This window comes from Macrosteles quadrilineatus, unplaced genomic scaffold (genome assembly GCF_028750875.1).
Source record: "Macrosteles quadrilineatus isolate MER2022 unplaced genomic scaffold, UCM_ALF_1.0 Scaffold_2__2_contigs__length_208266976, whole genome shotgun sequence".
In the NCBI taxonomy this organism is placed as follows: Eukaryota; Metazoa; Arthropoda; class Insecta; order Hemiptera; family Cicadellidae; genus Macrosteles; species Macrosteles quadrilineatus.
Window position 1 is genome coordinate 109,525,997 of NW_026542595.1, and position 288,358 is coordinate 109,814,354.

Sequence of the window (288,358 nt, forward strand, 5' to 3'; positions counted from 1 at the left end):
TTCCTAATGGATGTGCCCTATTTACCAACACATTAGAACCACGTCTATTTATTTATTTGTATACGGTATAACACCATTTTTACAGGGTTGACATGCTGATCAGATACAATATTGAAATATCCTAATTAAATTTTCTTCCCTTCTGCCTTTTCTCATGCTCTTTTACTTTTTTTTTTTATTTTGCAGGATTTATTGAAAGGCAGATAGGGACTAACATCACATGCTAATGGAAAAAAAACTGGTTAAAAAACGTCCAAACACATCTATACAGAATTGCTTCACTACCTGTTTATAGTCCACCTGTCCACTTTAGTCCTTTAAATATTAGATTATTCCTCCGTGCATGAGATTCAAGATCAACTAGCTTAGCACTCATTCTATGGTTCTCCCTCTCCAAGAGATTCAAGATCAACTAGCTTAGCACTCATTCTATGGTTCTCCCTCTAAAAATGTTGAAGTTGGTCCATGATCACCATATTACTATCGGATAACCTGTTAACCTCGCTAGTAAGCTGTTCAAAATCTTCTTTACTTCTGGACTTCTTATCTTACTTAATCTTCTTATCTTCTTTACAAAGGGGCTGAGCTTTTGGGCAGAATGGCCTGATATTTTCGTAAAGGTATAATTTTCTTTTATTGAGTTAGGCTAGTCGGATTTATGACGTTCGGAAAGTCCTCAACAGGATCATCGCTAGAAACAACGCTACTTGTTTTGGGGCCATCACGTATAGTCTGTAATAATACTTCTCCTTTTTTTATGGCTGAAAACAAAAGTGATTGTATTTGGTAATGTTGGAACTATGACATCCCCATTTTCAGTTCCTGCGATGATTGGTTGGTTGACATGTTTCACAGCGGATGATTTTACCACTATTGAAGCAACATCCTGAAGGGAACTGGCTTTCTCTACTCTTACCTTTTTTTAAAGTCCGAAAGCCTAGTTACATGCAAACTTGGTGTGACCAACCGGTAAAAACGACAACATTATGTATTTGTTGAGTCCTCGTAACACTCTTCAATTCAAATACGACATGACAATGTTGTTTTTATTTTGAGATACACAGTTGACAGCGTGTAAAAACAATTTTTCTCGCCTAGGCCAAGGTTTTCAAAATAATGATGAAGGTAACTCGCAATGACATTTGCACTCTTAGATACCTGACAGGATTCCGGTGGTAAAAAGTCCTCCCTTTTGCCATTAGGGGAATGTTCTACCTAAACTCCTTTATTGCCTTGTTTTTTGTAGTTTGAACATATATTTAGGTACAATCCCGCCTGTATACATGCCAGGCATTGCAGATGCACATGTCCAATAATTGGGAGAATATGCTCTGGTAACACTTGTGAGTACGGAGTCTAGTTCGGTATAATGCGATTAGCATATGTGTTGGATAAACACCAACCTTGAAAGCGTTGTATTTTCTTACTAAGTCAGGGCACATTACATCAACGTTTCTTTCTGGGGCGACTTGGAACATTTCAAATGTTTGGCTGGTTTTCTTCCTTTTCCTTCAATTTTGGTTCAGTTCGTTTCACTTGTGAAATGGGCTCTACGTCACAAAATGTGCTTTCAAGTCATACTGGTTTGTTTCCAACTATACATAATTTGTTTCTGTTTCACACACTCACATCGAAGCTCCTTCGACCCTTATCAGGTTTGAATGGGCATCGAGAAGTCGATTGTTCCTTATTGTTTTTAAGGTGTGTATGCCATACTTTTTTTAATAAAACCAGACGCTCTAAAGAAGAGACAAAGTTATCAAAATAGACAACTGAGCAAAGCTTCTGTTTAATTGAACTGCACAACGCATTAACTGGGGTTATTGATACAGTTGTTCCTGGGGTTATGTACGAAGGTTACAGTATATGACTACAGTAAATCAAATCAAATATTGATAATTTTTTTTAGAGCACTTGCATCAAAACTTGAAAGATTTTGCTCTCCTTCAACTTCTACAAAGTCAACTTCGTCGTCGTCACCAATTTTCCTAACATTCCTTTTATACCTATGCCTAGTGGGACCTTCTCGCTTTCTAGAGATAGCCCTGACTGTTTATCCAATTTAGGATTTACCGAAGTAATCGATGCTGACTTGGGGTTATCTTGCGGAGTGATTACTGAACGTATTCTGACCATCTTAATTGTGGTCAATGTTCAATGTAGTTACTGCGACCAAGTACTCTCACTAGACTGTCACATAGACCTACTTCTTCTTCAATGACTTCTTATATATCGTATATATTGCTTTCTTCTAGACTACAATAATCACTGTCGTGTAGAGAGGTGTGGCTTTGTAATGGCAAACTTCCCACAATGTCCCTGACCTTCACATCTATATTAGTCAAAACAGATTTTGCAGGGCCCCCACCAGTACCCAAGACATATTTCCCATCGTCTGCCCAAAAATATTTTGTTTGTTAAATTCTACTTATATTTTTCTCCAAACATCATCCTTCTCTTTGAGAAAGTTGGTAGTTTTTTTGCATTCTATAGTTTCTTTATAGTTGCCTATTAGTTCCAATAACACATCCACTACTGACTGTTTAAAATTCTTTCTTATTTTAATTATCTCATTTTTATCCACAATCCACTCCATTGTTATTGCAAATTACAAACTGAAAAGTATCTACGGTAAACTAAACTTTAAAATCAAAACAAAAAAATACAGCGATTTCAGACCATATTGTAGATTTTTATCTTTCGGCAGACGAAAACAAGGCTGGGATGAACAATCAAGGTAGCCAACCAAGATGTTTGATGGTTTAAACTAAACTCAAAGATAAATATCGTGGAGAAACCGAACCACCGTTTAAACGGGCGTTTTGCAATTTTGAGCGTTTGAGTTAAACGAGATTTAGAGAAACCGGCCATTTCAAACAATAGGGTGTCAACTTGGCAATCTGACCTTGAGGGAAACCAGAACGCTTATACTACTCAATGTATAAGCATTAGGGACAGAATAATGCATCAATATAAGCGTAAGGGACATTATCTCAAAAATTATTTGTCCAATTGTGTTCTAATTTTTACACAACAATTATAGTATATTAACACACACGCTGAGTTTTTTTTAATTTCTATGTCAACAAATCTGCCAAGTACCGTCGAAAGCAGCTGAAATCTCCCTTGGGTTGAGATCGGCGTCAGGATTTATTCGCTTTTCATCTTCAATTAGAAGAGTTTTTTCAGCTTCAGCCTCTTCTACAGCGCTCTTTATTGATTCTTCTGGTGTGCCAAAAACTGAGGGTCACTAGTTCGAATCTCAGAATTTTCAAATGTAAACATATGTCATGTTATACATCATTTTAAAGGTATTTGATAGACAAACATTTTGGCAAAAACAGAAATAAGTTATCTTTTTCCGTTTCAAAATGGCGGCAGTTTTTTTGGAAAAAATCTATACATCATTTTAAAGGTATTTGATAGACAAACATTTTGGCAAAAACAGAAATAAGTTATCTTTTTCCGTTTCAAAATGGCGGCAGTTTTTTTTGGAAAAAATCTATATTTTTTTAATACTCTGTGTTCCCTATACCAATGCATTTATCCCTTCTCCGATTGAATTTTCTTACTCGCTATGAAATTAGCTTTACTTTGATATGCTACAAGTAACGGTTTTTTGAAATTATAAAAATAAAAATAAAAATATTTTTGAAAACTTGCAAATGCTCATTTTTTTAAAATTGCAAATAGCAACATATGTCAAGTGGCACATCATCTTATAGGGTTTTTAATTCCTAACAACTTTGTAATTTACACTTACTTCGTATCTCTTTTAGTTTTTGCGTAAATAACAAAAAACGTAATTTTCCTATATCAAATGCATGTTATTTGGGTTTGACGTGGTTTAAATTGGGCCTTTAGTGTTAAACCCAAATAACATACATTTGATATAGGAAAATTAGGTTTTTTGTTATTTACGCAAAAACTAAAGGAGATACGAAGTAAGTGTAAAATACAAAGTTGTTAGGAATTGCAAACCCTATAAAATGATGTGCCACTTGACATATATGTTGCTATTTGAAATTTTTGAAAAATGAGCATTTGCAAGTTTTCAAAAATATATTTTTTTTGAATTTTTATAATTTCAAAAAACCGTTACTTGTAGCATATCAAAGTAAAGCTAATTTCATAACGAGTAAGAAAATGTAACCGGAGAAGGGATAAATGCATTGGTATAGGGAACACAGAGTATTAAAAAAAATATAGATTTTTTCCAAAAAAACTGCCGCCATTTTGAAACGGAAAAAGATAACTTATTTCTGTTTTCGCCAAAATGTTTCTTTAAAATGATGTATAACATGACATATGTTTACATTTGAAAATTCTGAGATTCGAACGAGTGACCCTCAGCTTTTGGCACACCCTGTATTGGGAAAAGTTAAAAATATTTTTACGTTATTCCTTGGGGTCGATTTAGCGGGAAATGATTTTATTTCATCCTTGTACGTTAATCCGTGACTTTACAGTTAAGAGTTTTGTGTTGTGCTTTTATGTGTATGGATAACTCACAGTGATTTGCAGTAATTATGCCTCGTTTTAGCAATACAGTTACAAAAAGTAGGAAATGTGTTCGTGGAAAAACTAAGGTAGTGCTACCTACAACAGTTGTCGGAAGAAGATTTCTTTTTTAGAGTGTGACAAGATCAGTTGTGATGAAAAGTATAAGAATGAAATTGTAGATTTAGGAATATTATCAGACAAATTATTTAATAATTCTCTTTGTAAAAACTTTCGACAGTGTGGACTACAAATTCGTTCTGTAAGCAACGTAGGACTTGCCTCCAGCCTAGAGCTATTTTGTGTACATTGTGACTTCAATGACAAATTTACCACTTCCAAAGAGATTGACATTCCTGGACTAGGCCTAAACAGGAAATTTTATGACATAAATGTTAGGCTAGTATATGGCCAACGTTGTATTGGTAAAGGCGCTACGGCTGGCCAAAAAGTATGCGGCATTTTGAACCTGCCACAACCTCCTGCCAAATTTTTACCCTACCACAATGTTTTACGTCAAAAGTGTAAAACAGATCCAGATGTAGGAAGCAGAAGAATCAATAAAGAGCGCTGTAGAAGAGGCTGAAGCTGAAAAAACTCTTCTAATTGAAGATGAAAAGCGAATAAATCCTGACGCCGATCTCAACCCAAGGGAGATTTCAGCTGCTTTCGACGGTACTTGGCAGATTTGTTGACATAGAAATTAAAAAAAAACTCAGCGTGTGTGTTAATATACTATAATTGTTGTGTAAAAATTAGAACACAATTGGACAAATAATTTTTGAGATAATGTCCCTTACGCTTATATTGATGCATTATTCTGTCCCTAATGCTTATACATTGAGTAGTATAAGCGTTCTGGTTTCCCTCAAGGTCAGATTGCCAAGTTGACACCCTATTGTTTGAAATGGCCGGTTTCTCTAAATCTCGTTTAACTCAAACGCTCAAAATTGCAAAACGCCCGTTTAAACGGTGGTTCGGTTTCTCCACGATATTTATCTTTGAGTTTAGTTTAAACCATCAAACATCTTGGTTGGCTACCTTGATTGTTCATCCCAGCCTTGTTTTCGTCTGCCGAAAGATAAAAATCTACAATATGGTCTGAAATCGCTGTATTTTTTTGTTTTGATTTTAAAGTTTAGTTTACCGTAGATACTTTTCAGTTTGTAATTTGCAATAACAATGGAGTGGATTGTGGATAAAAATGAGATAATTAAAATAAGAAAGAATTTTAAACAGTCAGTAGTGGATGTGTTATTGGAACTAATAGGCAACTATAAAGAAACTATAGAATGCAAAAAAACTACCAACTTTCTCAAAGAGAAGGATGATGTTTGGAGAAAAATATAAGTAGAATTTAACAAACAAAATATTTTTGGGCAGACGATGGGAAATATGTCTTGGGTACTGGTGGGGGCCCTGCAAAATCTGTTTTGACTAATATAGATGTGAAGGTCAGGGACATTGTGGGAAGTTTGCCATTACAAAGCCACACCTCTCTACACGACAGTGATTATTGTAGTCTAGAAGAAAGCAATATATACGATATATAAGAAGTCATTGAAGAAGAAGTAGGTCTATGTGACAGTCTAGTGAGAGTACTTGGTCGCAGTAACTACATTGAACATTGACCACAATTAAGATGGTCAGAATACGTTCAGTAATCACTCCGCAAGATAACCCCAAGTCAGCATCGATTACTTCGGTAAATCCTAAATTGGATAAACAGTCAGGGCTATCTCTAGAAAGCGAGAAGGTCCCACTAGGCATAGGTATAAAAGGAATGTTAGGAAAATTGGTGACGACGACGAAGTTGACTTTGTGGAAGTTGAAGGAGAGCAAAATCTTTCAAGTTTTGATGCAAGTGCTCTAAAAAAAATTATCAATATTTGATTTGATTTACTGTAGTCATATACTGTAACCTTCGTACATAACCCCAGGAACAACTGTATCAATAACCCCAGTTAATGCGTTGTGCAGTTCAATTAAACAGAAGCTTTGCTCAGTTGTCTATTTTGATAACTTTGTCTCTTCTTTAGAGCGTCTGGTTTTATTAAAAAAAGTATGGCATACACACCTTAAAAACAATAAGGAACAATCGACTTCTCGATGCCCATTCAAACCTGATAAGGGTCGAAGGAGCTTCGATGTGAGTGTGTGAAACAGAAACAAATTATGTATAGTTGGAAACAAACCAGTATGACTTGAAAGCACATTTTGTGACGTAGAGCCCATTTCACAAGTGAAACGAACTGAATCAAAATTGAAGGAAAAGGAAGAAAACCAGCCAAACATTTGAAATGTTCCAAGTCGCCCCAGAAAGAAACGTTGATGTAATGTGCCCTGACTTAGTAAGAAAATACAACGCTTTCAAGGTTGGTGTTTATCCAACACATATGCTAATCGCATTATACCGAACTAGACTCCGTACTCACAAGTGTTACCAGAGCATATTCTCCCAATTATTGGACATGTGCATCTGCAATGCCTGGCATGTATACAGGCGGGATTGTACCTAAATATATGTTCAAACTACAAAAAACAAGGCAATAAAGGAGTTTAGGTAGAACATTCCCCTAATGGCAAAAGGGAGGACTTTTTACCACCGGAATCCTGTCAGGTATCTAAGAGTGCAAATGTCATTGCGAGTTACCTTCATCATTATTTTGAAAACCTTGGCCTAGGCGAGAAAAATTGTTTTTACACGCTGTCAACTGTGTATCTCAAAATAAAAACAACATTGTCATGTCGTATTTGAATTGAAGAGTGTTACGAGGACTCAACAAATACATAATGTTGTCGTTTTTACCGGTTGGTCACACCAAGTTTGCATGTAACTAGGCTTTCGGACTTTAAAAAAAGGTAAGAGTAGAGAAAGCCAGTTCCCTTCAGGATGTTGCTTCAATAGTGGTAAAATCATCCGCTGTGAAACATGTCAACCAACCAATCATCGCAGGAACTGAAAATGGGGATGTCATAGTTCCAACATTACCAAATACAATCACTTTTGTTTTCAGCCATAAAAAAAGGAGAAGTATTATTACAGACTATACGTGATGGCCCCAAAACAAGTAGCGTTGTTTCTAGCGATGATCCTGTTGAGGACTTTCCGAACGTCATAAATCCGACTAGCCTAACTCAATAAAAGAAAATTATACCTTTACGAAAATATCAGGCCATTCTGCCCAAAAGCTCAGCCCCTTTGTAAAGAAGATAAGAAGATTAAATAAGATAAGAAGTCCAGAAGTAAAGAAGATTTTGAACAGCTTACTAGCGAGGTTAACAGGTTATCCGATAGTAATATGGTGATCATGGACCAACTTCAACATTTTTAGAGGGAGAACCATAGAATGAGTGCTAAGCTAGTTGATCTTGAATCTCTTGGAGAGGGAGAACCATAGAATGAGTGCTAAGCTAGTTGATCTTGAATCTCATGCACGGAGGAATAATCTAATATTTAAAGGACTAAAGTGGACAGGTGGACTATAAACAGGTAGTGAAGCAATTCTGTATAGATGTGTTTGGACGTTTTTTAACCAGTTTTTTTTCCATTAGCATGTGATGTTAGTCCCTATCTGCCTTTCAATAAATCCTGCAAAATAACAAAAAAAAGTAAAAGAGCATGAGAAAAGGCAGAAGGGAAGAAAATTTAATTAGGATATTTCAATATTGTATCTGATCAGCATGTCAACCCTGTAAAAATGGTGTTATACCGTATACAAATAAATAAATAGACGTGGTTCTAATGTGTTGGTAAATAGGGCACATCCATTAGGAAACAGTAAGAACACATTAATTGCCCATTTTTACGACGATTACGATTACATGTATATAATCTCCAACACTAGTAGGTTAAAGGGTACAGGGTTTGTTGTCCACCATGATTACCCGCTGGAAATCCTAAAAAAACGAGCTCTCTTGATCGCGATTAGGTCCGAGATTGAAAGAGTTGTGGGTGGTAAACGATGTATGCCTATTAATTTTGACAGTCTGATTGTGAACGATTGCCGTTTCTCTTGGAGGGACCTCCGTCCCTCTGGGCAGGGAGACAAAATAGTGTTGAGAAACTATTAACAAAACATTGTTAAACAATAAAACATTTAAAAATTAAACTAAAGGCATCTGGATCGTACAAAATAAAGGTATGTATTATTTTAAGCAATTATTGACTAAAGTCAAAATATTATAATTAGTTCTTTAAATATTTTTGGGAAACTTTCATTTTAGACGGAAAGTAAAGATTATTTCATTACTTTATTTCACCCTTGTAAAATTGTTACTTGCCGAAAAGGGCCGAAGTAAACCGTAACTCGTGCCTTGAATGTTATAATTTTGAGCCTTGAAAACCTCAAAAAGTTCTTGAATTTTGGATTAGAGTATCACTGGATCACCCTGTCTCCGTTGTGCTCTTGATGATGGGTTGGATTTTTTCTCTTTTTTAATCTTTTTGACCATGATATCGTTACTCATACCAATAAACTCGTTTGTTTGTAACCATTTTTCCAGCAATTAACTTTACTGTGTTCAATTATTTATCATAGTTGTTACTGCTCTTGATTGGTTTCTTTCTTTTCGTCTTTTTGATCATGATATTGTTACTCGTACTGTATTGATAACCTTACTCGTATTGTATTGATACTGGTGCTCGACTATATTGGTACTCATTTGTCTGTATCCATTTATAAATTAATTTAAATACCTGCTTCTTGTAATCTAATAGTCGCAATTAATGTAACGCAACTAGTTTTGACTTCATGAAGAAGTCATCTTCAAGCGTCCAGTGGATGTCAAAATAATCGCTTCATCCGAAGGTCGTCGATCCACACATGGTACATTCACACACAAACACGCACACGAACACGGTCATAGTTAAATAGTCATAGTTAAATAAAAAGGTACATTTACAAGTAGAATAAGGCGAATAAGGATGATGCGTCACGACCGGTTGAATGTGGCTGCCCAAAAACAATTTTCATTCTAGGTTTTAAAAATATGTGTTCCTGAACAAATGTTTTCATGAAAAACTTAGGCTTATTGAAAAGTTTTTAAACTTCATTCAAGAAAGAGGTTAAAAGAGTTTCAGTTTTAACCTTATTTGTAGCGAATTTCCCCTACTAGGAAGAAGCTTTTACAGTAGGCGGCCCAGGACTATTGTAACTTTTTATTGTTGGCCCCCAAGCCGAAAATACAATTTGTTCAAATTAATACCAAACTTGTTCTCGCAACATTGAATTTAGATTAAACCAGCATTTGAAACATGGCTCTATGTCCATTGTATTGTGATATTGGTAGGATGTCAAGTACAGGACGTTGTCTCCATGTTATTCTTCTAGGAAAAACAAAATTCGATATCTTAATTATATCTTAAAGTATCATTTTGAAACTTGGTAAATGGCTTCATATAGTTAAGACCTATTGCATTATAGCCTAAAACCTCCCATTTTTATAGAGCTCTGTGCAAGCTCTCATAAAAAATGATCCGAATCAAGTTATTGTCTACAAGCCCTTTGGTCAAAAAACGGCAATAGGCCCAAAAGAAATTGAAAATTTGCCAAAATTCGGATGAATTGTTTATGTTGGGGATTCAATCAAAAGACCAACGAGATCTTGTGAAAAAGGTATATAGCACAATTATCGTCGTAGATGAAACACACAATACAAATCAGTACAAATACAACCTGTTAACTTGTCTGGTGAAAGATCAAAATAACACTGGATTTCCAGTTGCTCACCTCATCACCAGTAAATCAGACGCTGATACATTACAATATTTTTTTCAAGACAATAAAGGAAATATGCCAAACTGTCCATGCCAATTGCATAATAACAGATTACGATGATGCACTTATTAACTTTAGAATGAGATTTGAAAAGCAAACTCACCACATTTTGTGCAAATGGCACTTGGATACAATTTGAGGGGAAAATATTAAGAAAATGTACCCCATAGGGTTGCAGGACGAAATTTATGTATTAATAAAGTTACTCTCTGACACTAATAATGTCGAAGAGTTTGAAAATTCACCAATGTTTTCAAACATCTTTATGAAAAAAAGGCACCAACATTTTACTCATACATTGAAAGCTGTTACCTTCAGAGCAGAGAAATAATTGAATGGGTCACGTGATTTAGGAGGTTCTGTCATGGAAATATCAACACCACATGTGGAGTCCTTTCACAACCACTGAAAACATCTGTTTTAAATAAGAAACCCAGTAGAAGGCTAGACGACTTACTAAGAATTTTGTTTGAAATGGAAAATTACGATTTTCGGGAAAGAAAAATGATAATCTCTTAGGTTTCAACAAAACCAGGGTGTATGATGAAAGACACAGAAAAGGAATTCAGATACCTGATTCAAACCTGAGAATTAGTGGACTGTGGTTAGCTCTACCAAGCCATCAAATAGTCAATACTGTGTCAAAAAATTGCCTGTCATTGTAATAGAGACATGTGCTTTTTTAAATGTGGCAACATGCCTTGTAAATATCTTTGTAGTCATTTATACCAATATTCTTGTCAAGACCTTCATCAACTTTGCAAGCAAATTCATTAAATCCACTCACTAGTAATGAGAGAGGTGCCTAAACTCTGTGTTTGAGAGGTTGTCAGAGTCCACTTCACAAGGTCCTCTCAATGTAAAAGAGAGTAGGTTTTGGGAGAGGATGAGATTTTGATTTCCTCCTCTCAGATAACTCAGCTCATACCTTTGGCAGCAAATCCAAGTTTACCTCCAGTACAGCCAACCATTGGAAGCATACAATTGTCTATTACTTACAGCACATTTGTCTTTTATTGTGAGAGGCAAAACAGATATGTCTGCTCCAGAATCCACGAGAAACTTACGACCACAGGGTAAGTTAGTTACAAATAAGCGGCGAGATTGAAAGCCCCTGTCATCCTGAGCCGCATTTAATGACGGGGCAGGAAGTTTTCCTGTCCCAATGAGCATTAAAATGGTTTGAAACGAGTTTTAAATAGTTTTAAAACAATGTTGATACAAGTTTAAAAGATAACACCTTGCGTTTATAATAATTTATCACTACCCAATTGGTTGAATGTGTTTACAAAATTTATTATTGGTAGTGCTTGTAATTTGGACTAATAAAATTTTGTTCAGGTTTGTACCTTTACTTACTGCTAAGTTAAGCCTAGAGTAAATATACTTATAGAAAGACAAATAAATGATTAAGCTAAAGGATTTCTTTACAATACCAATTTAATGAACTAGGAATAAGATATTACAATGATGAATGGGGTTTGATATTTAAATGAACAGATAAGTTAAGTTACAGGGTCGCCATCTTTGGTTTAGCCTTGCTCAGTAAAAACAGAACAATAAGTTTACAATAAGATATTTTAAGTTTAATTACATAAATCTCAGGGAGGGGAACTCGGCTGGCTAAAAAGATCTTCAAATATTTTAATTTGTAAAATAAAATATGTTAATTACTATGAACAATTGGATAATTAATTAATATTGCCCTTAGGCTTGGTTAGTTAAGTTAAATAGTCCAACAATGAATAGGCCTAGAATGTGAAAAAGTTGAATTTAGTTTTCTTGTTCAAATTGTTCTTCTGGAAATATTCTTGATGAAAATAAAGTAGTTTTTGAATTCAAATAATTAGGTTTGATCAGAAAGTAAATAAAATAGGTCTGTATTAGTTGAATTTCTTGAAGTTAGGATAAGCCTTATACAAAATGGAGAGTTCTCACCAGATCTTCAGTAACAGTGTCCAATTAATATAAATCTTGAGATGGCAGTACAAATTTGAAAAAATAAAAAAAAATTTATATATAAAAGCTAAACGGTTCTTCTGTTGTTAAGTTAATGTTAAGTTAAATAATTTTAATCACTTTGACTTTAAATGTTAGGGATTATACTCTCACTGAATTTAAGTTAAGGTGTTGAAGCTGCCATGTCCCAATAGAGAAGGAGGAAATTTTTAATTTCACACAGGATGATCAGAAATCATTGTTGAAGCCAGCTGTCTTCTTTCTTCATCACTTACACATGCACTAATAATCAGGCTTTTGGATATTAATTTAATGTTGGGGTTTTAGAAATAAGTTATACTATATTAATAACTTTGGATAAAAGTGTTATTGCAAATATGGACTTAATTACAGGTTACAGGTTTTTATTATCAATAATATTCGTTAAATATATATATAATATTTTAAAATGTGATGATGGTTTCTGAGGGGTGATTAAAGGATAATATAATGCAAATTTACTATACTATGAATTTTCTGATAATTTATTTAAAAAATAGGCTATATGGCGAATTTTGGTACAATAAATGAAGTAGAATTACATAACTAAAATGAATGAAGTGAATGGGCTATATATGACATGTAACATTGCAATTATCCCCTCAGAATTTTTTATCTGAGAATTCAAGGAAACATTTTTCGATAAAATGTGAAATGTTATGATGATACAGAGGTATGAAATAAAACATCTTAAAGATAGAATGATAAACATTAAATGATTGATTATCTTGGAAGTTGACTTATATTTATAGGGAAAAACAAGTTTTTAAAAGAAAACAAAACATAATAACATTTGCAAATTAAAACAAAACAAAAGATAATTACATTGTAGTCAATTGGGGAGTAAGGGTAATAGGGTTTTGAGCATAGAAAATAACATTTGTATCTTCTTGGGGATTTGGAGAATATCATTAATATGGGATGGATGGGGTACGCACTCGCGATTAGTGTCCGATATCACAGTTTATAAGGGGATTCTTGGTTACGCACTCGCGATTAGTGTCCGATATCACAGTTTATAAGGGGATTCTTGGTTACGCACTAGCGATTAGTGTCCGATATCACAGTTTATAAGGGGATTCTTGGTTACGCACTCGTGATTAGTGTCCGATATCACAGTTTATAAGGGGATTCTTGGTTACGCACTCGCGATTATTGTCTATTCTGCAGGCTCGGTAACTGTGTCTTCTACCGGTCCTTGTTCTGCGAGTTCTTGATGTGTCGATTCTATATATTTCTTTAGGTGTGAAATATGATATAGTCCATAAATATTTCTTCTTTCGAGATCACTAACGTGGAACGTGGATGATCCGAGTATGTCGCTTAACAGGTCCTTCACATATTTCAAATAGTTTTGATGTTTCTCCATCTATTGCTTTTGATAAATGATGGCTTTTCACTAAGACCTTGTCATTTAGTTGTAGTGTGGATATTTTATGTGATGCATTTAATTTTGCTGCCCTCTTCTGACGTATATTGTTGATGCGGTTAGATGCTATAAGCAGCTTTCGTTCTAATGGAATAGGAGCATTTAGTGGAAGTGGACAGCACTTCTCCCAAAATCGAATATCTCTCTTACCGGTCTGCAGTTCATTTAGTGAGAATCCCGTAGTTTCATGTCAAATTTCATTTAAAAATGTGTTTAAGACAGGAATGAATTTTGCCCAAGATTTATTTTTTTTTGAACAATATGTCCTTAAGCAACGCTTAACTTCTCTGATAGGTCGTTCAGCTAGGTTGTAACAGGGATGGTATACAGGATTGAATACTAGAGGAATGTTGTTGGCTTCCATTTTCTCTATCCACTTTAAGGGTCGTTCTCACAAAGAGATAGAATTTAAGTCCATGAGGTGAAACAACTATAAATATAAGTTATGTTAAACAGAAATACATAAAATCCTATGTGTTTTATTTACCTTTAAGCACCCAGTTTATTATGATTAAATGTTTCTGATTAAACAAAAAAAAAAATCATTTCATACCCGTTTTGTCAATTCGGTCACTGTCCTCACCTAGAAACCTAGAGTTGTATGTCCACATTAAAAACAACCAAAAACCCCTATAATAATATTAGAGATGGAAATATTTACCTCAAAACCTGTACTACACAATAAATAACAGTAATGTAGCTTTATAAAAGGTAAAAATAGTTTTTTTAAGTATTTCGGTTGGTCCATCAAGTACTTAGTGGCAGGCAACGAAATTTTAAAACTCCCGCCAAACGTATTTTGACTGGCTTCGAGCATATCGATTCCCGCCATTTTGGGTAGTGAAGATCTGCCAGTATTTCTGTCGTTTAATTCCTTGATGTGAAGTGCGTGATTTCCAAGAAAATACCAATCTTACAGGTAAGATACCTATAGTACCTTAATTTTAAGTCGATTCGGTCACTCAAATTGTACACAGACAATATTAAAATGTCATGACTATTTTTGTATTCAGGATACAAGTTGGAAACCTCAATCCTAACCTAAAATTGTGATCGCTACAACTGGTCAAATACGCGGCGTAAACAACGTTGAAGTTAAAATCGTCAATTCTGTCACGGTCAATTCTGTCACGTGACCGAATATGATTAGCGTGACCTAATTGATGAATTTTCGGTCACACACCCAGGAATGAATGTGAGCTTTTAAAACCAATTTCTGTGCACATAAAATGCATTTTTAGCATTGCTAATTATGGAATAAATCCAATATAGTAAAAACGTTCATTTTAGAATTTGGAATAATGATTTAAATGTTTAAATTGAATAGCTCAAAGGCAAAGGAATTGCAAGCCATTTTTGAACCATCCAATATTTCAAATTAGATAAGTTTTTAGGAAATAATTCATGAAGTAACGTACTCCGCATGTCAATAGTGTTAATTGAACTGACGATGCATGCATAGGCGATGTGCTGGCCGCCAATGAGTCATTCTCTAGGGTTTGGGGGCGGGGCATTGACCTTCAACACAATAGCACCTGGCAGTTGCATTACGCACGTAGGCCCTGAGTCATTACTGATTTACCGCTAGTTAATAAAAAGTTATAATCAATTATGTTTGACATTAACTTGTGTGTGCAATTAAAAAAATATCTACAAAAACGGGGTTTTCTTTTTGTTTCAGAACTGATATTGTAAGAGTTGAGAGTATGTTGTAAAATGGGGCGTTCAAAGACATCACATCAAGCTAAACTCGAGCGTCAAAGAGCTCTTGCACGCGAACGACAACGGAGGCGGAGGCAAGCTTTGACCGAAGAGCAAATTAAACAGAAACGTGAAAAAGACCTGGAAAGGTATCACAGACTAAAAATGGAGGACAAAATAAAAACTGTTGCTGATAAAACGCCCAGAGAGCTAAGAAAACTTCGTAAATATTGGAGGGAAAGTTCTAAAAAATATCGGGCTAAAAAAAAGCAGAACTTAATGCGATCAACAATACACCACCGGTGTCTTGTGACGAAAGTTTAAACGAAGAGAGACAATCATCTCAAAAAGTGAGAGGAAGAAAGAAGATAAGAAAAGACAGAGCCAAGGTCTATAGAACAGTAAATAAACAAAATATTTACATTAAAAAACTAGAAAGGAAAGTTGAAAAATACAAGAAAAGACTCCAGAGGGAAAAGAAAAAAATGGCATTACAATCGTCACCCTCGCCTAGGAAGCAAGTTAAAAGCCTTATTGGGAACGAGAAAATCTCTCCCAAGGTGAAAAAACAATTATTTTTAGGATTTTCTCTGGAGAAACAAGTAAAAAGTCAACTAAAAGAGGCTGGCAAAAGAAGTAAAAAACAACAATTGCTCTGCAAAGCAGTTGGCAATAAGGTTTTAAAAAAGTATCGTGTGCAAAAGTATTTCACAGATCTTATACCTTACACCATGAAAACAACTATGAACACAGAGACATTTAATTATGTACGACAGAAGAGACGCTGTGTACGATTTAATATGCAAAAGACACTGACACAATTTTACCTCGATGACACTGTCAGCAAAATGTGTCCCGGTAAAAAGGACTACGTCAAAAAGGGAAGTTAAAAAAAACAACGCCGAATCCTTTTGGACACTCTTCAAAATTTATATGTACGTTTCGTTGCAGCACGACGCCAAACTGTCATTTGCATCTTTTGCCCGATCAAGCCCATTTTGGGTACCCCCCCCCCCCAAAAAAAGTCTGACAGGGACACATGTGCCTGTATTAAACATTGTAATATGGAGCACTGAATATGGAGTACAGAACTGTATCCAATATTATTTTCAATCCCTACGATATAAATCATAAGAAATGAAGTGTACCCCATTGGCATTTACTGTGGTGATAAAAAACCTGAAAATTTGCACCAGTTTTTGATAAATTTGTTAGTGAAGTTCAAGAACTAACATCTTATAGAACGAAACTCTTTGGTAGAGTAGTAAATGTATCAGTGCTTGGTTTCTGCTGTGACACACCTGCCATAAGTTTCATCATGGGTACAACATCACATACAGGCGACTTGTCATGTACAAGGTGCAAAGTTCATGGTGTTACGCTTGAAAAGAGAAGAGTGTTTTTGGAATGTGACTGTGAGGCTCGGACACATGAGGAGTTTTTACTAAGATCTGATCCAATCAACCAACCTATGCACACTCCTTTAGTTGATAAGCCAGGTTTGAGGTTTCCAAACTCATTCGTTTTGGATTACATGCACATTATTTGCCTCGGAGTTGTAAGATTTTTATTAAACACTTGGAGAACAGGTCCATTACCTTTGCGCATATCAAAACGTCAGCGAGATATGGTATCAGATGATTTGAGACTATGTTCCTTGTGAATTTGCTCGTAAACCGAGAGATTTATCCCAGTTAAGCATTGGAAGCTACTGAATTTTTTTTTTTACTTTACCTAGGTCGCGTTATTTTGAAGGACATATTGGATACAGACAGATATCACCATTTTATTTCACTACATGTTGCTGTGACAATATATTATACAACACACCTTATACAATATACACAGCGCTTTAGAGGAATTTTCTGGTTTCGTTAATCATACAAGTTTATTACTTCCAATTATTTAGGGGCCTAATCTATGATAACCCTCTAAAAATAATGGCCTCCGCATAGTACCCCAAAAACCATAATTTTTTTCAAAATTTCCATAACGTTTTTGGGTTTATTACTTTGTAGGCTATAATTTGAATTTAAATAATTGTTTTTATGCCACACTACACAGTTTTAACAATCTTCCCACTGTCGAGGACTTAAACCCCCTGTTTAAGTCGAGGAAAAAGAACTTGTAAGTATATCAGCTATTTTAAACCCCAAATAATATTTACTCTGTTTTAGCAAATTTCCCATATAGGGAATAACCTATTACCGTAGGTCTCGTGATAATACCTGGATCTGGGGCCGATTTAATTTTTTGTTTTGTTGTCCCCAGAGACAAAAAACACCCTCTGTTCAAATTCATATACTGTACAGTATGTTTGAAGAGTTTTGGAACGGTGTAATGTAGTTTTTACCATGATAGATAAAGTTATCTTTGAACAGTTTTTTTTTTTTTTCATGGTTGCCCGTTTAAGTTTGGGTTTGTGGCTATGTGCCTTACTTACTAAAACCTTTCAATTTAATACCATACTTAAACTGTACTTATATTTAAGAGTTTTGTCTGACTCCTCGTCCCTTAAGGGACAAAAAAGGTTAATAGCTTAAAAGAGTAGACGTTTGTGGTTATCATTGATATACCAACTCTCATTACTTGATCTTGTAAAAAATATAGTACACGGAGGTTCTTTTCAATTACACTGTATATTATGTTATGTTTATTTATTTTTAACTCATATTTAATTAAATATACGTGTGCGTTATTGTGATAACTCAAGCAAAATCATTTGGAAATTTGGTACAATTGTGTAAACCTACATTTATTCCAATGAGTTTGCGAACCAGCATGATCTGACCTTGGAAATGGGTTATGGGGTAAAAATTTGTTTTTCTCTTTTTCAACCTTAAAAACATAAAACTTTGCAATTTATTATGAAAACATTATTTAGAGCTCAAAAAAGCAAAAAATTTAGTATATTGAAGCGTTGTTATGCGCCTAATAGTTGCACAGAAAAAAAATGTAATTGAAATTTTAAATTAACAATGTTATTCTTATGGAAAATAAGTAAACTTGTTGTAGTTTGCTTGTTTATGAACATATTTTGATCAAATTTGAAAAAATCATTGATTTTATACAACACTACTTAACATTTTACCTGAAAACCCCTTTTTGACTCTCCCTGTCACAACAAACCTAAGTACTCGTTAACTAATGGGAATAAAAATTAAATAAATTAAACGAAAATAAAAGTGATATGTTTATTTAATGAAATATATTACTGTAAATCCAATCAGACATATGCAAAGTCGCTTAGTCTGCATGTTTGCTGCGGTTGGGGTATTAATAATATATTAATATTAAATGGAATATTATACTTCAAAATTACAGTTGTTGAGGTTGAGGTGTCTTATCCGGACGCCTTTTAACCGGTCATCGGTTTAACCGGACTACACTCCCCTGAAATGACATCTCTTTAACCGGACAATTTTTACCAGCGCATTGGTTTAACTGGGCTAAATCGGTAGGAAGTGGGCGGTACTGAAACGACTGTTCTCGTGGGAAAGATTTGAGACCAGTGATCACATGTCCAAATACAATGCTCTCCTAAATTTAAGTCGAATAACACCGTAAACGGTCCTTTTTAACGAGTTTTAAGGGACGTTTGTTTAAAAGGAAAAACCGTTATCCGGACTGGCTTTGGTCCCGAGGAGTCAAGATAAGAGGGAGTCTACTGTATACATTCTAGGGATTTTCAGGGTATTGTTGATTCTAACAGGTAATATGACCTGCAAATAATATTAGTATACTCTGAGAGCATTCACTGCTCAGTAATTTTTCAAAATCATCAATTAATAATTTATTTTTATCATTAGGTAGTGTAATGTAGTATACTGCACATTAATACAATATATTCATGATATAAATATGAAAAATAATTAAAATATACGTTTTTTGCACAATAATCTTTAATGTATCATACTTAATGTATCATATCTAAAAACTCCTTTTCAACATTGATTAATATATAGAAAATATTAACATTTAATTTTATTTATGTAGTTATTTGATTGATCACTTATTAAAATAAATATATTTTTAAGGGTGATATGTATCACTGCATCATAAGTTTTTGCAATTTTATTGAAGTGTTAATGAATACTTCAATAAAATTGCAAAAGTTTTCGTGTTAGATTAAATAACATGAATACACCTACTGTATTATTGTGTTGGGTCACAGACTGCCAGTTTACAGATTAGTGTATCCAGTTAAATGTATTTTGCCTCATTGAAATACATTTTCAGACCTTCTCCTGTATTGTACAATGCAAAACTGTGCTAATCGAAGCAATCGACCTCTCCAAATACTCAGATTTCCAGAAATGTAAGTACACCGATGGGTTCGTTTACTTGTGTCAGAGCCAAAATATGTTTAAACATTTTATATGATGCCAAACTAAAGTGGTAAAGTGGCACTTTTTATCCGAGAAATTATATCGTCTGTCAGAATAAATAGCTTATTTTAAATTCAATTCAACTATAAAGTTTTACATTAAACAATTTTTTTTTTTTTCAAAAACTTAAGTCTTATAGTAAAAATTTATTGTATTTCAGGTCTGGAGTAGAACAGCATTCCGAAGATTTAGAAAATAATGGAGTGGATAAAAAGTTTGTTTTTTGTTTACTTTCATTTGTAGATTTGATTTAAATAAATTGTTCCTGTATAATATTTACACCAGCCTAAGTATTTTTTATTTCTAACCTAATACGGCAAAAAAAGCATATCATTCAAGTGCCTTCCCAGCAGACTCCATGAAATAAAGATGAAATATGCTAAGGCTAACACTTCATCACTATTAACTTCTACAAAACAATGAAATGTAGGCCTACTATATTTGCTGGCCATAAGGTAATGTAAACAAATACATTACTGTGTCAACAGTTTTTGTTAGTAAAATTTTTAAATAAAAAAAACTTGTATCAATATAAGTTAAAAGTGTTGCCTACTCTATTAAAACTATTTTTAAAATATATCAAACTTATATCAATATAAGTTGACACTGTTATAAATCTAGTTTGCAATTATATTAAAACTATTATTAAAAACTAGTTTAAAACTTATTATGAAATTAGTATACAACTTCTTTTAAAACAAGTTTTTAACTTTTTTTAATGTAATTTTATAACTTTTATCAAAACTGGTTTACAACTTATTTTACAAGTTACAAATTAACTTAGATCTACACCTTAACTTACACAAATTAAACTTGTTACAAGTTACAAGTTTCTAACAATTTTAAACTTGTATCAATACGAAACTGATGCCAACTTTCGTCGTATTAAAGTCAGTTTTAATGTGAGTTGTAAACTAGTTTTAAAATAATTTTTAGACAATTTTTTTGCTGATTGGGGTTGTGCATTATTTTTTGGTGTGAACAAACAAGGTTCACATACATACATTTTTTAGCATTTTTACCAAATTTGATATGATTCCAGCAAATTTCACCTTGATAATTTCTCTCTTTAGGATAGTATTTGTTCTTATGTTTGGCCGGAAAGTTTCGTTTACTTAAATTAAGAAGTCCATCAATAGACTGAGTTAGTTCGCAGACTTTTTTTTCTAAGTTGGCAATCCGATCACTAGATTGCACTACATCTCCTTGAGCACAAACATAGTTGTCAGCACAAACAGCTGATAGTTCAGCTATTTGGTCACCTAATTTAGCAAGTCATCAAGATAATTGGTTTAAGAAGCAGCTAGAGCAGTACGAATGTGACTAGGTAGACGTGGTAGAAAAATAACTTTCAAAAACTGTCAGGTACCTGTGTGCCTGCTAAGGTTCTCATTTCACGAAGAAGAGTGGTCGGCTTCTTATCTCCGAGAAAAACTTCTGTTGTCAGTTGTTTTAATTTGGCATTTTCTGAAATTTCATATTCTGGGCAGAGCCTTTCCTTTAAGTCAGATTAGGGAGTTTGAGACAAAGGTTTGGTAATAAAATCTGAAAGGTGACTTGCAACTTCATTGTCCAGTGAGCTCATTACACAATTGTATTTAGTTTTTTCCTTTGAAATTCCATGAAGAGAAAACTGACATTCAATTTGATGAAACCAAAGTAAAACATTTTTTTTCCAAAATGGTGCAATTTTTAATTGAATTGGTGAGATTTGTGAAGCCTCTGGTTTACCAGGAGTTGGAGGAGATTCTCGATTATTCATTATGGTCTTATTGAATTAATGGCAATAATAAGTATAATAAGGGGTCGCCAAATGTGACGGTGCAATTGCCTAATTGAAATAGGCCTATTGGCCTAATTGTAAAAAATAAGTCTTTCAAAATTTGTACACTGATGATCAGTTAAAAAAACTATTATAAAACACGCAAATTATCATTCAGTTTATTTAATACTATGAAATTATTTATTATTTTGTTATTTTGACGTTATTTGTTCTAAAATAGTAGTTGAAGGCAAATTTTGTAAATGTTAAACAATAAATTAATTGGCAATAGCCTTACATGACAAAATCATAGCTTAGATTTTTAGTTTTTATTTATTCCGTATTACAAATGAAAATTACTATAAATTTTATACTAATTAAATGTCACCGATTGTGCAATAGTACTAGTAGAGACGATTTCTGTAACGGGAAATCAGTTGTACGTTAGGCCAAACTCGATTGATGTGCCTAGTAAAATACCAGGTCACGTGACCACGAGCGAGGTTAATAAAATTAAAGAAATTTTAGGAATGCCAGAATATGTACCGTTCGAGGAATTGTGCAAATCAGTTGCAAATTTAACACGACGATCGACTACTTACGATACTAACGAGCCAACACAGCCAATGCGAGGCACGGGCGGATTAACTTACAGCTCGTTGCCTATTATGAGTACGCAAACAGTTACGTCAAATATGCCTACTCTTAGCAAAATGCGACATTTGCCGGACGAATATAATACTACGCCATCAGTTTGTAGTATTGTTAGAAAATGGAATGTGAAGTTTGACGGACATAAAGATCCCATATCATTCCTCGAACGACTTGACGAGTTAATCGAAGCATACGGGATTAACGATGACGAGATACTTAAAGCACTTCCCGAATTGCTTACCGGTACTGCACTTTTGTGGTACAGAAATGGGAAAGATTTCTGGCCAACATTCGCGACGTTTAGAGATAGTTTCGCGCTACAATTTCTGCCACAGGGTTATCAGCGAAACCTTGATGAAGAGATAAGGCGGCGAACACAGGGCGAAAAGGAGCCTTTTAGGGACTTTGTAGTTGCGATAACGACGTTAATAAGAAGGAAAGGTGGGCTATCGTTACAACAAAAGCTTGACATTATTTTTACCAATATGCGACCGGATTACAAGTTAACGATGAGGAGAGGAGAAATATTCTCTCTCGAGGAGATGATTTCACAGGCGACGCATGTTGAGAGTTATATGCGCGACAAAGCGTTATATCGCCCGCCGCCGCCGCCGTCAATGGCCCTGGTACCGGAAACCGCATATCAACCACGAAAACAACCGGAAAAGCATTTTTTCCAATGCGTCGTTAACGTACCGGAATCACATAAAGACGAACATAGAGACTACGGAAAACATAATGAGGGAATCAAATCAGTCAACCAAGTACACAATAAAACTTATTTTCAGAGAGACGGCTCTAACCAGCGGTGGAATAATCGCACGGTTTATCAGGGCAGGGATAACTACAATACACGTAGGCCGAATGCCGCGCATACCGCAAATATCGCGAGTATAGGAGAATGTAGGCAGGTGAAACAAACTGCACGACGACCGATCACATGCTGGAATTGCGATAAAATAGGGCATTTATACCGAGATTGCCGATGCCCAAAAGTTTTAAAATGTTTTAACTGTAAAACTGTTGGTATTAAAACAGTCAATTGTAGGTGCAATCTGGGAAACGAAACTCGGACTCTGGTGGTAGGAGCTCATACCCAGGTTACACAAAAACCCTCTAGTTGGAACGATTGGTTGGAGCGTATTAAAATATTTCCGATGGGTTTTGGGTCAGTCAAAGATCCCACGGACAATCGGCCGTACGTTGCGATTTCTATTTATGGGAAAAACTATTTGGCTCTTTTGGATTCTGGGGCAGCTGTGAGCCTGATTAGTTCCAAAGTGGCGAAACACTTGGTAAGTTGTGAAATTAGGCCTAAGCCAGTTTCTATTGAGACTCGATTTGCGGACGGTACTACTGCTAAACAAACTGAGCTTTTCGAGTTTGAGGCTACGATTGACGATAGGAAAAACGTTTTAAATGCAGTCCATCTACCTTCGCTGACTAGCGATGCTGTTTTGGGAGTAGATACGCTACATAAACTAGGCTTGATCACGTACAACGTTAAAACTTGTCATTTGAAACAAGATGACGAATTTGAAGTCACGAATCGTAAAGAGACTGATAACAGAGTTGCCGATGTTTTGTCACAAAACCCCGTTAAGCAGCCACCGGCTGAAGATGTACGAGTCACAATCTGTCCCGTAGTCGCGCATTTCAAGCCTTCGCTACAAACCTCAAAGGTTAACGAGCAACCAAACCCAGATCGTGGGTATCATACTTCGTTTGGGAAAGTAAGCAAATGTCCGTCCTCATACGACAAATATACTTCGGAATTAGGAGAGCCAGAGCGTGAGGTAAAACATGCAAAACGGATACGGCGTTGTACGAAATTGTACGATGACACCCAAAAGAACCTCCGAACTGCCTTAAATAGACAGGCTAACCTACGGAGGAGCGATGTGCGGTACAATGTTGTTCGGTCCGTTCTAAAGCGAACTCACGTGCTCTCGTCGAAAACCGAAGCTATTGCGAGTCGATTGGTGCCGAAATATGAAGGGCCCTGTTATTGTCATAGGTCAGTACAAAGTAAACCCCTCGAATGGAAATAGAAACAAGTATTTCGAGTTAAGGGTCTTAGGCCTTTTCTCGGACGGCATGACGATTTGATGTTGAAAAAGCGTCTTTAACATCACAAGAATATTGTTTTATTTTGTACGAGAGTTTTCATTTCAGTTACGTGAGATGATGGCACCCATTGTTGATTTCTCTGAAGTGAGAGAATTTTTTTTCATGCATTTTTTTCTCACCCCGAACTAAAGAGGGGGTGTAACGGTTATAATATTACGAGATCAGAAAACGAGCGTTCGTACGAATTCAAATGGCCCGCGCAGAGTCATTAGTTCACCGAGCGGCCACGCACTGCGCTAGCGTCGCGACTCCTATAAAAGCCGCTCAGGACACGGACCAGTCGGACTTGAGTGCTGGGCGAATAGCTAGCAACATCTCCCTGGTAGGGCGAGGGCGGAATAGCCCGGTAATAACCAGTGGTGGAATAACCCTGGAAACGTCGAATACTAGGTGTTAGGCCGAGGGCGGAATAGCTCTCGGATCCGCGCATATACATCGCGAAACCGTAGGTCGAGGGCGGAATAGCCCGGTAATTAGCCAGTGGTGAAATAACTCTGGTATCGTCGAATAGTAGGTGTTAGGCCAGGGCGAAATAGCTCGTGGACCCGCGACAATCGAATCGGTTAATCGTAAGTATAGTTGGTTTTTTAATTCCAAAAGTGAAACACGGTATATCCATTAAGTAGAGGTTTTATTTTATTTTCGAAGTTAAGATTTTAGTTAATTACGACCAGTGTTTCACTCACGGAATTAACGCCAAATTACTAATTTGTTTAAATTAAGGCCTAACCCGGGCAGTGATGAATGTGTCATTTACTGAAAGCTGATGCTTTAACGACCACATCTGAGCCCATATTTTAAAACTAAATACTATTATCATTACCACTAACCCTGGACTAACTCAATTAGATTAGCTATCCGAGGCCGACAGTACAATTTTGTCCTAGGACGAAATTGCACCGTCACAGGCTATTAGAACATCTTTTCTCTAATCAACTCTTGACAGAGAGACAACATGGTTTCGTCAAGGGAAAATCCACAACCACGGCACTTATTGACTTCGTAGAGTCCGTCATTGATGATATAGACAGTGGTAACAACGTTGTCGGCATTTTTGTTGACATGAGTAAGGCGTTTGACTGCCTGAGCCATGACTTGATCATCTCAAAGCTTAGCTCCTTGGGAGTATGTGGAACGGCTCTTGGTTGGTTTACTCAGTATCTGAAGGGTCGAACGCAGCTAGTCGAACTCAGCCACTCCAGGAATAGGACTATCACCACCGTTAGATCTGAAGTACGCCCAGTGTCCAGAGGAGTTCCACAGGGGTCCGTCCTGGGACCGGTACTTTATATCTTATCGACGAACGACCTTCCAGATACCACCGAACCCTTCAGTAAAGCTATAATGTATGCGTATGACACTGTCTTGCTTTCTTCAAACTCACCCATCAACAACGTAGAAGTCAATGCCTACATTGGTTTGAGCCTAGCTGCGGAGTACTGCGACAATCATGACCTTGTTTTCAACGCCTCAAAAACCAAGCTAGTTTCATTTAGCAACAGGAAAAGTTTCGTCTGCTGTATTCCCGACATTGACTCTGTTAGCTCTGTAAGACATCTAGGAGTCATCATTGACGAACATCTCGCTTGGGACGAACACATTGAAGCACTCTGCCATAAGCTAATCACCGCAATTTTCGCACTGAGAAGAACAATGGCTGTGAGCACAGAAGAGGCGGCACTAACAGCATACTATGCCCTTCTTGAGAGTATTCTCTGTTATGGCATTGTGGTGTGGGGTGGATCGTCGGCACAGAACCTTAACAGAGTTCTAATCATGCAAAAGAGGGCTGTTCGAACCCTGACTGGCATTGAGACAACAGATAGTTGCAGACCAGAGTTTAGGAGGTTAAAAATCCTGACCGTAGTCAACCTCTTCATACTACGGACTCTTACCATTGTCGACTCTTCCAGGACCTGTCGTCATCAGGAGGTGCACTTATACAACACAAGACGAAGAAATGATTACAACCTTCCTGCTCACAACACAAGGCTCTATGAAGAGCCCTCATACATGCGTGCCAAGTTTTTTAACGTCCTTCCCGTCCACTTGAAGTCTCTTCAACCCAGAAAACTGAAGAAAGAACTAAAGTGCTGGCTGTTACATAGACCATTTTATAGTCTGAATGAGTATTTGTCTTGGCAAGAACTTGAATAAATCATCACTGCAAGAACTCTGATCAGCTATTTTTTATTCTTAAAAAATAACAATTTGTATTGACTTTTATATAGCAACTGCACAATTCTGTATTGACGCCCTTTCAATCTTAAAGATTGTAAATAAAGTATTCTTGTATCTTGTATCTTGTACTTACCATGAGATCTCTTGCGTGGTAAGGCCTGCGCAGTGGATGACGATGGTGTATAGTAGTAATACTAATGGTCTACCTATTAACAAAAATGTCCCACTTATGGATTAAATTATAATAAAAGAAAAAGGCGCTTTACAATAATCTTATGGAACATAGAATGTTGTTTCATCTAACGGAATATTATAGATGAACCAACTTCTTTCAAAAATGAGTCCAATGTTCTATTTTTAAATCGATATTCCTGACACAAGATCTTCATCTTCTCCTGGTTCTTTACAAGATTTTTTTTCTTTCTTGTCTCCTCCACATCATTCTCAAGAAGTAAAGCTCTTTCAGACGAATCGTCCTTTTGAAATGCTTCAATTACGGTCCAAATTGAAGGGTTCAAATGTCCAACAAGTGTATTGAATTTGTTGTTCCATGCTTCGCACAAGTTATTTGTGCGATGTGCGTCTTGAAGAGTTGATTGTTGGACGTTCCATGTCTTCGGAGGGAAAAAAGGAGTGTAACCGAATCCAACTCCATTGACCAAAAGGGTGAAGCCCTTGGAAGCGCAAAATCAATGGTGGGATTCCGGCACAATATTGCTGAGGTGGAGGACCAACAATAACAACACAAGAGCTGGCTGGACACAAATATAAATTTATTCATTCTAATATATATATATATATATAAACGCAACAATGATACTTAAATAACAATAATAAATAACACATTGCCCTAGCCAAGATAATAATTAAGTTAAAGCTTTTAAAACATTTAAAAATTTCTTTAGTAAAAATACAATTTAATTTAAAAATGAAAATCGAGTTAAGTGACATTAGGCGTAAGTGACATTTTGCAAAAGCATTTAGTATACTAACTCAAACAAATTTAAAACAAATTAGCTTAGGTGGCCACCTTATAAAAATCATTTAAAACAATTAATTTAATGCCTTTAGTCCTAGGCCTACATTAAATAATTTTTACATTTGAACGAACATGAAAAACATTTACACATATCAACAAATGTGGTCGCCTCGCAAAAATATATTCCAAGCGGTTAAAATTAACCGTCAAGGGCAAAAAAAAGGGTTTTACCCTCAATCAAGGGGTGTGAAACAGAATTAAGGAATAGAATTTAAAATAGGAAAAAAAAATTAAGTAAGTAAATTTAGAGAGGAAAGACTAATTAGTTAAATTGCAGGTAAAAAGATTACAGATTTTGTTATATAAGTTAAAATAAAAGCCTATGTTGAGTGAGATTTCTTCATGATGGATGAGACTCTCCAAATGGACTGGACTGACCTGACCGTAAAACCTTGCTGGTATCCAGGTGAGTTAGCAGGAAGTAGAAGTAGGCCGAGAACATGGTGGCCGCTTCCCAGACACTGCAGCACGGTATTAGGCCGGAGTAGACATAGGCCTAGCTGCGTAGGTGTCACCATCAGTGGGTGGTGGTGCACAGTCAGTGGTGTGACGCAGTCCCATCCGCCCGGGAGAAGGCTCATCGTGGTGCAGTTGTTAGCATTCTAATGGTGGCAGGTTTCAAGTGGAGTCGCTGACCCTGATACAAAGTATAGATCACTGACCTGGCCTAATTAAGCTAACATGTCTCGGAGTCCATATATTTAGGTTGCACTAGGCCTGAATAATTCAAAGGGCGTAAAACATTCTCTTTACCTGCAGTCAGCGACCACATTTTTACAAAGTTGTTCTGTAGTCTAGCCTAATCAACATGGTTCTCTAGAGAAAGGTAACATGATCTCACATGAATAAAAGTGCATGAATGTGCTTGCTTACTATTCACAAGTTTAGGACAAACAAAATGGATATTTAAGTTATTATCTTGGCTAGGCTACTGTAATTGACCAGAGCAACAATTTAGGCTAGCAAAAGTTACTAGCACAAACAAAATTAGAACTAGCCTAGAAACTTTTGACATGATTGGGTCCAGACCAGCTCACAGTTAAACACAGAAATTACACAAAATGACTCAAAAATTACACAAAAATGACGTTAACACTTTAACTTGGTCTTTTAACCTTAAACATGAAAATTGGCTCAACTTTTAATATCACTTGTACTGACAAAGTTAACTCAACGAGGCATGCACATTGTGTTATCTAGTGGACTCGAAACTCTCAGAAAACAGTACAATAAACATCAAAATGACTCTATAAAACATTTCTGAACGATAGTGAAACAGTGAAAAATGAAACAAAATGAAATAAGCGAGGACTAGGCCTGGCGAATTCAACTTACCCGTGGTATGAAAACTCTTAGCCTAAGTACGTCATGCTGACGATGATGGAAAGGGACCTATGAAAGTAAAAACTTCAGGGTTCAGAAAAGAAAACTCTTCCGGAAGAAAACCCCGTTGTTTTGGAACAATCTCAAACCCAAAGTCTGAAAAACGGGAGCCACAAAATGTCATCCGACGAACGTCCAGCAGACGCGGCCAGTAGTACCAACCACGCAACAAATTAAACAGTGCCGTTGAGCATTGAGCACGTACACACGGCACAACCTCCCCCACGAAAACCTAACCTCCCGGGGCAACAACAGAAAACCAGGTCAACGACTCTGTCTTCTGGAAGGAAAACTCACTTCCAGGGGATGATTTTGCTGGGCCCAGCAATGGCAAAGAAACAAATTCGACACAACAGAGTAGTTCACATTCCTACACTGCAGGGTGATCAGGCCTACAGGGCAGGAACCTAACCTAACCTAACCTAAGATCTGGCTGTCCCCGAAAAGCCTTCAATTGGGAGATGTGGGCCTTTCTGAAAATGACCCCAGTGTCGGGGTGAGCAAGCCTCACGGTGACGGGAGACAAAAATTTCATGATTTTGTGTGGACCAGACCACCGATAACACAACTTCGCAGCACGCTTGTCTGCAGCACAACTGATTGGATGAGTTTGACAAAACACTAAATCACCAACCTTGAAAGGGTTTGCCTTGCGTCCTTCATTGTACCGTTTCCGCACCCTTTCCCTGCTGGCAATGAGATTTCTCTTAGCAGCGTCCCATGACTTTCGGACGTCACTAACGCCAGGAACAGGTAACAACTCCGCCACTCCCCAGAGATTTGAGAGTGGAGAAGAGGGTGGGTAACCAAGGAACAATTCGAAAGGCACGGCTTTGTGACTCTCATGCCGGGCAGAGTTGAAAGCCAACTGGAGCCACTCAAGTGACTCGTCCCAAGTGGTTTGTTTTTCTGCATGGTAGGCAATCAACGCAGCCTTCAGGTTGCGATTGAAACGCTCGGCATGAGAAGGTTGGGGATAATACGGAGATGTGGTGATATGTTCCACCCCAAGTCCGAAACAAAAACGGTGAAACTCCTTGGAGGTGAATTGAGGACCATTGTCAGTGACAAGTTGGGTGGGAACGCCAAAGTTTTGGAACAGACGGCTCTTCAAAGCCTTGACGGTGAGGCAGGTGGTCGCTTGACGGAGGGGAAACAACCAACAAAATTTTGAGAAGGCGTCAACGCAAACAAGTAGGTAGGTGTTACCTGACCTGCTACGTGGGAACGGGCCCACATAGTCGATGAAAACCTTCTCAAAGGGTCGGCTGGCGACCTCCGAGGCCAACAGTCCAAGTTTGGAGTTTTGTGCGGGCTTGCTTAGACAACAAAGCTTGCAAGCTCTCACCCTTTCAGCAATGTCTCTGTCCATTCCCTTCCAAATGAACTCCTTGCGGATTTTTGCAATGGTTTTGTGAATGCCCAGGTGCCCACCTACAGGAGAAGAATGGAAGTAGGCAAACACCATGGGAACCAAAGCACAAGGGAGAACAATGCGGGTACCGCCTCCATACCTGGGACGACAACAGAGGACTCCCTTGGAGAGGGAGTACGGGGGCTTTGGGGTGCCAGACTCGATGCCTTGCATGAGGGGACCGAGCTCGGGGTCAGAACGCTGGTGCGGAGCAATGTCTCCAAACGCCAGGGGAAACTCCAACAGCACCGCACCACAGCTGGGATTTTCTCCAGGTGTGGGAGCGTCGTGATACATCCGAGACAAGGCATCGGCGATGATGTTCTGCGTACCCCGCACATGCTGTACCTTAAATTTTAAGGCAGAAATTTTGACAACCCAACGCCCTATCTTACCAAGCTGGCGAGGGTGCGCCAGCAGCCAAGAAAGAGCCTGGTTGTCTGTCTCGAGGAGAAACTCAGCATGTTCAAGGTAACGCCGGAACTTGTCAACGCCAAACACCACCGCTAAACACTCCAGTTCATAGACAGACGAAGCTTTCTTTTCTGGAGGTGTAAGGGTGCGTGACGCAAACGCAATTGGTTGTCTGACACCATCAATTTCCTGGGAAAGCACCGCCCCAATGGCACAGGAGGAGGCATCCGTCTGTAAAACAAACGGCCGAGAGAAATCAGGCATCCGGAGCACAGGAGGCTGCATGATAGCCTCCTTGAGACGCTCAAAGGCCGACTGCTGCGCATCTCCCCATTCAAACCTTGCTCCTTTCTTTCTGAGCGCATTGAGGGGAGCAGCGATTTCAGCCACATTGGGGATGAAACGGCGATAGAAATTCACCATCCCCACAAAACGAGCGACACCCTTTGCGTCCCGAGGGGCGGGGAAATCCCGAATACCTTGTGTCCGGGCTGGATCAATGCGTATTCCTCTGGAAGAGACCATATGCCCCAAAAAGGAAATTTCATTCTGGGCAAAAGTCACCTTCTCAGGGTTTACTGTGAGTCCAGCCTGTTTGAGCCTAGTCAACACGTCCTCAATGTGACGCAAATGATCCTCAAAAGTTTCAATATACACCAACAAATCATCGAGGTAATTGAAAACAAACTTGAACTTGACATCATGGAAAATTGAGTCCAACAGACGGGTCAGTGTTTGAGCTCCTACGGCAATTCCCATAGGCACCCGCGTGAACTGATAGAGATTCCAGGGAACACAAAAACTTGTCAAATGTCTCGACTCTTTCTTGAGGGGGATTTGGTGATGGGCCTGATTGAGGTCGAACACAGTGAAAAACTTGGCCTTTCCAAACCAGTCAAAGGCAGAGTGAAGATCCGGTAAAGGCACACTGTCAATCTCAATTTTGGCATTCAACCTCCGGTAGTCAAGAACCATGCGAGACTTTCCATTTGGTTTTGGGACCAAGAAAGCCGCACTTGAGTATTGAGATCTAGAGGGTTCAATGACCCCATCCTTCAACAGATCATCAATAATGGCTCTGAGAGCTTCCATTTTTGGAGGCGCCAACTTGTAAGGTTGACTGCGCACCGGTGTGTTGTCATTGAGCCGGATCTCGTACTCCATCAAGGTGGTGTGGCCAAGTCGCGAAGTGAGAACCTCAGGGAAACGAGAACACAACTTCTGCAAGGCCTCTCTTCGATTCGGCGCCAAATGTTCAAAGGGTTCAGGCTTCTCTTTGTTTTTGGGCCCTTCTTCTAGTGATACTTCCTTGACCATAGCACGCCCATTGGGCCCTGCCAAAGGCACAAGCACGTTGCGCTTGAACTTGAAATAGCAGCACTCACGTTGCAAATCTACAATCAAACCGGTTTTCTTCAAAAAATTTGCCCCCAAAATACAATCTATCCCCAAATCCTTGGACACCAAAAATTCCCAAATCCAAGAAAATCCCTCAATTTTGAACTTGAAAGCCACAGACAACTGAACTTCCATGGGAGCATTACTTGCTGTGAGACAAGTAATAGAAACCTCCCGAGTTCTTCTGATGGCGCCAGATTCAAGCAAAATCTGATGAAAACCCGAGGAAATGAGACTCACAGCCGCCCCAGAGTCTACCAGAGCAGGGAACATGGAATCTCCAACAGTGACGAAAATGTGAGGACAAACGCTTGTGGGAGCACGGATGCCAAGAGGCGCGACACCCACTAAGACCTTGGCTAGAGGTTCGCCAGGCGGAACAGATCCCGGCAGCTGAGGTGGTGGAGAGCGGGGGTTTACCGAGGCAAACCCCCGGCATCCCCGTTTTTTGGAACGGCGGGAACTTGTTGCCGACAAAAACGGCGGATGTGACCACGTTGTCCACACCCAAAACATATGAGAACAGGACGACGGGGCACATCTCCGCTTCCCAAAGAGACCTGACCCACCAGAGCACGAGGCGTGCGCTGGTTGGCCTCCCTAGTCCCTTCCACCCTACGTTGGTCGATGAGCTGCACATTTCTGGCTGTGACAACCAGCTGGTCGAGCTCCGCAAAGGTGACAGGTTTGGAACAAAACACCAGGCGGGAACGCTCTTCCGGTGTTATCCCGTCCAGAATGACCTGAACCACCTCCTCCTCACTGAGGTCCAAACGCAACACACGACTGGCACTGCGAACCTCCGTGCAATAGGCAGCGAGGCTTTCACGAAGCCCTTGCGACCTATAAAACATCTGCATTTTGAGGTCCTCACGCATCCTCCCAGGGACAAAAGTTTGAAGCGTTTGCCTGTGAAATTCCTCAAAATTTCCCTTCTTGGACAGAACCAGATTCAACAAATCAGACAGTGGAGAACGGCAATATGGGATCAACAAACTGAGAAGCAGTGAGTCATCAACACCCGGAATTTCCCTAATTCGGAACAAGTCTGCCAAAAATTTCAACAATCTGTGGACTTCCAATCCATCAACACAAGGCAGAGCCTGCAAAAGAGGCGTCAAAGGGTTGGGAAGCTTGTTGTACGAGGCAGAGGCCAAAGAGCCAGAACACTTGGAGGTGGGCTCGTTTTGTTGAGCCGGAGCGCACGGAATGGGAGAGCAAGAAGCTGGAGCCGGACCAACTTCGGTCGAAACCTCATTGCGACTGACCGGAGTAACTTCGGTCGCCACGTTCGGTTCTTCCGAAGTGCGTTGAGTCTTAGGGCCAAGGGCCGCTAACATCTCATCCAGGTTCCCAGAAACCTGTTTGAGCCAGGCAAGGTCGTCCCCCTTGAGTGAGCCTACGGTAGCCAACAGGCCAGCGCGTCCCCTCAAATGTCCAATGCGAGAAATCGCTCGGGACCTCGCCCTACCGGTCAAGGGCTCATCTTTCAGTTCCTCGACACGACCATCCCACTCCTCAAATTTTGACCTGCACGCCTCCAACTCATCAGTGACCACTAAGGTGGGTGGCCACGATGTGACAAACTTGCTCGCTGTCAATCCTCGCAACTGTGTACGCAAAGAGCTCACATCAGTCGCAGGTTCAGCTCCCCTAGCCTTCACCTCAAACACAAGCTCGTCCTTGAGCAGAAACTCGGGAATCAAAGAGCTAGACATTCTGACACCTAACACAAAAATTGACACTTTTCAGACACAACAATGCGACAAATAACACTCACTAACTTCCTAAGACCTCTAATTCACAGACGAGAACACAACCACGGGGCCAACAATCAACATCAGCCTGCCACCAACAGGCCAAAATCAGAATCATGAGACGACCACAAAAACAAATAAATAACTAACAGACAAAGAACAAATGAACCACTATGACTAAACACAAATGCCATGTCCTCCTAGCCTCAACAAATTTCATTTGAAAAAATTACCAACTTTATTTACTGTGCAAAAAAAATTTTTTTTTTCCTACTACTTTTATCAACCTACTGCACAGTAAATTGGACCAACCACGCTCTGCTACCATTTGTAACCGAATTCCCAACTCCATTGATCAAAAGGGTGAAGCCCTTGGAAGCGCAAAATCAATGGTGGGATTCCGGCACAATATTGCTGAGGTGGAGGACCAACAATAACAACACAAGAGCTGGCTGGACACAAATATAAATTTATTCATTCTAATATATATATATATATAAACGCAACAATGATACTTAAATAACAATAATAAATAACACATTGCCCTAGCCAAGATAATAATTAAGTTAAAGCTTTTAAAACATTTAAAAATTTCTTTAGTAAAAATACAATTTAATTTAAAAATGAAAATCGAGTTAAGTGACATTAGGCGTAAGTGACATTTTGCAAAAGCATTTAGTATACTAACTCAAACAAATTTAAAACAAATTAGCTTAGGTGGCCACCTTATAAAAATCATTTAAAACAATTAATTTAATGCCTTTAGTCCTAGGCCTACATTAAATAATTTTTACATTTGAACGAACATGAAAAACATTTACACATATCAACAAATGTGGTCGCCTCGCAAAAATATATTCCAAGCGGTTAAAATTAACCGTCAAGGGCAAAAAAAAGGGTTTTACCCTCAATCAAGGGGTGTGAAACAGAATTAAGGAATAGAATTTAAAATAGGAAAAAAAAATTAAGTAAGTAAATTTAGAGAGGAAAGACTAATTAGTTAAATTGCAGGTAAAAAGATTACAGATTTTGTTATATAAGTTAAATAAAAGCCTATGTTGAGTGAGATTTCTTCATGATGGATGAGACTCTCCAAATGGACTGGACTGACCTGACCGTAAAACCTTGCTGGTATCCAGGTGAGTTAGCAGGAAGTAGAAGTAGGCCGAGAACATGGTGGCCGCTTCCCAGACACTGCAGCACGGTATTAGGCCGGAGTAGACATAGGCCTAGCTGCGTAGGTGTCACCATCAGTGGGTGGTAGTGCACAGTCAGTGGTGTGACGCAGTCCCATCCGCCCGGGAGAAGGCTCATCGTGGTGCAGTTGTTAGCATTCTAATGGTTGCAGGTTTCAAGTGGAGTCGCTGACCCTGATACAAAGTATAGATCACTGACCTGGCCTAATTAAGCTAACATGTCTCGGAGTCCATATATTTAGGTTGCACTAGGCCTGAATAATTCAAAGGGCGTAAAACATTCTCTTTACCTGCAGTCAGCGACCACATTTTTACAAAGTTGTTCTGTAGTCTAGCCTAATCAACATGGTTCTCTAGAGAAAGGTAACATGATCTCACATGAATAAAAGTGCATGAATGTGCTTGCTTACTATTCACAAGTTTAGGACAAACAAAATGGATATTTAAGTTATTATCTTGGCTAGGCTACTGTAATTGACCAGAGCAACAATTTAGGCTAGCAAAAGTTACTAGCACAAACAAAATTAGAACTAGCCTAGAAACTTTTGACATGATTGGGTCCAGACCAGCTCACAGTTAAACACAGAAATTACACAAAATGACTCAAAAATTACACAAAAATGACGTTAACACTTTAACTTGGTCTTTTAACCTTAAACATGAAAATTGGCTCAACTTTTAATATCACTTGTACTGACAAAGTTAACTCAACGAGGCATGCACATTGTGTTATCTAGTGGACTCGAAACTCTCAGAAAACAGTACAATAAACATCAAAATGACTCTATAAAACATTTCTGAACGATAGTGAAACAGTGAAAAATGAAACAAAATGAAATAAGCGAGGACTAGGCCTGGCGAATTCAACTTACCCGTGGTATGAAAACTCTTAGCCAAAGTACGTCATGCTGACGATGATGGAAAGGGACCTATGAAAGTAAAAACTTCAGGGTTCACAAAAGAAAACTCTTCCGGAAGAAAACCCCGTAGTTTTGGAACAATCTCAAACCCAAAGTCTGAAAAACGGGAGCCACAAAATGTCATCCGACGAACGTCCAGCAGACGCGGCCAGTAGTACCAACCACGCAACAAATTAAACAGTGCCGTTGAGCATTGAGCACGTACACACGGCACAACCTCCCCCACGAAAACCTAACCTCCCGGGGCAACAACAGAAAACCAGGTCAACGACTCTGTCTTCTGGAAGGAAAACTCACTTCCAGGGGATGATTTTGCTGGGCCCAGCAATGGCAAAGAAACAAATTCGACACAACAGAGTAGTTCACATTCCTACACTGCAGGGTGATCAGGCCTACAGGGCAGGAACCTAACCTAACCTAACCTAAGATCTGGCTGTCCCCGAAAAGCCTTCAATTGGGAGATGTGGGCCTTTCTGAAAATGACCCCAGTGTCGGGGTGAGCAAGCCTCACGGTGACGGGAGACAAAAATTTCATGATTTTGTGTGGACCAGACCACCGATAACACAACTTCGCAGCACGCTTGTCTGCAGCACAACTGATTGGATGAGTTTGACAAAACACTAAATCACCAACCTTGAAAGGGTTTGCCTTGCGTCCTTCATTGTACCGTTTCCGCACCCTTTCCCTGCTGGCAATGAGATTTCTCTTAGCAGCGTCCCATGACTTTCGGACGTCACTAACGCCAGGAACAGGTAACAACTCCGCCACTCCCCAGAGATTTGAGAGTGGAGAAGAGGGTGGGTAACCAAGGAACAATTCGAAAGGCACGGCTTTGTGACTCTCATGCCGGGCAGAGTTGAAAGCCAACTGGAGCCACTCAAGTGACTCGTCCCAAGTGGTTTGTTTTTCTGCATGGTAGGCAATCAACGCAGCCTTCAGGTTGCGATTGAAACGCTCGGCATGAGAAGGTTGGGGATAATACGGAGATGTGGTGATATGTTCCACCCCAAGTCCGAAACAAAAACGGTGAAACTCCTTGGAGGTGAATTGAGGACCATTGTCAGTGACAAGTTGGGTGGGAACGCCAAAGTTTTGGAACAGACGGCTCTTCAAAGCCTTGACGGTGAGGCAGGTGGTCGCTTGACGGAGGGGAAACAACCAACAAAATTTTGAGAAGGCGTCAACGCAAACAAGTAGGTAGGTGTTACCTGACCTGCTACGTGGGAACGGGCCCACATAGTCGATGAAAACCTTCTCAAAGGGTCGGCTGGCGACCTCCGAGGCCAACAGTCCAAGTTTGGAGTTTTGTGCGGGCTTGCTTAGACAACAAAGCTTGCAAGCTCTCACCCTTTCAGCAATGTCTCTGTCCATTCCCTTCCAAATGAACTCCTTGCGGATTTTTGCAATGGTTTTGTGAATGCCCAGGTGCCCACCTACAGGAGAAGAATGGAAGTAGGCAAACACCATGGGAACCAAAGCACAAGGGAGAACAATGCGGGTACCGCCTCCATACCTGGGACGACAACAGAGGACTCCCTTGGAGAGGGAGTACGGGGGCTTTGGGGTGCCAGACTCGATGCCTTGCATGAGGGGACCGAGCTCGGGGTCAGAACGCTGGTGCGGAGCAATGTCTCCAAACGCCAGGGGAAACTCCAACAGCACCGCACCACAGCTGGGATTTTCTCCAGGTGTGGGAGCGTCGTGATACATCCGAGACAAGGCATCGGCGATGATGTTCTGCGTACCCCGCACATGCTGTACCTTAAATTTTAAGGCAGAAATTTTGACAACCCAACGCCCTATCTTACCAAGCTGGCGAGGGTGCGCCAGCAGCCAAGAAAGAGCCTGGTTGTCTGTCTCGAGGAGAAACTCAGCATGTTCAAGGTAACGCCGGAACTTGTCAACGCCAAACACCACCGCTAAACACTCCAGTTCATAGACAGACGAAGCTTTCTTTTCTGGAGGTGTAAGGGTGCGTGACGCAAACGCAATTGGTTGTCTGACACCATCAATTTCCTGGGAAAGCACCGCCCCAATGGCACAGGAGGAGGCATCCGTCTGTAAAACAAACGGCCGAGAGAAATCAGGCATCCGGAGCACAGGAGGCTGCATGATAGCCTCCTTGAGACGCTCAAAGGCCGACTGCTGCGCATCTCCCCATTCAAACCTTGCTCCTTTCTTTCTGAGCGCATTGAGGGGAGCAGCGATTTCAGCCACATTGGGGATGAAACGGCGATAGAAATTCACCATCCCCACAAAACGAGCGACACCCTTTGCGTCCCGAGGGGCGGGTAAATCCCGAATACCTTGTGTCCGGGCTGGATCAATGCGTATTCCTCTGGAAGAGACCATATGCCCCAAAAAGGAAATTTCATTCTGGGCAAAAGTCACCTTCTCAGGGTTTACTGTGAGTCCAGCCTGTTTGAGCCTAGTCAACACGTCCTCAATGTGACGCAAATGATCCTCAAAAGTTTCAATATACACCAACAAATCATCGAGGTAATTGAAAACAAACTTGAACTTGACATCATGGAAAATTGAGTCCAACAGACGGGTCAGTGTTTGAGCTCCTACGGCAATTCCCATAGGCACCCGCGTGAACTGATAGAGATTCCAGGGAACACAAAAACTTGTCAAATGTCTCGACTCTTTCTTGAGGGGGATTTGGTGATGGGCCTGATTGAGGTCGAACACAGTGAAAAACTTGGCCTTTCCAAACCAGTCAAAGGCAGAGTGAAGATCCGGTAAAGGCACACTGTCAATCTCAATTTTGGCATTCAACCTCCGGTAGTCAAGAACCATGCGAGACTTTCCATTTGGTTTTGGGACCAAGAAAGCCGCACTTGAGTATTGAGATCTAGAGGGTTCAATGACCCCATCCTTCAACAGATCATCAATAATGGCTCTGAGAGCTTCCATTTTTGGAGGCGCCAACTTGTAAGGTTGACTGCGCACCGGTGTGTTGTCATTGAGCCGGATCTCGTACTCCATCAAGGTGGTGTGGCCAAGTCGCGAAGTGAGAACCTCAGGGAAACGAGAACACAACTTCTGCAAGGCCTCTCTTCGATTCGGCGCCAAATGTTCAAAGGGTTCAGGCTTCTCTTTGTTTTTGGGCCCTTCTTCTAGTGCTACTTCCTTGACCATAGCACGCCCATTGGGCCCTGCCAAAGGCACAAGCACGTTGCGCTTGAACTTGAAATAGCAGCACTCACGTTGCAAATCTACAATCAAACCGGGTTTCTTCAAAAAATTTGCCCCCAAAATACAATCTATCCCCAAATCCTTGGACACCAAAAATTCCCAAATCCAAGAAAATCCCTCAATTTTGAACTTGAAAGCCACAGACAACTGAACTTCCATGGGAGCATTACTTGCTGTGAGACAAGTAATAGAAACCTCCCGAGTTCTTCTGATGGCGCCAGATTCAAGCAAAATCTGATGAAAACCCGAGGAAATGAGACTCACAGCCGCCCCAGAGTCTACCAGAGCAGGGAACATGGAATCTCCAACAGTGACGAAAATGTGAGGACAAACGCTTGTGGGAGCACGGATGCCAAGAGGCGCGACACCCACTAAGCCCTTGGCTAGAGGTTCGCCAGGCGGAACAGATCCCGGCAGCTGAGGTGGTGGAGAGCGGGGGTTTACCGAGGCAAACCCCCGGCATCCCCGTTTTTTGGAACGGCGGGAACTTGTTGCCGACAAAAACGGCGGATGTGACCACGTTGTCCACACCCAAAACATATGAGAACAGGACGACGGGGCACATCTCCGCTTCCCAAAGAGACCTGACCCACCAGAGCACGAGGCGTGCGCTGGTTGGCCTCCCTAGTCCCTTCCACCCTACGTTGGTCGATGAGCTGCACATTTCTGGCTGTGACAACCAGCTGGTCGAGCTCCGCAAAGGTGACAGGTTTGGAACAAAACACCAGGCGGGAACGCTCTTCCGGTGTTATCCCGTCCAGAATGACCTGAACCACCTCCTCCTCACTGAGGTCCAAACGCAACACACGACTGGCACTGCGAACCTCCGTGCAATAGGCAGCGAGGCTTTCACGAAGCCCTTGCGACCTATAAAACATCTGCATTTTGAGGTCCTCACGCATCCTCCCAGGGACAAAAGTTTGAAGCGTTTGCCTGTGAAATTCCTCAAAATTTCCCTTCTTGGACAGAACCAGATTCAACAAATCAGACAGTGCAGAACGGCAATATGGGATCAACAAACTGAGAAGCAGTGAGTCATCAACACCCGGAATTTCCCTAATTCGGAACAAGTCTGCCAAAAATTTCAACAATCTGTGGACTTCCAATCCATCAACACAAGGCAGAGCCTGCAAAAGAGGCGTCAAAGGGTTGGGAAGCTTGTTGTACGAGGCAGAGGCCAAAGAGCCAGAACACTTGGAGGTGGGCTCGTTTTGTTGAGCCGGAGCGCACGGAATGGGAGAGCAAGAAGCTGGAGCCGGACCAACTTCAGTCGAAACCTCATTGCGACTGACCGGAGTAACTTCGGTCGCCACGTTCGGTTCTTCCGAAGTGCGTTGAGTCTTAGGGCCAAGGGCCGCTAACATCTCATCCAGGTTCCCAGAAACCTGTTTGAGCCAGGCAAGGTCGTCCCCCTTGAGTGAGCCTACGGTAGCCAACAGGCCAGCGCGTCCCCTCAAATGTCCAATGCGAGAAATCGCTCGGGACCTCGCCCTACCGGTCAAGGGCTCATCTTTCAGTTCCTCGACACGACCATCCCACTCCTCAAATTTTGACCTGCACGCCTCCAACTCATCAGTGACCACTAAGGTGGGTGGCCACGATGTGACAAACTTGCTCGCTGTCAATCCTCGCAACTGTGTACGCAAAGAGCTCACATCAGTCGCAGGTTCAGCTCCCCTAGCCTTCACCTCAAACACAAGCTCGTCCTTGAGCAGAAACTCGGGAATCAAAGAGCTAGACATTCTGACACCTAACACAAAAATTGACACTTTTCAGACACAACAATGCGACAAATAACACTCACTAACTTCCTAAGACCTCTAATTCACAGACGAGAACACAACCACGGGGCCAACAATCAACATCAGCCTGCCACCAACAGGCCAAAATCAGAATCATGAGACGACCACAAAAACAAATAAATAACTAACAGACAAAGAACAAATGAACCACTATGACTAAACACAAATGCCATGTCCTCCTAACCTCAACAAATTTCATTTGAAAAAATTACCAACTTTATTTACTGTGCAAAAAAATTTTTTTTTTTCCTACTACTTTTATCAACCTACTGCACAGTAAATTGGACCAACCACGCTCTGCTACCATTTGTAACCGAATTCCCAACTCCATTGATCAAAAGGGTGAAGCCCTTGGAAGCGCAAAATCAATGGTGGGATTCCGGCACAATATTGCTGAGGTGGAGGACCAACAATAACAACACAAGAGCTGGCTGGACACAAATATAAATTTATTCATTCTAATATATATATATATAAACGCAACAATGATACTTAAATAACAATAATAAATAACACATTGCCCTAGCCAAGATAATAATTAAGTTAAAGCTTTTAAAACATTTAAAAATTTCTTTAATAAAAATACAATTTAATTTAAAAATGAAAATCGAGTTAAGTGACATTAGGCGTAAGTGACATTTTGCAAAAGCATTTAGTATACTAACTCAAACAAATTTAAAACAAATTAGCTTAGGTGGCCACCTTATAAAAATCATTTAAAACAATTAATTTAATGCCTTTAGTCCTAGGCCTACATTAAATAATTTTTACATTTGAACGAACATGAAAAACATTTACACATATCAACAAATGTGGTCGCCTCGCAAAAATATATTCCAAACGGTTAAAATTAACCGTCAAGGGCAAAAAAAAGGGTTTTACCCTCAATCAAGGGGTGTGAAACAGAATTAAGGAATAGAATTTAAAATAGGAAAAAAAAATTAAGTAAGTAAATTTAGAGAGGAAAGACTAATTAGTTAAATTGCAGGTAAAAAGATTACAGATTTTGTTATATAAGTTAAATAAAAGCCTATGTTGAGTGAGATTTCTTCATGATGGATGAGACTCTCCAAATGGACTGGACTGACCTGACCGTAAAACCTTGCTGGTATCCAGGTGAGTTAGCAGGAAGTAGAAGTAGGCCGAGAACATGGTGGCCGCTTCCCAGACACTGCAGCACGGTATTAGGCCGGAGTAGACATAGGCCTAGCTGCGTAGGTGTCACCATCAGTGGGTGGTGGTGCACAGTCAGTGGTGTGACGCAGTCCCATCCGCCCGGGAGAAGGCTCATCGTGGTGCAGTTGTTAGCATTCTAATGGTGGCAGGTTTCAAGTGGAGTCGCTGACCCTGATACAAAGTATAGATCACTGACCTGGCCTAATTAAGCTAACATGTCTCGGAGTCCATATATTTAGGTTGCACTAGGCCTGAATAATTCAAAGGGCGTAAAACATTCTCTTTACCTGCAGTCAGCGACCACATTTTTACAAAGTTGTTCTGTAGTCTAGCCTAATCAACATGGTTCTCTAGAGAAAGGTAACATGATCTCACATGAATAAAAGTGCATGAATGTGCTTGCTTACTATTCACAAGTTTAGGACAAACAAAATGGATATTTAAGTTATTATCTTGGCTAGGCTACTGTAATTGACCAGAGCAACAATTTAGGCTAGCAAAAGTTACTAGCACAAACAAAATTAGAACTAGCCTAGAAACTTTTGACATGATTGGGTCCGGACCAGCTCACAGTTAAACACAGAAATTACACAAAATGACTCAAAAATTACACAAAAATGACGTTAACACTTTAACTTGGTCTTTTAACCTTAAACATGAAAATTGGCTCAACTTTTAATATCACTTGTACTGACAAAGTTAACTCAACGAGGCATGCACATTGTGTTATCTAGTGGACTCGAAACTCTCAGAAAACAGTACAATAAACATCAAAATGACTCTATAAAACATTTCTGAACGATAGTGAAACAGTGAAAAATGAAACAAAATGAAATAAGCGAGGACTAGGCCTGGCGAATTCAACTTACCCGTGGTATGAAAACTCTTAGCCTAAGTACGTCATGCTGACGATGATGGAAAGGGACCTATGAAAGTAAAAACTTCAGGGTTCAGAAAAGAAAACTCTTCCGGAAGAAAACCCCGTTGTTTTGGAACAATCTCAAACCCAAAGTCTGAAAAACGGGAGCCACAAAATGTCATCCGACGAACGTCCAGCAGACGCGGCCAGTAGTACCAACTACGCAACAAATTAAACAGTGCCGTTGAGCATTGAGCACGTACACACGGCACAGGAGGCGTTACACCTGCTCCTGTCACCCCGCTGACATATGTAGAAGTGAATCCAACATTGCAAATGGAGACGTTCCCCACAAATACTCCATCCTCTTGGCAAGGTCGTCTATGGGGAGAAATGTTAGAGCGTCGACGTCGTCAATTCTTCATCATCCCTGTATTTCTTTGCCAGTCCCTGGTGTTGAATTTCGCTCCACGTGCATTTTCGCAAAGATGAAAAAAACGCCCATGGACATCGATTTCCTCCCCAAATACTCTGGCAATCGCTACCATAGTAGCTTTCTCAAAGTCTACAACCTCCTTCTTTGGTCGAGGAAGATGGCGAAGCTCAACAATTTTTCCTATTTTTTGTTTGTTTTCGTCAATGTTGGTTATTCTTTCCGTTATTAGTGCATAAACACCCATACGGACTACTACTGTCGAGTCAAAAAGTATAGAGACTTTTGTTTGAGCTTTTATTTCAAAGTAACTAGTAGACTTAGAAAAATACAAGTTACATCATAGTTTTACAAATTTACTCCTACATTTATGTGTGTAGGTAAAAAAATATTTTATGCAGTTTTAACCCATCCTTTCAGCGGGTCGAATGAAAAAGGTTTCGGCACTTTGATAACAACGGACGACTTTACGATTTCATTACAAAAAAAAAAAAAAAAAACTACTGATCCAATCGTCATGTAAGTTTGACAGCCTTTACAACACATAGTTATAATTGATATCTGTACGTTTTAGAATTTTTCATCGATAAAAAAAATTTTTGTGGTGTTTTGTAAAGGGATTTTATTTCAGGTACGGAACAAGTAAGAAACTATGACGAAAGCTTGAATTAAAGCTCATAAAAAAATACAAATTAAAAGTTAAGTCACACATTAGCTTGTTGGCATTGAGTAGTTATGATGTACGTATAATCAAAGCAGAATTGGAACGCAGTAGTGCGCGAAATTTGTACCGCTATTGATTCGCAGGCAGGGAGTTCTCCTTGCCCGCGACCGGTTTTCGGCAGCCCCGACCAAACTGCCGAACCTACCGAAGCTAACATTCAGGTTTATTGTCAATGGTTCAACTTGAGGCATATCAATCATATTTTCTCTTTCCCAATAATTATCATGAATTTTTCGTGAGTGGCTGATACATTTCTTCCACAATTCTGGAGTGACTGACCGCAGAGCTTCTTGGCAGAGTAAATTTATTACTTCCATTGATCTTCCTTTTTCTTCCTGGTTTGCCATATTAACTCTAGCTGATTTCCCCTTAACGTAGGCCCAAATCAGCTCAATTGGACTAAGCTCGCAGTGAGCTTCACAGTCTGAGATAACAAAAACAAACTATTGTCAAGTTAAGTAATGCAGTTCACTTTCGTTTCTTAATGGTAGGACTGAAACCATTTTAAACCATTATATCCATTCCTCAGACCAGTCCGTCTGAGGAAGCCGCCAAGAAATCTTGTTGTTTGTTAACAAACAAACCACACGGCTGGTCTTTAGTTTTGTACTTTTCTCCATAGTTTGAATGGACCACATTGGGCCAAAATGGAAGTCCAGTTCGACACGTTATTTCTGTAGATGAAAGACCCTCTCTTCCCTCTGTTGACTTGCTTTCCACCACAGTACGTAGCAACGAGGGACATGTAGTTCTCTGCTAAGTTGCTTGTTTGATTATGCCACAACGTGGACGCTTTCAGTAGACAGGTTTTAGAGCAATCTCTAGTTGTTTAAGAACATTTACAGTTGGACCTTCGGAAATTTGAGTAATGCCGAGATTAAATTTCAGGAAGGAAACGCACTGAAACTATTTTTTAGTATCTTACTATGAAAACAGTTAAGTTTTGAAAAATAATTTTTGGTTTGTTTAAAACAGTCAAAATTAGATCTTCATAATTATTATGATACGTTGAAAACATTACCTAGGCCAAATTCTTAAAAATTGTAGTATACAAAAGTTTAAAGTTCAAATCAAATCAAATCAAATCATCTTTATTTTTGCACAGAAAAAACTGTATAATAGCGTCACAAGAATGTATAATAAAACTAAATTATAAATGCTGTTAGAACTAAAACGTAACTAAACACTATCTTAATTCGATCGGCAACTTAAAAAATCTTTCACAGTGTAGGGAGCTTGTTCAAAGAGTATGCGTTTGACCGCTCTCCCAAATTTGTCTTTGTATTGCTCCACTTTCAGGGGTTCAGGCGAAAAACCTGATGCTATTACAAAATAGGTGTCTCTCAAAGAAACTTGTCCTGTACTTAGGTAGCTTAATATTGTTTTTTTGTCTGAGAGTGTACTGCATTGGATGGAACTGCGATTGATACAGATGATAATTTCTTTTTAAAAACGATAGACAACTGAGTATGTATATGGATGGAAATGTGAGGATATTGTATTCCTTGAAGAGAGGCTTGCAAGAAGTACGACGGGATATTCTGAAGGCTGCTCTTAGGGCTTTTTTCTGAAGACGGAAGACAAACTTCGTTCGTACACTCTCACAGCCCCAAACTGCCACCAAATACGACAATAATGGGTAAATCAGTCCATAATAGGCACTCAAGGTTACACGAGAATCGGTAAACCTCGAAAGACCTCTGATCACAAAAATTACTGTGCTAATTCTTCTGGATATGAGCTCTATATGGTCATGAAAGTTGAGCTGTCTGTCCAAAACCAAACCAAGAAACTTAGCATTGCTGCAAGAAGAGATCTCTTCGTCACCTATCAAAACAGTCAGTGGGACTTGCTTTTTTGAGCTGTTAATATGGTACTGGAGCATTTTTGTTTTCTTGCAGTTTAGAAGAAGTTTGTTGTTTTGGAACCATTGCAAAGCTCTATTGGAACTCTCAAATGCTGTTGTCTCTAGATGATTCACGTCTTTAGCTGAGACACAAAGTGAGGTGTCGTCGGCATATAAACAAACATCTACATTTGAACTTGGATTATTTGATACAAAAGAAGGCAGGTCATTAATGAAGAGCAAAAACAGGATTGGGCCGATGATAGAACCCTGGGGAACACCCCGAATAACAACAGACGAAGCAGAGGTAGCATGATTACGAATTCCTTGGGAGTCAACAAAGGGTATCCGGACTGATTGAGTTCTTCCTTGAAGAAAGGATGACACCCATTCGTGAGCTAAGCCCCGTACTCCAAGACGGTAAAGCTTTTCCAGAAGAGTTGGGTGATCAACCATATCAAATGCTTTAGACAGGTCAAAATTTATTCCCAGTGCAGCGTCTCCAGAATCTAGGGCTCTTGACAAGAATGATACAACATGATTGACTGCGTCGAGGGTCGATTTTCCCTTTATAAACCCAAACTGGTGGGAAGACAAGATATTATTTTCCTCCAAAAATGACAAGAGTCTGTTCAGAAAAAGACGTTCGAAAACCTTGGAGAAAGTTGAAATTAAGGAAATTGGCCGATAGTTGCTACAATCAAATTTGCTTCCATTCTTATGAATAGGCCTAACAATGGCATGTTTTAGGGAAGATGGAAAGCATCCCTCTTCAAAAGAACAATTTATCAGATGGACCAATGGAGCAGAAACTAGATCATATGTTTCTCTAAGAAGTCGAGAAGAAATTTCATCTGACCCACTCGATGGTTTTGGTTTGAGTGAAAGTATGACTTCTTCTACCTCGGGTTTGGTGACAGGGGACAAAAATAGAGAATTGCTTACAAAATTGAGAGACTCTGACAGCGAGTTCACCCTATCTATACAGTCACTTTCAGTGTGAAATTTGGTCCCGACATCAGAGAAGAATCTATTAAAGATTCCAGCGACTGTCCCTGGATCTCCTACTGTACCGCCATCTTTGTCAACCAATGAAATGTCGAAGTTGTCCTTTAATTTAGGACCTTTGGTGTCATTTATGATTCCCCATATTGTCTTTGATTTGTTCGATGACTCAGATATCTTACTAAGGATTTTGTCTGATTTTGCTTTACGGACAGTCATTTTGAAGTTTCTTTTCATATCTCTGTACTTCAAGCGGATAGGGTGTGACGAATCAAGATCCTTTGACAAAGAGTAAAGAAACTGCAGTTGCTTTTTAAGGTTCAATATCTCTGGCGTGATGACTGGTTTATTTGAAGACTTATGACGATGGACTTTTGTTTTCGTTATAGGAAAGGATATATCGAATCAGTATTTTATGGTTTGAAGAAATTCACTGAATTTTTTATCTGTACTTTGTTGATCTAGCATGCCAGTCCAGGTTTCCCTATTTAAATGATGCCTAAAACAACCAATATTTTCCAAATTAAATATACGACATTGAATAAACAAAGGTTCAGATGGTGGAGGTGGAGGAGATAGATTAATTACGGCTTCTTTGCCATGGTGATCTGACAAGGCGGCCTTACACAACCCTACAACTAATTAACTGGGAGTCAATGTTTGTGAAGATGTTGTCAATGACCGTCTTAGAGTTCTTAAACTCCCTTGTATATGATGATATTTTATGATGCAGGCCGTATGATCGCATTATGTGCAGAAAGCTTGTGCTCGAAAATCCGTCACTCAGAATATTAATATTGAAATCACCCAGGACAACAATCTTGAGTGCATTTTGAAGAATAAAATCCAGACATTCTCCTAAGAGCTCAAAAAACTCATCGCAAGCATAACTAGGGCTCCTGTAGACACCAAGAACTACGACTGCGTCATGGTTCGATAACACAATTTTGGACGCCGCTAGATGACAAGAAACCTCAGAGCAAAACCGGGACACATCCACCTCAATAATCTGAATACCCCTTCTTGCTAGCAAGCAGACTCCACCCTTTTGACGAGATTGACAGCAGAAAGCCGCGATGTTTGTGTATTCCAGCAAAGAAAAGCAATTGAACTGATCTTGTGTCAGATTATGCTCTGTCAGGCATAAGATGTCAGGGACTTCACTTTCTAAATGGATTTCTAGAAGTTCTTTGTTTGTCCTAACACCGCAGATGTTTTGGTGGAAAACTGAAATAGAGGATTTAGGGCCTGAGTTGGAAGTTTTTCTTGCTACCCTCTGCTCTGAAGCTTTCTCCTGCCTAATCCTAAAAAAGTACGGTCTTCGTTAGGAAACAACCCAGATTTGGAAGAATATCGTGTATTATAAAATACTTTAGTGCTGTAGGGACGTGGAGCAATGCTGACTGATGAAGGCATTTTTGGGAGAGAGAGGAGTTTGAGACTAAAACACTATCATTTTTAACACCAATTAAGCTTTTAGTGCGAGTTTTTTGCAACAAGGGATCTCTTTGTTTCAGCATAATGTTGCCGAGCAAATTAACAATTCTGCGTTTGCCCACATGATTAAAGTGCAGTCCGTGTCTGGTGAAATGACCTCTATGTACAAACAAGGGTACGAATGTCGCATTACTATGTTTAGAACATACACTGGCAAGTTGTTGATTTACATTGACTATAACATTGTTTAAGAGTGGCAAGTCATATCTGATGGGCACAGCCATCACAAGTATTTGAGGCTTACTGTAAGTTGATAAAACATCATCTATCTGTTTGGAAATATGACTTATGTCAGACTCGTTTGAAATATCATTGGTTCCTGCCATTATGACGGTGTACCCTACCTGACCATCATCCTGTAACGAACGTCTAGCTGCCTCCAAAATGTGACACATCTTACCATTTAGTATCACATGAGCAAACGAATTAAATTCGGTTCCAAACTTCTCCGTCAGTAGAGGCAAGAGCGATCTCCCGTGGCTGTCGCTAAACAGCTTGAGAGGTTTTTTAGAAGATACAAGGTGGTGTTTGGGAGCAGCTAGTCGACAGTTAGAGGAATCAGTCTTACAACCAGTGTTTGTTAATTTGACCTTAACATTAGATTTTATGCTACTAGGCCTATCATGGTCTACATTGATAGGTTTGTTTGAATTTCGAATATCCAAACTTCAAATTATGTTTGATCTAAACATGTTATACTAACACGTTAAAAAATTTCAAACCACTAAATTGCACTGCAATGTGTGAAATCTCCTAGCTAAACTGTTGTTGATTTCAGATTCAAGGTCAGCTTCATGTAGCCGAAAATAAAAGTTTCTATTTTGTGGTTTGGACTTAAAAAGACATGCATATATCTTAATGTCGTACTCTCTCAAAAATTTCAAATGAAGGTTTTTTAGGTTGTCCAGTAACACTCGTTTTTGGACTTTAACTCCATTCCGAGTGACAGTGTCTCTTTTTCCTGGGCACATTCGGCTGTTAATATCTTGCTCTAAAAATGTTCTTACTACCATAGCATTGCTTACTGAGTTTGCAAAGCGTTTTTTTCTTTCACGGTCAGGATTTCTTGTAGCTTTTCTGTACATTTTATATGACACGAATGGTTTTGCTTTTCCGACCAATTTATTTTTCTTTAGGCTTTTTGGAGAAATCTGGTCTGTAAACACTTCAAGTTTTTTTTTTGTTACCTTTTAATTATTCTCTTTTTTCTACACGGGTTCTGTTAAAATTTCCGTATAAATAAGCTTTCGTTTGACAGGTGTTGGTACTTTAGTTTTACCACAAATTGATTTGATTCTGGTGTGAGGTGATGGTGTTGACATTGATTTAATTTTTTCGTTCAGTCTTTGAAAGCAGGTTCAGTCTCCTCGCACTGCAGCCTTTAGTCCTTTTATATTTGTTTTTTCAGCTGTCCTCTCCTTCCTAATCTTGTAAAGTCGTTTCGTGTAATTTTTTATCATGTGGTTGCTACATTCAATCTTCGCCCCATACCGGTCATATAGCACCATTTCAATTACCTTTTGGTGGACGCTGGAATCCCCATTAACCATTATCTTTCTGTACTGTAGGCCGTGGATTTTCAAATGTAAACATTGAAAACAATAAACATTGAAAACAATAAACATCTGTCTTTACCTTATTTGAAGTTAACTAAACCATACGTAGTCAAGATAGACTAAAGGATATGACGCTGTCTATATGGCTATTTGGTATTTGTAGCTTTGCAGAAGTATTGTCTTATATTTTAGTAATGCCGAGATTAAATTTCAGAAATGAAACGTACTGAAACTATTTTTTAGTATTTTACTATGAGAACAGTTAAAAAGTTTTGAAAAATAATTTTTGGTTTGTTTAAAATAGTCAAAATTAGATCTTCATAATTATTATGATACGTTGAAAACATTACCTAGGCCAAATTCTTAAAAATAGTAGTATCAAAAGTTTAAAGTTAAAATTATGTTTGATCTAAACATGGTATACTAACACATAAAAAATGTCCTCAACCGTAAACCCTAAACTGTACTGATTAATCAATCAATCAATTATTTAAGATGGGGACGCCACAATGTGCGTATTTTAACCCAAATATGAGTGAAGGATAAGTGTAGGATGAGTGGCGCGATCTTGTAGTCTTGTTAGTGACTAAGTCCGACATGTTCATTAGACACAGCTGTCAATTAATAGCCCATACAGCTAATGGCAACTAAGGGACCTACAGTTTATTGTGGAATCCGAACCACATTTTTTCCTGGTAATTAACGAATTGGTCTAATTATTAGGATAGTACTGCGGATAGTCGTAGTACTCACTAGTGCGGACGTTAATCAACACCAGGGAGCATCGCATCCACAGTGCATCCCTATAATTATCCACAATTCGTGACCTCCTAGTAGCTGGATTACAGGACGACGCCACCCGTCCCAGTCTGCAATGTGTGGAATCTCGTAATTAAACTGATTTTTTTTTTCAGATTCAAGGTTAGCCTTATGTAGCCGACAAGAAAAGTTGCTATTTTGTGGTTTGGACCAAAAAGGGCATATTACGAAAATAGAGAGGGATGACCGGTTTTGGGCTGAGAAAATAGAAAAGAAGCTATATTATTTCTACCATTACGCCTTGTTGCCAGAGATAATTGATCCAAGAATTTGCAGAAGTTTGGCTATTAGGGAACCTTCAATCCAATTCTCGGATTTCATTTTGTAAATAAACACACATTAAAAATACATTTTGTTAAAAGCATTACTATTTAGTATGGTTTTATCCGTTCGTCCTACTTAGTTCTTTAAAATTAACAAATAAAGTTTCAAATAACCGATGTGATGAGGTAAAATGAGTCATTTTAAGTAAAATCTCGCAAACCCAAGATTATGCAACCACTGCCGACACATGGACACCTAACAACACTGAGGGGTATATATCAGGCACAGGGCACTTTGTCCATGCCAGTAAATTGTATTTAGCTGTCTTGTCGACAAAGCAAATCATTGTCAGACATACAGCGGAAAATCTTGCTATGTATTACGGCAAAAATGCCGTTTTTGAAAAGTACCAACTTCACTGGATTCACTTCCAGGAGCAATTGAAGAAAAAGCAACTCAAACTAAAGAAAGAGATTTCAACAAGGCGAAACTCCACCTACTTCATGATTAATCGTCTTGGGCAAGTAAAAGAGGAGCTGATAATGGCGCTGTCATACGTAAATTGCTCAGAAACAATCACTTCTTCATATTGGGAGGTCTTGGCAGAGACGATTTCCCTCCTAGAGCCGCTTTTTGAATTGACAGAGGAAATGTCTGGGGAGAAGTATGCCACCTCATCAGTTATCGTTTCTCTAGTTCGTGGATGTCAACATGATGTCAAATACCTTTCTCAAACCACTGTTTTTTTAGCCAACCTTCAGAAATCTATCCTCATGGCCCTTTCGAAGCGAATGTCATATGAATCTAACATCGGAGTCTGCGCAAAAGCAACCATCTTGGACCCAAGGTTTAAAAAATGTGGGTTTGGAATAGCCGGAAACGCTGCAGCTGCAGTAAACGCCTTTGTATAAGAAATGGAAGACAAATCTGCTTCTGAGGAAAACTTAGGAGGAACAGTAGTAGACTCTGGAGTTGTAACTCGCGAGGAGGAAAAAGAAGAACCTAAGAAGAAGAAAATTTTTAATTTTTTTTCAGAAAAATGGAGAGAATTGACGCCACGACTCAGCAAAATATTTCAAAAGACATGCGCCTGTATGTAATGAAACCACTCATTGACATTGAAAAGGACAAGACGGACCCAAGGACAAGACGGACCCAAGGACAAGAGGGGCCCAAGGACAAGACGGGCCCAAGGACAAGACGGACCCAAGGACAAGAGGGGCCCAAGGACAAGACGGGCCCAAGGACAAGACGGACCCAAGGACAAGACGGGCCCAAGGACAAGACGGGCCCAAGGACAAGACGGACCCAATAAGTTATTGGAAGAAATACGAAGAGTCGACACCTGCTCTTGCTAAAGCAGCCTATAAATATCTTTGCGTCCCCGCTACATCCCCACCTTCAGAACGTGTATTTTCAAAAGAAGGAGCGATTTGCCGAATCAGAACGAAGAAATCGCCTAACCGGGAAAAACGTGGACGTAGTGTTCTTGAATGCTAACTGCACTTTTTACGGTAAACGCCAGATAACAATTAAAAGCTGTCATTTCAAAACTTATTTTTTGCATGCCCATTTTGTATTTAATTTCTTTTAATACACAGTAAAATATTATATTTTTATATTATATTTTTTATATCATAAGAAAATATGAAAAGTTGTGCTGTATGGAGCTTATGTTATAAAGTTATAAATACTTATTGATTATATATTGATTATATCTTAGGTTCACCTCATTTTTAAGTTACCTTATGTTTATTCTGTTTTGTTAATTATTGTTTTATGTCACGTGGATCTACAAAATTTAAAATGCCAATTGATGTTTACACCAAACTCCAAACTTTTTTTTTAAATAATTTTCCTACTTGTGTTTGTATAAATAAATGTGTAAATATGTTTATATGTTGCTGTATGTGAATATGTGTGATATGTGTAATTTTTTTAATATTGTGTCTTACACTTCGTTCAAATTAGTTGTGGAAGGATACAATGGTGTTATTATCTCATTTTGCGTTTACAGTTTGTGCGTCTCACGGATTAACAAAGTTTGAATTATGCCAATTTGATGTTACACAATATCTACATTTCTGTTCACCCAAAAATTCGTTTTAAAGTAATTAATACATTTAGGCTATTTTTGTGGTTAAAATCCTAACCTGAACTCCAAAATATCTAATATTATTTCTAATTATGTTTTGAATCATTCAAAATTACAGTACAGTAAAGTCAGATCTATTTGTGATTGATTTGTATAAAATATTTATTTGTTTTAAATCAGTTAGCTTCATAATTTCTGTACACTGACAAAGTAAAGTTTACAATAACGATCCAACTGCATCATACCTAAATTAAATTTTAAATTTTGATACATGGGCATCGTAACAGTAAAAAGAAAGTACAAATATAACACAAGTAATGATGTACAAATTTAAATACTGTCTAGCAATTCCTAATTACCGGAAATATTCAGCGTAAAGGCATAAATTACAAATATTATATTGAATTGTCTAAAGGTAAAGTATACAATTAATGTTTGTAATAATGAAGTAAACAAATTTTAAATTTAACTTCAATTCATTATTACTTAATAACCGAAAACAATAATTCTTTCTTTACACAAAACCATGAAAAATACTTCTTTTTAAAAATGTTCACAACTTATGACAGGTCAGTTACCACACGACATAATAGCACAAAAAATAACAAAATCCACAAAGAACTGAAATGCATAGCGTCAGATTTGTCTGACACTCCATAAAACCATAATATATGTACCATTAACTATCTCGATCTTCTATTATGAGAAAATTATTTTCTCATGATCAAAAGATATTATTCCATCGCATTACACGAAAAAAAGGTAAAATAAAAAAGTTCACGATGTAAAGCCAAACCAAATTGTTAACACGGTAACAAACAGCAGAAAATCTCCATTATATTTAAACCTCCTTTACGTTATACCTCTTTTTAACAAAATGTATTTTAAATATGTGTCATTTACAAATGAAATCCGAGAATTGGATAGATGGTTCCCTAATAGCCAAACTTCTGCAAATTCTTGGATATTTCTATCAATTGTTCACAACAGACAGAAGTGTTAGGTAGATGCAAAACAAAAAGTAAACAATCAGTAAGCTGATGTCAGCTAACAGCTGATTCAAGTGAACAGCTGATAACAAACAAGCCGGCTGTGGCTGTCTGTTAGTACGCTTGTCAGTGTGTCAATTCATGCTTACACCTGTTCTATCGATACATACATATACATTTATTTGCACAGTTTTGTTATATTCAAATATAAAATATAAATGCTAACTTAAATTTTCGTTTTTACTGCCGATGCCATAAACTTTTTCAAGAGAGTATAGTAGAAGAGTTTTCAAAGGTAAAATGTATTCAGGTTAAGAGAATTTAATAAGTGTGTGTGTCTGTATGTGTGGATGTGTACAGAGCTACAGACCACAACTGTAATCCGATTTTATTGAAATTTGTTATGTAGGTCCTAAGGTACTAATCCATAGTATCTCCAGGAGTTCTTTTATTATAATTTTTTTGATTTTGATTTTTAAAGGCGATTCTTCCATAAAATGACAGAAAAATCGGATTTTCTCGAAAATGGTCCGATCTATTTTTGATAAAAATTTAGTATGTTATAGTCTTTTGAATTCTACTATTTTCCTTTAAATTACGGTTCAAAAATTATTGTAGCTTATGTTATTTTCTCATAAAAACCACATTAAAAACAAATTATTGTATTAAAAAAACCGGTATTGTTTAAAATTGATGTGTTATGGCCCTTATAATAAAAAATAGTACAACCCCCCATTGCTGTAAGTTATTGCAACTGTTGACATTTTCCCTATAAAATATGATAGTTACTCACACCGTTTACCCATGATAAAGGTTGTGCACAAGCTAATGAGATAAAGTATGTGTAAAATTGCTGATACCGTTTATTTTAACAATGTCGTTCAAATTCATCGTTTTTTTTTTATGTTGTGCGTCTCGTGATATACAGGTTGTCCCGGAACTCTCTACCAATATTTTAGGGCATTGCTTCTGGGTAAGAAACATACCTAAATATCATATTTAAATTTTCCGGAAGTCCTTAGTTACTCACACAGCCGCCATTTTGTTTTTTTTTCAGTTATTAATTTTTTTCTAAAGAATGGTTAAACATACGAAATGGAAACTTTGCACAAACATTATAGACAACTAGACAAAGCTACAAAAAAATTATGACGATTTTTCAAATTCAAAAAACAAAATGGCGGCCATTTAAAATTTTGTTTCTTAATTAACTCAAAACCCGTTGATTTCATAAATTTTTAAATGGCCGTCATTTTGTTTTGCGAATTTGAAAAATCGTCATAATTTTTTTGTAGCTTTGTCTAGTTGTCATAAATGTTTGTGCAACGTTTCCATTTCGTATGTTTGACCATTCTTTAGAAAAAAAAATTAATAACTGGAAAAAACAAAATGGCGGCTGTGTAAGTAACTAAGGACTTCCGGACAATTTAAATATGATATTTAGGTATGTTTCTTACCCAGGAGCAATGCCCTAAAATATTGGTAGAGAGTTTCGGGACACCCTGTATAAACGCTCACATGTATTTAAAGTATAACCTATTTGTTCAACCCAAGATGCAGCCCTAAACTGTTCATTGATTTTGTGTCCTATGTTCTTTATTAATGTGGTCAACACATTTTTTTCATAAATCCCTGCAAGGAGGTTTCACTTAACATTTTTCTTTGACTTATTTTCTGTATATTCTGTAAAGGGTTGATTTAAACTTCTCTTTCTTTTTTTATTTACACCAATGTTACTCACATTTTGGCACTTTTACTCTTCATAGCATGTTTCAAATTGTTTGCAATAACGATATCAACCGCATTATTATAATTTTCCTATTCATGGTATGGTTCTATTTTGCATTAATGCTGTTAACATCATCATATAGTTCCACTTCTTTATCTATATCGTTCATTACACAATATTCAATTGTTTTATTGGCTAATTATAAAAAGGGTCATAATTTATATCATTTTTCTTATAAAAAAAAACTTTTCAGACCATTATCTCCAGCCAATGGTGTCTTATGGTTCCAACCACATTGCAGATACTGCCTTCTTGCTAAGCTTTTGTAGATGTCTGCCTTGGCTTACCTTTCGTTAAAAATCATGTATATAGTGCCTTAGGCACATGCCATATCTCAGAAACGGTTGCAGATACGGCCTTTAGTGTGATTTTCTGAACCCTTGACCCAAAAACCGTAAATAAATAAAAATGAAAATCTAAAATTTATCAGGGGAGAACTGCATCAATTAGATTTTGCACTTTTAATTCTTTTACTTAAACAAACTTTATGCTGCATTTTGATTCAAAAGTTTATGTGCGAAATTAGTTGGAAATGTGTTTATAAACCTACTAAAAGATGTATGGGTAGTTAAAACGCTGTGGCAATTAATTATTTCCATCTCAACTGATTTATTGGCATGCACTCTGATAATTATGCTCAAATGTATTAAACGAGGAAAATGGTCTCATTAATAAACACGTAACACGGATTAATGTGTAGTTTTAAGCTGAAATATTAATTTAACATTGTATTAACTCCCTACCTCGTAATTAGCTTATTATAAGGGTTAAAATGAACATCGGTTGAGTGGTGGTCTGTGGCGCTACTATGTATGCATTTTGTACCTTATTTTTAATAGAATTATAATTACAAATTCATATATTTATATATTACAATTACACAATTATACATACAAAATCAAATTCATTCCTTCATTAGGAATATCCATTGTAAATTCACTTTATAGTAGGTCCAACTCTAATTCCAGTTTTTTTAACAACTTAGTCTTGTAGATCTGGATTTTCAGTAATTCTATTCGAAGTTTATTCTTTTCATATCCAAAAAATAGTTTACTTTTGGCAAAGAGTGATGAAAAAACCTTTTCACTTTGGCGATCTTCATTGAGTCTTCTTACTTAATATGGTTCGTTTCAGTATTCTAGACGTTCGTCTATTCAAATGGTCGCTGGGTGGTTCGTAAACTCTTGTTAATCTTCGTGCACATTCGACTGAATATAGTCTTTAATTTTAGCTTCTGTTTCAAGCCGTTATGTATATTGCGGTGCTTAGGTTCTCGTTCATGGCTGGTGGTCTACGTAATTGGAATGTCCACGACAATACAGAGAGGTCAAGCAGCAGATAGTCCTTCTCATCGGAGCATTCCTCACGACGTGACGTGGCCGAGTCTCTGGGTTTAGTTGACAGCGCCGGCAGTTCGTGTCCAGTTGACGATCGGCCCGTCCGATAGCAGTTCTTATTCCGAAGGTATACGTCCGGAGTTTCAGAGCATCAATAAATTGGCCCAGATTCAAAGCTTGTTGATTTAGGAGCTGGTTCCCCAGAGGGTGTTTTCGAAACCGCTAGACTCCTTGGCCCTTGGATGGAAGGGACGCCCACCTCCGGAACTCTCAAGTCTTGTAACCTCATTCTCTTCTCGTCAAAAACTGTCCGGTGATCCAGTGCCTCTTCTTGGCAACGTTAAGATCCTTTTCCTTAGTTGGTGCACGTGCACAAAGGGATTGCCTGGCTCTTGGTTATGTTGCCGAGTTTCAATAAATGCCTGTACTGTTCGAAGTTCAGGTGTTGGAAGCATTTTTACCCGTGCTATGCAGCGTGACCTTCTCCACTCCTTGCATTTTAAATAAATAAATATTTCTTTTGATTTTATCATTCAGAACAAATGTAGCCATCATTTACATGGCAGTATGTGCTATTTGGTCTACTACCAGCAAGTTCTGATACTATATGTACTCTGGAAGATGATACGTGGAAATCCAAGTCCCCCTTTCTTCTTGCTGTGTATAGGAGTCCGTCTGTGGTGCTATTCTGATTTTCTTGACTTCTTTCCGAAGTCTAGCGTCACTCTTGTTATATCGATTAAATCTACATCCTAGGGGAACCATGAAAATACTGAAAAAGATTAGGAACTCTTGTTGAGATTAGGAACTGTTTAAGAAGTTGAATCTTCAGAAGTCTTTTGACTTGCTTTCTTGTTTTGAAGTTTTTTTATGCCGTTTTGCTCTTTTCTCTTAAGCAATCATACGATTCAGTATACATCCTCTCTCATATGCTGTGTGTTCTGTGAAGTCTGAAAGCATACTAGGTGGCGTTCGCAGAGGCATCCACATTGAGCGGAGTCAGCGTAGTTCATATTATTACCTTCTCAATCGAGCTTCATAATTTCTTCTCCTACAGTTTTAGGCCTACCGCACACGAGAGACTTTTTGTCGGCCGACTATTTTGTTGTAGTGGGGAGTCAAAGTCGAACCCGTAGTGGTACATCTGAGCGCGCGCACACAGGCCGACCGCAGCCAGACAGTCGGGGAATTTAGAGGCCGGCCGATTTTCCCGCCTACTGTCGTGTTGTATTGATAAAGGCATAGAGACAAGTTTGAACGCACACACTGACAACTAAAAAGTCTGTATGTCTGTCGGTCAAGTTGTCGGATAAGTTGTAGACATCCGAAATCTTGTTGGTAACTGATATGCAGGTCTCAATGTTTTTCAGCATCCTGCGTTTATCCTGCACAAAACACTGATAAGAAAACTGTGGAAAGTTTTTTTTAATAGATAAAAAATTGCTCTTGGAATTGGACATATATCTAGGAACATGCACAAGACCTATTTACTATTCTCATTTTCAAGCTCTCCTGACGAATCGCCTTAAACATCTTCACCACAATTGTCCAGCCTGAATAAAGAAGTAGCTTTATCCAATATTTCTTTTTAACGCAAATATTTTCATGATAAAATACTAATATATTCCTAAGGAAAATAGTTACCCTTCACATGGGCAACCCATAATAATACTAAGAGATGTTAAAACATTTTAGTACTGAAGATTGATTACATCTGCCTTTAGTCGAAAGAAGAACAAAGGAATAAAAGGAGTTTGGCTGAATGGCACAAAAGAAAACCTAGATGAGAGATAGTTCGTGTATACAATAGACTCAAGGACTTTCATCATCTAACAAGTATACAACACTCGACAAAGCCAGATCTTATTACAAAGATAATTCGTTTATACAAAAGAAGAATGGACTTTAGCCATTTAACATATATAAAACAATAGCACTCAAAAATTCCATAACTTGTAACTTGTGTAACGCGGTGTCTTTGAAGACGAATTATAAAATGAAGTTTAACTAGCAGATGTTAAACCGCTAAGCCAACATTGGCGGAATGGTTTTGTATGAAAAAACCGACCCAAACCTCGACTAAAATACTACAAAATTCGTCCATCTGCATTGGCATGAATCGGGGTTTTCAAGATTAGAAGTAACTTGATATCTTTCAAGATTTTAACTTCCTTTCCAAATGAAAAGCCTTTTAAAACCCCTAGTTAGTATTATCGCTAATTATTATTTTAAATTATGGAAAAGCTGGTTGACACTATTCAGAAGTACAACAATGTACATGTTTTTCTATACATAAAGATATTTTAACTAAATTTGATTTAATTAGTTATAATTATTTTGACTCCTTCGGTTAATTCGTTACACATTTGATTATTTTATTTTTTTACGCATTGTATAGCCAATAGTAGGCTAAAGATCCTTCTAACCGCAAACTAAAAAGATACAAAAAAGTAGATTTTTACCGTCAAAAAATTGTTTCATACAGATTTTTTTTTAAAGGATGACACGTAAGGATTTAATTATTGCTCATGGTAATATTTTGATTCGCGGTGAATAGATAAAATATTTAAACATCGGTTGAAAGTATCAATCTGTTGCTGTATATATTCAATTAATCCATACTTCAACCATTCAACTCAGTAAACGCACGTATTATTTGTTCGGTTTGTTGTTTCTATCGACTCAAATTTCCAAGCAATATCTCCAAGTTCCAAGGTTGTTTTAAATCACGGCTGAAAATAGAGCTTCATTGTAAATGAATACCTTTATGTGAAGCTTAAAAGCACATTAGAGAAGCTTTCCGAGCAGGCTTTTGTTCTAAGGACCTTACTGTCTATACTACTGTTGAATTATATTGGCAAATCTTGTTCTTCCAAGGATCTTAGGTATTTTAGTATGTCGAACAAAGAGAACATGAATCAATAGTATAAATTAATTGAACAAAAAATCTATGGATATTTCAAAAACTTATTTTTTTTTACTTTACTCTTAAATCATAGACATACCCAATTCTCATAATAACCATCGAGGACAGCTTATAGCACAAACGTTTTAGTAAATCGAAGCGTTCTTATAGGATTGATGGTTATACATAAAATAAAATAAATATACATTCTAAATTTCCATGTTATTCTTAAGGGAAACAAGTAAACTTTTGTAGTTTGCTTGGTTATGAATATATTTTGATCAAAATTTGACAAATTTATTTACTATACAAAACTATTTACATTTTATAAAACACTTCCTTCCCTAAATCAGAACTTTTTAGTACTCGTAGAATCTAATGTTTTTAAATAAGGAGTTTAAGGAAATATTTTACGAAGATCCATGTTATTCTTAAGGGAAACAAGTAAACTTTTGTAGTTTGCTTGGTTATGAATATATTTTGATCAAAATTTGACAAATTTATTTACTATACAAAACTATTTACATTTTATAAAACACTTCCTTCCCTAAATCAGAACTTTTTAGTACTCGTAGAATCTAATGTTTTTAAATAAGGAGTTTAAGGAAATATTTTACGAAGAATCCATCTCTGTCCAGGATATCGCCTCTTACCTGCTTTTACCTTCCATGTAATATTTATAAAACTAGTAAATGGAATGTATACATTATGCAATATTATAAGTGGAGACCCTTTAAAGTATCTCTTTTAGTGACGCAGAATATATCAAGAAAAATATCGTGAGGTAAATGTGTAAGCCTAATTCAAGAAATCTAGAATATATTTCATAATAGCATGTTTACAATATTCAGTTTTTACATATTTTTGTATTGAATATGTTATGTAAATTTTTGACACTATAAATGAATTAATTTAGAATTATCTCATGTCAAAAAATGTTATGTGAATAATTAAAAAAACTTATAGGACTTTCATAAGTTTCAAAAGCTGTTTTAATTATGTTGCAGTCTGCATCCTCTTATGCCTATACCTTCTTCATATCTATACCTTCGTTGATAGTAAAGCACAGTTGGTCAATGAGACGTTTGTTGGAGTCATTTGTCAAGAATTTCTCCTGAGGCGATTTGATGGTTATGGAATTGTCAAACATAACCTCGTGGCAGGACATTGTACCATAGCGACGCATTCGTTCTGCTGTTTTGGTATACCCTTCAGAGTTCCAATCAACATCACCACCCTCCTAAAATGGTTGATTATGGTGATATAGGCTCTACTATTGCCTGGATCGACTTGTTTCTATGCCAGATAACCTTATGAAGAAGATATTTACCACCCACTTCCACAAATTTGATGTCATCATAGGAATGTTTTCCGGGAGTGGGCCGAAAGCAGCATATAATGAAGATATGGACGCTTAACGCATCCCATCTTCATTAAACAATGACATCGAGTAAGGAGCTAACTCAAATTTGAAGTGTTCTTCCAGCGCCTTGTACGACTGCTTGGTGATACTCATTTTTTGAAAATAGTCGAACCCTTTAGCTGCTGACCGATGCCAAAGTGAGCACTTTGTTTTTAATTTTTAAATTCACTTTCTCAAACGAGTTGTATGGCATATCTTTCACACCTTCGATGCCTCTTTCTCTTGCTAGGTGGAAATTGATTGTAGGTCCACCCACGGTTCCACTGCCCCGGGACAGAAGCTGGTCTGTGTATGGAAATGATGGATAGACATTGAACCACATTTTAAGTTTTCCCAAGTCCTTTTAACCATTGAAGTTAAAAATAAGCATGTGTTTAACACAAAGCGATGCTTAAATTAGGAAGAAAAGAAGATAACTCTTAATAGGCTAGTTGTGAGAGAAAATTATTTAAACTCATTTAACAAAATAAATCTGGATATTCGTAAATTATTATTTGTATAGTTTTCAAAAAAGTGTTGGAGGTACAGACTTAGCGTTGTGATAAAACGAAAGCTAATAAAATTTAATACAAATGCAGTTTTTAAGAGAGCCATAATATGGGTATTACACCGTTTTGGGGGTGTCGAACCCTAAAAAAGGTTTAATTTTGATAATAACTTAAAAAAAAAATCTTTATCTTTGAAAAATCGTAGCTCAAAGGCAATTTGATACACAAATATGAAACTATAATTACATTGTTGAAAATGTTATGTAGTTTAATCATTACTTGTAAGTAGTTTAAGAAAAATTCACTGTTAATAAGTTATAAGCCAAAAACAAAAAAAAAAGTACAAACATTTTGTATTTTTTTTCTTATTACGCAGGAAGTACGGGGTTTTCGAAGCTGCAAACTTGGTTTTGAATTACCCTAACCGGTCCCAACAACATATTTAAACAACACTTTGTGACCTAGTGTTACTGAAGCCTCATTTTCATAGTTTCCACTTAAAGAAGTAGGAAGAGTATTAGCCCAGAAAGAAATCATATTTATTGGATATATTCATTCATATTGGATTAATTCATATTATAATCATATATAAATTATCAATTCCACATACATTCCATACACAGATTTACATTTTTAATAAATATACTACTATTTTAAACGTGCACAATTCGATAAAATAGTTAACATCTGATAAACCTAAATTATCCACCCAGTCCATTGGGTTATAAAACTGCAATCTTTAAAAGTCAGAACACGAAACGGATGAGCCCCAAATCAAATTCATCGGAGTTTGAACCCTGAATCAACTAAAATGAACCTCATTGTTCTGTCGCAAGTTGTTTCAAACTTTGATATTGACCTCTAATTTTACGTTTGTATTTAATGTATCTCATGCATTGTATGTCAAGCAGAATTTTTCTTTTGAATTTGAGAATTTGAGGTTCTTTTCATTCACCTATTGTGTATGATTATTGGTGTATCCAATCGAAATCGTTCACCACTATCTTGTATATATTTACCGTCTTGTGAGTTAACAGTATAATTGTAAATATATGTTTAAGTGTTATTTAACATACTTTTTATTCAACTTCCGTTATTATTATCCAAGCTTGTTCATTGGAAAAGAGTGTTCATTTATAGGTTGTAGGTCAATATTGTATGTATTGCCAAGAAAATCAATTAAATACATTTATTTTTTAAATAAAACACTTTTGGGAAAGAATGGTGTAGTGTTGTGGTAGTAGCATGAGTAGTTTATGAATTCCTTAACAGAATCATATTAATTTGTGTTATGTTTTCTCCAACAAACCAAACAAATTCCACCTGAAATCACCGCATCAGAAGTAAGATCTAGGACGATTATCTAGTTTACTATTGAATAATCATAGTTAGCTAAAGCACAATTCCTGAATTGTTGGTAATTTAATTAGTGTAAAACTTATAGTTTTTTTTTCATACGGAATATCAATCCGTAAATTTTAAGCGAATATGTAGTTAAAAATAAATACGATAGAATTTTTTCGGCTATGTTAATCTGTTCTTGAGCCAAATGATATTTACAGTCAAATAATCAAGCTTAACTTAATTAATTTTTAACTCTTTATTTCTTAACTGCCAATAAAAAAGGTGTGTTCTGTTTCCATATAAAATAATTTTAATGTTCTCAAAACGAACTGGCAACCCTTTGGTTATGAACAAATCCGTAACGTTAACACATTCATTAATATAATTGTTTTAAATAGTTTTTGTTTTTACAAATTTGAACTATATGTTTTGATGTGCATGGTTTGATGTATTGGTTAATACGTCTGTCGGATTTCATAGTCGTTAATGTTGGATTTAAGAAAGTGTCTTATGGCCTAAAATTAGTTATCCTTAGACACATTAAGATTTAAGACGTAAAAAATCTACCATGTATTCAAAACATAGCTTTTTTAAATCCTTTTTCATAAACTGTTTTGTCTCTTGTTTAGAATCTGGTTGAGGTAATACATTAAAATTCACATTTAAACCGCCATGAAGACAAAAATGGTCAGAATCGTTGCATTATTGAAAGTCAACTCTGGAAATAATTTAAACGTTAGGAGGGCAAAGCCCTTATGCACTTTACCTTTTGAGTTACGATTTGTCCTCCCACTATATCATAAGCTTTAAAATGACACCTCAAATCGTAAAAATCGGTCAAGTAGGTTGAAAAGGGGGTGTTACTGAGATAACCCTATTGTATTGAGTATAAAGATTGTTGTCAGTCTCCTAACGGACAATGAAAGGGAGGTTCAACATCTGACCTTATCAGCTGATTGGTTTGTCCTTACGTCATCAATCTATTTTTACTTTCGTTAAGAAACACAGATTGATCGAAAGGGAACTGTTTCTTAAATTGGCCTGGTTTGACTAGTAGTTGCCTTCGTGCTTGTTCTGTGATGATGAAATATAAGTATTGGACTAACGTATTTGAACGCTTATACTTATTGATTTGAGGTTCTTTTCATTCGCCTATTGTGTATGATTATTGGTGTCCAATCGAAATCGATCACCACTATCTTGTATATACAGGGTGAGTTTTAAATGAGTTCCCCCCCTACTTTTTTCTACATTTCTTAAGATATTAACTCCGGACCACGTCAGATCATTGTAGAGTAGCAAGTACTTCATTTTGACTGGGTATAAATTTTTGGCCGCCATATTGGATACAAAGTTTTTTTTTCAAATGTAAAGATAGGGTTGTGACCCATCTTTTTAAACAAATTTTTTATGCTGAATACGATGCTGCAATCCGTTTAAAAAAATCTTTACCCATTTTAGAGTTATGAGAACTTTTTATAACATTATTTTTGGCCTATTTTAACATTGTACATTTAGAAACTAAGAACATAATCGCAAAATAGTGCTAGATAAAGATTTATGTATATTTTGTGGTGTATACTTATCTTTATCTAGCACTATTTTGCGATTATGTTCTTAGTTTATAAATGCACAATGTTAAAATGAATAGAAGAATAATGTTATAAAAAGTTCTCATAACTTTAGAATGGGTCAAGTTTTTTTAAAACGAATTGCAGCATCGTATTCAGCATAAAAAAGTAGTTTAAAACGATGGGTCACAACCCTACCTTTACATTTGAAAAAAAACTTTGTATCCAATATGGCGGATCCAATATAGTGGCCGAAAATGTATACCCAGTCAAAATGAAGTACTTACTACTCTACAATGATCTGACGTGGTCCGGAGTTGATATCTTAAGAAACGTAGAAAAAAGTAGGGGGGGAACTCATTTAAAAATCACCCTGTATATTTACCGTCTTGTGAGTTAACAGTATAAGTGTGAATATATGTTTGATTGTTATTTAACGTACTTTTTATTCAACCTCCGTTATTATTATCCAAGCTTGTTCAGTGGAAAAGAGTGTTCATTAATAGGTTGTAGGTCCATATTGTTTGTAGTGCTATGAAAATCAATTACATACATTTATTTTGTAAATAAAACACTTTTTCATTTCAATTAATTTTTCATTTTCTTTTGCTTAACTTATATGGTCGACTAAAGGTGATTCATTAGTTTTCAAATACGCTAAAGTAAAATAGACGTTTCCTAATAAACGCTAACAAAATATACAATTTTTCCTAGGTATATTATTTTACCGTGAAGTTCTGTTATATGGTCATGTTTAGAGTCTTTTTATGTTTAAAAATAGACCAGGCACCAGGTCATGAAAATCCATTAATCTTATGTTTTACTGTCATGCAGATAATATAGTAATGGTTCTTTCAACAAAATAAGGTAATAATAACGTTATTATGGTAATCAAACTAAGATATGTAGTACGAGTCTTAGCACTTCAAAGGCTAAATTCCTACGCAGTAGTTTTACGAACCGCATAAGCTCCTTCAAAACATTTCATAAAGAAATAAAAATATTTTTTAATTCCGTATGCTTCCAAATTATTTTATCAGAGTGAGGAAAAACGCAACACTAACATATTCGTTTCTTTTCTATTTAAATAATAAGTATATGCTAAATATATGATAATATATGATAAATTTAATATTGCTGATTTATATTAAAATGTAGTTTCAACTGTATAAATTAGTTTCAAAGTTTCCATTATTAGTTTTCAAAATAAACGGTCGAGGCTCAAAGTTTAAGTAAATTAACAACAACGAATTCATAATAAACTTCTTGTAAAATAATACCAAAGTTAGCGAAGTGTATTTTTATTAATGGTGAATCTCTGTAAAATAAATACATAAAGTAAATAAAATACGACTATTAACACTTGAAGTATTTTCCATAATATTTATCACGCGTAATATGCTTACTAAGAAGTTAGTTAGTAAAATAAATGGAATACCATGTAATAAGGTCAAGTATGTTGAAAGTATGTTGGAACAATGGAATGTCATTGATTAAATTTCGCAAGCATTTATTCATATCGAGAGGAATTCCAAGGTATTTTTATGTCAGTAGGTGTAATGTATTCATGTTATTAACATTATTTTATTTATAAAATAAATATGACCACACGATATAAAAAATGGCAGCGCCTGTTCTATAGTATTTTAGCTAAAAAGTAAACTGGATTTCACCCAAAATGTTTCAATTTTAAGTAAGAAAGAAAGGTTTTCCAGCATCAAATTACTTGAGCGCTTCAGGATTTGCAACGCACAAAAACAAGTTAAGAAATTTTCTTTCGGATTAAAAATGTACTTGCAGTATCTAAGGCAAAGGTGATGTTTGAACTAGCTAGTTTAGGTATAGACTTTTTATCTGGAAATTTATTGTTAATCATACATAACTAAAAGCAAGTTAAAGGTTTCCAAAAAAATATTTAATGGATGCATCCAAACAAGTACTGTTTCCTGTGTAATAAAAATATGAAACGTAACACACTCACAAATAATTTATCTAAATTACACACCATTTATTGGATGAGAATAATTGATCAGTTGAAAAACTTTACTGTTCAAAAGTAAAATGATATTAAACACAAAACACAAACTGACTATACAGTGACAACTACATTGGTGACTTGTTTGCATATTACATGAGTGTGTTTTGCTTTGAGTGTTAGGTTTGTCAGTAATCTCTGTTTTGACATTTCTGTGTTTGTTTGTTTGTAATGATTAAGAAGAGTAGTTGTTAATTGTAGGAAATTATGTTTGGATTTGATTAATCGTAATATACAGGGTGGCTTAAAAGTACCCTATCAATTTATCTATTTCAGGTATTTGAAATCGGTTAGCAGCAACCCTCTTAGATTTGAGGTGCTAAACAAATTATGGAATAAAATAACCTTGGGACAAGTGGTGGTAGGGGGTAGCTAAACATTTTCAAAAAGGAACTACAGTCTTTCTTAAAGTTTTACAGGTCCTGATGAAGCTAGGCAATTGACATATAAAAAATAAAATTCGAACAGACCTGTGAATGAAACGAATGTTAAGTATTCCCTACCCCTATTACCCATAAGGTCAAATTTAAAAATAATTATTGTAGCCCCTCATATCGAAGAATGTTGCTGCAAACCGATTTCAAATATCTCAAACAGTTAAGGGAGACTTTCTGCCACCCTGTATATTATTGTTGATTTTAGCCGCTAAACGAACGGGAGATCCAACGTTCTGACCTTATCACCTAATTATTCCGTCCTTACGTTAACAATCTATTTTTACTTTCGTAAAGAAACACAGATTGTATTGTAATGTATTTAATTCCGGATTATCATCTCCTTAGTATTTTGTGGTGATAAAGAAATATAAGTCTTGGACGCTATTTTTCCTTTTTAAATCCAAACTTGCAAGGTAAAAAAGGTTTCTTTTTCCATGTACGAGATCTAATGATGAGGATTTAAGTCCTCGAAACGCGTAATCCGTAAGGACTACACAGGATCACTCTGCAGTACTCAGGTAATTTTATACCTTTTATTCAGTGATCAAGAGACAAAACAACTCATATGTAATGTTATTTTTTTCAATTCGACAATTCTCTTCTTTGTAAAACAAAATGATATTTTCTTGTTCCCAAATACGCCAAAGTGAAATAACAATTTTCCAATGTGGTGCTACTTTGTTTGTATATTATGTTTCTCAAGACTAACCTTTGTATTCTATACATAATCTAGTTTCATATCTAGGTTTTCGTCCCTCCTGAAACTAGAACAGATTCCAAAACACGGAACGTTATTTATCTTGTGTTTAACTTGATGGTGCAAATATTAGCAATGATCTAAACAAACAACAACTGTCCAGATGACTAAGTGGAGCCAAATAGTTAACGGGTTTTGAGGTCGCTGGTTCGAATCTGGGCAAATTGATTTCAGTCCTAAATATCATTTAATATCGTTTCTTAATATTAATGATGCTATTTAACAAAAGGTCGATGATATAGTAACAAGCCCATCGTTTGAATCGTTTCTTAAAAAAAAAATTTAAAATACCTATAGCATAGAAACATGGACCTAAAAAACACGAAACACATGAATGAAGACTGAATAAACGGTGTCAGCATTCTGACACATACTTTCTCCCATAAGTTTGTCAACAACCTTTATTATGTGTAAGCGGTGAGAGTAAATATACGAAAATGGAATTTGTACTATTTTGTTCAGAATTTAAAGGACCATAACATACCAAATTTTTATCAAAATCGTTCGGGCTATTTTTGAAAAATCCGATTTTTCCGTCATTTTATGGGGTTTTTATGGGAAAATAAAATAATTTAAAATTACTTTTAAACCGTAATTTTTATAGAAATGGGATTTGCACCATTTTGTTTAGAACATAAAAGACCATAACATACTACATTTTTATCAAAATCGTTCGGGCCGTTTTTGGGAAAAACCTATTTTCCGTTATTTTATGGGGATTTATGGGAAAATCCCCATTAAAAATCAAAAGTTCTAAAAAATTAAAAAAAAAAACTATCAAAATTGTAAGGACCAGAACATACTATGTTGAATAAAAACCGGATTTTTTTTTAAATCCTATTTTTCGTCATTTTATGGGGTTTTTATGGGAAAATAACATAATTTACCATAACTTTTGAACCGTAATTTTTAGAGAAATGGGATTTTCACCAGTTTGTTCAGAATTTAAAGGGCTACAATATACTAAATTTTTATCAAAATCGTTCGGGCCATTTTTGAGAAAATTCGATTTTTCCGGTTTTTTATGGGTTTTTATGGGAAAATCCCCATTAAAAATCAACATTTCAAAAAAATGAAAAAAACGCCTGGAGATACCATGAATTAGAACCTACATACCAAATTTCATCGAAATCGGACCACAGGTGTAGTCTCTAGCTCTGTACACATCCAGACACACAGACACACACACACACACACACACACACACACACACACACACAGACATCACTTCGAAAACCACTTTTTTGGGTCCAGGGGGACCCAAAATGAATATATCCACTCAAAACTCAAACTCGAAAATTTTGACGAAAACAATACTTTCTCCATATACTATGGTATAGGGGGAGAAAGTAAAAATCAACTGTAGGCTCTTATAGAGGTTAACATTTCAAAAGCTGAGGATTTGCGCAGTGATGATTGACATAACGTCCACCCATGTCTAGACCAGCATCACCAAAGAGCTTTAAATAGAGGGATGAACTTTGTAATACTATCGCATCGAAATTTGTTTTATTTATATGTAATTAGATTTACCACAACGCAAGCAGTAATTTAGTTTTTTATAATTCAAAATTAAAATTTACTGCATAATAAATATCCAGAGTTGATGTTAAACATTTGAGTTTCAACCAAAGGGGTAGTTTAAAAGGCATCCATTAATTATTTCAAAACGAAGTATTATACGAGATTCGTAATAAACTGTTTGTACGATTTCCCAGTAAATTAATACTGGGTTGAGCTATGTCTATTTTATATTACAGTTGCGATGCTGAATCAATTTAAACGACGTAATATCGTGTGTAAGGTAGAGTTAATTGGAAATCCCCCGCATATAAGTGATATCACAAAGTAATTTAACTGGTTAAACTCCTCATAAATATATTCATTGTGGAAGAGAAATTTCAAAGTACGTTTATGACAGACTGTTTGCGTATGTAAATGTATTTTCCATTTATATATTACTTTACCAACTTGAATTACTATCGAATATGAACGACAATTAATAATAAAATGATGAAATAAAATAAATGTGAAATGTTTCTTTTTCTCTGGTACCTAAGGTAAATTAGGTTTAGTTAAAAATATTTTCTACTTTAACTAATGAGAGAAACATTTTGCCAGCATCAAAGTATTAAAGTACTTCCGTATCTTTTAGTAAAATAACAAAGTTATGAATAGTACAAAAGGATGAAAAGTGCACTTGCAATATCTAAAGTCAATGGTGACGTCCAAACCAGAAGTTATTTGGGCATTTTTCGAAAATTATATAATAAACAGCAAGTTTTTAAACAAATTTTTTACTGTACACATAGGCCTTTTTCGGGCTGTACGAGGAACGTATTCAAGAAAGTTAAGACGATACAGTACAAGGGTGAAGTGTATAAAAAAAGTAGTAGTTGGTACCAAAAACCGAACCTACAATTAACTTTGACCCGAAGTCTTTGACACTACCAACTGAGTCACCGATTTCTTTTGGTGTAAAAAACCACATTTCTATCAGGAAAATCTACAGTTTCGTTTATATTCTTTAATCAAATCAAACGGGACACATACACAAATTATTTACAAATTACAATTACCTATTGGGGTCAAATAACAACAAAACCTAACTGTCCAAGGGGAAACTTTAGTAAATACAAAACACAACAGTGATGCCCCCAGCTTGTTGTTGTTGTTGTTGTTGTTGTTGCAGTGAATCAGTGCTTGTTTAGACATTATAAGAGTGTTTTACATTGAGTGTTGCGTTTGTCAGCATCCTCTGTTATGGTTTACATTTTTGTTTGGTCATTTGCATAGTTATGTTTGCTCTTAACAATCCCATGCCAATTGAGTTCCATTTTTAATATCAAGTTTGTTTAAAGGCCACTTAACTCATGTGATAATTATGTATAAAAGTTTACCAAAGGCGTGTGTTGGTAAGTAAGGTACATTCGTTGAACGTAAGCTCTTTTATGAGGACTTGGTCAACTTTGAGGGTAAACAATACTTAGTATGGATATATTCTTAGATAATAGAAACCGCATCTAACAAATATTTCGCTTTTAAAACGATGTAAAATTACCTAGAATGACTTTTAAGATATCAAATTAAAAATAATCATCTTTTGAAGTTGGGATTAAAGATTGTGATCAATGATGGAAGTAGCAAACATATAGGAAGTAGCAAACATGTAGGAAGTAGCAAACATGTAGGAAGTAGCAAACATGTAGGAAGTAGTTCAAATGTAGGAAGTAGCAAACATGTAGGAAGTAGTTCAAATGTAGGAAGTAGCAAACATGTAGGAAGTAGTTCAAATGTAGGAAGTAGCAAACATGTAGGAAGTAGTTAAAATGTAGGAAGTAGCAAACATGTAGGAAGTAGTTCAAATGTAGGAAGTAGCAAACATGTAGGAAGTATTTCAAATGTACTTTAATACTTTTCAATGAAATGGCGACCTTACAAAGTAGGTATAAGCTAAGTATGAATGGAGATGAGGTTAGGATGAGTGGTGCGATCTTGTAGTCTTGTTAGTGACTATGGCCGACTTATTCCTTAGACACAGCTGGTTATTAATAGCCCATACAGCTAATGGCATCCAAGAGACCTACAGTTATAGTGGAATCCTTGTCCATATAAAGCTATCGAGGATCTGAACTTAAGAGAAACCTGTAAGCCGCACACTTATCTTATACTTAAACGAAACTCTTTTTAAAAATATTAGTTTTTTATAAACCTTCCCCCAAGGGCACAAATCTCCATTAAAGTGCTGTTTTTATCACATTAAAAATATTGAAGGTGCATCAGCTCTTAGATTTGTTTAAAGTGTGATTTGGATTTGCCTGTATAATAGTAAGTGTGTAACTATTTTAACAGTAGTTTTAGAGTCCCTCATTATTCTCCTATGTATTCTTGTCCCGTTGGGAAGCACGGGAAGAACAACTAGTTAACATAATGATTAGATTTGATTAACGTTAATAACATCAAGTTATGCTGATGAACGTTTCCTAGAATCTTCTTAACCCAAGCCCTGCTCAAGTCAAGATTATATGATTTAATTTAACACATCTACTCTCACTATTTTCAATATGTTTACTATTTTTTCGTTAAAAAACTGTAAAGTATTTTTATCGGAAATAGGTATTCCTGTTATAATAAAAGCTAGTAAGACTGGTGAAGCAGATCTCTTATACAGTAAAGGTGTTACGTAATCTTTCTACAATAGTAAATACAATTTTAGAGATAAAATACTTAGTTTATTTCGCTCTTTTGCTAGCTACATTATTAAATCTCTATGTTGAAAAAATGTAGATTATTACTACCCTTAAATAGTAAATTTTGAGTTTAGGCAGTAAAAATTCTGTTTCGTGGATTCCTTTACTCTTTTACAGATTTCATTTAAAAAAATTTTGTCATAGTAATAATAGTTTTAATAAAATAATTGTAATAAAACAGAGGAAGAGAGTCCAGTACGTTTTAGTTTATACAAGAGCCAGCCAGATCTTTGGTAAAGCAAAACTTTTTAAATTAAGATTTTTGAGATCCCATGGATTGATATGCTAGTTTTTATACGATCAATTTTACACACTTTACTATAATTCTAATTTTAGGTATTTTGAGTGCAGCCAAAACGTTAAATTAAAAACCCACTCCACCTGATGATGACCGGTGTAGGTGGTTTAAATCGTCAAAAATTGTAACATCTTATATATTTATCATCTAGTGAATGTTAATATTGTATGTGTGAAAAGATTTGTGAAAAAGTTTCAAAAGATGTATTTTATTATATTCGTAATTGGCAATTTGATCTTGTTTATACGTTTTTAAGAAGTTACAGATTTGTACAAGGCCCGATCTTGGTATTGAGCTATTCTTATACTAAAATATTAACTATTGCTGGTTTAAATCGTCAAAAATTGTAACATCTTATATATTTATCATCTAGTGAATGTTAATATTGTATGTGTGAAAAGATTTGTGAAAAAGTTTCAAAAGATGTATTTTATTATATTCGTAATTGGCAATTTGATCTTGTTTATACGTTTTTAAGAAGTTACAGATTTGTACAAGGCCCGATCTTGGTATTGAGCTATTCTTATACTAAAATATTAACTATTGCTTTGTCTCAATACAAAAAAAGAAGCGAATAATTTTATTGAAAAAACTAATTTGAGATACGTTGGCAACAGAATACATTATATCACCAATTAGTTTACACCGTGTAATTAAAAAGATATTAATTGAACATTCGATTGTATTTTATTGATACGACAGAAATATCGATTTAACGTCTAAAGTGACAATCGCAAAACTGTTCAATATTCAATTTAGTAGAGTGTCTAACTCGATAAGTGTAAAATATTCATATTGTCAAGCGTGGTTCTTTGGAGATATATTTTCAACGTTTTGAGTTATTCATTATTCGTTCTTAATTTCAATATCTTGAATATTTATCGTAATCCGATTATATCAGCATCAAATATGGTTTAAATTACGTTAAATTGTTTTTTTTAGCTCACAAAAAATTAACACCCTATGTTGTTTATACATCTTCAAGCAAAATGTCATCAAAATATGACAAATATTACTCAACTTATTAAAACTTATTAATTTAACTTAACTTATTAAACTTATATAAATCTATACATACATTTATACTAATTTGAACGAATTGTGTTTTTGGCATTTTCGGACATCAAAAGAAAAAATTATATCGATCCCCTACCGTAAAAGCTACTTCCCCATAGAGAAATTCGCTAAAACGCAATGAAATTAAAGTAGATTATGTAAATTTTTTCTTGGACCAATGAACTGAAATTAGCCGCTGAGATTATTCCAATGTAGATACAAACAGCTGATCGCACCATTTTCAATAATCGGACGTCTGGAGGTTATAACACATTAAACAACACGTGTAACACAAACAGTCAACCAATTGCTGGTCTCTGTTAAATCATTGGAGTTTAACCTCAGTGCAAGCCCTCTGAGAGTTCTATGTTGCATTACTTAAGAGGACATTGTTGCATTATTTAGTCTAAAGTGGACTCTGCTCATCAATATTCTTACTGTGTTAGAATCTGTTTCTGCATTCTAAGCAGAGTTTGTCCCTGTATTTGTTCGACTAGTTTTCTTGCTGTAATGTTGTTTGTACAAGGTGTTTTTACGCAACCCGAATTACAAGTTCCGTGAGACACCTTTAACGACAAAAAAAGCAAGCTAATACGTTGGTATCGCTGTTTTCTTAACTTAATTTTCCAATCAGCTGATTTATGGGTATTGTTATCTAAGAGGTTATGTGTATTCGGAATTTATTGTTAGACTCAACATAATGTTTTCACAAGCTTGAAGAATACGTATTGCAGAAAAATACGTTTAAAGTAAGTCATTGGTATGCTAAGAACAAATTTTATTTTAATTCCAGCTGTGATTTCAGTGCCGAATAAATCAATTACAGTATTTATTGACTTTACTTTTAAATGTAAGGAAACTGGATCATAAATACTTTCCTTAACACTCAATTATCTAGATGTATAGCTAAAATCTCTATGTGAAAAGAGGAATATATTTTACAAATGTTTACTAATTGAAAGTGTGATACCATTTTCTGTATTCATAGAAGTATTTGTATTCTCCCCAGTAGTTTCTGATGTACTGTGATTTGGTATTTAGTTGATTCATTTTAGATATTGAATATTGATTATTAAGCTATGTTAAAGGCAAAATTTGAATATTTTTTTAATTTTTAAAACATGTATAGCAGAATGCCTTTGGAAGTTGGCAACACTCCATTCGCTATTATAATAAATGATCCTAAAGTATTTCAATTTAAGAATGAGATTTTCCCTCCATTTGACGCTGAAAGGCCGAGGCGATGTCATCATCATTTACTGCAGATGACGTTGTTTAGTTTATGACGAGATATAAAAAACTATTCAGTAACAAAATCTATTTTCTGAAACTATCACACAATGGAAATGTATGTGTTTGTTTACAACTTCATGTAATCATTTTTCAGTCTAAATTTTTAACAGTTAGTATTATAGGTATATTCAAGTTTACTAAAATACCCGCATTAACTAATTTTAGCTGAAAATATTATGTAAAAAGTGTACGCACAATTTTAAATAGTTTTAATACGAAATCTCATAAGCCACAGTCAACATTATAGCACTTGCAAATGAATAGATACATTTAAATATGTTTAATAACATTAAGGTTGACAATAAGCTACATAATTTTATTAAGGTTTATGTTACACATAAATAAATATGGAATCTTTAAGGCTATTACATAAACGATAAGAGAGTAAGTCACAGAGAAATAAGTTACATCAATTTGTACACCAGACGTTCCCTAATGTATTGTAACATCTGCTACGAATGCAACGAGACCTTCATTCTTATGAATTAGTAAATACACCGTTGGTTTGTACTGCTTTTATAAATAGTGTGGTAAATATAGGAGAAACGAATTAAATTTGTTCGTAATGCTTACTGAAATAAGATAAATATTCCGCCTGGAATCATACAGCGAAATATATTTTTTAATAAACCTTTTTAATCACTTTAGTATGATAATAAACGAGTAAATAATGATAATAATTTACCTTTGTGACTTAGTTCTACACTAAAAAAATGGAAATTGAATGCGTGATCTGATTAAGAAATACATTTAGCTTTTTTTGAAACTTCTAACATTAGCAGAAGTAACTAACTCTACATAGGAATGTGTCCCTAAAAATTTAATATATGAAAATATTTTTTAACAATTTTTATAGTGTATTAAGCGTGTTTGATTTTACATAAGTATCCAACGTTAAATAATTTAGAAGAGATTAATGAGTTCCATTACGTTTCAGCTACAATAATAAAAATTAATCCTAGGATCATCATCAAAGTTTAATATAAAGATGAATTCTCTATTAATTGTATGATTGCGTAAAAGTGTAATTATAAATATGATTAAACATTTCGTAAATAAAAGAACATTATTTCGAGAACCTTCAAATGTAAATTATAACAGGAGCTTTATCAGCATTTGTACGTTTGTGCTGTCTCTGTCTGTACAGTTTGTACAGGGAACATGGTAATTATACAGTTTAAATGGTTGTATTTCATGTCATAAGCGTTAATTTATCTTGTAAAAGGTTGAAATGTGTTTTGAGACTGATGGATATTGCTATAGATAAATCATACGATATTACTTGTTAAAATCATATGTTTTTAATTAATGTTGCTCAATGTATGAAATAACATGTTTAAATTCTTTGTTTACAGTCTTTTGTTTTTGTTTAGATTTAAAATGGACTTTTAAGATTGTATTTGATTCTGAATTTACTTATTTCTTACATATTGAACAGAGACCATAAAGTATTAATAGCTTAAAATAAATATTTTTTCTCCAACATCAAGTAGTATTTATTGCATGAACTGTTAGAATTTTTTGTTTATTGTAATCTCGATTTTTTATTAATCCTCGTATTTCTCAAATACTAAATATGAACTGAGAACCCGTAACAACTTATTAATTAAAACCACCAAACAGTTTCGGCCTCGAGAGATAAGGGAATCTGACATTCTTGGCCCTGATGATAAACTCATAAGTATGAAGCAGCTGTATTGACAACGATTATAAACAATTGTTTGGCAAGTACAATAAACCATAATTATTTTGAACAATAATTTAATCGAATAAACGAGAATTATACCTCTCACATTGTGCATTCGAACTGATGAATGACCAATAAATTAGCATTATAATGTTCTAAATATTAAACTTAAATTAGTAAAATATAACAGTCAACATATTTTTCAGGTGTCCACTAAACACTTTTTTTATTCAAATATTTTACAATAGTCAAGAAATATTTCTACCTTAGTAGTTTCCTAAGTAAACAAAACTGCTATTCCCAAGGTTTCACTAATAAAACAAATAAAAGTTGAGTGTTTTTACGAAAAATGTCCTGACAATGTTTACCTCTTTTGGAACGTAACACTTGAAGTTGGAACTGTAAATATTTGTCAGTCAGGTTTGAGAGTCAAAACAAATATTTTCTAATGTAAATTCATGAGTTTCGTGAAAGGAAGGAACGTTTGAGAGGACAATGTTTACTTCGTTTTGTTTGGTTCCCTACCAAATATAATCACAGTGTATATTATAACAAATAACTATACAAAGTCTAGTACCATATCCATTATGTGAGACTGGTTCTTATCTATAAATCTCTTTTGTCGTTGATAAAATTTATTATTATACCCTACAACGTCTTTTAAAACTTAAACATTATAATATAAACTGTTAAATAATTAGCTTGCAAATTTAGAATAAATTGAACTTTTATAAGACCCACAGGCGTAAATACAAAATAAACAAAATTTAATGGACATTTAATCTTTGTTAGTTATAACGAGATCCCGCCCCGTGTTCGAAAACTCGACCAAAATTATGTATTGTGCAAACTTCTCTATTTCCACCCCACGCTGTAAATACAACATGTGATTTGAATTTCTTCAATTTTTTTATTTTGTTGTTATTTTGTCACCAACATGGACCCATAAGGTCCATGTTAATTCTTTGAAATTTAAAATTCATTTTTCTGCTTATTTTTGAGCTTATTTTAATTTATAAAGGGATTCTGCATATCAACAGGAAAATATCTTTCATTTGGTACCAACCACGTGCAATTCGGTCTAGTAGTATGGTAGTATGGTCAGGCTAGCTGACATAAGTTTTGCAACAGTTTTTTAGAATATTAGATGATTTGTTGACATTACACTTACAGAATCAATCATAAAAGGTTTCACCTAAGAGATAAAAATTACATTTGGATAATATTTATTATTCAATCGTGTTTTAGTAACTAAGATGGTTCTTAAAATAATTATTTGTTAACCAGTAACATTCCAAATTTGCCCTATGTTGGAAGCTAAAGTACAAACATGTTGTGTGTTTCCAGTTAAAGAACAAACAACATTTACCACCTGAAATATCGTAAATTAACATTTTAGATGTAATATATGATCATGAAGCTGTTTTAGTTCACTAAAAAGTGTTTAGATGTTGTTTCATTTTCATTTGCGATTCAAAGAATTATAATTATTGAATAATCATAAATTTGAAAAGAATAACACATTTAATGTAAACTTCTGTGATGTTATCAAGACTTCTCGATTCAGTAAACTTGTATTTCATTTAATACACTATTTTTTTTAAGTTACAGGTTCATGAATTCAATATTCTAAAATAAGTGAATAACTAATTATTAAAATATTATAATAATATAGTTATATTATACCTGAAGCTACTCGACCTTTAGTTTCCAATAACTGTTCACTTCAATATATTAATAAACTTTATTGAATGACTCTTCACAATGTTAATAACTTGAATACTTTGTCAAACCATTTCAAATGTTTTAGTTTTCAATAAAAATTACTTTTATTTTACTTATTTAATTCTAAAAGTTGCAAATAAAGAACTAACTAATGACATTGAATTACTCGTATATTTAAACTGAGAAACCACTAACACCAAATTTAATAATTATTTTAATTACCAGTATATAATAGACTTTCGGATGTTTACGGATGTAAGCTGCTGAAACAAAACGTTACTGAGGTGACTAAACATAAGATTGTGTAACTAAACATCAAATACATATAAAATACTAAACCTGTCCTTAATCACTTATTAAAGCTAATATTTGTCTTAGTTCTAAAGTACTAAAATTAGATCTGATGTATTGATGAATATCACAATGGAATGTTACGTCATTACTACTTTTAAATAATTTCCCATGTATGGAATAAGCTATAAGTCTCATGGTATGACCTAGCCCAAAGACCGACTTACTTTTTCGTTTTTTCGTCTAATTGGACTATGGAGACGAGGTTACATTGAGAAAAAATTGATTATCCGATTTTTGCACCACTAAACACAAACTTTGCTATTTCTTTCTAAACTATATTGTAGTTTTGTTGAGCTTGAAACAACAAATAATTTAGTGTATTGAAGATTTGTTGTATACCTAAAGGTTACGAAGGCGAACAATTAATAAAAATTCCAACGTTATTCTTGTAGGCTATACTGTTGTACTATTATAGTTTGAATAATATTATAGCTAAAGAATAAATAAACTGCGGTGGGCTGTTATAGTTTATGGTATACAATTTCCAGTTTACAAACAACTCAATGCCCCCTATTTCACCTATTAATAAAACACTGTAATTATCGTTTTTTTAACGTAACCGAAAACATTAACATGTGGAGCATCAAAGGATTTAGTAATTCAAAGTTAATTATTTGTCCAAACACAACCACTTCCAGTGCAAGTAATTCCTGGGAGTGGGAATTATAGTTAACCTCAAACGCGTTAACTTTGTGTTTGTTAGTAACTAGATAGTGGTTTAGAAATATTCTAATAGCTTGGTTATATATTAAAAGTTGTAGAATAAATAAAGGATGTGTATGGCCTTCAGTATCTAATGGTCAATGGTATGGCCTACTTAAATTTATTGAGGAGAAATTAAGTGGATTTAAAGGAAATCTTATCTTATAAACATCATAAAATTATTTTAAATTAGTTGGGATTGAACCTATCATTCGTGCAATTCCGAGACGATCCCTACATGGCTATGAACACAAGTATACAAGTAAAAGACCCTTTTTTCGGTTGTTAAAGTATTCAACACATCAATAAGGTGTTGATCAATAGGGTTTCAACGATTAATTTTGTCAATACAAATTCACACCTGCTTCTAAAAAGTATATCAGGATCAACAGACAAAAATGTTCTAATGTAATCTACATTAGAAGGTGAACCAAATAATGTTCGTGTAAGGAAATTGAGACGAGACCCAACGAGGTTATACAGTGATTGATAGAGACATCAATATTGATTAACCACAAGCAAGCTACAGTCAAGCAAACATGTGATCCACTGCTCAATATGTTGTTTGTTAGTTAAAATCGTTGTAAATATTTTATATTTTATAGACCTATTTTTTACTTTGAAAGATTTGCTTCCTTAAAAACAATATTTAAAATAAGCTACTCCATTCCTTAAGACTGGTTTAGCGCTTGCATAAGTAGTACATGCAAGTTTGATGCAAACTGTACTTGGATTCCACTTAAGGTTAAAGCGAAGTTTACACTAGCATGTGGTGAGGTTTATTTGCATCCAACTTGCAAAAAAACTTTCAAATGTAAACACATAGGTAAATACACGAGGGTTTAACTTGCAACGCGGACTTGTATGCTTCTGTTGCTTTCGCAAATAATATATATTTTGTTGAGAAATATTTCCTGCGCAATTAACTACTTTCGGGAAATAGAAAAATATTACTTTCGGGTAACTACGCCCAAAAGTAGTTATAATTAATTAATAATAATGTAAAGCATTTTCTATCGGTGGAAAATAGTCACTAACAAGACACTAACAAGGAAACATGTGAACCACTGCTCAATATGTTGTTTGTTATTGTTGTTAAGACAATCATATTGATTACTGCTGTACGAAATTATCCTCGTACAGTTTACACACTCACTATAATATAATTGTACAATTACTTCGTCACATTTTTTAGATACGGATGAAGTTTCTGTAGCTGTCGTAGTCACTAGTTCGTCTAATCATCTCGATCCTACAAATTGCAATCCTCTTGATACCCAATCTATTTCTCAAACTACCTTAGTTTCTCGAATCTTGAACTTCTTAATAAGGCAGTCACAATCCTATAAATCCTAAAAAAAGTCATGTAAAACTAAAGTACAAAATCATATCAAATTGTTAAACACATCAACATAGCAAATGTTCAGCAATTGTGTCTCATACATTAAAAGATTTCCAATAAAAAAAAGTAAAAATCATCAAATTCACCAAAAAGTAAAAATCGAACTCGTGAATCTTGAGCTTCTTAATAAGGCAGTCACAATCCATAAATCCTAAAAAAGTCATGTAAAACTAAAGTACAAAATCATATCAAATTGTTAAACACATCAACATAGCAAATGTTCTGCAATTGTGTCTCATACATAAAACGATTTCTAATAAAAAAAAAAGTAAAAATCATCAAGTTCATCCAAAAGTAAAAATCGAACTCACAACACTTCACATTATGTAGGAACATATAAAAACTTATATAAACATATGGTAATAATTATTTGACGTAAACAAAATGCTACAAAAAGTAAGTATAAAGAATTATAAAAAAAAGTATAAGTAAGCTATGTAATTGAGTTCTAATTAGAAACAGATTTTTCGAATTTATATTGGGGTTACATTCTATGTTTCACTACAATATATTTATAAAAATAAACATGGTAGAGTAAAATTTACGTTGAAAGAACTTAATACATATTTCTAAAATATACATAATCATTAGACAATTGTAAATTGTAAACAATTGTAAACAAACAACTACGTTCACACAATATTGTTGTCCATTGTCAATGTTTTATCTATTCTGTCCATGACGTTTGGGTTCTGTTTTTGTCTGTTTGGATTTAGAGTCAGTTTTGTGGCTGCAATTACATTAGTCTGTTGATTAAACATAAATAGAAATGGTGTGACATCACAGAAATATTACTAGAGAGATATTGCGAAATTATCTTTGCATTGTTATGGTTATTAATTAGCTAAATTTAACCTAATTGTGAAAAACATTAATTTCTAGTTGAGCTAAAACAGTTAGTTGAGTTTTGGTATTGTATTAAGCATCTTTCCAATTACAGGGTGTCCCGTAACTCTTTGGACACTTGTACATAGCGTTATTCCTTAGGTCAAGACAAACACATTTCACCATAGGAACATGGGTCTGTGGTGTCTAGTTTACCGACTGTCGGCATTTATGTGTTTTTTACATAAACATTAATAAATCCTAAACGGTTTGAGATACAGCTTTGATATTTTGCAAAAAATGTTAATCTTATTAAGACCTATTATTGTTAGAAATTATACTAAAAAATCATTAACCTTTTCGAAATGGCGGCCATTTAAAATATTTGATGAAAAATTTCACGAAAACCGTTAACTTTACAAAACAATTGCCGGAGACAAAAAAGTTTGTAAACTTTATGGCTTTTTCAATGATACCTTATTTGTTAAGATTGGATAAATAATAACAGAGAAACGTGTTGTTTTCGTAATGTATGACCACTTTTCTCCATTTAAACAATGCTAAACAACGTAAAACGAGTATTATTTTTTGTAAAGTTAACGGTTTTCGTGAAATTTGGCACCAAATATTTTAAATGGCTGCCATTTTGTAACGGATTATGATTTTTTAGTATAATTTCTAACGTTAATAGGTCTTAATAAGGTTAACATTTTTGCAAAATATCAAAGCTGTATCTCAAACCGTTTAGGAGTTATTAATGTTTATGTAAAAAACACATAAATGCCGACAGTCGGTAAACTAGACACCACAGACCCATGTTCCTATGGTGAAATGTGTTTGTCTTGGCCTAAGGAATAACGCTATATACATGTGTCCAGAGAGTTACGGGACACCCTAAACCTTAATTACTTAACACTAACTAATTTTTGTTCTCAAAATTGAACGTATAAATTAGTTTCTCGTAGAGTGACAAGTTAATATCAGCTGATATTTTAGAAGTCTCGCTACCGGAAATACTTTGTTATTCAGCGATTAAAAGTATAATTAATAAGAATTATTAAAATGTAATTGGAATTACTTGTGTCAATTGTTTTTTGTAAAAACAATTGTTTATCAAACAGATAATATTTAGACAGATGTACTGCTATGACAGTTTCAGCTTCTTTTTTTTTGTGCCGAGATAATAAATATTGTTGGGCGTACAACAGGATTCACAAAAAGCAAAATTATACTTGTTCAATCAAGCCGATAATGTGCCTTTTGGATTTTAGTAACTGTAGTTTTTTAGGCCTATATATCAAGACTTTAAGACTTTAACTCCGGCTGTTTTTAAAATATGTGATTGGTCGTGTTTACTTTTTCAGTTTATGCGAAGAAAAGTATAAAGTGCAATGTTGTGACTGCAAAGTAACGATTAAGTAAAGAGGTCATACAAAATCTTTAAATAGAAGTAAAAAAGTTTCTTTACAGACAAAAACAGCCTCGGAAAACCCTTTGGTGGCCTCGATAAAAATAAAAGTCGAAAATCATAATTATGAGGCTCTAGGAAAAGAAATGCAGAACAAACTAAACCAGAAGGAAAGGAAAGTCTGGATATTTTAACTTAACTATCTACATTTACAACATACGAAAATACTTTTACAGAAAATGTGAATAATAAGTAGAAAATGAAAAATTAAAAAGCTACTTACGTATATTAAAGAATAAAAAAACTAGGCACAACATAGTTAAGCAGTAATATACATTTAACCAATTTCCCTCCATTACTTGTTCAACTTGGCCTTCAATAATAGAAAAATTGGATAGAAAAATAATAGAAAACTCTAGCAATTCTTCCAAAAGCTCATAAGCTTAGTATTTTGATTATTACAGTGGCATACGGAGTGTTGTCAAACTAGCGTTCATTCAGCCAGTTAAATCATTTTGAGAACGACTATGTCTGATGAGACATTAGACAGTGTGATGCTGCTTACATGTGAATTGCAATTTATATTCAGTATATATAATATTAGAATGTATTCAATTTACTCTATTCCTGACATAAAACTGTTAATCAAAGTCAAACGCTGGAGGTAATTTTATCTAAGAGGTTTTCATCATGACAGGCTTTCAACGTATTTAGACAGATGTCACATTCTAAGAGTGCAATGTTAGAATAGATAACTGCAAATTCTGGGATAATAGTAAACCTAATAATAGAGGTTCGCAACTCTTCATTTTTCATTTTTATTTTTTGTAATCCAGTCGCTATATTTGTAATAGTTACCAAATACGTGAGTTGGCCTTTTTAACTGATGTACTGATGTAAGCCTTATATTAGTTGTTATAAGATAATGAGGCAATTTCAGGTAGCCATAATTCAAAGTCGTTCGCTTATTTTCCTTAACAAAACTAATTGATACGCTCTCCGTTAATTTACTCTCTATGTAGTCAGTGGAGTCTTTGATGTACTAGGCTTGTGGTGTTATAGTATGGAGCTGGCAATCATAATCGGGTAGACACAGCAATATACAGGGTGAGGCAGTGAGAGCACCCTGATTTTCTTTCATTTCACTATATAGTTAAAGCAAAAATGAAACTATGCCATTTTAGTAAACATTATGGCATTAAGCACTGAGATTTTGATGTGGAAACCTATTTAAAAAAATATTGATTCTTGTGCAAAAACCCAGAGATTTTTCGGACCACGGTCCATCATGTCAACATGACACTGTTCCAGATTGAAAATTAATGAAGAACTGGGTAAAAATATTTAAGATAACAGCTTTAACTTAGGATTATCGGTGGGTGCCGCAAAAGTTTTTGTACACTAGGAAATGTTGAAAGAGTGCGAATCGCAGTAAATCGGAAGTCCAAAGAGATTTGCCAGGAAGCTTTTGTCGTTGAAAACTTTACGTTGACTCTTTTTTTTTGAGGGGGGGGGGGTTTATGATAAGGTACTTGAATTTCGAGTTTTTTCAAAGTCGCTCCATAGATTTGCTTGAACCGAAGCTAAGAATTGTCCAAAAACTAAAATGATTCCTGAAGAAATGCTGGAAGATTATTTGATTGAGTTTTCAAGTGACTAAAAAGGAATGTCAAGTAGGACAAGGACGTCACCTACAGTATTTTGTTTTCAAGAAATTGAAAAATTACTTTGTTAAGTTAAAATGGCAAAATAAAAAAAAAACTGTTTAGATGTGCTATTTATATTGGGTGAATATTATTGAATTTGTTCTATTTATAAATTGGGGTGCTTTCATTGCCTCACCTTGTAGAAGAACAGCAAACAAATCTCTGTGTTTGCTCAGCAGTTAGCAAGTAAGACTTGGTAAAAGTTTGACAAACGTTGTCTACAGAGGAAGGAATGAAACAAAAAGTTAAGACAAATAAACTAGGAAAGCGATAAAATAAGAATAACTTGTTTCAGGACTTTTTTTCTCCGGGGTTTATTGCTTTAAACGTTTTCAGGTAATGATGAACATTTTCTAAACTTCAGGAACTTGTGCAGCGTAAGAAAGTCTTCTAATTAATGAAATAGTGAAATTTTGTAAAATATTGCAGACTCGGAAGAGAAATTCTAAATTTTTTTAGGAATCAACGCAGGCAGAAACATAAACATAATGTCATATATAATATGAATAATTTATCTTGGTCTTTTATTGAAGCTGTTATTATTGGTATATTTACGTTTCTCTTTCGTATTAGCGAATTTCCCATATACTCGAACAAATATTATACGATTTTGATGAAATTTTTTATAAACGTGTGAACCTAAATCTGTTCGAACGAGTTCGCGAACTAGCATGATCGGACCATGGGAACGGGAGTTTATAACGGGATTTATAGGGTAAACATGGGGGTTTTCCCATTTTTGACTCTTAAACATAACATTTTGGACTTTCTTTTTCAACTATTTTGTAGAGCTTAGAAAAAGAAATAATTTAGTATATTGAAGCATTGTTGTATGCCTAAAGGTTACGGAGAAAATTATAACTGTTGTAGAATTTTTATATTTACAGTAGTTTATTTTTCATAAATGTTGATAAAATTTGCCAAATTTATTTATTTCATCTTATACTATTCATCTTATACCTTCTCTGAAGCAGCAAACCTAAGCACTCGATGCATCTAATAGTATTTAATTTAGGAATAAATATGTCTTATTTATGGAAATACTATAGTAAAAATGTAATCAGACAAGTTGAAATTCGCTTAGTTTGCAGATTTGCTGTGGCGGGGTTTTTTTTTGCTATTATGTTACTCATGGATTATCCATTAAGCAAATTATTAATTATCCTCAAAGGAATCACAGTTCTTACCATTTATAAAAGTTTCCATTTTTTATTCCAAAAATAAAAATTTACAAAAAAATGGAGTGTTGCAGAGACTGTCGAGGGCGTAGTTTCTTACCGTTTAAGTTATCTTAGGAAGTTGTAAAGAATTTGTTCGTAATTGTTTATGGACTTGACAAAATATTACTTGTATTTATTTTATTAAATTATAGAAATTGTATCTTACACAGATAAGTTAATAAGGTTAAACTACAGAAAAGAATGTTTACTCCTAAATTTATAGGATATAGGTTTTGGGATACACATTGTCTCTGAACTCTTTGCAATTTTTCAGAGGAAAGTAGTGATCCGATGCATGGTAGTTTTTCATAAATAAGTGTAATTTGTATATTTTTTTACCCGGTAAACAATTTGTATGGTAATTACATATCGTTTTAACAGGCTGCAAGACTGAATATTAAAAAGTAATAAGGGATAATATAATTTTCTATGTTAAAAATACATAAGTGAATACATAAACATTGATTTATAATGCATGGCAATGCCACACAATTGATAATATAGCACCAGACATTAGAACAGAAAGAAACAATAGTTGGTTTAAAATATATAATTGATATGAAGATAAACAATCCGTCAGGATCATTGGATCAGATATTAAATAGTTGTGACAGAAATCATTGTTAATTATATGATGTACATAAACCTATATAACGGGCTTTAAAATTATTGCTTGTTTTTGGAAACAATAGAGGAAGCATAGCATCCACTAAACATGGAAGAGTAGTTTTATTATGATTCATTATATAGACTCAGTACTTAAAATCTCTGACATCTAAATTTATTTATCGGGTTACTTTATTATCTAAGGTATATCATTAGCGTACATAATTTCAATCTTTTGAGGTGTAATCTAAAAATCACATGAATATTTTACCATAAGATACACATAATTCTATAATTTATACTAAGGCAGCATACTAACTGGGTAACTGTAACTGCAATTTATGAAAATGAGTAGAGATCAATAGTGAAAAATACTACATTATTGTAATGATAAATTATCTGGTGTATAATGTTCTGGAACTGTGGAGAAATATGTGTTTGACCAATACCCAGCATTCTCTATTGCTGCCAGCCGAGTCAATAACTTTGCATTTGAGTTATAGCATCCGTTGAACAGTAAACGAACCCACGTTTGCAATGCAAATATATGATATTACTGTACATTTAATGTCAAGCATGATATGTGATACACTTTTCAAATTCTTTCCCAAAATCTTTCTTAGCAATCTTATAAAAATATTTTTGGTAGCTAATTTTTGTATATAGGATTTTTATTGTATTGGACAGTTTATGCTTTTATCTCTTAACGATATATCTTACGTCTTGAGTAATAGAAAAAAATTCTTTTAACTAAAAACATTAGTGCGAGAGTAAATAACAAAAAATATAAAAGCATTTTAATGTTAAAAAATTGGGTTTCTAAGATTGCATATAGTTTACGTCAGTTATATTACATCGGAGCCCGGAATAAAAAAGTGTAAGAAAATTAACAACACAATTCACATGTAATTTAAAAGAAATGATTTTATTGCATGGATGTACCTTGCAAGGTTGAACTGTGAGAATATGTGAGCGAGTTGTTAAAACGCCCTGTTTATCTTGAATTACGTGTTATAGTAAACATTAACAATATTAAAAATTAACATTAAAATAATATATTCAACAATATGCTACGTTGTTGATGCAAATATTTCTCTCGATTTTGATTCAACTTATAAACAGCATACACATACATCTAATTTAAAATCTTTCCTTTAGTAGATCTTTATAAACGCCCTGTTTAACTTGAAATGAGTTTTGAAGTAAATATTAACAATATTTAAAATAACACAAGAATAATATATTTTACAATATTCTACGTTGTAAATGAAAATATTTCTCTTGACTTTAATTCACTTAATTAAAAACATACATATGGTACTTCAAAATCTTTCCTTTCGTAACACTTGCATACTTGAATGTATCCCACTTGTAGCAATCTAGCAGGTCCTCAGTTTGGAGTGGATGTTAGGCCTACTTCATGTCTTTATCTTTCCAGAATTTAGCCATAGAGTAATAGGCCTTTTCTGTCAAATTTGTCTTCAGTTGAATGCCAAAAACTTTACTGGCAAGGTATTGAACTCCGGAACAATTGATTGAATCAAGGTAGCCCTATGGCTGTTTAGGTGCACATAGTGTTTACTTTTTGTATTATAACTATGTAGGCCTACTTCACTGTTCCTTTTGAATATTTCAGTAAACTGCAATCCCAAAATAAAAATGTCCAGGATAACGACAGATGTAAGAGGTTGTGGGATCAAGGGGTGAACATGATAGTTGGTGGTTTAGATACAAATCAGGGGTTGGTGATTGTCCTAAAAGTGGGTTTTCGGATGTAGGACTTTTTTCTGTGTACTTGCTGTGGACTTTATTTAGAAAAATGGCCTCTAGGTAATGAACTTTGAATATAATTCTGATAATTCTTATTTGTAAAATAAACCTGTTGGCTTCGCTACATCCTCCCAAAAATACAACTCCATAACTGAGAATGCCATGGAAAACCGTAAACCTTCATCATAACATTCAATTCAATTCAATTCCATCACATTCCTCAGGTTATGAGCAAAGCAGCAGGCTCTCTATTATATCACCAATATGGTCATTCCATCTCAAATTATCACAGCTTCCAATGCCGAGATACTTAGAACTATCTTCTGGTTTTATTTTAAATTGGTCATTTTTAATTAATGGGATGTAGTCTGGTGTTTTTATTTCATAAAAGTGAGTAATCCGGATTTTCCATGATTTTATGCCAGCATTAAGACAGCAGTTTGACACACAAGTTACTAGGGACTGAGTCTTCTTAAACGATTCCGATGAATTTATGTCAGACACCATATGACAGACTTATTGTGCCATATTTTTTTTCTATGTAAATACTAATAGTTATTGCGAATAAGTCAACTTCTTTATCTTTCTTGTTAAATATTTAAACATTAACAATATTTAAAAGCACCAATAATAACGTATAAAGGTTTTCCAATAAAAACAAAATTGAATAATAAAAACCTATTCACTACGGTTAAAAGAGAAAAGTAAATTAGGAAATAGTCAAGAATGGCATTATCAACACAAATGAAACGGAATGAGTTACGATGTGTGTTCTGAACAGATGCAAATTTAGTTGAGATTAATTATTTGTTATCAGTTGACCAAATTTAACATTAACAAATGGCTTTATGTTTGTCACTTTGAGAAGTCCTCGGGTCTGATTCATAATTAAATATAAGTTACAAGTTGTAACTAGTAATTTCCATTAGATTTGCATACGGTAATCTGCTGATTTACTGTGTTGCTGAGTTTTGTGTGTGATCTTTCGTATTATTATAGTTTGTGGTTTATTTTGAAACAGGTCCCTGATTACAAACAAGGTCAACTTTTTGTTACATGTGTTTTTTTAATATTGTTTACTTGTGACAAGGGGAAATGTTTAATTGTCCTATACTAATCATAATAAAGTCATCTTCAGACGAAGGCGTCAAGGATGTCAAAGGGTACGACAAAGCAGGTATTTTTATCAATTTAATATATTCAACGTAATCCGGAGGCTAGCTTCTGAATTAAAATTGGAATTTAAACATCAAACGTATTTAACCAATCACTATGATTTCCTATCATCATCTCTGAAATGAAATAAACTAAAGTCATTGACCTGAGGAAAATTAAAAGAAGTATTAAAAGAAAATTAAAATTGATAAAAGAAGTTTAATATATTGTTTGCCGTAAATATTGATAAGTAAACTATTTTTAGCAACATAAATATATGGACCTATTTTAAAATCTTGTTGTATAAGAATAAATTTAATCAATTAATAAAAAGTATAAATATCTCTTGTATCATGTTTTTGTAAACATAGTTTTTTCTACGGAAGCATGAACTGAATTTTACATATACAACTTAAGGAGCTGAAACTTATAACTTTGTTGCATCTTCTTATTTCGGACTTAACTTGTGTTTTATCCCTTTCGTTTGCAGTCAACTGTATGTCAACTTCTACACTTTTACCAACAGTTAAATTTTATCAGATAACAGACAAATAACTATCGTATATTATTTGTTACTTATTTTCTTAAAATAATCAAATAGAAAACGAAAAATCACTAAAATATTCGTAATTAATAATTCAAATACAAATATTTTTCGTATTTAAGATTTAATGTACTACTGTCAATCGATACATTGTTGTACTTCTTTATTTAATAATGAAAGATGTATTAAATAAAGAACTTTACCATGCAAATTTAGAGTTAGCTAACAGTACTAATATAGACGCTACTATATTGTTAGACAAAGTCAATGAAAAAATAGACCCCCTACTTAGTAAGAAGTACAAAAGGCAACAAATAAAGTTGGACAAGCTAATTGAGAACCAAACTGTCAAAGAACCAGTCATACAATGCCCCCACCAGTTTTACAAAAGAACAGTCAATAATGCTGGAATATCCTTCACCGAAGAAGAAAATGAGATGCTTAATAAAGGCTTAAAATATAATTTAGTTGGTAACAGTAGGCTAGAGGACCGTAACACTCTTTTAGACTTTGAGAGTTCAATTAGAACATTGCCAGATGAAAACCAAGACAGTTTTAGACACAAAATTATCAACAAATTTTCATCAATAACTGACAAAAGGAAGTTTAAAAATGCAAAAAGTAGAGCAAGACAAAAGGAACGAATAATTGCTAGAAGCATAAGAGATAAATTATCTCAAAACAATGCTTTACTAGCCAAGGCTGATAAAGGCAACACAGTTGTAGTATTGAATAAAACAGATTATGTAGACAAAGTGCAGAAATTCATCAGCGATAATCCAATAAAGAAACTAAACAAAGACCCTACACTTCAATACCATAAAATAATTAACGAAAACATAAATAGATCCAAAAACATTTTTACAATAAAACAGATGAGACACCTCAAGGTAATGAACCCCTCAGCACCCAAATTAAAAGGCTTGCCTAAGATCCATGAGCCAGACTGCCCTATCAGACCATTGGTAAACTTCCAAACAGCCCCATCTTACAAATTAGCAAAAACAATCAACAATATTATTAAGTCTTCTATCGAACTAAAATCTGAAACAACCCTGAAAAATTCCTTAGATTTAATTGATCAAATCAAAAACATAGAAATACCTCAGTCAGCATCGTTGGTTTCGTTTGATATAGTAAACCTTTATACCAACATACCAGTAAGAGTAACTATTGAGATATTGAAGAAGAATTTAGTTACAGCAAACAAACTTACAGCAGTCCAAATAGAAGAACTCCTCAATTTAACGGAACTAGTCCTGTCACAAAATTATTTCGAGTTTGAAAAGGCATACTATAACCAGACAGAAGGGTTGGCCATGGGATCCCCACTGTCATCTATTTTGGCAGAGATTTTCTTGAATAACATCGAACAAAATCGCATACTTAAAAACAATAAGTACCATGATAAAATATTTTACTGGAAAAGATATGTGGATGACATCATATGTTTGTACAAGGGAAACACCAGGCAGATAAACATACTCAGCAACTACATAAACAGCCTACATCCCAAGTTAAAGTTCACTCAAGAAATAGAGCAGGAACAACAAATAAATTATCTAGATATAACCATCATGAAGCATAACCAGCACCACAAATTTAACATTTACAGGAAACCAACTCACACCGATCAAGTTATTCATGCTGATTCAAACCACCCACATTCCCACAAAACTGCAGCATTTAGATTCATGTTAAACCGCCTCCTTAAAGTACCATTGTCCAAAGAAGACAAGGATAAAGAGCTCACAACAATTAAGTATATTGCTCAGCAAAATGGATATAAACCCTCACTTATAGACAGAATATATAGCAATATTCAGTCAAAGCCCCCTAAAGAGACAGAAAGCAAGAAATTTGTTACAGTTGAGTACAGTAAGACTGCCGAACAACTAGCTAACCAAGTTTACAAGAATACTCCTGTAACAGTTGCCTTTAGAACAAATAACAACTTATCTAAAGTGCTAAAGCCTCTAGATGAAAAAATCCCGGACATAGAAAAACAAGGAGTTTATAAGCTAAGGTGTGGCAGTTGTGATTCCTTCTATATAGGCCAAACAGGGCGTAAATTCAAGTTAAGGTACAAGGAGCACATAAAAGCTATTGGTTCCGAGCCCAGCCTTCAAAGATCCAACTTTGCAGCACACATCAGGGATTCAATGCATGATTATAAGCCAGTTGAAGATTGTTTAGAGGTTCTGCACACATGCAACAAATCAATCTTGACAGGTTAGAGGAAGTGGAAATATATCGCGCTCACAAATATGACAACCAAAACCTCATCAATGTCCAATCCAATTTTACAGCTAATGTAATATATGAAAAAATAGTCAGAACGGACGAAGACACAAAAAATGATCATGAAGGCATTGATGCTCCAGCAACTAGAAAAAATCGAAACTACCTGTTGTCTGTTGTCTGTCAGTTGAGCACATGTCAAAAGTGAGGTTATGTCGCGACATACAAGTAGGGTAGGCCTACCAAAGTTTATGTTTTCATCTTTTATGTGTAAAATGTGTTGTAAAAAGTTGACAAGAACCAGAATGTTCGCATATTTATAATGAATTGACCTTAGAAGAATGTGCTGAAGATGGCTTTATGAAGCCGAAACAGCTGTACACTGAGTACAAAAACTGGATTGCTTCAAGACGGTAAGTCTTATATATTATATTCTTTAAGTTTTGTATGAAAAAAATAATGTTGTAGAATAATACCCCTGCTGCAGCAAACCGACTAAGTGGATTTCCATTAGTCTGAACTGATTTTCAATTCAAACTCGTAGTGAAATGGAATTATATTTAGCCATCTCATGAATGCATTTTTATTGTATTTTGTAATATACCAATTCATAGAAAAACCAGTCATTCCCCTCTTCCTAGTTGGTTCTACACTTCTAGGGTCTTTCACGAACAGCTGGATAATTTCTTTACTTTCTCTTTCAACAATAAAATGGTTTAAGTCCTTAAAAGAGGAAAACTGCAAACTCATGGTGAATTGAAATCATATTTATTCATCATACGAATGCATTAGTATCAATTGGTAATATACTAATTCATAATAAAAAGCGAATTCCCTCTTCCTAGTTGATTCTACACTTTTATGGCCTCTCACGAATAGCTTGATAAACTCTTTACTTTCTTTTTCAGCACTAAAATGTTAACTGCAAACTCATAGTGAAATTAAATTATTTGTATTAATTTATATAGATACATTATGTAAATGCATGAGACACAATCAATTACATGTACATGCTAATGGAAAACACAAGTGAAGTTTAATAAAAATACGTGAAAATTGCAAAAAAATAAATTAAACAAATACAAAGTTTTAGGACACATAAACTTACACAGCATGCAAATAAATAATGGCACAAACTCTGGTTACTACAAAATGGTAACTCTCTTACCCTCCCTCGATTAAGTTAGCGCTACATTACAATCAAATGACAGTAAAAGTTAAAATTATAAATACATGTTTAATCGTTTGCCTGTTAACAACAGTTGAAATTGAAATGCGAGATGTATTGATTGTTGCTAACCAACGATGCCAACTAGGAACTGGGAGGAAATGGAAACGACGCTAATGACAGTGACGTAATCAATGGCGTCATTGATTTCGCCGTATACTCCACTGGTAATACGGTCACCGTAACCATAGTAACAGGGAAATATATAAGCATTGTGTAAACTGTGGACTAATTGTTTTTCTACTACCCATGGGTGGATTCTAGTATTTCCTCTTTACAATTTCCTTAATATCCAAGAAAAAAAGTTTAAAGATTGTTTTAATTCACATAGATACACCGAGACGTCCTTCATTTTAAACGAAAAAATAATTTATAAATAAAAAACTTTTTTAAATAAAACGTTTTTAAACGCCCTAAAAAGTAGAAAAAAATTTATAAATATGTTGAGAGAGTATAAATACTTGTACGATTTAAAACGAAAAACGTGGGGTGCATGCAATAGATAGTTTACCTTCACCTACTGAACTAATGTATTATTATCAATTAATTGCATGCACCCAACGTTTTTCGTTTTAAATCGTACAAGTATTTATACTCTCTCAACATATTTATAAATTATTTTCTACTTTTTAGGGCGTTTAAAAACGTTTTATTTAAAAAAGTTTTTTTATTTATAAATTATTTTATACTTTTTAGTTTTAATGTGTGTGCATGTTAAATCTATTTCAAGCATCTACCTTATATCAGATTAATATGCGCTTCGGTATTCTCGACCGATCTCGCTTGGACCAATAGTTCATTGGCATTCTCGCGTCCGACATTAGCATGTTTGGGTACTTGTGCAGTTCGCTTACGCCATTTTGCTAATCTTGCAGATTTACAAGTCTTCGATTCATGTTGAAGCTTAACTTCTCTTTTTTAAGAGGCGGTCAGACAGAGATTCTCGGCTGCCGACACTGGCCGTCACTTTAACATGGAGCGCATATAATAATTCCTCGTTTTCTGGTCTATCCGTGTTCCAAAAATTATTTCCCACTCTCAAAACATTGTAAATGTATGTAGGATTAAGACTGTACAATATAAAATCATAATGTTTAATTATAAGCCGGATATAAAATAAATCATTTCTTACATTTCCCATAAGGAATTGCAATACTTTCTGCTAAAATATAAAATGACTGGAACTATAAACAATTCTGGTTCAAACGCCATATTGAAGAGCATATATTCATTAGTGTATTGAGTGTGACAGATATTTATTTTTCGATGGTTAGCATTAAGTTTTGTATTTTTTTGTAAAAGCTTGCAAAAAAGCCTTGCTTGCCGACTGAGTACTAGTTCGACGATGTCCCGGCCGATGGCAGCACAGTCGATTGTGGACTACAGAGCACGTTTTCAAACCGCGCCAAATACAATTAATTTAAACTGGCCACAGATCTGTTTAAATAAATAAATAACGTTATGTCGTTACATCCCTGATGTATTATAATGCCAAGGAAATGATGATATTTAATTCACAGGAATCTAAGAATCTAATATTTTCGGACTGTGTATTTACCGTATGTATTAAAGTATTACTGTCATCAGAGATAAAAGTAGTTCTAAAACACCCGGTTTGATACAAACTATTCATCAACATAAAACAAGTTCCGTTAGAATAAACGTCTCTTTTGGTCATACTTAGTACGTTACTTACGGACTTAGCTGTGTAAAGATAGCTGCTGCAATACACGGTTTGATACAAACTATTTCCCAAAATGAAAACAAGGTCCAGTGGAACAAAAGCATTTTCTGACATACGTGGTATATACGATCAAGGTCTTCCAGGAACCAAATCCACCCTCCGGACCAGCACTGCGTCGTAGCCAAGCCGGCTTCTGACTCATGGATTATCTTGGAATTGCGATGTCCAGTTTTAGGTCTATAATATTCGAGCTAAGATAAAACCCCAAGTGCCCATCCGAAATCCTATTTTTATATTAGAGGCACAGGATAAGGCAAAATCTAGAAAAAACATCCAGAGCCAGATTGCAACTTCAAATGGCGTTGAAACGTAAAGATACGACACATAGGACCTACTGTTTTTTATTTTTATATTTAAATCGTTCCATATATCTATATAAATAAAATACAGTTTTGTCTGCAGGCCTACATTTCTTAGAATCATGCAGTTTCTGGTTACATTATGTTTCATAGCCAAAGAAAGTCGAAACGAGTCTTATCTCAATTTCTGTCTGTCCATTCTTTCATTCTGTCAGTGACGCCAAAATGTCATTTTACGCGGTCTACTCCTAGAAAACTAGAATACCGATCAAGGTTCAAATCATTTTTCTGTATTTACTGGATTAGTGAGTTTCTTTGGCTATAAAAACATGGCCCCACTTCCTTGAAAACAAAATAACGAACCATCAAAACCCCAATTTTGTTCGATTTTTGTCAAATTTTCTTCCAATGTTTACTATTAAACTTTTATGAAATAACGGCCAGCCATTTGGATTAGTTCTCACTTCTAGCTGTCACATATGATATGTTTACATTAAATATTGTTTACAAATACCACAACCATTTCTGATCAAGTTTTGTAAGCACATCCAAACCAAGTGGGATTAAAAACGTTGTTGCCTTACTTAGCCGGTTTAATTAATCGCAAGTGCAACGATTGTTCTTGAGTTTTGATAACCGGGAAAAGGCCGTGAATCAGTGTTGTATAGTGCTCAGTGCTGGGAATATACCGATCATCGTTTAGAGATTACGTAATCTTTCAAATAAGAACCCTTTGTTTGGATAAGGGTTTTTCTTCAAACTGTCATTAATATGTTAACATTAAAAGCTGCTTACAAATAATGCTATTAATGGGAAATAACTTTGATTTTCGAAAAAAAATCCAAAACCAAAGGGGATTAATAACTTCGATACTGTTTGAATAGGTTTGAATAGGCGAAACATGTTGTGAGTTCTACTTACTACAATTGAACTGTTGACGTAAAGGTACGTACCTCATATTAGTCTAATTAATCAGTTCAGGGGCTACATCATGAATTTTAATTTTACTTCGATACTGATACCAAGATACCACATCAAGTGAAAGATTTTTTGGGCAAACCATAATGAATTTTTAAAGCTTTACGTTGTCAACGTATCAATGTTTTGTGGACTGTGTATTTAATTACTTATTGATATATTTGCCGACGGATTTACACCAATTTTACAGTTTGATAAGGATTAGGCCTAAATACGATTATCATAAAACTTGATGACACTATAAAAACTTTTAAATAAATAATTTTGCTTGTAATTTGCTTTGGTTAACGCGTAGCAAATCCCCTAATTCAATTCTGTATTTCTGTGAGTATGTCTGTTGATAACGCATTAATGTGCTTAATTCTCAGTGTTTCGTGGAATAGACGAGAGCACCTTTGTTAATGAAAATTTCAACCTGAATAAAGTGTGCAGTAGTGAGGTTGATGTAGTATTTTAACTATTTTAAACCAGTGTGAAAGGTAATTTCAATTATAGGCCTACGTTAGGGCTATGCCTGATAGATCTAAAAGAAATTCCATCTATCATTAGATATAAATATGGACTAAGACGATCGGGTGAGTGATATTATATTGCGAAGCATTCGTATGTTCCGTCTTTTGTAAACATGTTCAAACATTTAGTACGTTATAGTCCTTTATTTTTTGAACAAAATGGTACAAATCCCATTTCTGTAAAAATTACGGTTCAAAAGTTATTGTAAATTATGTTATTTTCCCATAAAAACCCCATAAAATAACGAAAAAATCGGATTTTCCCAAAATTGGCTCGAAAAATTGTGTTAAAAATTTAGTATTTTAAAGTACTTTAAATTCTGAACAAAATTGTACAAATCCCATTTCCGTTTATTTACTCTCACCGCTTACACATGATAAAGGTTGTTGGAAACCTTGGTTGGTTTGGTTGTTGGTTGTTGACAAACTTATGGGAGAAAGTATGTGTCAGAATGCTGATACCGTTTATTTAAGCTCTTTATAAAGGCCTGGAGAGAAATTGGGAAATTTTGTGTTTATTCTCTGTATACACTAACTTGGCGTCTGAACCCTAGTCTACCTGCGGACGGACCGGGGGCCACATACAGATTGGCCAATGGTTTAAGGGTCGTTTCTAACATACAGATTGACCAAAGGTCCTAATGAGCAGGGGCAAAAAATGGGGGAGGAGCTTACATCAGCGATGTCCCGTGGGGGAGGAGCTTGTCTATTCAATCAAGTGTTTGTTAACTTTTTCTAATCTTACCAGTCACAGAGTTGGCCAAACTCAAGAGACGAATTTTACTTTTTAAAACACTAAGTTTTATGTAAACTGTTAATCAGAATTCATTGTCCTACTTCTGGATATTGCTTTAACCTGAAGGCAAGTGAGCGCAGCGAACGAGCTCCAATCTAAGGGTGAGTGAGCGTAGAGAACGAATTTCAACCAGGACGTGATTGAGCCATGCGAACGAGCTCATCTTGAAAATGAACGAGCATTTGACACAAAACCACATTAGGAATAAACTCACTATTAATTTTCTTTTTAAGTACACAAAGTACATTTTTCGGGAGGTCGAGTTGGCTACGAAATTGTTAGTTTGTTTGACCTAGTTATAGCAATAAGGATAATGTTACCATTTAAAAGTCCTGAAGTGTTCTTTAAAGATCCAAGTATAAGCATTCTCGTTTTTATGTGTGTACACATTATTTGAAAATTACCTTGAATATCCACCCGTCTTAGTATTTCGCACACGATGTTCATTTTTAAGTTCACAAAACCAATCTAGCAATATTCATTATAGGAGTAGTGTTTTAACAAAAGTTAAAAATACCCCCGCCGCAGCAAACCTGCAGACTAAGCGAATTTCCATTTGCCTGATTGGATTTAAACTAAAACGTCTCCTTAAAAATATCACATTCCTTATTTAAATAGAATCAGTTTAACACATACTTAGGTTTGCTGCAACAGGGAGGGTAAAAGTGTTTTTGTATGTAAAATGTTAATAGTTAGTAAGAAATAAAAACATTTTCAAAATTTGGGCAAAATATGTTAATAAACAAGCAAACTACAACAGTTTACTTATTCTCCATAAGAATAACATGGGAATTTTAAATTTACAATTTTTTGGAATTTTCTCCGTAATGATTAGGTGCATTATAACGCTTCAATATACTAAATTATTTGTTTTTTAAGCTCTACAAAATAGTTTAGAAAGAAATTGCAAAATTTTATGTATTTTGAGTCAAAAATGGGAAAAACCCATTTTTACCCCATAAAACCCCCCATAAACCCCCGATCCCACGGTCCGATCATGCTGGTTCGCGAACTCGTTCGAATAAACGTAGGTTTACACGTTTGTACCGAATTTCATCAAAATCGGATCGTTTTTGCTCGAGTTATCGCGCTAACGGACACATATATTAATATATATATATATATATGAATTTGAACGGATGGTGTTTTTGGCCTCTAGGGACCTCAAAACGAAAAAAAAATCTGTCCCGGGTCCAGGTCTTACCATGAGTACTACGGTAATAGCGTATTCCCTATATGGGAAATTCGCTAAAAGGAAAAATATATTATATTGGAAGTGAAATAACCCGAATATAATGTTCTACCACAGAATATAAAAATCTACTCACTTATTCAACATTTACGAAAACCAAAAATTAAAATTCTAAGCTTCAAATAATTCTTAACATTTTGCCTTAAAATCCTGAAATAAATAATAATTTGTTATTAATATTCAGTCAGCTACATTTTCAGTTGCCGCTAAAAGAAAATAATAACTCCAAATTGGAGGTATTATTCCGTTTGTATGATATCCCGTGAAAGCATATAACCTCGTCATATTAGCTTTTAAAATTGCTTTTGTTGTGCTGAATTCTGTTGTCAATAATCTGAACTTTTTCAAGTTTACAAAGAATTTTTGTTTACATCAAAACATATGTCCATGGTACAATTTTGTTTACATCTATACGAAAATTGGGTTATCTGTAAGTCGGTGATTTTTAAGTTAAATAAAGAAAATGTTGTATTTTTTGTATAAAATGTAAAGAAGAAAGTGGTTTACGTTAGATTTTGTGTTTTCATAGTATGTGTCATTAGTATTATTAATCTTTCTAAATTGCCTTGAAGAGATCGCGCACGCAATGAAAATAATAGAGATATGATGAGACATCATGTTATCACCCTTAAAAACTACAATATATCGTAGTACTAATATTGTGAAATTTTGTGAATTTGTTCATTTGTTTGATATCCAATCACGCATTAACTACTGGTCGGATCGGGTTGAAATTTGGTATGAAGATAGCTCACATTCCCGATTAACATATCTAGACATATTCTTATCCCAAAAATCATTTCGGGCTCTGCCCCAATGGCTCCATAGTTTCCAATGTTAACCTTATGAGTATTCATATTTAAAATTAATTAAAAAATGTTGTCAGCTTTTTCAACTACACAAGTTGGTTCTACGATATTCAATAGCATTAAAGAGACCACCTCTGTATCTGGTAAGATTAGAAAACGTCAACAAACAGTTTACTTGAATAGACTAGCTCCTCCCCCACACACATCACTGCTGTAAGCTCCTCCCCCATTTTTTGCCCCTGCTCATTAGGACCTTTGGTCAATCTGTATGTTAGAAAAGACCCTCGAACCGTTGGCCAATCTGTACGCGCGCGGACCGGGGCCGGAACCTTTCTCGCCCCCGTTGAACAGCTGTTACCATAATTAGTCACCTAGTAGCACCTCCACTGCAATTATGAACTTTTTTGTGCGGGACGGAATTTAAATTTTTTTTCTGCACAAGCAAAAAGTTCATGAAATTTTAAGAAAAATGATACTAAACTTAACCATATTCCGTTAAGTTAAGCTTACGTTTAAATGATTTTTATCTGGTTGATGGTTGATATAATTGTATCCTTAGAAACATGATGATTGTATGATTATTTTAAGTTTCATTTGGCCCGTACAAAATGACGCAATTTTGACTTTTCATGCCAAATGCTACTTTCGCTCGCATTTACGATTAGTTTTTTTACCTTATTACGTATACTTAATGAAACGTAAGGTTTAAAAGTGTTTCACGTTTACAATAGACTTAAATGTGATTGGTTAGATATTTTCACGTTTACAATAGACTTAAATGTGATTGGTTAGATCTACTCAAAGAAACATATGAGTTAGGTTGGGACAAACTACATCGCCTCAACACGTTTTACATGTTTTTACTTCTTAAACTTTATTCCCGTAACAATATTAGGAAATTTAAATATATAAATCACTATTCCTTTTTTGTGTTTGCAGATTCGCGGTGCACGTCTGATTTAATTAAAAATAATTCATACATAACGATATTACAGTTTTATTTCTATCCCTAATAAAGTTTCTATTCCTCAGTAGCTACTGTACTTATGCCTGTAGGTTCTACAAACGTAATCAGAATATGGTCAAGTTTGGTATCATTTTACTTATTTATTCGTGGACTTTATGCTCGTACAGACAAAAATGTAAAATTCCGCCCCGCACAAAAAAGTTTATAAGTGCATTGGGGGTGTGACTTGGTGACTAATTATGGAAACAGATGCTCAAGAAGTGAGCGAGCAAGGGGGGCTTATCCCAACTCCGCGCAGTGGTCAGAAATCTGTCAAAACCGACAGTCCAACTCCGCGCAGTGGTCACTTCGGATCCCTCGCGGCACATGTCCAACTCCGCGCAGTGGTAAATTTTGGCTCTCACAGCCCTGACGGCGGAGAGTTGGTGTTTGAACTTTGAAATTGTGTTATACTTTATGTTATGTTTATCATTTATAGGAAAGGAAAAGGGATAAGATATACCTAAAACAGGAGATGAAGCTTAAAAACCACTAATATAAGAAGTTTTTAAAAGTCCGTGAGAATGAGTGACTGACGTGTGAATTTATACGTTCCAAATTATACAATAGTCAATCATTCATATTACTGGGCTTATGAGCTCTCTGAACTTTAGTACCAAGTTCAAAAAATATTAGTTTTGTATACAACCGCAGATTGCTATAACAAATTAGCTGTAATCTCTGTTTCATACAACAGTTAACTACACTCCTCAAATTGGAAAAAAAATGGCCGACAAACTTCTATGTTTTTTATGACTTGCAATACAAAATTATACCAATACTTAAAGCAGTATAGGAATTTTAATAAAACTTCAGACTTCAAAATTGACTTTATATTTAATTACTTTACGTAAAAAATGTACAAAATTCCAAGGCAAGTGAGCCAAAATTGGTGGTTTTTATCAAACATTAATAATAATCATATAACACAGATTTACATCAAATTAATCATCGTTAACATAAACATCGTGTAGGCCTATATTATTTACAAAACAAACAACCAAAAAAAGGACAATCCATTTAAATATCTGGACTAAAAATAAAATACAAATTATTAGCCTACTAAAATTGAATAAGTAAAATATTTACAAATTTACAAAAGTTACACTTATTTTAAACCATGATAAATTAAAATTATAGTTAAACAATAATTATAAGCTTTAAAATGCGAAGCGATATTAACCTTAACAAAACATTTTACAATCGTAAATAATATTTTAAAAATCACAGTACCGGTAAGTAATATCTTATTAATTTTCCCGAAATACTAAATCACATTATTGGCAAACCTCAAAAACAATCTTATACTTTAAATTTGATTACAAAAATAGTTTTAAAATGTTTCCTTTGTTAAAAATGTTATTAGAAGAGATTATTAAGTTTTGTTATTCATTAAAAAGTCCATTGTAGCCACTTTTAGATGCAGAGCAAACTTTTTATACAAAAAAAGAGGTTACAGCAAATTTGCAGTATATTGCTGCATAAAAAGGTAAAATCCGTGATCGCAGCACACAAGTGTAACGTAAAACTCATGAAATCGTTAATAAAATGTATTATTAAATAATTGTGAACTCTGAATTTCAGAAACTTTCATACGTATCCACTCTTCGGACGGACTTTTTGAACTTCTTACATAGTGGTTTTTAAGTTTCACCTCCAGTTGTGAATCTATAATTTTACTTGTATCATAAGCTAAAATATTTCTTTTTCGTCTTATTAAATGGCGCATTTGACGTCGATGAAGAGGATTTTCATTGAAGCCACACCCAGACCAACGTTTTAGCGAATATAGGAAATAAGTTATTACCGTAGGTATTATGGTAAGACCTGGACCCACTGATTTAATTGTTCGTTTTTATGTCCCAAAAGGCCGAAAACACCATCCGTTCGAATTCATATATATGTTTGTTTATCTATTATTGTTTCGAGTAACTTTTACACACGAATGACCAAAATTTATTGACTTTAATGGGGGATTAGAGGTAGAAAACAAGTGTTTCAAAAATGTTTGTGACAAAAGTTATGTATTTTTCAACGTAGAATCCGATTCTGTAATCAAAATTGGTAGTTTACATTTAAAAAAGTCAACTTCGGGTCTGAAAAAGCCACTTCCGGTGTGATTTTGGATTTGAAATTATCACCATTTGGTAGACCGTGCCGAATTTAGCTAGTGCTGTATTATTTTTTGTTTGTAAGAAAAGGTTTCCATCGTTTTGAAAGGGGTGTACGGGTGGTTTTGGACACCCGGTATATATGTCCGTTAGCACGATGATTCGAGCAAAAATAAATTTGGTGAACGTTAAACCGACATTTATTCGAACGAGTTCACGAACCTGCACGATCGGACCATGAAAACGGGGGTTTATGGTGAAAAAAATCGAGTTTTCCCAACTTTGACCCTAAAAGCATAAATTTTTGCAATTTCTTTTGAAAGCAATTTGTAGAGCTTAAAGACTAATAATTTAGTATATCAAAGTATTATTATGCGCCATAATAGTTACAGAAAAAATGCCAACAAATTTTAATTTTATAATTTCCATGTTATTTGTATGGAGAATAAGTAAATTGTTGTAATTTCCTGTAAAAGGAGTGTATTTTGATTAAATTTGGAAATGCATTTATTTTACACTTAACTATTGACATTTAACAAAAACACTTACTACCCTGCCTCTCGCAGCAAACCTATGTGTACTCATTAAACTAATGCTATTTAAATAGGGAATAAATAGTAGCCTATATTTTGAAAGAGATATTTTACTGGTAATGCAATCAGGCAATTATAGAAGTTCGCTTAGTCTGCAGTTTTGCTGTGGCGGGGGTATTATTGTAATAACAGCAGCAAAATTTTTGGAAACATCAACTCACGTCCATGCAAATGTGCTGTAGTCTTTGTTTTGGTAAAAACTTTACCAAAACAACTACCGTAGATATTAGGAGTGGCCACCGCGCGGAGTTGGACTTGACACTAAAAGTGACCACCGCGCGGAGTTGGGCTGAACCCTTCGGGGGCCATAACACTTTTCCTCGGATTAAATTTGACCACTGCGCGGAGTTGGGCAATCCCCAGCAAGGGACGGTCCCGGCCCGGTCGCAGGCAGGTAGTCAAGGGTCCAGACGCCAAGTTAGTGTATACAGAGAATAGAGTGTCAAAAATTAGAAAAAACAATTTTTACCCCATAAAACCCCGTTCCCATGGTCCGATCATGCTGGTTCGCGAACTCATTCAAGTTTATCCCGCCTCCCGCCTTACACCTTCAAACAAAATTTCATAAAAATCGGACAAAAATTACTCAAGTTATCGTGTTCATGGACACACATATATATAAAAATTTGAACGAATGGTGTTTTTGGCCTCTGGGGACATCAAAATGATAAAGTAAATCGGTTCCGGGCGTAGGTCTTACCATGCCACTTACGGTAATAGCTACCTCATTACAGGGAAATTCGCTAAAATGTATGGGATAGGCCAAGTAGTTACATTATTGAGCCCAGTAGCACTAGTATATTATTTATAATTGAATACATTATCATGTATTTTTATATTAAAATACATGTGTATACATCGAAATGTCTTACTGAAAGTGCTATTTGTATCTCCAAAACATTTTTTGTGTGGAAAATTAGCATATTGTGCGGTGACGAACTGAGACCTGCTGAGACGCAAAGGGTGGGTGAGCGAAGGTAGCAAACCAGTGAAAGTGAAACGTGTGGTGGGACAATAGACAAGGGCTAGGACACAGGCTGAGGGTAGTCGAGTTGATGCTTTCAAGTTTCTAGGTAACACAGGGTTGTCAACAATCTCAGATCCCGTTATGCGACAGCCACGAAACTGGTGGCCAAGGGTGGTACTATTACAAAAGTCTGTTTTGGGAGGACTGTGTTGTTGCTCGTGACGCCTGCAAAATATGGGATACGGGGCTAGGTCCGTGAAGTTGGCGTACCCATATTAGCGTATCCACTTTTGATCATACCAATCGTTAGTTCATCGTTAGTTCTCGATAGTTCCCAAATTTTTTCGTTAGTTCTCAAAAAATAAAAAAGTTATAGCCGATTATAAGTGGGTACGCTAACTTCACACTTCCGGGTTCTAGCACGCGCCGTTTTCTGAGGAGAAATGTTTACATCTATATACCAATCGTTAGTTCTTCGTTAGTCCTCGATAGTTCCCAAATTTTTTCGTTAGTTCTCAAAAAATAAAAAAGTTATGAGGCATACAAAGTGGGTACGCTAACTTCACAATTGTACAATTTCCAGCGGGAACAGTTTTTTTACTATAAATGCCTATATCTATACACCAATCGTTAGTTCTTCGTTAGTTCTCGATAGTTCTCCAAAATTAACGTTAGTTCTCAAAAAATAAAAAAGTTACGAAGCATAAAAAGTGGGTACGCCAACTTCACAGTTATAGAATTTCCAGCGGGCACAGTTTTTTTACTATAAATGCCTATGTCTATATACCAATCGTTAGTTCTTCGTTAGTTCTCGATAGTTCTCCAATATTTACGTTAGTTCTCAAAAAATAAAAAAGTTAAGAGGCATACAAAGTGGGTACGCCAACTTCACAATTATGGAATTTCCAGCGGGCACAGTTTTTTTACTATAAATACCTATATCTATATACCAATCGTTAGTTCTTCGTTAGTTCTCGATAGTTCTCTAATATTTACGTTAGTTCTCAAAAAATAAAAAAGTTAAGAGGCATACAAAGTGGGTACGCTAACTTCACAATTGTACAATTTCCAGCGGGAACAGTTTTTTTACTATAAATGCCTATATCTATATACCAATCGTTAGTTCTTCGTTAGTTCTCGATAGTTCTCCAAAATTAACGTTAGTTCTCAAAAAATAAAAAAGTTACGAAGCATAAAAAGTGGGTACGCCAACTTCACAGTTATAGAATTTCCAGCGGGCACAGTTTTTTTACTATAAATTACTATATCTATATACCAATCGTTAGTTCTTCGTTAGTTCTCGATAGTTCTCCAATATTTACGTTAGTTCTAAAAAAATAAAAAAGTTAAGAGGCATACAAAGTGGGTACGCCAACTTCACAATTATAGAATTTCCAGCGGGCACAGTTTTTTTACTATAAATTACTATATCTATATACCAATCGTTAGTTCTTCGTTAGTTCTCGATAGTTCTCCAATATTTACGTTAGTTCTAAAAAAATAAAAAAGTTAAGAGGCATACAAAGTGGGTACGCCAACTTCACAATTATAGAATTTCCAGCGGGCACAGTTTTTTTACTATAAATACCTATATCTATATACCAATCGTTAGTTCTTCGTTAGTTCTCGATAGTTCTCCAATATTTACGTTAGTTCTCAAAAAATAAAAAAGTTACGAAGCATAAAAAGTGGGTACGCCAACTTCACAATTATAGAATTTCCACCGGGCACAGTTTTCTAAATAAAAATGCTTATATTTATATACCAATCGTTAGTTCTTCGTTAGTTCTCGATAGTTCTCCAATATTTGCGTTAGTTCTCAAAAAATGAAAAAGTTACGAAGCATAAAAATTGGGTACGCCAACTTCACAATTATAGAATTTCCAGCGGGCACAGTTTTTTTAAATAAAAATGCTTACATCTATATACCAATCGTTAGTTCTTTGTTAGTTCTCGATATTTCTCCAATATTTACGTTAGTTCTAAAAAAAAAAATAAAAAAGTTACGAGGCATACAAAGTGAGTACGCTGACTTCAAAATTATAAAATTTCCAGCGGGCACCGTTTTCCGACTAAAAACGCTTAAATCTATATACCAATTTTTAGTTCCATGCATTGTAATTTGATTCATCTTCACACAATGAAAATCAAAGTAACACTGACATTAGAATAACTATCACATTATGATTCTCTCGAAGAGAAAGGATTGCTTATCAGTTCCAGGATAGCGCTTATCTGTGATATTCGCAATAGTAGTTGCAGGTGTCACTCGGTTAGATTATTTTTTAGGGGTGATAATTTTGATTACGTTATCAAAATGATTAACAGTTCAATATGCTCAGTTAATTAGAACATCCAAAAAAGACAACGCTTCCAAAAATTGGTTTTAGATAAGCAATGAAATCATATTTATACCTACTTACTTGTGTGAAAAAGTGCATTTTATAAAAAGTCCATCATGGAAACAAAATAAACTATCCATCAAAATGAAAACCAGAGTCTGCTAAGTAAAATGGTATAAAGTAATTTATAAGCAGTGATTATTTGAATTGGATTAAGCAGATAAAATATGTACGATCAAAGAACTTCTGTTTGGTTAATTAAACTAATCGTTTGTATTGTTTGTATTTGTTTGTGTTCGGTATTAGTATTATAAAATTACATCATTAAACGTAACACGTTACGAGTGACAGTTGCACGGATCGAGACTGGAAGGTCATACGGACTTGAACAAACTGGAGACTGGAGTAGTGGATGGAATAAATGTGTACAACACATTACTAGCAAGGCGTATTGGGTATGGCGGGGTCGAGACAATATTTATTTAGTTGTATAGTAGTATACTGTAAGCATTTTTCGTTGAATGAAGGTGCGCGCTGGAAATCAGAAGCATTAAATAAGTTAATCTATTGATTATTGGCTATACGTATATTTATTTAATTTTTTTAGAACTAACAAAATAAATGAGTGAGCCCATCTTACGATTAATATTAAGATATAGGCACTTTTAGTCAGACAAGGGTGCACGCTAGGAATGATTTGGGTTTGAGGTTGGCATAACCACGTTTAAGACCTTATTGCCTTTTTATTTTTTAAGAACTAGTAATAATATTGGGGAACTAACACGACATAACGAAGAACTAAAGATTGGTAAATAGATATAAGCGTTTTTAGTCAGAAAACGGTGCCCGCAGGAAATTTTATAAATTTGAAGTCAGCGTACTCACTTTGTACGCCTCGTAACTTTTTTATTTTTTTGAGAACTAACGTAAATATTACAGAACTATCGAGAACTAACGAAGAACTAACGATTGGTATATATATATAGGCATTTATAGTAAAAAAACTGTTCCCGCTGGAAATTGTACAATTGTGAAGTTAGCGTACCCACTTTGTATGCCTCTTAACTTTTTTATTTTTTAAGAACTAACGTTAATATTGGAGAACTATCGAGAACTAACGAAGAACTAACGATTGGTATATAGATATAGGTATTTATAGTAAAAAAACTGTGCCCGCTGGAAATTCTATAATTGTGAAGTTGGCGTACCCACTTTTTATGCTTCGTAACTTTTTTATTTTTTGAGAACTAACGTTAATTTTGGAGAACTATCGAGAACTAACGAAGAACTAACGATTGGTATATAGATATAGGCATTTATAGTAAAAAAACTGTTCCCGCTGGAAATTGTACAATTGTGAAGTTAGCGTACCCACTTTGTATGCCTCTTAACTTTTTTATTTTTTAAGAACTAACGTTAATATTGGAGAACTATCGAGAACTAACGAAGAACTAACGATTGGTATATAGATATAGTCATTTATAGTAAAAAAAACTGTGCCCGCTGGAAATTCTATAACTGTGAAGTTGGCGTACCCACTTTTTATGCTTCGTAACTTTTTTATTTTTTGAGAACTAACGTTAATTTTGGAGAACTATCGAGAACTAACGAAGAACTAACGATTGGTATATAGATATAGGCATTTATAGTAAAAAAACTGTTCCCGCTGGAAATTGTACAATTGTGAAGTTAGCGTACCCACTTTGTATGCCTCATAACTTTTTTATTTTTTGAGAACTAACGAAAAAATTTGGGAACTATCGAGGACTAACGAAGAACTAACGATTGGTATATAGATGTAAACATTTCTCCTCAGAAAACGGCGCGTGCTAGAACCCGGAATTGTGAAGTTAGCGTACCCACTTATAATCGGCTATAACTTTTTTATCTTTTGAGAACTAACGAAAAAATTTGGGAACTATCGAGAACTAACGATGAACTAACGATTGGTATGATCAAAAGTGGATACGCTAATATGGGTACGCCAACTTCACGGACCTTACGGGGCTCTATCCGACCGCCTCTTAACCGACTTCCCCACTACCAACAAAGGAGGAGGTTCTCAATTTGTTTGTGGCGATGTTTTTTTTTTCTATGTATGTTCACCAATTTCTCTGTGATTCTTTTACCGATAAGTGTGGTTCCACCACCAAAATAACCAGGAGAATTTCTATTTGGTACCTTATATATTATGTTTAAGTATAACATTTGTTTCGGTGAAAAATTCTGAAAACCTTAAATATTTAACATTTGTTTTGTTTACATTTGTGCAGATTGTTTACATTTGTGCAGAGAAGGCAATAAATAATAATAACATTCCTACAGCTGTTAGTTGAAACCATTTAAATGAAGCTACAGACAATTTGCTTCATACTGATCAATAAACTATTTCTTGCCATGGAGCCTTTGAATTACATTGAGAAAAATGTATTTTGTTTTGGTTACTAAAAAAAATGTATTTTAACGTTTGACCTGATTTGTGTATACAGTAATTCTGTTATTAGTATTGAATATTCTGACTTACAAAAACATATATGTTTCAGTGAATAGCTGTATGATATTGACAAAAAGGTGTATTGTGAAAACCAAAGCATTCGTAAAACAGGTCTAAATATAAATTAAATGCAATTATTCCTTACACGACCGAAGAAGTGTGACAGTGCATAATCGTCAATTGTCTTAAAAGTGATAAATATTTTAATTACTATACATGCATTTGCAGATGTGGAATGTTTATTGGTATTCTCTACCCAGTTACTATATCATATCAATACTATTATGCCTGCTTCGGAAAGTCCTAGAGGAAGATGATTTGCAATTTCGACTAGGCTATATCTTGAGCAAACAAAACCCCCTACATGACTTACACCACTTTAAGCTGAACCAATCATTTATATAATATTTTCCAAAGGTACTATACGTGTTAACGACCAATTTTCCACTTTTGAGAGATCTTTTAGTGCTGGTAGCTGAGGAATAACTTTCATTCCAAAAGGCTTGAGACGTTACTGTATTTCTTTTTTTAGCGAATTTCCCTATAGGGAAGTAGCTATTACCGTAGGTCTCATGGTAAGACTTAGGCCCGGGACCGATTTACTTTTTCATTTTGATGTCCCCAGAGGCCAAAAACACCACTCGTTCAAATTTTTATATATGTATATATATATATATATGTGTGTGTCCGTGAACACGATAACTTGAGTAATTTTTATCCGATTTTGATGAAATTTGGTTTGAAGGTGTGAGGCGGGATAAACTTGAATGAGTTCGCGATCCAGCATGATCGGACCATGGAAACAGGGTTTTATGGGGTAAAAATTGGTTTTTCTCACTTTTGACCCTCAAAACACAAAATTTCCCAATTTTTCTCTAAACCTTCTTAAAGAGCTTAAAAAAACAAACAATTCAGTATATCAAAGTGTTTTTGTACGGTTATTGGTTACGGAAAAAACTAAAAAAATGGTAAATTTAAAATTTCCATGTTATTCTTATGGAGAATATTGTAAAATGTTGTAGTTTGCTTGTTTATGGATATCTTTTGATCAAACTTGGCAAATATATTCATTTTATACTAAGCAATAATTATTTTACTTAAAACACACACTTTATTAGTTTCCTTGTAGCAGCAAACCTAGGTACTCGTTAAACCTAATGTTATTTAAATAGATCAATTGAAAATCAATTCAGCCAAATGGAAATTCGCTTAGGCGTCAGGTTTGCTGCGGCGGGGGTATTTATAATGTAGAAGTACACCGATTGCAGGAAACGATGATGTCTGACATGTCAATGTATCTAGAAAAGGCAATTAGTTTTTCATTAGGCCTAATGTAATGGACAACTCTTTCCTTCTTAAGGAATATCTAAAAATGTTTATTTTCATACCCATTGATTATGTATCCTGAACAGGTGACTCAAGCAGTTTTAAAATAATGATTGTTCTGTGGAACTTTTGATTGTGTCAAACAGTTTTGCTTGTCAAAAATCCTCAAGTAAATAATATATAAAAAAATTATACAGTCACTAAAAATCATGAAATAATTTATTTTTGTAAAAAAATACAACCGACTTCAAACGCTCTAAAAAGAATGAAATAATTTCCATAAAGTAAACTTTTGTATTAGGCAAGCTCACGTATTTAAAGTCGGCGCGGCTCTATGATGATTTTTGATACAAAATTTAAAGAGGGTGTCCATATTGCAGGTGACTATCTATAACTAAAGGTGGTAATCTGTCTTTTTCATAGTTATGCGGTAGTGTTATTTTATTACCGTAATCAGAGATCGGCATTATAGTGGTATTAACGAGTATCTTAAAAAATATTATAACGCATTTAAATGTTTCTAACTTGGAAAAGTAACGTTTTAATACTAAACTAGCTTCTTTTCCCTATCATAATATCAAACTAAATTAATTTCCTATTCATATAGAACATTTGTGTGTGTTATTTTCATAATGCATTTATTCTGAAGTAAACATAAAATACAAGAAAATATTTCCTTTAATATATAAAGAAAACAGTTCAATATGTTTTTTATATATTTATGTTATCCAGCTACAATTTATTGATTTTCAAAATAAACACACAATATTTAATTTCAATCATATTGCAGTTTGAGCCGCGCCGACTTGAAATACGTGAGCTTGCCTAATACAAAAGTTTACTTTATGGAAATTATTTCATTCTTTTTAGAGCGTTTGAAGTCGGTTGTATTTTTGTACAAAAATAAATTATTCTTTTCCTTCTCTAGCCGTCGCTTGCGTTGGGTGGCTTTCTCCTTCCAATAAGCCGTGGATGGCATTGAGCTCCTCAAGTGCGTATTGCATCGATGGCAGGCAAGCAACACTTTTTTAGCAGAAAGTTCCGGTGGCAAGTATGGCTCCGGTGAAATAGAACATTGTTTCATAACCTGATTAGGGTAGCACTTTTTCTTCCAGATATCACAACACTTGTCACAAAAAGTGTTTTTGGTTAGATGGAAATCAACTTCCCGTTGAGCATAGGCCTGACGCTGACGTAGTAGTCTTGCCGATTTACAAACCTGCGTAGCTCGCTTACGCCATTTGGCTAATCTTGCCGATTTACAAGTCTTCGATTTACGTTGAAGCTTAACTTGTCTTTTTTTCTTCTCCTTCTCTAGCCGTAGCTTGCGTTGGGAGGCTGTCTCCTTCCAATAAGCCGTGGATTGAGCATAGGCATGACGCTGAAGTAGTAGTCTTGCCGATTTACAAACCTCCGATTCCTGTTCAAGCTTAACTAGTCTTTTTTTCTTTTCCTTCTCTAGGCGTCGCTTGCGTTGGGTGACTGTCTCCTTGACCATAATATGAGTTATCATGCAATATTCACAAATAATTGATATTATTACATGTTTACAGTTCGTTAATCCGAAAACTCACAATATATAATAATTTAACTATAGTTTGTTATGGAATTTCTCTGCAATGCATTCACTCGAAATATTTATTGTTTACTTTATAGAATACTAAATAAACAAAAATTGACATTATTTACAAACACCTTGATACCTGCAATCAGATTGTTTATCTTTATTTTGAAATGTTTGTTTGTATAAAGAATCTCTTGGGAGCATAACCTGTACCTCTTAACCTCTGCTCTTCGAACTGTCAATTTTAAGTATTTACAGCTGACTTAAATTAGTTTTTATATTTACATCATTTCAAAATGTAAACATGAAAAATTTGTAAGCCCAAGGGGCGTAGCCCAAGGGAAATATGAAAATTAAATTATATAATATTGCATTGTCATGCATTTGTGAGCTATGTTTCAAATTTCAAGTCTCTAGCTTATCGGGAACATCGTTTAAAATTGATATCAAAATTTGTAGGAAAGCGAGCTAATAAAAACAAGCCCATGGGGCGTAGCCCAAAAGGAAATATGAAAATTAAATGATATAATATTGTAATGTCATCAATTTGTGAGCTATGTTTCAAATTTCAAGTCTCTAGCTCATCGGGAAGTATAAAAATTTGCAAGAAATCGATTTAATAAAAACAAGCCCATGGGGCGTAGCCCAAGGGAAATATGAAAATTAAATTGTATAATATTGCATTGTCTTCCATTTGTGAGATATGTTTCAAGTTTCAAGTCCCTAGCTCATCAGGAAGTTAGTATAAAATCGGTTGCAAAATTTGTAGCGGACAAGAAAGCGACCTAATAAAAACGTTTTAATAACATTGAATCTGTCAGCATATGATTCGTAGGGTAGCAAAATTTACAGATAAATTAACTGTCTCTTTAATAACTAGGAATAATTATTATCGCTAATAACGCTATGCAAATCTAACGGGAATGCCAATACCTTAAAACGACCATTATCTTATGTATAGGTTGTATAATCTATGAGAAAGTATGTTAATTCTATGCTGATATCACAGTCTTATTTCTTGTACATCATGGAAGTAGGCTGAACATAAGTTGTACTGTACAATGCACGTTTTTCGGTACAGTAATATTCAGACAAGTAATGCTTCCTCAGGGATCAGTTACTAGTTAGCCAATGATAAGTCACTCTCACCGGACAGTATATTTCTCAAACAAAACCATTAGCATCACCATCAGTTTATATTATAATTCCTTAGTTTTGCCTCAGATTTAGTTTTGAATTAAAAGTCGTCGATCGTCAATGGTGGAATTTTAATAAATGAAACAAATCTAAAAGGCTGTGACAAATCTGTAATGGTAATCTATGTTATTTATTTCGTATGCGTATTTATATTTCAAAAGTGTTTCATCAGAATGGCAGTATTAAGGTGGCACATGTCATATTACTCTTATCATTCTCTTGTTAACGAACCTTACAAAACGAGGTATTTGAAATAAACTGGTTCAAAAGGGGATTTCAATTGAAAAAAGGTAGTTGTTGATTCTACAGCGAATTTTATTCAGTCTTTGGTCCAACGCAGGCTGAATGCCTTTTCTCAGTAATTTCTTGCAATATGTTGTAACAGTATTTACACAGAATACTGACAATGCTGAGTCGATTGGAGCTAATACCCTATGGTGTCTTTACTTTTTTGGAAACAATGCTCAAAGTGTTTTTGGACTTGGAACAAGTACAATTATTAATAGTTTATCATTATAGTTGTTCACATTTGTCGCTCATAATTGGGTTGGAAATAAATAGTTATGGTAAGCATTCCTGGTAAATTGTTTAACATATTGAATTTAGTTAATATTTGTATACTGATTATAAATATTAGCGTTCAAAATTATAGCTGAAAACAAGATTCTACTATAATTTAAGGATACCCAAGGCCTATGTAGGAAATCGCAAGGATAAAAATCCAACCTATCCAAACAACTTTCTAAAAAATATTACAGTACAATTCATTTTGTTACATATCATTTAATAAAAATGTTGGATTAACATTAATTGTATTGTTTTTGTATCTGGTTTTAGTTCAGTATGCAGTTTCCCTGCAGCCTGGGTATTTTAATATGCAATGAATCTGGCGCTATGAGCACAGATGCATGCATGGTCTGTAAATAAAACATGTTTTAAAACTTCTTTTCCATCTTTTACCCTACTCTCCACGTTTTTATATTATGAAAATTAAAAAAAATTTAAACATACCAAAGTGGAAAGGATTTACAAACAAACTGTTCTTTTTTTTAAACATTTTCCTAAACTACTTTTGGATTATTAACAGTATAAAAATACCTCATTAAGGTTCGTTCGAAAAAAACTCTTTACATGTTTTATTACATTACAATCCTATTAAATAACCATCTTTTAATTTCGCAAATTGGCTTTATTTTCCTCAATTTGAGAACCACGATTAACAAAACTATAAAAAGTCAGTTGCACTGTTTGTTTGTTTGCTATCAAACTCTACTCTTGTAAGACCGAGACAGACTGCAGCCCCTTGAGAAGTTGTTGTACAGTTTGTTTGTTGCTCTCAGAATGTAGATTTGCTTTTGCATGTTTTAGTGGTTTGAATGCTAGAAAACAAAGTGAATCTTTTTACTATTTTTACTGTTCAAACAAATGTATACAAACAATGTATACAAGTTTAGCCGAACACATATAAAACTTTGAATACTGATATATATCTGTCTGGACTTAACTTATGTTTTATTCATTCCTCTGCAGTCAACTTTATCACATGTACATTTAGAATGTACCTGTACGTTATCCTCGTCTGCTTCTTAGAAATTAATGTTTTGTTTTGTAAAAATGGTTTTTCTTGTTGAGAATAAATAAATCAATTTACAAATAATTAAATGTAAACGGATTGAAAAGTGTTTATCTTAAACACTTTGTTTTTTCTTTTCTCAAAGTTCCACACTGCTTATGAAATAGGAAAAAGTTGTAACTACACGATTCTCAACAAATTACCAAATTAAAATGATTATGTTTCGGTTATTCTTTTGTTGCCGTAAAGAGCCAATCAATGACTCATACTTTCCGGGTTAAGAGTTAAGGGGTGGGCATTAATTGCGCCAACAGACCTGAGTCAGGTAGTCGGGTAGTTCGAATTGCGCCAACTACTCCAGGGAGCCACCCGATACGTTCCTTAACTACAGCAAGTGGCGACCCTCTTTGGCTGTATCATTGAGTACGTTCGGTTAGGTTAGGTAAATAATTCATTATAAAAATAAAAGAATACATTTTTTTCATTTCTCCAAATTTAACCAAGTTTTAATTTGGCTTGGGCTTGGCGCAACTAAGGAACATTTTTTGGGACCCTTTGAGGGCTTGCCGCAATTAAGGAACTTTTGGACGCAATTAATGCACGACCGTTACAAGCGTTCAGTAATTGATGTTTACTAATGACAAGGACATTCCATTGATGACTGCATCAGAGTTCCCTGTGTTTGATGGAACCACATGTTTGTAATTCAATTATGGCGATCCAGGAATTCACGTACGGAAAGCATAAATGATTCGATTGTAGTTCACAATTCCATTACAGTTGAATTGTCATGAAACAGAGTGACATTTGCTTCAGATTATTAAAATTGACGCGAAACTATGGCAATATATTTTTGTTTTAATTAATAGTTTTGTATTGATAGCTATGTTGGTGTTTAACGGAAAATTGTGCACAAAAGGATTTTAAAATTAAAGTGCAGAAAATTCAAAATGGCTGATTCACAAATAAACATATATATACTTCTTTTTTCATCTTTGGCCCAAGCAAACTAAAAAAAACCACTCACGGATCGTTTAAAAATTGCAAAGAAAAGGTTTTATGATTTTTGTAGTGTTGGGTCTGTTTTTTTTAGTTTGCTTGGACTATTACTGTTTTTACGATGTATTTTTGTAACTTTAAGAGTTTTTGTAAACACCATTTTTGTTTCTTGTCGAATTAAAGAAAACCTCCTTTAAAAAGTTTTCATTAAATCAACCGTTAAGAAATTATAGCACTAGAAAGGAATCAACGTCCGCTGGCGGCCATTTTGGAAGTATGACGTCATACACCAGCTTGGCCACACTTTCAGACAAAACACCTGGTAGTACTTACCTATATTTCATCACCAGTCATATAATTACTTCATTCAAAATCTCACAAACTTTTCTATATTTAAAAATGCCCTTCCTTATAAGCCCTAAGATAATAATCGAAAAATCTAACTTTCACCTCTTTACTCATACTAGCCTTGTGTGTAAAATGTATGTGTTTAGGCGCAGTATTATGATGTTATATAGTTAGTAGTGGTAGGTGCATTTACAAGTAATGCTTCCCCAGAGATCAGTTACCAGCTAACCAATGATAAGTCGCTCTCACTGGACAATATCTTTCTCAAACCACGCCATTAGCGTCACCATCAGTTCATATCATTATTCCTTAGTTAACCACAGCTTTGTTAAAAATACAGTTTTCAATAATGGCTATGAGTTAATGATGCATTCTCACCAGAATGTTTACGTTAGTTAGTAACAAGTCCAGGGTTAGACCGTCCCCTTTCAAAACTAAAAAAAAAAAAAAAAACACTGGTGTTTAACATACAAACAAAATACTCATGGCGATAAATTGTAAATACCACACAGGACCTGTTAAAACAAACTATTAATGTTTTTCATCTACGGTTGATATATGTTATTTCTCTCATCTACAAATGTTTAGGGGGTCAGTGATAATGTTTAAGATATATCTAGGTGTACCAACACAGTTATATAGGTGGTAGTACTATTATAGTGCTAGCCTTCATTCTGAATGTCGTGGGTTCGATTCCAAGCGATTGCTTCATTATTTAAAATTTACCATTCCAATAAATCTTTGCACACCTGCTATGTTAGTAGGAGGAGGCAATTTTGTTATGGCTTCCACCTTTGATTCATAAATTTTGATACCATCCCTTGATAATTGGTGGCCTAAAAATGTGAGAGACGTTTTTGAAAACTGGCACTTGCCTTTATTTAGAGTAAAGCCTGCATTTTGAAGCTTTCCAAGTACTTCTTCAAGAGCATGATCGTGTTCTTTGGTTTTTCCCCAAACAATGATATCATCCATATGAGCGACTGCATTCTTTAGTCCATTGAGGGTCTTGTTCACTAACTGTTGGAAAATCTCTGGTGCTGAACTTATACCAAAGGGCAATTTTAAAAACTTGAAACGACCGAATGGCGCCAAGAAAGTTGTCAAATCTTGTGATGTCTCATCCAAACTGACTTGCCAGAATCCATGGTTGGCGTCTAATTTTGAATATAGCGTTGCTCCAGAGATTTGAGCTAGTGTTACATCAACTGGTTGGATAGGATAGTATCTTCGCTTTACACTCCTGTTTAATTTTGATAGGTCTACACAAATGCGAACTTTATTGGAATCTTTCTTGGGAACAACAACCATTGGAGCACACCAATCTGTTGCATGGTGGACTTCAGCTATGACTCCCATGGAGATCATGTTTTTCAATTCTTCTTTTGTAGCCTGCCACAGAGGCAAGGGGATCCGACGAGGGGCATTGATAGCATAAGGAACGACATTATCTTTTAGTTCGACTTTATACTTTTCAGTAACATTCCCTAAGCCATTGAAAAGTTTTGGGTAATTAGCGAACCACGAGTTAGAACTTATTTAGTTTATTCTAGATATACAAGCTGAAGCTTTTCAATTGCTGGTTTTCCTAAAAGAGGAACAGAAGTCCCTTTAGAAACATATATTGTTTCATAGCATGTTGTATTCTTGTATGACATTTTGACAGTAGCCATCCCTAAAATTGACAGATCTTGCCCATTAGCCCCTTTAAACTGTTTAAGGGTAGGCGACAATCTAATTCTTCTGTTTAATTTAATGTATGATGGCACGACTGTTTCATCTGCTCCTGTATCTATTTTGAATAGATACACTGTCACTGTCATTGATATTTAATAATACTGTCCATGGATCAGTAGATGAATAAATTTGGCTTGGAGTCACCGAACTAATAAAGTCTTGTGATTCAGGGTTTGGATTGTCAATTGATTTAAAATCGTCAGTTTCAACATGGTTTACGTTGTTTGATCGACAAACTTTTGAGAAATGTCCAACTTTACCACAGAGTTTACATGTGTGGTTTCTTGCAGGGCACATATACTTTTGATGAGATGGAGTCAAACCACACCAAAATCAAGATTTGATATTTTTATGAATGGCTTTAGCATTACTGGGTTTGTTAGGAAAAGTATCATTATGTGAACTAAATTGATTAGTACTTTGGTTTGCATGGGAATGGTTGGAAAAGTTAGGATTCATTTTAGTGATTGTGTCTACTTCAGAGTGTGATAGTTCATGCTTTTGCTTCTTTAACTCCTCAGACTTCCGAATAGTGTTTACAGCAAAGTCAAGTTTAGGTCATTTTCCAACTGAAGACGATCGCTAAGGGGTTCGTCATGCATACCAATTATCAAGACCATTAAAATCATTTCCTCTTCAATCTGTCCCCATTCACAACTTTTTGCCAGAGAATGAAGAGCAGTTACAAAGTCTTCTATAGACTCTGTTGATCCTTGTTTACGCTTTAAAAATTTAGCTCTTTCAAAAATTATATTCTTTTTTGGAATGAAATACTGTTCAAACTTATTCAGAACAACATTGTAATTGTTGATATCTGATTCATTTAGTTTAAATGAATCGAGTATTTGTTCTCCCTTTTCTCCCATGCAGTAAATAAGCATATCTACCTGTTTTATGCCGCTGGCTTCTTTAAGGCCGCTCAATGAATGGTATCTTCCAAAACGTTTTTTCCATCTTGGCCATTCACTGGGGTTGAATGTAAAAGGTTCTGGTGGTTTCACATTTAGGGAAATTGCAGCTTCATGAGGCACATTAAGGGAAGCATTAGGTTCATTCGACGACTGCGCCATGTTTTAATACCGTACAGTATATAGATTAATGAGAATTCATTAGTTTTGATTCAAAGTATATTATTTAATTCAGATACAGTTATAAAGCAAAAACCTTCAAAATATTTACAATTCAAAGTCAATAAACCAACAGATGTTAATTATAATAACATCTGCTTAATATTACAACACTATTGGACCATAATCACTCACGAGTAAAAAGTCCGACAAATTTATTTTTGACATATAAGTTCTCTCATCTATTCACTTTCACTCCAATCAAATCGTTTAAATGACGAGTCCTCTATGGCACATATCATGGAACTTTTATCATCATGATGTTTGCTAACGTTGCTAACAGGATATTGAGAAAGTTCGCAATCATCTGGTTCTAAAAGTGAGTTTAATTGTGAAAATGTAATTGTTTATTCTACTGCGAGTATTATTAAGCCCTCAGTCCAAAAAAGACTGATTGACTTTTCTCAGTAAATTGTTACAATTTTTTGTTACATTAATTGCTCAGAATACTGACAATTATAAGTCCAGGTGTAATTGGAATAACTACTGTTAATTTTTTTTACTTTTTCGAAATAGTGTTCGGAGTATGTTTAGGCTTAAAATGTAAATAGTTGGTAGTTTTTTATTTGCTTTAGTTTATATAATTTATCTTTCATAGTTGGGGTTTAATTAGATGGTTCTAGTTAATCATATTTACCTGAAAATCGGTTTAGCAATATGTTATAACTAATGCTTGTAGTTCATAGATAGTGGGTGGTGGGGCGAGCTGGACTGGTGACACATCGCAGGACTTTGGTCCCGGGTTCGAATCCCGCCAAATCACCTGTGGATTCTATCTAAGTAATAATGCCACAACCCCTAGGTCTAGCTTGAATCAATGTGGAGAACAATCTTGGGCTTGTGCCTAGCGTCCTAGGGGGAAAAATACTCGAACGATACATAATATCTTAAACAAAAACATTGAAGAAACGAGGATGTGTGTTGAAAAGATTTAACCGATAAAATTTAAAACATAAATAATATTAAATAATAGATGACATTTTAAGTTGATTACTTCCTATATCTTTCAAACGATTCTCGATAGGTCAAGCATATTAATATGAATATGTCTGTTTCAGATATTTAGCTGCTTATGCAGTGGATGGCAATCACAGTTAATTATGTTGCCTATAACGCATTGAAGAACTAACATAAAATACTAGTAATGGACAATTGAATTATGATTCAATAACAACTATGATTCTAAACTTGATTAGATTTTATAAGCACCGATAACATGAAAAAATACTCATGCATACATCCAACAAACCAAGCATGTGTAAAATTAGCAGAGTAAAGACTCATTTTAACACTTAGTCTTAGTCTTAATCTTAATCACTAAGTCAACTGGTCGCTGAAAGACTATAAAAAAAATCTGTAACAATTCTTTTCCAGTGTAATTTAAGTTTGCTACATATTCGGAATTCGGTTGAATCATTTGTTATAAAAAATCCCTAGGAATCTTTTAAGATGAAACAATGATTTTAAACGTGCCAAAAATACATAATTAATTAACACAAATTAAAACTCTAAAATGTTGCCGAGCAAATACCTTTTTTTATATTATGATTATAAACACTTCAATAATTTCTAAAGGATTAATAAAAGAACAAAATTATAATAATCAGCGATACATCGGTATTGATATATTTTTATCTGTGAATAGCAGCAGACACTCAAGCGGATAAAGTGTTAATGGATGGATTTGCACATTGACTGTAGAGGGCTCAACTAAATTGAAGTGATCATAATACAACAACATATCTGCTCTTAAATCAATGATTGGCTCTACCGCTTCTTTTGTAACTGTTCAACGCTAATTTTAGTAATTGTTCATCTTTGTAGTCTCAAAAGTTGCTGAACTATAGAGTAAATAAGGATTCATTTCTTCAGTGTGGGCAATTTTTTTCCAGTATATACAGGGTGTCCCGGAACTCTCTACCAATATTTTAGGGCATTGCTCCTGGGTAAGAAACATACCTAAATATCATATTTAAATTGTCCGGAAGTCCTTAGTTACTCACACAGCCGCCATTTTGTTTTTTCCAGTTATTAATTTTTTTCTAAAGAATGGTTAAACATACGAAATGGAAACTTTGCACAAACATTAATGACAACAACTAGACAAAGCTACAAAAAAATTATGATTTTTCAAATTCATAAAACAAAATGGCGACCATTTAAAATGTTGTTTCTTAAATAGCTCAAAAACCGTTGATTTTATAAAAATTTTAAATGGCCACCATTTTGTTTTATGAATTTGAAAAATCGTCATAATTTTTTTGTAGCTTTGTCTAGTTGTCATTAATGTTTGTGCAAAGTCTCCATTTCGTATGTTTAACCATTCTTTAGAAAAACATTAATAACTGAAAATAACAAAATGGCGGCTGTGTGAGTAACTAAGGACTTCCGGACAATTTAAATATGATATTTAGGTATGTTTCTTACCCAGGAGCAATGCCCTAAAATATTGGCAGAGAGTTCTGGGACACCCTGTATAGACAATGCTTACATTTAGGGTTCTTGTTATATGAAGTTGGTTTTTATGAAAAGTATACATTGGTTTATGTAACTAAAGGCTGCGTAAAATTATTCAAAATAATCGCTATGATAACTTTTATGAGTGGATGATAATATTCTTTTAGACAACAATAAGCATTAATTTGTACTTTACAATACATTTACAATTAGTCCAGTCAATGAATGATCCAAAAGTAGGTGTAGAGTGCGTGAGCAGGTAACTAAGCGATTCCTTCAGAAACTTGTTCAGGGGGCTTAGGGTGTTAACATACCAAAAGTCCTGACTCCTAGGTGGTGAGCCAGGGGGTGGAGGGGGGAAAAAGGGGGGGGGGAAAGGTACGCATATTGGGTTTTTTGATTATATCTCAAAAACTATCAACTTTTTGTATACTATAGTAAATTATAAAATTGAAGAAGATTAAATTTTCTACAAGAAAAGTATATAATGTGTTTATTTTGGTTCAACAGATTACGAGTTATAACTTATTTAATTGATATCTTATTAAAATACTCCTTCCATACGAAATACATGTAAATTAGTATGCGAAATGGGGCGAATCCTATTCGCCCAAAGGAAATATAACTGATATTCTGGAAATCTTGACAAAATTTCCAGTAATTTGACACTTTAATCATGAAATTTTGTCAAAAATTAAAGCGAGGGTGAGCGTTTAAAACTGGGATGATTTAAGGTTTTTTTTTATATTTCCAATAAAAAACACCAAAACTCGACATTTTGTTACCTCGCCCTCGCCTTAATTTTGGATCAATTTTAATGATTAAAGTGTCAAATTGCTGGAAATTTTGTCAAGATTTCCAGAATATCATTTATATTTCCTTTGGGCGAATAGGATTCGCCCCATTTCGCATACTAATTTACATGTATTTCTTATGGAAGGAGTATTTTAATAAGATATCAATTAAATAAGTTATAACTCGTAATCTGTTGAACCAAAATAAACACATTATATACTTTTCTTGTAGAAAATTTAATCTTCTTCAATTTTATAATTTACTATAGTATACAAAAAGTTGATAGTTTTCGAGATATAATCAAAAAACCCAAAATGCATACCTTTTCCCCCCCCTTTTTCCCCCCTCCACCCCTGGCTCACCACCTAGGAGTCAGGACTTTTGGTATGTTAACACCCTAAGCCCCCTGGACAAGTTTCTGAAGGAATCGCTTAGTTACCTGCTCACGCACTCTACACCTCATTCCTTGACTGGACTAAATAGTATATACTCACATTGTTAATTTCATAACATGCAGGCGAACGTAAATTGAATACACATTTGGTTGAGACATATTCTCAGTTGTAAAGTGAACAACTGACATTTACAAATAATATTGTCAGTTGAGTTTGTGAATGTTAATGACAAACAGTTAAATGTGTTACACGCAATAAAAAATGTTAACAGTTTTGGATTTGCATTTTGCATTTGAATAAAAACTTCGAATTACAAATTAGCATTAGTTTTGGAATGAGGTGTCAAAAAACTATATTTAATAAAAGAATAATTGGAAATAAAACTGGACGTTGACCTTTCTACCTACCTATACATACGTCAATGAACTTAAAAATAAATTATAACAACTAAGACATGCTCATTACTGGAGTAACTTTATGTAATGCATTGCTAATGGCCACGAAATTTGTTAATTTAAATAAACAATTTTAAAGCTTTTAGCAGAAACTGTAATTTAAGAAATTCTATTTTACTCTATTTTAGTGGCAAAAATAAGATTTTGGCAAAAAAAAAAACGTACAGTTGAAACAGTAAAAGAGGAGAAAGGTAGGGACTGAGGGTGGATTATTTATAACACCCCCTGTACAAATTACGATTTGTGTAATAGCTTTACACGAGTTAGCCTAACAATAAAATGTAAATAAAAGTAAAACTACCTATACAAAGTAATTTGTGATTCATAAGCTTAAAACTTATTGACCAAACAGCTGATATTTAATTCCCTGAAAAAGTTTAAAAATTTATCAAACTACGTCTTTAGAGAATTTTTAATGAATAGCTGCATTTCACACTTTCTAGAACGTAAAATTTTAGGTCTTTGACGAAAAACTTTCACTTGCTTTTCACTCTGACACGTTGGTTTCTTAATTGAACCTCTTAGCCCAGTCAATAAAGGTTTTATGTCGGAACAAATTAGTGACAAGCAAAACTATATACCACTGGATAGTACACATAGAGCTGTACATTTTCCCAAAAGTCCCCTAAAATCCCCCCTGTGCTTTCCCCCCCACCCCCCCTCAAAGTCAGGAATTGCAAGGTTTTACTAAATCACGCTTAAGTCCAGTATGGTTTATCCGATTGTAATTATTTATAGCTCCTTATATTCCTAAATAAATTGTCTAAAATAAGTTCCTTTACACTCTTGCGTTCAATCCAATACTTTCTTCAAAATTTAATGATAAACTCTAAAAATAAGCAAATCTTCAAGCCGATATTTCAGTTTTTCTGCCGTAGTTTTTTAAATAGTAGAAAAAATGAAAAACGCCTTTTCTAAAAGTTGTAGAGAATGTCTTTCTGAACATTTTCATATAAATAAGTATAGGATTGTGATATAAATATGGGCAGGGTATTGGTAAAACGAGACGAGAGTCTGGGCCTCGACGACGCAGCAGCCGTCGTGCCGCGCGCCGCCTTATAACTGCGAGTGTAGTTATCCACCCAGGGTAAGGTACAGTACAGAATGAGTTTGTTATGCAAAATCAATTATCTATTAATGAGGTTTTAACTAATACTGTCAGAGATAACATTGATTGGTTGGCTTTAAACCTAAACTTGTATTATTTCTTGATATTAAGCAATACATAAGATGAAGGCTATTCATTATAAGTTTATTATTTAATTTTAAAGTAATACTTATTAATAATGAGTATATTCTTTGTGCCAGTTTTGGTTCGGGGGAGTCTTGCTCCTAACCCTTTTAAAGGTATTTCCATTATCCACCACCAAATAGTGTTGAGTGGGAACACAGCAGATAATGTGAAGTCGCCACAGACATTTAATTGAGCAGTTAACTGCGAAAAACCAGCCACTATAACATTTTTCAGTCCAACGCGGGATTGTTTGTTTGCGTATGATTTTATACTTATAGTCTCGGCATTGAAAGTTCCTGTGGCAATCCTATCAACTTTTGTTTGTATTTCAACGCTAGATTTTGGTGTGATACATTGAATACCTCCCATAGCGTGGAATGTATTCAGGCCATCTAGTGTTCTCACATTAACATCGGCGTTATCAAAAACATGTTGTATAAAGGCTTCTTCCTTTATTACAGGCGATCCCGCAGTGATTAGTGAGTTTAAGTAAATAGACGTTTCATTATTGGACGCACAAATTCCCATTGAGTTAAGCATGTTTATTAAATGCTTGGATCCAAATAACCTATGAAGTGTTAGACTGAGCCCCAATTGGACTGAGGACAGAAAAGATCGTGGCCTGACAGCTGAAATGATCGCATGATTAATAACGATACGTTTCCTTTTTATACTACTTTGTTCTGATGACGTTCTTTTCTTCGTAAGCCTACTTGTGAAGAGTGCCAATGACTCGGGAATCAAACTTTCATCTCCGCTTTTGATTTCATCGACGCCTGGATAAGACTGAGTGTCATAAGTCATCTTTTGAACATCTTCCTTTATTATATCAGCTGCTTTTGTCACAATTCTCAATTTTTCAGCCTGCTTGTCAATCTCTCGATCTCTGTACCAGCTATCTATAATTTTATTAACTGTGTCAGACAAGCAGATTAGTTTTTTTTTTTGCCTGACACGCTAGACACTAAGATATGATCTTCAAAATGTTTTACAAGACGCTCTTTTAGCCATCTGTCTGAATACATATCCGTTGCTCCCGTGATTCTGCTCAGTAAGTCTTGAAGCTCCTTAATAGTGAACTAGTCACACAGCTTGGCAAAATGATCTTCGGCAGTAGCTGGCCTTCCAACAGAGCCCTCTCCAGAAGAAGAAAACGATGTGAAGCACTTTTTGTGATACCGAGCCTCAGGTGCAACAAGGTCACTCACGTTCAACAAACGAGCTCTTACTCTTTCTCCCCAATCATCACTCCGTTCGTCACATTTCTGAAGGAAATTCTCCCTTATTTCTAGTGTTGCCACAACTCGAATTTCTTTCCTTCGGTCCAGAGGAGTTTTGGAAGTGACTAACGCCGAATCTCCACAGATAAAACATTTAGTTTTGAAGTCAAATACTTCCCCCACGCTTCGCCGTGTTGATGTTGAAGGGATACATAGTTCTGACACCCCCGATGACAAAACCGCCGCGGCAATGCTTGAAGGTCTGGTGTAATCCTGCCTACACTTTTTATGAACTTTAATGGTCTGTTTACCTTCAATTTTTTCGTGAACACCATCTTTTCGCTTTAAGCTACTCTGTACAATAGTGTTAAGTCCTTTTGAGACTTGTACAATATCACCGTCCAGGCTGTTGTCACACAACGGACAAAGGGCGTCTGCATCATACATGTCGAACAAAAGTGAATTACCGTCCAGACATGAATGAGTGAATCTAAAAACTGCAAAAAATTAATCCTTAAATGAAAAAATGTAGATTGTCGTAGCTAAGACGTTAGATATTCTGGTTTTTATATACATTTTAAAGCTATTCGTTACCAAACTGTTATAACCAACCTTCTAGTTAGAATATCCAATAACTAAATAGTGTCCAATCATAATCACTTGTCAAAATTAGTTGTACATCACGCCACTGTACTACTTCTTGTACTGTCATACGCCTTTCACTGAATTACTTCTTGAAACCACACATTAAAGTTGAAAACTTTTTAGCAAATCGAGACTTTATCAGCACCGTTCACAATAACTCTCCACCTAAGACTGACGAGACACAGAACTTCAACAGCTGTTTTAGGTGCTAAAAGCGAGCCACCGAACTTGATTGACACGTCATAAATGGGGTAAGTGTCAGTAGCCCCACACCCTCACTGAGTCTCTAGGCCTTCCGTCTGGAACCTCGCAACGTGTGATTGTTGGAACAATATTCTCTATCTATTATCTTAAACTATAATTTAATAAGAGTTCATATAATTAATTACAGGCATACTGGCATTTGTAATTAATTGAAACTAGGGCGATATTTAAAGTTTCATTAAAGATTATAAGAAATTAGATAAATAAATAAATAATAGGTATAACACTAAAGTCTACTATGTAGTCTCTGACAGTATTAGTTCAAACCTCATTAATAGATAATTGATTTTGCATAACAAACTCATTCTGTACTGTACCTTACCCTGGGTGGATAACTACACTCGCAGTTATAAGGCGGCGCGCGGCACGACGGCTGCTGCGTCGTCGAGGCCCAGACTCTCGTCTCGTTTTACCAATACCCTGCCCATATTTATATCACAATCCTATACTTATTTATATGAAAATGTTCAGAAAAACATTCTCTACAACCTTTAGAGAAGGCGTTTTTCATTTTTTCTACTATTTAAAAAACTACGGCAGAAAAACTGAAATATCGGCTTGAAGATTTGCTTATTTTTAGAGTTTATCATTAAATTTTGAAGAAAGTATTGGATTTAACGCAAAAGTGTAAGGAACTTATTTTAGACAATTTATTTAGGAATATAACGAGCTATAAATTATTACAATCGGATAAACCATACTGGACTTAAGCGTGATTTAGTAAAACCTTGCAATTCCTGACTTTGAGGGGGGCTGGGGGGGAAAGCACCGGGGGGATTTTAGGGGACTTTTGGGAAAATGTACATCTCTATGTGTACTATCCAGTGGTATATAGTTTTGCTTGTCACTAATTTGTTCCGACGTTGGTCGTTTTTGTGTCCTTATTGACTGGGCTATCTTTATTTGTAGGTATTCAAAGTTGCCTACCCATGTTTGTCTTCGAAATATCCAGTTCCCCGAATTAATAACCATTTTGTCGTGTTTGCCAGGTGCTCCATGCTTGCGTCTGTTTGTTTCCAGCGTAGTTTGTGTTGCTGTACATTGTTTATTTACTAAGCCTGTGGTTGGATATGTTCCTCGCAAATATTTTTATCTGTTTCCTCGTCTCTATACCTTGCTCAATTCTGTTTGCTCTACACACATACTGTTATATTTTTACTCCACATAATTTTCATTGTTTACTCTTTGAATGGCTTTTTCTGTTTGGCCTTTATTTGATTTGTTATTTTTTTATCCTAAATATTTTTTATACTTTTGCTGAAATTGTTTTCTTTGGTTATAGTTGTTGGATGTGTGTGTGTGTGTGTGTGTGTGTGTGTGTGTGTTTTCTCTCTGCTGTACACATAGTTTGTTCCGTTTGCTTGAGAAACTTTGTTTTTGAATCACGACCGTGATAGTTGTCGTGATAATAATTTAATCAGGAATGAACTAAAATAATATTTATTTGAACATATCTTTTGTAAGAAGTCAAAAAACAATAACAATATTTGTTTACATCTGGTGATAATACCCTGAGTAAAACACATGTTTTATTTGCAGTCTTTATGAAACAACCTTCATGTTCCCTGTACATAGACTGATTCTGTTTGTCAAGTACATGTTTTGTTCCTGTTTACGCGATGTTATCACACAAATTGAACAATGGCTAAATTTGGACCTGACCTTTATTATATGAGCACCGAGATCTAAATAGACGAACGGGTGGTGCGCATCGCTGACATTATTTTAAATTATAACAAGAATTTATTACAATGCAATACAGTAATGTATGTTCCCAAGGCTGTAAACTGCACTCTACATGTAAACAAGCTCCGTTTTGCATGATAATAGTTAATCAGGATGCTGATGAAGACAAAGGGTACTTTCCTGTTAAAGGGAACATTCATTATTATCGAAGATTTTTTCCTCGATATCGATATTAACGAATAAATATCGATAAATAAATATTGTTCAGTATCAAACAAATAATAATTTTAAAAAGATATTGAAATGAAACTTTTCTATGCTAACCTAACAAAACTTGCTGTAACATTGTTTTGAAAACTCCGTTTAATATTCTCCAATACTTGCCTTTTCTGTTATCAAACGGAATTTTTAAATGGCACAGCAAGTTAGGTTGGTTTTGTTAGGTTAGCTTAGAACAGTTTCATTTCTTAATCCATATAATATACTATATTTTAGCCTAAACAAGATCAGTTGTTAATTTGTAATGGATCGTAAAGAAAAACAAATATATCGATATATCGAGGAAAAATCATCGATAATAATGAATGTTCCTTTTAACAGGAAAGTACCAGACAAAGGCTAATTAAAGCAAGCATAGTTGAAAGGACTTGTCTTGCAACAAGCTATCTCCGTATCTCTTTCAAAATGAAATTTGAAAACCGTTTACAAACAAAGAATTTAAAAAAGGTTGTTTTCTTAGCAAGAATTGCCATACTAACTAATTATGATGAACTTCGACACAATTCAAATTAGCCAACGCTATTTTTCAAACTACGTTCTGTTACCAACTAAATCTGTTATGAACGAAATTCTTTCAAAACTAAAACTCAACCTCTTATACGTCTTAAATATTAATATATTGCTTATATCTACGTACAATAGGCTTGTGGGAAATGAAAGAAAACAAAGATGTCAAGATTTTGCAAATTAAAAACGCAAAAATTGCTAATTAAATAAAATAAAAATTTACACCTAAGTAATTTAAGAACAGTCTTATTATAAACTTGAAAGCTAATTTATTTTATAATATGTTTTGATGGAGGTTTGAAGTGAATTTATGTGATTTATTTACTTTTATTGTAACCGAGAAAGTAATGTTGTAGATGACAGACTCAAATCATCGGATTCATGTTGACAGAGATTGAAAATGAAGAATTTAGGATTGACATATCCTGGCATTACGCTAAGCTATTTGTACAAGTAAACGAGATAAGATTACTTTTAATTACTTGAAGTGAGACAACTTGTTGTTAAGTTATCTGTATAGTTATCTGTATTATCTATAGTTATCTGTATAGTTATGTAAGTTATCTGTATGTGAAATATCTGTATAGTATGAAAGGCTGGTTGCAACTAGGTGATTAATGTCTGTAAATAGTATTTCTCAAACGCAGTTGCAACTTGGCTTTATCCTTACTTTATGTAAAGTTGCTTCCATCATCACGAATAATATCTTGGTGTAACTTAACTTTACTTCTTCAATTATTTTGGTTGTAACAATTTCAGGATCGCTCAAAACGTGAGAATGGTTTTAAAAGTTAATCCCTTGATTGTAGCACAGATAACATACGCCTGAATGATTTTATACAATCCAGGGTTCATTCTTAGAAAAGTATACTTAGCAGTTAATATGACATTTAGGTTACTCTACTTAACGTTTTGTTCAGTGACAAATATTTTTAAGATGTGCCAATAAACTGTTTGAAAAGAAACAAAATACAGTTACATAATCCGGATTACGATAGGACAGCCTCGTTAAAAGTTGCTGATTGAAATCGGACCATTCATTGTTATCCTGTCGTGCAATCCATCGATCTGTAATCGTATTGAATCTTCGGATGTAAATAATATTAACTATAAAGTAGCTTTTCCACACTAATAACAATTTGCTACATTATGTTCAAATTAATTTATTGAGAAAAAGGAACATTACATAACATGTTTTACATCAAATACTCTGCAATTAGAAATGATGAAAATTATGAAATGTTAATTACATCAAACATTTGTTACTAAATACACATACGTTAAATGGTTGTTACCTTTAATTAATTAATTTAATTAATTAGCTTGTTGTTTTATTTAGCAGTTTTTATTAGATTAAGATTTTATTTATTTTTAAGTATTAAAGTTGATTTATTGTATCATATTTCTAAATGCCTATTTATGTTGTAGGAAAATCAATAACTGTCATCTATGTTATGGCTTATTATAGTTATTCGAAACTAACATGAAAATACATCTACCTGTATACCAAATTTATCATACTTAAAGTGTCATATGTTAGAATAGAATAGAATAGAATAGAATAGAAACGTCTTTTATTTGAAGCGGTTTTCAGTACATAAATACACTGCTTTTCAAAACAACTCAAGTCAGGTACAAAGTCTGCAATACAATAATAAAAGAGAACAAATAATTTAACTAAAACTAATTCAACCAGCCTATATTTACAAATAAAGTTTTTTTGTTTCTTGTCTGAAAGCCTTATAACTTAAATTTTTAATTCTTTCAGGTAAGGAATTGTATTCCTGAGGGCCGAAAAAAGAAAACCCCTTCTTACTACATTCAAAGTTTACACGAGGCAAATGCAGTAGGCTATCCTGTCTTGTGCACCTATCTCGTATTTCTTTTCGAGTGGTTAGTTTATCTTTGAGGTAGGAGGGTCTGTTGGTTTTGACCACTTTATGTACTATGGCAACAGTTTCAAGGACGCAAACAACCTGCACTGGTAACATTTCACTTTCCTTTCTCGTATGTGATATGTAATCAAATTTTTTTAGATCATATACAAATCTTAGAGCATTATTTTGCAAGCGGTCCAAGATATTCAAATTTTCAGCTGACAAAGAAAACCCAAAGGCAGGCAAAGCATAGTTTATTATTGGCATTACCAGGGATCTAACCATTTGTAATTTTACATTCTCAGCTAATATATGCCTAAATCTATTTAACACTCTGAGTAAAGATATGACCCTTTGTACGATTGTTTTTACTTGCTGTTATCGCACTGGTAAAGATTTCTATTAGTTGGAAATATGCCAAGTGTGTTTTGTTTGTTTTTACGTACTACCTAATCAGGAAATCTTATTTTAAACTTATTAACGAGTTTCACGAAATCGTTAATTTGATCGTAAACTAGTTTTTATACAGTTTCAAGCGTCTAAACCTCCAACCAACTTTCTTATTTTTTTCGTGCAAATTAGATGTTTATGTTTAAAGCGTAATTAAATAAACGGTATCGGCAATCTGACACATACTTAATTCCAACAACCCTTATAATGTAAGCGGCAAGTAAGGTAAGTGGTTGGAGTAGATTTTATTTTGTATGGAAAATCACATCAGTTGCAATAACTTTCAAACCGTAATATTTACAGTAATGAGGGTTGTATAGTCTGTAAGGAAAATAACATATTTAATTTTAAATAAAATCGTTCAAGTCGTGTTTGTGAAAATCCGAGTTCCCCCTAATTTTATGGGTTGTTATTGGAAAATCTATATTCATAGTAATATAGATAAGATCTATAAATAGTAATTCAATTTAATGCGACTGATATTGATGTAAACCCACTTCTTATATGATTGGGTTTTAAAGCGTGTACACATACCACATGCCCGCCTGGAGATACCAAGAGTTAGTACTCATGTATCGAATTCCATCAAAATAGGCCAAAGGTATTTAGGTGTTCTGTAGCTCTTTACAAATCGTCACACACACATCACTTCGAAAACCCAAAACGTATATTCTCACACAAAACTTAAAATAAAAAATGTTGACAAAAACAATACTTTACTTTAATACTTTTCATTGAAATGGCGACCATACAAAATAGGCATTTTAAGCCAAGTATTAATGCAGATGAGTGTAGAATGAGTGGCGCGATATTGTAGTCTTGTTAGTGACTAAGACACATTCCTTAGACAGGACTGTTAATTAATAGCCCATACAGCCAATGGCAACTAAGGGACCTATAGTTTATAGTGGAATCCGAACTACACGTTTACCTTTTAATTTACGAATTTGTGTCAGGATAGTACTGTGGATAGTCGTAGTACTCACTAGCGCGGATGATAATCCACACCAGGGAGTATACTATGACATAACCTCACAAAATTAATAATGGTTTATTGTAGTATTGCAGGTTTGGAATAACTAACATCCAATATTTGTTATCTGACTTAATAACAGAAGCAATTGTCAATCGAGATAGCTTTGATTTGCAGTTTACAATCGAATAAATGAATCTATTGTAACCCTTAACTATTCAGGACTCAGTTTGAAGTGTTGCAATCAAATTGATTTTATCTTTACATTGGAAATTCAATTAAACATTCGCTTTAGTCGAGAGAAAAGATTTTACATTGCATACTAAGAATGAAAAAAACTGTGGATATTTTATTATAATTGTATACTACACCAACTCAGAGATATTAATTTATTATACTCAAAATACTAATATTTCAATTTTAAGCATTTCAATAAGTAAAAATATAAGAATTGTGAGGAAACAGTATTAGCTAACGTAAAGAATTATTAGCATTGCTACATATTCGTCAGGTTTACAGAAGGTAAGACAACAATTCACAACGGCAAAGCTCCGGTCAACATTGAAGAGAGACAAACATATAAGTCATCTGTGCTTGTCACTTCTATCTGTCAATATGTGACCACCTTCTCTAGCAAAGAAATACCTACAGAACTTTGCAGTATAATGTAATAAATTGATAGTTACAGAAAAGTTCAATAACTATTAACATATTATTTTTAAATGTAGGCCCCATACAACAAATTACCACTACAAGTCAAACGTTTAAGGTTACATTTTCTCTTTCAACGTTAAAATCAAATTATAGCTAGTTATGGTTACAGCTAGTCTTAGTCTGTACCAAAGCTACACAGATCACCCACTCTATCTTTCACTTATCCTTAAATACACGTTTATTATAAAATACGTACCAATGTGTGTGTCGCTGTAGAGAAGAATTGCTTTGAAAAATCTACAACACAGGGAGTTGTAAATGAAATGAAATGAAATGAAATGAAATGAAATGAATGAAATGAAAATCCTTCTTTATTGAGGCGAACTTAGGACCTCATGGTCCTTTCTTACAGTTAACCTCTAAATAATAATAGTAATAACAATAATACATGATATGAACAAAAGTAAAATACACATTTCGTAACATAATTAATAATAAACAACATAACATACATTTATTTTCCTAGCATACAGTCACACACACATACACTCTTTGCAGCAGCTAAGCCTAACGCACGCCATCCCGCCACGCCACTACCATCCGGTTGAGATAATATTCTTTCAGTGTCGCCTTCAGTCGGGATCGGTTTTCTATGGATTTAATGGCATCGGGTATAGAGTTCCATAGGCGGCATGCTGTGACTACAAATGATTTATTATAAATAGTTGTTCTGTGACGAGGAATGCGCAACGTAGACGAGCCAGAGCGAGTATCCCTTGCACCTCTTTCATTCAAAAATTCAAAATTCTTTGCAATGTAATTTGGAATTCCAAGATTGATAGCCGAATGAGTGATTGAAAGTATTCGGAGTTTTCTGAGGTCATCTAATTTCAAAATTGATTCATTTATGTAATAAGGTGTGACGTGGTCGTCCTGCCTAAGGTCAAACAGAAATCTAATACAATAATTTTGTGCACGTTGTAGTTTTGTTGCCAAAGCCACAGTCATATCATTAACCACAGTGTTGCAGTAATTGAAGTGTGGAAACACAAGTGATTTGACCAGTAAGAGTTTAATGTGAAAAGGAAGGAGTCGTTGCATCTTCTTCATTGTGTGAATGGCGGCAAATACTCTTTTACAAGTATCTACCACCGCGTCAGTCCAGTCTAATGTGCGGTTCATCAGCAATCCAAGACTTTTGATTTTGTTTTGATATTGCAAAGTAATTCCATTTACAGTGAGTTTTGGTAAATTGTCTTCTTCAAGTTTGTTTAGTAAACGTGAGTGACCTATAATGATTGGTTTTGTTTTGTCAGGATTGAGTCTAAGTCCATTCTGTGCTGCCCATTGAACAATGTTGTCAATGTCGTGATTCATTATGTCTATAGCATCATTTATATCGCTGACTTTAAAATGAGAATAAATTTGCAGGTCATCAGCATAAAAATGAAACTTTACGTGGTGTAGTACTGTACTAATGTCATTAATGTAAACAGTGAAAAGTAGTGGGCCAAGAATTGAACCCTGAGGAACTCCACAGGGAACATTTCTCCAGTCGGACGTCAAGTTGTCATGACATACACACTGCTTTCGGCTCTGAAGATATGATCTCATCCATTTTAGTGAATTATCAGAAAAACCTAAAAATTGGAGTTTGGCTAGAAGAATGCTATGATTTACAGTATCGAAAGCTTTGCTGAAGTCAAATAAGGTTAAAATAGTGCATTGGCTGTGATCCATAGCAAATCGTATTTCATCAGTTATATGGAGCATCGCTGTTTCAGTGCTGTAATATTTACGAAATCCAGATTGGAAACTGTTGAGGATATTGTTTACTGACAAGAATTCGGAAACTTGAGAATGGACAATTCTTTCAAGAGCTTTAGAAAGAGCTGGAAGAATACTAATTGGTCGGTAGTCTTGCGGAAGTGATGGGGATGAGATCTTATTCAATGGGCGGACAAGCGCAGTCTTCCATTTTTCTGGGAAAATACCTGATCTGAGTGAGGTGTTGAATATGAAGGTTAATGTTGGGAGGAGAGCAAACAAGATACGTTTAATCAACGAAATCGAGATTCTGTCAGAACCAGTGGCATCAGACGTTATCCGCCTTATAGCCTTCAAAACATCAATCTGCAATATTGGCTTGAAGTTAAATTGAGGAATAGTATTGGGCAAGTGACGTGATTTTAACTGAGTTAAATGGTTCTGTACTACTGTGACGTTTGCATTTGACGAAACTGATAAGAAAAAATCGTTTAAATCATTCAATGGTATTGTTATTGGAACAGGTTTAACTTCTTTTCCAAGGCCAAAACGTTTCAGATTACGCCAGCGAACAGCAGAAGATTGTTTTCCTTCGGAAAACAATCTATGAAAGTACTGAAGTCGAGAGTTGCGCAAATGTTGTTTAACTTGATTTCTAAGCTGGCGATACTGGGCCATAAGCCCCTGGTCTCTAGTTCTTTTAGCTCTGCGATGGACTGAATCCCGCCGAGCCATTAACCTAATAATCTCCTCAGTGATCCACGGAACGGGGCGACTTTTACTAACCCTACGGTTCACAATTGGAGCGTGTTTGTCGTATAATTTTATTATGGTTTCATTAAGTGAATCAACCATATCATCAACTGACTCCAGGGTATGTATGGAGTGCCAAGGTATTGATATAACTTCTGACAAAAACTCTGCTTCATTAAAATTTTTAAAATTTCTGTAAGAGATGAATTTTTGTTTGGGCTTAGGAGCTCTCATGGCAAGGGCGCAATAAATTAGGTCATGTCGTGAAATGGCAGGAACTGGAAGCTGGCCATGGTGGACTGAAAATTCGGGATCACTTAAAATAATAAGGTCTAGTATTGTATCAGCTTCAGCAGTGTGATGCGTCGGGTCCAGTGGGAGTATCGTCATGTTGCAAGAGTCAAACATGTTTGTCAATTGTCTGCAGTAGTAACTTCCAGGTTTGAGTAAGTCACAGTTAAAGTCACCCATGATCAAGACACGACTGTAGCCTGGCATGAGGCGCAAGAGAGAATTTTCAAAGTCGGCCAGATGACCCACTCCCGGAGGGCGGTAACATGCCCCCAGGAGAAGAGCATCTGAACCACACAAACCAATTTCTAAAAAAATAAATTCGGGTTTCGCCAAGTACTCACCCGGGGACTCGCACAACTGCCTGGCTTGCAAACCATCTTTTACATAGACAGCGACGCCACCACCTATTTTTCCCAGTTGTAGCATCAATTTTGATCAAGCTTAATTACAGTTTCTACTTGAATGTCTGCTTGCCGTTTCAAATAATGGTTGGGATTTTATCTGATTGCGAGATTGATAAGATAAATATCTAGGGTTGTGGTTCCAGGATGGCTTTTATGTTAGGAGCAAGGAAAACGTTAATCAATATACAATATAAATAAAACATAATTTTCATAAAAATTGTGTCTCACTCTAATATTAACCGTTTCATAACTATAAGGGACACAAATTACTGTGGAAAGCTTAGCATTATGTACAAATTTCCTTGAAACAATTTTACTATAAAAACTGGTGTAAATTTTCGGATTTCTATTCAGAAATTTCAAATAATGGTCAACAATTTGAAATTTTCGGTGTTTTGTAGGTCTAGTGCCCAAACCCCCGGGAAAATTCCAAAAAGTGACAATTTTAAATTTTAACCCCCCCGAAATTAAGGGTTTCCCCCCCATGTTATTCTTATGGGGAATAACATAAAAAATCGCCGACTTTGGTATGCTCATCTGAACCACTTATAAACGTGCTAGAGACTTCAAATTTGCGTAGTATTGTAGTATGAAATCTTACGTTACCGGTGGAATTTGCGAAAGTCCCATTTTCAAATTTTAACCCCCTCAAAAATCCTAAATGGCGGACCTCTGAAAACGAAAAAACACGTTTTTTTCAACCGGATGTAGCTCGAAAACGGTAAGAGATAGAAAAGATTTGAAAGTATATCCAGGAACAGGAATTACATTTTATACAAAACCCTCTTAGGCGTTTTCCTAAAATCGGACTCCTTCAGCTTCAAAAAACGGCCTACTTTCAAAATTTTGTAAATTTCATTCACATTTTTTACGATTTTCGCTATTTTTTCATATTTAAATAATTTCTTTTTGCAGATATTATTAATGCTCTGTATTCTTTTTACTTTACTTTATATTTTACTTATTTAATGTTTTTTTGTATCTTTACTCCTTAACCCCCAAAACTTAGGTTTAATGTCAAAATTTAAAGGTTTTTTACAACTTTTACGAGCCCCATGTTATTATTACGGAGAATAACATTGGAAATGGTAGACTTTGGTGTGCTCATCTGAACCACTTAGAAACGTGCTAGAGAATTGAAACTTGATAGTATTGTAGTATGGGATCTTACATTACCGGTGAAATTCCCAAAAGTCCGATTTTCAAATTTTAACCCCGCCAAAAATTCAAAATGGCGGACCTCTGAACACGAAAAAACACTTTTTTTTCAACCGGATGTAGCTCGAAAACGGTAAGAGCTAGAAAAGATTTGAAAGGATCTTAGCGAAAGGAAATTAAATTTTCTACTGAACTCTCATAAGCGTTTTCAAAAAATCGCACACCTTAAGCTTCAAAAAACGCCCTAATTTTAAAATTTTGTAAATTTCTTTCAAATTTTTAATGGTTTTCGCTATTTTTTCATACTAAAACAATACCTTTTTGCAAATATTATTATTGCTTTATGTTCTCCTTACTTTGCTTTAAATTTTACACATTACATGTTATTTCCTAACTTTACTCCTTGACCCAAAATACTTAAGTTTTTACCACTTTTACGAGCCCCATATTATTCTTATGCAGAATAAGATTGAAATTTGATGACTTTGGTATGGTCAAATGAATCGTTTAGAAATGTGCTAGAGACTTGAAATTTGTTAGTACCTATTCTAGTAATGGATCCTAAGTTAATGGTGAAATTTGCAAAAGTCCAATTTTTAAATTTTAACACACCCAAAAATCCAAAATGGTGGACCTCTGAAAACGACAAAACACGTTTTTTTCAATCGGCTATAGTTCGAAAACTGTAAGAGTTAGAAAAGATTTGAAAGATTTTTCATAAACAGGAATTATATTTTCTACAAAACCTTTTTCAGCGTTACCCGAAAATCGCACCCCTTCAGCTTCAAAAAACGCCCTACTTTCAAAATTTGGTGAATTTCTATAACATTTTTACCGGTTTTCGCAATTTTTTTATACTTGAATAATTTATTTTTGCAAATGTTATTATTGCTTTTCCCTTACTTCGCTTTAAATTTTACTATTACATTTTTTTCGTAACTTTACTCCTTGACCCCCAAAACTACGAGCCCAATGTTATTATTACGGAGAATAACATTGAAATTTAATGACTTTGTTATGGTCATCAGAATCGTTTAGAATCGTGCTAGAGACTTGTAATTTGGCAGTATTGTAGCATGGGATACTAAGTTAAGGGTTAAATTTGCAAAAGTCACATTTAAAAATTTTTAACTCCCCAAAAATCTAAAATGGCGGATATCTAAAGACGATATAACACGTTTTTTACAGCTATTACTAAAAAGCAATTGGAGCTAGCCAAGATTTGAATGGATTTTCATGTTCAGGAATTTAATTTTCTACAAAACCCTTACACATGTTTTCCGAAAATTTCTCCCCTTCACCCCTAAAAAACGTCCTACTTTCAGAAATTGGTATTTTTCAAATTTGTACCGGTTTTCGCTATTTTTACATACTTAAATAATCACTTTTTGCAAATGTTATTAATGCTTTGTATTTTCCTTGGCTTAATTTCGGTTTTAATCATACATGTTTTTTCGTAACTTTACTCCTTGACCCCCAAAACTTAAGTTTAATATAAAAATTTAAAAGGTTTCGCCAGTTTCACGAGGTAATAATAGACTCGTTACCTTTTCTATATGCACAAGGTTATTAAAACTATACAAAGTTTACTGTATTAGAGCTAACACCAAGGTATGAATATAATAAGGACCATTTAAAAAGTCCCCCCCTCTCTAAATCCCCCTTATATCTATCCTATAGCCACCACAGATTCATCGGTCTAAATCACGTTTACCAATTTCTAGATTAGCTAAAAATCCTGAAATTTGCACCCTGTCCCCCGGTGGCACATTTGTACTTACAAAATTTTACCCCCAATTTTCGCTACTTTTCCCAATCTAAGTAAATTCTTTTTGCAAACATTATTAATATTTTGCATATATACTCTGGTTTAATTAAAGTTTAATCCCCCTATCGTATTTCCAACCTCCTCCCCTCTAATATTATATCCTCCCCCGCCCCAATGTTATTCTTATAGGTGCGTAAGTCTAAATCACGTTTACCCATTTCTAGATTAACTGGATGTCTGAAATTTGGCCCGATTGTAGGTCTTGCGCCCTGTCCCCCGTGTCTCATTTACCCCCGACCAAAAAAGGGGGCCTGGGGGCGGAGCCCCCAGCGAGCCAAAGGCGAGTTGTTTCTTATTATTCATAAATTTTGATATTTTAATCATAATTATAAATTTTCATGTTGACAATAAAAAAAATTTCAATTTATATATTTCGATTTCTTTTGAACAATCTTTGGGGCCTGTCAACCTGGAACAAAACACATCAAATCGCATATTATAGATTTCATATAATTTAAAACGTTAAAGTATTATTTAGGGTTGTGATATCACTAGCAACTTGTAGCTTACATGTTTAGCAGCATTGTATTATAAGTAAATTATTAAAACATCAACAATTTTGAATGTACAGTATAATGGACACTAATAACTTTGGGACGTAATTCTATACACAGTTGCCATAAAATTGTGTCTCGCTCCAATCATAAACTTTTCATAAGTATAACGGACACTAATAACTTGGGACGTATAGCTTTACCAAGGCTATTAAAAAGAATTTACTATGTTAAGATTATCCTGGGAATAACTATACTATAATAAACTGGTGAAATTACATTTTAAATTTATTTTATACGTTGTTTTGTTTTAAATAAATTAAATTTGACTGAAATTATATCTTTTGAAATGTAAAAATAAACTTACCACTATTTTATCAAACTTAAATTGCAACTTTGCTTTCTTCTTGCAGGCCTGTCTAGATAGTTGCATTGCCCATTTACTAACCATGTATGCCTTATTTGCTACAATAAATAGTCTTCATTTTGGTCTAAAAGCTCTTGGGGATTGCACTTTGTATGTCTTGGATATACAAAGATACACTTTCTTCCTCTCCATTGGCTTGACGACTTTTCCTAATCAATCTATTTGTTTCGGTCAAATTCAAGCGATCGGTTACTGAAATTAAAAAAAGAAATGTTATGACCTGTTAATTTATGTTGTTGTAGGTTTATGTGGTTTCTACGACATCCACAAAATGTATACGGTTAGGCCCAGACTCTAGAGGGAAATAAATGTATCCCCTCCACTTGAACCTATCTATAAAATCATACCGTATCAAGCACTGATCTGCAGTGGGTTTGTACCTAGGTCATAGCAAAATGAGAAATAGTAAATATCAACAAAAATAATGTCTGGCTAATTAGGCACTAAACAGAATGTAGTTAATTAAAAAGGTACCTAATGATTCAGTACCTAAATTCAGTAGTGTTAAATTGTATATGCTATTCTACATTTGAAAAATTTCACTTACACATTACACCCAAAACCACCCTGGCATGAAGCCCTGGGTAGCATTTGGTAAACGTGATATTGTCGTTTACAGTAGGGTTTATTCTGGCGTCAATTAGTGACAATAGACCTAAATTGTTGTCCATTACCTAAAAAATATATACATCTGTAGTTAATGCAAACTTAACAAAATACATAAATAATTAATAACAAATAATAGTTTATGGTACAATACAAGAATTTGATTAAGAGAAATTAAAAATACCCCCGCCACAGCAAACTTGGAAACTAAACCAATTTCCATTTGCATGATTTGATTTTCAATTAAATCCATTTCAATAACATTAGGGTTAACGGGTGTCAGGACTTCTACAACAAATCTTCCAGGGGGAAGTGGCTACAATAGCTAGGCGCTCGATCACTACCTACGGCAATGGAACGCCACCTCAGTTGCCGTGGCTGCTGTCATCGACACGTTGTTCTAAAGCACCCAGCGTGACCAGCATTGGAATTCCCTATATAACTTATGGGAAATTTACTAATGCCGCTAACTGCCAAGTAGCATAGAAACCAAACTAAGAAATCATACAATTGTTTTGAATCTTACTAATATTATAAATCTGAAAGTTTGTGTGTATGTTTGTGTGTTGCTCAATTACGCATAAACTACTGGACGGATTGGGCAGAAATTTGGCATGATGATAGCTCACATTCCCTATTAACATTTAGGCATATTCTTATCTCAAAAATTCTTTCGGGCTCCGCCTCAGTGGGTCTGTAGTTCCCCATGTTAACCTTATGAGTATTAATATTTAAAGGGAATTAAAGAATTTAGTCAGCTTTTTCAACTTTACAAGTTGGTTCTATAATATGCAATAGCATTAAAAAGTTATAAGAAGTTTTCCCAACAGGGTGCAACACTATTATTATTTTGTTTGTGCATGACAACAGCTAATTTGAACTAAGCAGTAACAAAAAGCTGTGATACACAATGAGAACTGTCAAAGTAGGATTGTTTACAGTTAGGTTTTAGTTTTTAATTTAATGAATAATTTGTGATATTGTGCGAATGTTTGATAATTTATTTTTTTCTATTGTTTAGGTGCAATAGTAGAACATTATGGCAATGGTAGATGTGTTATACTATATCATACCGTAAATTTATGAACCAAATTTTATCAAACTGTGTCCTCCCATTGCAAACGCAAAGCTTGAGTATAACTGCAATAAGCTTTTTATACTTATATGCCAACCCCGTACGAAGGACGGGTGCTCTGCTAGTAATCTATAACCTTAATAATGATTATTACGATAATAATAATAATAATAAATATAACAGGGAATAATAATTATAATCTATAAACTTACAGGGAACAATATGGGTTTACCTGTAACATCCCTTTTCCAGCGGTCCTACTTTATCGATTTTTACGATTGAGGTGTCAAAGCTTGGTAGGCACTTTCGTATTATACAGAGGCCACTAATTTTACAGCACACTGCGGTGGTTAGGTTAGGTTGGGTTATCATAAATATGTTTGTACAGTAGGACTTTCCTCAATTTGTTATGAATAGAACGATAGCAGATTAGTCGAAAAAAATTATGATAATCCAACCGAACATACCGCCACAGCGCGCAATATTTGGGTGGCGTCCGTATAATACCCAAAGCTTTTTCCATGCATTATTTCACTCGTTCATATAACAGTTCATACAAAGCTACAAAATAGCGCTTTTACTTTAGTCTACCATTAAGTTGGCTGTTTCCTGTTACTAATTTTTTTTGTGTGATATTGCCAGTGGAAATAAGTTGAAATGCGAGTTTAATATTGCAGTTGGGTGCAAATATTATTACATAAATATTGTATAAATATTATTATATAATAATAATATTCATTTATTATTATATATTATCACCTCAACTAACATGAAGCTTACATTAAATATCAAAGTTGGTTAACGGATATCAGATAATTTCTAAATTTGTAACTAAGTTCAGAACTCCACAGTTGTAAATTATGCTGTTTTCATCTGTGGTGCAAATTATGTTTAAGGTGTGTTTTTATCATCTAGTCCTCTAAAACTAGTTCAGGTTGCATACAAACTCATGGAAAAATGTTGTGTTTGTTCTTTAAGTCGAGGCAATAAAAAACATAATATAAACATGAGTATGAAAAGGCTGGTTTTCTGTCCTTTTGTTTGTATGTATGAATTTTGATAATTGTGAAATGTAAAATAAATACAATATTCACAAAGATTTATAATAATTACGATACTGGATTTAATGAAATCGAACAATTTAGAAATGCAGTTGAAATCTTCGACAATCTAATACTTTGTGAAAAAGTTGTTGTGTATCTCTGCTCCTTTAATAATTAAATACCAGGTAAGCACAGTTCCTTAACCACTTCAGTAACGCTAGGGAAACTATATCAGAAAATTATTGGCCTTGAAACCAAATACCTAAACTATTTTTGACTTACAATTCCTATTGGACTACAATACAATACTATTGGAACTACAATTCCAAATCCGCCTTAAAAATCGATGGTCCCCACTCCATCTTATCTTTATATTGGACGGTATATTGTATTAACTAAAGATGGGCGTCGAGTAAGCAGTACGCGAATGCAGGTAACGGATAAGGAGTTGGTTCTCGCTCTGGTTTTTGCTAACTCATCTGACTTATTATTCCGAATTTCGCATGAATGTATAAGCTTTGACCAGTATCCAATAGTCAATGGTACAAAATAAGCTTAAAACTCTATTCTATTAGTTGTTATCGATTATCGATGTGATAATAAAACCCTTTTTTTGACAAAGCTTTGAGATGTAATGTCTTATGTAACTCTCGTATTTGATTGTAGTGGGCCAAAACTCTAGTTATTAAATTAATCGTTCTAGGAGTGTGATGTATTAAATAAACTATTAAATATTGAAGCTATTGGCATGGCACACCCCAGCGTAAAAATGCCATTGTCTTCATCTGATCCTGGTCCATAATTGTAAATGAGTCTATTGGATTTTACATTTTGACGCCTACCGTAGGCAAAACATTTCCCAAATTAAACATTTGCAACGTTAAAAATAAAAGGAATATATCATAATTATAATTATCATTGAGCTTTTGTTGTCAGATGATTTTTGTAAACATGTTTTTGTAAACATTGGTTTAGTTTGGAAGAGTTTGTTGAAGCAAGATGTGTGAATAATATTCTTGTATAAGAAATATAACAATTATGTTACAGTATAAGATTGTTTAGTTTGGCTGCTAGTGAAGGTTTTTGACGGGATAATTGATTTACAAGTCCCACAATAACTAAATAAACAGAAATTTTCAAGGTTACTTACCCTGTACTTCTGGGCGAAGCAGTAACAAGGGTTGCACAGCTTTTCCCTGGCCTCCAGTTGGTATCCACCAATATCCCACAGTTTCTGCATATTTTCTGAAGCCACATTAAACAGAAGTTAAGTCTGTAGTGAAAAATAATATAGGCTAGTGGAAGATATGACCTTTGAAATTAGTCTAGTCATTGAGTAGTGGAGGTAGTGGTGGAGGTGGAGGAAAATTTTAACAAAAAAAAATCAGTTATCACATCTCCAAATTTCAAAAAGTTTAAGTACAAAACCCTCTCTCTTAAGCAACCTTCAGGACCCTAGATCAAAAACCTGCAAAGTCAATCAAAGGTGTATGAATGTAAACATGTTATTTGGAAAAGTCAGTTATTTGGAAAAGTCAGTTATTTTTTTATTTTCCTGCGTTGTCAATAGCAAAAGTAAATCTGCAGAACACAATTTTTTTACTAGCCCACTATGATTAGGACGGGAACAGAAGTCATAGGATAGCTTAGATTGCTAATCGTACTCACATTTACATTAAGAATCGGAAACTCTATGTACTTTTTATCCAAATATTAAATATGGTTAAGAAATAAGTGAACACCCAAATCAAATAGATTATGTTTCTTTAAAAACTATCAATAAAATTCAAAATATTGTAATATCTATCCAAGATAATGAAGGAAATTTTATAAATAATGAAAATGTTAAGAACATTGTGTATTTGAGATTGAAAAAAAAAGAATCTTCTATATAAACTTATTTCTTATTATTTACAAACAGGCGATTAGAAGAAAAAAGCGTTTTCTATGCTTTCAATCAATTGTTTGACGTTAACGCACTGGAGTCATGGCCTGGCTGAAGTTTGTTTTTGATGAGTTACAGATTTGGTAGCAGGAGTCACACTGGGTTATGGTATTGCTGGTATTTTAAATACCTCTACCGGCTTTACAGTCACTTTGTCACTTTGGGTCAGGTATTCCAATCGGGTGAGTAGAGATGAGTTTTCCTCTTCAAGCTCCCTCACTTTCATTTGCAACTTTTCTCAGTGGAGCTGGGTTTCTGACTTGGTCTCATTAGCGACCCGGACAGCCACTAGGAGGTCGTCATGGAGCTGTTTAGGTTCTCGGCACTCACTCTCTATTTTTAGTTTCTCTTCAAAGTTCCGTCTCTTGCAATCTTCAAGTTGTTTAGTAATGACTTGTAGTTTTTCTTCAGTAAGTCTGCACTTTGCAATTCTTGAGAAAGTACGCCATTTAATTGTTTCATTTCTTAACCCGGGTTCCCATGGTCTGGTCATGCTGTTTCTCGAACTCATTATGGTTTATCGCGCCTTACACTTTCATGCCAATTTTTTTCAAAATCAGACAAAAATTACTCAAGTTATCACGTTCATGGACGTATATATGATATATTGGCTATACATATATAAAAATTTGAACGAATAGTGTTTTTGGCCTCTAGGGACATCAAAATGGAAAAGTATATCAGTCCCGGAACTAAGTGCAACCTACGGTAATAACTACGAGTACTTCCCTATAGGAAAATTAGATAAAAGAGTGTTATGTCTAAAATTTTTAAAATTGACAAAAAGTTTTTTTTGTAAGTATTAAAAGATATACCTTTCCTCCACACAATGATAACCTCCACAATTACTTAAATACCCCTGCCGCAGCAAACCTGCAGACTAAGAATTTCCATCTGCCTGATTGGTTTTTTCTGTTTCTTTTTCTCTGTTTCTTTTTCAGATGCATTAGATCTTGGCACAGAGCCGTGGTTGATCTGGATGATATTTCGGATAGAACGAACCCTCAAACGGAAGGAGCTGAGGATTTTTTTGATTTTTATTCTGTCTGGTCTTTTATTTTCTTCTCTTGACAGAACATGTTCATTATTGAGTTGATCAACTCTCCGTAAATAAACATTTCTATTTTTATTTGATTAAAATTTAATCAGAAAAGAATAGAATGAATTAATGATACGAATTTATCCAAGTAAGCCTAAGTTAGTGTTTTCTCATTCCAAAAGGCATGCGTAGAGAATGGTTTACATACGTAATTTGAAACAATTGACATGATCATTATCAATTAATAACCTAGTAAAACATTTATTAAGAAACTGAGTGCTTATATTTGAATTAATATCTTATATTTATTGGGGCGTATTATATTTTCTCGTTAAATTATTAAGTTACTTACTCTTTTCCATTGCTTCACTGTCTTGTACGCTCCGCCAAGGCTGTTCAGCTTATTAGTGACCTCTTGCCACTTTTTGTTGGAGATCTCCTTGGTAAAATTGGCGTCGATTTGGTTCGTCGCTAACTTCGGGTTTTCTTCCAATAAAGTTATAAGGAAATCGCTCTATCTCTCAGTTTTCCACTTTGTGATTGTTGATACACTGTTTCGAGACGATTGATGACAATGTCGAAACTAAATATCAAATCGTTTTAAGCGGTGTCAGGAAACGGAATAGTGTAGAGCTGCACTGTGATTGGTTCAAAATGACATAATCTGAATTCCGTGCGGTGTTGCCGCTTTCATTTCCAAACGAGTCCCTATACTAGTGATTCCCAACTCACTTCTCAACTGTTGGATTTCAAAAATACCAAGTCTGACTTCGCTGTAAGATTTCAGGGTTTATCTCATCACCAACAAAGTTTATTTTTCCAAAATATATATTTAAATTGAACATTACTTAGAATACATTTTAACATAAATACAGAACCTTGAAGATTTTGGTAGACCACAATCAATTAACACAAATTAGAGTTGATAAATAACAAGAACTAACTAATCAATTAAACCGAACCGGACATACTAAACTTTTGTTCATAGATCCGTTAAGGATGACTAATCTATGATAAATAATATTTTTTGCATGCTTGGACTGAAGACGTTTAGCTTGGACTATCCAAAGAAAAACTCATTACACGATTGGGCAAACTTTATCAACGAAAGTGAGATAAAACATGACTGTATGTAAATATAATTAACCTCACATGTATGAAAATCGCATGTTGAAAGATGTTGCTAAAGTATCTCCAAGGATTACCAATATTTATTAATTACATTCTATAAAAGATAATGGCAAATAATTATATGAAAAGTATATAAATGTAATAAGTAATATAATTAAGGGCTAATAAGAAAATTTTAATGAACAATTATATACTAAATATTTAATATACAAGTGTCGAGGTTAAAAATATTCCTGGAATACTCTCTAAATGTAATTACCAGGTGTTAGTGTTGCATTGTCGGAGTAAACCAGCAACAAAGGAAAGGAAATGTGCTTTTTGATAAAACCTTGGTGAAGAAAGGATGTGGGAGCCAAGTCTCCAGTGATTTAATAGTATAACTTAATACAAAATTGTCATAAAATAACCAAGAAGAATTGAAAATGTAAACAATAAAACTGAAGAAGAAGATGTTTAAGCAGAAAACTGGTAATATCTTCTATAAACATTTAAAACCATCTGTAATAGGATACTTTCCAACAATCTGCTTTTTCTCCTTTGTGTACTCTTATTTCTACTCCGAAACATTTTATCATCATATTAAAACAATTTTATCAAAATTTAAAGGAAATTTATTTTTCCTACAGTCACCCGACAAAGTTGGCTTCCCTGTACTGTTTATAGTACAGAAAGCTGCTAATTGCTGCATATTTATACTTTGCCGTACGGTTTATACTTTGCCGCACGGTTTATACTTTGCCGCACATCAGGATTCCAACCAAACAACACAAAACAGCGTGGTTTTATTATGCACGTAATCCGTGTACGCTTGGAAATAGGTTGGCAACACTTAAAGATAATAATACTATGAACAGCTGATTGACTATTATAACTACGATTTAACCTGTCATTTCGTGTTTATAGTTTTGGTATTTCTGAACTTTCTGGACTTTTCTTTTAAACGTTTTTAAAACATTCCTACGGTCTTAATAAACAAGAAAATACCTTTAAAGCATTTTTTTTTAGGCGCGGAAACCACTTCAAATTACAAAAACATACGGAACTATATTCTCAAAAGACGGAGCACATTTCTTGCCGAGGAAAAATAGCGGAGTGATACGGACCACGGGTACTACTTTCTCCAGGGCACCATTTGTGTAATTGTGTTGCTAGCTGAACCTAAAAACGTGTTGTATAGTGTTTGAAAGACTAATTATTTATGTTTTATAGTGACTGTAGGAAAAATATAATGTGTAACACGAGTGAAAAAGGCCTTTGCTGCACTCGAGATCATTCCGCACTCGCCTGCGGCTCGTGCGTAAACATTGCTCTCGTGTGCAGCAAAGTGCCACTTTCACCACTAGTTACACAAATAACTATTTCCTATTACGAAATAACTCAAAATTAAAATCATGATCCCAATATCTACACATATTTAAAGAATAATATTAAAATCATGATCCCAATAACTAAACATTTTTAAAGAATAATATTAACGAGAGGTCGTCCAGTGGTCGAAACTCGACCAAAAATATGTAATGTACTCACTTATCTATTTTCACCCCACACTGTAAATAAAACATGTGATTGGAGTTTCTTCCATTTGTTTTGATTTTCTGTTTATATTTCGTTGTTATTTCGTAACCAGCATAGCAACGCATAAGATCCATGTTAATTTTTTCAAATTTTTAAACTCATTTTTTGTGCTTATCTTTGAGCCTATTTAAATTTATAAAGGGATTCTGCACACCTACAGGAAAATAGCTTTCCAACGGTATGCGTAGATTTTCCCTACGATGCACACGAGCTGAGAAAAAAGGTTTTAAAGAAACATGCTTGCCTATTAATATATAGATAGATATTCATAGAATATAGAACTGTTGTAAATTGCATTACATTAATATTTATAAGCTAAAATACCGTAAGCCGCATTGAAATTTATTATTCCAATTATTTACCAATTCAGATTCTTGTCTGACATTCTCGGAAGTGCGTTAATTTTCTAATTGGAAGTAAACAGTTTTCAAATCTACAATTTTCTTCACTTCACCAATTTCACCAATAGAAAATGTGATTGAAGCATACACGGCGTCAGGTGAGTCATGGGTAATGTAGTACAGGAAAATATACATTTCTGTTGCGGGAATTTCGAGCGGGCTTAGCAGTCTCATTTTAATATTGAAAAGCGGGAGTTACAATAAATTGTTACTGGGACTAAATAATATCGTACTAGAGAGGATGGTGATTTATATACACATTAACAAGGTCAATTAACCAGTGGCTTAATTCGAATAATGATTAATTTCTATATACATAATCTAAAGATATGAAAATCGAACAGCTCCTTTAACATAATACCAGGTAAGCACAGTGCTTGACCACTTTAGTAACGCTGGGGGAAGATTTTTAATCGGAATAATTGGCCTTGACACTAAATACCTTAAATGATTAAAAAATCTCAACTCCGCCATAAAAATCCATGGTCCCCACTCCCCCATGTTATTTTTATAGAGTAGAGAAAAGTATATTTATCAACTAAAGGTGGGCGTCGGGAAAGCAGTACGCGTTTGCAGGCAACGCTGGGCAGGAGTTGGTTCTCGCTCTGGGCTTTGCTAACTCATTTGACTTATACTGGTCAGCAGCTGTGTGTCGTGCTCGCGTATTCCTAGAGTTGATTGAAAAGATTGATACAATTGAAATTGAAACGATTTATTTTATGAAATTCAGTTTAGACAGTCCATTTCCTCTTCCTCTACAGTTAACTTATTCATAACTATTCTCTACTCAACTATTCATTTACTCAAACTTAAACAGATTTTTCGTCTGTATTAAATTCTATGACCGTACCTTTTGATAAATTCTCTTTATAATGAATGAATAAATAAGGAATTTTATCCGTTATTTTTTTAGTGCTTAAAAGCAGAGTTTTTCCGATAAACTATACATTTTAGTATACCCGGTATGTTTCATTAATTTTAATATTAATTATTTTATTTCTGGTATAAATTTTGATTAATTCAGCATTGCAACGTACAAAAAAATATACACATCGCTAATCATGGTATTTGTTATTGAATCATACACATAATTTATGAAACTTTTCAGGTCAATTCACACGATCTAAATTGTCATTGAAACCTTTTAAAAAGGCTAGATTTCGCTCTTGAATTACCTTAGCAAATTTAATAAAAGTAAGGCAAATTTATTTTATTTAATTCATACACAAGCTAAGCGAACAACATATAAACGAATGAAAACTCTTTCACCGAGAATTAGGATAAAATAAGTACATCGTCGCTGATAGAACAATAATATTGTATCCATTACAGTTTGAAATTAAATAAGTAGTGCCTTTAAAATTTTAGTTTATACTTAAGTTGCAATTTTTCAAAAGTACTAGTTATCCATGCAATTGCCTTTTCACAGATATGCAATGGATGTGTGCTTATAGGTTAATGTGATACTCAATCTATTTCAGTTATTTTCTTTTATCGAAATGTTTTTACACCTTTAGGAAGAAAATATTATTTGATAGCTGAAAATCATAACGATTGATAATTAATTAAGAGGTCTATATTAGAATTGACACCAATTTACGAATAAAAAAGGGGGTTCGTTGAGTTCCATTGAATGTTTAAACCCCTAAAAACGTGATTGAGGTTATTTAGACCGTCGGATATAAGACTATGATGGTTTTGCAAGTTTTACTATTGGAACTGCCCATCTCACGGTTTTGAGAATGGGTTTCTTCAGTTTCACTGTTTTGTCATCGCTTACAGTAGCAGCCCAAACACAGTCACTATGTGAGGGTATTGTTGCCTTGCATTTAATCTCCTTTGCATCCCTTATTTTTACTCTTTTGCACTGAACGTAAAATTACTTTCCAAGACTCTTCCAATTTTAAAGGAGGGCCAATGGTTTCCAGAAAATTATTGAGTGGTTGAAGATTATCAATTATCAATTATCAATTATTTAAGATGGGGACGCCACTATGTGCGTATTTTAACCCAAATATGAGTGAAGGATGAGTGGCGCGATCTTGTAGTCTTGTTAGTGACTAAGGCCGACATGTTCCTTAGACACAGCTGTTAATTAATAGCCCATACAGCTAATGGCAACAAAGGGACCTACAGTTTATAGTGGAATCCGAACCACTTTTTTTTTCCTTGTAATTTACGAATTGGTCTAATTATCAGGATATTACTGCGGATAGTCGTAGTACTCACTAGTGCGGACGTTAATCCACACCAGGGAGCATCGCATCCACAGTGCATCCTTATAAATATCCACAATTCGTGACCTCCTAGTAGCTGGATTACAGGACGACGCCACCCGTCCCAGGCTCTATGTTGGTCTTTCACTGATGTAATCATCTTTTTCTAATACTTGATCAGCACTTCGTTTCTCTTCTTGTCCCAACAATTGAAAGGATAGTTGAGCTCGTTCACATATACTCTTCAGAATTACTCCTGTGAATACAGTCCAACTCTTCTGTCGCATCTCCTCAATTCCCCCTTAATGATAGCTCCATACTACAAGATCTTCCACCATTGGGTCTCCTCTCCACTGAGGTTTGATAGTCTGCTAAGTAAAATTGACGTTCTGTGAAGAGATAATTAGAACGGGAGAATACATTGGTCAATCCAAAACAAGTCATCGAAATCGTTGAACAAATAATTTGTCTAAAGTCTCTTCCTTCCTCATATGAATTCCTCTCTTCCTTCTCGATGTCAATGTTGACTATGTTGGACTTGGTTATAATCTTTCTGGTACCAAGATTTTTTATATGCAACAGTCCAAACACAGTCGCTTTGAGAGGCTATGATTTCCTTACATTTCTTCTCTTTTGCATCCCATATTTTTACTTTTTTTACGCTAGATTTAACCAACTACTTTCTATAATTCGAAAAGGCATTCCATGAGGTTCTACATATTTTAGCAATCTATTTTACCAAAGATACCCTCACCGGTTATTTCCTGTGCACGATAGTATTTGTTTAGAATCTTTAGAGAAGCTTATGCGTTCACCCTCTCACCACGCAGTATGCACTCTTTGATGATGCGTGTCTATTTATGGCTATATGGCCACTCTCAAAAACAGCTACAATGAACTCTGTGGTGTGTGAAACTTTCAGTGCACAGTATTTTGCGGAAATAAGCCTAATATCATGTTTCTTACACAATTTATTTGTTGTCGAATAAATTTAACATTAAATTTAACATAAATTTAACATTTAGTTCAACAAATAAAACCAATTTATTTGTTGGCCGTTTTCTGGACCATTCTCTGTCTGAACCTCCGATGTTTTAATCAAATGGGATCCTTCGCTCACTCAACCACTTTAGCATTTCAACTTAAACCAATGCTTTTGAGGCGGGATTAACTTGTTCCTTGTGTTAAGGGTCGTTGCCCTTGACTGCAACACTTTTTGTCTGAAAATTGTGAAATTACTTTTCTACGAGCAATTTGGCATTGTTGTCTTTGTTCATTTTATTGTGGTAGTCACCCTTTTTAAGCCTGAATTGAATTCAGCCAGTCCCTTGAAGGATAATGTGATCGTCCCCCTTGGCCAGGGCCAGAACCACGCCTTTAGCCGTTGCCATAAATGGGCTGCTGTAGTGCCATTTTTACCCGAAAACAAGTAAGATTATCAAGTATTTACCGGTTCACGAAAGGCCGATTGGCCAACTCTACCAGCGCCACCGACAGGAGCTTGTTTAGCCGTTACCACGCCTTTAGCGGTTGCCATAAATGGGCTAAAAGCTGTAGTGCCATTTTTACCTGAAAACAAGTAAGATGAACTAAATGACCAACATGAAATTCTAGAAAAAAATACAAAATACACAAAATGCCATTACTGTAATTGCTACATAATAAAAAGTATTGTCTTCACCAGTAGAACACTCACTTAGTAAAATAATGAGTCTACTTTTTCTTTAAGCTAAAAAGTAAACGAATAATCTGATCTGCAGCTTTATTAAACCGTGAGTGGTGAAGGTAAGTTTTAGTGTTTACCGTTTACCGTTAGAGAGAGGCATGATGGGCCTAGCTGTCTCTGTTGTCTCTGGGCTCTTACGACCATTCCAAATTGCGGCCTCTCTGAGACGACACCTCCCTCTAGACAACCCAGTGGTTCACTACCACTGAGCAGAAAACCACTGGCTGTCATTTTCTCTCCACCAACATCGAAAGAGGTGTTGGGGTCCCCGTATATCCCCGATAGTGACAGAGAACTATGCCCAATGGAGAAATGCCTCTCGTCTCGGTCAAGTCTCTGCCTGCTATCTTCTACGAACTTGAACTCATCACTGTTCACACTTACGTTGCTATAGTTTCCAAATGGGTTTGACTCCATGCTGGATCTTTCTGACTTGCATACTTGTATTTATCCCACTGGAAGCTTTTCAGCCGTGGTCGTCATTGGTAGTTGTCAGCCTTCACTCTTCAAGGAATTCTTCTACTGAATAATAGGCTTTATCTAATAGAAACATCTTCAGCATTTTCTTGAATTTAGCTTGATCTTCACAAAGTCTTATTTCTTGTGGTAATTTATTGAAAATTTTGCTTCCTGAGTATTGAGGGCTAGTCTGTGCTAGTGTAGTTCTGCGATGGTTGATATGGATACTATTTTTTTGTCTTGTGCTGTACTTATGTACTTCATTATTTCTTGGGAAAAATTTGGGAAATTTAAGAACATTTAAAGCCGATTCCAATATATATGCTGATGGCAGGGTAAGTATTTGAAGTTCCTTGAATAAAGGTTCGCAGTGCTCAATGAAGTGGGTTTTACAGATAATTCTCAAAACACGTTTTTGAAGTAGAAAGATTCTATTTGCCTCACTACAGTTTCCCCAGAATGCAATTCCATAGCAAAGTACACTGTGGAAGCAGCCATAGTAAACTTTCAACAGGACATCTCTTTCAACTATGTTTATCAGTCTTCTTATAAGGCAACACACGACCGTTAGTCCTGCTGGCAATTTTGTCAATATGGTCAAACCACCTTAAGTTGCTGCTAATATGGATTCCAAGGTATTTTACGCTGTCGCTTGGTTTTATATTCTGATCATTGATTTTAAGTAATGGACTGTAAGTCTGGGATCTTTGTATTGTAGAATTGGAGTAGGTTAGTCTTTCCCTGATTTAATACTAACATATTTTCAGAGCACCAATTACTCATTTCATTTATACCAGATTGTGTTCTTTCAATGGCATTTTTAACGTTTACATCAGTGATTAAGTGACAAACGTCATCAGCAAACATCCATATTCTGCCTTCATGTATAGATTCAGGTAGGTCGTTGACGAATAAGAGGAAGAGGATCGGTCCCAGATTCGAGCCTTGGGGAACTCCGGTATTAATGTTGTGTTGAATCTTAGATTTATAGTGCCTCAATACTCCATCATCACCCATGTGTTTCACTGTAACAACTTGAGATCTGTCTTTAAGGTAGGACATTATCCATTTAAGGGGCTCGTCTATTATGCCTAGGTTGATCAGCTTTCTTTCTAAGGTCTCGTGGTGTAAACAGTCAAAAGCCTTTGTCATGTCATAAAATAGGCTGAAAACCACTTCTGAGCAGTCAATTCCGTTATATACTGCAGTTAGCAGGGCAAAAACAGCATCTGTGGTTGACTTCTTTTTTTGGAAGCCAAATTGACTATTTGATAGGATGTCATGTTGTTCTAAATATGGGATCAGCCTGCGTAGAAAAGCTACCTCAAAAATTTTTGAGAACACAGATTGTACGGCTATGGGTCGATAGTTACCCACTACATCTTTCTCATTTTTTTTGTGGATGGGGACTATTTTCGATGTTTTTATCCTATCTGGGAACTTGCCTTCATTGAAGGATTTGTTTATTATAAGCGATAGTGGTTTAGCCACAACTGACACAGATGATTTTAATACATGGCAGGGTATGCCGTCAATACCAGCACTAGGCTTAATACAAATTTTCTTTATAATTTCAGCTATCTCATCTTCACTTGTTGGTTTAAGTTTCATATGAAAGCGAGGTTTCCCACTTCCAGTAGCTGCTTTATTTGCGTTTGTCAGTAGATCGCCACTCTACCACTCCTTGATTGATCCCACCGTCGATGAGTGTTCCAGGAAGCACAGCTGCTTTGTAGGCTGACAATTGCGAATATAAGTTGCCAGCAGATCCATACCCCTCTGCGTCAGTACGCCTCTTCTTGAAATAGGCTAGGAACGGCTCGTTCAATGTGGCAGCCCTTTTCCCAGAGATCGTAGGATGGTTCCAAAATTAACTCGCCAATTGTTGGAATCATTTTGGATGAAGTGGTCTTGGGAGTACCTTCAACAACTTCAAGCGATATACAAATTAAGATTTCCATCATGTTCAATAAAACTTGGATCAGTTCTTATTGTTGTTGATGAGCAATTACCACCATCAAATTGGCCGCTAGCAAGAGTGACTGAACTTTATACAGGTCGTGATGGACTTGCAAGTACCTCACTGAAGAGACCAATAGTCAAGCTTTGTCCTCTTCCAATTGAAGTCTGTGAATTATATGTACCTTCAACAACTTCAAGCGATATACAAATTAAGATTTCCATCATGTTCAATAAAACTTGGATCAGTTCTTATTGTTGTTGATGAGCAATTACCACCATCAAATTGGCCGCTAGCAAGAGTGACTGATCTTCATCCAGGTCGTTATGGTCTTGCAAGTACCTCACTGAAGAGACCAATAGTCAAGCTTTGTCCTCTTCCAATTGAAGTCTGTGAATTATATGTATTGCTCCTTTGGCGCAATGGGGGTTGGGGAGAATGTTTAAAGTTAGTTTGCTTATTTAAAGTGGACTGAGTAAATTAAGTACAGTAATAAGTTTCAAACACCACAGGCTCACAGTTGCTCGTAGCTGGTTTTGAAAGTGGTAATATTGCAATAAATAGACACGCATCACCATAGAGTGCATACTGCGTGGTGCAGCAGCTTCTCAAATACTCGAAAAACACCTATCATGCACAGGAAATACCCGGTGAGGGTATCCTTTGGTAAAATAAATTGCTCAAATACAGTATGTAGAACCTCATGGAATGCCTTTTCAAATTGGCAACAATAGCCTCACCCAGAATGTATCGCCAAATCCTTCTCATTGTAGAAAAGATAGCTGCGTCCAAGGACCGATTAAGTGCATAATATTTTGCGGGAATAAACGTAATATCATATTTATTACACAACTAGAGCTCAAATGCCATCTCCAATCCTTACTTTGCCCTGTTTGCTTTTTGGTGGCTGGGAGGAATTGATATTCCAACCAATCTAGAAGTTTATTTTTTGTCGAACCAACTTTAGCAACTTTATTGTAACGACTGTTTTCTGGACTATCTCTGTCTGGACCACAGATGTTCCACCATGTACACAAATGGTAATCATTGTCCTAGGGCATTACTACAAAATATTACGGAGGTTGAGGTTTAAAAAAAAACTTTTAAAATATTATCGACATACTTAAAACGATTGCACATATTAACAATATACCTAAAAATATTTCAGCTAACCTAGTCATACTTTAAACCTCGTTTGCTCCTGGGATATCTGTTGGTGATTCAATAGGTGGATTGATTGAAGTTGTAAAAAGATCTGGGTAAAAAGCGGACAAGCTTATGTATGCCACTTTTTACATTAGCATTGAAGTATATTTTAGAGACAAGCAAACTCAACATTTGTATGAACTACTGCCACAGTATGTACCTGGGATTTTACAGCTCCCCAAGGCCCTGCAGGTAGGCCCTCAGTTCATTTAATGCTTTCTGTGTTTCAGCCTGTACTTGTTGGTTGAACTGCTCGGTGGTGATAATTGCCTGTTATATGTGTGATATATGTTCATATGTTATATATGTTATATGTTCATTGAAGGATAATGGCCAGATCCACGCCTTAATCCATTTCCACAATTGGCCTAAAAGTTGCAGTAGTGCCATTTTTACCTGAAAACAAGTAAGATTATTGAGCATAATAATAATAATAAACTATACAACACATACATAACAAAATAAAAATCTAGAAAAAATTACAAAATGTCATTACTGTAATTACTCCATGATAAAATTATTGTCTCGATTAAAAACAACTTATTTGCCCATTTTAACTCTTGGGAGCAAACCCGACTTTGATGAAAGCTTTTGCCCGAACTAAACAAAATTTCAAAATATTAACACTTTGCAAAACAACAGGTCAGAATTTGGCTGACACTTCAAAAATCAAAATTCAAAATTAAGTAGGAGTTCTGTTAATATGGTATAAATTATTGAGACAATGGTTATTTAAAGTAATTTTGAACTGCCATTTTGTTATTAATGGTCCGATTTCTATTTCCTTTATGTTAATTGTTATGTTTCGTCAAGACCTACAAAATGATACCAAACTCGACTATACTTGCTATTTGAAAATTACCCCCTACCCCCGCTACCCCTAAGGGCAAAATTTTCAAAATTGACCATAATTATTGTAACCCCTCATATCTTAGAAGGTTGCCGCAAAACGATTTCAAATATCTCAAATGGTTGAAAAGTTAAGGGGAGGCGTAAGTTACTTTTCAGCCACCCTGTATAATAAGTAATTTGTGATTACAGTAGGTATATAGACAAAATAACAAAGAAAAACTATCTTCGGGAGGGCACACATCTCTGTGATTGTAATTATTGTACTCGATCTGATATTGGACAAAACAACCAATTCAAACTATACATAATAATTTATTGAAAAACAAAACTCAATGAAAACCAAATACGTTATTCATGTCGGTTTTATGTTAGTGGATACATTTAATATGTGAAATGAACTACAAGTTATTGAAACATGATCTAACCGTAATGAATTGTTGTTTCGGCAGTCTATGCACCACATATTAAAATAAATGTGCATCAGGATTAATGGTTAACGAGAGGTCGTCCAGTGGTCGAAACTCGACCAAAAATATGTAATGTACTCACTTCTCTATTTTCACCCCACACTGTAAATAAAACATGTGATTGGAGTTTCTTCCATTAAATGGTTCAAATTTTGTTTTGATTTTCTGTTTATATTTCGTTGTTATTTCGTCACCAGCATGGCAACGCATAAAATCCATGTTAATTTTTTCAAATTTTTAAACTCATTTTTTGTGCTTATCTTTGAGCCTATTTAAATTTATGAAGGGATCCTGCACACCTACAGGAAAATTGCTTTCTAACGGTATGCGCAGATTTACCCCACGATGCACACAAGCTGAGAAAAAAGGTTTTAAAGAAACATGCTTGCCTATTAATATACAGGGTGTTGAAAATGTCTGGAACCAACATTATATCTGGTGAGTGGTTAAAGGAAAACAACTGATATTTTGTGTACGGATATACTATGGTTTTACCTATCTTTTAGTGCCTTATGAAAATTTTTACCACTTATAGGGAACGTCCTGTGGAGGATGCAGTAAAAAGTTTTAATGGAAGCCTATGGTAAATGATACATCATTTTAAAGGCCATTTTTTTCTGAGTAAGGAGCCACAAGTTTCATCTCAAAAGGACCACCCTAGAAAAAATGGCGACTGTTTGAAATTTAAAAAACCACTTATAGGGAACGTAATTTTTAAATTTCAAACAGTCGCCATTTTTGCTAGGGTGGTCCTTTTGAGATAAAACTTGTGGCTCCTTACTCAGAAAAAAATGGCCTTTAAAATTATGTATCATTTACCATAGGCTTCAATGAAAACCTTTTACTGCATCCTCCACAGAACGTTCTCTATAAGTGGTTATTTAAATTACAAACAGTCGTCATTTTTGCTAGGGTGGTCCTTTTGAGATGAAACTTGTGGCTCCTTACTCAGAAAAAAAATGGCCTTTAAAATGATGTATCATTTACCATAGGCTTCCATTTAAACTTATTACTGCATCCTCCACAGGACGTTCCCTATAAGTGGTAAAAATTTTCATAAGGCACCAAAAGATAGGTAAAACCATAGTATATCCGTACACAAAATATCATTTGTTTTTCTTTAACCACTCACCAGATATAATGTTGGTTCCAGACATTTTCAACACCCTGTATAGATAGATAGATTGTATTTATATAAACATAAATAATTGTTAAAACCTGTAGTTTTTGTTATAAAGGACCTTTGTGGCATTTGATGTACAACTTTTTGGTTGCCTCTGAATTGTCCAATTACTATTGAGTTCCGTATTTCAATTCTTGTGTGGTTTGAAAATAGCTTTCAAAATGGTTTGTAATTAAGGTTGTAATGGTTTACAATTAAATTATTGTTAAATTATTTATTATTATTAAGTTATTGCAACGGTTTATTCAAAGATTAATAATTTCGAAATTTGTAATTTTAGTTCAATAGGCACATTAGTAGCACGCATTAATTGTGTGAGCTTCTATTTCACCTCGGACAAAAGTTTTCCATTTAATATCGTACTGTCCTGCATTTCCCGTGTGGTTTGTAATAGTTATTTGTGTAACTAGTGGTGAAAGTGGCACTTTGCTGCACACGAAAGCAATGTTTACGTACGAGCCGCAGGCGAGTGCGGAATGATCTCGAGTGCAGCAAAGGCCTTTTTCACTCGTGTTACACATTTTATTTTTCCTACAGTCACTATAAAGCATATAAATAATTAGTCTTTCAAACACTATACAACACGTTTTTAGGTTCAGCTGGCAACACAAATAGGTGCCCTCAAGAAAGTAGTACCCGCGGTCTGTATCACTCCGCTATTTTTCCTCGGCAAGAAATGTACTCCGCGTTTTGAGAATATAGTTCCGTATGTTTTTGTAATTTGAAGTGGTTTCCGCGCCTAAAAAAATGCTTTAAAGGTAATTTTCTTGTTTATTAAGATCGTAGGAATGTTTTAAAAACGTTTAAATGAAAAGTCCAGAAAGTTCAGATATACCTAAACTATAAACACGAAATGACAGGTTAAATCGTAGTTATAATAGTCAATCAGCTGCTCATAGTATTATTATCTTTAAGTGTTGCCAACCTATTTCCAAGCGTACACGGATTACGTGCATAATAGAACCACGCTGTTTTGTGTTGTTTCGTTGGAATCCTCATGTGCGGCAAAGTATAAACCGTACGGCAAAGTATAAATATGCAGCAATTAGCAGCTTTCTGTACTATAAACAGTACAAGGAAGCCAACTTTGTCGGGTGACTGTAGGAAAAATAGTTTTCAAAATTGTTTGCAATTAATATTAGGGTTATGTTACAATAATTTCTCATTGTGGATGATTATTACATTTCCAACCTAATGTTCAGTACATTGAAGTTACGACCGTCCGACACGAAATATTTGTGCATTTGTGTTTAGGAAAGAGGTAAGTCAAGGAACATATTTATTCTCCATTCCGGTGACTAGTAAATGCAGAACTTAAGAAAATCTTAGTGTGGATGTATTGAAGAACGTTTAATCTAATAAATTATAGTAACCCTGTGTAACCAAAAAATAGAAAATATTTTACTAATAAAAGTGTAGCAAACTTTCACATAGAGGTTTAATTTATCAAGGCAGAAAACAATATTTTACACTTCATTTCTACCGGTTGAATGTTTAACAATAAAATGTAATTATGAACAATAGACCTATATGAAACGAATGTTAACTTTCGGTCATTATGGCGTCTGATATTGTGCTGAATCCCTAATCATGAGGCCTTCAATAAAATATCGTGGCTAATAATGAACAGCTAATCTTAGTCAGTAACTAAGCTACACTGATCATCTAGCTCAATTATACACCCATCCTACGTTTACAATTTACATATATTTGGGTTAAAATACACACGTTTTACCCAACTCAATTGATTTGATAATAATGAACGCCACAAATATTTCCTAACTTCAGTTTGATCATTGTAAAGAATAAAAAAAAAATATACCAATCTACATTTAAAGTATCAAAATATGTACCTTGTATTATATTTATAAAACTCCAATTGCCCATATAAAACTCATGTTAAACGCACAGTATCATGGGAATAGTGTATCTGCATCCACTAATCTTCAGTACTGCACGTTTAACATGGGTTTTAAATGGGCAATTGGAGTTTTTGGTTAATTACTAGAAAACGACAAAGATAGACGGTAGGTTTAAATTTAAAAGTTGTTTGTTTTTACAAGACCTTAAAAATGATACACAATTTTACATATGTTGCCATTTAAAGATTTTCATTTACAAGGCTACCAACTTAAAAAAAATAAAATCATAGAAAAAGAAATAAGTTTTTAAAATGTTGACTTGTCATATATCAAATTAAAGCTGAACCTACGAGGATTAAGAATTTTCAAACAGAACGAAAATAAGTTTAGTGGTTGTCAAGATACAGGGTATTCTGTAAGTATCAATATTTTCTATAAAAATGGCCGCCATTTTGAAACGGACTAAGATAAATGAGTTCTGTTTTCAATAAATTGTTTGTCTAGTCTAGAGCTTTAAAATGATGCATAACATGACATATGTTTACATTTGATAACTCTTAGATTAGAACCCATGACCCCCAGTTTCTTGAACACCCTGTATTTTAAAAATGGTAAAAATATTTTTACGTTGTTCCTTGGGTATGAATTAGTGGGGAAAAGTTTTGTTTCATCTCTGTTTGTCAAGCCGTTCGTCTGTAATCTGTTTAGGACAGCTTAGAAGATTCACCCTGTATATATATATATATATGTATAGTGGATTTAGTTGTACATTTCCCAGCTTATATAAAAAAAAACCTTTAGTTGTATATAGTCACTCGTTGAGGAGTAAATTTTGTATTTTATACCTCCACTCCACCACCTTCACATGCTACAAAAACACAATTACAGTACATATTTACAATTTGTGAGAATAGTTGCCTAATAACATATCGAATAAAACAAACCGTCTTCTTATTCAGAGATTATGTATAGTCTAATTGAAGTTACATGAAAAGTCCTATTGTATACAACGATTCTATGGATTGGCGATTCTAATGTCATAACAGCAAAGCTAGTATTTCTCATGTGTACATTACTTATTCTAAAGTAACTATCATACAAATATTCTTATATTTTATGTTTAGAGCTTTTACAGACAAAGGTTAACAGACGCAATTGTGGACACCATCACGCCCAAAGTAGCCGGCGACTGACTCCATCATCAGGTTCTGATCACATCCGTTTCCAACCGTGTGTTTTTATCTAAATACCTGCACAGCTCCTGTGCTATCTTTTCCTATGTGTTGCAGACATGCTATGTTTTATTTAGTCGTCAAGTAATAAGGAAGAAAATAACTATATGTAGAAAACTTGACTATTACAAAACTTTATTGAAATTATTTCATTCTTTTTGAGCGTTTGAAGTCGGTTGTATTTTTTTACAAAAATGAATTACTTTATGATTTTTAGTGACTTTATAGTTGAATTAATTACTTAAGGTTTTAAGTAATTAATTCAAATAAGCAACAACACACAACAAGCAAAATTCATCTAATAGATTTTAAAATATATTTTCGGAATCGAAAGAACTACTATACTTACGAAAGTTTTTTTAATAACTTACCATCACTACTCACAACTTCTAAAACAGGTTATGTTTTCCTTTATAACCTTTCAGTGCCACTGACAGTGATGCAACGATACATTGTACCAAACACTAAATGCACCACTCATAACAATTAAATTGGTCTAAATAGCTGATAGGTTGACGTTCGAAGCATAATTTTTTTCTTGTTTCTCAGTCCTTGAACCTCATTGGTCCGTTACTCATGTTGTTAAGTATATCAAAAATGTTGTTAAATAAAAAATGCTGTTAAGTGAATCATTTCAACTTTAAGAACTGAACTGAGACAGCAACTAAAAAAAAATTGTATGTAAACTCATTTTACAAATAATTTGTTCGGCATACCTGGTTTGTGCTCTTCATTTATTACACTAGTTATTTTGTGTTAACATCATTGACTTTATAAAGATTTTTATATTTTAAGGAAACTTTCCAATCACTGATTTTCTTACCTGACAACTAATTCCAACGTGTTAACAGTACAACGAATAAATTTATTGTTACAATTACGTCGCGAGTCCATTTTGAAAAGAATACTCTTTATTTTAAACGACATTGTAACAAAAATGTTTCTGTCTTGTTAGCAGAGACCCAAGTGTTGTTCAGTGTGAGTTCATTATTCCTAACTGAAAGGACCGCAATAACAATATCCTGTTATATCCTCGCCATTTCTTGTTTCACAAGGGTCTATTTAGTTATGCAAATAGCAAAGTACTTAGCAACCTTAATTTAATACAAAATGAGCGTAAGTGTATATGAGGGTTAAACTATAGAACTTCGTTGTAGTATAGACAATGAGGGTAACAAGTTTAACTGTGTCATGATGTTGTGGCCTCTGGATCGTCTGAATTAACGTATAGTGGTTTAAATTACCTTGCTCTGTCCAAAACAATCGTTCGTAATGACCACTACGAACTACATAGGATCGTTTTGGACAGAACAAGGTAATTTAAACCACTATACGTTTAACTGTATATTTATCCCATACAGCATAGATTTGTATTAAAAATTGGATTTAGTTAAAGGTGGCCTAAGATTATTTCAAAATATTATTTTACCTTACTCTCACTCCTAAGACTGTGTGCTAGAGCCTTTTTAAAGTGCTAGATATCACTTTATATCTAGGCTTATTGAACTCAAGAAAGGTTTAGAGGTTGCGACTTAGCAAATTTAATTTATCATAGAACTGGCCCCACATCGAGTCTCAAACATGTAAAGACTGGTTTGGTTTGCACTAAACAACCCCTCTATGGAATACTTCGCAACTGCTAATTTATCACTACGTATTTTACGAAACTAAAATTCCGGAAAACATCCTGTTCCCCGTGACCATTTCTTCTCTTAATATATGGAAATAATATTATTAATGCTTTGTAGTCCCCTCTGTTTGATCTTTGATGTTTGTAATCCCATGTTTTTTTTTTCGTAACGTTACTCCTTGACCTCCAAAACGTAAGTTTAATGTAAAAATTTGTAATAATTTACTTCTTTTAAAAACTAATCTACTAATGACGTCCAACAGCTAGGGGGCCTGGGGGCGGGGCCCCCGATGAGCCAAAGGCGAGTCTAATATTATATTTTTTAATATTTTCTGGTGTAATGTTAAGTCTAGTCTGACACTCGACTTTATTTTTGTATGTAAATAAATATACATTTAAACAGAGTAAAAATCTGTTTCTTGTTTTAAAATAATTCAATACATAATTCAATTTGGAAAAATTCTAAATTTCAGCCAATAGTTTCACCTATTCAAAAAAGGGGTGGTCATCTACCGAAGACCAAGATTATATTACAGGTTTTAAAATAATTCAATACATAATTCAATTTGGAAAAATTCTAAATTTCAGCCAATAGTTTCACCTATTCAAAAAAGGGGTGGTCATCTACCGAAGACCAAGATTATATTACAGACTATATGTTCATTGAAGAATTGCACCCAAACATGAAAAAAATGCTTTTCTTTCTTATAACATGAATTTTACATTTGTAAAATAAATCAATAAACATTCAGTTTTAGGTGAATACTATTTGATAATTTAAAAATTTACTTGAAATAAGTAAATATGGCTGATAATTATACAAGGACAATTGCTTTTGCATACAGTGGCTGGTTATTTAAACTTGCTATTAAAGAAACAAATTTTAAAGCTAGTTTGCTATCACCCGAGTTTTAGAGAATCTTTCATTTTAGTATAATGTAATATGAAGTATGATTGGTATGGATATCAGGCTGTCTGTGAAATGCTAATAATGTCAGTATTGCATGTGAGTGGCATTGTACGGTCTGGTTATTCGCTAGACCTTATAGTGGCAGATGTAATATAATGCATGGCTAGATCACCATATCATATATGAATCTAGATGTTAAATTAAATAATGTTATCTTTTGAATATCAATGGCTGTATGATCGACAATTCAAGGGATCTATTAAGTAAAGTTTCTTCAGTGTTAACATTAGTGTTTAGAGGTTCGTGTAGTGACAGTTATTTGATATTCGTTATAAACTTGAGCAAATAACCCTGATGTTGAAATGACGTAGACTAAATATTCCACTTTAGGCTGTAAGAACTTGCATTAACTCCCATCAACATGAACTCCAAATTCCATAAGACGCTGCAACAATTTTGTATCTTCCATATTCGTAGACATCAAATGTGTTCCGCACACGTTATCTAAGTAGATTACAGTTTTAAACAGATGCGACAGAACTACCTAATCCATGTTGTAACTTGTGCTGACAGTAAAGTCCAGCGTCGCATTATTGGAAATTGGCTGAGACATGGTTTCTGCATTAGTGAAGCAACTAAATGTTTAGAATAACCTAGGTGCTTGTAAACCTGATTCGACTTTTTCACTAAACGGTAAAATTTTAAAAACCTTTTGCTTCACATTTTAAAATGCCTTTAACATCAAACAACCAACGTAAAGGAAAGCTAAATTTAGTAACAATTAATTATTAGCAACTCTAAAAAATTAATTGAAAACATGTCTGATATAGCAATCTGTTTTCAATCGAAGATCTACCTTCTTATTTTGGGATATGAATATACTTCATCAATTACGAACTTTTTTACATGCATTTGTCGAGTTTAGTTGGGAAGAGTCTAATAAATAAACACTTTTTGCAGCAAAAATGTAACTATAGTAAATAGTTTTTACACAGAAACAATATTTGAATTCTTTAGGAATACTAATTTAACGTTTTTATTTAACCTTTAAAATTAGTTTTTGCAACACCTGTTATAAATTGAGTAAACGTAATTGCAAAGTAAATAGTTAGATTAGTTTTACAATAAAAACTTGGGTCGGTAGTGTAAGGTAAGAAAATGTAATCAAACCGTTACTATAAATGAGATAATTCTCATACTTTCTCATTTTCATGGATTTTACAATGAAGGTGATTATAGAAGGCTAGTAATAACATTAAAACTGGTCACATATTGCTAGGAAGACAAAGAGAATGAATATTCTATCCTGTAGACTAAATATTCTAAGGAAAATCTTTTATTTATAAGAAGCTTAAAACATCCACTTTCTTTGTATACCTACCAACTTTTGCCTGACAAGGTAATTTAAACCTTAATGCTTCTACTAGAACGAGATAAATTTAAAATATTTATTAAACAAACTAACATGCCATTAACGAATTGTTTTTTTTTTAAATGTGTAACATTTTGATTCATGATAGTAAATAACATAAACTACAAAAACATTCCAACACAAAAGCTTTGTAATTTTTAGATAAATTCATATAATCAAAAGGCTTGTCAATCATTTCAAAACTCTTCGCTTGTTTATAAAAGAACAATTATTTTTACTTATAGAACGGTTTTAAGTTTCACTGTCACCAAACACGACACAACAAACAACACATTTACAAAGGCTAACCTCGGGTTCGCTAATTAAAGTAGAAAACATTCTTTGATGTTGAAGTCAACTGGAATTTCAGGATTCAAAATAAAATTTGTAGAATTGAGTTATCAACTTTCAGCAACGTTTTTTGTATTGTTGGAATTTTATGGACGCAACATATTGCTAACAATACATGACTGTAGTTCATGTTATAAACACTACCTTGACATTTAATCTAAAATATTTGGTAAAAGGTATTTCCGTCATACTGTATTAAAAGAAGCTGTTGCACACGGCTTCATACAGTTGCTGGTATGAAGTAGCTCGTTTTCTTTCTAGTCATTGAATCTCATAAATATTAAATAAAAAAAGCATAACGGAGAAAAATAAAAGGAAAGCTTCATAGCAATGTAAAGAAATATTTCACGTACTCATTACACATCCACGATATAATAATGTGGGGTTGAGAGGGGGGTACTAAATAAAAAAAAAACGTTTTACATGATGAAATATTATAAATGGGGTAAAATGTATAATATGTACTAACAATCATTTAAATATAATACAGTATAAGGGGTTTGCCATTTGTTTTTACACAAAGATTTGTTTTATGATCATTTACCCTCCAAAGATGGGGTGGGTATTAGGGGTGGTTGTTATAGGTGGTTTGGGACCCAGGCGGACCTCCACAAAATATTCAGATCTCTAGCTATTCTAGAAGCTGGTAAACATTTGTATACCTGATCAATGGGCCGAGTGAATAAAAACAAGTACAGCAAGTAATTACTTGCGAGTAAATACTTGCAAGTATTCATCTCTCCAAGTAAACTCTTGTGAATAAAAGTGACTCTTTACTTGCAAGTAAATACTTCCTAAATGAGAGGGTATACTCACTGATGTGAGGGTATACTTGCAAGTATTTACTACTTTCAAAGTAAACTTTATACGAGGTACAAGTAAATACTTGTAGCTTATTTCTCATAAACAAATTTACCTTTCTCTACTATTCTGGTATCCCTATGTGCTCTTACTTGTATATATTTACATGTTACTAGTGAACAGCACTGCTGTAGTATGTATACAACTAAAACAGCTAATTTTACATACATTCATTGCAAGGGCGGTTCTAGACCTATATTTTTTGGGGGGGAAGGTTGCCGAGGGGTCCGGAGGTCCTCCCACGGTAGAATTTTAACAATATGTGCTTAAATGAGAGAATTTAAGCTATTTTGAGGCATACAAAAATTAATTATCCTAGTTTGATGTACAAGAGTCCCATATTATTATTGAAGGTCGAAGAATTTGGTTTAAACGTGTAACATGTAATGTTTTTTTTTTATTTTTGAGACTTGTGGTTTTTCACACGTAGCTTGAACAACGAATGAATACCGCAAAAAATACAATACAGTACATTTAGTAAAAAAAAAACTTTTTTATTTAATTAATATTTTTGGACTCTTGCATTAAGGGTTCCAACTTTTCCCCAAGTATTTATTTTGCAAAAACACTTGAGTCATACATCATTATAAATAAATGTATTGAATGTATTACATGCATTTTCAACAAGTAAACTCAAACAAGCATGGGTTACTTATAACTTGTTAAAAAACAAGTATTTACTCTTTAGACAAGTATTATTGGTGTGGTTATTCACACCAAATTGTTAGGTTTCTGAGGGTATACTTCCTTGGCAAGGCTTTACTTAAAAGTACAAGTAAATACTCGTGGTTATTCACTTCTGCCCAAGTAAATACTCAAATTATGAAAATTCAAGACAAGTAAACTCTTTTACTTGTTTTTATTCACTCTGCCCAATGAGTCAGTAAAGATACACAAGCAGATGTTTATCCTGTTAATTATGTGCACATGTGATCTGATTCACCCTGTATACCTGAAAAGATAATGCATTTGGATTCAGATCTAGATACAAATAATGATGCAGCCCTGTTGAATTTAATCAGCCGTTAGACGTTCTAGGAATAAACCAACAGTACAATGCCCCTACACACGCAAAAAGGCCATTGGCATCTCACAAAGACAACCTGATATAGCCTCAACACTACAACGTTGGTAATTTAATCAGATAATGTTGATATCTGTGTCGTTTGTAATTATTAATTAATAAGAATCAAATGTATGACAAAAATACGAGTATTAAAACCATACACAACTACTTCATGTAGTTTTTAAAGGGTATAATGAATGCAGTAATAAATTGCAACTAATTTAACAGAATAAATAAACATCAGTTTTCTCTTTCCCAATGTTGGCTTAGTTGAATAAAGATAACGTTTAATTAGAAAATATCCTCAAGATGATATTCAGTTAATGAATATTTAGTTCATCGTCAAAATATATTTATCTTTGCAAAATCCATACAAAAAATGTGGACGTTCAAAAAAGCTAAATATAAGCTTTTTTACCATACGTATTAAATTAGTTTGAAAAAGAATTAGTATTTAGATGTTACACGTTTGCAATCTACCAAACACTGCAATAATATGATGTCAGATTTTAATGTCAGAGTGGATTTGTTAGTTCTGTCACATCTATTAATCCACATTAACATTTGCGTTGTTTTGCATGCAGGTATCACATTTAATAATAGAGTTTTAAATTATCACTTTTGATCTGTTTTTATTGTGCAGTTCCAAAAACGTATTTAAAGTTCGCATCTAAGGCATTCAATATATGTTAAAAATAACGAAGGATTTATAAGATGGACACATCCTTTACAAAAACTCTAACATCGTTCAGAACGTCTGTACCCACTTTTGAGGTTAGGAAGAATATGTAATGTCGGAAAAAATATTTACAGAGCAAATTTAAACATATTTTGTGTGTATTGAAAAAAAATCAGAAAAACATTATATTTGATTCACTTTAACAAAGCAAAAATTTGTTATACACATTGCGAATACTGTTAGAGTCATTTTACCTGGTATTTCATTTACGAATAACGTTTTATTTGCAGTTTTATTTGTTTTGAGACAAACTACGTTGTTTATTTATGAAGTGAGTATGATAGTAAATAATACATAATAGTTGTAGCACAAAACACTAGAATACTTTCAAAGTTTCCTGTACGTTTTTAATGGTAAATGTTTTAATCCAATATATTTTAGTATTCCAATAATCTTTGAATGCAAAAAACTATTACGGGTTTTTTTCCAAACCATTTCAAACGTGAAATGAGGAATAATGAAAATACAGTTTTTAAAAGTAATGAAATGGTGCATTTGGTTTAAGTGGCTTTTTGTATTTACATTAAGAAATTACTGATTTAAGGATATTATTAGAAATTTAAAACAAATAGATTTATACATGAAAAATAATTAAAGGGATAAATAGTATAAAGGATTTGAACTAATTTCATATTAAAAATCAACACAATATAAAGTGTATTTACCAGGAGGGTTTTACCAGTTATTTTTTAAAGGATAATTTTTGGCCCCACTTATTAAGATGTGTCGTTGATTAAGATGTGTCTTCTAGATGGAACTTCACTTACTATATGCTAGAACTGTTCACTTATTTGGAAGAGACGGTTAAAGCTACCGTGGCTATAAACAACGAATGCGTTACTCAGCTTACTAATGAAGATTGGAAAATGTGTCACCAGCTTGTCAAAATGTTGAAGAACATTGAATCGGCAATATGTTAGTGGGGAGAAACATCTCACTTCGTGCAAAGTTATCCCTCCTTCGTTAGGTCTACAAACTGTAGAAAATTGACACAGACAGATTATTTAAGTATTTATAGTGTTTAGAGTTAAGATTAATTTATATTTTAGAAAACATTGGGACGCAATTATACGGATTTTTTTGCAAAGGAATGGCGATTCGACTTTTTACACGATTGTTACACGGAACGATTAATAAAGCAATAAAAAAAAACATTTGACCTATTTTGAAAAAACAACACCTTTAAGGATTAAAAACGTATCTATTTATGAACAAAACAAAACCGTTATTAACGCATTGCAAGTAATATCATTATCATTTAAAGTTATATCCATTAATGATAGGGAACAACTTTCTGAGTTAACTATAGAATATCAACTGGAGCTTCCATTAACACAGCGTGGGCCGGAATTGAGATTGAAGTTTGAAGTGACTTTAGCACTAAACTAATATCCATTGACAGCTGCGTTCTATCTTTTATAGACTTTATAAAGCTTTTATCAATGAAAATTTATCACTGCGCACTGGTTTGATTCTGTTAAAGTTTTGTGATGGCTCAATCTATTCAAAAAATCTGAAAATTTATTGTTCTTCATCTGATTTAAGAATGAGAATAATATTTATTTTCCCAAATAGTTACAAATAGACAACAAAACAAAATGCAGTTTTTACAAATTCATAAAATAATTAGATAAAATATTTCAAAGTCACCATTGTGATATTCTTAAAATATGATAAAATATATACTTCTAAAACTGAGACAATTTATTATTAAGATAGTAGTGCATTGAAAACATAATAAGCTCTTTTTTTCTAATCCATTGTTACACAATAATAGAATGACTTATTTGTTATTACACATTTACTATCTTAGTAAAGTGTAATGATAATATTTACAAAAGACTTCAAACAACTATCTAGGATTTGGGAAAATTTAGGGCCGCAGAGGAATTGCAAGTATGAGAATGATTAAGTTTGTTTGATTCAAATAAAGGGTCATTATAAAGATTTTTGACAGCCACAAATATTTTATGAAATATTACGGGAAAGTTGCATGGATACTACGTTTTTAACGTTATAATCCTCCACTTACAACTTCGAAAATTTTTAGACAATAATTTTTAGACTGATCTAAAGTGGTTATATTAATTTATTAGGTACTTAAGACAGAAAAAAACTGGAATCCCAAATTAGAAGCGAGTGGTAAAATATTCATTAACTGGATCGTCTCATCTTGAGAATTAAGTTTTCTAATTAAAAGTTATCTTTAGTGAACAAAGCCCACAGTGAGGTGGGTAGTTACTGTTAAATCCCATCTCCATGACTGCATTTTATCACTGCATTCATTACACCCCATCACACTGTATTTGCCATTCATAATTCTAGCGCTTTCATAAATATTATACAATTTTATCGTTGAAATTCCAAATGTAACAGTTGGCAAGGTCAGTTTATAGATACAAGATAATCTGATAACTCCGTTTATAGATGTCAGATGATCTGATTAATCCGTTGATAGATGCCACATGATCTTTTTAATCTGTTTATAGGTGCCAGATGATCTGATTACTACGTTTATAGATGTCAGATGATCTTATTAATCTGTTTATAGGTGACAGATGATCTGATAACTCTGTTTATAGATTTCAGATTAACTGATTACTACGTTTATAGATGTCAGATGATCTTCTTACTACAAATGGCAGTATGGTGCGATAAGTGACTTTTGGCTTATTCCTAGACCTTCTAGTGACAGAGACATTAAGTTCAACAGGGCAGTTACATAAATAATTAACTATAAGGGAAAACATGCGTAGTTATCGTTTTAGATATTATTGGCCCTTTTTTATTCAAGTCGAGCCAAAATTTACATAGATTCATCATTTAAACTAAATAGATAGTTTGCAAAGAAATAAAATTGGGGTGTATCATGTCTTACTATAAATCAACCAGACCTTACTTTTCTATACATACCGGTTAAAATATTTTGCAAAAATCTTAAACTAAGTATAAAATAAGATTTATGATTCGCAAGTTTTACATTGTATATGTTTTCTTTTTAGCGAATTTCCCATATAGGGAATAAGCTATTACCGTAGTACTCATGGTAAGACCTGGACGCGGGACCGATTTTTTTCCGTTTTGAGGTCCCTAGAGGCCAAAAACACCATCCGTTCAAATTCATATATATATATATATATATATATATATATATATATATACAGGGTTATTACAAATGATGTTCATGATTTCATACATACATGAAATATAGTTTTATTTGTTATAGAAAGAAATAAAATGGTTACAACTTTTGAAAAACTCAAAAAGTTTTGACACAGATACACATAACTGTAAATGCTCGATACGGAAACCCCTTGTGGTACGACAGATGTCAATAATGTAGTCAAGCTCTTGCTAGACTTTGAAAAGTGTGTCTAGGTCTATTGTTTCGATAGCTTTGGTAATTCGTTGCTGGATCTCAAGTATGCTTGATAATGGTGATGTGTACGCCTTATCTTTGATGTATCCCCACAAGAAAAAAATCAGGGGGTGATGTCCGGAGATCTTGCAGGCCAGTTCAGGGGTGTGTCATTATTCGGACCACCGAGCTCGTTCCATATCTCAGGCAGCACATTGTTAAGTTCAACACTACTACAGGTAACATTCAAATGCAGCCATTTCTCTTAAATTTCAAGTGACACTTGCCAATATAGTGGTTACTAGGAGGATAATCGTTAAACCTGGTTCTTAAGTATCGTTGCACACTAATAACAGATTGGTTAATGTAATATTCCAACTGGCAAAAAGCTTTCCTGCCTTCAAATTCAGCCTTTACACAACACTTACAACAGGCTTGACAAACAGCTGATATGCACCCAAACCAATGTAAATAAAACTTTATGAGTTTTTCTTTCCAATGGTACCAATTAAAATAGTCTTGAAACAAATTAACCCAGTAATATTTATAATCAAAATCAGGAACATCATTTGTAATAACCCTGTATATATTTATATATGTATATATATATATATATATATGTGTGTCCGTCAGCACGATAACTCGAGCAAAAATGATCCGATTTTGATGAAATTTGGTACAAACGTGTAAACGTACGTTTATTCGAACGAGTTCGCGATCCAGCATGATCGGACCATGGGAACGGGGGTTTACGGGGGGTTTTATGGGGTAAAAATAGGTTTTTCCCATTTTTGACCCAAAAAACATCAAATTTAGCAATTTCTTTCCAAACCATTTTGTAGAGCTTAAAAAAACAAATAATTTAGTATATTGAAGCGTTATTATGCGCCTAATGGTTACGGAGAAAATTCCAAAAAATTGTAAATTTAAAATTCCCATGTTATTCTTATGGAGAATAAGTAAACTGTTGTAGTTTGCTTTTTTGTGAACATATTTTTATCAAATTTGGAAAATGTTTTTATTTCTTACTAACTATTCACATTTGACAAAAAACAGTTTTACCCTCCCTGATGCAGCAAACCTAAGTACTTGTTAAACTAGTTCTATTTAAATCTGGAATAAATGTTATATTTTTAAGTAGACATTTCAGTGTAAATCCAATCAGTCAAATGGAAATTCGCTTAGTCTGCAGGTTTGCTGCAGCGGGGGTATTTTTATTTAAGATGCGAAAACTGTGACCCTGAACCTAAAAAACGCAGAGTCTCTCAGATAGAATGGACAAAAGGAAAAGATAGGAATTAACAGTGAAACACGTCAAAAATGTTGTTTTTGTGAGTTTGTGTCATTTAAGAATGATTGTGGACAGTTTCTACCATGATGAGTAATATAGTTTTCACGACAATACAGGATCTGGAATCTGATCCCGTCTTGAGGTGAACAGTTTAAACTGCCATTAATGTAATGAAAAAAGTTATTTTTGCATTGCATTCTTCGGATATTGTTTATTAAGTGTTCTTTACTGACAACATATCAGCTACTAAACATACATTAAGTAATGAAAAATGGTGTTTTTGCATTGAATTCTACTCCTTATAATTAAGAACTAGGTGAGAAACAAATATATTCCTTTCAAGTAATTACTTATGTGTTCAAGAAAATTGTAAACGGTAATTTGTAAATTACTATCGTCTAGTCCAATTCAATTTCCCAGGGTGTTTGTAGATGGTTATGTATTTGTTTAATATATTATAAGTATTCCCAAAGGTTTTTAGCTTTGAAATATTATGATATTGTGATTTACTAATGGTTACCAAACCATCTTTGGCTGAAGGTTGTTTTATATTTTTTTTTATCAAAACACGACAGTTAGATGATAGGTATTTATTAAAATTTAACGTATAAAATAAATCATGTGAACAGATTTTGAGTTTTTAGTCTTAAAAACTACAATTCATAAATTCAAAATATGCCACGCTTTCACAATCAATCTCTGCATAAAAATTCCAACGTCAACATAGATTACAGTTTTAAACGGAGGTGACAAAACTCCCTAATCCACTTCGAAACTTGTGTTGACAGTTAAGTGACATTATTGGTCCATGGACTGAAAGACTAAGTTTGTGCAATACTGAAGCGAGTAAATAGTTAGCACACACGTAACAGTATTAGAATATTCTCAAAGGATATTTGCACTTATACATTTTCAGCAGTTTCACATATTTCAATTGCAGTAAAATATATGGATTATCTACACGGATATTTGTTATGAAGTGAGAACATTATCAGCACACTTAACATACATTTAGTAAAATAAGTTTGTCATTTTCTTATCTCACATCTAATAGTTAAACATGCTGACCCTTAAAATACCGTTATTCTATATGAAACATATATTTAAAATTGCCCGGAAAAAAACCTAAATGCAACTGTATTTAAATAATGCTATTATAGTATTGCACTTTAAGCGACCTTCAAAACGTAGCATACAAAGAAATTTATGTGGCAAGACACTTTTTGTACAAAGTCTGTTTAAAATTATCAACTTCTTTAAGCGGCCGAAAGTTAGAAATATAATTCAAAGAAGTGTATTTGCCTAGTTTCGTTATTGTTCGTCTTTTCCTGTTTTATTAGGGTAATTTATGTAGCAAGACAATTTTTGGACGAAGTTCGTTACAACTTCTTTAAGTCGCCAAAAGTTAGGAACTTAATACAAAGAAATTTATTTGCCTTGTTTAGTTATTTAGTTTAGTATTTTCCTGTATTATTAAGATCTATGAATTATTTTGCATAATAACACGAAACCTGGTTCAGAACTTTATCTTTATCAACGGTGTATTATAATTATGATAATTGTTGTTGGTGGCTATTATTTTAATGTTAATTAATGTGCGTTAATGTTGTTTGTAAAGCAAACTATACTGTATATAATTGCGCTAATGCTAACCGAGTAAATTAAATTTCATAATGAAATAAATAAATCGGTTATATTTCCAGTTATGTTTATTATCCGTTATCTTTGCAAACCGCTAAATATAAATCCATTGTCTAATATTATTAAACTTATATATTTTTAGTAGGGTTTGAATTTTTTTACATAAATACTATAGTGTAATTTTCCAAATTTGATTTGAATCCCGTAGCAAAAAAATATTCAGATGAATCCCTTAAGTCCGGGGAAGAAACTGCACTAGTAAATACATCAACGGAATCCCTAAAATTATGAATATTGTTCTAAAAACTTGCCCTCTTGCGATGAAATCGCACCAATATCTACCAAAAGGTCAATGGACTTCGGACTGAATCAAACTAATAAATATCTTTGTATCATTGTATTCATGAAATCCTTGTATTAGTTATGAATAAAATTTTACCTCCTATGTTAAAGATTAATTCAATGTCTGTGCCTCCTAGATTCAAGCGAAATTAAGATAGTAAACTTGAAATTTCAATATATAAACGCGACAAGGAAAGAGCAACGGCCTACTGAGTATTAATTGCAAAATTACTCTTAAAGTCAAATATTTGACTTAACTGATGAATTTCTCCGTCAATAACGCGACAAATCTCTTAAAAGGTTGTCTTTATTCGTCGGTTCGTTGTCAGAGAATGTTAAGCATATTTTCTTGCAAATGCTATCAGTAATTTATTCTCATTTTTATTGTAAACTACTTTGGGATTTTAATGAAACAAAATGTACTTTGTTGACTTGAGAAACAATCCCATAAATTAACTTATTTTATCAATCCATTTGATTAATACTATATAAAACAATTAGAACAGTTTAAGCTGTAGGTTTTCTATCACAGGGGTAATTACTACTCTACCATTGTTTACTAGTTGAAGCAAGTAGTCAGGGTGTCTGATGCTCTCTTTGTGTTGAACAATACATCATCAGCCAATAGCTCAGCACGCGATATGTTCATTATCTGAGTGTTCATTGTTGAACATTGAACTATTCCACGTACCCATAACTAAAGACTTGATACATAGTATGTTGCTTATACTAGGTTAAGATGTAAATTTCGATAAACATTTAATAACGTATCTATTTTTTTATATATGGATTTTTTTCCTTTATCATCCATATTCTTTCTGTTTTAATATATTCAAACGCATTTAAGTTAGAAATTTACAACTTATCTTGTTCAGGCTAAAATATAGTATAACTAACCTAACATAACTAACCAAACTTGCTGCCCCACTTCAATAATTATTTCATAATGTTTAATGTTTTATTTCAATTGAAAATAATGAATGTTCCCTTTAACAGGAATTACCAGGTTTGTGTGAAGTTTGGTGCAGATCCGTCAAAAGGGCTCTGCCCCAGAAGGTTTTATGGAGTCCTTTGCCAGAGTTTTGGAACTACAATGTTTACAAATAAATATAATTTAAAAGCAGATGTTTACTTTGTTGTTGTTTTGTAGATTCGAATAATCACAACATTCCGTATTAGTCATAATTTGGATCGATAAGGGCCTTTCCTGACTATAGCCGGTTTAGATTTAGAAAATGCACACTTTTCACACGGAAAGCTATATGTTGCGTGCTCACGTGGTGGTAGGTACGCCTAAAACCTTATACAGGGTGTCTCAGACCACCCGGCCGGCTTGTATAGCTCCAATATGAAAGCAAATGGAAACCTAATTGCAACTGGAACCCCCTTTTTTGACCCCAAGGAATTCAGCTAAATTATTTTCAACCCCAAAAAAGCACCCCAAAGGGCAGATTTTGGGGGGTGGGGGTGGTTTTTGGGAAATTTTCAAATGTAAAGGGGGGTCGTGTTATACCTCATTTTAAAGGTCCTTTAGTCCTGAGTATTTTAGTGGAAAAGGATTTAAATTATCTTCATCCCTATTTACAGGGTGTTCAAAAACGTACAAAAAATAGACCTTTGAACTACTTTTCACTGTAAAGAGGTGGAATTTTGGAGGGGGTTCAAATTTTGATAACACTTTAATTGCTAAATGAGCTTTCAAAAAACTCTGGTTTTAACCCTTTTACTATCTTTTTACTTATATTACGCATTTTCAAACTTTTCGAAGTTTCAAAAGCTGTTATCTCAATAATTTCAAATAGCAACATGGGTTTCATTACAAACCACATTGTAGCCCTTAAAATTAGCTACAAATTTTGTATTTAATGTTTTTTGGTATCTTCATTGGTTAAAGAGATATAGCGAAATAAGTGTATTTTAATGTTTTATTAAATGGTATTCAAAGTGTTTGCTGTTGTAAATGTACACCTCTAGGACTCAATTAAAACTAATTTTGTCTAAAAAATAAAATAGAACTCAGATTGTTGATCTTGGAAGATTGATAAAGGAAAGAACACAACTGCAAATTTTCTTAGTTATTTTACAATTCCAAAGTTCTAATAGTGCTTTGAATGAATACTGTCTATAAATGCTACTTATAAATAAAAAAATCATGAAATCAATGAGCGAGTGCGTGAAACTGGTCACGTTTGATCAGATAAAACAAATTTTAAGGAACTTACTGGACCTGTTTGAGAGGTGAATGCACCTGCGGTAGTAAAATAGCAATACAGTACGTAAATAGCATAGTGGAGAAGAAGTATTACGTGCCTATAAACAGAGTTGGGGTTTGCATGGAACAAAATGGATGGCAATTTAAGCATTTGTAAAATTCCAGCGGTATGTAGACTATTAATGCTGATTCAAACAAATTATTCATTCAAAGCACTATTAGAGCCATGGAATTGTAAAATAACTAAGAATATTTGCAGTTGTGTTCTTTCCTTTATCAATCTTCCAAGATCAACAATCTGAGTACTATTTTATTTTTTTAGACAAAATTAGTTTTAATTGAGACTTAGAGGTGTACATTTACAACGGCAAACACTTTGAATACCATTTAATAAAACATTAAAATACACTTATTTCGCTATATCTCTTTAACCAATGAAGATACCAAAAAACATTAAATACAAAATTTGTAGCTAATTTTATGGGCTACAATGTGGTTTGTCATGAAACCCGTGTTGCCATTTGAAATTTTTGAGATAACAGCTTTTGAAACTTGGAAAAGTTTGAAAATGCGTAACATAAGTAAAAAGATAGCAAAAGGATTGAAACCAGAGTTTTTTGAAAGCTCATTTAGCAATTAAAGTGTTATCAAAATTTGAACCCCCTACAAAATTCAACCTCTTTACAGTGAAAAGTAGTTCGAAGGTCTATTTTTTGTACGTTTTTGAACACCCTGTAAATAAGGATGAAGATAATTTAAATCTTTTTCCACTAAAATACTCAGGACTAAAGGACCTTTAAAATGAGGTATAACACGACCCCCCTTTACATTTGAAAATTTCCCAAAAACCACCCCCACCCCCCAAAGTCTACCCTTTGGGGTGCTTTTTTGGAGTTGAAAATAATTTAGCTGAATTCCTTAGGGCCAAAATAGGGGGTTCCAGTTGCAATTAGGTTTCCATTTGCTTTCATATTGGAGCTATACAAGCCGGCCGGGTGGTCTGAGACACCCTGTATATTTATACACCTAATGAAAAAACGAAAAAAACATTGTTTATCCACTGGTAATTGAGTAAAATAAATATTATATTTTTGTTTTTGGTATAAATTTTTATTATTTTTCGTAAAGGAAAAATTACCATTTAAAACAATAGTTGTTAGCGCAGCACTGTGGAGAACACTTCCCTAGTTTACTAGGGTCGGTAACCGATAGTAAACTAATAATATAAACTAATACAGTAATAAGATTTGTAGCCCATTTTCATCAATTACACGTTCACCTAATAGCAATTTTCCACATAAAATATTTCCTTGGCTGGTTCACCTAATTTTCCCTATTTTACTTGTATTTTTCGTTTTTAATTTGGTAGTATAAATGAAAACGTATATAAGAGTAAAGTTAATATTCATAAATGTGACACCGTCAAGAGGGGTTTAAAATCAACTATTATTTAGTCGTCTTGTTGTTCTAGATGTTGTTTTGTTGTCACTGATGTACATTTTACCTCCTGAGACGTCTTCAGAGTATACAATATTAAAAGTAAATGTCACCGTACAATATTTGTGAGACACTTTTGAGTGGTATTGCGTCGTCACGGCATCATGACATTTCGTTTTAATATTGTAGATACCCTAGAGATGTCTTAATCAGATGAAATGCCCATCAGTCACTACTGAAAAAAAAACATAACGAACAATAGGAAAGTACAAAAAAAAATTAAAAAGATGACACACTTTATATAAGTTCTTAACTATGGGTAACACTATATTATTTTTCATCACTCTGTATTTGAAAATAGCCCATTTTTATACATTTAAAATCTTCGGATATCTTCAATTTCAATACACCAAAAACAAATAGTGAATAGCTGTCTTTTCCTGACAAAAACATTACCTTCGCTACACAAACAATACTTTGCCTGACATCAACAAAGTTTTAAAGGAGTAGGGTCCCTGAAACATAATGCTTTTTGGAGAATCCTATCTGGCAAGTTAGACATTGTTTTAAACATGTAAACAAACCATTGAGATATTTGTTTTGCAGTTTGTCGATGTCAATTAGCTGAATTCAACACTATAATTAATTGTACAGCCGTATTGAGTTTAGATTAGAAAACTGAATAGACTACAAAATATCATATATTTTTTTTACCTAGAAGAAGTAGTTTTGTTGTTGTGGCGGAACTGTACACCCCTGGAATTGTATCCCCCGAAGGTTAGTGACGTCACGATGTCGTATCATTTTCTCGACCAAAACGGCGTGTACGCGTGGAATTGTACCCCCTCATAACATTTTGATATTGTTATGCACGAGTGGTTTGATTAAATCCACTGGCATCTAAAAAAGTGTACGGGCCGGAATTATACCCCCCTGTATTTGTACCCCCCAGTTACAACTCACATTTATTTGTTAAGTTTACGGGGTGGAATTGTACCCCCTTGGAATTGTACCCCCCACTAGTTTAGTCCTTCTTCTAGGACCGGAATTGTACCCTCCTGGAATTTCACCCCCTGGTTACCAAAAAAAAGCTGTACGGCCCGGAATTGTACCCCCCATTTTCCTGTCATTATTAAGTATGTAGCATCTAAAATAAATATAATATAATATGTGTTAAACTCCAAGCTTAGAATAGACTTGAATTCTACGCAAAATATTCTAGAGCAATTAGGCCTTGTTTATGTTAGTAGTTAGTAAAATACAAGTACAGTTGATTTACTATAACTGTTAGTTTTACATTAATTTAATAAGTTTCATATTGGAAGGGGATCCAAATTATCCTGCTTTTAAGTTAGTTGTAAAACACACTTGTTTTACTATAATCAGTAAGGTCCATAACAAGTGTCTTATAAAAAAAAACAAAAAAAACCATTTTACCTTGCTCTTTTACTCTACTACGCTGGTTTTTGTGGAGTCTCCAGATCTTCCTTGTTTCTTAATCAAAATATCTATTTACTTCATAGACTGTTGTTTACCTTACATATTTTACAAATTTTTAAAAGTTACAAGTTTGGTAATTTTTTGTCTCAATCCCTGCCTCTCACCTTGAGCTTCATTAGTTACCTTCTTAGCATAAACTCTTGGACCTCAAATTTAAAAAAAATGTTTACAATTTTCTTCACTAAAACAGTTTCGTGCAAGTCCTCTAACTCACTGACACTATCTATGCAGTGATGGCTTCGAAAGCTTGTGGTAAAATTCTTGATGACTTTATTATTCAGAAACTGATAGGATCTTCCACAACTTGTAGCACCTCTGAAGGCCTTCTCTGAAGATTCCTTAGATCGCTTAGGAGAACAAGTTTTTGAAAACTTCTTCTGATGGACAGTTTAGACCCCCTGAAGTAATTTTAAATACAAAAGCTCTATGAATGGATTTAACTATTTTAGAATATGTATGGTCATGGCCTGTTGAATCAAAACTTGGACAAGTTAGTAACATATCTAAACACTCTTTGCACGTTAAATTTGTCATTATTTTCCTAACGATGAATACTGAAATATAATATAGAACGTTTCTTTGATAGTCAGTCAATGGCTTTGATTCTAAGCACGAAAACATTATTTCTTATTCAGGTCCATCTTGTATTAATTCAGAGTCTATTATGGGTTTCATGTCACGTTTTGGCGTACAGAATTTTTTTGTCGAGATTAAATTTGTGCCATCAAGATTAAAGTTGCTACTTTCTGTGGCAGATATTTCATTCTTAAGTAACAGGGACTTTAAGGAGCTCTGAAATTGATGGGTGTTAGGATTGTTCTTCCAACCCCCTCTAGCTCTGATACATGCAAAGAAGAATTCCAAGTGATCTTGGCTAAACTTGTATGTCAGAAAGAAATTCAAAGGGTTTCCTTCTCTTAATAACAACTCACTTGCTAAGCCCAATACACTCCGCATACATGCCATGAACCCTAATGCAAATGTTCTTCTTGTGTGTGAGAGGATTGGGATTCCGTTTATACAAAGTGATTTAAAATAAAAAAACATTTCTTCATGAAAGGTGTTGCAGTATTCTAAATTCTAAATTGTTAGTGGCTGCTTGTAGCCTTTGCCCAGAGCATTTCTAGAATTTAGTATGTCAAATAGTTTGTACATCTTTTTGATAAACAAAACTGTAGCAAATGAATTTTGGAAATCTGGATGTCCTCATTTATCTAAAAACGCAATGGCATTGGCAACACTTGAACTGAGGTTTTTTGATGCCAGAGAGACTTTCATTTTTTTCTGAAGTGTATATGACGTTTTGATATTTCATTGCAAAACTTAAGGCCTTCCATTTCTTGTAGCTCTTGGAGTTTAACAATGTATGACCAATAGATTTCACCATCAGAACTAGCAATTACTTTGCTCTCTGCCAGTGTGTTTCTTGCAAGTTTAAGCATGTGACGAGCGTCAAGCATGCAATAAACATTCAATGATTGGTCTGATGGATGTTTGAAGGAAGATGTAACTTTGGCTGAGTCTAAGCAGCAGCCAAGACAATTTAGGGCACGTGTATTCACTGATGTACTGTACCATCATGTTATTGATCTTACATTAATGCAAATTTCATGCAGTTTTGTTAAACACACTTTCACCATTTCATAAATTATTTCTGCTGATATAGGTACCACTGGTAAAAAAGTATGCTACTGGGCATTTGAACGGTTTTGAGTAAGACACAATCTGGAAGACAAGTGCTTTTTTTGAAAGTGTATTTGATTTTGAAGCAGAAATACCCCCTAGATTTACGTATCCTGAATAGGTTTTGTTTTTAGGATCCCAGATCAGTTCTTTCCTGATGGACACTGAGTCAAATATTAAGAAACAATCTTTCAAGTGAGAAAAGTTAGGATCTGCTTCTTTTTCTTAAAAAAAATTGAAACACTTCACTTAAATACCCAGGTTTGCAGTCTACAGATGAAATCCAATCAGCAATTCTATTGGGATAAGGCAGATAAATTTTTTTCTAAAAAATCCGTATGCACGTGGAGAGTAAAAGTGCAGAGTCATCAAAAATTGTTTCATGAGCTCAGTACATCTTATCGCACTCTTATGTTTCTTAGAAATTGTTTGTTCATTCATTAATTCTAAGGGGTATCCGCTGAAATTATCTTTTAGCACTGACTCAAGATCAGGATTCAAATTAGTCTTTCTTTTTAGCTCTTAAATCAACTCCGAAATATTCTTAATTTTAATATCTCTTAAACTATTTTTAGTTGGAGTTTCTTATTTTTTTGAGTGTTTGGGTAAACCTACTTTTAGTTTTCCGTGTTAATGTTTGAGTTAACCTAGTTATAGTTTTTGGTGATAAAGGAGGACGAGTTTTAAGGGTTAGTACGAACGTTTCGAATCAACCAAAACCGTTTTTTTTCGTTCGTCAACCAATAAACGTACTTTTACTTTTACCTTAACTTTTACTTTACCTTTTACTTTTACATCTTAATAACGACATACGTCAATCTAACTAATATATTAAAGAAAATTGAATCACCAGGATACTGATTATTATTTGGTTTGTACAAAAATCTAGCAAATTTAGTTATTCTATGGTAAAAAGCAGTATGTAAATCTTTATTTTTCGTAGTGGCAACCATATTTTTATTTGTTCTTTCGTTACCCAAAGTAACTTATAATATTAATCATCTGGATCATCTGGAATACCATTGATGATTGCTATCTTGTTGACATTGTAAGTTAAATAATTATTATTCATTAGAATCTTGCAAATTATTTTTCGTAGTGGCAACCATATTTATATTTGTACTTTCGTTACCCAAAGTAACTTATAATATTAATCATCTGGAATACCATTTGTTGTGAACTTTATTGAATATGTTTTCACTTCATTGATTTTCCTTTTGATCTGACTGTTATATTTTTTCTAAACTACTGTGTTTTGTTTTACCACATGTTAAATATTTTGTATTGAATTAATTTAATTGTTTAAAGGTTGAGTTTAAGACTTTGGAATAAATAAAGAAGCTTACTAATCTGTTTGTGAAATAATTATTTTATCATTTCTCTGGTAATTATTTCAAGATTCAAAACATTTTGGCGACCGTGACAGGACACTTTTCTTTAATTTAAGACATCTGGGTTATTTAATAGTTATAATAATATGGAAAGCCTAGAAAATATGAAAAAGAAAAGATCACAGATTAGAAGGCTATTCACCAAGGTTTATAATGAACTGGAAGAAGCATTTAATAATGAAGACCTGTCAATGAATGATAAAGAAACTCAAATAAAAGTAAACTTTTCTCAAATTGAAGACAAAATAACAGCATTAATGGCAATGGATGGAAAAATCTCTGACGAAATGCTGATAAAAGATGCTTCTGATGCTGATCTGGACAATGAACTGGACACACAAGAAGAATACAAGAAGAAATGGTACCTGATGAAGGCTAAGTATGAAATGTTTCTTAAAACACCTACCAAAAATGGTGAGTCAAACATTTACAGACCAAACCGTAACTTTCATTTGCCTAAATTGCAATTACCTTCATTTGATGGGAATGTTAGGAATTGGATTGGGTTTTGGGGTCAGTACAAAAAGATTCATGAAGATAGTGAAATTAAACCTGAAGACAAATTTCAATATTTAATTCAATCCTTGAAACCTGGTTCATTAGCTAGGGAATTAATAGATTCTTTTCCTCCTTCTGGTGAAAATTACATCAAGGCTATTGAACAATTGAAATCCAGGTTTGCACGTGATGAACTTTTGATTGAAGTTTATGTAAGAGAATTACTAAATTTAGTTTTGAAACAAGCCAACAAACAAAGTATCATGCCACTTTCAACCCTTTCTGATAAACTTGAGACTCAACTTCGTGCCCTAGAAACACTCGGGGTCACATCAGATAAGTATGCTGCCATGCTATACCCACTGGTTGAATCTGCTCTACCAACTGATACTCTCAGAACATGGGAGCGGTACAGAACAACGAAGAAAATAGGCTTAGGTGAATTTAAAGGTAACGAGTCATCTAATTCAAATTATTTACAGCTGTTGTTGAATTTTGTACGTTCCGAGGTCGAAAGCGAAGAACGTTTAGCTCTTGCTCGGAACAGCTTTGCAGTCGACAGAGACACTACACCAAGTGACACCCAGCCACAGAAGAGATCTAACCGTCACCAACGTCCTGGTATGAAAAGTGAGTTTGAGAAAGGACTACCTTTACCTACAGCATCTACAATAATTGCTACAGACAGCTCTTCAGTGGTGAGTAAGCCTACATGCTTATTTTGTAATAAAGGAAATCACAACACTCAAGACTGTTCTGGGTTACAAAAGCTCACTTTGAAAGAAAAGAGAGAGTTTGTTACTAAAAAGGGAGCTTGTTTCTCATGTTTAAAGTTAGGTCACACCAGTAATAGATGTAAAGTGTTTGTATCCTGTGCTATCTGCAAAAGGAAACACTACTGCTTAATGTGTCCTCGTTTAGAGAAAATGGTGCCCAGTAATACTCATGAAAATGATTCTAACAAATCAAATGCCATTGAAAGTGCGCAAATTAATGACAAATCTGAGTCCTTGATTGCAAATCAAAATAAGGAAACCTTATTGCAAACTCTTTTAGTAAAAGTAATAGGACCTGACCAGCAATCTTTACTAGTAAGAGCATTGTTGGATTCTGGATCTCAAAGGTCTTATATCTCAAAGGACTGTGTAGAGAAACTTAAATTAATAGAATCTGGTGAGGAATCAATAGTTCATGGTTTGTTTGGAGGTATTAAAACTAAAGAGACTCCGCATAATCTTTACCAAGTAGAGTTACGTGATACAAAGGGTAAATTTGGCATTTCAGTTAATGTGCTTGATCAAGACAAGATTTGCAATTACATACCCAGATTAGATACAAAAAGGTATTTTCCTATTTTAAAGAAGAAGAATATATACCTTTCAGATATTGGACAAGATGCAGCAGAAGAAATACAGTTACTACTAGGAGCTGATATCTTGGGCCAACTGCTCACAGGTAAAATTGAACAGCTAGATCAAACTCTGGTTGCTGTTCAGACTGTGTTAGGATGGACAGTAATGGGTCAATGTGGAAAAAGTAACCAGTCACTTATTAGCATTAGTTGCTTTGCTAAAATGGACATTTCAGATCTATGGCGTTTAGATGTTCTGGGCATCACTGATCCATCAGGTAATAAAACAAAGGAGGCAAATGCATCAGATGTCTTGGAGCATTTTAACAAAACTACTGTAAATAGTGAAAATAGGTACGAGGTGACTCTTCCATGGATTGAAGGCCATCCGGAGCTTATGGACAACAAAGTTACAGCCGAGAAGCAACTACAGGCATTGACTAAGAAGTTGATTAAGTTAGAAAAGTTCAATGAGTATGATCAGGTATTTTCAGAGTGGTTGAATTCAAACATTATTGAAAGGGTTGTTGAGTCCTCTGTAACTGATAGACCTGCACACTACTTACCTCATCACACTGTGGTCAAAGAATCCAGTTTGAGTACTAAGGTTCGACCAGTCTTTGATGCTTCTGCAGTCGATAGTAGAGGGAATTCTCTTAACTCTTGTTTGGAAAAGGGACCTAATTTAATAGAACTAATTCCAGCTCTAATGAAGTTTAGAAAACACCCAATAGGCGTTATTTCAGATATTAAGAAATCTTTCTTGCAAAGATTAACAAAAAGTGACCGAGACGCTTTAAGATTTTTATGGCGGGAGCGACTTATTGGAGTGGTAAAGGAAATTTTACGACAAAACTTGGGAAATTCTTCAGTCACGCAGGAGGAACTTTCAACAATTTTGTGGGATTGTGAAGCAACTGTAAATTCAAGACCTTTGACTTATCTTTCGAATGATGATGACTGTTTACAACCATTAACTCCAGCCTTATTCTTACAACCAACATCAACAGCTGAATTATCAGATTTGGATGAAATTGAGTGTCTAAGTTTGAATAAAAGAGTGCGTTATATAAACAAATTAAGAAGATCACTAAGAGACAGGTTTAAGAAAGAATATTTGGCTACACTCGTTCACAATGGAAAAAACAAGAAAAGTAGAGAACCCATTATTGGAGAAGTTGTATTGATAGGAGATGATAACACAAAACGAATAAGATGGCCTTTGGGGTTGGTACAAGATGTATATCCAGGAAGAGATGGATTCTCCAGAGTCGCAAGACTAAAAACTGGAAATGGTATTTTGACAAGACCACTACAAAGACTTTTTCCATTAGAAATCACAGCTTGTGAAAAAGAGTGTATGAAAGAAAATAAACCACTTGAAGAAGAAGAAGTAGTTGAAAACGAAGTCTTTGATTTCGCTAAGAAGAAAACCAGATGTGGAAGAGAAGTAAAAGTGCCCCAGCGATTTTACTGATTTAAAATTGCACATAATTGTTTAGCAATTTTAAATGGGGGGAGGATGTTGTGAACTTTATTGAATATGTTTTCACTTCATTGATTTTCCTTTTGATCTGACTGTTATATTTTTTCTAAACTACTGTGTTTTGTTTTACCACATGTTAAATATTTTGTATTGAATTAATTTAATTGTTTAAAGGTTGAGTTTAAGACTTTGGAATAAATAAAGAAGCTTACTAATCTGTTTGTGAAATAATTATTTTATCATTTCTCTGGTAATTATTTCAAGATTCAAAACACCATTGATGATTGCTATCTTGTTGACATTGTAAGTTAAATAATTATTATCCATGAGAATCTTGCCAAGTTAAATTTTTTTTTAATATTATTGTACGAAAATCCAACAAAATAAAACCTTATTTGTCAATCTCAATTATATATATATTTTTAAACAATAATACTGATAACCTACAAAACACACACATTGATGAATTGTGGTAATTGTTCATTAAAAGTAATATTTTTCGAAAGTAATATTAGTTATATTAGCCATATTTATTCATTTGTTTCTTTATTCAAAATAGTTCCTGTTATAGAACAGATTTAGCTAGTCCTCTGTAGAAGGTTTCACATTTTAAAGTAAGATCTTTCTATTTTATTTAATTAGGAGGTAGATATCCAAATTATGATATAACAGTTTGTTAAACATTTCAATTGTTTATTTGGTTAATGAAATATTATAGAACTGGTTTCAACGTTAAGACTATATCAGGTATTGCAGAACATTGGTTTTAAAAGATAAATGGTGCATAAAGCAGCATAAAAATCGTCAATCTCAATGTTGTGCTATTAAATGTTCTGGCTGTTGAATATTGTTCAAAAAGCTATTCGTAAGGGAAATGATAGCATCGTAAATCTTCCGTTGGGATGAATCCAATGAATGGAATGAAATAGAGGTTTGGACGTTTATTCCGAATATTGAATTAAAAACTTTTTCACAGAATTCGTATATTTTATTTTTAGTACAAGTTTAAAATTCACTAACTTCTTAATTCTATAGTGTACAGGTACATTTATGTAATGAATACTAAATAGGACGATATTCAGTATTTTAATCAGTCTTGTACATAATTTACATACTTTAAATATACTATAATACATTCCGGCACGTTTCTATAATTTGCAAGTCTGTTGTCCAATATTATATTTTAATTTGTTTTACTGCGTAAAATTTATCATTTTAATTTTCTATGTTTTGTATATCAAACCAAAATTAGCATAAAAATGATACATTACACAGCTGTGGATAAATAAAGCATTGTCTTTTGAATTCTGACCAGACACCCCATTTACATGGAACAGCTGTTTTTGTCGGAATAATAACGTATTTAAGAGTGTGCAAGCGTATGAGCAATACAGTTTAGAGTGCTTTAATGTATCCAAGAATAACAGTTATTTACAGACCACAGTTATCAAACTGTAAATGAAGCCAACTATTCACAGCATACAATGGTAATGGTGCAAAGAACTTTACACAACTTTAGGTCGTGTTAAGTATTAAATCTGAACTTTCAGTTGAAACTAACCGGATTAATTACTACAATTGTTTAGAAACCAGTGTATACAATTTTACCCAGCTTATCAACATTAATAATCATAAATACTTTTTTTAAAACATAGTTTCAACGAGTGGGTTTTGAGACTAAATAATAATGTAAATATCCATTTACGACCTGCCCTCTCAAAATACTTGTTATCAAATAGTCAGGGTAAGTAAGGCTGCACTCAATTAATTAAGTGACATTGTTTACTGACGAGAACCCGTTCAAATGTTTGAATGTAATTCAATCACATCAACTCTGGCGTGACCATGTCGTGATCTTTCTGTTAACAAATAACGTCAAGGATAAAAATGAATGTCGAAAAACGTACAAACCTGTTTAACATCAAGCTTATAAAAGCTACATCAACTTAAACACATGTTTTATATGTAATTGTTTATCGAAAACATCACAGTTCCTATTCTTTTAGGAACAACCTTGCTTCTAATATAGGTCGTAAGAAATAAAATAAATCGTAGGAAAAACTAATCAGAAAAAAGTGCTATGTTGTTTAAAATATTCTTTAGATTTACATCTTTAAGTTTTACCACACTTTAACCAATTTTAGGTAGATTTCAAATTTGTGATACATTATTGATTTTTGATACTCAGTAGTCATTCCATCCATATGGTAAAAGCATTGACTATACACAGAATAGACTTCCCAAGTCATGTAAACATTTGAAGTCCAAAAACGTGGTGCAGTATGAGATGGTCCAACAACTAATAACAATATTCTGTTTCAAGTGATAAATCAATCAGCTGTGTTCTATGATACTGCATTGATTTTAATTAATTTTTTACCCAGTATACTAGTACTCTCTAGTGAGATGGTCCTACACTTTCTTGGCACATTTTTACTTTACCTGGAAAGTATATTCTGTGTATAGTCAATGTTTAAACGTAATCTTTGGTAAACTGCTTTTTTGTAAGAAAAAATTTAAATAACCTTACAGAGTGTACCAAGAACTAAAATTATGTTTCTTTCCTGACATTCGGTTACTGTGATTTTTTACTGCTGGTTTATGCCACATTTAAGATGTTCTAGCTTGCAATAAGTTGTAATTTTGTTTGGTTTGGCCAAGTCGATATAAAAAAGAAAATTTCAGCACACTTTAGCTGCAACTTAGAAACTCACAGTCAACACTATCTTCGACTAACATCTGTCACATCGATCCTTGGTAAAGTCAACATGTCTCCCTACCAGCGGTTAGTTAATATTGGCCACTGTTGAAGTGAAACATTTCTTACATTTCTAGTGCATTGTTAAACAATACAAGTTCAATAATACAAGCCACGTTTTTATAATTATCTTCATTAAATTCCGGTTATTACAAAAAACTTCTGGCTAAAGCTTCTGGTCAGGAATATTAATCAAAAACAATGACAATTATTTTATTCATAGAGACAATGTTTGATTTTACACAACAGATTTTATAAAAAATAAATTGATGTTAATATTGATGTAAGTCCAAACCACTACACAACAGATTTTATAAAAAATAAATTGATGTTAATATTGATGTAAGTCCAAACCACAAATCACTTTACACTTGCAGAGCAAATGTCAATACTCACATTAATTAACCTTTAACATTTTCTACATTGATATAAGCGGATTGAAAATGAATGTTTGACATAACTGTATTAAACCAATTTCAATTAAATATTATTGTGACGTTGCATAACATTGCGGTCAATTTACATTTCAAACAGAGTGTTTCAACAAAACTAATGCAGTGCACATGTGTGTTTGTAAATTATTTATGTAACCACAGAGTGCATACATTACTCTATACAACACAGAGAATGCATAGGCCTACATTAATCTTACAACATACAGGGTCTTATTTTCCAAAAGAGTAAAAAATGCAACCATTTTAAGCTATAAGGGATCACTTAAAACGAAAGTGGTGTATTGTTTCACTTTTTCAAAGTGGATTCATGATTAAACCTTTTTTACGTGAACTTAAATTAGTCTGAACTCCAAAGCGCTAGAACTAACTGAAATTCCGTTGGAACCTTAATCAAAAATGTTCAAATAGTTGTAGCTATAGATTGGTCGTGATTCCCTACTATAATGAACAAAAAGTTGCTTCGATATAATTCGTTGTTATTTCGTTACCAGCATGGAAACCCTAGCTAAAAATTATAATCGTTATAATTTATTCCAGTATAAAGTCAATGTTGTCATAATGGCTATTGTGGGAATTTCCCATCAAAGATTGGTATACCATTTCATCATGTTCCAAATTTATAAATATAGAAATTAAACCGACTTCTTTCTTTCATTCGCTTTATAAATCTGACTTCGTCATTACACGCCTCCGATCTTAGAACAAACACAATGAAATCTATTAAGAAACCGGAATTTGATAGTAACACTAACAACATATATCAAGTATGTATATATGTATATATGTATGTTATATGTTACTAGATCCTACTATAGGATTAGTATACTATAGGATACTACTCATCCTGTATACTGAGAGGTAAGTTTGTTTCTTAAAACCCTTTTTTCTCAGTTCGTTTGCGTAACAGGTAAAATCTACGCATACTGTTGGAAAGACTTTTACCTGTAGATGTGCAGAATCCCTTTATAAATTAAAATAGGCTCCAAAATGAGCACGAACAATGAATTTTGAATTTAAAAAAATAACATGGGCTTCGTGGGTTTCAATGCTGGTGACGAAATAACAACGCAATACAGTATAAACAAAAAATCAAAACATATTGCATAAATTCCAATCACATGTTTTATTTACAGCTTGGGGTGAAAATAGAGTAGTCTGTACATAACATATTTTGGAAGATTTTTCGACCACTGGATGACCTATAGATTACTAATTAATAATGAAAAGAACAAAATGTTTAGAGCTGTACGGTTTAATAAAAAAGGCCAGCCAAGAAAATAGATAATACAACAGTAAGAAAGAAAATAATGAGAAAATTTAGTGCTTTTAATGAAACACGTCAATCAAATCCAAATCGCTCGAGTTCTCGTTGGACAAAACGTTTGTATCCAACTAAAAATATTACAATATCAATTAGAAACATATTATGATTTGAATTTATGACGTGGTTCAATAATATAAGATAGCATATCATGAGACTAGCTGCTTAAAAAGTACGATAAAAGTCAACAACGCAAAGAATAGTAGAAATAACATACTAACCATCTCAACTGTTTAGTAATTGACTTAGAGTGGGCATTTGGGTATTGGTGGGACGAGACAGCTTGCCAATCAATGTTAGGCTTTAATTAGGTCTAGTAGAATATTCTAAGTTTCCGTTTCGGACGTGACATATTTGAATAATCAAGGAAATTTTTTATTGACTGAGTGACGTGCTTCAGTGATAAGCAAACTAATCCACAAATAGAAATATTCCACATGAGGATTTTTATACGGTATTTGGACAGTATATGAAACTGCAGACCTACACAAAATGTATGTATTACATGCATTGGTCTATTTAATACAATGGATAAGAAAACGGACACTCTAATAGTTACTTTAGTGCCCATATTTAGTTTTAGAAAACCACAAACCACAGTATGATGCACAAAGTAATGAATTATTTGTAGGTTTTAAACTTCATTCAAGATCTCAGGCTGCCATCATAGTCGAACTTGTCTGTGTCTAGACGGCTGGCCCGGGCATTAAACAATTGGCTAGCCCCTAGGTAGACCGAGTTTTAGGTATATGTATAGAATGCAAAATAATTTTTTTTATTGATAAAAGCGAATGTTTGAGCGATTTGAAAAGAATCTGCAAAGAAGAAAACACATTCAATATTTTACCGATGATACGAATATCCAATCAAAACTGAAGGATGTGCCAGAAGGTAGACCAAAGTTACAATTCAATTCAGTCTTGTTAAAAGAACACATTACATGACAATATTACCTTCCCGCAGTTCTAATTTTACCTCCAAGTATTTCTCTTTGTAATATACGTTTCAAAAATATGATTGGCTTAGCCTAAATCAATAAGTCTTTTACTGTTTGTTCATTGGTTCTTTTGTTACATTCTGTCTTTGTGTTTTTTAAGAGTTGAAATACAAATTCACGTGTTGAAAACGCTATAAAGAATGTAATTTTGAGCTTAGTTTTAATTGTACCCTGTCCAAAATATCACTTCAATTGATTGAAAATATAATATTGCAGCATAAAATACTATCTTTGTTCCTAAATAAATCGCATAAGCATGACTTCTCTGTGGAATAATTTTGTAAAAGTGTTTTGACATCAATTATTTTTTTTCGAACAGCTAGCTCAATCATAAGTTCTCATAGGCAATTAAACATTTAGATACATACAAAAAGGAAATCTTAATTGAAGACTCTATTTCGTGAAATAGTGTTTACACGTGGTGATAAATTATGCATTATTGTTTGATTGATTGAATACAAAAACAAGATTATATGAAACAACGTTTAAGTAATCTATTACAAGGATGAATAATAGCCTATCAAAACCATAATTGATATAATCTATTACATTAATCATAACATAGAATGTTTTTTTCAAATGACGATTAAAATGACAAAGTACAAAAAATGATTATACGTTTGTTTATTAAATCGTGTAACTGCTGTTTTTGATATAAATGAATTTGGATTACAAGCTCAAATAACAAAGAATAGGGTTTTATGTTTTTCTAGTGGTTTTATCCTCAAACCATAAATAGCGGTTTTCATCACCGGTTGAACTGCTATCGTAAACAGATGTTGATATTCAGTGAACACATATCTCTTTGCTTGTTTGTTCAAATTTATTTTGAAACTGCTGTTAACAAATGCATCACTATTTTAAAATATTTGAAATTTTATCGTGATCTGATGATTTTCTTGGAATATTCTGATATAAATAATTAAATCTGTTGATAACTTTGATTGATATTCCGCCTAAAAAGATTTCAGCCGATGAAAGATTTGTAATTTTAAATCTTTGAACGGCTTCTCACAATTTTTGACTCAGTTGTCCGTTTCGAGTTCGGGTTTGTAGTATAGTGTTCCGCTAATAATTTGCAAATTCAAGAAATCTTTTAACAGCTGCAATTTTTGACTTGGTTGTTCGTTTGTGTTCGAGTTTGTGGCATTGTATTTTGGTAATACAGAGTTTAAATGTACAACAAATATAAAAATATATAAAAAAGGGCGATAAAGGTAAAATCGTGGATTTAAAAATGTTATTCGAAATTTGGTAAGTTTTTTCATGCCACCTTACACAAAATTTAAAACAAATCAAAACCAAAATGACGGCTTCCACTACTTACCAGATTTAAAAGCCGTAAACGTTTCTTTAAGGGCCATAAAGGTTGAATTTTGTTCATAAATGTGTTACATATAGAATGTGCAACTCTTTCATACGCAGATGTAAAAATAAAATGTTTCTATTTCCTGTGTCCTCTTCCCGTTGCAAAGCACGGTTACAACAGCTTGTATTTATTAAAAACAAAAAACAACTACAATATTTTCATCTTTAACCCCCCAACCCCAACCACAAACAGACACGATGCCCGAAATGGTGTAACTTTATACCATACAATAGAGGAACGATATTGAACAGTTTGCAGTATAATGTTAGGTTTCACTTTGGATGATGAGGTTAAGGTCAATTGCACTGTACTAATAATGTTGATAGCGTTGATCTGCCAACTCTGTAATATTAGATGAAAAACAACTTTGATATCCAATATGGCTAGATGTTTGTTGAGTTTAGAAACTACTAATGGCAAACTATTAAATGTTTATTACACAGTTATTTTATATTAGATGTTTTTGTCGAGAAACAAAGCTCTGAAAAATGTCAGGTGAAAAATGAAGCGATATGATTGCATAGGCTGACGATGAAGTATGGATTTTCGGGCTATTAAATAGTTAAAAAAAATCAAGTTAGTCATATTTAAAAGAGAAGCATTTCAGTCATGTGCTAATAACCAACAATGCAAGTTAACAAAAGGTTAAATTAACGAAAGGAGACAAAATTAATTTATAATCTATGTTTATTGGAGAATTAATTATAGTAACCAGTTTTTAAAAATATGTCCAAAATGAGACTGCAAAACGTTGATACAATCATGGTTATTTTGGTATTGAATTGCAATCAAACGCATTAAAATTGTAAAAGGAGGAATTAAAATCGGTCTGCAACGTCGCTCTGTTATTTTATTTTGTCGTTAAATTTAAAGTTCAAAGAATTTCGTCTCGTTTAAATTTAAACTTGGGTTGAAAAAAACTCACCCTTTTAGACCCCTCTGAGCCTTTAGAAAAAAACTTTACTTTATTTACTCAACGTTTATTACATTCGCCGTTTTAGGAATTATTTTTTCGAGAGGGAAATCATTTTATAATTAATTTAATTTAACCAGCAGATTGGCAAATCCGCACACACCATCAATGGGGAACTTCTGTACTTGCCATTTATTACTAATAGAAGGTAACAATGGAATACAAAATCTGGCTTTAATTATTTCCTAATTTGATTATTGTTAGCTTTATTTCCTGGACTAGTACATGTAAACCCAATCGGCCCATAAGAACAGTTAGTAATTGCTTTAATGTAGTGACACCTGTATTAGCTTAATATATGAACGGACCTATAACAAAGAAGCAGCGAGCTAAGCGGCAAGGCAAAAAAAAAACTAGTTTGTTCTCTAATAACATCCAGCTAGACCTCCTTGTAAGCGGCGACCTACACCTCCACGACGACCTGCTCACTACCAAGGAATAGAACCAAGGAACCCTAACAGACCAAGCAAAGATAAGAAACACTAAGGTGTATATCCAGAGGATACCATGTAATAAGATCCCAACAGATCAAACAAAGATAAATAAATACCAAGGTGTAAATTTACTGATATCCAGAGGATGCAAAGGAATGGGACCAGAATAGGCCAAACAAAGACAATAAATACCAAGGTGTAAGTTAGCTACCGATATCCAGAGATACGAAGGTACAAAGTGACTGATATCCAGAAAATTCCAAGGAATGGAACCAGAATAGACCAAACAAAGAAAATAATACCAAGTTGTAAATTAGGTACTGATATCCAGAGATACGAAGGTACAAAGTGACTGATATCCAGAAAATTTCAAGGAATGGAACCAGAATAGACCAAACAAAGAAAATAATACCAAGTTGTAAATTAGGTACTGATATCCAGGGATACGAAGGTACAAAGTGACTGATATCCAGAAAATTTCAAGGAATGGAACCAGAATAGACCAAACAAAGAAAATAATACCAAGTTGTAAATTAGGTACTGATATCCAGGGATACGAAGGTACAAAGTGACTGATATCCAGAAAATTTCAAGGAATGGGACCAGAATAGACCAAACAAAGGGATAGTCAAAGGTAATAAGGACCAAGGTGTTAACGAGGTACTGGGCAGGTAGAATGTAAAACCCCGTACTACATTAAAAACACTGTAAACATTTAAGGTTAGCTATTAAAATCCCCAATAATTAAGGATACGAATAGAAAATAAAAATCTGCTTCCAAAACCATTATCTAAAAATAGTTGTTATGTGAAAAACTTGGTTACATTACAGTATTTGCTATCGTTACAATAAACAGTTCCTGGAGTTATTAGAAAATCCTGTATGACATAGAAGGCAGGTGTCTTTATAAACCCTTTAGTCAAAGGCCTTTTCAATAATATAAAGCGTGAAAGTAAATCCCCGCTTTGGTTTTAATAATTGTCATTGGTGAGCCTCAGTGGTTCCTTAGAACGTGGAAACTTTGTCCAGGATATTTACAGCTAATCACAAATTATATTTGCTGTGGGATTGGGTAACTCAGGGACTAAATTTAGCTCTTTGTCATCGTATCAAGTAAAAAGGGTAAGGCTCTTAGTTGGCCACTGTCGGTTAATTGGATGTTTCGAAAAGCCATACGATAATTGACAATTCAGTGTGAAAACAAATCCGTCTTTATATTCCGCTGAAACCCCTTCACATGTATTTGCTTGATTAACTATCTAAATCTAATGAATAACCCTTATTGATAATGAAGGCTGAAGGGTGTTCTGAATCAACCTTTTGATCTTTTGTTGCCAAAGCACGTAATGGTGAAACTCCAGTCAAAGGTGCATTGGAATAACATCCTTTAATCAAAGAAGTTTATACATTTTTAAATTGAAAATTGAAATGTGCTTTAAGGAAAAATCATACGCATTACCTTTTTATGTTTATTATCCTGTTGTATATTTATTTTACTAAAAACATTGTTAATAAGTTGTCTTATATTTATAGCTGTCAAATGTAGCATAAGCATATAAAAAAAACTATATTTGACAAATAGTAATCTTTCAAAATTATAAACGATTTTATATCTAAATACTATTTTTAATTAAGTAAAGTTGTTTTGCAACTATTAAATAACATCTTTCTACATAACACCAACAATGATTAAAAGCTTAAAACTTCTATACTGAAACGTATTATTATTTTTTAAACATATATTGAATGTTTTAGCCAAAGAGTCAAAAGATTTGTATTTGATAAAGACTTAGAGCATTTTGAAGAAAGTGTTCACATATTTGTCATAAGAGCAAATACAAAAAATCATAACGGGAGGAAATAGCTTGCTCTACATGACCCAATTGCACGGATTCCTGCCAAGCATAACAATTCAACTGCAAAACAGGAACAGTAGACTGTGCATGTCGATTGGAGCCAGTCATATATCTGGCTAAAGGTGCTAGAGCAGTTTGGATGGCTAATCTCTGGGAGACATTGGCTTAGTCAATAACTCCATGGGTACTGTCGTAGACATAGTCTACAGAGAGTGAACAATTCCTGAAAATTTTATTTTATTTTTATTTTATTTTATTTTTTTATTTTATTTTATTTACATGCTTCAATACAGTTTAAAGACCATTTACATTGAAGCAGTTCATGCACTTATAATATTATTGCTTCAGTGGGTTTCTTCTTGTCTTTTCACTTCATTTTTACTTACACTTTCATGCCATGCATTTAATACTATAAAAACAAAACTATCAATAACTATAACAACAATGTATATATATTTAAAAAAGATTAACAATGATAAATTATATAAATATATAAATACTGAGTAGTAAAAATAAATAGAACAACGAAAAATATATAAATTAACATTTACTGATTGATTAATACTGTTTTTAATTTCAATTTGAAATTGTTTATGTTGTCAGAGAAAATATCAATATTATTGCACTTTTTTATTACGTAATTGTAGTCTTTCATTAATCGATAGAGGGGGGAGGAGGCATGGGCAGTGGTGCGGCTGTAGGGCAACGAGAAGAGATGTTTGTTTCTACTATTGAAGCAGGGTACGCGATAAAGGCTAGTACTCACTAGGACACCCGGTCGCTTATCAACCGGCGACCTAATTGACGAGCGACTAAGTTGATGATTGAACGTTTTATTGCTGGGTGGTACACACTAGGATACCTAGCACTTTCAACCAAGCTGGAAATCAATCAAAATTTGGTGGGGATAGACAATTTGTTTTGTTCTGGTTCACGCTTAAGCCTAACAAAGTGTGAATCTCAATGACAACACCATGCCCCCGACGGAGAGGAAATAGCTGCTGAAGTTTTGATTATATTAAAAACTGTGGGAAGTAGAGAAGAAGAAATAAATTGTTTAGAAGATTTTGGGTTAAAGGGTGGCTTTGAAGTAGAAATAGTTACAGCCAGCCACATCGGGCACTCCTACGAGCTTTTCGACTTAAAAATCCACAGAATTTTAAGAACTATTTACATATGTCAGATGACAGTTTCCGTCATACTAAGCAACCAGTGACACCCGTGACACCTCACATAGAAAAAAAGGACGTCAGATTGAGATTTTAGCATGGGTTTGTTTCGTCAGTTCATTTTTCGTTGTACTGCGCATGCGCTAGCCGTCTTTAGTTGATCAACTTGGTCGCTGAAGCGTACACACTCTAGTTTTTTGAGAAATCTGATTGCCCGGCGATAAAATGGTTGATCGGAAACCCCCAGGTTTTCGATACATGTCCGAAAACCAAAAAGTTGCCTGGCAACCTACAAATCGCCGTCAACCAAATTGACAGACACGTACACACACGGCGATATTTGTGCAATTTGGTCGCTCGACAACCAGATCGCCGGTTGATAAGCGACCGAGTGTCCTAGTGAGTACTAGCCTTAAGACAGGCCGGCCAGGCTAGCAGCGTCGTCAACCTCTCCACGCGCCAGTTTGTACAGGAACACCTGACCTATGATCGTTCTCCTCAGATCTAGACTCTGCAGCCCAAACAGTTGTAATAAATCATGGTATGGAACATCGTACGTATAAATATTAAAACATTTGTAAAATAAGAATCTTAAAAACTTTTTCTGGACTTTCTCTAAAGCATCTTTAAACTGTAAATGATATGGATTCCAAATTATGGAACAGGTTTCTAATCTTGATCTGACCAGCGAATGATAAAGCATAATTAATGTTTCAATGTTTCTAAAATTTGTACTTTGTCTAATTATAAACCCCAACATTTTACTTGCAGCAGCAATGCATGTTTCAATATGAAAATTATAAGATAGTGCAGAATTCATGTGAACACCTAAATCTTTAATTTTGTTTACTCTACTAATTAAAATTCCATTTAAAAAATAGTCATTTCGTAAAAAATGTGTAGTCCTAGTAAAAGTCATTAGTTGACATTTAGAAACATTAAAAGTCATTTTGTTTGAAACACTCCACCTATAAACATCGTCAAGATCTTCTTGTAAGCTATTTGCATCATCAAGACTATTGATATGCTTAAACATTTTTAAATCATCGGCAAATAGAAGTGAATTTGAATTTAAAATACAGTCACTTAGATCATTAATTAGTATTGTAAAAAGACAAGGCCCTAGATTCGAACCCTGGGGAACCCCAGATTGGACATTGAATACAGCAGAGGAAAATCCATGATAGAAAACAAATTGTTTCCTATTAACAATGTAAGATTTGAAGAAATGCAATAAATCATTTGACATGCCATACCAATGCAGTTTCTGCAACAAAATTGAATGGTCAACCTTATCAAACGCTTTGGCCAGATCAAGAAATAACGTGTCTGTCTGAGCCCCAGAATCCAGACCAGAGGAAACGTAACTAGTAAAATTTAATAAATTTGTGTTGACTGATCTTCCTGGGACAAACCCATGCTGGTCATTTGAAATGTATTTTTGAAAATGTCTGAATAAATATTTGTGAATAATAATCTCAAATATCTTCGCCGGTACAGATAACACTGCTACCGGTCTATAATTTAAGACTTTGGATTTTTTTCCACTCTTAAAAATTGGAGTTACTTTGGTTGTTTTCCATCTTTCGGGAAATATATTAGTTTTCAAGCTTAAATTGTATAAAAATTCTAAAGGCCCAACTAAAAATTCAGAACAACCTTTAAATAAATATTGTGGGAGTAAATCTGGACCAGTAGTGCATTTTGATTTTAAATGTTTGATGGCGTCCTGCACATCCTGACAGCTGAAGCGAGGCAGTGTGAGGCAAGACGCGCCGGTCAGAAACGGCCCCTCCGCCGCGCACTCCACACTAGGCTCTGTAGTGTAACTCTCGTACACAGAACTAAAATATTCCGCGAATGCATTTACAACCGCTCCTCCGTTATCCAGTCTTACTCCATTGTGCTCCATTACCATAATTTTATTTCGTTCAGATTTTTTACTTTGAATAAAATTCCAAAACTTACTGCTATCAACATTTATACTATCTTCCACTCCATTTACATAATTGCGATATGCTAGATCAATTTCATTTTTTACTGCTGTTCTCTGGACTTTAAATAAGTTATAAGCTTCATCAGTGTTTACTTTTTTCCACCTTCTTCTAAGTTTTTCTTTACGTTTTAAATTGTAAATAATAGAAGGAGTAAACCAAAAGGGATATTTTGCTTTTTTATTTTTCTTTAATGGACAGTTTTTATCAATTATTTCATAAAGTGTGCTATAAAAACAATCTAGAGCATCATCGACGTTCAAAATAGAATATAAATTTGACCAGTCAGCCTGTTGTAAATCTTCGTATATTCGTAGAAAATTGGCTCGTCTGAAACAATAACCAGCTGACTGGGTTGACCTTGAACGACCAGATAACGGAGTAGCCAACACAACAATTACCTCCAAAGCCGGATGATAAAGATCTTCACTAACTAATTGTTCACCGCTTCTCGTCACCACTACTTCCTCACAATTTGATATGACTAAATCCAATGTCTTATTTTGAAAGTTACGAATATCATTCTTTAAACTTAAACCATGCAAATTCAAAAAAATAAATAATTCTTTACATATATTGTCACCTTGATCCAAACAAAAGTCCTGACCATAGATTGAAATATTAAAATCACCTAATACAATAATATCACAGTTCGATAATGAATTTAACTGTAAAAAACAATCAAAAAATCTTTGGTATGCTACTAACGGTGACCTTGGCCTGAAATAAACAGTACAAATATACAATCCTCTCCCCTTGCTATTTACAACTTTTACACAAACACTTTCACAACCAGGAATTGAATCATTAAAAATGTCGACTACGTTACACAATATATCATTTCTTAAGGCTAACAATACTCCCCCTCCTCCCTGTCGGCCTGAAGTTTCTAAATTTCTGTCACATCTAAATACATTAAAACTATCAGGAAAAAAATCCGATGAATTAATACCAGGTTGTAGGTAGAGACACAATTTTGTAATCGCTTGTTAAGATGTTACTAAAAAAAAATGTTTGATTTTGTTCTCAGACCTCTGACATTTTGGTAGTAAACTATATTATCAAAATCATTATTTACCATTAATAAGTTTTAATAAAAACATAAATAACATAGAGAAAATTCCAATTTTTTTTTTTATGGACTATAAATACAGCAATAAATAGAAATATAAATAATAAATAAAACATAACATTTAAGAAGTCGAAGAATAGCATGTATAAATAGATAAACAGAATTGTATTCATGCAAAAACAATTTAATTAAATGCTCATAAAGAAGTTTAACGTGCATTGTATATAAATTTGATGTAAATAAATTATGAAATAGATTATTAAAATATAAATTTAGCATTTGATTACTTACAATTACAGTCATTGTTTTACATGCTGTCAATATCCACGTCTGACCTAATCTTGATAGCATCAGTGTCCTTATTTCGTCGCACGAAGATGCTGCAGTTCGCCGTCCACACCTGGCTTTAGCCCTTGGCCTTCGCCGCATCACGCGTCTTCTTCAGCAGGTCCCTGTTCTCTGGCGTCAATGACTCGTTGACGTAGATCGAGTCTTCGCTGCTGAAGCCAAGGTCCGAAGCTTTAAGATTGCGGCGTTCTTTACGTTTATTTAAAAAAGCGTCCTTGTCCAGACGTCTGACGAAGCGAATGATGATAGGCCTCGGCGATGTATTCGTAGGTTCATACTTCCCCATTCTATGTACAGCATCAACTAATTTCTCCGACCAATCTTGGAAGTGTAGAGCAGTTGCTAACCGTCTTATAACGAACATAATTTTTTCATTGTTGTCCTCCGGGATACCGTAAATAATTAAATTGTTTCTATGTGAATACTGTTCAAGATCACGAACTTCACGTTGCACTTTCTCAACCGATTTCCCGAATTTATAAGTGTCCTTCTTAGTCTTCTGTACCTCGTTTTCACACTCTCTTATCTTCAAATCTTGAGTAGATATTAATTGTTTAAAGTCATTGATGGTTGCATGGCATAACTCAATAGATTCACACATGTCTTTTTGTTCTTTTTTAATTTCGACGATGTCATTAGAATTCTTCTCAAGAATTTGTAAAATACTATTAAGTTTAGTGTCTATAGATTGAAGTGATGGCGACGTTGATTCAAGCTCACCTTTATTAAGTTTGGCAGTGCCACGCGTCGTTATCTTGACTCCCTCAGTCATAATGGCGTTCACTGATAACGACCACACACTGATCGACCCCGGCCAAAAATTCTTCAATATTACGAAGAACTCACTGCACTTTATGCGCAACACTTACGATAACGGTAAACACAGTTCTTAATTACACTCAGCAGATAAATATTGTAGTTTACCGCTTAAAATTTACCAGTAAAAATGAGTTAATTAACGGAGCCGATTTGCTAGCGTGTCATGCACTGGTCATCCCCACTCTTCCAGTTCCTCTTCCATGATGAACCTCTACACAATGCGAAATATCCAACGTTATTTTAAACTACGTTATGTTACCAACTAAATCTGTTATGAACGAAATTCTTTCAAAACTAAAACTCAAAGTCTTATACGTCTTAAATATTATTATATTGCTTATATCTACCTACAATAGGCTTGTGGGAAATGAAAGAAAACAAAGATGTCAAGATTTCGCAAATTAAAAACGCAAAAATTGCAAATTAAATAAAATAAAAATGTACACCTAAGTAATTTAAGAACAGTCTTACAGTGAATTTGGAAGCTATAGAATAATTAATTATTAAAACTCATTTTAAGTAAACTAAATCAATACTATTTATTTACAAGAACAAACAATAATGTAAACAAACCAAATGGCAGATGATTCATAACTTTAAAACTCAGCTGATAATAATAATCCTACATTTCTCCCCACTCAATTTAGGCTGAGTTTCCGAAACTATGTACATCATCAGTTTCAGGTTCCATTTGCATTTTCCATTGAGGTGGATCAATTGCACCTTCTCTTGCTCTCAGCTGGTCAGCGTGTTTTCTCTTTATATCTCCCCCTACTAGAACGGTGTATGATAGCTCTCCCGTCCTTTCTTGTACTGTTCCTGGTCTCCAGCCCTTCTTCGTTTCATTTTGAACCCACACTTCTTGTTTGGCAGAAAACTCCTTTTGTTTGGATTTTAAGTCGTGGTAGTACTTCTGTCGCCACACTTGATTTTCTATTCTCTCTCTGCTATTATACCTCCACCTATCCAAAGCTGTTGGTAATCTTCTACCATAGAAAAGGACTGATGGTGGTTGTCCTGTGGTCTTTTGTGGGGTATTTCGATAGGCAAGCAACACTTGTAAAAGTGCAAGTGATGAACTGAGACCTTCTTGTTTGCAAGCACTATATCGACTCTTGAAGGTTCTGATAATCCTCTCCACTAAACCATTGGTTTTTGGATGATACGGCGCAGATGTAACATGACATATGTTATTGTCCTTACAAAAACTCTTAAACTCATGAGATGTGAAGGGGGTGCCATTATCCGATACAATTTTTTTAGGAACACCATACCTCGAAAACCAAGTCCTTAATCTATTTACCAGAGCAGCAGTTGTCGTACGGTCCATAACTTCGATCTCAACCCATTTTGAGTACGCATCGATTCCTACTAACCAGAATCGGTTGTCGAATGGACCTGCGAAGTCAAGATGAATTCGCTCCCAAGGATCACTTGGCACATTCCAAGGATATAGAGGTACTTCTGTGTCAAATGATCGGTTACTCTGGCAAGGGTGGCATCTACGGACATAAACCTCAACATCCTTATTCAGATTAGGCCACCAAACATAATACCTTGATAGGGATCTCATTGCCTCTATTCCAGGATGTCCTTTGTGGAGTTCTTTCAATACATTTTCTCTCAAAATCTGTGGCACCACAATTCTTCCTAATCGCATGATTATGCCGTTTTCTAATGTCAGCTCTTCTCTCTTATTCCAATATGGTTTCATGGATGGTGGTAAGTTTCCTGTATCTTTTGGCCAACCATGTTCCAGGTAGTCTATAAGTTTCTTCATATTTGGATCTTTCTTATACTCCAGTACAAGTTCATGATTTGGATAAACTACGTCAATTTTCTCCTGAACCAATGCTCGAATCTCTCTCTCATCTGGATCCAATACTTCTTGTGTCTTGAGTGAAAACCGAGATAAAAAATCAGCCAAACAATTATCCTGTCCCTTGATGTACTGGATCTCAAAATCATACTCCATTAAATACAAAGCCCAACGGACCAAACGGTTGTTAACTACTTTGGTAAGATCTCGATGCATTCCAAATATTCTTTCAAGTGGCTTGTGGTCCGTTCTCACCTTGAAATGTCTTCCACTGAGGTATTGTCTAAACTTCTTCACGGCAAAAACTAACGCCAGTGCTTCTTTGTCAACTGTAGCATACCTTTTTTCTGCTTCGGTTAGTGTCCTCGAGGCGTACATCACTGGCCTTTCCGTTCCATCCGGCATCAAATGTAACAGCACAGCGCCAACCCCTTGTTCACAAGCATCACATTCAACAATGATCGGCTTTGATATGTCGTATGGAACTAATGTCTTCTCCAATGACAGGATATTCTTCAACTTGTCGAACGTACTTTGTTCTGTGTCAGTCCATTTCCATTTAGTCTTCGTACCAGTCAGCTTATGCAAGTTCGAAGCGATCGCATGAAGATTAGGTATATACCTTTCGTAAAAATTTAGCGCCCCTAGAAAAGCTCGTAATTCTTTCACGTTTCTTGGCCTTGGTGCGTGTCTTATGGTTTCAACTTTGTCTTCGGAGGGATGAATACCATTCCCATCTATTGTATGGCCTAAATACTTTACAGATTTCTCAAAGAACTTACATTTTGACAGTTTTGCTCTTATTCCACTTGATTCTAGCCGCCTCAAAACTTCTCTAAGAGTGGTTATATGGGTGGTCTTATCCTTACTAGAAATGATTATATCATCAAGTAGAACTCCGACATTAAGTCCTTTTAATAAACTTTCCATGTACCTTTGAAATTTTGCCGGACTCGAGGAAAGACCAAAAGGCAACCTTTTGTAGCGAAAGTAGCCTACATGAGTTGCTATTGTAAGGTACTTTTGTGACTCAGGGTGTACTTTCATTTGCAAGTACGCGTCTCGAAGATCTATGACTGAAAATATCTTTCCATCAGTTAATTTGGAAGTCAAGTCATCAAAGGTTGGCAAAAGGTGTCTTTCCGGAACGATGTTTGGATTCAAGGTTGTACGAAAATCGCCACAGATCCTGACTCTACCTCCACCCTTGTCTACGTTGACTGTTGGGGTACTCCATTCTATCGGTGTTTCGGAAGGGTCCACTGCTTCCAAAACTCCTTCCTGTACTAATCGCTGTAATTCCCGCTCTACTGCCTCCCTTAAGGGAAATGGAACTCGTCTTGCCCCGTAAGATACAGGATTTGTTCCACTTTTTAGATGGATAACTTCATTAGAGTCAGATATCGTTCCTAGCTCATCACGAAAGAGTTCTGAAAACTCCTGAGTTAATGCCTCAACTTCTTTTTGTAACGTTGTTCTATAACTTTCTTCATTCTTACCTGTCTCTTTACTATTTGTCTTTCCATTGTCAATACGCCTAACCCTTACTTCCCTAGGCAAATTAAGATTGAAAGCTACACTCCACGGCAACCCAAATAATGGAACATCATCCTCTAGTAATACAATAACCGGCAATCGCTTAGTACGATTACGTAAAGTAACGTCCACAAAAGTCTTACCCATGACTTCCAGCTTATTTTTTCCGTAGCCAGTGATGACATCAGACGTCTTTTTGAGAGATTCGCCACTTGAATTGATCTTATCCCAAAGAGACAAACTTATAGCACTTACCCGAGCCCCGGAATCAAACTCCATTCTAACATTATACCCATTCAATTCTACATCTATTGTAGCTCTGGGAACCTTACTCTTAACTGACCTAATTTGTGTTCCGCTAACATCAATATCAGAACTACACTCATCATCGTAAGTTTGATCACAAGAATCATCTACTTTTCTCAAATTACCGTCTGTTCTCTTGACAAAATTATTTTTACTTTTGCACATTCTTGCGAAGTGGCCTCTCTTTGAACATTTCTTGCACACAGCAGAAACAGCAGGACACCTATTTTCACTAGGGTCATGTGTAAACCCACATCTATAACATCTATTAAAACCAGTAGATTTCTGTACCCCTGGTTTCCTATTTTCCTTACTGTCACTTACTTTGAAAATCTCATTTTTACACGAATGTTTGGAAACTTCTTCTCTCGCACGTTCCATAGATTGAGCTAACTCTAGTACTACTGTTGACTTAACACGCTCACCTCGGTTATCAACTCCCTCGGGCCATCTTTGTCTGACTTCTACTTCAAATTCTGGACAGTTGCTTCCTACTGCAAACCTATCTCGTACTCGTTCATCTAAGCTATCTCCATATTTACAACTTCTAGCTAAAGACTTCAATCTGTTATAAAACAAAATAAATGTCTCACCATCTTTTCTTATTGCTCTTTCAAACTCAAACCTTGTTGCAAAAAGGGTCCTTGTAGGCTTGAACAACCGGTTGGCTTCCTCTTTGACTTCGTCGTAGGTGCACTCCTCCCAGGCCCTTGGATACATCTGGTCCGACAGTGCCCTGAGGTGCTCCTCTCCGATATTTGCCAATAGAAGATCTCGCCGAGCCGCTTGTTCTTCTGTGTTAGCACCACCAAGTCCCTTAACTCTGCAGGTCAACTCAAAACGAGTTATGTAGTCTTCCCACAATTGTTCACAATTATACTCTTTAAATGAAAATCTGCTCATTCTATCTTGTATGCAAGACATGTTACTACAGTCAATTACACTCTTATACTGAGACTGGTCTGTTTTCCTAGGCATTTTCTCGTCGCCAATATAGAATAATTAATTATTAAAACTCATTTTAAGTAAACTAAATCAATACTATTTATTTACAAGAACAAACAATAATGTAAACAAACCAAATGGCAGATGATTCATAACTTTAAAACTCAGCTGATAATAATAATCCTACAGAAGCTAATTTATTTTCTAATATGTTTTTATGGAAGTTTGATGTGGGATTTATGTGATTTATTTACTTTTATTGTAACCGAGAAAGTAATGTTATAGATGACAGACTCAAATCACCGGATTCAAGTCGACAGAGAATGAAAATGAAGAATTTAGGATTGACATATCCTGGCATTACGCTAAGCTATTTGTACAAGTAAACGAGATAAGATTACTTTTAATTACTTGAAGTGAGACAACTTGTTGTTAAGTTACTGAAAGATCTGTATAATATGAAAGGCTGGTTGCAACTAGGTGATTAATGTTTGTAAATAGTATTTCTCAAACGCAGTTGCAACTTGGCTTTATCCTTACTTTATGTAAAGTTGCTTCCATCATCAAGAATAATATCTTGGTATAACTTAACTTTACTTCTTCAATTATTTTGGTTGTAACAATTTCAGGATCGCTCAAATCGTGAGAATGGTTTTAAAAGTTAATCCCTTGATTGTAGCGCAGATAACATACGCCTGAATGATTTTATACAATCCAGGATTCATTCTTAGAATAGTATACTTAGCAGTTAATATGACATTTAGGTTACTCTACTTAACGTTTTGTTCAGTAACAAATATTTTTAAGATGTGCCAATAAACTGTTTGAAAAGAAACAAAATACAGTTACATAATCCGGATTACGATAGGACAGCCTCGTTAAAAGTTGCTGATTGAAATCGGACCATTCATTGTTATCCTGTCGTGCAATCCATCGATCTGTAATCGTATTGAATCTTCGGATGTAAATAATATTAACTATAAAGTAGCTTTTCCACACTAATAACAATTTGCTACATTATGTTCAAATTAATTTATTGAGAAAAAGGAACATTACATAACATTTTTTACATAATATACTCTGAAATTAGAAATGATAAAAATTATGATGAAATTATGAAATGTTGATTACATCAAACATTTGTTACTAAATACACACACGTTAAATGGTTGTTACCTTTAATTAATTTATTTAATTAATTAGCTTGTTTTATTTAGTAGTTTTCATTAGATTATGATTTTATTTATTTTTAAGCAGTAAATGTTGCATAACTATGTTATCAGATACCACAAAGTAGATTTATTGTATCATATTTCTAAATGCCTATTAATGTTGTAGGTAAATTAATAACTGCCATCTATGTTATGGCTTATTATAATTATTCGAAACTAACATGAAATAGTATATTTCGTACCAAGGGCCGAAAATGAGGTTTTGCCGGCTCGAGATAGTTTTTAAGTTCGAGACGAAGTCGAGAACTTAAATCGATCGAGAGCTGCAAAACCATTTCGGTCCGTGGTACGAACGCTATTTTTCACCACACTATACCCTATTACAGTACCACTATTCACCACTATAATAATGCACACTGATCGTCGACACAACTACAACTTTAAGGTTAAGAAATAATTTGAGGAATCAGCAAAAATATAAATAAATAGTTGCTAGGCAACGGTGACAATAACACAATTCTATATTGCAATGCTATGGATTTTGATTGTGTATTTAAACCCATTCATGTTCTAAGTAAGTAAGCGGACTGCTGATTTTGCGGCCCCGGCCTGTAAAAACCTGCTCGGTCCCCAAATTGGCGACAGCTGGCATGGCCAGCAAAACGTAACTTTCAGCCACCAATTGACGTATGTAATACAGCCAAAAACATCATAGTGTGGTGAAATAGTATATTTCGTACCAAGGGCCGAAAATGAGGTTTTGCCGGCTCGAGATAGTTTTTAAGTTCGAGACGAAGTCGAGAACTTAAATCGATCGAGAGCTGCAAAACCATTTCGGTCCGTGGTACGAACGCTATTTTTCACCACACTATACCCTATTACAGTACCACTATTCACCACTATAATAATGCACACTGATCGTCGACACAACTACAACTTTAAGGTTAAGAAATAATTTGAGGAATCAGCAAAAATATAAATAAATAGTTGCTAGGCAACGGTGACAATAACACAATTCTATATTGCAATGCTATGGATTTTGATTGTGTATTTAAACCCATTCATGTTCTAAGTAAGTAAGCGGACTGCTGATTTTGCGGCCCCGGCCTGTAAAAACCTGCTCGGTCCCCAAATTGGCGACAGCTGGCATGGCCAGCAAAACGTAACTTTCAGCCACCAATTGACGTATGTAATACAGCCAAAAACATCATAGTGTGGTGAAAATACATGTACCTGTATACCAAATTTATCATATTTAAAGTGACATATGTTATCGCACTGGTAAAGATTTCTATTAGTTGGAAATATGCCAAGTGTGTTTTGTTTGTTTTTACGTACTACCTAATCAGGAAATCTTATTTTAAACTTATTAACGAGTTTCACGAAATCGTTAATTTGATCGTAAACTAGTTTTTATACAGTTTCAAGCGTCTAAACCTCCAACCAACTGTCTTATTTTTTTCGTGCAAATTAGATGTTTATGTTTAAAGCGTAATTAAATAAACGGTATCGGCAATCTGACACATACTTAATTCCAACAACCCTTATAATGTAAGCGGCAAGTAAGGTAAGTGGTTGGAGTAGATTTTATTTTGTATGGAAAATCACAACATTTGCAATAACTTTCAAACCATAGTATTTACAGTAATGAGGGTTGTATAGTCTGTAAGGAAAATAACATACTTAATTTTAAATAAAATCGTTCAAGTCGTGTTTTTGAAAATCCGAGTTCCCCCTAATTTTATGGGTTGTTATTGGAAAATCTGTATTCATAGTAATATAGATAAGATCTATAAAAAGTAATTCAATTTAATGCGACTGATATTGATGAAAATCCACTTTTTATATGATTGGGTTTTAAAGCGTGTACACATACCACATACCCGCCTGGAGATACCAAGAGTTAGTACTCATATACCAAATTCCATCAAAATAGGCCACAGGTATTTAGGTGTTTTGTAGCTTTACAAATCGTCACACACACATCACTTCGAAAACACAAAACGTATATTCTCACTCAAAACGTAAAATTAAAAAATGTTGACAAAAACAATACTTAACTTTAATACTTTTCATTGAAATGGCGACCATACAAAATAGGCATTTTAAGCCAAGTATTAATGCAGATGAGTGTAGAATGAGTGGCGCGATATTGTAGTCTTGTTAGTGACTACGACATGTTCCTTAGACAGGACTGTTAATTAATAGCCCATATAGCCAATGGCAACTAAGGGACCTATAGTTTATAGTGGAATCCGAACTACACGTTTACCTTTTAATTTACGAATTGGTGTCTGTATAGTACTGTGGATAGTCGTAGTACTCACTAGCGCGGACGATAATCCACACCAGGGAGTATACTATGACATAACCTTACAAAATTAATAATGGTTTATTGTAGTATTGTAGGTTTGGAATAACTAACATCCAATATTTGTTATCTGACTTTGTTAACAGTATCAATTGTCAACCGATATAGCTTTTATTTGCAGTTTACAATCGTATAAATGAATCTATTGTAACCCTTAACTATTCAGAACCCAGTTTGAAGTGTTGCGATCAGATTGATTTTATCTTTATTACATTGGAAATTCATTTAACATCTCGCTTTAGTCGAGAGAACAGTTTTTTGAGTGCATCTGCGAATCACAAAAACTTTGGATATTTCACTGTAATTTTATACTACACCAATTTAAAGATAGTAATCTATTATACTCAAAATACTAATATTTCAATTTTAAGCATTTCAATAAGTAAAAATATAAGCATACTTGAGGAAGCAGTATTAGCTAACGTAAAGAATCATTATCATTGCTACATGTGTATACTTTTGTACAGTTTTAATTATCTGACTTTGAAGTTGAAAACTTGTTAGGTTTACAGAAGGTAAGACAACAATTCACAACGGCAAAGCTCCGGTCAACATTTTAGAGAGACAAACATATAAGTCATCTGTGCTTGTCACTTCTATCTGTCAATATTTGACCTCCTTCTCTAGCAAAGGAATACTTACAGAACTTTGCAGTGTAATGTAATAAATAGATAGTTACAGAAAAGTTCAATAACTATTAACATATTATTTTTAAGTGTTTACAACAAATTACAACAAGTCAAACGTTAAGGTTACAGTTTTTCTTTCAACGTTAAAATCAAATTTTAGCTAGGTGTGATACAGCTGATCTGAGTCAGGAACAAAGCTGACTCAGATCATCCCACTCAATCTTTCACTTATCCTGAAATACACGTTTATTATAAAATTACGTACCAATGTGTGTGTCGCTGTAGAGAAGAATTGCTTTGAAAAATCTACAACACAGGGAGTTGTAGCATCAATTTTGACCAAGCTTAATTACAGTTTCTAGTTGAATGTCTGCTTGCCGTTTCAAATAATGGTTGGGATTGTATTTGATTGCGAGATTGAGCAGATGAATATCTAGGGTTGTGGTATTTAGTTATTTATTTACCAAAGGCAAAACACAAATTTACAAAGATAATGGTAAATTGATGGATAAATAAGATGGTGGTTTACAGGATGCCTTTTATGTTAGGAGCAAGGAAAAATTTAATCAATCTTATTAATATTATAAATGTGAAATTTTGTGTGTTTGTGTGTGTGTTTGTGCGTTGCTCAATCACGCATAAACTACTGGACGGATTGGGCTGAAATTTGGCATGATGATAGCTCACATTCCCTATTAACATTTAGGCATATTCTTATCTAAAAAATTCTTTCGGGCTCCGCCCCAGTGGGGCTGTAGCTCCCCATGTTAACCTTATGAGTATTCATATTTAAAGGGAATTAAAGAATTTAGTCAGCTGTTTCAACTTTACAAGTTGGTTCTATAATATGCAATAGCATTAAAAAGTTATAAGAAGTTTTCCCAACAGGGTGCAACACTATTATTATTTTGTTTGTGCATATATGACAACAGCTAATTTGAACTAAGCAGTAACAAAAAGCTGTGATACACAATGAGAACTGTCAAAGTAGGATTGTTTACAGTTAGGTTTTAGTTTTTAATTTAATGAATAATTTGTGATATTGTGCGAATGTTTGATAATTTATTGTTTTCTATTGTTTAGGTGCAATAGTAGAACATTATGGCAATGGTAGATGTGTTATACTCTATCACACCGTAAATTTATGAACCAAATTTTATCAAACTGTGTCCTCCCCCCATTGCAAACGCAAAACTTGAGTATAACTGCAATAAGCATTTTATACTTATATGCCCACCCCGTACGAAGGACGGGTGCTCTCCTAGTAATCTATAAACTTAATAATGATTATTACGATAATAAAAATAATAATAAATAATATAACAGGGAATAATAATTATCTATATAAATAAAATTAGAGTTTTGTCTGTACATTGCTCAGAATCATAAATTTTCAGGTTATTTTTACGTTTTATACATTAAAGAAGCCGAAACAAGTCTCATCTAAATTTCTGTCTGTCTGTCTGTCTTTCTGTCTTTCTGTAACACTCAAGATGGCATTTTACGCCATCTTCTCCAGGAAAACGAGAGTACCTATCAAGATCCAAGTCATTTTAATGTATTCACTGGATTGACGAGAGTGTCTTTAGCCATTAAAATATTGCCTCACTACTTAGTAAATAACATTACGGACGTTCAAAAATGCAGTTTTGTGCGATTTTTGTAAAGTTTTCGTCCAATTTTTATCACATAATGATCTATGAAATAACGAACAGCTGTTCGGATCAAGATAATTTTTTCTAGCTGTCACTGATATGTTTACAAATGTTGTTTACAAATACCGCGACCATTTCCGATCACATTTTGAAGGCAAATCCCAACCAAGTGAGATTAAAAACGTTTTTCTTACAAAACGGATTTAATTAATCGCAAGTGCAATAATATAGTGTAACCGTAAATGAAACTAAATAACTAGGCATCATCCAGGTCAGGAACCAGAGATTCTTTGTCTATAAAATTGTTCTTGAATTTTGATAACCAGAAAGGAGACCTTGAATCAGTGTTGATAGGGCTGGGAAACTTAAATTTATTAATAATCTTCGCCAATAGCTCACAAACAAGGTGTCCACTCATTGGCGGCGCTTCAATGGCGGTTGTGTAAAGTGTAAAGTAAAAAATCACAACTGCAGTGGGTGATTGTAACAGAGGTTTACCGATGATGCTAAACTCGCTTTTCCAATGTGTCACTTTCTGTTCCTACTCATCGTGTGATGCAATCGCTGGACCGTACAGCCAATAGGTCCATAGCCCATCTCTTGGGTACGTATTATAAATTCCCAAACTAAATCCTCTATAGTACTTCATTATATATAGTGAGCCGTCATTTCGACAGCTTTTCGCGTCATCTCCGGGCTAAGCAAATATAAATTTGTTTATGATAAAATTTGATGACATTAACAAAGATTATAAATAGGCCTACTAATTTTATATGTAATTTGTTGTGCTTAAAACGTGGCAAACCCCCTGATTAAGTTCTGTATTTTTGTTTTTATGTTTGTTGGTAAAGCATTAATGTCCTTATTTCTCAGTGTTTCACTGAAAGGACAAGAGCACCTTTGATAATGAAAATGTTAACCCGAATAAAGTGTTAAATGGTGAGGTTGAGGTAGTACTTTAATACTTTTAACCATTTTGGAAAGCAACTTTCAATATTAGGCCTACCTTAGGGCCATGCCTCATATCATTAAAGCAGATCTATAAATGATTTTGTTAGTTTAATCATTGGATTTAACATATGGACCAACACGATCCGGGTGACATTTAATTGGAAGCATATGTTTTGGCTTGATATACTGTATTTGCGAAGGTTTATATATAATAGTTTTGCCAGCATATCAGCAAATATGCAAACCAACTAACTGCCGTTCTTAACTTAAGAAGGTTTCAACTGACTAGAGCCTACTATAAGATCCCCGTGCGTAGAACGGGCACACAGCTAGTAATCTATAAACTTACAGGGAACAATATGGGTTTACCTGTAACATCCCTTTTCCAGCGGTCCTACTTTATCGATTTTTACGATTGAGGTGTCAAAGCTTGGTAGGCACTTTCGTATTATACAGAGGCCACTAATTTTACAGCACACTGCGGTGGTTAGGTTAGGTTGGGTTATCATAAATATGTTTGTACAGTAGGACTTTCCTCAATTTGTTATGAATAGAACGATAGCAGATTAGTCGAAAAAAATTATGATAATCCAACCGAACATACCGCCACAGCGCGCAATATTTGGGTGGCGTCCGTATAATACCAAAGTACCCAAAGCTTTTTCCATGCATTATTTCACTCGTTCATATAACAGTTCATACAAAGCTACAAAATAGCGCTTTTACTTTAGTCTACCATTAAGTTGGCTGTTTCCTGTTACTAATTTTTTGTGTGTGATATTGCCAGTGGAAATAAGTTGAAATGCGAGTTTAATATTGCAGTTGGGTGCAAATATTATTACATAAATATTGTATAAATATTATTATATAGCCTAATAATAATATTCATTTATTATTATATATTATCACCTCAACTAACATGAAGCTTACATTAAATATCAAAGTTGGTTAACGGATATCAGATAATTTCTAAATTTGTTACTAAGTTCAGAACTCCACAGTTGTAAATTATGCTGTTTTCATCTGTGGTGCAAATTATGTTTAAGGTGTGTTTTTATCATCTAGTCCTCTAAAACTAGTTCAGGTTGTATACAAACTCATGGAAAAATTGTGTGTTTGTTCTTTAAGTCGAGGCAATAAAAAACATAATATAAACATGAGTATGAAAAGGCTGGTTTTCTGTCCTTTTGTTTGTATGTATGAATTTTGATAATTGTGAAATGTAAAATAAATACAATATTCACAAAGATTTATAATAATTACGATGCTGGATTTAATGAAATCGAACAATTTAGAAATGCAGTTGAAATCTTCGACAATCTAATACTTTGTGAAAAAGTTGTTGTGTATGCTCCTTTAATAATTAAATACCAGGTAAGCACAGTTCCTTAACCACTTCAGTAACGCTAGGGAAACTATATCAGAAAATTATTGGCCTTGAAACCAAATACCTAAACTATTTTTGACTTACAATTCCTATTGGACTACAATACAATACTATTGGAACTACAATTCCAAATCCGCCTTAAAAATCGATGGTCCCCACTCCATCTTATCTTTATATTGGACGGTATATTGGATTAACTAAAGATGGGCGTCGAGTAAGCAGTACGCGAATGCAGGTAACGGATAAGGAGTTGGTTCTCGCTCTGGTTTTTGCTAACTCATCTGACTTATTATTCCGAATTTCACATGAATGTATGTATAAGCTTTACCAGTATCCAATAGTCAATGGTACAAAATAAGCTTAAAACACCATTTTATGAATTGTTATCGATTATCGATGTGATAAAACTCTCTTTTTAACAAAGCTTTGAGATGTAATGTCTTATGTAACTCTCATATTTGATTGTAGTGGACAAAAACTCTAGTTATTAAATTAATTGATCTAGGAGTGTGATGCATTAAATAAACTATTAAATATTGAAGCTATTGGCACACCCCAGCGTAAAAATGCCATTGCCATCATCTGATCCTGATCCATAACTTATAGGCTAGGCATATTAGGAATATAAGTGGCAGTTAGAGGAAAGTTTAGGTACAGTCCTAATCATCACTTTTCTTTGTGTTTTTTGGGTCGCTGAACACGAATATGAGGTTTGCTGACAGATGTTTTGCCCGGAACATTGGTTATTTTGTGAAAAACCTTAAAATTTGGGCACTTTTTTTGCTTTTTCGGGCAAATCTCGGTAAGTATGGGTTTTTGAGAAAATCCTGCTTTGTAAAATTAAAGATGGCAAAATTTACTACAAGTTTCCTATATAATGTTTGTTTCTACGACGAACCGTTTCGCCACTAGAGCACACTAAAAAAGGCCAGAAGTACAAAAAATTAAAAACATTGCTAAATGCTGCCATTTTACATAAGGTTTCCATGGAAACAACCCATGTTACGATACTTTTAGCTATTTATTTATGATAACAAACTGAAACACACTTAAAAATACCCCCGCCACAGCAAACCTGCAGACTAAGCGAATTCCATATCCCTGATTGGATTTACACTAAAATGTCTCCTTAGAAATATCACATTTATTCCCTATTTAAATAAAAGTTTAACGAGTACTTAGGTTTGCTGCAACAGGGAGGGTAAAAAGGTGTTTTTTGTAAAATGTAATAATTTGGTATAAAATGAATGCATTTTCCAAATGATAAGAATAACATAGGCATTTTAAATTTACAGATTTTTGGAATTTTCTCAGTAACCATTAGGCGCATAACAACGCTTTAATATACTAAATCATTTGTTTTTTTAAGCTCTACAAAATGGTATGGAAAGAAATCGCTAAATTTTAAGTTTATTGGGTCAAAAATAGGAAAAACCAATTTTTACCCCATAAAACCCCCCCATAAATCCTTGTTCCCATAGTCCGATTATGCTGGTTCGCGAACTCGTTCGAATAGACGTAGGTTTACACGTTTGTCCCAATTTTAATTAAAATCGGATGATTTTTGTCGAGTTCTCGCCCTAACGGACACATATATGAATTTTCTCTAGGGGCCTCAAAACGAAAAAGTAAATCGGTCCCGGGTCCAGGTCTTACCATGAGTAATACGGTAATAGCTTATTCCCTATAGGGGAAATTCACTAATAAACTAACTCTAGTGTGTCTTCTGACCACAATGTGTTGGGGGTATACGGGTAAGAATTCTCTACTTTCATCGCGTTATTCACTATGGCAAGTGGCTGGACACGGCCTACTCGTCTGAATTTGACGTTACCAAAGCTAAAAATTATCTACAACTCTTTTAATGTATTTCATCCTTTTTTCTCAATCACTATAGCAGTCAACCCGGTGGCCAGCAACATCCCTGTGCTGAGAAAATAAATGGGGTTTTTTTGGGAACGGGAAATGTTCCAGCAGTCAGTCATACATCTTGGCATAGATATTTCAAGTGTGTTTCAGTTCATTATCATGAATAGTTCTATCATAACATGGGCTGTTTCCATGGAAACCCAATGTAAAACCTTTGTAAAACGGTTAGGGTTTATTTTCAATTTTGGTTATGCCCAGCATGATCGGACTATGGGAACAGGGATTTATGGGGGGTTTTATGAGGTAAAAATTGGTTTTTCCTATTTTTGACCCAATAAACTTAAAATTTAGCGATTTTTTCCATACCATTTTGTAGAGCTTAAAAAAACAAATGATTTAGTATATTAAAGCGTTGTTATGCGCCTAATGGTTACGGAGAAAATTCCAAAAATCTGTAAATTTAAAATGTTCATTTCATTCTTATGGAGACTAAGTAAACTGTTGTAGTTTGCTTGTTTATGAACATATTTTGATCAAATTTGGAAAATGCATTCATTTCATACCAAATTATTAAATTTTACAAAAAAACCCCTTTTTACCCTCCCTGTTGCAGCAAACCTAGGTACTCGTTAAACTTTTATTTAAATAGGGAATAAATGTGGTATTTCTAAGGGGACATTTTAGTGTAAATCCAATCAGGGAAATGGAAATTCGCTTAGTCTGCAGGTTTGCTGTGGCGGGGGTATTTTTAAGTGTGTTTCAGTTTGTTATCATGAATAAATAGTTAAAATTATCGTAACATGGGTTGTTTCCATGGTAACCTAATGTTAAACAGCAGCATTTAGCAATGTTTTTAATTTTTTGTACTTCTGGCCTTTTTTAGTGTACTCTAGTGGCGAAACGGTTCGTCGTAGAAACAAACATTATATAGGAAACTTGTAGTAGATTTTGTCATCTTTAATTTTACAAAGCAGGATTTTCTCAAAACCCATACTTACCGAGATTTGCCCGAAAAACCAAAAAAAGTGCCCAAATTTTAAGGTTTTTCACAAAATAACCAATGTTCCGGGCAAAATATATGTCAGCAAACCTCATATTCGTGTTCAGCGACCCAAAAAACATACAGAAAAGTGATGATTAGGACTGTACCTAAACTTTCTGCTAACTTTCCTAATATGCCTAGACTATTAGAGAAATCTATAAAATAATTTTAAATGAGTTTATTGGATTTTAATACTGTAATATAAAAAGAGATCTATGCTCCAGTGATGTGTTCAAGAGGTACTCCATTTTTTACATGTCCAAAAATCTTGAATGTTGAACTTACTGTAAGTTAACTTACTACCATGTTTAAATGATCACAAGTGATGTCACTATTATGTTATACGATTGTTTAGTTTGGCTGCTAGTGAAGGTTTTTGACGGGATAATTGATTTACAAGTCCCACAATAAATAAGTTATACGCGATGAATCCTTTTTTCAGCTTCTTTTATCTGCAACAAACCAAAAATAAATTTGTAATTGCAGAGATCAATAAGGTATTAACATGGTATAGTTCGGCCGCTTAGAAAGCGACCTCCTCTAGCATTGGTTTAGCATTAGCGCGCAGGTCGTTTTCTAAGCGGCCGAACTATATTAAGTATATTAATTATTAAGTGAATTACCTTCTGTTTGTCTATCTTCATCTTTTTACAGATACATGGTATGTCTCTTTTGTATAAATTCGTTTTCTTTGTGACCTTCTTCAAAATTTGTTTTGTGGAATTTTCATAGGTTTTAAATTTTGTTAATATAGACGTTCTTTTATTTTCTATAGTTAGTTGGCCATGTACTCCAATTGCACAAAAAATTGACCTTACAAACAGTCTTGTCAATTTAGGTATTTTGCCCATATGTAGACCTGCCATTACGGATACCATAAAAGCTTTTTCAGCTATCGTAATTTTGAAGATCTTTTGTTTTTTACCTAAATGATGGCTCCAAAGTACAAGATCTTCAACCAGTTGGTCTCCTCTCCACTGAGGTTTGATAGTCTGCTAAGTAAAATTGACGTTCTGTGAAGAGATAATTAGAACGGGAGAATACATTGGTCAATCCAAAACAAGTCATCGGAATCGTTGAACAAATCTTTTGTCTAAAGTCTCTTCCTTCCTCATACTCAAATTCCATTTCTCGAAGTCGATGTTGACTATGTTGGACTTGATTATAATCTTTCTGGTGCCAAGATTTTGGATATGCAGCAGTCCAAACACAGTCGCTGTGGGAGGCTTTGGTTTCCTTACATTTCTTTTTTTTGCATCCTTTATTTTTACTTTTTTTACGCAAGATTTAACAAACTACTTTTATAATTTTAAAAGGCATTCCACGAGGTTCTACATATTTGAGCAATTTATTTTACCAAAGATACCCTCACCCGGTTATTTCCTGTGCACGATAGGTATTTTTTCGAGTCTTTGAGAAGCTGATGCACCACGCAGTATGCACTCTATGATGATGCGTGTCTATTTATGGCAATATTGCCACTTTCAAAGCCGGCTACGAGCAACTGTGAGCCTGTGGGGTTTGAAACTTATTACTGTACTTAATTTACTCATTCCACTTACCCAGAATGTATCGCCAAATCCTTCTCATTGTAGAAGAGAAAGCTGCGTCCAAGGGCCGATTAAGTGCATAATATTTTGAGGGAATAAACCTAATATCATATTTCTTACATAACTAGAGCTCAAATGCTATCTCCAATCCTTACTTTGCCCTGTTTGCTTTTTGATGGCTGGGAGGAATTGATATTCAAACCAATCTAGAAATTTATTTTTTGTCGAACCAACTTTAGCAACTTTGTTGTAACGACTGTTTTCTGGACTATCTCTGTCTAAGTGGACCACAGATGTTCCACCATGTACACAAATGGTAGGGCATTACTATAAAATATTTTGGAGGTTGAGATTAAAAAAAAAAGAAAATATTATCGACATACTTAAATGATTGCACATATTCACAATATACCTAAAAATATTTCAGCTAACCTAGTCATACTTTAAACCTCGTTTGCTCCTGGGATATCTGTTGGTGATTCAATAGGTGGATTGATTGAAGTTGTAAAAAGATCTGGGTAAAAAGCGGACAAGCTTATGTATGCTACTTTTTACGTTATCTTTGAAGTATATTTTAGAGACAAGCAAACTCAACAGTTTGTATGAACTACTACCACAGTATGTACCTGGGATTTGACAACTCCCCAAGGCCCTGCAGGTAGGCCCTAAGTTCATTTAATGCTTTCTGTGTTTCAGCCTGTCCTTGTTGGTTGAACTGCTCGGTGGTGATAATTGCCTATTATATGTGTGATATATGTGCTTTATGTCTGGTATATGTTCATAAGTTATATGTGCGTTGAAGTATAATGCGATCGTCCCCCTTGGCCAGGGCCAGATCCACGCATTTAGCCATTTCCACAATTGGGCGAAAAGTTGTAGTAGTGCCATTTTTACCTGAAAACAAGTAAGATTATTGAGCATAATAATAATATTAAACTATACAACACATACATAACAAAATAAAAATCTAGAAAAAATTACAAAATGCCATTACTGTAATTACTCCATAATAAAATTATTGTCTCGATTAAAAACAACTTATTTGCCCATTTTAACTCTTGGGAGCAAACCCGACTTTGATGAAAGCTTTTGCCCGAACTAAACAAAATTTCAAAATATTAACACTTTGCAAAACAACAGGTCAGAGTAATTTGACTGACACTTCAAAAATCAAAATTCAAAATTAAGTAGGAGTTCTGTAAATATGGTATAAATGATTGAGACAATGGTTATTTAAAGTAATTTTGAACTGCCATTTTGTTATTAATGGTCCGATTACTATTTCCTTTATGTTAATTGTTATGTTTCGTCATGACCTACAAAATGATACCAAACTCGACTATACTTGCTATTTGAAAATTTTGAGCTACACCTAAGGACAAAATTTTCAAAATTGACCATAATTATTGTAACCTCTCATATCTAAGAAGGTTGCCGCAAACCGATTTCAAATATCTCAAATGGTTGAAAAGTTAAGGGGAGGCGTAAGTTACTTTTCAGCCACCCTGTATAATAAGTAATTTGTGATTACAGTAGGTATATAGACAAAATAACAAAGCAAAACAATCTTCGGGAGGGCACACATCTCTGTGATTGTAATTATTGTACTCGACCTGATATTGGACAAAACAATCAATTCAAACTATACATAATAATTTATTGAAAAACAAAACTCAATGAAAACAAAATACGTCATTCATGTCGGTTTTATGTTAGTGGATACATTTAATATGCGAAATGAACTACAAGTTATTGAAACATGATAAAACAACAATGAATTGTTGTTTCGGCAGTCTAATCTATATGCTTTATGAACCACAAATTAAAATGAATGTGCATCAGGATTAGTGGTTAAATGTATTTATATAAACATAAATAATTGTTAAACCTGTAGTTTTTGTTATAAAGGCCCTTCCTTTGTGGCATTTAATGTACGAGTTTGTTTGTTGCCTCTGAATTGTCCAATTACTATTGCGTTCTGTCTTTCGCTTCCTGTGTGGTTTGTAAAATAGCTTTCAAAATGGTTTGTAATTAACGATATGTTACAATTGAGTTATTGTTTAATTATTTATAATTAGTTAATTATTGTAACGGTTAAATGTATTTATACAAACATGAATAATTTCGAAATTTGTAATTTTACTTCAATAGGCACATTATGTCACAATAGGTCATTATGACATATAATATTGTGTTGAATCCCGAATCATGAGACTTTAAATTAATTATCATGGCTAATAATAAACAGCTAATCTTATTCAGTTACTATTTATATTCATATTTGTATTAAGAGCCATGCCAACATACGTGAGCTTGACTATTACAAAACTTTACTTTATTGAAATTATTTCATTCTTTTTAGATATTTTGAAACCGGTTGTATTTTTTTACAAAAATTAATTACTTTATTATTTTTAGTGACTGTATAGTTAAATTAATTACTTGAGGTTTTTTGATAAGCAAAATTGTTTGAAAGGACCTTGTTATCCACAGGACAATTAAAACAACTTCACCTGTTTAGGCTACATAATCAATGGTTATAAAAATTAACATTTTTATGTTTTGGTAAAACAGGTGTGGATAGGAACTGTCATATATGAAAGTTTTAACACTAATAAATGTTTGTTGTTAAACACGACGTAGTATAAAAGATATATGTCTAAAAAAATATAAAATAAGTAGATTGTAATAATGTTTCCAATGATATAATATTCTTATTTTATGGCATTGATAAAGTATAGAACGTGTCATGGAGAATGAAAATCATTTCGTAAAAACAGATTTATCTGAAATCTACATTATAGCCCAAAGTACCCATGAACTTCTGAGTCTTAACACATGGTCGCTTTCAAACCTTTTTATGTACATTACTATTTCTTATGTTTAGTGGCTTAATCAGTAAAACTAAACTCATCGTTCACATTTGCACAAGTTTTGACGTGATATGCTTGTAAATTCAAGCAATGATCTGTCAGATCAAAGTTTATTTAGGAAAAAATAACAATATAACAAGACTTACTTCATTAAAACCATATGATAAATTACAGTTTTCCAGGACTATTCAATCAAAAGCGTGACTTTTCCATTTTCCAAACTTTATTTAATTCAATTTTTTTAACGGTGAACATTTGTTGCTAGTCCCTTTGTGTTTTAATTATCCAAGTTAAACTGTAGTTAATTATTTACCTACCTGTTTGCGTTTGTAAGTGTAATATGGTATTATTGAAATTTGTATTTTTCAGTGACATGGTCAGAATAACATACCCCAATTGGGACGACCCACACTACAATATACAAGGTAAGCAATAGCTTACTAGTATCATTTTCATCTTTGCATTTTTTATGCAGGTAGTGCATATGGATCAGGTTATGATCACATCCGTTTCCTACTGTGAGTTTTTAACTAAATACTTGCACAGCTCCTTGCTATCTTTTCCTATGTGTTGCATACGAGCTATGTTTTATTTAGTCGTGAAATCGTCGTTAGGTTATAAGGAAGATAGTAATTATATTTACGTTAATACAAATAACATTACAAATAATATTTTATTACTATATCATAACTTTTAATTACTATATGGACTCAGCACCTTCACTATGTTGGGGTGGAGAGCAGCACTGAGTAGACCAGCCAACAGCTTGTAGTTTTGACCGTTTGGGTTGAGATCTTCCCCTATGAGTTCTTAGATCCTATCTACATTGAACCTTCATCCAGTGCAAGTATTTAATTAAAAGCACACAGTTGGAAACGGATATGATCATAATGATACTAGTAAGCTATTGCTTACCTTGTATATTGTAGTGTGGGTCGTCCCAATTGGGGTACGTCATTCTGACCGTGTCACTGAAAAATACAAATTTCATTAATACCATATTACACTTACAAACGCAAACAGGTAGGTAAATAATTAAACACAGTTTAACTTGGATATTTAAAACACAAAGTGACTAGCAACAAATGTTCACCATTCAAAAACTTGAATTAAATAAAGTTTAGAAAAAGGGAAAGTCACGCTTCTAATTGAATAGTCCTGGAAAACTGTAATTTATCATATGGTTTTAATTAAGTGGAGTCTTGTTATATTGTTATTTTTTACCAAAATATAATTTGATCTGAGGGATCATTGCTTGAATTTACAAGAATATCACGTCAAAACTTGTGCTAATGTGAACAATGTGTTTAGTTTTACTGATTAAGCCACTAAACATAAGAAATAGTAATGTACATAAAAAGGTTTGAAAGCGACCATGTGTTGGTCTGAAAAGTTCATGGGTACTTTAGGCTTTTGTATACATATATGGATTTCAGATAAACCTGTTTTTACGTAATGATTTTCATTCCCCATGACACGTTCTATACTTTATCAATGCCATAAAATAAGAATATTATATCATTGGAAACATTATTACAATACACTTATTTTATATTTCTTTTAATTTTTATAACCATTGATTATGTGACGTAAATTGATAAAGTGGTTTTAATTGTTCTGTGGACCTTGTTAGCCTTTCAAACAAACCTCAAAAAAAAAAAAATTCAAGTAATTAATTCAACTATACAGTCACTAAAAATCTTAAAGTAATTTGTATTTTGTAAAAAAATACAACCGACTTTAAAGTGTGGTGTCAATCTCCACAACACAACCAGTATTCAAATGTCCCGCCTAGTCTTGACCCCAGAGCTGCTCGCGCATGCGCAGGCCGCAGGCGGGCCAAGAGGAATGACCAAACGTCTGTCGTGTGTCTGGTGCCGCCAAGGATGGATCTCTAAATTAGTGGGAAACGGGGGGACGCCCCCTTGAGGTATTGTGTCGTAGTGTTAGTACTTTATAATATGTAATTTCAGGTCAAGGTATCAGTTCACTATATCATTCATTCCATCATGTATTAATCGTCTTAAAATCAAATATCAGTTCACGTTGTGTCCAGTCAAGTAATATAGTAATTATTTCATAAGTTGAACAATGTACATATTTCTGTGATATAAATGCATTAATTAATCAAACAATCATCAAAGCTGGCTATTAGGGCCTGTGATTTGCGGTAAATTGTCTCCTCTGCATTAATAAATGTGTTCAGTTAACGTTTCCAGCAAGAATGATTTGGTCTGGATGTTGAATCACATGACCAGGTCACCAAAATGTGGCACCATTATGCCACAAGTGGTAGCAGAGCAAAAGCGTTCGATCCAATTTTATAGACAAACCGCAATTTCAGCAGGTCCGAAGTCATTAAAAAAATGTTTTAAATTAAATTTGCCTACACGTGTTGTGCGGTCTCGTGTCGGTGTGCTAGCCTGAGTCAACAGGAAACGATGACTCATGCGCGGACCGGTCGAGATTACGCAATACGTGAGGCAGTTTCCATTGCAGTTCAAACTCTTACTAAAGACATTTTACTCCGATCAAAGTTGTTAAAATGTTCTAACAACTTTGACTTCAATAGGCCCAGTGACTTCAATTTTTTCCCGTAACTACTCAATTGTAAGTTGTAATATCACATAGTAATATCACATAGTTAATTTTGTCACTTTTGTAGTTTGTCAGTTTGTGTATTCAGGCAAAAAAAATATAAATAAATATTAATAGATCAGTGTAGGACAAAAAAATGAATAATACTTGATTGCTAGCAGTAAATATTTTATTCTAGTATGACCTTGGAGGATTGTTGGATCTACATAATTTAATGATTATTTTCAGAAGCTTCATATCTTGTTCATGTCTATTACTTGGTAACTAATTAATTGTTGTATAATTGTCATATTTAATATTTATTGTGTTACCAATATTTGAAGTTTAAGATCCAGCAATATCTCTGGTCTTAGTTTTAAGTGTAATCAGGTGTTGTTTATTTGTGGACAGGAGATTTAAATGAGTGCTATTTTGCAACAATGGATTCTTTACAACTTTGTAATATGTCCACGAGCTAGAGAGTTGTAATTGTTCAACATTGATCGTAAAAATAAAAATATAAAAAAAATAATAAAAATGTAAAAAGGTAAAAAAAATCTGAATACACGAATCGTTAAGCTTTAATTAGAGTCCAACAGAGTTCAATCAACCCAGTATTATTTATGTGTATTTTCAGCAGTATGTCACCGTATGTTTAATTCACGAGTTTAATTTAGTATTTGTAGTGAATTTAATTGGTAAATATTTAAATCAATTTCATTGCTTAGTCACTAGGATTTTTTCAATATTGTGTTTATTACACCACCATTTTGCAAACACATTCACATTAATTCTCAACAAAACACCTTACAACTTGTAATACTCTTACCAGCAGGCCGAGCGTCAGAGCAAAGCAACTGAATAAGCAGCGGACAGTAGAGTCAGACGATATGTGACCTTGAACTGGTATTCTGCGCGGTCCGCGGGTTATTTATCGTCACTGTTTACAAACACAGCCGTAACATTGAACATTCACTGTCCAATATTAACTACAGTCATTCGCATCAGAGTAAAAAATTGAGAATTCACAAATATTCCACAAACATAATAGGTTAACGGATTTACAATTGCAGCTATTTACCACCACAATTCATATCATTTGTATTATATTTGTATCATAATTTGTATTACGGTAATTTGTGCTATTTATTCCGACCTGTCATTACATTGTTCATTAACTTGTCATTACATTGCTCATTGCATTTGCATCGATCATTAAATTGTTCATCATATTGTTAGATACATTATTCATTATGCAACGACAATTACCCGAGATATTATTGGTGGGGGATTCCCAATTTTGTAGGTACAGAGATTATTTAAATAAACTTCCTTCGCACATGCAACAATTGAAGGTCAATTCGAATAGCATAACAGTATCTGGAACTACGACGGCCAACTTGAAGGCAATTTTAAAACAACGTCGCCAACAATTAGCTAGTATGTGTGTTAGGCCAATTGTAGTTTTATTCGCAGCTACGAATGACATTGCGAGGCAAACACCAAGTGAGCATTTACACGCACAATATTCATCACTTGTTCGACTCATCATTAAGCTCTGTCACCCACAATACATTATCACACTCACCTTACCAATGTATCCTAGGTACCTTTATTCACCCTCCCACATGCAGCGATTAGCCGAATTCAATAAATTTCTCGCAACCTTGCAAAGCGAAACCATCTTTGTTCTACGATTGTGTTTTCATGAGTCTACAAATGAGTTATTTTTCGAACAGCAATACAAGTATTCACGTCGACTGGACCAACTACATTTGAATAAGAGAGCCTTTGAAATTTTAACACAACAGTTATCAAACATAATAGGGACAAAATAAATGTTAGTTAGTAGTAAAATAAAATAAAATGTGTTTTTCCTTTTTTTTTGAAACCAAAGCTGGCTGAATAGGAAAATTTTGCAAACTCCAGGATCCTACAAAACACAATCAGCACATATCTCACAAACACGACTTCTTATCGCGCTTACCTGAGTTACGATATTGTTCAAGCACACGTCGCTGCAATGTCGTTAACTTCTCCAATCTTCTCAATGCTTGTTAGCATTGAACCAAAATAATTTTGTTTTATAGATACCAACCCACAACCCTACCTACCTTAATTATACACCCAGGCTTTAAGATTGTCTTTAGGCCTAGATTAGAATTTGTCTCTAGCAAACAAGGGTCAACCTCTGTAACCTATTGCCACTAGGATTTTTTTTATATACCGGGATATTAGAAGGTATGTCTACACGTCATCATGCACAATGATATTTTGTTTCAAGTTTCAATAAACAAGTGCTAGCTATAAAAAAAAAAAAAAAAGAAGTGCACATTACCCTCTCACTCCTTGAATATCCACATGAATAAATGGCCGAATAAGTGTGTCGTACTTGACTAATAAATAATAAGCACCTGCAACTTGCAATTAATAATGGTGCAGACAACTGGATTATGGATTTGGCCGCCCTGGCATTTAAATGTAAACTCATCAATAGATTGTAACGACACACACTTGCATAGTAACTTACCCACAACCCTTACCCTAAACCCTGTAAAAAAAAAAAAAAAAAAAAAAAAAAAAAGCTTGCATTTGTTGTAGAGTATCAAATTGTTATCATGTGTATCGTGATGTTGGACATACCTGGTGCACCATAATTAATTTTATTTTTACCATTTTTTGTACTTTCATTTTTAAATGCGATGTTAACTAGTATTTGTTTACCCAACTCTGGGTTTTCCACAAAAAAAAACGAGTGTCGACGTTGCATGGTTGTCTTGGTAGATGTGGCAAAAAGGTCAGAGAACCCAGGGCGTATATTTCTCTGTCTTGTATATTGTTGTTCCGCATTTACTAGGGCGTCTGGGTGTAACCAAACCATTTCCTTACCCCACCAAATGATCAAGTAAATAAACAGAGAATAAATAAAATCTCACCACATCCCAGGTGAAATCAAACCTCATTCAAATATTCCAATTGCATCAAATGGCAATGGAATGTGAAGTGTGTTCATTAGCACACAACCATACACAAGTTAGGTATTACTGTCACATTACACGTCGAGTTTGTCAAAATAACTCCTCAGCCCAGCTCAAATCAGTATGATAGCTGACATTATTTTTAGTCCAATAGTCAAAACCCTTTTTTTAAAAAAAAACAATCTACTTGTGTATATGTATGTATGTATATATCTATATGTGCATATATGTATGCAGTTCAAAAATGTATAAATGTTAATAATAATGAACACTGAAATCTACACACACACTGACCTCACAGGGAAGCTACCCCCACCCTCATTCAAATGATTAATATGCCTATACATGAAACAAATGATATTCCCTCAACCCACTCTTGGGTAAAGGATCTGAATGCTGCAGAAGCAATTGCACAGTGCAAGGCTTGGAATCTTAATCCGGAGAACACGCTGGCAGAAAATAGGGTAATTCTGCGCCAATTCATAATAGACTCCAACGCTACCAACAATTTAACCGCTAGCAATACTGGTAGTGAAAGTGATGCGCGCGACAACGAGCAGCAAGTCGAGCGCGCCAGCCAAAGCGTTGCCGGGCAACCCCACTCTGAAAACCAAACCCCGCAACCTACACAACCCGACCCGAACCTAACGCTACCCAACCAACAACCCCTGTATACCCCGACCAACCTAAATGATGCAAATTTGCAAACCCTAATAACTTCATTACAATCGATGACCCTCAATGCCATAGCCCAGACCACAGCTGCCTTTTCAAGCCAAATACAGATGATTGCCAAACCCTCTTCACCAGTGGAATCAACCTCATGCCCACCTCTTGTGAGAGAATTATTGAAAGAGATACCCAGAACATCTGGTCACGACCCTAACCAGGTCGTGATTTTTTGTAAACAGCTACACAAAGTCATTGAAATGCAAATCGCACCAGACAAAGCTGTATTGATGAATGTTCTCCCATACACGACGGATAGGTTCAGACAATTTTGGATGGCCTCCATCTCACACATTACAGGTTGGTCATCTATTTTACAAAACATTAATCAAAATTTTTTCACTCCCGAGGTCCTGAGGCAGCTTCAAAGCCAACTGCTTTACAGACAACAATCCTCAGATGAGCACCTGGCTGACTACGTCCGCGACATCCAAATATCGTATTTGATTTTATCCCCATCCACTCAACCACAAGAGATATTCCAAAACATATTCCGGGGAATAAACCCCCAAACCAGAATCACCTTTGCAGGCCTTAAGCCCATAACCAACATACAGGAGTTACTCGAAATCGCCCCTTTTGCCCAAAGCGTCACTCAACAATCAATAGTACCACATCCTGAAACCAACACACCCCCCCAACAACAATCAATTCAGCCATCAAAAGCGAACGTCTCATGGCCATCAGCTCAATCATCTTTCTGATTCCCGTCCCAGATCCCAACCCCGAAATTACTCAAATCAACCTGCATTCCAACCCCGAAATTATCCAAACCAACCCAGATTCCAACCCCGAACTCCTCACCATCAATCTTTTCAAAACAATAGCTTCCCCCCACGACAGTCCTTCCCAGTTCAACGCCCAAACCACACTACCTACCTCATAAATACCACACCAAGCAATAGGCAGTCTCACGCTTCACACACTAGAGCACCATACATTCCCCCGTTCAACACCTACCCAAAACCACATTTAAACCCCAATGGGGGAGGACAATAGGCGGTTACCCCTCTCCCTACCACAACCACACAACCGCTAAAACAAACAATTATCACAATAGACCAACCTTCGCATGCAAACCTCAGGAAAAATTATCATCACCAAAAATTAAATCTATAACAGCACCACTAAATGATTCCGCACTTTTAAACATTAAAGTAGCCAATCACTCAATACCAGCACTCATCGACACAGGAGCCTCATGCTCGATTATATCGAATACATTATTAAATAGGGTCAGATCAATCAAGGGTGTTATAGTTGGACAGATACACGAAGTCAATGCCACCGTTACAACAGCTTCCTCCATTCCACTAAAATTAACACATTACGTACACCTACACTTTAAAGTTAATTATCTCGCATGGACCAAAAAAATTTTTATCACTAGTCATCTTCCCGTAGACATCATATTAGGCCTAGATTTTTTAAATTCAACAAAAGCAGTAATAAACATAGCAAAAAATTCCATAACATTTCCATACACCACGCCGTTAGTTCTGTCATTAGGTCAACCACAACAAAGTGACGGCAAACAGGAGCCACCAGCCCCTAAGTTTGGTACTAACTTGATCACAGATCAAAAGCGCAAGTTGGAAAAGTTGTTGTCCAAGTTCCCAGATACAGTTACCAAAACATTAGGCAGAACCAATCTAGTTCAATATCGTATCAGCATTAAACCAGACCACGTAGTACGTTGCAGACCATACCAATTTTCACCCCCCAAAACAGAAATTTTGCGACAGCACATACAGGAACTACTCAAAGATGGCGTCATACGCGAGTCAACCTCAGAATTTAGTAGTCCAGCGTTCACAGTACCAAAAAAAGGTGGTAAGACCCGCATGGTAATTAATTATAAGGCGCTCAATCAAGGCTTGACACTTGAAGCCACACCAGTACCAACCCTAGAGTCAGCATTCCAACACCTTGGCACAGCTAAATCTTACACATTGCTAGATTTGAACCAAGCATACAATCAAATACCTTTGCATCCAGATTCCAAAAAATACACAAGTTTTGTTGTGCCATGGGCACAATACGAATTTAACTACGTACCCTTCGGACTGGCAAATGGTTCCATGGTTCTTACAGATCTGATGAATAAGGTTTTCGGAGACATCAAATTTAAATTCATTTATAATTTTTTCGACGATCTAGTAATATATTCAAACACCTTCGAAGAACACATAATTCACATACAGGAAGTACTACAACGATTAAAGAAAGCAGGTTTAACCGTCAATCCTTCCAAAATGACTTTAGCGTCCAATCAAATTGAGTTTCTTGGACATGTGATAAAGGATAACACGTTATCAGTTAGTAGAGAAAGAACAAAACCAATCGACACCTTCCCAGTTCCAAAAAATCTCAAACAAGTGTCTAGATTCTTAGGTATGACAGCATTTTACTCCAAGTTTATTCCCAATTACGCCAGCATATCAGCACCGTTAAATCTTTTAAAGAAAAAAGGCCAAAAATTCATTTGGGGACCGAATCAGCAAAAAGCATTTGACCAACTTAAAGCCGCACTCACTCGAGATCCAATCCTTAAGATGCCAAACTTCGAATTGCCCTTCGTTTTACATACAGACGCCAGTCGCAACAGCATATCTGCAATCATCTCCCAACAATACGACGACGCATTGCTACCTGTAGCATACGGTTCCAGAGCGACCAATGAACACGAGAAAAACTACAGCGCTTTCGAATTAGAAGCCTTGGCAATCACACACTTTTTCGACAAATTTCGTACATATTTGGAACATAGGCATTTTGACCTATACACAGACAGCAACGCATTAACATGGCTTCTCAATCACCCTAGGCAAGTTGGAAAAATAGCTAGATGAATAACACTAATTAACTCTTTCCAGTTCACCGTACGACACGTAAAGGGCCGCGATAACGTCGTCGCCGATTGCTTATCGCGAATGTTTGAAGAAGTACAGCCTGACAACTCAAATACATCACCCTCACAAACACAACAAGTCAACCTACTTTTCAAACTCCCTGACGCGTTCACAGACATCCCCACTTACCAAAAAGAAGATCCCGCAATTCAAAAAATTATAAAATCTCTCAGATCAAACAAACCACCCCCAAATTACTTCATTAAAGACAACATTCTCACACACAAGTCCCCGAACCAAACCAAACACCGCATTGTCATTCCAGACCGCTTAATCCCATTACTATTTAAATACTACCACTTAGCACCTAGTACAGCACACTTAGGAATAAATAAAACATGGTCCAGGATTGAACCACACTTTTGGTCTCCCACATTAAAACAAACCATATCAGACATGGTACGGTCATGCACAGATTGCCAACGCGCCAAACAGGCACCAAACACCAAAGTAGGTTTGTTGTCGTCAGAAGTCCCTTCCAGACCATTTGAGAAAATTTTCATCGATTACATTGGCCCGTTACCCAGATCAGTAAAAGGTAACAAATACATTCTCACAGTTGTTGACGCATTCTCTAAATTTGCAATATTTTTACCAGCCCGCAATTCAACAGCCAAAACCACCATATCACTATTAAAAACAGGAGTTTTTGCCTATTTTGCCTTCCCCAAATTTTTTGTATCAGACAACGCATCCCCCTTTCAGTCAAAAGATTTTTCTGACATGTGTCTAGAATTCGGAATTAAACACATCACAACAACACACCTTACTATCCAAATCCTAGTCATGCCGAACGTGTAAACAAAAACATAAAAATAGCCATCATAATCTATCACTCTCAAAATCAAGCACAATGGGACACAAACCTTCACTTTTTCCAAATTGCTCTAAACTCAGCCAAACACAACAGCACCGGTTTCTCACCAGCAGAATTATTCCTAGGCTATCAAATCAACCACCCCCTTGAACTAAATTGGAATTTAGACCGTCTCATTCCGGATCAACCAATGGATATTAAACACACATGGGCACAGGCACACAGCAACCTCAGAAAAGCCAGAGAAACCAGAACAAATCAATACAACAAAGGACGCCAACCAGTTGATTATAAAGTAGGTGATTGGGTGATGTATCGATTAAATCATCAAAGTAGCGCAGTGAACAAAGTGAATGCTAAACTTTTACCAGTTTGGTCCGAACCCCTAATAATTCAAGCCTTCACATCACCAGTAACTGTAATTTTAGTAGACCCAAAGTCAGGGAAAACAGTTAGGAGAGCTCATGTCTCTCAATTGAAAGCCTTTTTTCACCCCAAAAAATGACACACGACCAAAACAAAAACCGCATTGCACACGTATCAAAATGAAACCGCACACAGGCACCAGTGATATTAGGTTAGTTAGTTTGTAAGACCACCACCCTCACACCACACTTAACACCTGTCGCCGGCATCCACACTGGCGAAGCGCACTGAGTCTAGGGTGTCACTTCTCTGAGGTGTCATCTACAGTAGCGGTCGCCAGTGTGTCGCTCGCCCCGACAGCATCACACTTACACTTACACCCACACGCCAACCTCCAGACACAGTCACAGGTTAGCTAATTTTTTATATTTTTTGAAATTTGCGGTCGAGCCATAACCTTTATTTTAATTTTTTTAATTTCAACAGCTCGAACCTGCAAACTGTGACTTGTGGAAGGAGGAAAGCAAGAGCTCTTACACTTTCACACATACACTCACACAACATTACACCAGTTACCGGAGTTCATTATATTTCATGTTTCAGATTTTTGTGTAATATATTTATTTGTTACTATTTATTGTATATTTACTATTGTTATATGTTATATTAATTTACTTGTGTTCAACAGCATATATATATACAGGGTGTTCATTTGAAAACTTTCCATATCTGTTGTGTGCAAAGGTAAGGCTTTTAACACTTGTTTGTTCTCATTTCCCCCTAATTTGGACATGCCAAATCCAATAAAATTATTTTCAATTTCGAAAAATGCCCCAAAAGGGCCCAATTTGGGGGGTAGGGGTGCTTTTTGAGAAATTTTCAAATGTAAACATGGGTTGTGTGATACATCAATTTAAAGGTCTAATCACCCCGACTATTTTGGTGCAATAAAAATGTCATTATCTTTAACCGTATTTACAGGGTGGGTCAAAACGTTTTTCAAAAGGACTTTGAAGTTAAGTGCCGTATTACCCGAACTACTGAACGGAACAGCGCCAAATTTCTTTCCAAGCTTATTCTTGATCTAAAAGAGTAGATCAAGAATAAGCTTGGAAAGAAATTTGGCGCTGTTCCGTTCAGTAGTTCGGGTAATACGGCACTTAACTTCAAAGTCCTTTTGAAAAACGTTTTGACCCACCCTGTAAATACGGTTAAAGATAATGACATTTTTATTGCACCAAAATAGTCGGGGTGATTAGACCTTTAAATTGATGTATCACACAACCCATGTTTACATTTGAAAATTTCTCAAAAAGCACCCCTACCCCCCAAATTGGGCCCTTTTGGGGCATTTTTCGAAATTGAAAATAATTTTATTGGATTTGGCATGTCCAAATTAGGGGGAAATGAGAACAAACAAGTGTTAAAAGCCTTACCTTTGCACACAACAGATATGGAAAGTTTTCAAATGAACACCCTGTATATTTTTTTTAAATGGACCAACGTGACACCCCAACCATGGAGGTCACCCTTTCTTCCTTTTTTGCTGCTTGGGGGAGGGGGGGAGATCTTGTGGTGTCAATCTCCACAACACAACCAGTATTCAAATGTCCCGCCTAGTCTTGACCCCAGAGCTGCTCGCGCATGCGCAGGCCGCAGGCGGGCCAAGAGGAATGACCAAACGTCTGTCGTGTGTCTGGTGCCGCCAAGGATGGATCTCTAAATTAGTGGGAAACGGGGGGACGCCCCCTTGAGGTATTGTGTCGTAGTGTTAGTACTTTATAATATGTAATTTCAGGTCAAGGTATCAGTTCACTATATCATTCATTCCATCATGTATCAATCGTCTTAAAATCAAATATCAGTTCACGTTGTGTCCAGTCAAGTAATATAGTAATTATTTCATAAGTTGAACAATGTACATATTTCTGTGATATAAATGCATTAATTAATCAAACAATCATCAAAGCTGGCTATTAGGGCCTGTGATTTGCGGTAAATTGTCTCCTCTGCATTAATAAATGTGTTCAGTTAACGTTTCCAGCAAGAATGATTTGGTCTGGATGTTGAATCACATGACCAGGTCACCAAAATGTGGCACCATTATGCCACAAAAGGCTCTAAAAATAATGAAATAATTTCAAGATCTTGTATTCCAAGTTGGCGTGGCTCTCAATGCAAATATGAATAAAATAAAAGATAAAGAATGTATTTTAAGAATCAATAAAACATAACACAAATATATAATATAAAAAAAAAAACATACTGTTTTGTTTACATATCAAATGAAGTATTATGAAAATAACACACAAAAAAGTTCTATTTGAATATGAAAACACTTTATTTCAATATTATGAAAAGGAAAAATAGCTAGTTTAATATTAAAACGTTACTTTTCCAAGTAAAAAACATTGAACGCATTATAATTGTTTTAAGAACTCGTTAATACCGCTATAAGATTACAATTTATTATCTTATTTAAAAAAATGATGGTATCTGCGATGATGGGTTACAATAATAAAATAACACCCAACATATAACCATGAAAAAAAAACATGGTGACTGACTCTATTAGAGGTTCAGGAGGTATCAAACAGACTAGAAACCCGAAGAGGAGGAATAGGATGGTTAAAATTCACAATATCACACCAGGGTGGCCACATCTTCAGACACCTTTGAATGTGAGAAAGAGCAAAATGATTACAATGGCATAGTCGAAGGAGATATTTTAGACCTTGGAGAAAATTACAATCATTAGATTTAGAATCAAATATAGATAGTAATTTATATATGGTAAAAAAGTATGGAAAAAATTTCGAGTTGTGTTAACCTTGTGTAGAGCAAAGATAACAACAGATATCCCTCTAAATTCAGCCCTCTATGCCCTAGAAAGGCTAAAGGAATTTCAAGCGTTGGACAAGAGCAGCATAAAGTACTTTACCTACGACCGTTTTTTAAAGTAGCCATTTCAGTCCAGTTCTTAGAATTGAAAAGTTTCACTTTACAGCTGTTTACTTTCATATCCGCATAGTTTCATTTCATATCCGCATAGTTTTCTCATATCCACACAGGTAACGGACCAATGAGGTTCAAGTATTGAGAGAAAAGAATTAAAATTGTAATGCTTCGAACGTCAACTAATCAGCTGATCAGCTGATCAGTTGACCAATTTAATTGTTGATCCGACTTGTTCATGTTGATACTCGCGTATTCTTAATTAAGTTGGTGGAAGTCCAAAAAAATAAATGAATTATTTGCCGAACTGACCTGATACAATATTATTTATGGTAAGAATGCTGCTAGCAATGTAATATTTAACGAAGTTTAACAAACACGTAATTACAGGAAATCAGCTGATTATACAACAAGTCGTTGCATCACTTTCAGTGGCAATGACAATACACGAAAACATAACCTCTCTAAAAAGTTATCAGTAGTGATTGTTAGTAATTAAATCCAGATTGATGGTAATTAAAAAACGGTCGTAGGTAAAGTAGTGTACGCAACTCGCGTTAATAGTCTTTACGACACTCGTAGATGTTTTTCAAGGCACGAGCCTTGGCGAGTGCCTTAAATTTTCTACTCGTGTCGTAAAGACTCACTTAACGCAATCGTTGCGTAAACTACTATAGTGCCATTTTTGTTCTTCAACTATCCTGGTTTGGACAAAAAAGGAGCTGCACAAAGTAGTTATTATTATAGTTTTTATATTATAATAAACTAACCTAATCTTTTTTTGTGAATTTAATTCTATCAGAGACTTAACCTTGCGCTTACTTCATATCAGTAACAGATATAACAAAGCTTGGCAGAGATGTAGTGCCTTAGGCTAAGACATTTACATAGATCACAGTCAAGATTACCTTTGGTTAATTACCTCAAGTAATTAAGGAAGATTGGCAATTATCTACACAACACATGATGCACATTGTAACTGAATCACTGAAGTAACATAACAAGTTGGTACTCGGACGTTTATTTGTTATAATGTTAAATTAATAGATTATTAACGAGTCCTCAGTTCAGTTTAAGTTTCAACAACAACATTAATATAAACGTTATTTTACACTTTAGCTAAATATTTTTTCCACCAAAAGACCCTCCAATTACTCAGACAAATTGCAGCTTGATAACAAGGATTTTGCTTTGTATGATAACCTTGCCATGGATATTTGTTGGTTAGTATATGCTATTGTGTAGGTTAAATTTACTTAATTTATCAAACAAAATCATAATGACAGAATAATTGTATTCAATTTTTTACAATTTTTTTCTGGTCCAATATTACATTATTCACAGAAGTTTTGAAGTTCAGAAGTCATTGCGGATTCGCTCAAACTTGAGACACTCCGTAACATAGTAAATTTAGATGAATGTCACATGTTCTACTTTCTTTAGGTTAGCCCAACAAGAAGTCTGGCAAGCCTTCGGCGCAATCTTTTATTTTCTGTGGTTTCGCCAAGATTGAATGCCATTGCTCTAGGAACATTGAATATATTTGACTTTCATGTGGCAATGTATGTTTTTTCAAGGAAAATATTTTGGTCTCACATTTAATTGGATTTAGGTGAAATTTCCACTTGTAGAACCAATCAATGAGAACGTCCCAGAGTATTGCAGAGAACATGTGGCCTCGTGGATGTCGGAATGTTGGCACGGGATAGCAGTGTCGTCGACGTAGAGAGCTAATGAGGCGTCTTCTGGAAGAGGGATGTCTGCCATGTATAGATTGAACAATACAGGGCCCAATATTGAACCTTGTGGAACTCCTGCATTGACTCGTCGAATAGATGATTTAGAACATATTTTTACAGAGAAGGTCCTGTGGCAGAGAAACGATTTGACAATATCGGTTGGATGTTGAATATTAAATCCAAAATGACTTAATTCTATATTTTATTCAAAAAGACTTTTATTTTCTATTAGCGTTTCTATTAGCAATCATCTAATAGATTTTGTAATTAAATCCAGATTGATGGTAATTAAAAAACGGTCGTAGGTAAAGTAGTGTACGCAACTCGCGTTAATAGTCTTTACGACACTCGTAGATGTTTTTAAGGCACGAGCCTTGGCGAGTGCCTTAAATTTTCTACTCGTGTCGTAAAGACTCACTTAACGCAATCGTTGCGTAAACTACTATAGTGCCATTTTTGTTCTTCAACTATCCTGGTTTGGACAAAAAAGGAGCTGCACAAAGTAGTTATTATTATAGTTTTTATATTATAATAAACTAACCTAATCTTTTTTTGTGAATTTAATTCTATCAGAGACTTAACCTTGCGCTTACTTCATATCAGTAACAGATATAACAAAGCTTGGCAGAGATGTAGTGCCTTAGGCTAAGACATTTACATAGATCACAGTCAAGATTACCTTTGGTTAATTACCTCAAGTAATTAAGGAAGATTGGCAATTATCTACACAACACATGATGCACATTGTAACTGAATCACTGAAGTAACATAACAAGTTGGTACTCGGACGTTTATTTGTTATAATGTTAAATTAATAGATTATTAACGAGTCCTCAGTTCAGTTTAAGTTTCAACAACAACATTAATATAAACGTTATTTTACACTTTAGCTAAATATTTTTTCCACCAAAAGACCCTCCAATTACTCAGACAAATTGCAGCTTGATAACAAGGATTTTGCTTTGTATGATAACCTTGCCATGGATATTTGTTGGTTAGTATATGCTATTGTGTAGGTTAAATTTACTTAATTTATCAAACAAAATCATAATGACAGAATAATTGTATTCAATTTTTTACAATTTTTTTCTGGTCCAATATTACATTATTCACAGAAGTTTTGAAGTTCAGAAGTCATTGCGGATTCGCTCAAACTTGAGACACTCCGTAACATAGTAAATTTAGATGAATGTCACATGTTCTACTTTCTTTAGGTTAGCCCAACAAGAAGTCTGGCAAGCCTTCGGCGCAATCTTTTATTTTCTGTGGTTTCGCCAAGATTGAATGCCATTGCTCTAGGAACATTGAATATATTTGACTTTCATGTGGCAATGTATGTTTTTTCAAGGAAAATATTTTGGTCTCACATTTAATTGGATTTAGGTGAAATTTCCACTTGTAGAACCAATCAATGAGAACGTCCCAGAGTATTGCAGAGAACATGTGGCCTCGTGGATGTCGGAATGTTGGCACGGGATAGCAGTGTCGTCGACGTAGAGAGCTAATGAGGCGTCTTCTGGAAGAGGGATGTCTGCCATGTATAGATTGAACAATACAGGGCCCAATATTGAACCTTGTGGAACTCCTGCATTGACTCGTCGAATAGATGATTTAGAACATATTTTTACAGAGAAGGTCCTGTGGCAGAGAAACGATTTGACAATATCGGTTGGATGTTGAATATTAAATCCAAAATGACTTAATTCTATATTTTATTCAAAAAGACTTTTATTTTCTATTAGCGTTTCTATTAGCAATCATCTAATAGATTTTAAACTATATTTTCTGAATCGAAAGAACGATTGGTTATAATCAACAAGCTTAATTTATCTAATGAAACAAATTTTATATTAGTTAACGTAACAACTACGTAAAAATAGTGTCGTTAATACTATTTACGCGAGATGTGAACACTACTATACTTACGAAAGTTTTTTTAATAACTTACCATCACTACTCACAACTTCTAAAAGAGGTTGTTTTCTTTCAGTACCACTGGCAGTGATGCAACGGTACCAAACACTAATTGCACCACTCGTTAACAATTGAATTGGTCTGAACAGCTGATAGGTTGACGTTCGAATCATACATTTTTTTCTTGTTTCTCAATCCTTGAAACTCATTGGTCCGTTACTCATGTTGTTAAGTATATCAAAAATGTTGTTTAATAAAAAATGCTGTTAAGTAAACAATGCTGTTAAGTGAATCTTTTCAACTTTAATAACTGAACTGAGACAGCAACAACAACAAAATTGTCGTATGTAAACTAAACTCATTTTACAAATAATTTGTTCGGCATACCTGGTTTGTGCTCATTCATTTATTGCACTAGTTATTTTGTGTTAACATCATTGACTTTATAAAGATTTTTATATTTTAAGGAAACTTTCCAATCACTGATTTTCTGACCTGACAACTAATTCCAACGTGTTAACAGCACAACGAATAAATTTATTGTTACAATTTCGTCGCAAATCCATTTTGAAAAGAATACTCTTTATTTTAAACGACATTGTAACAAACATGTTTCTGTCTTGTTAGCAGAGACCAAGTGTTGTTGCAGTGTGAGTTCATTATTCCTAACTGAAAGGTTTGCAATAACAATATCCTGTTATATCCTCGCCATTTCTTGTTTTACAAGGGTCCATTTAGTTATGCAAATAGCATAGTACTTAGCAACCTTAATTTAATACAACATGAGCGTAAGTGTATATGAGGGTTAAACTATAGAACTTCGTTGTAGTATAGACAATGACGGTAAAAAGTGTAAACTGTGTATTTACCCATACAGCATAGATTTGTATTAAAAATTGGATTTAGGTGCTTACCCTCTATTACAAACTTCCCTTTTCAGGTTTCAATTTCTTAACAGAAATAGATTGATTAACTAATGCCAAAAACGTTGTTTGAAGATTTTTTTATGAACGTACTTTTTTAAATATTCAATAGGTGTAGGTTTACAGATTTAAACAAATTTTCAGACCTTTTTTCACAAAAAAACTAATCGGAAATTCCTAATCTCACCCTATGTACTGAGTTTGAAGTCAATAGCTTAAAGGTTTCAAAAGTTTATCTTAAAATCACACACAGACAGACAGAAAATCAGACCCCATGATGTTTACCATTGTTTTGACTAGGGAAAAAATACACAAAATCTGCCAAAAGTTTGTATACACCCTGTGTGAATTTCAATAATACAAGGAACGGTAATGTAAGTTTTAAAACCAATTTCCTAAATTTTTCTTTGACTCCTAACCAACTTCAGATGACTTGAACATCAAAGGCAAAACTTATACTGTTTCATAAGTCTAAATAATTGTTGCATTTATAGGTAAAATAAGAGTATATCACAACTGATAATTTTTATGTTAATCTTCCCTGTTTCACTCTTCTTATGCTGATGACACAACACTCCTCACCATTGATTGTAGTATTAGTCCTGCCAAAAATAAACTTTGCCCCTCAATTGAGCATGTCAGATCCTGGTACACTGCTAATACGTTAGCACTAAATGATTTGTAATAGCTTTATTCGTCTTAAAATTATGACACTGCCCTGTATGTACATTTATTGTAATCTAGTTTATGCAAGAGAAAACCCTGTTAGCTATAAGAAACAATGTCAACATCATATTTATAATACTAGAAATAAGTAAATTCTTGTCACACTTGCATTACACTAAACAAAATAAGAGTCACAGTTACCAACGATAACTTCTATTAAACAAGTAACCTATGATGATTTTAGAGAATTTATTATTATTTTATATTAATTAATTTAAGTCACATATATCTGAGCGGCTAAAGGTACAGGCCTTTTACAGTGTTAACCACTTATTTAAACATAAATTTTGACTTGACCTGATTAGCCTGACAAAGTTTAATTATTAAGACAACCATGACTTTGTGAACTTTACGAAGCCTACTGTATGAATTATGTATTTAATTGAAAAGAAATTCTTGTTCCTATTGTTAACAAGCATTCTCAAAGCTGTTGTGGGACAAGTTTTTCTAGACTATGTTATTTACTATCGTTGACTAAAATTCATTAAATCCTCAATTACCTTGATTAAAATATTTATTTGTTTCTTATGTAGCCTATGCAGTTTAATTGTTGACGTAATTTTAACCTGTAACAACTGCATTTACAAGGTAATACATTTTGGCACAACTCCATGTACTATTTACAAATAATGAAAATATAATTAAATTAATTTTCAATAGATGTAATTAGTAATGAAGTAAAAAATATTTTATGCTTCTTTTATTGACTTATTTTTATTAGCTCTATTAACATTTTATTCTGCCACATACTGCTATAAGTTTATTACTTGTAAGGTTTCAATAATTAAATTTCCTTATAATAATGTGCTAAAATTGTAAACTTGTACACGAAAATTAGGAAAAAAGCTCATTTTGGTAAGCAAAGTGTCGAAATTTTTTCTCAAAACTGCTGTAAGTAGTATTTGTTATAAAAACGAAGTCCATCCAACAGTTGACTTTGCCTCTTAAATGACTTTATTTGTTCAATATGTCATTTATTGGGCCAAACTAACAATAACTTGCATTAGCCAAGTCAATACAAGAAAAAATAATAGATTCTTATATGATATGGTGATCTAGCCATGTATTACATCAGCCACTATAAGGTCTAGCGAATGAACCGACCGTACAATGCCACTCCACATGCAATACTGCATTATTAGCATTTCACAGACAGCATGATATCCATACCAATCATACTTCATATTACATTATATTAAAATGAAAGATTCTCTAAAACTTTGACGATAACAAACTAACTTAAAAATTTGTTTTTTTGATATCAAGTTTAAACCAGCCATTGTATGCAGAAGCAATTGTCCTTGTATAATTATCAGCCATATTTACTTATTTCAAGTAATTCTTCAAATTATTAAATAGTATTCACCTAAAACTGAATGTCTATTGATTTATTTACAAATGTAAAATTCATGTTATGATAATAGAAAAGCATTTTTTTCAAATTTGGGTGCAATTCTTTAATGAACATAAAGTCTGTAATATAATCTTGGTCTTCGGTAGATGACCACGCCTTTTTTGAACCCACTCCACACTGCTCGCCTTTTCTACTCCCTTCACCCCTTCCTAAGTCGCGAACCTGTTTCCCTCCCATCCTATAGCATTTTAGGATTGCAGATACCTTAATATAATCGTCATTGAGAGTTCCCACACTCCGGACCGCTCACTTTTACTACTTCCTTCACTATTTCCTACGTCGCGGACCTGTTTCCCTCCCTTCCCATAACATTTTTGGATTGCAGATATCTAATAGACCAAGGATTGCCCTGTATTGTAAATATGTTGTTGACATTGGTTCTTATAGCTAACAACAAGGGTAGTTTGAATTTTAAACACGTGATTCTAACCAATTATTTTAATAACTATTTCTCAAGTTGTCTATTTGTGATCATGAGTGAAAAACTTTAAAAGGCATCTGTTATATTTTTTAGTCCGAATGTTCAAAATTTACCATTATAATTATTTGTCGTTTCTAACCACTATTTTTACTGGCAATGACTGTATTGTTTTCAAATTTTGCATCTTCCATATTCGTAGACGTAAAATGTGTTCCACCCGCTCACGTTATCTAAGTAGATTACAGTTTTAAACAGATGCGACAGAACTACCTAATCCATGTTGTAACTTTTGCTGACAGTAAAGTCCAGCGTCGCATTATTGGAAATGGACTGAGACATGGTTTCTGCATTATTGAAGCAACTAAATGTTTAGAATAACCTAGGTGCTTGGAAACCTGATTCGACTTTTTAACTAAAAACTAAAATTCTAAAAACCTTTTGCTTCACATTTTCAAATGGCTTTAACATCAAACAACCAATGTAAAGGAAAGTAAAATTTATTTACAATCAATTAACTACTCTTATCAATGAATTGAAACATGTCTGAGATAGCAATATGTTTTAAACCGAAGAGCTACCTTTTTATTTTGGGATATGAATGTATTTTTTTTTACAAAAAAGAGGTTGGGGGCCTCTTTTAACCTTGCATTTGCCCGTCCACATAGACTAAGCGCCTGTGCGTGGATCGTTTACAGCAAAGCAAGGAGTGAGACAAAGGTGAACTGTACTGATAAAATGTTATCGGCAGTGACCAGGATTCGAACCCACGACATCGCTGCCTTGGGCCCGAAGTCCGCGACGCTACCGACTGAGCCACCGACTCACTATACTTAATCAATTATGAATTTTTTACTTGCATTTATCGAGTTTAGTTGGTAATTGTCTAATAAACAAACACTTTTTGCAACAAAAATGCAACTATAGTAAATAGTTTTTACATAGAAACAATATTCGAATTCTTTAGGGATACTAATTTAACGTTTTTATTTAACCTTTAAAATTCGTTTTTGCAACACCAGTTATAAATTAAGGAAATGTAATTGCAAAGTAAACAGTTAGATAAGTTTTACAATAAAAACTTGGCACGGCAGTGAAAGGTAAGAAAATGTAATCAAACCGTTACTATAAATGAGATAATTCTCATACTTTCTCATTTTCATGGATTTTACAATGAAGGTGATTATAGAAGGCTAGTAATAACATTAAAACTGGTCACAGATTTCTAGGAAAACTAAGAGAATGAATATTCTATCCTACTTATTAGTATAAGGAAAATCTTTTATCTAAAGAAGCTTAAAAAATACACTTTCTTTATATACCTTTCAACTTTGGCCTGACAAAGTAACTTACACTTTTAAAATGCTTGTACTAGAACGAGATGGATCTAAAATATGAATTCGACAAACTAACATGCCATTAACGAATTGTATTTTTGAAATGTGTAACATTTTGATTCATAATAGTAAATAGCATAAACTACAAAATATTCCAACACAAAAGCTTTGTAATTTTTAGATAAATTCATATAATCAAAAGGCTTGTCAATCATAACAAAACTCTTCGCTTGTTTATAAAAGAACAATTATTTTGACTTATAGGACGGTTTTAAGTTTCACTGACGCCAAACACGACACAACAGACAACACATTTACAAAGGCTAACCTCGGGCTCTCTAATTAAAGTAAAAAACATTCTTTGATGTTGAAGTCAACTGGAATTTCAGGAATCAAAATAAAATTTATAGAATTGGGTTAACAAATTTCAGCAATGTTTTTTGTATTGTTGGAATTTTATGGACGCAACATATTGCTAACAATACATGACTGTAGTTCATGTTATAAACATTACTTTGACATTTAATCTAAAATATTTGGTAAAAGGTATTTCCGTCATACTGTATTAAAAGAAGCCGTTGCACACGGCTTCATACAGTTGCTGGTATTAAGTAGCTGTTTTCTTTCTTGTCATTGAATCTCATATATATTAAATAAAAAAAAAAACATAACGAAGAAAAATAAAAGGAAAGGTTATGCACCAAGTAAATAAATATTTCTCGTACTCTTCTGTTGGACATATGCCCAACCCATGTAAGCTGTGGTTGTAGCTATACGGCTCGGCATCCCTGCTATCGGTCGTAAATGCTGACATGTCATTACAAATCCATGATATGTGGTGTTGAGAGGGAGGTACTAAATATTAAAAAAAAATACGTTTTACATGATGAAATATTGTAAATGAGGTATATTGAAAAGCTTTAAACATTAAAATGTATAATACGAACTAAAACATTTAAATATAAATACAGTAATAAGGGGGTTACCATTTATTTATACACAAAGATTTGTTTTATGATCTTCAATACCCTCCAATCGTATATGTAAAGTTGCGCACTTCTAATTGAGATGATGTAGAAGAAGTAACAAATATACCAAATAATTTGGCTTGACTGATTAAAAGGACCGTATACAGGGTGAATCAGACCTCTACAACGGTTTGGCCCAACAAGCGTTAAAAACTACTTTTTTGTAAATCCATTATTCATTTTTTTCACAATTTTAAAATGACACTTTGGGCATTTTTCTTTCAATGTCGGGATCATTAAAAGTACGAATATATGACCGAAAAGTAATTTTAAAAATTTAACTCATGTCAAAATTCCAAGACATTTTAAACATTTTAGACGTAGGGCGTTTTTTGAAGGTGAAGTAGTGAGATTAAAAAAAACACCCAAAGGTGTCTTGTAGAAAATTCAGATACTGACAATAAAAAATTCTTTCAAATCTTTGCTAGCTCTTACTAAATTCTTTTCGAGCCATAGTCGTTAAAAACGTGTTTTTCTCAAAAAAGAGGGATTTAAGGGAATATTTTTGGAAGGGTTGTCATTTGTAAATATAACCTTTTTGGACTTTCTGGGGGGTTTGGGACCGAGATGGACCTCCACAAAATAGTCAGATCCCTAGCCATTCTAGAAGCTGGTAAACATTTGTATACCTGATCAATGAGTCAGTAAAGATACACAAGCAGATGTTTATCCTGTTAATTAAGTGCACATGTGATCTGATTCACCCTGTATACCTTAAAAGATCATTAATTTGGATTCAGATCTAGATACATGCCACCGACTCACTATACTTAATCAATTATGAATTTTTTACTTGCATTTATCGAGTTTAGTTGGTAATTGTCTAATAAACAAACACTTTTTGCAACAAAAATGCAACTATAGTAAATAGTTTTTACACAGAAACAATATTCGAATTCTTTAGGGATACTAATTTAACGTTTTTATTTAACCTTTAAAATTCGTTTTTTCAACACCAGTTATAAATTAAGGAAATGTAATTGGGTAGTTACTGTTAAATCCCATCTCCATGACTGCATTTTATCACTGCATTCATTACACTCCATCACACTGTATTTGCCTATTCATAATTCTAGCGCTTTCATAAATATTATACAATTTTATCTTTGAAATTCCAAATGCAACATTTGACAAGGTCAGTTTATAGATACCAGATGATCTGATAACTCCGTTTATAGATGCCAGATGATCTGATTATTCCGTTTATAGATGCCAGATAATCTGATTAATCCGTTTATAGATGCCAGAAGATCTGATTAATCCGTTTATAGATGTCAGATGATCTGATTACTACCAATGGCAGTATGGCGCGAGAAGTGGCATTGTATTGTTGGCTTATTCCTAGACATTCTAGTGGCTGATTAAGTTCAACAGGGAAGTTACATAAACGTATCTATATACGTAAAATCATGCATTGTTATCTTTTAAGATGTTAGTGGCTCTTTTGTATTTATTATTGTATTAAATTTTAAATATTGTGTAGGCTGATATGCGAAACACTGACCAAATCTTCGAATAAAACTTTCACATACATGGTTTACCTTCATCTCCCTTAGTTACACATCTTTTTTCTTTATTTTTGACATTTTAAATTTCAATTTTGAATATGCAAAAATACTAATTAGTTTAAATGAACATTTGTTTTTTTGATTTCACTCTTCTTCATATTAAATCACAAATCCTTCCATATTCAGTTTCTTCACTCATAATCAATCATTAGCAAAACTAAATCAGCTGTTATAAGCTTTAGAAATATTGTTGTGCCTTATCAATAGTCTTTTGAAAATATTAAAGAAACTATATCTATACTATAAACAATTTTAAACAAATACTTTAGCATTAAGGACAGCAGACAAAACTAATATGATTATCAAAGCGTCGAGGACCAAAAAATGTAATAGCAAATACAGTATATGTTTCATTGCATCTCTGATTCTACTCTACAAAAATATCAACAAACAGTTTAATATACAAACCAGTTCTTTTAATCAGTTCCATCGTCCATTGCCTTTACATTTTCACACTTACTATTAAGTAAACATAGCAACAGATATTTCATTGATTTTAGAAACAAAAGAACACTGTGTACTGCTTAGTTTTATGATATTTTCCTTGGTTTAATTTAATCAGTGGTGTGGCAATACCCAAATAATAAATTAATCAAATAATAAATATGAAACTGTAAATGTGTAAAATAGTAAATGTGAACTGAAAGCTATGTTAAGATAAAATAAGAGTATTTTTTATTACCATTTGATAATTAAATATTAGGCCTATATGTATACACTGTTGTATACACATATACAACAGATTTTAGAACACAAAAATCGACGTACAATTTAGTTATTGATGATATTCTTTAGTTTAATTTAAGCATAGGTTTAGCAAATCACAATAACTAAATTTACCTAAATATACATATAAAAAAACAATGTGATGTGCAAGTTATGTTATGTTAATCTAACACATGTTAAGCAGTTCGAATTTATTTAAAGTAGCCTCCAAATTCATACAAAACATCTATACATTGTAATTTTGTTACTGTGTCCATGAAAATATATCAATAACATTATTTTCATAACACTTAAGACACTTTAAAAATTGAAAGCAGAGCCTGAGTTGATAGAGCAACGCTTTTAGAATATTTTTTTATATTTCTATAATCATTGACATAGTTTTTGAATAAATGACCTTTGATAAACTTTTAGATTAAATAAACCAACCACATAACTATGTGAAATATTATATTTTATTTCATTGGATCAGCTGTCTTAAATTGTGAGATATGCAATTTGGCAGTTTGTTCTTGTTTACATTGAAATGCCAAGGTAAATGTAAACATTGTGAGTATTCCCATTGCAGCCATGGAGACCAATCAATATTTACTTTTAAAATGTTCACCTCAGAACTTTTAAAGGCAAAGGGGCCATGCCTACGGTCAGTATCGAAGTGTGAATAGTCCTATAATGGTCCTTGGTATGGTAGCTATATTTTTATAGACACCACTAGATTTTTATATAATAGTATAGATTGTATTATCTTGTTAGCCAAACTTTATATAGATTCATCATCACTAAAGAGATAGTTCGCAAAGAAATAAAATTTGGGTGTATCATGTCTTACTATAATTCAACCAAACCTTATTTTATAAAAAATACCGGTTATAATATTTAGCAAAAAACAAAATAAGATTTATGATCCGTAAGTTTTACATTGCAATTGTTTTCATATTTGTTGTTTAAAAGTGCAAAAACTGTGACTCTAAACCTCAAAAACGCAGAGTCTCTCAGATAGAAAGGACGAAAGGGAAAAATAGGAATTAACAGTAAAATACGTCAGAAAATGAATCCCGTTGTTTGTGAAATTTGTTGCTTTGGTGAGTTTTTGTCATTTAAGGGATGATTGTGGACAGTTTCTACCACGATTAGTAAAAAAATGGTTTACACGACAATACAGTATATGGAATCTGGTCCCGTCTTCAGGTGAACAGTTTATAATGCCTTTAATGTAATTGAAATTGGCATTTTTGCATGACATTCTACTCCTTAGAGTTGTGAAGTAGGAGAGAAACTAATATATTCCTTTCAAGTAATTACTTCTGTGTTCAAGAAAATTATAAACAGTAATTTGTAAATTACTATCGTCTCGTCCAATTGAATTTCCCAGCGTGTTTGTAGATGGTTATGTATATTTTTTAAATATGTAATGGTTGTTCTCAAAGGTTATTAGCTTTGAAATATTATGATATTGTGATTTACTAATGGTTACCAGGCCATCTTTGGCTGAAATTAGTTTTATATTTGTCAATAAAACACTGGAGTATTTTGAATATAGGTATTATTACAATTTAACGTATAAAATAAATCGTGTGATTTTGAGTTTTTAGTCTTGAAAACTACAATTCATAAATTCAAAATATGCCACGTCTTCTCAATCAATCTCTAAATCAAAATTCCAACGTCAACATAGATTACAGTTTTAAACGGAGGTGACAAAACTCCCTAATCCACTTCGAAACTTGTGTTGACAGTTAAGTGACATTATTGGTCCATGGACTGAAAGACTAAGTTTGTGCAATACTGAAGCGAGTAAATAGTTAGCACACACGTAACAGTATTAGAATATTCTCAAAGGATATTTGCACTTATACATTTTCAGCAGTTTCACATATTTCAATTGCAGTTAAATATTTCGTTTATCTACACTATTTTGTATTAAGTGTTCTATACTGACAACATATCAACACACTTAACATACCTTTAGTAAAATGAGTTTGTCGTTTTCTTATCACGCATCTATTAGTTAAACATGCTGACCCTTAAAATACCGTTATTCTATATGAAACATATATTTAAACTTGTCCGGAAAAAACCCAAATGCAACTGTAATTAAATAATGCTATAATAGTTTTGTACTTTGAGCGACCTTTAAAACGTAGCGTACAAATAATTTATGTCGCAAGACACTTTTTGTACAAAGTTTGTTTAAAGTTAACAACTTCTTGAAGCGGCCAAAAGTTAGAAATTCAATTCTAAGAAGTGTATTTGCCTCATTTTGTTATTATTAGTCTTTTCCTGTTTTAATCGGGTAATTTATGTAGCAAGAAAATTTTTGGACGAAGTTCGTTACAACTTCTTTAGGCGGCCTAAAGTTAGGAACTTAATTCAAAGAAATTTATTTGCCTTGTTTATTTATTTAGTTTAGTATTTTCCAGTATTATCAAGTTCTATGAATTATTTTGCATAATAACAGGAAACATAATTCAGAACTTTTACATTACCAACGGTGTATTATGTTTATAATAATTGTTGTTCGTGGCTATTATTTTAATGTTAATTAATGTGCGTTAATGTTGTTTGTAAAGCAAACTATACTGTATATATTTGTGCTAATGCTAACCGAGTAAATTAAATTTCATAATGAAATAAATAAATCTGTTATAATTCCAGTTATGTTTATTTTCGTTTATCCTTGTAAACCGCTAAATAAATTCATTGTCTAATATTATTAAACTTAAAATTTTTAGTAAGGTTTGAATTTTTTTATTAAATACTATATTGTAATTTTCCAAATTTTATTTGAATCCCGCTGCAATGTAAAACCTAGATGCTTTTTTTTCGATTAAATAAACTGTAGCCAAAAAATAATTAAGTTAATTTTTTAACTGCTCAATTTCTTTTTAAATGATTCTCTTCTGAATGTATGAAAAACTCACAATGATAAGCTATCAGAGGTATTCGAATAACATGATCAAACACTAAAGAAAAATACAGAACCTAACTGCTTAAAAAAATGCGTCGGGTGAACGCTTTAAGTCCGGAGGGATATATTAATTTATAAAATATATCAACGGAATCCCAAGAAATAAACCTATGTATTTGTTATTTTTATAATCATTATAATATTAACTAAATAACAGTAATGGTGAAATACAGATGTTTTATAAATACAATGTTTAATGGGACATTAAAAGTTATTAAAACTAAGGTTACTAAATTTCTCAGTGGTGGAGATTCGTGTGGACTGTTAAATCATAAGATTTACATTAGGCGTTATAAAACTAAATAAATTGTAAATTAAATAATAGTGGGAACCAATGATTAAGTAAGATTTTGATTAAGTTTTCTTTTCTTTGGTTGACTTTTGATTAAATCGAGGTAGTCTAAAATGGATGCTGAAGGAGTCTATAGTTTTAGTTGAAGTAATAATGAAATGGAAAGTTCTCACAAATCTTCTATAAGTAATTTGTCCTCACCTCAGAGTTATGTAATTCTTTTTTCTTCAATATTGCGTCCAATATCATATAAATAACACTTTACTTTATAATATAATTTAAATCTCACAATTTAGTTTAGCACAACTATAATAATTACATTGCTCTGTTCTTCTTGGAACATTTACCACACTGTTCGTTGTTGTTAATCATCTCTTCATCATTTTATGGGGTTCTTATACTTAAAAACATGTGTTAATTTTATTTATATCTTGACCCCAGATACATGGTTTGTCGAATGCATAGCTTGATATGGATGATAATGTTTATAAGAAAATGAATAAATTTTGATTATAAATTACATTCATGTTGTGAATTTTCTTTTTTTTACTAATATTTTATTTTTGAGTCATTACACCTTACGATTGTAAACATACATTTCTAAAAACTTGCCCTCTCGTCCGGCGTCTAAATCGAATTTATTCCTACCAATGGGTCAATGGACTACGGCCTAAATTAAATGAATCAATATCTTTGTCTCATTGTATTCATGATATCCTTGTATTAGTTGTGAACAAAATTTTACCTCCTATGTTAAAGATTAATTCAATGTCTGTGCCTCTTAGATTCAAACGAAATTAAGATAGTAGACTCTAAAATTTCATTATTTAAAGGCGTCAAGGAAAGAGCAACGGCCTACTGAGTATTAATTGCAAAATTACTCTTAAAGTTAAATATTTGACTTAACTGATGAATTTCTCCTTCAATAACGCGGCAAATCTCTTAAAAGGTTGTCTTTAATGGTTGGTTCGTTGTCAGAGATTGTTAAGCATATTTTCTTGCCAATGCTATCAGTAATTTATTCTCATTTTATTGTAAACTACTTTGGGATTTTAATGAAACAAACTATACCTTGACGACTTCAGAAACAATCCCATAAATTAACTTATTTTGTCAATCAATTTGAATAAAACTACATAAAACAATTAGAACAGTTTAAGCTGTAGGTTTTCTATCACAGGGGTAATTACTACTCTACCATTGTTTACTAGTTGAAGCAAGTAGTCAGGGTGTCTGATGCTCTCTTTGTGCTGAACAATACATCATCAGCCAATACAGCTCAGCACGCGATATGTTCATCATCAGAGTGTTCATTGTTGAACATTGAACTATTTCACGTACCTATAACTAAAGACTTCATACAGAGTATGTTGCTTAAACTAGGTTAAGATGTAAATTTCGATAAACATTTAATAATGTATAGATTTTTTCAATGTATGGATTTTTCCCTTTACCATCCATATTCTTTCTGTTTTAATATATTCAAACACGTTTGAGTTGCAAATTGACAACTTATCTTATTATTATTATTATTATTAATGAACTTATCTTGTTCAGGCTCAAATATAATATGGGAGCTAACCTAACATAACGAACCAAACTTGCTGCCCCATTTAATAATTATTTCATAATGTTTAATGTTTTATTTCAATTTGAAAATAATGAATGTTCCCTTTAACAGGAATTACCAGGTTTGTGTGAAGTTTGGTGCAGATCCGTCAAAAGGGCTCTGCCCCAGAAGGTTTTATGGAGTTCTTTGTCAGAGTTTTGGAACTACAATGTTTACAAATAAATATAATTTAAAAGCAGATGTTTACTTTCATCAACTGTATTGTAGGTACGAATAATCACAACATTCTGTATTAGTCATAATTTGGATCGATAAGGGCCATTCCTGACTATAGCCGGTTTAGATTTAGAAAATGCACACTTTTCACACGGAAAGCTGTATAATGCGTGCTCACGTGGTGGTAGGTACGCCTTAAAACTTATACCGGGTGTCCAAAACCACCCGTACACCCCTTTCAAAACGATGGAAACCATTTCTTACAAACAAAAAATAATACAGAACTAGCTAAATTGGGCACGGTCTACCAAATGGTGATAATTTCAAATCCAAAATCACACCGGAAGTGGCTTTTTCAGACCGGAAGTGGACTTTTTTTAATGTAAACTACCAATTTTGATTACAGAATCGGATTCTTCGTTGAAAAACACATAACTTTTGTCTATAACATTTTTTGAAAAAAATTGTTTTCTACCTCTAATCCCCCATTAAACTCAATAATTGAATCAGTTATTTATGAAAGGGCTGTTGTCATTGAAACCAAATTTTTGGGAAATCAAGAAAAACTGTTTGGTTGCTAAGTTACAATACTTAGTTTCAGTTTTTTTGCTATTTTAGATATATTAATCCTTTAAAATATTAGAATTTGGTTTTTGTAACTTTAATGTTATATTTAATTTTTATACAAATTTTTAAAAACTACTGACATGAGCCCTTTCATAAAAAAAGGTTTGAAAACATAAAACCCATTTTTTATTTTCAAGCGTGACTAAAATACAAATTTATTTTTGGTAAAAAAAACACACATTATTACATTTCATAATGAGTTAAAATAGAATCGAGTTAGAAAAAGTCTTATTTAACTGTCTTTCTCAATTGTTGGCCAACAAACAAGCTCATGGTAAAAGGCTAGGTGTTCTTGAGGAACGTATTGGACAAGCTTCTTGATGTCATCCATTTTCTTCTTTGGTATAGGAACTTTTTCTTTATACAGAATGTCAGTGGGAGGTGAAATTTCAACCTGTTGATTTGATTGGTTAGCAAGATTAAAGGTCTTTGAAGGAAATCCACCAATAAAATCCGAAACAACCACTTGACCTTTCTTGGAATGGTGAAAAGAAAACTCATGATAAGAAGTTATGGTAAAATACTCCCTTTTCCCCCTCTTTTCAGTTTTGGTTTCCTCTGAGAAAGTGCTTTTTTTATAAAAGTTGGGCCACCACTTTTGGAAATCCAAAATGTCATCTTTGTCTACCAAGTCCACCGTAAACTTCCCTTGTACTGAAGCACTTATTATCATTTCCGTTACCTCTTTTACGGTATAGTAGCGATCGCATCTTCTTAATTTTCTTTTTACAACGCCGAATACCCTATCACATGGCAGGTACGAGTGTCCTCTTATTGGAAGTCGATACACAATTTTTTTAAATCTTCCACTGTCTATGAGATATTGCAAAAACCTGATCATGGTGTGGTTTTTGTTTTGACCTGTGCAGTTATCACTGTATAGGTACAATTCATCAACATTTGCAGGTACATTGTCATTAATGTATTTTTGTATGAAAGAGCAAACTTCATTGCAACCTTTAGCAGCAACACCTTGATGGTATAGGTAAAAAGTTGCTGAGTCATTATTGCTATTGTGAATAGCGAATGGGTAAACTGACAACTGTCTGAGGTAATACACGTCCTGAACTGGAAGGGTTGGCAAAGATATGTTAGCACAGTAGTCAAAACATAAAAGTAAAGCGTTTTTGTGTGAGGCGCAGTAATCTTTGGTCTCACTAATTGATTTATAAAATTTGTTACTACGCTTCTTGTGAACTAATAGCTGTGCTTCAGCTACTCGTTTAGCAGTCTCATTTAGTTGAGGGTTTTTAATGCGAGTATTAAGCATTTCACACTCACAGCATGTGTCAATCTGGGGCCTTCCAAACCGATAGTTAAAATGCTCTTTAAATACTTTATAATAGTAGCTATAAACTACATCGCTTCCCTCAAATTTGTCTAAGAACAGATTGTACATTTTCTTGATATCAAGGTTGGCATCTAAGTACTTAATTTCCTTAGATGAGTAGTGACTTATTTTTAAAGGGAAGGACTCAATGTGCTTTTTTATTTGATCCGTATAATCTTTAGGAAACGTTTTCCTATTCATCTGCTGTCCTCTTAAGTCTCTAGGCGACTTACCTTTTAAAAGTAAATTTTTAAGTCTTCTAACCTTTTTATCGCCTATTCCATACAAACTCAAAAAAGCCTTTTTGCAAACTTTAGTTCTTTTTTCACCAACCAGTACATGAAAGGTAAAAGAACTTTCATGTGCAACAGAATGCTTAGGCTTAGGTTCTTCTTCAGTTTGTGTAGTAACTCTTGATCTTCTAGTTTTAACAGGATGGGCTTCTATTAATGACTGATAAAATAAATCTTGTTCATCTTTGTTTTGAAAGCTTCCTCCTCTATTTAGAATATCTAATTGATCCTCTTCAGTTATACGTTCAAAACATTTCATTCTGCACCTAAAAAAATTAGAATGTATCAGGCCTTAACGTCTTAAGGTCTTTTCGGTTTAGAGATGAATTGGTGACTACATTTTTAACAAACTTTGGTCTCTAGGCTACTATGTATTAGAGAAAATAAAAAATGTGTAGGCCTAAAGTTTTTCCAACAAAATAATCAAATAAAGACATAACCTAATTCTTAGGAAACAACATAATAAAAATTGAAAGGTGATTTGACTTTGTTTCTAAGTTAGGAATGTTGGTAACTTAGTGTAAAGCATAGATAAACATTCAACATACGTGCATGGTATTCCAGTTGTACGTGCTTCTGTAACATTTCCTTTGTAGTTGACGTATTCATCTCCTCGAATTCTGGCCTTTTTAATAACATTCACTTTATATTTTTCAATATTTCGTACACCTCTTTTTCGTTTATTTGTTTCTTTACCTAGGCCTTCGTCGTCAGGACTTTCACTTTCTAACATTTTAAAAAAAGCACTTGAGTAGGCTAAACGAGTATAAAGTAGCTTGAATACCAAACAAACATAACCTCTAACCTCAACTCTCTTAGAATAGAATGGTGCAGTAGAAAAGTAAGAAAAACAAGCCCAGCAGAAGCTCAGCTGACAGGAAAAAACTTCCAATGCGCATGCGCTGCCAACCTAACTTTGTTCATGAAAGGGCTCCTGTCTCTGACATGAGCCGTTTCATAAACAATTACAGATTTCAGCTGGCTTCAATGTGCATTACAACAGGTTTGACAAGAGCCCGTTCATAAATAAATATGCAGATATGTATGTTTTATTGATTTTCGACCAAAAGCCAATTTGTAAAAAAAAATGACATGAGCCCTTTCATAAATAACTGATTCAATTTTTGGTCATTCATGTGTCAAAGTTACTCGAAACAATAATTGCTTAAATTGCTACACATTGCTTAATTTCATTTTATTTTAAAAATAAATCATTTGTTTTTACATTTAGGCCTTAAGGGGTCAAATGTAAAAATAAATTATAAAAAAAAATTAAACTTAGCAATGTGTAGACCAGCTGTTACTCAATTGCTAAGGTGTTTAAAATAAACAGCTGATTCTATTCATCATATGTCTTTATGTAATCTTTGTTATTTGTTTTTCTCTATCATTGTTTCGAGTAACTTTGACACATGAATGACCAAAAATTATTGACTTTAATGGGAGATTAGAGGTAGAAAATAATTTTTTTCAAAAAATGTTTTAGACAAAAGTTATGTGTTTTTCAACGTAGAATTCAATTCTGCAATCAAAATTGGTAGTTTACATTTAAAAAAGTCTACTTCCGGTCTGAAATAGCCACTTCCGGTGTTAATTTTGATTTGAAATTATCACCATTTGGTAGACCGTGCCCAATTAGCTAGTTCTGTATTATTTTTTGTTTGTAAGAAAAGGTTTCCATCGTTTTGAAAGGGGTGTACGGGTGGTTTTGGACACCCGGTATATTTATACACCTAATGAAAAAACCAAAAAACATTGTTTATCCACTAGTAATTAAGTAAAATAAAAATTATATTTTTGTTTTTAGAATAAATTTTTATTAGTTTTCGTAAAGGACAAATTACCATTTAAGATAATAGTTGTTAGCGCAGAAACGCGCGGTGGGTAACTGATAGTAAACTAATAATATAAACTAATAATCAGATTTGTAGCCCATTTTCATCAATTACACGTTCACCTAATAGCAATTTTCCACATAAGATATTTCCTTGGCTGGTTCACTTAATTTTCCCTATTTTACTCGTGTTTTTCGTTTTTAATTTGGCAGAATGAATTACAAAACGTGAGTAACGTTAATATTAATAAATGTGACACCGTCAAGAGAGGTTTAAAGTAAACTATTATTTAGTCGTCTTGTTGTTCTAGATTGTGTATTGTTGTCACTGATGTACATTTCGCCTCCTGAGACGTCTTCAGAGTATACAATATTAAAAGTAAATGTCACCGTACAATATTTGTGAGACACTTTTGAGTGGTATTGCGACGTCACGGCATCATGACATTTCGTTTTAATATTGTAGATACCCTAGAGATGTCTTAATCAGATGAAATGCTCATCAGTCACTACTGAAAAAACATAACGAACAATAAAGAAACTACAAAAAAATATGAAAAAGATGACACAATTGTTATACGTTCTTAACAATGGCTACATTATTTTTCACCACTCTGTATTCGAAATTAGTCCATTTTCATACATCTGAGATCTTAGAAAATCTTCAATTTCCACCTCCTACAATTTCAGCTAAATCCTTCCAAAGTAAAGTTCTTTTATAAGGAAATTAGTTTTTTGGGAAATCTGATAAGTAAAAATAGTGTTACTATAGACCCAGACAGAACAACGGCAATTCGTAACTATCCGAGACCTACACATGTGAAACAAGTGCACACAAAAATTTATTGGAATGATTCAGTTCTTTTCAAAGTATGTAAAAGATTACGCAAGTATAGCTAGTCCATTAAATGAACTGCGCAAAAAGAAAGCAATGTTTTAAAGTAAAGTTAGGACATCAGGAGTTGGGATGAAGCTACTGTATATAAGTTCCAAGCAATTATTTTTAAAACCATTTGGGCAATATAAATAGTTAAAACCATGTCATGTGCCTTGTTACAAGTGGGCATCAGTTGAATTGTTAGTTCATGTTGTGTAAGAATCATGAAATTATAAATTTGTATTATTACTTAACAGATTAGAGCAATTAGGCTTAGTTTATATATAAGTTAGTAAAATAAAAGTACAGTTGATTTACTATGACTGTTAGTTTTACATTAATTTAATACGTTTCATATTGGAAAAGATCCAAATCATCCTGCTTTTAAGTTAGTACTTTGTAAAACACATTTGTTCCAAATGAATAAATAAGATCCATAACAAGTGCTTTTATAAAACAAAAACTATTCAACCTTGCTCTTTTACGCTGCTACGATAAGTTTTTAGAGTCTCCAGATCTCCCTTGTTTCTTAATCAAAATATCTATTTACTTCATAGGTTGTGTTTACCTTACATACTTTACAAATTTTGAAAAGTTACAAGTTTGGTAAATTTTTGTCTCAATCCCTGTCTCTCACCTTCACTAGTTCTTTAGTTGCTTCATTAGTAACTTTCTTAACATAAGCTCTTGGACCTAAAATTTAAAAAAAATGTTTACAATTTTCTTCACTAAAACAGTTTCGTGCAAGTCCTCTAACTCACTGACACTATCTATGCAGTGATGGCTTCCAAAGCTTGTTGTAAAATTCTTGATGACTTTATTAATCAGAAACTGATAGGATTTTCTACAACTTGTAGCACCTCTGAAGGCCTTCTCTGAAGATTCCACAATTTTGAAACCTTCTTCTGATGGACCCCATGAAGTAATTATTTTTACAAAAGCTCTATGATTGAATTTATCTATTTTAAAATTTGGATGGCCATGGGCAGTTAAATCAAAACTGAGACCAGTTAGTAACATATCTAAACACTCGTTGCATGTTACATTTTTTTCATTATTTTCCTAACGATGAATTCTGAAATATAATATAGAATATTTCTTTGATACTCAATTGCTTTGATTCTAAGCAGGAAAACAGACTTTCTAATTCAAGCCCATCTTCTATTAATTCAGAGTCTTATATGGGTTTCATGTCACGTTTTGGCGTACAGAATTTCTTTATTGAGATTAAATTTGTGCCATCAGGATTGATGTTGCTACTTTCTGTGGCAGATATTTCATTCTTAAGTAACAAGGACTTTAAGGAACTCTGAAACTGATGGGTGTTAGGGTTGTTGTTCCAACCCCCTCTAGCTCTGATACATGCAAAGAAGAATTCGTCTTGGAAGAAGAAGTGATCTTGGCTAAACTTGTATGTCAGAAAGAACTTCAAAGGGATTCCTTCTCTTAATAACAACTCACTTGCTAAGCCCAATACACTCTGCATACATGACATGAACCTTAATGCAAATGTTATTCTTGGGTGTGAGAGGATTGGGATGCAGTTTATACAAAGTGATTTAAAATAAAAACAAATTTCTTCAAAAGAGTTGTTGCAGTATTCTAAATTTTAAATTCTTAGTGGCTGTTTGTAACCTTTGCCCAGAGCATTTCTAGAATTTAGTATTTCAAATAGTTTGTCTATGTTTTTGATAAACAAAACTGTAGCAAATGAATTTTAAAAATCTGGATGTCCTCATTTATCTAAAAACACAATTGCATTGGCAACACTTGAACTGAGGGTTGTGCTGCCAGAGAGACTTTCATTTTTTCCTGTAGAAGTGTATGTTGTTTTGATATTTCATTGCAAAACTTAAGACCTTCCATTTCTTGTAGCTCTTGGAGTTTAACAATGTATGACAATGATTTCACCATCAGAACTAGCAATTACTTTGCTCTCTGCCAGTGTGTTTCTTGCGAGTTTAAGCATGTGACGAGCGTCAAGCATGCAATAAACATTCAATGATTGGTCTGATGGATGTTTGAAGGAAGATGTAACTTCGGCTGAGTCTAAACAGCAGCCAAGACAATTTAGAGCACGTGTATTTGCCGATTTCATGCAGTTTTGTTAAACACACTTTCACCATTTCAGAAATTATCTCTGCTGATATACCACTGGTAAAAAAGTATGCTACTGGGCATTTGAACGGTCTTGAGTAAGACACAATCTGGAAGACAAGTGCTTCTTTTGCTTGTGTATTTGATTCTTAAGCAGAAATACCTCATAGATTTACGTATCCTGAATAGGTTTTGTTTTTACGATCCCAGATCAGTTGTTTCCTTATGTGCATTGAGTCAAATATTAAGGAACATTCTTTCAAAGTGAAAAGTTGGGATCTGCTTCTTTTTCTTTCAAAACTTGAAACAATTCACCTAAATACCAAGGTGAATACTGCAAGTCTACAGATGAAATCCAATCAGTAATTCTATTGGGATAAGGCAGATCATTTTTTTCCCTAAAAATCTGTATGCACGTGGAGAGTAAAAGTGCAGAGTCATCAAAAATTGTTTTATGAGCTGTTCATTCATAAAAAATTCTAGGGTATCCGTTAAAATTATCTTTTAGCACTGACTCCAGATCAAGATTTTAATTAGTCTTTCTTTTTAGCCCTTTAATCAACTCCGTAAAATTCTTAATTTTAATATCTCACTATTTTTAGTTGGAGTTTCTGATTTTTTTTTTGTTTGGGTAAACCTACTTTTAGTTTTCCGTGTTAATGTTTGAGTTAACCTAGTTTTAGTTTTGGTGATAAAGGAGGAAGAATTTTATAAGATAAGATAACGATAACAACGTTTCGAATAAACCAAATCAGTTTTTATTTCGTTCGTCAACCAATAAACGTGTTTTTACTTTTACCTTTACTTTACCTTTTACATCCTTAATAACGACATACGTCAATCTAACTAATATATTAAAGTAAATTGAATCAATACGTTAAAAGACAGTATCCTAGAATAACCAGTATACTGATTATTATTTGGTTTGTACAAAAATCTTGCAAATTTAGTTATTCTATGGTAAAAAGCAGTATGTAAATCTTTATTTTTCGTAGTGGCAACCATATTTACATTTGTACTTCCGTTACCCAAAGTAACTTATAATATTAAGGATCATCTGGAATACCATTGATGATTGCTATTTTGTTGACATCTATATAAAGGGAGGTTACAATTTTAAGTTGGTAGCACTGGTTCCGTATGCATGATAAACAGCTGATGTTTTGTTATTGGGCATTGTTGTGTATTGACATTTGTTGTTATGGAGCGTTATTCGAATGAAGAACGTGTTTTAATTGTAAAAACCTTTTTTAAAAATGGGGAAAACTTTACTAACACGATTCGAGCACTGCGAAATGATTTTGGTAACCATAACCGTACATCACGTGCGGCGATTAGAAAACAGATTGATAAATTTAATGTGACGGGTTCAATGTTAGATGTTAAAAGACCAGTACGCCCTCGGAGTGGCCGATCAGAGGAAAATATCGCTGCAACAAGTGCCAGTGTTCGAGAAAATCCGTCAACCTCAATTCGTCATCGTTCCCAGCAATTAGGCCTTTCCCACGGTACAACTAAGCGCATTTTGACTACAGATCTACATTTGCATGCGTACAAGATCCAATTGACACAAGAATTGAAACCGGGAGATCACCAACAGAGGCTTGAATTTGTTAACTGGGTGTTGGAGAATAATCAACGTGATGAAAATTTTGTGAACAAAATCATCATTTCTGATGAAGCTCATTTTTATATCAATGGCTATGTAAACAAACAAAACTGCCGCATTTGGGGAACTGAAAATCCTCATGCTATTCACCCGAAAGAAATGCATCCAAAAAAGGAAACTGTTTGGTGTGGATTGTGGGTTGGCGGCGTGATTGGCCCTTCCTTTTTTGAAAATGACCATGGCGATGCAGTTACAGTCAATGGAGAACGTTATCGGGAGATGATAAGCGATTATTTTTGGCAGCAGTTGGAAGAATTGGTTGTCAATAACGAGTTGAACGACTTGTGGTTTCAACAAGATGGGGCCACTTGTCATACAGCAAGAGAAACAGTGCAGTTGTTGCACACAAAGTTTCCCGGCCGGTTTAATCTCTCGTTTCGGTGATCAGCATTGGCCAGCAAGATCATGTGACCTCACACCAATGGACTATTTCCTTTGGGGATATTTGAAAAAGAAGGTTTTTGCGAACAAGCCCAACTCGATTCTGGAGCTGAAGGACGAGATTCGCAAAGTAATCCATCAAATTCCACAACAAATGATCGAGAAAGTGATGGAAAATTTCATCAAAAGGGTTGAAGTCTGCAGGGATTCACGTGGCGGTCATTTGACGGATATTATTTTCCATGTGTAATGTCAATCCTTAATAAATGTGTATAAATAAAAAAATACCTTGTAAGTAAACTACAATACGTATTATTTAATTTTTAAATTGTAACCTCTAACTGGATCACCCTTTATAAAGCCAAAAGTACCCATGAACTTTTGAGAAAACTGCAAGTCACACCCCCTTAAACCATATACTTAAAATGTTCGTCATGACGAGAAACCTTGCGCAAAATTATCCATTATTTCATAAATTAGCCTATAAGGTCGTAATTGCTTTCCAAAGGGAACTTTCCATTTACCTAATGTTAAAAATACCTCAGCAGTTATTATTTGTTTGTATTACCATTACTGTATTCTGTTTTGTTTATTTCATCTTAACTTAACCAATCAATAGTTTTATTAATACTAATGTAGTAAAACGGGGTGGAGCCTGTGGGTAACAGCTAGTTGTAAGTTAAATAATTATTATCCATTAGAATCTTGCAAAGTTAACATTTTTTAAATATTGTTGTACGAAAATCCAAGAAAATAAAACCTTATTTGTTAATCTCAATTATATATATTTTTTTATTATAATACTGATAACCTACAAAACACACACATTGATGAATTATGGTAATTGTTAATTAAAAGTAATATTTTTTCGAAAGTAACGTTAGTTATATCAGCCATATTTATTTATTTGTTTCTTTATTCAGACTAGTTCCTGTTATAGAACAGATTTAGCTAGTCCTCTGTAGAAGGTTTCACATTTTGAAGTAAGATCTTTTTATTTTATTTAATTAGGAGGTAGATATCCCGATCATGCTATAACAGTTTGTTAAACATTTCAATTGTTTATTTAGTTAATGAAATATTAGTGTTATAAATGGAACTGGTTTCAACGTTAAGTATATATCAGGTATTGCAGAACATTGGTTTTAAAAGATAAATCGTGCATCCAACAGCATAAAAAACAGTCAATATCAATGTTGTGCTATTGAATGTTCTGGACGTTGAATATTGTTCAAAAAGCTATTCATAAGGGAAATGATAGCATCGTAAATCTTCCATTGGGATGAATCCAATGAATGGAATGAAATATAGGTTTGGACGTTTGTTCCGTATATTGTATTCGAATTATTTTCACAGCATTCGTATATATTATTTTTAGTAGAAGTTTAAGTTTTTACTAACTTCTTAATTTTATAGTGTACAGGTACAACTATGTAATGAACACTAAATAGGACGATATCAAGTATTTTAATCAGTCTTGTACATAATTTACATACTTTAAATATACTATAATACATTTCAGCACATTTCTATAATTTGCAAGTCTGTTGTCCAATATTATATTTTAATTTGTTTTAATGCGTAAAATTAATCAAATTAATTTTCTAAATTTTGCATATCAAACCAAAATTAGCATAAAAATGATACATTACACAGCTGTGGATGAATAAAGCATTGTCTTTTGAATTCTGACCAGACACCCCATTTACATGGAACAGCTGTTTTTGTCGGAATAATAACGTATTTAAGAGTGTGCAAGCGTATGATCAATACAGTTTAGAGTGCTTTAATGTATCCAAGAATAACAGTTATTTACAGACCACAGTTATAGAACTGAAAGTGAAGCCAACTATTCACAGCATACAATGGTAATGGTGCAAAGAACTTAACACAACTTTGGGTCGTGTTAAGTATTTAATTTGAACTTTCAGTTGAAACTAACCGGATTATTTACTACAACTGTTTAGAAACCAGTGAATACAATTTACCCAGCTTATCAACATTAATAATCATAAATACTTTAAAAAATATAGTTTCAACAAGTGGGTTTTTACAGTAAATAATAATGTAAATATACATTTACCACCTAACCTTTGAAAATACTTGTTATCAAATAGTCAGGGTAAGTAAGGCTGCACTCAATTAATTAAGTTACACTGATTACTGACGAGAACCCGTTCAAATGTTTGAATGTAATTCAATTACATCAACTATAGCGTGGCCTCGTCGTGATCTTTCTGTTAACAAATAACGTCAAGGATACATACGAATGTCGAGAAATGTACAAACCTGATTAACATCAAGCATATAAAAGCTACATCAACGTAAACACATGTTTTATATGTAATTGTTTATCGAAAACATCACAGTTCCTATTCTTTTAGGAACAACCTTGCTTCTAATATAGGTCGTAAGAAATATAATAAATCGTAGGAAAAACTAATCAGAAAAAAGAGCTATGTTGTTTAAAGTATTCTTTAGATTTACATCTTTAAGTTTTACCACACTTTAACCAATTTTAGGTAGATTTCAAATTTGTGATACTTTATTGATTTTTGATACTCAGTAGTCATTCCATCCATATGGTAAAAGCATTGACTATACACAGAATAGACTTCCCAAGTCAAGTAAACATTTGAAGTCCAAAAACGTGGTGCAGTATGAGATGGTCCAACAACTAATAACAATATTCTGTTTCAAGTGATAAATCAATCAGCTGTGTTCTATGATACTGCATTGATTTTAATTAATTTTTTACCCAGTATACCAGTACCATCTAGTGAGATGGTCCTGCACTTTCTTATCACATTTTTACTTTACATGGAAAGTATATTCTGTGTATAGTCAATGTTTAAACATAATCTTTGATAAGCTGCTTTTTTGTAAGAAAATATTTAAATAACCTACTTACAGAGTGTACTAAGAACTAAAATTATGTTTCTTTCTTGTCATTCGGTTACTGTGATTTTTTACTGCTGGTTTATGCCACATTTAAGATGTTCTAGCTTGCAATAAGTTGTAATTTTGTTTGGTTTGGCCAAGTCGATATAAAAAAGAAAATTTCAGCACACTTTAGCTGCAACTTAGAAACTCACAGTCAACACTATCTTCGACTAACATCTGTCACATCGATCCTTGGTAAAGTCAACATGTCTCGCTACCAGCGGTTAGTTAATATTGGCCACTGTTGAAGTGAAACATTTCTTACATTTCTAGTGCATTGTTACACAATACAAGTTTAATAATACAAGCCACGTCTTTATAATTATCTTCATCAAATTCCGGTTATTACAAAAAAGCTTCTGGCTAAATCTTCTGGTCAGGAATATTAATCAAAAGCAATGACAATTATTTTATCCATAGAGACGATGTTTGATTTACACAACAAATTTTATAAAAAAATTGATGTTAATTTTGGTGTAAGTCCAAACCACAAATCACATTACACTTGCAGAGCAAATGTCAATACTCACATTAATTAACCTTTAACATTTTCTACATTGATATAAGCGGATTGAAAATGTATGTTTGACATAACTGTATTAAACCAATGTTAATGAAATATTATTGTGACGTTGCATAATATTGCGGTCAATTAACATTTCAAACAGAGTGTTTCAACAAAACTAATGCAGCACACATGTGTTTGTAAATTATTATATAACCACAGAGTGCATACATTAATCGTACAACACAGAGGGTCTTATTTTCCAAAAGAGTGAAAAATGCAACCATTTTAAGCTATAAGGGATCACTTAAAACGAAAGTGGTGAATTGTTTCTCTTTTTCAAAGTGAATTCTTGATTAAACCTTTTTTACGTGAACTTAAATTAGTCTGAACTCCTAAAGCACTAGATCGAACTGAAATTCCGTTGGAACCTTAATCAAAAAGGTTCAAATAGTTGTAGCTTTAGATCGATCGTCATTCCCTACTCCAATGAACAAAAAGTTGCTTCGATATAATTCGTTATTTCGTTACCAGCATGGAAACCCTAGCTAAAAATTATAATCGTTAGAATTTATTCCAGTATAAAGTCAATGTCGTCATAATGGCTATTGTGGGAATTTCCCATCAAAGATTGGTATACCATTTCATCATGTTCCAAATTTATAAATATAGAAAATAAACCGACTTCTTTCTTTCATTCGCTTTATATATCTGACTTCGTCATTACATGCCTCCGATCTTAGAACACACACAATGAAATCTATTAGGAAACTGGAATTTGATAGTAACACTATATGTTACTAGATCCTACTATAGGATTAGTATACTATAGGATACTACTCATCCTGTATACTGAGAGGTAAGTTTGTTTCTTAAAACCCTTTTTTCTCAGTTTGTTTGCGAAACGGGTAAAATCTACGCATACTGTTGGAAAGACCTTTACCTGTAGATGTGCAGAATCCCTTTATAAATTAAAATATGCTCCAAAATGAGCACGAACAATGAATTTTGAATTTAAACAAATAACATGGGCTTTATGGGTTTCCATGCTGGTGACGAAATAACAACGCAATACAGTATAAACAAAAAATCAAAACATATTGTATAAATTCCAATCACATGTTTTATTTACAGCGTGGGGTGAAAATAGAGTAGTCTGTACAAAACATATTTTTGGAAGATTTTTCGACCACTGGATGACCTCTAAACTACTAATTAATAATGAAAAGAACAAAATGTTTACAGCTGTATGGTTTAATAAAAATAAATCCAGCCAAGAAAATAGATAATACAAAAGTAAGAAAGAAAATAATGAGAAAATTTAGTGCTTTTAATGAAACACGTCAATCAAATCCACATTGCTCGAGTTCTCGTTGGACAAAACGTTTGTATCCAACTAAACATATTACAATATCAATTATAGACATATTATGATTTGAATTAATGACGTGGTTCAATTATATAAGATAGTATATTAGAGAATAGCTGCTGAAAAAATACGATAAAAGTCAACAACGCAAACAATAGTGGAAATAACATACTAAAACTAACTCAACTGATAAGTTATTGACTTATAGTGGGCGTTTGGGTATTGGTGGGACGAGACAGCTTGCCAATCAATGTTAGGCTTTAATTAGGTCTAGTAGAATATTCTAAGTTTCCGTTTCGGTCGTGACATTTTGAATAATCAAAGGAATTTGTTATTGACTGAGTGACATGCTTCAGTGATAAGCAAAGTAATCCACAAATAGAAATATTCCACTTGAGGATTTATATACGGTGTTTGGACAGTATATGGAACTGCAGACCTACACAAAATGTATGTATGTACAAAATGTATTGGTCTATTTATATTACAAAGGGTAACATAACATACACTTCGATGGTTACTTAAGTTTCCAGATTTAGTTTTAGAAAACCATTAATATTTTGCACAAAGTAATTAATTATTTTGTGACGCTCAGCGCCACTATTTTATATAGTGCCACACAACTAAATCGCTGGCCTTGCGATCGGCGCGCCTCCTTCGGTCTGCCGCTTGCCTTTTTTTCGAGAAACGTCAAGGAGCTACGAAATCGAGTTTTCCTCGGTCTTGTCTGTCGCCGGGCTCCGTCCCCTTCGTTGGATTTTCTGATTGTCCGTTTACTGAGATCGACATGCCTTCGTTTTATCAGGATGAGTCTATAATTAATTATTAAGTAGAGCTAAGACCAGGATGATAGGCTAGTTTAATTATTTAAGGGGAAGCCGGCAGGCTTTCGCCCCATTCGCAGAAATGTAAATTCCAAATTATATGATTACCTCGCTTAACGAGGTAATCATTCCTAGACATGCAAAAATCACCACGTTGAAGGCTTAAGTATCAATTCTTTCAGGAATCGCCTTATGAGTCCAAATTGATTCAGTAATGAGTTAGGGAGTGATATTTACCTGTTTTTTATTCATTACCATTTACACTATCTACCAGTTTAGTTTGGAAGGTTAGCTATAGTTCTTTGAAATAGTTAAAAATAAGTAATCAAAGCTGGCTTGGCCTGCTTCTGGTCTGGGTAAAGATTTCCGCCCTCTGGTTCCCCAACAACGTTTCCAATTTAATTGTCATTTCAAGATGGTAGTAGAGTACAGCACTTTCTTAATTGCAACATGTTAGGGTCCTCCAGGCCCTAACACCCACAACAGCCAATTACCAACACATTTCACTTAATTACAATCAATACATCACATCACCACAGAATCAATAATCAGTTTTCACACCATCAATCTCACCAAGGGCCACATATGGTAGCAGAGCGTGGTTACGATCCACGGACCTCTGGGCCCTTCAATCAAGATATCAGGCTACCATTATAGTCTGTATACTCGAACTTGTCTCCGTTTACATGCGCTGGCCCGTGGCATTGAACCATTGGTTAGCCCCCAGGTAGACCGAGTTTTAGGTAACAGGTTTCATCAAACAGACTATGGGATACTGTAAATCATTTTTAATATTTTTTCCTTAAACTGGGTCGACAAATTATTGGTAAACTCTCTATCTGTAAACAAGTAGGCCTATCTGTTTCTCTACCTACATTATTACCATCAGTAACTTAATCCATTCTGTCAATAAAAACTGTAATAACTTACGAAATATTTTTTTTTATGTAAGGAATGCAAAATACTTTATTAATATTGATAAAAGCGAATGTTTGAGCGATTTGAAAAGAATCTGCAAAGAAGAAAACACATTCAATATTTTACCGATGATACGAATATCCAATCAAAACTGAAGGATGTGCCAGAAGGTAGACCAAAGTTACAATTCAATTCAGTCTTGTTAAAAGAACACATTACATGACAATATTACCTTCCCGCAGTTCTAATTTTACCTCAAAGTATTTCTCTTTGTAATATACGTTTCAAAAATATGATTGGCTTAGCCTAAATCAATAAGTCTTTTACTGTTTGTTCATTGGTTCATTTGTTACATTCTGTCTTTGTGTTTTTTAAGAGTTGAAATACAAATTCACGTGTAGAAAACGCTATAAAGAATGTAAATTTTAGCTTAATTTTAATCGTACTCTGTCCAAAATATCACTTCAATTGATTGAAAATATAATATTGCAGCATAAAATACTTTCTTTGTTCCTAAATAAATTGCATAAGCATGACTTCTCTGTGGAATAATTTAGTAAAAAGTGTTTTGACATAAATTTAATTGTTTCGAACAGCTAGCTCAATCATAAGTTCTCATAGGCAATTAGACATTTAGATACATACAAAGAGGAAATCTTAATTGACGACTCTATTTCGTGAAATAGTGTTTACACGTGGTGATAAATTATGCATTAATTGTTTGATTGATTGAATACAACAACAAGATTAATATGAAACAACGTTTAAATAATCTATTACACACGGATGAATAATAACATATGAAAGCCATCATTTATATAATCTATTACATTAATGATAATGATAGAATGTTTTTTTAAATGACGTTCAAAATGACAAAGTAAAAAAAAAATGATTACACGTTTGTTTCTATGATTAAATCGTGTAACTTCTGTTTTTGATATAAATGAGTTTGGATTACAAGCTCAAATAACAAAGAATGGGTTGTATGTTTTTCTAGTGGTTTTATCCTCAAACCATAAATAGCGGTTTTCATCACCGGTTGAACTGCTATCGTAAACAGATGTTGATATTCAGTGAACACATATCTCTTTGCTTGTTTGTTCAAATTTATTTTGAAACTGCTGTTAACAAATGCATCACTATTTTAAAATATTTGAAATTTTATCGTGATCTGATGATTTTCTTGGAATATACTGATATAAATAATTAAATCTGTTGATAACTTTGATTGATATTCCGCCTAAAAAGATTTCAGCCGATGAAAGATTTTTAGAGTTTGTAATTTTAAATCTTTGAACGGCTTCTCACAATTTTTGACTCAGTTGTCCGTTCGAGTTCGGGTTTGTAGTATAGTGTTCCGCTAATAATTTGCAAATTCAAGAAATCTTTTAACAGCTGCAATTTTTGACTTGGTTGTTCGTTTGTGTTAAGGTTTGCGGCGTTGTATTTTGGTAATACAGAGTTTAAATGTACAAAAAATATAAAAATATATAAAAAAGGGCGACAAAATTAAATTATGGACGTGAAAATATTATTCTAAATTTGGTAAGTTTTTTCTATATTAGCCAGCCAACACAAGATTTAAAACAAATCAAAACCAAAATGGCGGCTTCCACTATTTACCAGATTTAAAAGCCATAAACGTTTCTATAAAGGCCATAAAGAACTATTTTTAGATAATGTTTTTGGAAGCAGATTTTTAGATAATGTTTTTGGAAGCAGATTTTTAGTTTCAATTCGTATCCTTAATTATTAGGGATTTTTTTGTTAAGTGTGAAAATTAAGCTTTGCTTTAGTTTTTGATAATTATAATTGGTGAGCATCAGTGATAAAACCAGCATTCACTATTTTATTACTTAGAGCGTGGAAATGTTGTCCAGGATATTTACACCTAATCACAAATTATATTTGCTGTGGGATTGGGTAACTCAGGGACAAAATTTAGCTCTTTGTCGTCGTATCAAGTAAAAAGGTTAAGGCTCTTGGTTGGCCACTGTAGCTTAATTGGATGTTTCGAAAAGTCATACGATAATTAACAATTCAGTGTGAAAACAAATCCGTCTTTATGTTCCGCTGAAACCCCTTCACATGTATTTGCTTGATTAACTATCTCAATCTAATGAATAACCCTAATTGATAATGAAGGCTGAAGGGTGTTATGAATCAACCTTTTGATCTGTTGTTGCCAAAGCACGTAATGGTGAAACTCGAGTCAAAGCTGCATTGGATTAACATCCTTTTATCAAAGAAGTTTATACATTTTTAAATTGAAAATTGAAATGTGCATTAAGGAAAAATCTTACGCATTACCTTTTTATGTTTATTATCCTGTTGTATATTTATTTTACTGAAAGCATTGTTAATAAGTTGTCTCATATTTATAGCTGTCAAATGTAGCATAAGCATATAAAAAAAAAAACTATATTTGACAAATAGTAATCTTTCAAAATTATAAACGATATTATATCTAAATACTATTTTTAATTAAGTAAAGTTGTTTTGCAACTATTAAGTAACATCTTTCTACATAACACTAACAATGATTAAAAGCTTAAAACTTCTATACTGAAACGTATTATTATTTTTTAAACATATATTGAATGTTTTAGCCAAAGAATCAAAAGATTTGTATTTGATAAAGACTTAGAGCATTTTGAAGAAAGTGTTCACATATTTGTCATAAGAGCAAATACAAAAAATCATAACGGGAAGAAATAGCTTGCTCTACACGGCCCAATTGCACGGATTCCTGCCAAGCATAACAATTCAACTGCAAAACAGGATCAGCAGACTGTGCATGTAGATTAGAGCCAGTCATATATCTGGCTAAACGTGCTAGAGCAGTTTTGATGGCTAATCTCTGGGTGACCTATGGCTTGGTCAATGGCTCCATGGGTACCGTCGTAGACATAGTCTAGAGAGTGAAAAATCTCCTGAAAATCTTCCAGCAGCTGTAATTGTTCAGTTTGACAGTTACAAAGGACCTTCCCTAAGTGATAGGATGGTTCCTATACCTCCGCTGCTGAGGATCAAGAGTAATGGAGAGTCCATTTCCTCTTTGTCTGGCTTGGGGATCAACTGTTCACCAAGATCAAGGACAGACTAAAGATAAGGTAAATTTTAAAAAGAAATCAATACATTTAGTTAATATGTAAAACAGGGTTTTTTGACAATGCTTAAAATAAACATTCTAGTATTAGGAAAAAAAAACCAAGTGGCTTTGTTAAATTAAAATACATTTTCAGCCAACAAAATATGACCATTTCGAATAAATTGTCTTCACCTACAAAGCCTAAGTACCAAAGTCACCTGTGGCATGTCTTTTATATTAAGTACTAGTAGAATACCCGTCCTTCGTACGGGGTTGGCATATAAGTAGAACATGATCATTGCAGTGATGGGAGAGGAAACGGATTAAGAAAATATGGTCTTTTAATTTATACGGTATCCTATAGTGTAGCACACATATACCTATAATAAAAGAATGTGTTTAATGGTTTGCACTGTAAACGAAAACCTATCACAATAGTTCCAAACATGTTAATAGGGCAATTTTCTAACATATTTTAGTGAAATTATAATCAGGCAAACGGGAATTCGCTCAGTCTAGGTTTGCTGGGGCAGGGGGATTATATTACTGTTTACAAACAAATAAATCAAAAGAATATACCTCATAACTCAGGATAAGGGCCTAGGTTGATAAGGCAATATAGAATGTTGATTATTTCCTATATCCATCAAATGATTTCTTTTACAATGAATTATTATAAAAATAAATAAATATTATTACAACATTTCACAAAATTAAGTATATTTAAGTATAATTAACAAACAGACTCAGTATAGTTAGATCATAAACAAATGAAGTACTGTTACCGAAACAATCCTATAATAATGAAATTACATTTACATATGGTTTGGCAGCTCCTTTAGGTAATGTTAAATAATGTTTACATTCAGGCTAGTGACATCATTATTTTAAATTTATAATCCTTACCCTCTCTGTTCTAATATTCGTGCAGTTAGGTTTGAACCAGCTGTGTTGAATTGTGAAATCAAAATCAATTTGACAGTTAGTTAGTTCTGCTTGTTTACATTTTTAAACTTACTAGGTTTGTTCTTTGTTACCATGGATACCATCAATCAATATTTACTTTTAAATCTCTCATCTCAGATTTTTGAAAGCCCACGGGGCAAAGCCCTAGGTGAATATCGAAGCGGCAATAGTTCTATATGTATCCTCGGAGCTGTAGCTTCATTTATGTGCAATTTGAGCATAGTCGGATCAGTATTTTTTTAGATTAGCTCATACAAACACACACACAGACACCTCCTCTTCTTTATAATAGTATAGATAGGATGGTGTGCATGACAGCTGGCAATGTGTAAAACTACTGTAACGCTTTTGTATCAATGAATGTGAAACCATTTATGACCATTCTTGGTAGAGAAACCCTAAAATACATATCGACATTATTTAAAATATATGTGTTTTTAAGGTTTTTGTTAACATAGGGCCACATGAATTCCAAAGTGGTTTATCTTATGTTGCCTTATCTCGATCAAAAACATTAGAAACATCGATGATGTTCGATGACCTTCTCATAAGGTAAGTTTACGTTTATTCAACAGGTATGTTTCTGAATTAATGTTTCAGAATTAATGTCCCAAAAGATTAGTTGAAACATTTTAATTAAATTAATTTTATGTATTTAATATGCAATTTACAGCATTTGGAAAAGCCTACCTTTTGAGTGTCTTTTTATAGATCTTAATCTAATCCATATATAAATCCCAAAGTACCCATGAACTTTTGAGAAAACTACAAGTCACACCCCCATAAACCATATACTTAAAATGTTCGTCATGGCGCAAAACTATCCATTATTACATAAATTGCCCTTTAAGGTCGTAATTCCTTTATAAAGGGAACTTTCCATGTGCCTAATCATACAAATACCTCAGCTGTACTTATTTTTTTTTCTTTCAATTTATACCTTATTAAAATCAGGTGTGATTATTTGTTCGTATTACCGTATTCTGTTTTGTTTATTTCAGCTTAACTTAACCAATCAATAGTTTTATACTTATGAAGACAAACGGGGTGAAACCCGTGTGTAACAGCTAGTTTTTTTTTTTATAATCAAATTAGAACAACTTTTCTCGAGTAAATATTGAACTTATAGAGTTTCATAAAGACCCTGATTTGATATACCTCACGAGAACAGTTTACACATAAAGAAAAATATATATATTATTAGGCATGTTTATTGAAAACCTTTTTTCTCAGCTCGTGTACATCGCAGGGAAAATCTACGCATACAGTTAAAAATATTTTTTCTTGTAGATGTGCAGAATCCCTTAATAAATTAAAATAGGCTCGAAAAACCCCAAAAAATTTATTTAAAATATAAAATAATTCCATGGGTCTTATGGATTGCCATGTCGGTGACAAAATATGAACAGAAAATAAGAAGGAATTGAAGACATTCCAATCACATGTTTTATTTACAGCGTGGGGAGAAAATAGAGAAGATTGTACATTGTATATTTTTGGTCTGAATCATTGGACATCCTCTAGTGGTAATAAATAAATATCGTTGTTTATTTTTTCGAACCATCCCAAAATGAAAGAGTTAGATATAAGAATAAGTTAATATAATATATTTGTTTTTAATTGTTGAAAATATCCTAGGGTTTATAAATCAACACCTAGTTTGGTGAGAAGCTCAATAAGTGCTTTATTACGTTTCAAATTAAATATACTCACAATTTCACAGGACTTAAACATTTGTTAATCCTACATTGGATTAACAATTCTATTTAATTAATTCAATATGCGTGCTAATAATAAAAATAAAAAAAAACACACACATTTAAATGTCTTATTAACAATGAAGATAATAACTTTTCAGTTGGGGATAAAATCTCTATATACAAAACTAAATACTTTTTAAATAATTTACTTCAACATAATTTTTGTAAACTCTAAGGGATTCCTAAGTGTAATTCTCAAGTATATTCAAGCTGCTAAAAGTTACTTTTAAATGTTAGAGTAGCTAGAGCATCTACAAATAAAACAGTTCAGTTTAGTTCCACTTTGCTTTCCTTGATTCATGTAACTAACATTTACTTATCAACCGACATCGTAAAGAGTTTATTTGCAATTAAATATTAAATAATGTGAAGAAACTGTTTTGGGAAATCGATTTTTGTCGTTTCTCTCACTTAAAATCATGACCATTTAAATATATTTTATTCAATTTATTACCTGCATCAATGAAATTTAAAAACCATCTCCACGTCTTCATACTCATCTGAATCTTACTCGGATAAAAGCGTCAAGATTTGGAAATTCAAGAAATCGATCACCAGCTTGAAAATGGCAAAAGTGTTTTGCTGTGATACTGTAAAGGCGAGTAGAGCCAATTGTATGCAAGTTTTAAACATTTATGTACATGAAGTATATAACGGTAATTATTTTTTAGTTTTGTGTATGTTTTATTTGGCTATCTATGAGTATCTCTATTCCTAATCTGTCACACAACTTCATTAAGTGACCAGTTAAATTTACCGATGGATAAATGAAACTATGACTATTGAAAAAAATTAATTTACAAGTGTAATCTTCCATTATTCTCGTCGCCATTTGTTAGATATTTTAATAATGTAACATTTAAATGTAGTAAATCAATTTTTCTTTAAACAACAATAAATAAGAACAGATGTTTATGAACCACTTATAGCCAGTAGTTTCGGTATGTACATATCAACAAGTATTTAAGCAAGCAAAAGCTGTAATACACACCGTAAACATTCATTGCAGTTAGAATGTAAATTTTACACTATTGGTGTTTGGGGATTATTTTTGGAATATAGATGCATGAGATGAATGAATTAAAGAGTTCATGGTTTAACAATCTTTTACCTAGGGTGGAACATCAGCTATGATACAGTGAATTGTAGAGAATTACATACTTTTGCAGTGAAAAAAAAAGAACCTTCAATCAACTACTGTATTGCTTAAAAAATAATACAAATAAAAATCTATTTAGTTTGTAAGACTATTTATCTTCTTACAGTTTGGTTACAGAGTTATATGTACTCGTGTACATCGCAGAGAAAATATACGCATAATGTTTGAAAAATATTTTCTTGTAGTTATGCAGAATCCCACAGAACCCCAATCGATTGACCAGAGTACCCACCCAATTCAAACATTTTGCTTCCACATGTCGTTTTAGACGATCAAGCTTTAAGATTAAATAAACACAAGATGAGGTGCTATCCTAAACAGCAAGCTTTGGAAGATCTTGAAAAAGAGCTCTAAACTACCACTTTTGAAAGTTTAGGAGAGTGTCAGAGAACGCATTCGGCATTATGTGCATATTTAAAATCTTTTTAACTTGTATAAATGTTAAACAGAAAACAAAGAATAATATATTATCGTGTGTTGCTGCTGCACAATTGGGGTTGGTTCTTAGGAGAAACCTAACCACAGGCAGCTTGATTGATAAAACCATGATAAAAGTAAACATCATTTTCCGGTTGAAAGTATGATTACATTGGCCAGTACAAAAGGATACACAACAAGATTAGAAAGCTTTAAAGTCAGAGAACGTTTTGCAGAATATATATACATATTATTCTTGAGGAGATCTTGATAGAGTTTATGATAAATGAGACATGAAACATTGCAAATTTTCGTTTAATACAAACGTTTTCAAGCAAAGATAAATTAATGAAACATGTAAAAATTAACAAAACAAATAAATATGAACTGTTTACAAATAGTTGAATTTTGAGAACATAAGATTGAGTACAGATCAAAGAAAATAATAAAATCATCCTAAAAGAAAATTAAAATTCAGAAATTAAAATTCAGCTGAGTTGAATCACTTTTTTACTATCTTAAATTTAAACCAGAAGAAGAAGATAGATAAATAAAAGAAATTTTAAGAGAAATTTTAATAAAAATAAATTTTACATTTAAAGCTATTTGCAAACCATTGTATGAACAGTTGTTACTTTGGTATTGTGTTTAATTTGCAGTAAATTTAACCCTCTTTCAAATGATACCAGTTTTAATATCTTTCAAAAGTGGGTTTCGCTTACAAAGTCAAATTAACAGTGAAAAGTCCTGTTATTTGAAAACAATCTCAAATTACGCCATAACAGCTTAAAGGTGAGACCAGGGTTTATTTACATTTTTTGGTTCCTTTTGATGATTAGAATAAGCTGTTAAAATTAATGCATTCAGTAGTGACTCACCCTGTATATATATAGTAAACTTGTTCACTTATGAGTGCTACTAAGTAATTAATAAATAATATATAAAACAATTTATATTTGGTTTGAAACTAGGTTATCACACTTGAAAATGTCGTTATCGACGAAAATACAGGGTGTTTGTGAACTCTCTCGAAAAAATTCACATGATTATTCCTTGGGTTAATACATGAATATTTTACATTATAAACATGGGTCGCCGGAGCCTCGTTTTCCGTCTGTCTGTCTGTATGTGTTTTTTATAAATAACTTTATAACTCGAGTTTGAATCGAAGTACAAACTTTAAATTTGACACACTTGTGTATTTTAACGTGTTACACAAACATGCAAAATTTCATTTCGTTGACTATAGCCGTTTCAAAATGGCTGCCATCTAAAATCTTTGACCTCAAATTACATGAAAACCACTAGAGTTACAAAAAAAAAACACAAGGATAACAAAATGTGGGAAATTGTATGCCAAATCAAATGACACCTAGATCTTAAAGATCGGACAAGAAACAGCTGAGTTATTAATTTTTTAAATAATTAATAATTTCTTTACTGGCTTTTAATTGTTATTGTTTATTCTTTAAAATCATCGTAACCTTAAACAGATCTCAATAGTTAAGGTAAAAATAGGACACTTAATACATTTACCATCTAGTAAAAAACTAAATGTTGTTGTTAGGGCAAACCAGCTGTCTTACATTGTTGTAACAATTTAGAAAGGATCAGATGATTTTAAAGAATAGACAATAACAATTAAAATCCAGTAAAGAAATTATTAATTATTAAAAAAATTAATAACTCAAAATAATCATGTGATCATCATCTCAAAATCATCTGTCCAACCAGCTGTCTTACGTTGTTGTAACAATTTAGAAAGGATCAGATGATTTTTAAGAATAAACAATAACAATTAAAAGCCAGTAAAGAAATTATTAATTATTTAAAAAATTAATAACTCAGCTGTTTCTTGTCCGATCTTTAAGATCTAGGTGTCATTTGATTTGGCATAAAATTTCCCACATTTTGTTATCTTTGTGTTTTTTTTGTAACTCTAGTGGTTTTCATGTAATTTGAGGTCAAAGATTTTAGATGGCAGCCATTTTGAAACGGCTATAGTCAACCTATAGCCGTTTCAAAATGGCTGCCATCTAAAATCTTTGACCTCAAATTACATGAAAACCACTAGAGTTACAAAAAAAAAACACAAGGATAACAAAATGTGGGAAATTGTATGCCAAATCAAATGACACCTAGATCTTAAAGATCGGACAAGAAACAGCTGAGTTATTAATTTTTTAAATAATTAATAATTTCTTTACTGGCTTTTAATTGTTATTGTTTATTCTTTAAAATCATCGTAACCTGAAACAGATCTCAATAGTTAAGGTAAAAATAGGACACTTAATACATTTACCATCTAGTAAAAAACTAAATGTTGTTGTTAGGGCAAACCAGCTGTCTTACATTGTTGTAACAATTTAGAAAGGATCAGATGATTTTAAAGAATAGACAATAACAATTAAAATCCAGTAAAGAAATTATTAATTATTAAAAAAATTAATAACTCAAAATAATCATGTGATCATCATCTCAAAATCATCTGTCCAACCAGCTGTCTTACGTTGTTGTAACAATTTAGAAAGGATCAGATGATTTTTAAGAATAAACAATAACAATTAAAAGCCAGTAAAGAAATTATTAATTATTTAAAAAATTAATAACTCAGCTGTTTCTTGTCCGATCTTTAAGATCTAGGTGTCATTTGATTTGGCATAAAATTTCCCACATTTTGTTATCTTTGTGTTTTTTTTGTAACTCTAGTGGTTTTCATGTAATTTGAGGTCAAAGATTTTAGATGGCAGCCATTTTGAAACGGCCATAGTCAACAAAATGAAATTTTGCATGTTTGTGTAACACGTTAAAATACACAAGTGTGTCAAATTTAAAGTTTGTACCTCGATTCAAACTCGAGTTATAAAGTTATTTATAAAAAACACATACAGACAGACAGACGGAAAACGAGGCTCCGGCGACCCATGTTTATAATGTAAAATATTCATGTATTAACCCAAGGAATAACCCTGTGAATTTTTTTGAGAGAGTTCACAAACACCCTGTATATACAGGGTGTCCATAAAAAACGTTTCAGGACTTTGGGAAATGAATCCTCATACTAAAAGGAAGAAAAAAGTTTATGGGAAGGTATGTCCGAAAATCCATATTTACCCAGATATCCGCCATTTTGTTTTTTATGCAAAAATATTTTTATCTGTGAAGTTTTTTATTCGATGATTATGAAACTTGGTAAACATGTTACCATACACAAGACCTATAATAGAAAAAATAATAAAGTTGTTCCGATTGTAAATTTCAAAATGGCGGCCGTTTGAATTTTTCTAACTTAAATAACTCGAAAACGGCTAATTCTATGAAAAAATGTCAGGAATACTTTTTTTAGCATTTTTAATTTCCTATCAAACGATACCAAGATCAAAAAGATCGGACAAAAGATAACTGAAATATACCGGTTTTTGTGTAGAAATAAGGCAAAATTTAAGGGTTCCCCGACTAATTTGCCTTATTTTTACACAAAACCGGTATATTTCAGTTATCTTTTGTCCGATCTTTTTGATCTTGGTATCGTTTGATAGGAAATTAAAAATGCTAAAAAAAGTATTCTTGACATTTTTTCATAGAATTAGCCGTTTTCGAGTTATTTAAGTTAGAAAAATTCAAACGGCCGCCATTTTGAAATTTACAATCGGAACAACTTTATTATTTTTTCTATTATAGGTCTTGTGTATGGTAACATGTTTACCAAGTTTCATAATCATCGAATAAAAACTTCACAGATAAAAATATTTTTGTATAAAAAACAAAATGGCGGATATCTGGGTAAATATGGATTTTCGGACATACCTTCCCATAAACTTTTTTCTTCCTTTTAGTATGGGGATTCATTTCCCAAAGTCCTGAAACGTTTTTTATGGACACCCTGTATACAGGATTAGTAAAAAGTGTGGAGACCCCCTGTTTTTTTTTTTTTTAACGGCCCATACTAGAAAAACTAAACTCGGCACACCATTATGGCATGTTATGAAGTACTTTTTGGGCATAACCGCCACTTGGTGTTCATCCCCAAAATGGGGGATTTTGGGGGAAACTAAAAAATTTCGAATACAAAGACCCATCGAGTGACCCCTCATTTTGAAGGTCCTGGTAAAAGAAAACCAACAACGCAAACTAGAGGTCTCTTTCTCAGTTCAATACAAAATGACAGCCGATTGAAATTCTCATAAGTTCCCAAACCCAAAATGGGGGATTTTGGGGGAAACTCAAAATTTTTTAATGATAAGCCCCATCGAGTGACCACTCATTTTGAAGGTCTTAATAAAAGAAAACTAACAACACAAACTATAGGTCTCTATCTTAACACAGTAATATATGGCAGCCAATTCAATATAAAATTGCAGGTTATTTCCGATTTTAAAGATTTCAATCACCTTCCATTTTTTACTGGATTGAGATAGAAACCTCTAGTTTGCGTTGTTAGTTTTCTTTTACCAGGACCTTCAAAATGAGGGGTCACTTGATGGGCTTATGTTTAAAAACTTTTGAGTTTCTCCCAAAATCCCCCATTTTCGGCTTGGTAAGCAAGTGGCTATTAGGCTTAAAAAGTACTTCATTACATGCCAAAAAGGTGTGTGGAGTTAAGTTTTCCTAGTGTGAGCCGCTACAAAATTTACAGGGGGTCTCCAGACTTGGAAAGCTGCAAGTTAAATTCAACTTCTGAGAATTTCAATTGGCTGCCATTTTTTACTGGATTGAGATAAAGACCTCTAGTTTGCGTTTTTGGTTTTCTTTTACCAGGACCTTCAAAATGAGGGGTCACTCGATAGGTCTTTGTGTTTGAAACTTTTGAGTTTCCCCCAAAATCCCCCATTTTGGGGATGTACACCAAGTGACGGTTATGCCCAAAAAGTACTTCATAACATGCCATAAAGGTGTGCCGAGTTTAGTTTTTCTAGTATGGGCCGTTAAAAAAATAACAGGGGGTCTCCACACTTTTTTCTAACCCTGTATTATATGTATGATAGTGTTTCCAGTTTTTTAAAACTGTTTCCAAATTGTTTTTTTCTGATTTGCCAATATATATATTGGTATCCTATGTACCATATAATCTATGGAAATTAATTTTTTTCGTACTGTATGTTAATCTACATATCAAATAGGCAAACACGATTTTTGTGGGCCGAACTTCTCCGTGTTTTCTCAATTGAATATGATAAAAGGGTAAACACTACAATATTAAATTGTTGCCTGTCACAAATTTAGCACTCGTCCTATTACCCGCTCCAATCATATGTATTTAGTCTCGAGTTGAGTTACTCCGTAGTGGATGTGTCAAACACCAACTTGATACTCGCAGGTAACCGTGCACTTCAAATCCACCAATACGGCAAATCTTTGGATCACACTTCAAAACCAATCAATATCAATTTTATTATTATTATTATTATTATTATTATTATTATTATCAAATATATTTCAGCAGTGAGATTGGTTTATCTGCCTCAATCGGATCATAATTATCAAAAAGCCTATTTAAAATCCACTTTCATGGACTGGAAAATGTCTCTTGTTTAAAATCTAACTGTGGTTAAACATTCACAATTGATGGATCAGCCGTTAAATACAATTCACTTGTAGATCAGTGATGATTTTGATTAAAAGAATCGTAAATTGTAGGATCGGGAAATTTGTTAAGACTTCAGTGCATTATGGTCAAGTATTCTTCCCTAGCAGAGGTTACATTACTGTCTTGTGCAGTGCTCACAACTTGCGCTTTTTGTACTTCTGTTACTGTATGTTTTGATAGGTCAAGCTCAGACTAATTGACCTCTAAGCTATGACAGTGCGCTGCAATTTAGTCCCCGTCTAAGACCTACTTGTACCCCCTCCCAAATCCCAAATCTAAGAGAGGCTTAGTAGTCGTATGAGGATTTGGAGTCCTGACTAGACAACGTAGAATTGTAGGTGGAAGTGTGTTAGGGGTAATAAATACAAATACAAGGTGTAAATCTTCGCGTAAAATAAAGCCTCGTTCACACGGGGCGAGTTTACAAGCTACACGCCAGCGTGTAAGAAGCCGGCGATTTGGCGAGTGTGCTTGTATTCGTTCACACGGAGCTTGTCCACTCGCCAACTCGCCGACGTGTAGAAAGACGCCGGCGAGTCGGCGAGTGCGCTTGTAGTCGTTCACACGATGCTTTTTCCACTCGCTCAGTAGCTGGCTTGAACCAAATCCTCCAACATCTTTGAGTAACAAGCGCACAAGCACAAGCAACTGTGTTCACACTGGGCTACTTTACACGCCTACTCGCTCAAACGCTGGCGAGTTGGCGTGTAAAGTAGCGGCAGCGTCAACTTTTTCCAGAGCTTTTTTACAAGCAGCTTTTGAGCGAGTACGTCGTTCACACTGAGCTATTTTACTAGCTGCGTGTAAAAAAGCGGGCGTGTAGCTTGTAAACTCGCCCCGTGTGAACGGGGCTTTAGGAAACTATGTAGTCTCACATTCCATGTACAATTAGACTCAAGTAGTAATATTATGTAATCTTATGTATATTATTGTAGCCTATAAAAAGTTCAATTTGGTAATTTATTTGTTTTTCAAGGAGGGAGAGATGTTTTAATGTAGCAATACTGTATATGCAAGTGTTTTACATTGTATGTCTTTGTTTTCCCTTTAATTATGTCTGGGTTTTTATAGTACCTTAAGCATCTTGTTCTTCTTGTTCATCTTGTTGTCTTGTTCTCCTCCCTAATTGTGGTCGCTGTTCGTTGTGAATATCAAAACAAGTTTAGTTAACAGCATGGAAGTACTCCTGAGCTTCCTTGGGGTTTGGCTACATTGACTCGTTCCCCTGGCTTCATTGACTTGTCCTCTGGCTTCATGGACTTGTCCTCTGGCTTCATGGACTTATCCCCTGGCTTTATTGACTTGTCCCCTGGCTTTATTGACTTGTCCCCTGGCTTCATGGACTTGTCCCCTGGCTTCATGGACCTGTCCCCTGGCTTCATGGACCTGTCCCCTGGCTTCGTGGACTTGTCCCCTGGCTTCATGGACTTGTCCCCTGGCTTCATGGTCTTGTCCCCTGGATTCATGGTCTTGTCTCCTAGCTTCATGGACCTGTCCCCTGGCTTCATGGACTTGTCCCCTGGCTTTCACCCCTGGGGTACACTTCTCCCAGCTGTTCAGTGAACGGATATACTTGTACAAGACGAAGAATCTCATCTACAAGAGAACTTAGTTTAGTTACATTACTGTTTTTGTGCCTTAACTCCCAGACTGACAACTTACCAAACGTGATGCTCAATATACTCCCAACACTTTTTATTTCGGCCACACAACTGGTGATTTTACTATTTTTTTAAACAAAATCGAGAATCACTTCATTGTATTTCATTATATTCCAAAAGAAGATAAAAAAAGTCATTTGACTATTTCAATTTCGGATCAAAATTTCAACGTTTTAACAAGTGTGTGTATTTAAAAGAATCTCACCTTATATAATTTGAAATATGATAAACACGTCACAATGTTATAGAATCAATTAAAGTCGGCATTTTTGAAAATTTTGGAGTCATATTAAAAAAAAATCCCAACATAGCAAACCTATTGAACCGTATACTTGAATTGGTCGTTATGAAATGAAGAATTTCAAAATGGTAACAGGATAAACATTTAGTACAGAAATTGACATTAGGTAGACCCAAATAAAAAAAATTATTGTTTGAAATTTCGAAAGTAAAACATTGCTGCAGAAACCATAAATTCTGTGGATTCTAGTGGGTTCTGAAATGATTACGAAGCAACAACATTATGAATTATACAGGAACGTGTATTTATACCATCTAATGGGTTCTGAAATTATTACGAACCAACAACGAGATAGTTTGAAATGTTATGATTAAAACGCTAAACACTCCAGAATGTTTAAACACAAAATAGTGTACGACATTAGAGTGAGTAATAAAAACCGCTGTTTACAGTTTGAGGGCGAAACAAAAAATGCTTGTTATCCAAGCTCGCAATAAAAACTTATTTGTATCAGGAAATAGCGATCGCGGGTAAAAATAATAGAATTACACAAAATGTAATTTTGATAATGAGTTTGTTAAATCATTTTTGTGTAAAACATGTTATAATTATTACTGTCAGGATTAGTGAATTCCCAATTTAGCGAAACTTCCCTAAACATATTATTTTAATAGGGGTAATTTATTTCCGTTATGATGTCTCCGGAGGCTAAAATAGCTATTTGTAGAAATCATATTATTTGTCCTTTCACATTATTTTTTTCAGATTTTAATTGAATTATCATGAATATGTAGAATGGATAAACTTTAATAACTTGGCGAACAAAAAAGTTCGGTTTATGTAAGTAAAATGTTATGGAACTTAGACCCTTTTTGAGTTCTTATTGTAATCAAAATGCACACCCAATTATTATACTTAAAATTCGAAAACCTAAGTACACGTTAATCAACGTTTAAACAGGAAATACAAATCTGACAAGTTTAAGAAATTTTTTTGTAAAAAAATCCTTTCAGGAATGAGGAAATTAGCTTAGTATGCAGATTTGCTATGACGGGGTTATTTAGAAAGGGTTGATACTTCTATAAAAAGGTAAAAAACGTAGATTAAAAAGGTTGTTAAGTAATAGGGGAAGGGATAGATAATTATACGTTTGAACGTTGTATTTCCAAGAAGCTTTTTGAGCAAAGAGTTCTCTAATCATTAACACATTAATAACGTTTTAAAATTAAGGACAACGTTTAAACTTTCATATCCATACTTTGATCAAACGAAAATAATTAACTAGACACAAGTTAGCATGCAGTAAGCCACGGTCTTCTGATGATTACTCTGTGAAGTTTTGTTTGTGATGCAAGCTTCAATATCTTTCTAATTACTAGATTACACGCTGCTGCGTTGTTTTGTGTCCCCTAATTACTGTGACACTTTGTTGAAACATGGCATTCGTTGACGTATTTGAAAATGGACATGAATGTAAAGTTTTCATAAAATAGAGTTATACGATTACTGTGGTTTTGCGATTACTATGTTTCGACGATCCTTTCATTAGCCAAGCCATTATACTCTGTATGACGGAAGTTGTCTTCTGACCCTCTGACTACCTAGGAATTTGCAATGTTGGCACTGGCCAGTTTCAGGTACACTAGGGTCAAGAGGCAGGTTCCATCATACAGACTATAATCAAAAGATAAATGTTTAAGGAGAGCTTGATGGAGTTTCTAGCTTTGAAACGCTGCTGATTTTGTTTGAGAAATGGGTAACTTTCTGATTATAACCAGGTTAGTTTAACGCTGGTCTACACACAAAGATTTATTATAGGTTTTACCTGCGCAGGTAAAACGTTGCAGTCAAGTCGGTGCGTTTGGACAAAAAACTGTTAATTTTTAAAAACTGCGCGGAGACGGAAGACGGAGAGTTGATTTATAATATTAACAAGAAAGGGGTAAATCTGAGTCATTTGGGCTTTCCAATTTTCGAACTGAGGTGCATCCGTCGTTTAGAATAAATTTAATTCTTTAATTCCTTAATAGCAAGATTTTTTACTGACTTTATACTGACTCGCTTTATTCTTAACAGTATAACGGCAAGTTAAAAAATCACAAATAATTTGTTTTGTACCGTTTAGTTATCCATCCACATTGAAACGTGGAATTCTAAGTGGTTAGTTGCTTAATTAGCACGGATATTTGAACAGAAACATCATGGATCATAACAAAAACAAATTACGTCACTAGCATGGAAGTAAACATTTTTTTTTAATATTTAAATTGAACTGTCAAAACACATCCAACCCCATAGCTATCAGTGAATGATTATCGGGCCAATGACTTAATTCGTTTATGTTTGTGAATGATGCCGTTTCTGTCTATTTGGTTTTAGACCTTGTTTTAAAAACCTACCACAGTCCACATGCATCCGCATAATGTAATTCCTTCGCTTTTTTCGATAACAGTTTCTGCAAATTTCAGCATAGGTTAAGGGAATTTTAGTTGTTAATTAGAACTAACAGTTGATGAAAACGCCTTAGAACTAGGAGTTCACAAAAAAAAAATTATGACTATGCATTCATAATTTTTTTGCACTCAGAAAACATAACTAATGATAAAAGGAAAAAATATGTAAACTTTGTTCGTCGTTTTTTGAATCTATTGGTCCTCACCGACAAGTTTGTAAACTTGGCGAGGCCATGCTTGTAATATCTTAAATACATTTATTTGAATTCGAATTTTGAATTTGAAAGAATTTAATGATATCTCTTTATCTAATTATTGTAAACAGTATGTACCTCCAGAAGTTGGTATCCTTATTAGGGCCTGTAAGTTACTTTTTTATACTTAGTTTTAGTGATCGCTGCCCTGTAGTTTGTGTATTTTTTTTTGTAATAAATAATCTTATCCTGTTAAAATATTCGTGTTATTTGTTAGTTTGAAGTTACGTGAAATGTGCTTCATAATGCGTATTTTACGTAAATATTTTAAAATAAATTATCTGTAACGTTAGCGTTTTTTATAACGGTAAGTTTTTAAACAGTCTGATTATTCGGTGATCACTAAAATGACTAACTTTAGTATTAGGACCGAGAGATAACGCTGACATTGAATCTTAAGAAACTACTGTCTGTGATAGTGACAAATGATTAATTAGAATGAATTGCCAGCCTGAGGAGAAACCTCAACTCGTATTGTCATTTGGTGTGTAATTAAGCAAGCTGTGAATTGTTGATGATTTCTCATTCTAAGTTTGGTTATTGGATCATACAATAACATCTTTTGTTACTGGCAATCTTTTGAATACGAATAGTATACTTAGAGTAGTAATTTGTAAAAATTTGTTCTATAAAATGAAATAACAGTAAATATTTTTTATTCTTTATTCTTTTTTTATTCTTAATGTTTTAGTTAAGTGTTTAGTAACGTATTGAATCATTTTGGAACAAAAAGAATGAAAAAAATGTTCAAACGATGACAAAATAAAAGAGCAGACAGACAGAAAATGTTTTTATGAACGTTTTAATGATCACAATCGTAAAATAATTCGAATAAAGCATTTAGAGATAAAATCTCGAGCAATTGCAAAGGTAAAAGTGTCAGAACACTTCATATTTTTAAAAACTAAGACTGTGTGCATTGAACTTTCTCTTTACTCTACCTAAAATATAATATTCAGTATTTATTAAATACTGCTTGCCAATGTATTTCTATTTGTCGTTAAAGACAAATTTAAGATAATTCTTTTAAAAAATTTTTACGTCATCATTTTTTTTAATTGCTCACATTGTTTATTCTTACAATTAAAGCAACTCGGAATATGATTATACAAATGTCAATGCCTATAAAAAACGTATTATTTGAAATAATATTTTTTATGTAAAAAATTTTAATTTGTAGGTTTGTTTTATTTTGACTACGTACTTTATCATGATACGAAGTCTAGATTTACATAATCTGATGTAGTCCTAAACGTTATAAAACGTATGTAGCGACGAAAACGGCAACTGTAAATATTTTAACAGACTGTTATATTAACACCACCCGCTCTAGCAGCTGTCTTACCATAAGTCAAAACCTCCATTAAATGCTACAAATGCTACAGTTTTATTTCCTTTGATATTGGTATAACTGTCAGAAAGCATTGTTATAAATACTCCCATTGTCTTCCGTTATAGACAAT

The 288,358-nt window shown here is 34.1% G+C and overlaps 2 protein-coding genes across 2 annotated transcripts; both read right to left on the reverse strand.

Annotated features, from left to right (window-relative positions):
• Nucleotides 1-204,001: 204,001 nt before the first annotated feature.
• On the reverse strand, nt 204,002-207,997 carry LOC128984768 (uncharacterized protein K02A2.6-like). Its single transcript, XM_054404137.1, has one exon. It carries the CDS (start codon nt 207,995-207,997, stop codon nt 204,002-204,004), a length of 3,996 nt encoding a protein of 1,331 aa, XP_054260112.1.
• Nucleotides 207,998-254,403: 46,406 nt separating this feature from the next.
• Nucleotides 254,404-256,705, reverse strand: LOC128987081 (uncharacterized). Its single transcript, XM_054407777.1, has 2 exons — nt 256,435-256,705; nt 254,404-256,152 (listed from the first exon to the last, which is right to left on the reverse strand). The coding sequence occupies exons 1-2, from the start codon at nt 256,617-256,619 to the stop codon at nt 254,496-254,498; spliced, it is 1,842 nt and encodes a 613-aa protein (XP_054263752.1). The 5' UTR covers nt 256,620-256,705; the 3' UTR covers nt 254,404-254,495.
• Nucleotides 256,706-288,358: the final 31,653 nt, after the last annotated feature.

Bases quoted from the DNA above. Each gene is read 5' to 3' on its own strand.
- LOC128984768 (XM_054404137.1), bottom strand. From the start codon at position 207,997: ATGCCTAGGAAAACAGACCAGTCTCAGTATAAGAGTGTAATTGACTGT.
- LOC128987081 (XM_054407777.1), bottom strand. From the start codon at position 256,619: ATGTTAGAAAGTGAAAGTCCTGACGACGAAGGCCTAGGTAAAGAAACA. The intron at 256,153-256,434 runs GTATGTTGAATG...TAATTTTTTTAG, and splicing joins ACAACTGGAATACCATGCAC to GTGCAGAATGAAATGTTTTG.